The sequence below is a fragment of the Phaethon aethereus genome, assembly GCF_964289735.1.
Source record: "Phaethon aethereus genome assembly, chromosome: 2".
Taxonomy (NCBI): Eukaryota; Metazoa; Chordata; class Aves; order Phaethontiformes; family Phaethontidae; genus Phaethon; species Phaethon aethereus.
The window spans coordinates 20,780,957-21,069,314 of record NC_138582.1 but is presented as its reverse complement, the minus strand read 5'-3'; the positions used below and the strand labels follow the sequence as shown (position 1 = coordinate 21,069,314).

Genomic DNA, 288,358 nt, shown 5'->3' with positions numbered 1-288,358 from the left:
TATGTCAGCAAAAAGAGCAGTGATCAGTTCATCTGAAAAATCAAACCTTTTGGATTTGACATTGAATAACCTGAGTTTTGGGTCACTCTGAGCATAAGCTCAACATTTACAGGTTTTTTCCATATTATTTTTGAGGAGTATAAATGTAGATCTAGCAGTAAGGATCTCCAGATTCTACCACCTGATTTATTGGCAGACTTGAGGAAATCACTTCAGTTCTTTAAACGTCTTTTTTTTTTTCATTGAATGTTTAAAGTGTTTATCTATCATTATCCCTGTTCAGAGGCGAAGGATTTTGGTATTGCAGGAAAGGGTGGCTTGTTATGCTCGCACTTGGCACCTCATTGCTACTGCTCTTCATCTCTCTGCTTACTGCGGAGCGCTCACTAACCCTTCCCTTTCCAGCTTCCTTCAGTCGGCTGACGCAAGCGCTGTACATCTCACGATCAAGGCCAGCACACGAGCATTGCCACAGAATTGTTTCTATCTAACTGTGGTTACATTCATCGTCTCTGGGATGTGTTTATTTTTGGTACGTGTACTTCTTCCCCTTAATATCATCATTTGACAATGAAGATATGCCATGTTTACACGTGCAAAATATTGCCTTGTTACCCGTGAGCAGACCTTTAATTTGTTGCCTTCATCCTAACACATGCAAGTAGACTTATGAAAGCTCTTCTTGTTTGGTCCTCGTGAATTCTGCCCCAGCTGAACATTCTTTTTATGCTTTTTCATGTTTGGCTTAAGTCACATCATATTATGTTAAAAAATTTTTGGCTCCGCTTCATAACATTGAAGCAGAAAGGCTCATAATAAATTGATTTATGATCTGTAAAAAGACCTTACAAAATGTATGAGCCCTGGCCCTCATTTCAGTGTGCATGTATGTGAGAATATATGCATGTATGTGCATGTGTGTGTACATGTATTTTGTATATATGTGTATATAACGTTACTACAATGTGGCAAGTGTCCAGGATCTGAAGGTTTCCATCTCTGGTATGGTTTAGACCATTAGCCAAAATACACTGATAGTATATATATATATCAATAGCACAATCAGTAGAAACATGCTTTACAGTAACTGCCTCTTACCTCTGCTGATATAGAGACATTTCTTAATAAAGCTTATGTGCAGGACTATCTTTCTGAAGGAGAGAGTGAGAAGGAGTGGGGAAGAGAGAAAGACAAGAAAGTAAACGGAAAACTGCACAGTATTTCATCTAAGCAAATTGCTACAGATCTCTCTACTGATTCCGACTTACAGATTTCACTAATCTTTTTAGAGGAGAAAACAGTTGGCACATTTTTGTCAGGGTGGAATAAACAGAGTGTTATTTTAAGCAAAGAGTGTGCACATATTTTTAAAACCTCTTGGCATGATGAAGAGTGGGACATTAGGGAAATAGAAGTGTCTGTTTTTTGTAAAATTCCTCTGGTTTCTACAGAGATCCTCTCTGACCACAAAGGTTTACAAGGGAAAAGAAAGTATAATGAATTCTCTCATAACTGCTTATGCCTCATAGACCTGAATCTTTTGTGAATATGTCCTGATTCTAAGCATAATGTACACTTTAAGAAGAACTTACTTCTTAAAAAGTAAAATGCAAATTTGGCTAAAAATAAGTAGATAAAAATAATAAGTAGATAAAAATAATAAGTAGATAAAAATAATAATTAGGACTCAGATATTCTACTTTTCCCCCAGATGCAGTGTCCAAGTTTATTTGTAGAGTATCTGAATGTTACTATGTTTATCTGAAATTTATGCTGCTCTGTGATTATAAATTTTTTTAAAACTGTATGATGACTTTGGGTTTTATTTATTTTGGGTGGAGATTTTAGAGCAGTGATATTGCTTTTCTAATATAAATTTCTTTGTACTTAGGCAAGTAATCTACTTAAGCACGTTCAGTCTTTATCCTTGCCTTTCTATGCTTTTTCTTCTTCAGTTTTACCACTCTCTGAAAGCTTTTAGCAGGTGGCTGACTCTATGTTTGGTCTTACACATGAGAATGCAAAAAGTTAAAGTTAGTGTTAGAGTAGCCGCTCATTTCTTACAACAAGCAGAGAATGGTCAAATGTCTGTCCCAAATTACATTTTTAACTATTTGAAGGAGACAAATCTGATACACTCTAATTATTACCACAAATATATCTTAGCAATGGCTTTGGTATCCAAATCTAAATATTTTTTATATTGTAATGCTCAGAACAGAATATAGAAAGATAAACCATTCTTGGGACAGTCAAAACACCTTAAGGCTCTAGGAGTTTGAGTCCTAATATCAGAATAAACTGTTCATTTAGAAGTGCCGTTGCGGTTTGGGCTTAATGGTACAACAGTATCTCATTGTTTATCAAAACTTTCCCTTTCTGAATTAGGGCTTTCCATCTTCTTATTTCTTACAGACATGAGTCTACAAACCCTGGAGGTGTGGGTAATCATAGTGCCAGAGCCATTAGCAGATCTTCTGTATTTGATGCTTTTCCAAGGAACTTTTGGCAATCTGAAATGTAGAACCCATCAATGTGGACTAGGCAGAGCTTAATTCCATTACCAAAGCCTGGGCTGAATTTACAAGACTGGCAGTCAGCTAACTAGGAGTTCACTGTACCCCTAAGAAAGTTGTGAGTGGACATTAAAGGGGGAAACAGTAAGTATGAAGGTTTAAAGTACTGTTTTTCATACAGACACACGCACACACAACCTACACGTGTGCCTGTCAGGGTATAACTACCCGTGACTAATGGAAAAGTGTATGTCCACTAGGTAAATTAAAAACATGTAGATCCACAAAAAGGATTTTGAAAGGTTGTTGTATTTAAAATTACATTTGTTCCATTGTTGTGGCTCTTCAAATCCCCTTCATAGATAATGAGCGATTTTTTTCCAAAAAACTTTGTGTACATTTGTCTCAATGAACTATGATGAGGCCTCATGATGAGGACAACTGTTCAAACCAACCTAAAACACCAGTAAAATTGGGTCTGTCAGAAATAGGTCTGCTGGGTATTAAATTCAAATGAGATTATACTCTGGCAACACAGTATTTCAAATGTTCTAATAACAGCCCTGGCACAGCCACACACTCCCATCTTAATTTAACTTGTCAAGCTCATCATGAAGTGAACTGTATACCTTTTACTTTAATTTACTGGATAGCATATAGAAAACAAGACCCGTTCCACGTGAGAAGTTCACAAAAGAATGGGGTAAAGCGACAGCTCAGTCACACCCTCATTTAGATTGAGACTGCAGCCCACACATTTCCCCACCTACTGCTTGCAAGGACAGGCAATAAAAAGGATCCAACTTTTGATCACAGAAAAAGCCAGGTAGGGCTCTGCTTAAACAATTGCATTTTTTCAGAGTTAACACCCAAGCAACAAAAAAGGAGGATGAAATCCTATTAAAATATGGAGTTCCTACAGGCTTCTATGTGACTTCTGTAAGCTATGTCCATGAACTCCATAGAGATCATTTCAGTGGCTACCTACCACTAGGTTTTATTCACTACTCATTTTCTGACAGCAATGTCATGGAGACTTCATACTAACCTCTAGGAGTTATTTAACCACATGAAAGAGGATTTATCTGCCCTAGCTTGGACATGTGTATTAGGCATTGAAGTGTGACATCTACAGTTTCCTATTACAGTCCTTGAAGAAAAATAAGCACTTCTAGCACATCATTCCATCTTTAGATAGGTGTGCTCAAAACATGTTTCCCCATCAGCCTACTATTTAAAGTCTTCATTCCTACAATACCTCTGAGAGGTACGGAAGTGCATTCAGCAGTAGGGCAGAAAGATGCTGGAGGCACTGTTCACAAAGGTATTTAGACAACTGCTCCTAATTAGGTACCTAATTCATTCTGAAGTTATTAGACACGTTGTGTTTGCCTAAGGTTAAGCTGTAAATCATAATCACCTTGAAATACCTGGCTTTGGCAGTTTGCATGTGGTCACACAGGAAATTTTTGGCAGAGCAGGGAAACGACATGACTTTTGCAAGTTTAGACCAGCACTAATGCTACCAGGTTGGTCCAGCTAATGCTGCCTGTCCTCTATATTATCCCTGACCTTTGTCTAGCTGGTGCTCCTTCCTTAATGTTTATTTGGCTGGTTCCTATGTCTCCATGTCTCACTGGACTCACTGCTTTTGAGAAATTGCCTTGTATATTATCCTTAACAAAAATCACTCCTACCACAAACAAGTTATTTGAAAAACAGCATAGATGTCCCCAAAAAGGATTAGGACAGCCTCCTTCCAGTAGGCTGACAGGTTATCCTTTGTTTCCTAGTCTTTTCTTCCCTGGAACCATAATCCTCCTTGCTGAATTCAGATACTCTAGAAGTACCAACACTTACCAGCATGATGGCATGTCAACTCCGCAGCTAAAAATCCTGAGGCAGGAGGCATTCAGGTAAATTTCAAAGCCGGCCAACCTCACAAATTTTAAAAAAAGAAGTAGCTGGTTCAGTTTTAAAAAAGATGCAACTGATAAATGAACTGACGATTCCCAAACCTCACACTCATATGCTGTTACCAGCCTGTTATCTGCTCTGAGGAAAGAGCAGGGAATTGGGGACTGCTTTGTACCATAGCTCTCAACTCCCTCCGTGTTCCAAGATTGATATAAATGGTCTATCAGATGAGACAGCTCTGGTTTAGAAGCTGAAGAGATGTGATAGGGCAACAAACAAATATGCCCATCTTCTGATCGGAGCTTGTTATCTCCAAAATGTGGTGTGATGTTAGCACAGCTACATGCCGCCTGAAACAACTGGCTTGTGTCTGACTTGCATGTGGATAAAATTTTCCTGCATTTACCCGTACCCACCAGGAAACACCTTTCCATGGGCTAGTCACTCCTTTGTGCCCATCCAACTGGCTGGTGCCCTGCAGAACTGCGGGGATGTGAGGGTTCAGGTCTGACAGACCTGTTGCACTTCCCAAAAACTGAGGGTAAGAGGAGGCTCAGACACCCTTCCTGCGGCTCACCCAGGGATTCATGAAGCCAGTAGTAGCCTGTGAGAGAGACAAAGAATCTACCAAACTGTCCCTTACTCCTCCATGTGGCCAAGTGAAGATTTAGCAGTTCAGAAATAAATAAATACCAAGATGCAGGGACTCTGTGTCAACAAAAGTGTGTACAGAGGCTTCAGGCGTGTTGACACAGCAAAGGTGAGAAACATTTGAACTCAAAGCATTTTGACGCTTAAGCAGTTATTTGGAGTCCAAGTGTTTGTTTAGCAACTATTTGTTGATAGATTGCCTGATGCCAGATATCCAGAGAAAGACAATTCCTGTTTTTCTAAAAGGATTATCCGTTCTGTCACAGAATATGCCAAACAGTTGATTACCTTTTAAACCTGGATGGATGCTCTCCCTGCTCGACAAGAATAACTCTTTGAAATTAATTATAATGATGTCATAAGAGCACAGAGTGTTTTATAATTGGCTATTAATAAGTAGCTACATGATTTGAAAAGTTTTAATAGATTTAATTAAACTACTTAAACATTTATATTGCTCTAATCAAGTGTTAGGAAACGAGCATAATACCTGGTTTTATGATTAATTTAAAAAAAAACCTGTTATGAATATACACAACCTCTTGGTTGAAAGTTATGTATTCATTAGTAAGTGTAAAAAGTGAATGTTTGCACATCTTATTCCTTAGGAAATGAGCGTGGTTTCCTTAGCAGATGATTACAATGAATAGAAAAGTTCCTGCCTGACAAGAGTTTTACAAAAATTGTTACTGACAGAGTTAATCCCTCAGATTTCTATCTTTGTTTAACCTGCTGCTTGTGTGTTAAAGATGAAGGGATGAGGCATGGCTGTTTATTTTCCTGCTTTCTGACAGGTCGCTGCTTTAGTATGTGCAAGCAAATAATTTTGTAACCACAACAAGTGGCAAACAGGCTGTTCACAATACTACAGGGTTGCATTAAAATTCATTGAATATCATGAATAAAATCACTGATTTCATTTGCATTTCATCTGTCCATGGGAGAAGCAGCTGTGGTGCCACCTGGAACTAGAGAGCTGAAAAAAATAGGTGACACCTCACCAAAAGAAAAGCTCATGGCCCAAAGCACAAATAACATGAGAGTTGGGTGAGTTTTGAAGTATCGTTGGTTGTTCTTTTCTGAAGATTTATCTGTCTACAAAAGTAAGGCAAGAAGTCCCCACTGAGGGTGGGAGAAAAAGGTATCAGACACCAATGTATTGGTGTCATGGTCCTGAGAAAAGCTAGCTGGGAGCTGCTTCCTGACCTTGTAAGGTTAGCAAAACATCTACTCCCTCTTCTTGGAATCCTGTTGTGTCCATAATGGAAAAAATGTCATCAAAGTTACAAAAAGTACTTTCCTCCAAAGAGGCTCAGTCAACAGCATGATGCTGTGGGTCATGAGTTTTGGCAGAACTCAAGATAGATCTTTAAGTAGCCATTAAGATGATGGTTCCTATGCAACCTCTAGCTCGAAAAGTCTCCAGCTGCTGATTACCTGAACATATTTACCTTATACCTTACCCTCTATTTCTTACCTTGTGTAAGCACCCGCTACCAGGTAACTAATAAAAATAGGAAACTGGGGAAGGTGGACTTCAAATTTATTCTGGAAGTTCCTCAGTTTTATCTACTTACTGAGATTAAAAAAAAAATCAAATGACATCACCAGAATCTCTGTGGTACATTGGAAGATGTGCAATTTGGAGTCGGGGTTAATGCATTAATTACATTTCACTTGATGAAGTATACCACATTTTTTGAACAATGAAAATTATTATAAGAGTAATAGCGACATGCAGACTTTCTTTTATGAGAGGAAAGTCATACAGATTAACCACAGTTTGGAGTCAAAGATCGATTTTGTCCTATTAAAGAATAAATAAGGGGATGTAGGACTTCATTATTGCTTCTTTACTTTCATTTTGTGAAATTCCTTTGAAACAGAGCAAACATCAAAATGAACTGTGCAATATGCACACACAAAACTCTTCCCTGTATTTAAGTCTCTATATTACCAAATAAACTCTACTATGAGAGTTTCTAGGTATCTCTAGTTTTTGACTGTGGTGTATTGCACTTATATATTTCATTTGTCTTTTTTTTTATATATATTATGTACTGCAGTAGCACCTAACAAAAGGGTCAAATTATATTAAGTGCTGTTACACAGGTGTACAATAAAACAAGATTCTCCATTCCTAAACCTGGGGAGTTGATGCTTGGCCAGGTACCATACCTTCAGTGCCCAACTGAAGAATAACTAGTTTCAGAAACTAGGCTATGACAGAGCAGGACTTGTGAAGAATTGATTGGAAAAAATTAGGTAAATGCAAAGCTAAAAATGACTGAACATTCAAAATCAATCGTGATTCACTGCAGTTGTCTTTAGGTAGAACTATGCAGTGTGTGTGGTCTTGGCAAGCTTTGATGGGTTTACCAGAGGGTTACTGTTAGATGGAGCACATGATGGAGAGATTTCAAATGTGGATTTAAAACCCTGTACGTCAAGTGAAGAGAAAGAAGTCTTTAAAATTCAATAATATAATAAAATATTTTATATGGATGAACCAAGATCTGTCAGCTGCTTTGAAACTATATTGTTTTATATTAATAATGTCAGTGTATTTTGTACTGCAGCACTAAGTATAAACCAGGCATCACACAAGCTGTTATGCAAGCATCCCCATTCAGCTTTGCCAGCAAATGTCAGCACTGACCCCACAACACCCCACGCCTAAGGCCTCTCTTACACAGAGAATGCCAATTGTACTGAACTGTGGGAGCACTTATATTGTGGAGAACAGAGGCTAAAACAAGACCCACCAAACTTATTTTCACTTGAGATCAAAGCCATAATGTGAGTTCAACTCTCCAGACATCAAAGACCAGCACAGAAGCCCACTGTGCCACCTCAGCCTGAAATTATGTCCCTATTATGTCCAGTGGGAAGTTTATCACTTTTATCTCAAAAGGCAATGCAAGGAATTCTGTTAGCTAAAAACAGCAAATCAATGTTGTTAATAATGAAGAATGAATTATTATGATGATGATATTATTATTAATAATAATAATAACTATTAATAATAATAATAGCAGTAGTAGTAAGTTGTAGTAGTAGTAGTAATCATCACCACCATCATCTGGACTTGATCAGTAAAAACACTGCTAATTAAAAGTATTGTTTCTATTCTGCCAAGATTTCATGTTAAGTAGACTATGAAAAGTATTGAGCAGAAAAATGTTACCCACAAACAATGAAATCAATATAATTTACTTTCTGATAGAATTTGATGATACTCTGACATAAGCATCTCATGGTTTTACTGTGTTTCTTATACAGAGGCCCTGGAGCTGGCTTCTAGCTAAATCTGTCTTACTAAATTGAAGATTATAAACCACTGCAGTTTCCACACCCTTTGAAATCATCAGAAAGGCCACCCATTGCTGCAGGCAAGTGGGGAAGTGGAAGATGGCTCCATCAACGTGGTTAAGGTTAGCTCTTGTTCAACATTCACATTTTCTTGCAAGTGAAACCAATCAGTGTGAAGACTTCACTAGTGCCACCAAGGCAGGCAAGTGTTAGATCTGCAACGTTTTGTTCTCCAGTAATGAAACAGAGAGACATGATTTAGACAGCTGGTTTCTTAAATTGGAGGAACGGCTATGACATACATGGAAGCAGATGATGCACATGCACAAATCAGGCACTTACCCAACTTTGTGCATGATTTTGACAATAAACAGAAAAATGTTGATGTCACTCCTCTATATGGCAGTAAGACAAAAGAGTGCAGAGCATATACTTTTAGCTAGTTTGATGGCATTTAACCATTTTTTATTTTTCATTTAGGACACCATGTGAAAAATTTTCAATAGAGGTATGTACACTTAAATAGAGAATCATCTTACTGACAATAGCTTAATTATTCCTAGTCGTTTGCAGCAAACCTCTCAGAAGTAATGAAGTTTGTAGAACCCCAAGGACCTGAAAAAAGAAAAGTTAAGCAATGCACTGATGTAATAAATTTTTCAGTTCCAAACACATCCCATGATACAGAATTAAAGATCCCAGGAGTGGATAGTGGATATCATAAATAGTCATTCATGCACACAGAATAGATACGGCCACATTGGACTATTTTCTGTTGGTGTACTCCTATACCATGAATCCAAGTTCTTGGTGAAGGACTAACTGAAATTTTTCATGAATACTGTGGCCCACCTCACCGCTGATCCTCCAGTAGGTAGTAAAGGTAGGCTGTTACCTACATGGGGACTATGACTATTCAAAAGTTATAAAAGGCATGTCTAGATTAGGTAGCAGGCACACAAAGGTTGTGGACCCTTAAACATCTATGCAATGGATATGGTCAGAGCAAATTGCACCTTCTTTCCAATGAGCAACCTGAGCTTCCTACTATGGAAAAAAGTGTGTATGGGCAGACAAGGTGTACAGAACACACCTGGGAACACACCTACAGAACACAAGCTGGAGATGAGCTGGCAATGAGCTTGCAGCCCAGAAGGCCAAACATATCCGTTCTGCAACAAAAGAAGCGTGGCCAGCAGGTCGAAGGAGGTGATTGTGCCACTTTACTCGTCTCTGGTGAGACCCCCACCTGGAGTCCTGGGTCCATCTCTGGAGCCCTCAGCACAGGAAAGACATAGATTTGTTGGAGAGGGTCCAGACGAGGGCTACCAAAATGATCAGAGGGATGGAACACCTCTCCTCTGAGGACAGGCTGAGAGACTTGGGGTTGTTCAGCCTGGAGAAGAGAAGGCTCCAAGGAGACCTTACTGCAGGCTTTTCAGTACTTAAAGGGGGCTTCTAAGAAAGATGGGGACAGACCTTTTAGCAGGGCCTGTTGCAGTAGGACAAGGGGTAAAAGTTTGAAACTACAAGAGGGCAAATTTAGACAAGACATAAGGAAGAAATTTTTTGCAATGAGGGTGGTAAAGTACTGGCACAGGTTGTCCAGAGAGGTGGTAGATGCCTCATCACTGGAACCCTTCAAGGTCAGGTTGGACTGGGCTCTGAGCAGCCTGGTCTAGTTGAAAATGTCCCTGCTTATTGCAGGGGGGTGGACTAGATGACCTTTAAAAGTCCCCTTTCAACCCCAAGATAACTGTATGAGGTTTAATAAGACCAAGTGCAGGGTTCTGCACTTCGGCCACAACAACCCCATGCAACGCTACAAGCTTGGGGAGGAGTGGCTGGAGAGCAGCCCGGCAGAAAGGGACCTGGGGGTGCTGGTTGACAGCCGGCTGAACATGAGCCGGCAGTGTGCCCAGGTGGCCAAGAAGGCCAACAACATCCTGGCCTGTATCAACAATAATGTGGCCAGCAGGAGTAGGGAAGTGATTGTGCCCCTGTACTCGGCACTGGTGAGGCCGCACCTTGAATACTGTGTTCAGTTTTGGGCCCCTCACTACAAGAAGGATGTTGAGGTGCTGGAGCGTGTCCAGAGAAGGGCAACGAAGCTGGTGAGGGGTCTGGAGCACAAGTCTTATGAGGAGTGGCTGAGGGAACTGGGGTTGTTTAGTCTGGAGAAGAGGAGGCTGAGGGGAGACCTTATCGCTCTCTACAACTACCTGAAAGGGGGTTGTGGCGACGAGGGTGTTGGCCTCTTCTCCCAAGTAACTAGCTATAGGACAAGAGGAAATGTCCTCAAGTTGCGCCAGGGGAGGTTTAGATTGGATATTAGGAAAAATTTCTTCACTGAGAGAGTGGTCAGCATTGGAACAGGCTGCCCAGGGAGGTGATGGAGTCGCCATCTCTGGAAGTGTTCAAAAAACATGTGGATGTGGCACTTCAGGACATGATTTAAGGGACACGGTGGCACTGGATTAATGGTTGGACTTGATGATCTTAAAGGTCCTTTCCAACCTTTGTGATTCTGTGATTCTGTGATTCTGTGATCCTGTGATTCTGTGATTCTATGATTCCATGATTCTGTGACTAAATAAGTACAAAAACTGAATTGCTCTTTGAGCCCGTGGGAGTTTAGCCTCCCAAGGTGTGACCGAGGCACATTTGCATGTAACAAACAGTGATCACATTATGCCCACCCACATTGTATCTGGGCCCTGAACATATTTATATGTTAAGAAAAATTATTTGAGCATTTATACAAATGTATAAATATAGAAGGAAACAGTATCTTTAATATATTCTAAACTACTCGAATTTCAGTAAGAAATTATTCAACCACAGTTCTGGCATTAGTCTGTTTCTATTATGGTGTTTTATTAAATTTTTATATTCTAATATTCTTATAAAACTAAATATTTATAAGAAGGTGCCAGTGAATTAAGACTCCACACAGAATTTCATTAAAAGTCTTTGTGTTTTTCCTGTCCTACAAAAATAAATAACCTTTTCTTCAACTGGCCAAAACCTGGTCATTCCGAATAAGAGTATAATTCATCATCCATCCAATTCACTCTTTAACAATACCCTTTGTCTTTCTGGCATAAGGCTACATTCATTGCTTTTTGAAAATTTCCTCTCTTAAATGCCTGTAAAACTGAAAACATGTACTGAAAACACTTTGGCTGTTTCTTCAAAACACGCCTTAAAGAATAATGAGACTTAATTTCAAAATAGCTGTTTAATAACTGCAGGGTTACAAATATTAAGCCTGAAGAAAGGAGTTTTGGAAGGTAAGGGCATAACTTCAGTGCGAGCAGAGCAGTGCAGCTTGAGCAGCCCTAGGCTCCAGGTTGGATCACATTGTAGCTAACCACTGCCACCATCAGCCATGGTTACCAGGACTGCATCTAGTGTAGCCTCGCTGGATATTCATGGCAAGACAGGCAGAGAAACTGTGTTTCCTGGGGAAAGGGGCAGCCTGTCAGATCCCTGTTGACACTGGGTTTTGGGGTAGTGGTAAGGAGCAGAAATTGATCTTGCAAACAGGTATTACATAGTGTGGTGTTTCTTCCCACTGCAGTGGAAGGCAGTTCAAGGCAGTCATCACCAAGACATACGGTTCAGAAATAGAACTCAAAAAGGTTTACGTGTGTAAAACTGAGTCTTGTATCTGCAGCTGACAGCAGGTAAGGCAGACTGAAGTTAGATAAATTGTACCAAAGTCAACTGGATGTACCAGCTAGTAATTTCCCATCAGAAAATTGTTTTGGTGACAGTAATACAGTATAGACAAGAATGCCAGAACCTCAGCTAGAATAAACGCAGTGGCACAACAACAGATTAGTTGTGGTCACACCAGCTTTGCTGGTTTACAACAACTCAAAATCCATGATGTTTTGTAGCTTTATGCCAAAAAGACCTGGAATAGCTCATTTTTAACACAATTTTAAAATGGGTGGAAAAATTCTTGGTGGTCATAATGACTGCACCTTCAACAAATGTAGGCAAAAAGTTATTTTAATCTCTCATGTTAATCCCTCACTCAGTTTTGCTTTCTGTCTAAGTAATATTGTTTTAACACTTGTGCCAATGGAAGCTTTGCCAATATTTTCACAGAATGTTGATAGGTTTTGCCAATATTATATTAAGAAGGACATCTAAGAAATGCAAACATTTAGTAGACTTTTATGAAAAGTGATGTCCGTCCAGTATCTCATACCACTGGATAAAAAAGAAAACAAACTAAGAACTAGACCTCTGGAATACATTCATATTTCATATGACAAAGAGACTCACTCTTTGTCCTGTGAAATAATGAATATATATTGTCATTATTTTTTGCTGTCAGTTACTTGAATATACTCACAGAATCTCACACTGTCCTTATCACAAAGCCCTAACAGTCTACAAGAAAACAATAAAGATACGTGAACATAGAGAAAAGGAGAAATAAAGGAAGAAAAAAAATGGTCATGAGGTCATGACACTAGCCAGGTCACTAAACAAATCTAGTGAGTTCATCGCTTTTTTTCCTTCCATTTATTGTTTTGTAGGCTGCATAACTGTGTACTAATTTAGAACTGGTTGAAAGTTAATATGTTCTTAACTGCTTTTCCAGAGAAACAGAAACAGTTACACATAAACAGTTATAATGTTCTCAGAAATATGCAGGGAGAGGAAATGCAAGTCAGCTAAGAACCAAAATGTGGCATAATTCTGATGCAGAGCAAATCCCAAAATTTCAATTCCTCCATGAAAACAACATGGTGCTTGGGCTGTAAGCTGGGCTGAATGGCAATGCTTGGGAGAGGCAGATCCCTTGAAATCCTAAAGGCTCAGCCTCTGAAGCAAGACAGAGGAATGGAAGGGCTTCATCCAACTCTTGCCCATGTTCTACCAACACCTCACTCAGAAAAGATTACCTGGGAATGCTGCCTTGATTTTTATGAGGAAGCCAATTCTGATCAAAAATTAATTTTGTCATACTGTTCATGCTTTGAAAAAAACTGAGGAAAGGCAGGATTAAAACGTGAAGTTTAAGGCTTAATACTTCCTCCAAAATTTTAATTAACATTAACCACAACAAATTATTCTAAATGGGTAAATTTCTTCTAGTATTTACAGTAAATGGCGTAAAAATACTACTTTGAAAAAATGTAACAACGAGTTGATGAGAGGAGACACTGGCAGAAAAAAACATGACTTTAGAAGCTCAGAATCACAGAAGAGATAGTAAGGGTTGCAAGAAAGGGCCCTGCAATACAGGGCATTTGTGTTTGTTACCGGGAGAAGGGGAAGTTATACAATATGAAGGTGTAAAATGTATTTACGACCAAGTTCTGCGTAACAGCACCATCTTAAATGGATGTAAATTGAATGTTTCAAAGCTGTGATAGTTAAAACTTGACATTTCTTTCCCCATGGATGAAAAGTTTTAAGAGGGTAGATTTAGACTAGATGTAAGGAAGAAATTTTTCACAATGAATGTGGTGAAACACTGGCACAGGTTGCCCAGAGAGGTGGTAGATGCCCCATCACTGGAACCCTTCAAGGTCAGGTTGTACTAGCAACCTGATCTAGTTGCAGATGCCCCTGTTCACTGCAGGGGGGTTGGACTTGATGACCTTTAAAGGTCCCTTTCAACCCAAACTATTCTATGTTGTTGTGATTCTTCCCAGAGATGGGACCTGAAGCTCTGGAAAGAAGGTTGAGGTTAACACAGTCCCCATCTTACAGGCATCAGGCCCAGGAAGGACAGTGGTGATATCATACAAAGATAAGAAAGAAAACCAAAGGGGGATGATTAAGAATTGTGTTTCAAGCATTCTGAGCTTGCCCTGGTATTGAGTAGCACTAAGAAGACTGGAAAAGAATTTGAGTTTAACTTGGAGTGGAGAAGTAACCCTGTGAATCATTGGCATACAGATAATAGCTGGTGTTGTGTTTGTAAAGAAGATCCACAGGACGGGAAAATAGAAGTAGGATTAAGGGATGAGTCTTATGAATGTCGGAGAAACTTGGGAGGAAGGCATGCAGGCTCCCCAGGGAAACAGTAGCAGCAAATGTTCTTTGCACATATTATTGTAACTTGTGTGTGAAAATCCAAACTTTTGTTTAAAGTGTGCTGAAACACAGCTGAATATAAATAATCTCTATTATGTAGTGACACAAAGATGATTTCCAAGATCTAAAGAATGGCTATTAATAAATAAATTTGCTGCAGTATTCGGATCAGGCTATGAGCAATAAGGCAATCACTGCTGCCAAGCACTCATGATATTTAATATTATACAGGTTCTTTTCTCTCAGGCTCTCATTTCATGTCTTCTGGTGTCTCACTGTCTCTTCAGTATATTTTTCCTTCTTCCAATAAATTTAATATAGCATGGTAACACTTTAAGTTAAGTTTAGACAAAGACTATACAACTCCTTTAAATTGAGTATGTAATTTCAAGAACTTAGAAAATAATAGAAAATAGAAAATAATAGAGAATAATAAAGAATAATAATAGAAAATAATACAGAATTTGTGCTCAAGCCTGTAGAGGTAAACAGAGAATTATATGTCATGGTCAAGAAATGTCTATAAAAATCTATAATTGTTCTATAAATCAGACTAGTTTTATCCTTGTTTAGTTCTAAGATATTTCCATAAGACTTTTTTTCTTTCCATGGTGCCATTTCCCCATCTATGTTTACACATTTCTTCCACCTATTTGCAAAATTTATTTTGCAAAATTTATTTTGCAAATGACAGACTACGCTGAGTATGGGAATGCTGAGTATGTTGTGACTCTCATTGAGGTCTCACAGTCAATTGACCTAGAATGAAAAGTTGAGCTTTCACTGAGAAATATAACAATTATAGCGCATCCACAATTAATATTGATTACTGTAATTATTCAATGTGTATTTAACATACCAATAACGGGTAACAACTTTTAAACCACCAGATCTACAGTGTATCAGGCTGTAGGATCAGTTAGGATATTCATTCTCAGGTTGCCCTCTACTGCTCAAGGTTAGAAAGACAAGGCATGTTTTACAGAGCTGTAAAAAGCAGAGTTTGGGGAAGGAAGGTAATTCTGGGACTAGAATAGGAAAACAAAGGCTTGCACAGAGGATTTGTATGTTTATGAAAAATCCATTCATTTTGAAAGGTAATGTCAGAGAAGTAGAAACTCTCTGAAGAGGAGTTCATGATGGAGTAAATGCAGAAAGTTCAAAAATGTAACTTGATTTCTAAGAGATTGCAAAACTCTTACTTTTCCTGGAGAACAACCACATGTAGGAATAAATCTTGCAGTTGCAACATAATTTCCCATTCAAGTCAATGCCACAAAACTAATTCTTAGAAGTTTGAACACTCAGATGAAATTTCTGGCTTGGAGAATTTGACCTGGGAATGTGGGAAGAAATACTGACTTCTCTTCTTTTACATCTACTTTATAGATGTACTATTATTTGGTATCTTATATATCAATTGTGAAAATCCAGGGGCTGTGCTACTCAAGTAATTGAACTAAACTGAATCCAGGTGCTTCTAGATCCTCAGCAAAGTTGAGTACTAAAGCTCTTGAAGGATGGCCCTGGAATGACAAGTATTTCCAGAAATCAAGGGAAAGATTTACTGCACTGAGAAGAAGCCCTCCATCCTAAACATCTAAAACTGCCTCTTTCCTATCAAAATGACCATAATTATCCCTTACATAGGGTTTTCTTCAGTAGCCTGTCTCAAAGCAGTGGGTACAAAAGCCAGCTGTAGCATTACAATAAATACCCAGACTCCAATATGACTTGACAAAGCATGTGGGTAATGGCAGCCCAAGAGCTTCACAGAGATTTTCTGCTTGACCGATCAGCCAACTGATCTTTAGCATTGCAAACAAGGGCAGATTTATTTGGGCCAGAATGAAGGAGAGATGCTGGATGTGATTGATTTAACTGGAGCAGAAGTGTAGGTAGGTTCGTTCCTTGGCAGCAGCTGTCAGGCATGGGGTAGACCCAGTTGTCGGCCCAGCATAGTGACTGTGGACCTTCAGAAAGACCTACAGTGTCTTCCATCTGGGTTGGAAAGAGTATCCCAAATAAAGGCGGTTTCTTGTTCGGTAATGATCATGCAGTGCTGTTTGCTTCGAGTGCTTTATTTTCTGATTATATTCTTTCTTTCTTTCCTTCATGAAAATATAAAACTGTCAAGGTTGGGTTTTTTTAGAGAGAAGGTAACAAGAGAGGGTCAGTGTTCATCGGCAGTTGAGGACTAGTGGGAAAAATCTTTGGGTGATTTTGGGTGATTCAGATCTGCTGGATGGAACCACTAAAGGAAACATGTTTCTTTAAAAGAGTTTAATCATATTTGAGCTGTTATGAAAAAATCAAATTATTGCCACATGGCATCACTATGGAGAATGGCGGGGGGGGAAAGGCCTGAATGTCTCTTGTGCATTTTATTCATCAGACTCATTTAAGTTTCTTACACAGCTTTAGGTTTCTTGTGTTTGTTCTACATGCCCTTTGGATATCTTTATTACTCCAAATTATAGCTACATCTTGTGACCTTAACTTGAGCTTAGCACAGCTTTTGTCTAGGATTGTGTATATTTAGGGTCACTACCAATTAACTTCAATATAAAATAGAATTCACATAATAAATTCAAGGGAATGTAGTGGGTAGAGAGCTCTCACTGCCTTTAGGGAGAAGATTTTCTGCCTCTGAAAAAACACACTGAACTGACCCAGATGTGCAAGAACAATACTCATTGGCTACATGGAACAGGTTCTGGGGTCCTTTGATCTTAGCCTCCCAATTTCTTTTCTAAACATCTTCAAAGGGCTGCCTTTCTGAAAAGAGAAGTTCACCCATCCTTATTTGCTGACAGACTGAACAGGAAGGGCACATGGAAGCTGTTTTTATTTTATTGTTTGATTTATTTAAAAAGCAAATGTAAAAGGTCTGACATATGTGACACTGGGATCCAGGACTCCTCAACACAGAGCTCAGTTCTGCATCCTGGCAAACTCAGAGGGTTAAATAGCTACAGCCATACACAATGATTACTTAAGTGAATCACAGGGAAAAAACTTTCACTTTTGCAATTTACACGCTAGTCTAATACAATAAAATTCCAACATGGTTAAATCTTACAAAAAGATGAAATACAGACAGATTTTGGAATATAGAGAGGTTCTTGTTCATTAGAAGTGGCATTATCCCTGATTTTTACTCAGACTATTGGAAAATCTGAAGGAAAAGGTGTAAATAAGTGGTTTCTTCAGTATTGTTTACAGACTGACTGATTCAGAGGTCTTGAACATCACTGTAAATACTCTTTAAGGCTATCAAGTAGATAAGAAAAAAATTAATTTAGACAGTTTCCCCAAAACTGACAAAGTAGAAAGCAGTAGCAAGGCTAAAGTATGATGCAGAGCCTGACCATTCACAACCACTCTATGTAATTCTTTGTAACAGTTCAAAGTGGATGTGGTGATACTTTTTATGGTGTAAGGCAGTTCAGAGACTATTTCATGAATACTTAAAAGTGCATCTATTTCTGCCACACCAGAATCCTTCAAATACTAGAGTCATTATTCCAACTGATGCTCTGTATTTTTAATCATTTTACAAACAGGAAGACAGGCACTTCTCCATCTTCCAAGATGAGGGGAGAGGAAACCAGCTTCTAAATGTACCTCAGAAATATTAAAAAACAGATTATAGCCATGTAACTATGTTACCCTTCTGATTCTCAGGAAATAAACCAAACATCATGACAATGGCAACTCTGAGGGCTAAGTTTGTGGAAATTCAAGCTTTGTAGGACAGCAAATCACACTGATCTGTGAAGTTGCCAAATATTGGGACTTCTGAAATTGGACTTACATACATAAATATGGACTAAAGTGCATGTCCTTATCATCTGTCCAGCAGTTGTGAGACCACATCTGGAGTACCAGGTACATAGAGGTCAGGAAATGCAACTTCTGCTGGTTTTTGTACAATAAATTAAGCTTTTCTCTGTTCTGTCAAAACTTCACATTCTGGCTCCTAAATGGACAAAAATGCCTGTCCATAGCCCTTATAAAAATCTATCCAAGTTCCACAAACCAATGGTCCTCAAAACTCAAGATTTCTTGACCATCTTTTAGAAGTTCTAAACTCTCCAGTATCTTGCATGAGGAGGCATGTTGGTACTGGGTTTCATGTACCACACTTTGCCTGCTTTGTCTAAGAGGTGGTATTATGGACAGAACATACAACTGTTCATATTGTTTAATTACTAGGAGCCTCCTGGCATGTTTCTTTTTCATGCCAAAGAGCACTCTCTCAGACAACATCTGAGAGCAGTTTGGGGATAGCATAGACTATAGGAGAAAGAACATTTAGCTGTACGGACATGAATTGCGCCATAACACATTCCCTAACGACCCATTTTAATTACATGCACGAATGCAAACAAGGATTCTAACCCTTAGGTTGTTATGTCCTTTCCTGCATCTAGCATGTAGTCACCCATATAAAGAGTAAAATATGACTGAATACCTTTTGAATTCTACCTATGGGAATAACCATCCCTCTCCTTTAATCTGGAAAGCAAGACTTAGAAGAAACTAGTCAAACTCTCTAAGAATACTGTACCAACGCAAAATGCCATGCCAGACTAGTTACCATACAAACATAAGAAAGGTCCCAGTGCAATGTCCACTACAGACAACAGAAAGGTTCCTACTGACATTGCTAGACACTGGATTAAGTTCCAAAAAAGTGAGAGGAGATGCAAACTAACTAAATATATGCATGGAATTCAAGAAATATAATTCATGAATGAAGAAAACAATGATGATACTAGAAGCATGCCGCTAGCTAGGAAGCTTGTCAAAGACACAGGAGTAGAAATTCCTCAACAAAACTTTAGTTGAGAGCCAAAGAATGTGGATTTATTTCACTAATGATGACAAGTTCAAGGCATCTACACAAAAATAAGATGAGTGCTGAAAGATGAACTGACACAGGCTATGCACTTCATCTGAGGAGTGCAGATACTGCTCTTATAGGAGGATAGAATCATTCAGAGCACAACGTTATTACAAACAGAACAATGACTGCTGTAATGAAATGATGTACAACAGGTCAGAGGCATACAAAAGCTGTTTCTTTCAGGGGGATACTTAAAGGTTTTTTCTCTTTCAGAGCTGATAATAAAATTGCCTATATCAAGAAACAGCTGAGAATCCCCAAGCACAATATTGCTATGTATATCGGTTCCTTCACTGTGAAAGGGGGGAAATGCTACAGATAGATGCAAGAAGTTCCCCTTGCACAGGTTTATTTTCAACATGACAACACCCAGCAACATCTCCCTCACTAGATGGTGATCATCTTTTTGTGTTTACAAACCGTATTAGTTAAGTACACTAGGGGACCGAAGTGTTTCCAAATGGAAGCATAGGAAATTCCACAAATTCAAGATAAAAGTAAGCATTATTATGCACTAAATGTCCATTTATAAACTGCTGGATGACCTCAGCATTCCATCTGGCCCTCTAAACCAGGGCCTGCTATGGGACGTTTGGACACAGAGACATGAAAAATTGGGACTAGGAAAGAGTTCTACTTGTCAGCAAGATCTTTGGCTTACATTTTGCAGAAAAAAATATAGCTATATCTGGAAATGTTCTTAAGATTGTTAAAGAACTCTGTAAAACAAAAATACCAGGGAGTAAACTGACTTAATGAAGACCTAGTTCTTATAGGCAAGTTACACCAGTTTAATGAAATAGGATCTTAAAAGGAAACTTTATCACTATCATTCATGTTTTAAGAATGGTTTCTTTTGCTTTAGGTTCAGGTCACTTTTAACCCTAAATTGAAACTGATTTGACATGGAGGCAGGCTTTAGTGCTACAAACTCCTAAGAAATTTCCAAATTTACAAAAAATAATTTAAAAAAATCTTTCAGTTTGCTATAGTTTTGGTTTTATGCAGAACTTCCACAGAGCATGATTTCTTCTACCATTTCCACTCAACTCTGTCTCCCAACAACATCTATTTACAGACATTCATTAAAGATTTTGATATTAAAACTTGCATTATGTATGTTTACATATATCGAGGTTAAAAAGGCAATCTAAACATAAGCAGGGATATTCAACCAGTACCTTTTTTTTAACACATTTGCATACTGGGCTACAAAAAAGAAATAAAAATCTTGTCAGCTTGAAGAATATTCTAGTCCTTCATTAGTTAGACTAGGGATGGATCAAGGATGAAAGACTTAGAATATTGTGCTCACCAAGTCTATGAAATCTTCTATCATGCCAGATCTGTAATACTTTCATTACTTTTCATTTTGTTTTTTTCATCTCATTCACATATTATGGGGTAATATAAGAAAGACTTTCTATATATACACAGAGAAAAGAAAAAAAAAAAAGACAATATTGCACAGCCAGCCATCTCAATGAAGTAGGTCTAAAGTAGGACTACCTACCTTATGGACCATCTGGGAACTTGTCTAGAATACATCTCTAATAGCTAAATTTAACCCCAGAGAGGGAGTGTCACAAACTCAACAGGGCAAAAGAATATTATGCATAGGAGCTTATACATTAAAGGTGCTTTGTAGACAAGAAGTAAATCCAAGCCTAAGTTTAGAATTGTTTGACCAACCTAATCTCCTTCTATGACCAGGTGACCCGCCTAGTGGATGAGGGAAAGGCTGTGGGTGTTGTCTACCTGGACTTTAGTAAAGCCTTTGACAGCGTCTCCCACAGCATTCTCCGGGAGAAACTGGCGGCTCGTGGCTTAGACAGGTTTACTCTTTGCTGGCTAAAGAACTGGCTGAATGGCCGAGCCCAGAGAGTTGTGGTGAACGGCGTTAAATCCGGCTGGCGGCCAGTCACAAACGGTGTTCCCCAGGGCTCGGTTCTGGGGCCGGTCTTGTTTAATATCTTTATTAATGATCTGGATGAGGGGATCGAGTGCTCCCTCAGTAAGTTTGCAGATGACATCCAGTTGGGTGGGAGTGTTGATCTGCTGGAGGGCAGGAGGGCTCTGCAGAGGGATCTGGACAGGCTGGATCAATGGGTTGAGGTCAACTGTATGAGGTTTAACAAGGCCAAGTGCTGGGTCCTGCACTTTGGCCACAACAACCCCATGCAATGCTACAGGCTTGGGGAGGAGTGGCTGGAGAGCTGCCCAGTGGAAAAGGACCTGGGGGTGCTGGCTGACAGCTGAACACATTCACAACATGATCCGCAGATGTTACAGTGATAGTCACTACTGTAATAAAGTATTCTCTCTCAGATTTTTTTATACGTTGTGCTTTTTTAGTTGAATTCTTACCTACATTCCAATTCTGGAGCCATACACACCTCATCCTTAAAAATATTGTGTCTAGATCATAAAATAATATGAATCAATATCTTTGGTGCAGTGATAGAAATATCAGCAATATACACTGATCACTCACTGGATTAACTTCTTAAGCAGTTATTTGCAAAATATGTTTAGATCTTTGGAGGAACTACGGGAGAAATACAAAGCATTGTTATTATTAGATGTTACAACAGATGTCCCCCAACAATTTGCCACAAAAACAAAATCTTAAATTATTTTGTAATAATAACCAAAGTTCCTCTGGTGTTTCAACAGTCTTTGAAGTACAGAATAACATTTTCTAAGAGCTGTGATTTACAGGCTTGCTGTTTTATTTGGACCTTTTGTAAATCATGTGGGGGTTTTCTCTGCTCTTGTAATGTGACAGCTTAACTCCTTTCTTATGTCAGAAAAAACTGAAAAAAATCCATAAACAGAGGAAACTCCCTTAGGACTTGTAATTCACAAAGTATAATTTGGCATGATGCGTATCAGAAAAAAGTTGTAGGCAATTTCACACTTGCTTTCTGTTGCAAAGAATGGTGACTGGAATTTTATGACATCATTGGAAGTAAGAATCTTACACCTAGTTTACACTAACCTTACATTAAATAATGCAATGCAATCACTTTAGATATCTCTAACTTTTCATGATACATCTACATTACACAAAGAATTGTCCTAGAAATCATCAGCTGCTCCTGCATTAGTCAGGGGTATTTCGTGGACAATTAACTTAAATTTTCAGCAGTTTAGTAGGTTTGGGGAACGAGTCCTCCTGACACATCCGACTCCAGAAGCAGTAGATATTTTCTGAAAGGAGCGCAGGTATCTCTGTAACATGCTGCACTCTGGACATGGTCATTGGTCCTGAAACAAATGCATTCTTGATTTCCCCTGTTGGTGAACCTTAATATGCAATAGCAGTTCGACTAGAAGTTGATAAGGTTTTAGCAGCATAGAGTTCCTGATGCCAACAAGAAAAATCATTCATTTCATACAGGAAATAAAGGAAAAGTCCTTCAAAAAGGTCACCTATTCTTAGTTTTTTAAATAAATGTTTTGATTTTTTTTCAATTCAAAGTGGCTTTAACTGTTGAAAATTCCCATGACTTTTTTTCCAAAAGGCTGACCAATTCTTAGAATTAAACTTGTATGTCAACTTAGGGGTTGAGCTTATTGTTTCTCAAAATTGTCATATTTTGTCCCCAAATATGACATGTATTCAAAGCGCTGTAGTTAACAAGGTCTGAGTGGCACAGATGCAATGAATTGTACAATAAATACATCATTTCCCATAATTAGTAAAACCTGTGGCAAATCTAATTATTTTTCCATCCCCAGTTCCCTTAAATTGTAAAAGAGCAAAAATACAGAAATTTGTTTTCATCAGTAACATAAAATAGCTTAGCCATATCTATACAGAATTACTTGAGAGTTTTCTTAACCTTTTTGTGGGCACTTTTTACAGTATTTTTCCTAAAATGTCTGAAGATTGTACTGTTTCTTGCATTGAACAGGTCCCTGTATTGCTCCTGAAGTGTGAAGTGGCAATTTGCACTGCAAAATTACTGTAGTATTTTGCATTTGCATTCTTTTTGTCAAGCAGAAGTCCTGGGTCCTGAAAAGCAATGATAATTAAAAACCTTGGTCTGCTGTTCTTTTAACCCAAGAAAGAGCACAAAGCATTTAATGACTTACTGGTAAGTCAGTTGAGGTCACAGTATTAATACTGGTCAGTATTAATTAAATACAGTATTAAATGAATGGGAATACAGAAAAGCCTGAAAAATCTGTATTTGCAGAAAGGTTCACATACCCGCACAAACCTAATGTTATTTAAGCAGGCATCTATAAAATCAGCTAATTATTCAAAAACTGGGAATTTGTAAAAGGGAAAAAGTCTCTAAGTACATTTAGTGCTCATGCACTGTTCTGAATTCAGGATACACCAGCCTGGAAAAAATGTCTAGAAACCCAAATGACTGGCTACATTCATGTGTGTCTGTCTCTCTGTGAAAGTTCATTGACATTATGGAGTGTCGTGGTTTAGCCCCAGCCAGCAACTACGCACCACGCAGCCGCTCGCTCAATCCCCCACAGTGGCACTGGGGAGAGAATTGGAAGAGTAAAAGTGAGGAAACTCATGGTTTGAGATAAAGACAGTTTAATAAGTAAAGCAAAAGCCGTGCACGCAAGCAAAGCAAAACAAGGAATTTGTTCACCACTCCCCATGGGCAGGCAGGTGTTCAGCCATCTCCAGGGAAGCAGGGCTCCGTCACACGTAATGGTTTCTTGGGAAGACAGACGCCATAACTCCGAACGTCCCTCCACCCCTTCCTTCTTCTTTGTCCCAGCTTTATATACCGAGCATGACGTTATATGGTAGGGAATATCTCTTTGGCCAGCCTGGGTCAGCTGTCCCAGCTGTGTCCCCTCCCAGCTTCCCGTGCACCCCCAGCCTGCTCGCTGCAGGCCAGCATGAGAAGCTGGACTGTCCTTGACTACTTAGCAACAACTTAAAACATCAGCACCTTATCAACATTTTTTCATCCCAGATCCAAAACATAGCCTCACGCTAGCTTCTATGAAGAAAATTAACTCTACTCTGGCTGAAACCAGGACATGGAGGAATAGAGGAAGACCAGAATGTACTTAGATGGCATATTGTTCAGCATCTGGTGTAAGTTTTAAGGGTGCACCAATAAAGGATTAAAAAGGGTTGACTTAACTCTTTCAAGACCTATAAAGTGCCTTGGACAAAACTGTACACTGCGGGATCCAATGCCTACTACTGACAGCCTTAACCCTGGAAAATGAAACGCTGAAATGTTTTTGGTGATTTTATCACAGAATCACAGAATCATTAAGGTTGGAAAGGACCTTCAAGATCATCAAGTCCAACCATTAATCCAACACCACCATGCCCACTAAACCATGTCCTGAAGCGCCACATCCACACGTTTTTTGAACACTTCCAGAGATGGTGACTCCACCACCTCCCTGGGCAGCCTGTTCCAATGCTTGACCATCCTCTCGGTGAAGAAATTTTTCCTAATATCCAATCTAACCCCCCCCCGGCGCAATTTGAGGCCATTTCCTCTCGGCTTATCTCTAGTTAGCTGGGAGAAGAGACCAACACCCACCTCACCACAACCCTCTTTCAGGTAGATGTAGAGACTGATAAGGTCTCCTCTCAGCCTCCTCTTCTCCAGACTGAACAACTCCAGTTCCCTCAGCTGATCCTCATGAGACTTGTGCTCCAGACCCTTCACCAGCTTCGTTGCCCTTCTCTGGACACTCTCCAGCACCTCAGTGTCCTTCTTGTAGTGAGGGGCCCAAAACTGAACACAGGATTTGAGGTGCGGCCTCACCAGTGCCGAGTACAGGGGCACGATCACTTCCCTACTGCTGCTGGCCACACTATTGCTGATACATATTTTGTAAGATAAATATTGCTCAAAGAATTGTGTGAGACATACAGCTGGTAGTCAACAATCTATGATGAAAGCAGTTTTAAAATGTGCTAGATATTCTAATCCCTTTAATTCTACAAATTGCTTTAACAATTTGTCTTCGTATTTTACCTACAGAGTTTAAAACTGTAATCTAAGAAAAGAAGGGAGAGAGTTTAATTTCCTCATTAAAAATTTCCATTCACTTTAATAGTAAATCTGAGCCTGGAGCAATTTGTCCGAGTATTAGCTGGTGCATAGGGAACAAGGGAACTGCCCAAAACAATTCTCAGACAACTGCTGCTTCAAAATGTGGTCTGGACTGCAAGAATTTTTGCTATTTCCTACCCCCGAACATCAGCATCATATGCTACCAGTCTAAATCCAAAGACCCAACAGGGATAAAGAAAGACGGGGGACCCGCACGCAAAGGAGAGACCAGGGTATGACAGAGACTTGAGCAATTTTTCTCACAAAATCAGTTTGAGGACAAAAGGGAAACAACAGAAATTTCATCCAGCTTTCATCAGCAGGCTTCCTCCTCCAGATTGTTAGACTTCATCCTGGGATGGATGGGGGGGATGGAGAGCGGGAGGTATTTTTTAACAGAAATCTATAATAGAAATACCAAAAAGCTAGCTAAGCTCTAACTCTGTGGTAAGCCAAGATGAGAAGTGATAGCAGCTTGATGTAAATTACTCTGTTGTTTGACCTGAAATTCTGACAATGGGTTTGAATTGTAGGATAAAAAGTTTTGGAACAATATACTCTTTTCCAGTGTCTCATATGACACTTCAGAAGAACGATGGTTTTGCTTTAAAAAAACCAGATTTTTACCCATGTAATGCAAAAGATTATTGCATGTTTTACACCAGATTCATGTTTTGAATGTTATATCTGCCAATGTTTACAGAGTCTGAAAAGATAGTTTGAAAAATGTGACTTTTCCCGTTTGGGTATTAAGTCATTCACAGAACTCAGGAAAGAAACCCCTTGTAGGAAAATAATTGCATATTTTTATATTTTCTCCTAAAACTAACAAGAAGAAATAAGGGGAAAAATTGTGTAACTGTTCCTTTAACCACTGTGCAAAAATGTGAAATGCTTTTCATTTAGCATGTGACATTTCCAACTTTTTCCACTGTTAAACAAATTACCTAAGAAAAAAATATTTCCTATGAGTAACATCTCATTAAAGTGAGATGTCCTTGAGAAGTTCTGCTGACTTTTATAAATGAGAAAAAAAAAGAAAGAAAAAAGAATAAGCAAATTACCAGAGCTGAACACAATTCCAAGCAGAAAGAGTCAGACCCCAGCAGACCAGCAAGAGATTTGAGCTCTGAAAGCCAACATGTCAACAAGGACTCACAAAAACGCTCATGCAGAGCAGTCATAGCGCACCGTTGGAAATGGGTCTTACCTCACTTGTGTGAGAGCCATATTAAGTCAACGGTGTTTGCACTGAGGCTGGAACGCTAGAAATGTCACTTTATTCCTTTGTTCACTTGGTCTCCGCTCTAACGTCACTGATCCCCCAACTATGTTATAAGTACAATATTGTTTATGTAAGAATTAGTTTTTCTAAGTGTTCCGATGTAAGTAGAGTAGCACTTTATACCATCAAGGGCTGTTGAAGAGCACGTTTTGTGTTCTTTTCATTCACTCCTATAAACACAGAAATTGGAGTCAGCTGTCAGTTTAGTTAAAATTAAAAGGTTGAATATCACTTTAATATTACAATTGAAACCAGATTACTTTTTAAAGAAAGAAAGAAGCAAGTTATGCCTCGAAGAGTTCGTAGAAGATTTATTGCAAATGCACAAACCATAATTATTTAATGCAACCACAGCTAAGATGCAGTATATATTGTTTTATTTTTCATACAGCTAATTCTGGCAGATACTAATTATCCCACCCCAAGCCAGCACACATATTTAATTATTGGTTTGTCTCTGAAGCTGATATAAATGCCAGCAATATAACACAATATAAAACATTTTAAATATACTTTATTATTATTGGGAATTAGACATTTTTCTTCATCTTGTGTTTAAAATATCATTCTATTATTCTTACCAATTACTCTGAGATTTTTTGCTTGTCTTGATTTTTCTGTCAAGAAAAGCCCAGCTTAGTAATGTTTTCTGACAATAGATGAACTTTTAAAATGAAAACACAGTAGAACGCAAAGCTCATTGAAGTCAATGACAAAAAAATTAGACAAAACAAATGCAGTTTGTTTCAGTTGCCTTTGGTTAGGATGCTGCCTTCTCTGCATGTAGGTACACCATCGAGAAAATATTTGCAAGTAAAATGTGGTAATGGTAGCAGAGTACACACCAATACTAGCCATATACTAGCAATGAGGTAATCTTTTCAAAACACTTATCTTCAAGCTGTCAACGAGGCCATGCCTGCAGCAGTGTCGTCCTTACTTGGCTTTGTAAATGCTCTCTAGCCAGCTAAGCTCAAGAGTTTTCATGCATACCTGCTGCAACACTCCCAAACAATCCTGCTCTCACCATATAAATTCTCTTTCTTCTGGTAACTTCCAGCAGTGGGTATCCAAAGAAGGGCGACAAAGCTGGTGAGGGGTCTGGAGCACAAGTCTCATGAGGAGTGGCTGAGGGAACTGGGGTTGTTCAGTCCGGAGAAGAGGAGGCTGAGGGGAGACCTTATCACTCTCTACAACTACCTGAAAGGGGGTTGTGGCGATGAGGGTGTTGGTCTCTTCTCCCAAGTAACTAGTGATAGGACGAGAGGAAATGGCCTCAAGTTGTGCCAGGGGAGGTTTAGATTGGATACTAGGAAAAGTTTTCTTTATGGAGAGAATGATCAAACATTGGAACAGGCTTCCCAGGGAGGTGGTGGAGTCATCATCACTGGAAGTCTTGGGTTGATGGTTGGACTTGATGATCTTAAAGGTCTTTTCCAACCTTAGTGACTCTGTGATTTTATACTTACAGGTATGGCTGATTCTGGAAGTGTCAGGATGACAGCGTGCAGCTGCTGTAGAAAAGCTCCATTAAGTAAGGCGGCGGGGCTGCTGCCTGCTGCAGGAAAAGAGCTTCCCTTGCCCTGTGGTACCTGACCCCCCACTGCTGACCAGGGGGTATCCAGTGGGGTGTTCCTGAGCCACCAGTCTGCAGTGCTCCCTGGAGATCCTCTCTTCAGGGTTTCTGGGATATTTCAGTGAAGTGCCTGTGCAAGAAAAATTAAACAAGCACAATTCCCCACAACCTACAAACCTTTCAATAATTTTATGGCCAGTTTGCAGGAGAGAGTAAGCTCACTTCCTGAATTGTACGAGCGTGCTACAATTCTGGTGAACACCAGGAGCTGGGAATCTTTGTTTCCTTGCTCTGATGACCTAGGACAAGCTTTTAGCCTTTAGTACAAAGAGTCTGCAGGACACCTGCCTCCTCTCCTACTCCAACTTCACCAGTTACAGAGTGAGGTTGCGTTTCATGTTGTTATCCTATGAAGTTTGTCTCCTGTATTCCCGACAGTATCGCAGGGACAAAGACCGTGTCTGACATGCATGTCTTCCTGCAGGTTCAGTGCTCTGAGACTCTCACCTGTCAGTACCTAATGGAAAACTATTACTTCAGAGTCTGACTTGTCTCTTATTTGTCCCAGCTGCCCTTCCAGCAGAGCTAGGAAGCATTTCCCTTGTCAATCTAATAATAATAATAATAATAAAAAGGAGGAAGGAATGGTCATGGCTGTACTTTCTAAGTGGGAGATGGGCTAAGGGCTCTGCTGTGACTTAGTCCGGTTCCTTGAGATGATGAAGGTAGCCAGTATATCTACTGATGTCTATTCACTTGGGGTGAGACATGGGCAAAGATGTGCAGAAAATACATATCCAGCTTTTGAAATGTTTCCTCCTGTGCTGAAAAGAGAGAATAGCAATGTCCTTTGATTTTACATCTCAGTGCTATTCATCAGCCAGTTGTTTCTCTCCAGAAACATCACACCCCATGAACTGTATGGCTGTAAGGATTTCCGCATTTGACCAGTTATTCTCTCACCCAGCTCATATCTGATCTTGTCTCTGAAATAGACAGTGTATTTGGAACATCTTTTTTATCCTGAACTCTAAGAAATCCTGATTTTGATCCTGAATCTTAACATTTAAGTATTCCCTCCTCCTCTTGGTGGCTGCCAGGGCCTCTTGCTTAGAACCAGGTTGTCTGCCTCTTCTCTCGTAATTACTGGCCTCTTGCTCCCCATCTCTTTGCCTCTTCCTCCCCACTGCAGAAAATTTCCATAGCTCTGGAAAACTTCTTGTTTTTCTGTGACTGTTAACAATCTGCTTGGCCAGCTGCTCTGAGACTCCTTGATCTCCCTGGCTTCTAGCTTTTGATTATTTCTGTCTCTGGCATGGGATGGTAGGAATGACATTCTCTCCTCAGCTTATATAAGATTTTTAAAGGGAAAATATGAAAGAAGCATCCTTAACTAAAGATTTTTTCATTGTCTGAAACCAGAATTTTTTTTTCCCCTGTTGACTTTCTTATGTCCTTGACATTGAAAAAGAGAGAGGAAAGAAAAGGGTTTTTGAACTTTTCTCTTGCTCTTTTCTATTTCCTTAATTACATTTATACCTCTCTTTTCAAGAAAGAAGGAAACAAACTTGATCAGTGTGAAAGAAAACTTCATATTTCCTGTTATCTACTGGTGCATCATTGCATATCATTGTTATTGTCAGCTACTTAGAGCAGCCAAGTCTCCCTGCTCTGGCCCAGATTGAGAAGACAAGTTTATTTAGTATATGTAATATGTGTGCCCCTTGGACTCACCCTCAGTTACTAGTAAGAACAAACTGCAGGTTTTGGCAAAAGTCAAGAGAGAAAAAGTGAGGAAAAAGCATCATCTTCAGCTTTCTGTAGACAACTCTCAGTTTCAGGCTGCCAAGAATAACTCGGCACTTTAAAGAGAAAGGCAATCTTTTTTCTCTTACCTCTCTGTTGGGGTTTTGACTTTTGAAATAGAATTGAGATTTGAGTAAATGAGGATGTAAAGTTATATAAGAAGTGTTTCCTTCATCCATCATTTACCATGGGTGTAATCTTCTTTGTGTCAGCTAGAATTAAGGTAGTTGGATTGTAGATGAATCAAAGATCTTAAGATGGACAGATCTGACCAAAAAAAAGGAAATATTATTAGTTTGGTACCATATACTTATCCAGTAACCAGCATGAGATCCATCTACCCTCTGTTCCAAGTTTGGTTTTTTCCCCAGAGGAGAGATCGTGGAACAAAGCAGGATCACACAATGTAATATAGTAGGATCACAACCTTGGACTTCAGGAGACCAGACTTTAGCTTCTTCAGGGTTCTGCTTGGAGAATCTTATGTGGTACTGTCCAGGAGAGCTGGTTGATTTTCAAGGATTGCCTCTTCCAAGCTCAAGAATGGATCATCTTCATACGCAGGAAATCAAGCAAAGGCAGTCTGGAAGAGTCCTGCATGGTTCAACAAGAAGATCCCGACAAAACTCACAAACATAAAAGGAAATCATACAGGAGGTGGAACCAAGAACAGGTGACCCAGGAAGAATATAAAAACAGTCTGAGCATGCAAGGATGGGAAAGACACGTCCATCTAGAGTTAAATCTGGTGAGGTATGTGAAGAGCAACAACAAAGGCTTCTACAGATCTGTAAGTAGCAAAATGAAGATACGATGAGGAGAAATGTAGGCCCACTTCCAAATGGGATAGGGGTCCTGGTGATAAAGGACATGGGGAAGGCCAAGGTGCTCGATGCCTTCTTTGTCTTGGTCTTCACTGGTAAACCTGGCCTTTAGGTACCCCAGGCCCCTGAAGCCTCTATGGGAAAGTTTGGAACAAGAAAGACTTACCCATGGAGGAGGATTAGGTTAGGAAACATTTAAACAAATGGGGCATATGCAAGTCCAGTCCGTGGGATGTGATGGGATGCACCAATGGATGAAATTCAGAGAGGTTCCTGAGGACCAGAAGAAAGTACATGTCACTCCTGGAAGAAAGTAAATGTCATTCCTACCTTTAAGAACAGCAATAAAGTGTATCTATCTGGGGAATTACAGGCAAGTCAGCCTCACCTCAATTACTGGGAAGGTAATGGAGCAAATAACCCTGAAAACTGTTGCCAAACATACTAAGGACATAAAGATAATGTGGAGACGTCAATATGGATTTACTAAGTGGAAATCATGTTTGACCAACCTGATAGCTGAGTGGTTTTATGAATGAAAGGAGAGCACTGGATGTTGTTTATCTTGTCTTTAATACGGGTTTTGATGCTGTCTCAGTGGCCAACTTGTTGAACATGAGCCAGTAACATGCCTTTGCAGCAGAGAAGGCCGACAGCATCCTGATCTACCTCAGGAAAGGCATCAACAGCAGGTTGAGGGAGGTGATCCTGCCCCTCTACCCAGCACTTGTGAGATGCATCCAGAGCACTGGTCTCCCCAGCAAAAGAACAAACGAACATACTGGTGTTCATCCAGTGAAAGGCCATGAATATGACTAAGGGACTGGATCATCTGTCGTACAAGGAGAGGCTGAGAGAGCTTGGGCTGTTTAGCCTGGAGAAGAGAAGGCTCAGGAGGATCTTACAAATATACACAAATACCTGATGAGAGGGAATAAAGATGATAGAGCCAGACTCTTGGGTGGTGTCCAGCGAAAGGGCACGAGGCAATGGGAACAAACTGAAATAAAGGAAATACCTTCTAAACTTAAGAAAAAGGTTTTTTTACTGTAAAGGTGATTGAATACTTTGAACAACCCATTCCAACAGATAGATCATGGATTCTGGATGCTTGGAGATACTCAAAACCTGGCTGGACACAGCCCTGAGCACTCTGCTCTAGCTGACCCTGCTTTGAGCAGGTGGTTGTACTAGAGGATCTCCAGAGATCCCTTCTAACCTCAACTATGTCATGGTTCTGTGATTCTGTTTCCAAATCTACTTCCTTTGTTTTGCAAATTAAAAGCTTAAACCTTTCAGTCCATTTTCATTTTGGGAATTCACTGGAAACTGAGAAGATTTCTAATACTCACATAATACCAAAAATGCATGGCCAACTAAGAGTAACAAGGGAGAAACAAGGTACTACTATAAAGTAAAAGCTCTTGACAGCACTTCTAACCGGTATACTGTTCTTCTCATTTTTAAATAAAACATATATAACTTGCAAGTCCCAAGTCCTGGATACCCTGGAAGCAGTGTAAGCAATATTTATTCAGGAACACATGATAGTAACTTGTGTTAAAGCCACATAGCTGAACTGAAAGCAGTTAAAGAAAGGAAGATATGGTAGACTTAATTTGTATTTGATTTTTGCAAACATGCTGGTTTTAGCTGTGGGGTTTTTTTTCCCACAGAGTAGAGCAGGCAAAAAAAAAAAAAAAAAAATTAACAGCAGTACTTTGAGGCATTGCAAAAACACTCCCTTTGTCTTTTGATAATGAAATGTCTTGTCATGGGCCTACAAGTAATTAATGGATAAAACAATGGAGAAGATTTGGAGAGAAGGTTTATATTTTTCAATAGACTAATTTGGTCCACAAAAAAACCTGTTTTCCCTTCCACATCTTGATACTCTCATTTCATTTAACAATTGCACCTACAATATCCGTGCATATAAAGACCACAGGCAACATGAGCAGGGCAGAAAAGGATCTCAGTTTTTATTAAGCTTTGAGTGTATAGGACAAAGCCATATCAGTACATCCAAAGATGTGAGCATACTATGTAAGATGAATCTTATCATGCCAACTTGCCAGCTCTCACTTGGCGATAGTATTAAGTAGAAGAAAAGTCAAAGTTAGAACTGAGAATGGATCTTCTCCTTGAATCTGATCTGAACTGAGATTAAAAAATATAATATTAAACATCCAGTTTAGTTCAGCCTTTCAGACGTGTTTTCATTTTTTGAAACATAATCAAATCTATATACTGTTTTGATGATTTTTTCAATTAAAAGACTACACATCAGGGAAAAATTCACGTCATAGTGTCCATGAAATAGGTATTATCAGTGTAGGCTATATAGGAAATAAACAGCTCCCGTCCAGAAGGGGATATATGCCCCCATCCAGAGGCGGACATAAAAAAAAATATTTCAACAGTGCAATAGTGCCCAATGAAAATTTCCTAGTGCTTTCTGCAGGGCTCTAAAAAAAACCCAACAAAACAGAGTGTTGAAAAATATCCTCGTGAAATATTGCCTCCTTTCAGGATTGCATTCTCTGTGTTTTCTTATAGCTGTGTATTTGCCATCACTGTTTTGTAGAAGTATTTGCACACACGTTTTTATATTGTTCAGCTATGAAAGGAAATATCATTGAGAAACAAGGCTCAGCATCTAAGGAGTTAAGTCTTGATTGATTTAGGTGAAGTGCAGAGGTACACTTGTAAATGTGGATTGTGAGGAACCTGCAGTGGATATCTTGTTTGATGTTTCCACTGTGCTGCTAAGCTTGGGAATTGACGGTTGAGAAATCAGGAAGCCACAGTTGATGAAAGATGCTATTTTTTTTCTTCTTCTAATGTGAAGAATTTCACATGTCATAAAGAATGACGTAGCTTCATATGTTGCCTTAAATTGCAGTAGAGGGTCCTTCTCCCCAGCCTGCAGAGAGGCTGCTGGATGAATCGCAGCACTGATTTCTTCCATCGTCTGGTAAGGAATCTTCAGGAGACACCACCTTTTCGCATCACCCATGTAACGCAAACAACGGGACCGTACGGGATGAAAAGGCCTCCACAAATGTGGGATACCCTCAGGAGCCGCGGACAGCGGGGTAGCCCGGCGTACCGGCAAGCAGCGGCGGCGGCGGCGGCAGCGGCCCTCCTCCGCGGCCTCGGGGCGGCACTCGCGCTCCGCCGCCGGGCTCGCCGCGAGGAGGGAGCGCGCTCCGAGATCTGCAGCTCGTTTATTCCTACCCTGCAGGGCCATTTCTCATCAGACACTAACCCTGTTTTCATATCTGCGTGTTTCTCAGAGCTACCCCGCGGAACCTAGCGGAAAACACGAGAGCTGTGCGGTGCCTGTGCAGTAGCTCTTACGCGTGGCTCTGGCGGAGGTGGAAGTGCCAAGAGAACGGCTTCCCCTAGTATTTCTAATTCTGCGTGAGAATATGAAAATAACCATGCACGCACACATATTGCAGTTCTGATTTTGTTCGGAGATAAACCTGAAGGGTCAGGCTCCTTTTTATTAAAAATGCTCTGACTCTAATCCACAGCAAAAAAAAAAAAAAAAAAAGTATAACACATGAATACACATTTTGGTTTCTTGGATATTTTCTTGGATAAAGTTCCTTAGACAAGGTTTTTTGGGGTATTTTTGGACTTTTTTTTAATATATAAAAAAGCAATTCAGGTGATAAACCAAAATCTGTTAAGATTTCTTTGAGAACTTTTCTAGGTTTAGTGGCTCTGCCTTTTCCTTCATATTTCTGCATCAGTGTGGTTTCAGAAATGAGACACTGCTTTGTTACTAAAAGCTATGACAGCGAAATGTCTCATCTCTATTCAAGCTGCACATCATTTTTCTTCAGTCAAATAGCACCTGATTAGTCGGCTAATGTTGAATATGAGGGAAGTAGAAACTGTCCTTTATTTTGTGCATAAACTGCATCTGAATTAGCAAAAAATCTGAAGTCTAAACCACTTTTGGCATATGTAGCTGCTATCTTTACAGTATCTTTTCTAATATGAAGAACAAGGAAAAAAGTGTTAGGTATGCATTTTTACTTGCATATGAAGGGCCTTTTCTGATCTGAATTTAGACAGAATGAAGTACTTTAAATTCTTTATTAATAGATTTTCATAAAAAGTATCAAACAATCTCACTGCCTCCAGAGGATGCTTTTAATCCACAAATCTTCCTTTGACTAGTTTCAAAGGAAGCAGTGGTCAATTTTGATCAACTGCCTTATTTTCAAAAAATGTTTATTTTGGCTTTTGTTCCTTTGAGAAGATCTTTTGAACATTTGTGTGATGTGGGTTCTTTGTGAAATCTAATCTGTTAATCTTCTTCTGATGCAAAACTGTTAAGCTGTTAGCAAGAAGTCATACATGAACAGAATAGTCGTTAGATAATCATGTTCTATTATACCCTGGTAAACAGTGGCAGACTGCTTTGAGATTACAGATGGGATGAAGATGATAAAGTAATCGACTCCTCTTGACTAAGCCTGAAAGACTAGTAGTAGTCTTTACAGTACTGATAGTTCTGATTTATTCTTGTGGAAGATAACAGCAAATCAACGCAGTGGGGCTGGAGGGAAGTTGATCCAGTCCAGGACAGGACTAATAGCTAATAACAGGGTATTTCTAGAGGAGGTCAGAGTTGGTATTAGAGCCCAAACTATACATGGTGTGGACACAAGACACAGACCAGAATCTTTAGGTAACCTTGATGATATTGCAGGAAGAGAAAGGTTGGTAAGCTTTGTCCGTCAGCAAGAACCCATAAGTGCACGAATCACTGTGTGTTGAAGACAGGTTATCACTTGCATCTTCCATCTATGCTGAAATAAAATCATGTGGCAGGTAGATAAGAGGAGGAGCCGTGACGAAAAGGTCCTTCACTAGGATGTAACAGCAACCAAGCTGACTATTCATATAGTAACATATGGAGTATCCTAGATGCTGATGGTGTTCAAAGTTGGATGTGGGCCAGAAAATGTGCCTGGCATTATGTTGCCCCCTTGCCCAATGTATAATATTGGCAAATCTAAGTTTACTGTTATGATGACTATAAATATTAGCACGGTACAGTTCCTGCTCTGGAATACCCAGTTTATGAAGCTTTCCACTGGAAATTTAGACAAAGCAGTGTAACAATATACCCTTTTCTGCAATGGCCAGAAAAACAGTGGAATGATTAATGGGTAGATGATAATACCTTATTAAAAGACAATATGTTTCTAATCATGACCCTTGTATGATAGATGGGTACAGCAGTATTTTCCATAGGGCTTGAGACTAAAGAAGAAGAAATCCCAGGCAACCAAAAACCCTGAGTGTTTTTTATTCCTACCTAAGCAAAGATGGCTATGGGTAAGTAACATACTGTACAGAAATTTGCTTGCTCAAAGTGGAAAATAATAGTATAAAATTAAACTCTTCAAACTCTTTCAGCAATGCAATATGGTTGCATTTGTACAAAACCAAAAGGCAACATATTACTCTCGAAATAAAAGTGTGGCAATTATACAAAATTATGGTAAAAATTAAGAGCAGAGGAACTGAGGCACAGCCAGACGAAGGGGTATGCATAAAGTCCTAGGAGGTGATGTGCTCTAAGCAGTCCCCTTCTCCATCTCTCTGAAAGCAGTAGAGGATAATATTGTGGCAAGGACCGCTATTAAAAAGGGATCTTGCCTCCACATTTCTTGGAGGCAACATTTGACATTTGTAAGAGAAGGGGCCCCAGCACAGCTCTTCGCTGCTGCACCATCTGCATCAAGCCCCTCAGTCACACGCTCCGCTGAAGCCCCTGGACAGTCTGTGGCCTTCTGCAGGGATGGAGCTGAAGCCTCTGTTTGCTTTTCAGTTTTCTTTGAAGGCTTGTCAGACTCTCTCTGGGTTACAGTTGCCATCTTCATATGGGCTGTAGTTCTGCAGTTGCTAAGGGAAATGATAAAAAGCCCAAGAACGTGTTGGGCTGCTCTTCGTTTTCATGCTAACAAGGATGAAAAAGTTTCTGCTCAGAGCTTTGGAATGCTGTTGCCCTCCTCCTCTGGGGTGGCTTTGCTTTCAAGGGTCTTGTCCAGAAAGGCCTGGACAAACTAGAAAGAAATGAAGTGCTGCTATTCACTTGGCAACATTTATTATAGGCATGGAGGGCAAACAACAGTCAGTCAGGCCCTCTGAGTGCTGCTTTGACTTCCAATTTACAAAATAAAGCAAAACATCCCCTTTGGCTTATATTCAGTTTTCTGATACACAGAAATCTGCTTAAAGTTTAACGCAAATTTTAGCACTTGCATTGCAGAACTGTATTCAGTAAAACACTCTCTACTTCCTCAAAGCTTTATACAATTTGAGCCATCTCTGTGTCTTGATTTAAATACTTACCTCTTGAAGGTTCAGCTTTATTTAACATTAAATTTATTAATGCATCTTTAAGCTAATACATCTTTCATATTATTTTAGTTACACTCTTGGTATCTTCCACTATTATAAACATTTTTGTTGTGCAATGCCTGAATATTTCCACTTGTTTTTTGCAGAGTGCTTGAATTAAAAGACAGCATGGGGTGGGAGGATTTTATGAGCAAAAAGCAAGACAGGGAAAATGCATGAAGGCAACAAACATGAGCCGTGATTGAGGATTTCATGCAGAAACCGAAGATTTTGAAAATTTCAAGTTCTTCAGACTTGGCAGCTGCCTGAGTATGTGGCATTAATCCTGAGGAAGGATCCCAGCTTTACTAAATATAGCAGCAGGCACCCGGTATCCAGAAGAGGGTAGTTTTGGTATCTCCTGTGCAGAAGCGAACAGAACAGAGGATTCTCTCTGCAGCATTTCCAGAGCGGCTGAACTCCTCCTTCACAGGCTGCACAGCACTGGTGCCCAAGTGTCACTCTGCTTGAACATACCTGCTCGCTTTGGTAAGTCTTATCCTGTACAGATCTCCAGCGTGGAGGACAGAGGTGGAGATTCAGTTACGAAAAGTACTGTCTGGGACATGTTTATGACCATCCACTTCCTCTTCACAGATATGCAGCGATGCATTCCAGTTTATCGTTGTGTGGGCAGACAGTGGCACAATGATAGGTCTTGCTTTGGCTTTTTCTCCTGAAGGTATTTCTGCCAGTAATCCTTCCATTTGTTTTAGCACTGGGGACAGTTTTGTCTCTGCCCTCTTTGCAACAGCGTGACAAGAAAGCGTCATGTAGATATGGGCATTCTCTGACAGTTCTACAGATGGTGTTGAACATGTGTCTCTCCTTCAAAGGCACTAGGCTCAGGATCTCTGAAGGGCTCCCAACAGAAGTAGCGGAAGAGAATGGTTGCACTACTAGTTGTGTGATGTTACTATTTCTTAACATCAAGAGGAGAAACTCCTGTCTTTTCAGTAGTTTTTAATCAGAATTATGACATGTAGTCAAAGTGATTCATGCACTGAGGTCAAGCGAGCAATTGGAAGAGTGCTAGATAACAATGCTTGGGACACAGCCGCATGAATCTTTAGGTCCCAGTTTTTTGCAAAATCTCACCCACAGAGCTGAGCAAGAAAGCCAATCATTAAAATCTTCTTGATGGGAAAACCACTTTCCCTCATATGTTTCCCTCTAATGACACACCTCTCTCCAACTGCTTTCTAATTCAGGCTGTTAAATAAAATGCCATCTCTGTGCAAATGGGTTTCCTTGCAGAACACTGTGGCCTCAGTGCTCACCTGAATGACTTTCTTGGGAAGAGGATTAACACTGCAATACCCCACAGCTGCAACAAGTTACAGTAATTCCTACTTGTTGAGCCAGCAGAACCTGTGGTATCAGCTCATCCCTTCAACTGACTGGGCAACAGCACTGATTGGGACTGGCTCTGCTGTTGTGTATGCCTCAAGTACAGCATGTTCAGCCAAGGTCCCCTTAAAAACCAAAGCTTATAGGTTAAATGGATTTGAATTGACTCGCACCTAAGAGACAGAAGGGTAACATCAGAGATCCTGTAACACAGGGGCATTTGAGAACACCAATTTCGGTGAAGTGAAGCATCTGTTTCTATTCTAGGTCTCCACTACTGTCTACAAAAAAATATTACTAGCTACCACTTGACACAAAGTATGAGACAATGAAATGGAAGTACTAAATGAATTCCTTGTTGAAAGCCTTTAAGTCTTTTTTTTTTCTTTTTTTTTAAGTACTTGCTGTTACATTTCCAATCAGAGATTGAAACTCATTGGTTTCTGCATCACTCTTGCCAAATGCATCATTTTAGACAGTAAATTACCTGGAAATATTTGCATACAACCTCTGATATGACTTAAAGCAAAGAAAAAAAATAAACTTTAAGCTGCCAATAAACCCAAGATAGTTCATTTCTTTTACTGCCTTCTTATAAAGGTAGCTTTATGGTTTTTTTCAGATCAAAAAAAAATGTTGTCTTGTCAGGACCTTTTTATTAGTTCTCTAACCTGAACGGTTTTAGCAGTTCCTTCAGGTTGGCACTATTTCTCATGCAAAACATCTCAGGGTATCGAGACTTTTTAAATTAAAACTGCAGTTGTGCTCAATTCATTTGAAATATGACTGACTAAAACATTCTGCCATGATTGTCTCTGTAGCGTCACAGTGTTAGCTCAACTTGCCTTTTTTCTTCTGCTACAGCCTTTTTGATACATATTTCTGTTTCTTTGATCCTAAGCAAAAGACTATGCACTGCTGGACCAGTCCTGAAATCGCTCCCAGGCTGGCACAACACCACAAGCCAGAGGTTTAAGAATTGTTTTTCATCTGATGGGCACTATTTTTTCTAAATAGGCTGCTTTCAGCATTTCCCACAAAGACTTAACAAATTTGAAAAACAGTTTTCAGGAATATTGCAAAACAAATACATACGTAAAGAATTCTGCACATGAAATTGGGACCTGAGCACTACCAGCTATACCAGTCTACTTCAGCCTGCACTGTTGTGGGCAAAGCAGTCTAGATTTGTGGAATTTTTCTGGAGTCACAACAAACACAAACTTCTGCTTACCAAGTTTGGTATTGAGAGAAAGAACATGCACTCAAAAAGAACCACTTTACATAAACCCCTATCCTCCTCCATCCTCAGTCTCTATTTTCCTTCTTTCTGCCATGGGTTACACTAAACCAATCAAAACCCATCCACTGAGATGGTCAGTCAAAGTCCTTCAGGGGTGTCCCTGCCCTGGCATCAGTCACCCACAGCTGCAGTCCCTCAGAGGAGTACCAGCACTGGCATGGGTCGCTCACAGGCCCATCAGGGTGTCTATACCTCCTTCAACATGGAAAGCCTCCTGCTGCAAGAATGAATCTCTAGACACCAGCAGTTGCCGTTGTCCTTCTAAAATATTCTTTAATAGCAGCACTGGGGGCTTCTGGGTTTGGCTAAAGTTTTGATCAGGGATCAGTTTTCATGCTGTTGACAACATTTGTTTCAGAGCCAGCTAGAAGCACCTGTGACCACGGTGCTCCTGTGACCTGGCCTCCCCACACTGGTGACCACTGCCTCCCCCTGTGACTTAAAACCTGTAACTTATGCCCACTTATGCCTGTATGTCAAATACAAATTTGGAAAAAAATAAAGTGTGCTGGAAAATAAAATAGTCACATGTGACAACTTATTGTGAAAATAGAACTGAATTCTAATATCTCAGATATTTATATTGTACTCTTATGCTTCACACTACCAAATATTTCTCATCAAAAGAATTCTTTGAACTTGTAATTTTTATATAAGTAGTCATTTAAGTTTGGGTTTTTTATTTAAAAAAAATTGGCAGATACCAATCATACCCAATTCTGGTTAGACGCTTGTAATCACCTCCCTTTGAATCATTTAAATAAATAAAAAACTCATGGAAGAAATAATATTTTCTTCTTTTGTCTCAAACAAAAGAGAAAAAATTAAAGGCCCAGCATTTTCTCTGAAAAGCTAAGTAACAATAATGAAGCCTACACTCTTCTAAATAGCAATTTGCATAACTGGCATTGAACTGGCATCAAATATGCAAGAAATTGTGTCCAAGCCAATGGCTTCCCATGCTGTTGAGAAGTTCATATTTGCACACATGCTTTCTATCTTTCCCAAGATCCAGAGATACCAGGATTGGTTAAAATAATATGCTTGGAAGAAATGAGGGCCTTTTCAGAATTTTGACTGCTTATTAAGCTTATACTATTTTTTCAGTTGTTGCTGTCCCCCACTGATGAAAAACTGCCTTCACAATTATACTTTTTCATGAAGACCAGATAAAAGATTTGTTCCCCCAGAAGGCAATAGGTTTATCTATGCACAGTGAATGGGAAGAGATAAGGAAGATCTCATCTACAAAGCTATCTTTTAAAAATTAAATAGTATTTTTGTGTTCCTATTTGCAAAGAAAATATCTAAATGTGCCATACACTACCTCATATGGCACATAGCGTTGAACAACTCTACAGATACAGCTGGCCATAGCCTATGAGATACTGGATGGCCTCCTTTGCTCTTAAGATCTCAGTGTCCTGTGCAACTGGCAAATCTTAGTTCACACAGCTGTAATAAAGACAAGCATGTCTTTATTATGGCTACTATTAAACAGTTATTAAAGATGTAAGTACAATATACATTTTAGACATATTTTGCTTTGAAGATCTGAAGCTGAATAGTATCTATACATGGAGAGACTTCACTGACAAATAGCATTTGTGAGCCTGTGCTTCTGATTACATCTGATGTTAACTTCCAAAAAGTTTAACGGTAGGATTCGTGCCAGTTTAAGATTACACTGTTCTTCAGCTTGGGCAGAAAATTTTTGGAATGTGTTTGTTTTTGTCTTTATCTGTATCTGACTGAATATCAATATGAATTTCCTCAAAAAAAAAAAAAAAAAAGAATGCCATTTTAGACAACAGCCAACACTGTGTTTTTACAGATTTGTGCCTCCTCAAACTCATGGTGATTCACTGAAGTCACTTTGGGCTTTCTGGGAGCTCACAAACAAGACGAACACAGTGGTATCTGATAGCTTCATCTCAGAAAGATCTAGAGATTCAGCTGCAATATCTAACAAAGCTTCTGCACCTAGATGTCTGCCTCAGGTCCACTCTGAAGATTAATGTGACATAACAGTATGTTACATAGTAGAATGCTTCTTTCTGGGCTGCTGTAATTTATAGCCTCTTAAACACAGACACATTTCCATCTATTTCAATTTAGATCATAGAATCATTTAGGTTGGAAAAGACCCTTAAGATCGAGCCCACTGTTAACCTAATGCTGCCTAACATCACCACTAAACCATGTCTCTAAGCGACACATCTACATGGCTTTTGAATACCTCCAGGGATGGTGACTCCACCGCTTCCCTGAGCAGCCTGTTCCAATGCTTGACAACCCTTTCAGAGAAGAAATTTTTCCTAATATCCAATATAAACCTCCCCTGGCGCAACTTGAGGCCATTTCCTCTTGTCCTATTGCTTGTTACCCACCTCACCACAACCCCCTTTCAGGTAGTTGTAGAGAGTGATCAGGTCTCTCCTCAGCCTCCTCTTCTCCAGACTGAACAACTCCAGTTCCCTCAGACGCTCCTCATGAGACTTGTGCTCCAGACCCCTCACCAGCTTCGTTGCCCTTCTCTGGACACACTCCAGCACCTCAATGTCCTTCTTGTAGTGAGGGGCCCAACACTGAACACAGTATTCAAGGTGTGGCCTCACCAGAGCTAAGTACAGGGTACGATCACTTCCCTAGTCCTACTGGCCACACCATTTCTGATGCAGGCCAGGATGCTGTTGGTCTTCTTGGCCACCTAAGCACACTGATGGCTCATATTTAGCCGGTGAATATGAGAGAATGATGAATATGCATGACTCTCAACAAGCATAGCTGAAGAGAAAGGCTGGTGATGATGACCTCTGACAGTCTGTGGAGGAGACACATAGGGACCCTAAAGTGGCTGGCTGCCACAGTTAAAGAAGGTTTGTGAGTCAGTCCTCAGCAGTACCACATCAACTGTACAGACACATTTATACAAGAAATAAAAATTAGTTACTGGCTGTGCACTGCCCTCCTCTCTGGCCATATGCACACATAGTCCTTCAGAACAATAAATACGTGCAGAACTATTGTGTATTCCTCGCAGGTAACTAACCTCCCTTGCAAATGGCTTAGCTCGCACTTATGAGTGTCTATGTTTGTCTTACGTTTCTATGTCTAACAGATGGCAAAAGTCTTGTTAATAGGCTAGGCCAGGCTAAGCAAAGCTCTGACAAGTCAGGATTTTATATACTGAGGTGGATTTGCTATTAAGTCTCACTTGGACACATACTCTTCATTACAGAGGCAACTGTATAATTTTTAGAGTTTTTAACCTATGATTCACTGATCCAGGTGCACTTTGAATAGCAGACATTATATGGAAAATGTGTGCCTGCCATGTTTAAAATAGTTTGGTCCTGTGTGAGATCTTTCATCAAAACTTTCAGTGCAACTTTTTTCTCCAGGGGATGCTTTGTGAAAGTGTTTTTACAAACAACAGATAGCAAAATTAGCATATAATGACTTTCATATTAGTGTGAGAGAAGAGAAATGGAATAGCACATAACCAAAAGATCAGAGGATACATGTTTTTAGTGTTGAATATAACTTACAAGTGAGAAAGAAATTCATTAAAATTAACATCACCACAGTCAAATTTAGAATCTTACTCACTCCCAATTTCTCCAGACATTTCAATGTGCCTGATCAACCCATCCTTGCCTAGTTCTCAAGAAGGCAGGAAGTACACACAGTACTGTGTACACAAAAGACCTCCTTGCTGTCAGTCAACCACAAGATTGCTGCACTCAGGATCATGATCTACTCTCAAAACCTTTAAATTATTTAAGGAGGGCAGGGGTGGCATAAAATTTTCCACAGGACAGGAAAGTAACTTCTGCTTGGCAAATGTAGCATTGAAAATGGGCTACAGCCAGTGGACAATTTTGCTGCTAGAATAATTAGACAGGTGAAAGCAGGCTGAAGGAAGGTGCTACCACCAGAAGCTTGATATGGAGAGAACCAATGGCTTGCTCTTTTTAAGACTAACTCAGATGGAGGAAAACACACATTGCAGGAATTATGTTCTATAGCCTGCTGTATTCCACAGAAGAAATACTGCTTATGAATCAAAATTGTCCTCTTCTAGGCTTCAAGTCCTACTAAGGATTTTAAGAAATATATTCTGGGTTTTAGGACTGGTCTTGAATATAACCGTGGTGATACAACAGTCCAGGCTGAAATGCACACCACATCTTCTTCGTTAACACAGGGTCCATGAGCCTTAAATGACCTGTATTTGCTCAAGAAGCCTTCATCTTTATTTATATCTGTTAATTAGACATTTTAATAGGAAAAGGTAATTTGGGTTTATGATGAGGTTATTTGTGGCAGGAGGTTCTGTTGTACAGCCGAGTTCTCCACTTCCTCTGTGTTTTCAGCATAGTAATGCTAGCTTTCTGCTTAAAAACACACTAATATTCTTCCGTGCCCATATGGTCAAAGATCTCACTTTTCTAAGAAGCGGATTTGGAGGCTTCCTAGATATCACACCTCAAAAAATGAAGCTGAGCAGAGAAATCATAAGAATTAATATATTTCTCCAGAATGCATGCACTACCTACTTTCTCTGTCTGAATAACATCTGGATTTTCTTCAGAGTGTCTGGCTGTGTAACTCGGAAATACATGCCAAAACAACTGCAAGTCAGCAACATATTGCAAAGCATCTGCAGCTTAGAGCTCATGGGAATTCCTTGAATTATGGTATCGGGAGCACCGGGGAGCAGGATGAAAGGGGAAGAAAGAGTAGGCAAAAACCCCAAATCCATGTATTGCACTGCTTGCATGAAGAAAATATAATAACAAAATGAGAGTAAGAATGAAGAATGATTGCCTCATTCAACTAATCAACATTGCAGAGCTGCAGCTCATTTATAATCAGAAGAAATACAATTTTGGTCATCTCAGTACAGATTTTTAAAATGCTTTCATTCAGCATTCATACATCCTTATTATAACTGCATACAAAATTCAGCCTGAAAATGTTTCATTCTTACTGTTGCAAATCTTCTATGAACTATCACCATGTCATAAACTGGAAAATTCTTCATAGTTTTAGTTCAAAGTCAAATATACCTTTAGGTCATAAGAACCTTGCACCTTCCCTGCCAAAGTCATCGACTGTCTTTATCAACTGTTGCAACAGAACTGATCAAAGACTTTGATGTTGGACAATCGTATTGAACTGGGATCGAACTGATTTGAATTTACAAATTCATGAAGAATGAATGATGAAGAAAAAAAAAATAACCCTAGAAGAACTATTACCTAAACGATCTTTGTAGAGCAACAAACCCTATATGCTTTTATACAAAAACTTAAAAAAATGGCTCTAATGGGCCAAACCAATAGTTCAATATTTTGTCTCCAGTAGTGGCAATGGGCAATACTGTGTAAGGTGAGCACATGAGCCATTATCTGCAGTTCGTCCACCTCGTACTCGCTCAGCATCTGTAATCATTGGATCAGGGATGGTCATTATACTTGCCTATATACTTACCTATTGCTGTTTTGGATTATGGATGTGAGAAGATACATACTTGCCTATTCCTCACACCATCTGTTTATAAATGTTTAGACCATGAATTTCTCTTTAACCCTCTAGCGAGAAAATATCTGATTACAAAATAAATTACTAGGATCATCCTTAGATTTTGAGTCCACATGCCCTAGCAAGGGAATAAGTAGACTAAAGACATTTGAGTTAGAAGGGCTGTTCACTGCTCCTGCCAAAGCCAGGCCACAGAGTTACAAGGAACTTGAGGCCAAAAGGAGAGTACCAAACTGTGACAGAGAAATCCTGTGGCTGCACTCCATGTCCCTGAGATTTATTGTGTACATATCACTCGACAGCAACGAGATAAAATCTGAAACAATTCTCAAGCAAAGATCAGGAGCCGCCCTGCAGCTGAGGGCCTTAACTTCTATACATGGCAACCAATAACTCCAAGCCCACTCAGAATGAGAAATAAAACATAACCTCTTACTGAAGATTGTGGTAAAAAGGGGACTTAGGGGAAAAAAAAAAGCTCTTATCTTTTCCATAAAGCCCCCTTAAATTCTGACAGGGAAGCTAAGACATAGTTGCAAGCCAAGATATGACATAGTCTCTAACTGCCACTGTTTGCTCTCTTGAGCTGAATTCTATTTTGAGAAGTGACTGCGGAAAAACAAATCAGCCTAATTTTTAGTGTTTATTCATTTGTGGTCTGTGAACTATTAGTTAGTTTCATTGGTATTGCCCAATTAAAATCAACAAGATTACATGAGTGTCACTGAAGACACAATTTGCAAACAAGGAGTGCTGGGCAGCTCTTTCACAGCTGGCATGACCACAGAAACACTACCAGACAGTTAAGTAGAAATCCAACTTCAGTGAGGTTGAGGATGTACGTTCATCAGACATAAACAGAGCTAGTTTGCATTAAAAAAAAAATCAGCTGAAGTCTAGAAGCATTATACAATGGGATGAAGCCTGGGCTCACTCAGGATGCTGTTTCTAGCCATACTTCCCTTAGAGCACTTTTCATTCCTGAGAGGAACTGCACTCGGGTGTCCTGTAGGTCGGGCTGCTCCAATATTTCCTGAAGAAAATGTCCATTCCTCACTCCTGGACAGAGTTTTCTCGTGAACGAAATGATGCCAGGTTCAGCGCAGAGCTTCCGGTGAAGAACTAAACAAAAAGCTGACAGTGGTTTCTGGGTTACGCTTTCAGAAGGGTACATTTTGTTCTTATTGGTGTCAGTCCAAAAGAACATCAGTCTGAAGTTTACCGGAATTTAGGCTGGCTTACACCGTCGGAAGTGAAAGTGAACTAGTCTCAAGAGACAAGCACATTTTGTTGGTGACGGGAAAGAGATGTGCAATTTGAACCAAAAAATCTCTCACACCACCTGGTAAGTGGCAGCATCACCCATTAAAAAAAACACAGCACTTGTGCCAGTAGTATCCAGTTAATTTTATTCTATATTCTAGATCGTCAGCATAACAAAGTTGAAGTACAAACTTTGATCTTAATCTGCCTGGAAAAGTCTTCTCAATTTATAAGATTTCATTCAAGATTTTATCAGTATTTTCTTATTTTAATTAAAAAAAGTTGATACTGCATTTAATTGATTTTTGTTTTATATTTAGCTAACTCGAATGAAAATCTGTATGTTTTTCTGCTCTGCAGTTTTTTGTACTTTTATAGTACTGATAAAGGAAGACACATCATATAAACTCTGCAAGCATTGGCTTTTCTTTCATGAACATCTTTATGTTAAGCATATAGGTGTAAAAGGAGAATAATTTCCTAATACTGACATGTAGTACGGAAGGTTTGCATTGCCATAATGTGGAACACAACTTCTTTTTTTTTCCCCAGGAATAAGAAAAGAGACATGTAACAACAATTTCTCACTAGCAGAAACAGCTGAGATGCATTAAAGACCAGTCAGCCACAAAATAATTGCTTTAAACTTCCACCTGCTTTTTTTTTGGGGGGGGGGAGCAGGGGCAAGAGGTTGGATTTTTTCAATTTTGAGAGACAGATGCTAGGAGGTCAGGATAAGGTAAGGCATACTGTGGATAGAGAGATCCTAAATGCAGAGTGGGGCCATGCAGTTGTCTCTTCTGGGACAGGTGAATAAGATATAAAAGAATGTACACTCCTGAAAAATAACTTTTTGCACATCATTGCAATGTAACATTTTTTAAACTGATGCTTACAACATGGAAAGTTCTTTATCCTGCTATCTTGAATCTCTTCTAGTTTTAAACAAATTTCCAATAGCTAATCATCAACCTAGGGGCACAAAAACCTTGTGAACACAGGAGCTCCACCGCTCTGAAGCCTTCCACTATTTGAGAGAAACAGTTAAGATTCAAAAAGTACTGACAGCTCTGAAAGGGGAAAAAGGTGGCATCTGTACCTGGTCATCTGCTTACCAGAAAAGTTAAGACCTTTAAAAGCCTGCTTGTGATTAAATTTAAAGGAAATAAGAAGCAGAATGAGCATAGGCTGTTTTCATGATATTCAGCTTTGAAAACCTGATCTTCACCAAGAAACAGTATCTGTTCAAAGATCCTGACGCAGTAGCATAAACCAGTCCTCTCCCAGAATTGTCCCAGTTCTCCAAGGGTCCCAGCAGAAGTATGAAAGCCACCATTGTGAGGATCTTCTCTGGAATCCTGAAAGGGAGTAGTCCAGGAGAGGCTGGACCTCCTCTGCTCAGCACTCAGGAGGCCACCACTGGTGTACTGTGCCTGGTTTGGGGTACTCAGTTTGAGAGAGGAAGGGAGTAAGTCCACTGGAGGGTCATTATAAGAATTAGGGAGCTGGAGCACAGAACATCTGAAGAGGGGCCAAAGACACTGTGGGTGTTTCACCTGGAGAAGAGGAGGCTAAGGGGAAATCTAGCAGCAGTCTTGACCTGCCTGGTCAGGCCTTACAGAGAAGACTGAGCTCAACTCTTCTCAGAAGTGCACAGCAAAAGGACAAGGGGCAATGTACACAAATCGCAAAACCAAAAAAAAAATCCCTGTGAAGGTGGTCAAACATAGCAACACAGACTAGAGAGGTTGTGACATGCTCCACCTCAGGCATATTTGATAGAACTTCGAGGTAAGCCCTGTTTCAAACAGAGACTGGGACTAGATGATCTCTCAAGGTCATAGAATTAGAGTCATAAAGTATCTCAAATTGGAAAGGACCCATAAGGATCATCAAGTCCAGCTCCCTGTTCCTTGCACGACTACCTAAAACTAAACCATATGACTAAGCGCATCATCCAGATGCTCCTTGAACTCTGACAGGCTTGGTGCCATGACCACTTCCCTGGGGAGCCTCTTCCAGTGACCAATTACCCTCACAGTGAAGAACCTGATGTCCAAGGAATGGTCCTTTCTAACCTCAGGAGAAGTACGATCCTACAAAAACCCCAGTGCTGTGAAAACACTGATAGGAGCCACCATGCAAAGGCAGGATAAAAACAGATGTCTAGGACACAGAAGAAACTACACACAAGGGCACTTGCTACTTAGGGTCGAGTTTCCTGTATCTACACTCTCAAGGAAACCCTGAGTATGAAGGTGACTGGGACAAGAGAAATCAATGTGTATCTAACACACATTACATGTACAGTGCCTTTTCAAACATGTTGTGGCAACAAAATAGCTGTTTGGAAAACCCTCAAAATTTCCACTCCAGTGGGAGAAAATCTGCATCCACAGACCTTCTCAAATTCTTCTATGTGTATGCCATTCCGAAGGAATACACTCTTTGAATTAAAAAGGACCAAGAATATTTTACTCAGAAGCTTGTGACATCATTTTATTGTATTTTGTAGCATTCTTTCCACGACATGCCTAATACAATATTTGTAACCACTACTAAAAGGATTGTATGAGGGCATTCACTGCACTTACAGCCAAATTTGATAACCAGTAAGCAAACAGGCAGCTATAGTACTTATTTGTCCTTTTTTTTTTTTTTGAAGTGAGCATTTAATGTCCAAAATAGCAGCCCAGGATCAGTACAATCTTACTGTCCTTAACATTATTGTGTTCTAGGTAAATAAGAACATATTCTAAACGAAAGATGGTGAAAACCTCATGGTTAAGTGGAAGTCCGCAAGTGGTTTCATGGAATATTCATATGTGTCTAACTACTGCACATTTTTGTAGCAACACCCATCCTAGCTAAATATGGATATATTTGTGCTTATAGATGCTTTATTTCCCTAGTTTATTTGTAAAGCATGTAACTCATAAAACTAAAACTGAGATCTGTGGGATTTTTCTAAAGTATAAGTCAAAAAGAATTTTAGAGGGGCCTGGGGTCCATTTTACCTTTCCCTTAGTTTGTGTAGGTCATATGCAAGTTTTAGTGCTACAACTGGAATAACTCCTCTAAGTGACAGCATAACTGACAGCCATTTTAGTGTGGACTTTTCCCAGCAGATATTAAAAAATCTCCTTGACTGCAAGCCCAATAATACTAGATTAGCAAATTACAGGTCCTGAGCTGTTTTAACTTCCTACACAGAAAATTCTCTCCACCTCTCCCAAAAAAAACCTCAAAACAAACACCAAACACAGATTAAATTTGCTAAACGTCTACAAATAACTGGCAATACTGGGACATTGGCTGGGGTTTGCTATACTTTTGAATGACTGAACTTACACAGTTTTTTCTTTTGTTTCTCCCCTATTCAGGTATTTGTTTGCTGTATCTGACTGGACCAGGATTAACAGAAAAAAACATTATTCATTATATTTGGAAAAAAACACGCATACTTTCTTAGATGCCAAGAACTTTCCATATAATTTCTCTCCTGACACTCAAAACATCTATGATCATCGTGCCTCATCCTAAAAAAAAGTTGCACCTCTTTTTCTGAGCCAAAATACACCGGGCCTGAGATAGGAGTACAGAATAGCAGAAAAGACTCGCGGTTTACTAGTCTGGCAAGTATACTTCAGAGCTGACACTCCGCTGTGAGGGTCAGTGCAAGGTAGTTTAGCCATCTGAATGTGCTTTACAAATGAGGAAAAAAATCCAGTTTGTAACTACTGAGAAATATGAAGAGATAGTTAAAACATAGTAAAAAGTAAACATTTACTGGATTATTTTAAAGTATATTACTAGAACCAACAGGACATAACTTTAAACATGTATAAAGTATCATACATAAAAATGCATAGGTGTACAGTAAATATGTTCATTTATATGTGGAGTTATATGTACACACAGGGTCTGTTGTGCTTCTGGAACTCTAAGCAGTAATTCCTGCAGTATATTGTCTTAAAGCAGTTTTATTATGCAACTGTTTCCATGTAGCAGGTGCTGAGAACAACGTACATTAACGCTAAGCAGGTAAGTCGTATCCATTTACTCTTGAAATGTACAAATATAGGAAACACAAGGTCATAAATGCAACAGTACCTACACCTCCAAGACTTCCTTTTTTTTTTTTTTATTTAAATATGCACAAGTCCGCCTAATGGTGATGGATTGGTTTCTTTCCTGCTTCCCTTCTGTGTCAACATGTTGACCAGGCACTCAGGACAAAATCTTTCATGCACTTCAGCACCACTTCCACTGATTCAACTCAGTGCGCTCCTGACCTCGAAGTCTTCAGGTCAAAAATTAGAGGAAAAAATAAAATAAAAAATATATAAATAAAACAAACAAGCTTGTGGGCTTTTATTTTTTCACAAGTTATTTGCCACCAATACTGTCAAAGCAGCTGAATTGTAGTGCATCCACGGGCAGGAGCATATAGCAGCTTTTGTGCACTTCGCAAAAAAAATATATTAAAGAAAATCAAGTCTTTACTGGCTTGTTTTATCTGTCGCTAGAAAGATGCTGTGCTGCTTCTGAGCCCTTTCCATCAAATTCTTTTTCTTCTTTTTCTTGTCCTTTGTTTTTGTTGGCCTTCTTCCTAAAAAAAGGAAAAACAATATCAATGAGTCAATTAAGTAAAGAATACAGATGTGATATTAGACTGTAGTCAAAAAACTCAGTGGTACCGAAATCATCGATGGGGACTGCAAAGGTAATGCTGGCTAATGAGCTTTGACCACCAGTGAAAATGGAAGTTTTCAATGCGGTACAAGAGGAAGCAGGTTCCTTGACTGTCATCACTTGTCCACGGGCATAATTTTGCTGGTATGAGTAACCATGTTGAGGTAGGTCTCACTTTCGGCAGCATAACTGACACAAGCAACGTTATGCAAGTGCCTGAGGCCCAGAGCCAAACAAGTACATAGTCTCCTAACTTCCTGAAAGCTGGATGCATGTCTTACACCCCTGTGTAAATGTGCTTGAGTGAGTAATCCTGTTTAAGTCAGGTCCAATATATCTGTGATTTCGATGAGAAAGTAGGCATTACAGCGCAAGTATTTGGTTGGATGTCATCCTACGTGCTTTGGCAGAAACAGTGCCGCCTCTGTGAAGAACTGTTGCTGGTTATTAGTACACTGTGCCTAATTATCACAGCATATTACTGTGCAGAAACAAGAATGTCATTACATGTTTCTTGCTATTGGAAGTTCACTGAAAAATAACAAAAATCAGGAAATCAGGATAATACAGGAAAAAAATTTCTCAGACTCCTGGGATGGGAAAGTTTTTTTGTGTTCAGCTCTAATAATAAATCAGTGCCCTTTTGATTATCTCAACAAAGATAACCATGGACTGCAAAAAAAGCTAGCTACAAAGGCCCTCATTCAGCAAGGCATTCCCTTATAAGTTTATGCTTAAATCCTATCAGCTCTGGTAGGATTTAAGGAGACAACTGAATGCTGTCTGGAGTAAGAACAGTCTGGGTTTTCTTGGCAGTATCATATACTGAAATATATGATCAATGGTAAAAAACTAAGGTTATTAATCTCTAGAGGTGTCAACTTTGTAAACTTTTAGGAGAACTAAATTAACATAAGAAAGCAGTAAAAGGAAATTCAAGTAGCAGATGACACAAAAATGTGAAAATGCCACTTTTCAACAACAATGTCAGTATATTACTATTTGGGAGAAGTGTTTGCCAGTCTGCCTTTATCTTACTTCCGTATTGTTTCTCAACTAAAAATGCCCAAGCCTGTAAGAAGCATTTTTCTCTATTTGATAACAACATTGAATAAATTTTATTTTAAAATTATAAAAATTTATGATTCATTAAAAACGTAAGGTTATGTACTTGAGATTACACATTTGTAATGTGCTGTCTAGGCTACTAATCTAGGAATAATTGCAGTACTTGTATATAAAATAGAACAGGACATTAATGTAATAAGCACATGAGTTTAGCCCATATTAAAATCATAAGGGTCCTTGGAGTTTACTTCTGCTTCTCATTAAAGTCTGGCATTAATGCTACTATGGCATTTTGCCATTTTTAAATCTAGTTAGTCCTACACAGTAAAACCTCAGTCAAACCAATCATTAATCAAAGCAGCTTTTAAGTTAAAACTCTTTACTAACACTGTATCTAATGACCAGGCACACCTAATGAGGTCAGAGGGAAGGAATACTTGCCACAAAGTGGCATTACAACAAGATGGTTTGAATTATAGAAATTTTCATATCAAAATTTTGTTATGTGATTCTACTAGTTGGTATACTGGAAGGCATCAAAACCAGGATGAATGTAGTGTCGAACACTGTAGTCTATCTTGCACTTTAAATGCTCTAAATTTTTTAACCCGAAACTGTGAAATACTTATTAAGGAAGGAGTAGATAAGGGCAAACAATTCGAAATGAGTGACAACACTGCTCGCCCAGAAGACCAGTAGAATTAATTACATCTTTACTGGAGTTCTGCTATCCTGTTTGCTCAGTGATCTTACTTTCTGAGGTTTTTCACTGTACAGACCAATTAGTAAAAGATATATAAACCCCAGTCAGCGCCACATCTAGTTTTCTCTACAACCTCCTGCAAAGAACTAGAGTAAATGCTTACTGTAAGTTTAAGGTAGTGAAAAATTCTATTATTTTTCCTCTGAAAACTCTGACATGCACAGATAAAATGACACACAACCCACTTGGTATCTATTTGTCTGAGCCTCAGAAGGTAACTCCTGCAACACAAGCATCAAATTAAATTGCTAGCATGCTCTCCACACAATATCCTTAAAATAGAAATGAACTGAACTAGATTTCAGTGATTTGACATGTCATTGTACAACTAACACATTATGGTGCTTCTGCTGCTCCGCAGCAATTGTCCCCGTATCTGCGTTTGCCCCACAGCACACCGAAGGCAAACTACCTTCTTTTTTACCAACCCGTGCGAGGCAGCACCGCTGAGCTGTGGATACCTGAGAACTTGTTCTCCTGTTAGTGAGCTCTTTGGCTGCTCACTATATTTCCAAGCGTCCTGTTGTACGGAATCAGTTTCATTATTTTCAGGACAATATTAAACCACAAAGAGAAAATCCAGATGGCTGGCGAGGCTGAGAGTCCCAAATTCCAACTGTCATTTTAACCAGGAAACTGAATTTAAAAGGTATTTCTTGGCTAACCATCGGTTCCCATATTGCTACTAGAACGCAACAGAGATTAGAGATTAGCAAGAAAAAAGCGACTATAAAGACTAGTAAATTCAAACAAAGTATGCTGCTGAAGTCCCCATGCATGCGAACTTTTATTAAATTCAGATTTCGGTTGCAGTGCTTATTTTTTCAGCAGAAGCACAGTGAACAGAAGTAAGTTCTGAACATCTCGCTACAGACGTCTTTTGAAGAACATGATGTTTATGATACAGAACGTAGATCCTCAAAGGGGATCCAGGAGGCAAACACTCCCAGTTCCCCAACTGGAGGGCTGTGGGGTGAGGGCAGCCGATGGAGGAGGCACTCTCCTGGGACCAGGACAGCAGCAGCTCCCTCCACTCTGTGCCATGGGTTGGATGTGGAGAACGTTGTCCGCAGGGAGCCTTGGACAGCCTCCCCCATGCCTCGCCATACTCACTGCTCCTGAGAGCAAGAGCCCTGACCCCAAGCTCCTCTCTCCATAGGAAGCAGCAGGGCTCTGCCACACTTGGCTTTGCTGGGGCAGTTGAAAAGGAATGGATTTTGGCAGCGGTGTAGTACAGTCCAGAAGCTGCTGCTGTTACACACAGAAGGCAATTCCTGTCTGAAGCAGACGAGAAGGGAGATAAAAAGGACTCTGTCTCTCTAGAGGGGTTTTACCGCTATCAGCAACAGGTAGTATTACTGTACAGACAGAAAGCGACAATACCCGAGATATTAAATCTGATCCACCCAGCCTGTAAACCCCTCCTGATCAGAAACAGCACCCAAGCAAGCAAATGTCCAGCAGAGCCACGTGTGATCCACAGCCAGCACCACCCTTTAAGCGACATTACGTCCTTCCTAGCGATAACTCGCCTGCCTGTCACCTGGCAGACAGCCAGGCGCCTTGCTTCTCCTTTCCAAGCTACAGACCTCCGCACCAGGTCCCATCTTCAATCTTTATATTATGACTGCAGACAATCTATCTTCGTTGTTAGCGGCAATGGGAGCAAATACAAATAATTCATGCAAAGAGCAAGATATCTGAGCACTGTTCAGGTTACTGTATTCCTGTTTTTATTTTGGTTGCATTTTCCTTGCATACTAACTAGCTAACTAACTTTTCCTTGAAAAGCATTTTTTATCTCTGTCTAAAAAAGGCTCCTCAATTTTTGTTATCAGAGTCAGCTCTGAACATAATTTACAGAAGCTGTTTAATAGTCTGCAAAGTTGTATGTATACACTGAAATGTACAGGGCCTAAGAAAGACCTGAAACTTAGCTGGATCCGGTGTTATCATCTAGCAAATAAAAGCCTTACAAGCTTATCTATCATTCTGTATCTCATACTTCTGCACAGGTTATTTTACAGAAGCAGGATTGGCAAAGCCATTCGTGCTAACCCTTTATTGCAATGTTATAAAATTCAGTTTTGTATTTGCTTTATGAATTACCAATGAGTAAGTCCTCATTTTCTAAGTAACTTACCCCAATGGTTGCTATCTTTACAGTGTTGTGCGTTAAACTTTCGTTTGGACCACGTAGTTCTGGTAGGTAGATGGGCAACTAATACACTGTGCAATGAAATATTATCGTTAGCTAACAATGTACCACAACTTCTAATGGTATGATAACATATAGGTAATGGTACAACAACATCTAGGTAATAATGCAATTCCAACATGAATTCCTGAAAAAACATTATTTATGCTAATACACACAGCAATTGTCCATACACACTTAAATAATTATTTAACTTGACTCTTGCTGGATTATTTTTCTTCCTTTTTTGTTGTTTTTGTACCATTTTATCAGTGTTGCTCCTACAGCTGCTGCATGCTGGTGTATTAGACAGTTGTGCTCAGTTCTTTGGTTTGTCTCCTACACTGAGCTGAAAGGTGTTTGGAAAGATTGCATGTTCCTTCTGGATGGACCCACCTGGTCAATTCAGGATACACATACCTGGTTCAGAAGGAGCCTTCATCCTTCTGTCAGCTGCAAAGGCAGCTTTCTCCAGACAGAGTTTTTGGGCATCGGATTCTTAACACTCAGGGCACTCCCGGTTCTCTAGAACTAAAATGCAGCAAATGCATTCACAGGGGCTCCCAACCACATTGCTCGAGATCCTTGGCTCAGACAGACAGCATCAGTTCAGTATCTGAATTGCCCTTCATCTGCTGGATAAATACTGTTCTACGTACCGCTCTTCTAACAAAATCTGTCCATTGCTAGTTTCAGCAGACGGAGAAAACACAGTACACATCCACATGAGGGCAGCAAGGATTTAAACGTAAAACATTTCATAAAAGAAAAAAAAGCAACAACTATCTGCAGCTTTATTTTGTACTGTAACTCCTTCACAAATTTTCAGCGTTCTCACATATAAATTATTATTTTAAAGATATCAGAATATTTAATACTCCCTTCTTTATTTAAAACATTTTTCTCTCCTATTGATGATTACTGAATAATGGGACTTACAGGTGTTTGCCTGCTTCCCTTCCCTGGATTTTCACATGCAGAATTTTCACTGCTAGCCGCAAAGGCACAATGGTGTCCTGGGATAACAGCAGACCTTGCTAAATACACCTTATAATCTTTAATTCCCTTTCACTCGTCCTTTTAGGAGCTAAATGTTGCACACTGGTACATCATTCTCCTATGGCTGCGGTTCTATCATAGACGCCACGTGTGGCAGCATCTCATCCGTGTGGTAAGCTTGAAAAGTTACTACACCCAAGTCATAGCACTGAAGGATGGCAGACACCAGGGAACTAGTGACAGCAATGGAAAGATGATAGAGATACTCAATGATTAACCAGTCAGATCAACGCACAGAAAGATGGGAGATGTAAGCTTCTGGAGGAGCCCTCTCTGGCAGGACAACTTCTGTCCTGCACAGACCCTTGTGTGCCTCATCATTTACTCCCCATTTGCACCACACACCAAACTACACATAAACAGTGACTGCAAGAATCCAACAACAAGCAAACAAAGGTTTCAGTCCAGAAATTATTCCCCAGAGGTAATTTATCTCCTGGGACTTTCAGTCGGGTTAAAAATTTTGGATACTGAAACTGCCAGAGAAATGCACAAATTGTTAAGAAATCTTATAAACACACACTCAAGGAAAGAAAAAATTTCCCCACTGCTACAAAGTCGATCTCTTCCTAAAGCATGATTTACAAACCAACGCTGACAAGTGGCCCACAGGAAGAGGACACAAAGAGCTTTAATAACTTAGCAAACGGCACGCCGCAGGCATCTCTACCAATGTCACCTGCTGCCGAATTCAAGACAGCTTTCCTAAGCTAGTTTTCAGTTGTTTTTTTCTTAACACAGTCAAATCTAGGCTGAAATTGGCCGTGCTCAGTGTGTGCTACAGGAGCAATATGACTTGGGGGAAATCAGCCAAAGTACAATAGCCTTTTTGGACAGAGAGTGATGACATTGGGACTTGGATGGTGACACTGGAAAAGAAGTAAGAAGGTTGAGGAGATGGGACAGAAAGGGTCAAGTGTCAGAAACCAGCTCCTCATTTTCCTGGGTGAATTTCTGATGTCATTTGAAGAAGTCCTGTGAACACACAGACAACGGAAGGGATGGTATGATCACATAGAGTATGTAAGCTGCCCACAACACCATTTCAAATCTCAAAATACCAGAATTTGTAAAGGCGGGTTAACTAATGTTTTCAAAGCACTGAAACACAGTAACAAGGGACACCATAGAAAAGTCATGAATTACTTTATTGTTCTTTCTTCATTTGCAAGGGCTGAATAACGTTGAGAAAATGAGGTCTTAGAACAATTACTGAATAAAAATAGAAAAAACTATACTGTAATTATAGACTTTATCACAACTGATAGAAAGAAGGAGCAAATGAAGGCACTTCTTCAGCTGTGAAGTGCTTGAGTTTGCAAGCTTACTGGTGTTCTTTTGTACTTTGTGGTGCAATACTAATAGCTAATGGTATAAATTATATGTATTCCTGGCCTACTGAAATTAACAATAGACTAAGAAAATTAGTTCCCTTCTGTAAATGCACAGTTTGATGTTTTTCACACATTTTTGTCTATTTGATGTCAGCTTCCCTGATGAATATCAGGAAAATTTCTGCCTTGAGTAACCTTTGTAATTTCTACACAAATAATTACAAAAGCACTGGTAGTGCAGAACTATCCTAAGTGATATCTCATTCAGTTCCTGACAGCCAGAATCCTGATATTTTATTTTCAACTTAATAATTTCACAACTTTGGGTACATTATGATATCCCAACCAACATTTAACATTGCATATACTTGGTGTTTGCATACACCAGATATCAGCTACTAGCTATCAATGAAAGCTAATTTAAAAGAATCAAAGAATAATTCCTCAACTAAAGAAATATCAAATTATCCCAAGTTTCTGTATCTTTATCCCAGTAGCTTTTTTTTTTGTTTTGACACATCCACTAAGAAATTAAAGGGTTTATTATTTAGGGCAAGAATAAGCAAAGTGAGGTACTCTTTTTCTCCCAAAGTACACATCTACATTTCATCTGCCCTGAATACAAACTAAGCAATACTAAAACCTGATGTTCTTTCCTTCTGGACAATATTGAGTATCATCAGAGATTGTCATCTGTTTAAGAAATACTGATTCCTCCATAAAGAATGGAATTTATATGTCACAGCCTATTGAGAGTTCAGTGGATTTTTTTCCTCAACTTTAAGGCAAATTCACTGGGAAAAGGGTCATCTTTCATTGCTGAAATGCAATGCATTTCCCACACTGCAGCTTTCCAACGTGTACAGTAGATGGCAGTGAGACATTAACTGAAAACAGGCTTCCACTTCCATCATTTCAAAAAACATTAATTTTTCTTTGTAGAAATACCCATTACTCTGCCTAGAACAAAAGCCATTCTATTCAGCAATGAATATAAAGAGTGCAAAAAATAAAAATTCACACATACAGACTCAGAGAAGAAAGCAAAAGACAGCACACTAGGCTAGTGGAAGAGGAAAACTAGCAAACTCAAGGTGATGTGGGAACTCTCAGAAAACCGTGAATAGAAGACGTATGTTTAACTGAGTAGTATAGATGTTTAAATCTTGGGTCCCATTGTCCCTTTAGTCACAGTTGTGTGAAAACAGGTGGGTCTCCATTGCAGCCAAAATCTTTATCTAATGTAGACTTAGCTCAGAATTCAAATGATATGAATATCAGTTGCATGCAGGGTACTCACTAGTCTTACCCTAGTCAACAGCATGTCAGATCAGATGCTTTGCAAGCAGAGTCAGGCAAAATACTTCCAATGAAAGGTTTAGGTTTGTTTATTTGCCATCCTTTCACAGGCAATATGAAGCAAATTTCAAAATAATAAAAAATGTTTATACAGTCAAGAGTACACGTACACCTGTAAATGTTTTTTAACTCTATAGGCAACAATTATAGCTAAGAACTAATTGGCTTTGAACTTCTCTGGGTTTGACAGGGCACTAAGCTCACTTAAAACTCCCTCTGACCAGTATTTCAAAACAGATTCTTAATTTTTCTATTTCTTCCTTTTTCTAGTCAATTTAATTAATTTTATTTTTATCTCATCATATAGGGAATAGAAAATAAATTCGACTGAGACACCATTTATTTGTGGCACCTGCAAGGTTTAATTTCATACTGGAAATTGCATTTTGTTCAATTAAGGGTTTCGTACAGAGAAAGACATTATACTGGGAAGCTGATTTTTTTTAGAGTTTTTTTTTCTTCTGTGAAATACCGTTTAATTGTGAAGAGTTTGTCTTTTTTAACTCCCTTTAGGGATTCTGGTCAAGAACTGTGGAACAATTTTGTTCCAGGACCTTTTTTTTTTTTTTTAACTGAAACAGCTCAAAAAATAGCTTTAATTCACTTCTGCCTCTCTTCAAGTAATGCACAGGTAAACCATTGAAGTTCAGCAAGAAAAGAGGCTAAACTGAACACCTGACAAGGGAATAAAGTACCATCCAGCAGGAAGACTCCTACTGAATACCAACTGAAAGTGAAGATGAATGTATTATTTCTAATAATATGATGTAAAATTATTACCTCAGTCTGCCTATCAGGAATGGTGTACCAGATTAACCGCTGCACCTGCATTGCTTGCCGATATTCTTTTGGTTTATACTTGAGAAGGTGCTGAAACAGAAGATATCCACACTGCCTACCTAAATTTGTTCAGGTTAGTCTCTATTTATCCATAACGACATCGGTGTATTCTGTATACACTTTTCCCTTCTCCTCAGCCATTTTTCCGATGCAGCGAGATGAAGCACACGCACTTGTTTTCTTCGCCTAACCCACAATCAGAACTCCACTCCATCCATTATAGCTTTTAACTTATAACCATAACCTATAGCCATAGCTGTACTATGGTCACTATGGAGTCGCCATCTTGGTCTTCTAGTTAGGATATTATCTCTTCTGATATTTCCCCTCTGTTGACGCAGTGTAACACACTCTTTATACCTAAGGATCTACATTTAGCTTTCACGACTTTCCGTTACCTGTACATCCCGCACACTATGGCCAGGGACTTCTCCATAGTAATGCTACACCTGCATTACTAAATTAAACAGTGTTAGAGAATATCCCCAAATACTGGACCTCAGCTGCCTGTGACGTTTTGACCTGGGGCAGCCCCTGCCCTTCCCAGGGAGACAGCGCAAGCCAGGGCTGCTCCCACGGGCATCTCCCTGGCGTGGGAGCTCTCAGCAGAGCAATAGCGAGGTGGACCCACCTGTGCCACTCGATGCAGTGCCAGGTAACACGTTTGGTTAACTACTCTGGCTACACTTCGGTTAACTACTATAGAGATAGTCTCGATCTTTGAGCTGTGGCCAGTGACGATTTAAAAGATGTCCTGAGTTACGTGGCTTTATCGCTACGTGTATTACAGTAGCTTTCTTGCTGGCTTAAAGACAAGCGCTTTGCCAAGACTGCCTACGAGGACCCAATACTCATATGCATGCCAGGCTGGCGTATGCTGTAACCAGTTAATTCCCCATCATATAGCTACAGGAAGCTTATGCACTATCAGAAGCTGGAGAAAGGGCACTTTTCACCCTAAGTCTAACTTGTTTCCCAACAGTCACACACCAGTTTTGCATGGATCTTAAAATTAATACTGCACAGTCATTTATAAAAAATGGATGCATACAGTATCCAATACGGCACTTTCTCTTGCTAAAGCTTTTGTTTGTGTACTAGTATCATATCAAACCACTGTCACAGCTTTAGAAACAGCTTTATGGCCCATGGAACGTTTTTTTGGAAGTCTGTTGTTTATATGGAGTCTACTTTACAGTGAGGTTAGGAACATAAAATCACCTGACTGGGTTCTGTTAACTATGATCTGGACCAGCTTTCGGAGCTCTGCTATTATCTTTGGAAAAGGAGTGCATGAGGACTTCTGCAAAGAAGCGAAAAGGCATCAGGATGATGGCCCCTCCATAACACGGTCATGCTGCTCTGGGGGAAGCGGCAGCACAGCTCTCCCAGGATGCTGATGCCATTTTTTTCCCACTGCAAACACACCATGGAGAGAGCCGTGGAAAGGAACAGCTGGACTAAAGGGTGACTTTCAGCACCGTTCCCTCCCTACCCCAAAACTGGTACTCAAACAGGTGCACAACTACTGTACGTTCATCAGCGCATACATGGTGTGTAACTTTGGTTTTAAAGGAGACTTACTCAGACTAAAATATCAGACACTGAGAGCTTCATGCTGCCTGACAGACTTGGCCTGGAACGTGAAAGAAAGAGAAGTTGTATGACTATCAGTTATTTGTGTATTGTCTATTTTATTTCATTTCATATTTTCATTTTCACACACCACGCACCTAGAGCTTTGCTGTACCCCTGGCTCCTAGCCTGGCCGTGTTTCTGGCACACAGACAGTGTCTGTGGGGACCATCTCGAACTCTGGACCATGAAACTTGAGAAGCATCCATCATCAATTTAAAACTACTGGACGAATTTTCTTCAAACTTCCTCCTGGACTTTTTTCCGAGTGTTTGAGCCATGTTTGGTTCAACTCCCAGCATAATTCTTGCCACAGGAAAAACTTTGCACCCTCATCCCACAAAAACCCCACACAAGCAGCTCTTTAAATGTCCCCACATTGCTGTGAACTTTTTTGACCAACTGGCACTTGAAGCTTGAACATGAGCTGGCTGAGGACAGGACAAAATATCAGTAAATCAGGATCAAGGACCCAAGATAAACTGAGCTTAAAAGTATTTATTTTTGCCTTTCTCCAAAGTAATGCATAAATAGACCACGGGACCACCTAGTTTTTTTTCCCTGCACGGCACTAAACTCGTGTATGCCACTCATTAATTTCTTGTTCCCTGGAAAAATATCATTTTGCTCAAGATATCATAAGCCTTTAAAAATATGATAGATAATGGGTTTCCATGAATGAGTTGTAAAAGATTTTTTTTTGTATTGCTGATAGTGAGATACTGATAGGCATTTTTTCCCCTATTTTTAAGTATTAATCAGAATGTACTGTAAAACAGCCAAAGGCAAAAAATTCAATTTGATATACTTGGAGATTTTCATAGTGAGAGGGTCACATCTGAAGGAAATAAATGAGGTGATTTCAAAGTTATGGTTATTTAAAAGGGAAATTCTCATAGAAACAAACAATTTATGCTGTCCTTTCTTTACATTATGCTCTACAACTTTTCTAAATAAATTCAAGTCTGCATGTAATAGCAACATTAGATATAATGTGTCCTATATTAAATTTTACTGCAGATGCACATGGGAGCATAGTAAGGGCAAACCACAAGCCAAACAACCTGTGATTTCTCAAAGTTTATTATTAGACTTAATAACTTAAAGTGTCTTGTTTGCCTTGAAGCCAGCTGAACCAGTTCTTATCTGAAGTGCACTGCATCAAGATTGTCTCAAACCTGCATACCTTTTCAAAGCCTGTAGATTAAATAATAAATACCTAGATAGGAAAATTAGATAATGCATGTCTCTCTAAGAATGCTTACACTTTGTATTAATATAATTGAAAACATGTTTTATTCCTTAAAACTTGAGATGATTCAGTGACTGCAAGTGAGAAGTGGGGTCAAGAGAACCTCTAGTGAGATCTCTTACATAAACATGAGAAGTCAAACATTATTCTCATATGCTGTTGAGGCTCATAACTTGTTGGAGAAATGCATCCGGTCTAGATCTGAAGACAAGAGGAGACGGAGGATCCCCCACTTCCTTTGGTAATTGTCCCAGCAGTTAATCATTCCACTGCCAGAAATATCTGCCCAATTCCTAAGTTAAGTTTTAATACCCAGCTATTATTTCTTATTACGCCTTTCTGCCCTTGATCAGACTTTTCTCTTTATGCATTTGTCCTGGTTTCAGCCAGGATAGAGCTGGTTTTCTTCACAGAAGCCAGTGTGAGGATATGTTTTGGATTTGGGATGAGAAACTGTTGATAACGTGCTGATGTTTTGAGCTGTGGCTGAGCAGTCAAGGACAGTCCAGCTTCTCGTGCTGGCCTGCCAGCGAGCAGGCTGGGGGTGCACGGGGAGCTGGGGGGGGACACAGCCAGGACAGCTGACCCAGGCTGGCCAAAGACATTCCCTACCATACGACATCATGCCCAGTACATAAACTGGAGCTGGCCGGGGGGTGGGAATCGCTGCTCGGGGACGGGCTGTCGATCACTGGGTGGTGAGCAATTGCTGTATTGGGCATCACTTGTTCCTGTACACTCCTTTGTCGGTATTATTATTGTTGTTATCATTGTTGTTTCCTTCTCTCTTGCCGTCCTATTAAACTGTTTTTATCTCAACCCTGGAGTTTTTTCCTAATTCTCTCCCCCGTCCCACTGGGGGAGGGGGGAGTGAGCGAGCGGCTGCGTGATGTTGCTGTCTGGGGCTAAACCACGACAGTGTTGTAGATAAATCTCTGCTCATCATCCTTCTGAGAAGTTAAACATATGGTAGGCTTTGCGCACATTTCTTTAAAGCTTATTTTGTAGCCCACAAATAAAGTTTTTGACTCTTATCTGCAGTTTCCAGCTAAACTATCTGTTCAGTCTTCCAAATAATCTCCAAAATGTCAGTTTTGTTCATACATAGGACAAAATTGAGTTATTGTGCTTTTTCCTTATTACCAAAGATATACAGCCAAGAACTAAATTTGAAATTCTTCTCTCTACACTTTAGTGGACTCATGGGATTTCTTCTGAGAAACACTGCTTTTTAGATGCCATTCCTCATCCTGCAGGTACGCATACCTCATTCCGTAACTCTTTGATCCTCCAGGATAACTACTCGTTTAACTAAATTAAAATTAATTGTTTTTGAATGGGACCACTTTACAAAGCAACCTGGATTTTTCTTTAGGTCTACTCCAGAGTATTATTTACCACTACGCTCAGATTTTTTCTTTTTAAAAAAATGTTTATATAATTGACTGAAAGAAATAGCAATGCTTACAGAACCATATTAAGGCCATCATCACTTTTTCCTAAACATCCAGACAGCCCGTACTTTAATTTTATTTTGTGGTAAAGATAAGAAAACTTTATAGACCTATAAAAGTCCCAAGTCTGAACATTTTCGAGTATGGTAGTTAGTCCTGCCCGTGACTTCTGCGACGCTTCTGTTACCTTCATTTCTACAGCTGCAAATATTAATCCAAAAGGAACTGGCTTTGCAGGAGCTTTCCACACAGGCATAGTCCTCACACAAAGAAATTTTACTTTGAAAGGAGTTGTTTAAATAAGCTTTTCTGCTGATAGCATAACAAAAACAAACAAACCAACCAACCCAACAAACCAACATGGGCTGGACTTGACCGTACGCCTCGAATAAATTTTACATCAGAAGCTGCAATAGGCAAATACCAAACTGTGATCTATCAGGCGAGCGCATAGAGCCTAGGCTTGTTATTCATCTCCACCATAAAAACCTATGTCTAAGAAGAGCCATGAGAAGCCTGAACAGAGCGAAATTCCAGAACTAACCCGGTATTACTGCGGTTACGGGGAATGCCCCTTTTCTGGATCCAGCTGGGGCAGCTGAGGAGATTTTTGCCGCGGCTGCTCCTCAGTGCCCACCGCCTGGCAACCACCAGCCCCAGCTCTGCAGGCAGAAGAGGCTGCACGAACAACTGCTAATCGCAGAAGCGCAAAATGGCGCCCGCAGGAAGGTCCAGGCGGCCTCCCTTGGGGCGAAGGCCACCCGCAGACCGCGCCGGGCTGACGGCGAGCGCGTGCCTGTCCCTTCCCGTGGCACAACGGCAGGAACGCCTACCGTGGGGCAGCGCTGGCTTCACGGGCAGCAGCCGCGCAGAACGGAGCAACGGCTTCTTCGAAAGTTATTTTACTAAACTGAAGTAAGTCCTTGACAATAAATCTGTCCACGTGATCTGGTGCACACGCTTCGGCAGACGGAATAATGCGTACGTATTTCAACTCTGAGCACATTGCTGTTTACATGTGCTGTATTTAAAACCACGTATTTTTATATTTTAGCACCAACCTGAAGACCGACGACGACAAAAATACTTTTTTCCCCTCCCGGAGGTAAGAGACATTGATTTGCTAGGGGACTGAATGGTCTGCAGCATCTCTGTTATGCCGGCCTATTACAGAATCACAGAATCACAGAATCACTAGGTTGGAAAGGACCTTCAAGATCATCAAGTCCAACCATTAATCCAGCGCCACCATGTCCCCTAAACCATGTCCTGAAGCGCCACATCCACACGTTTTTTGAACACTTCCAGAGATGGCGACTCCACCACCTCCCTGGGCAGCCTGTTCCAATGTCTGATCACCCTCTCAGTGAAGAAATTTTTCCTAATATCCAATCTAAACCTCCCCTGGCACAATTTGAGGCCATTTCCTCTTGTCCTATCGCTGGTTACTTGGGAGAAGAGACCAACACCCTCGTTGCCACAACCCCCTTTCAGGTAGTTGTAGAGAGCGATAAGGTCTCTCCTCAGCCTCCTCTTCTTCAGACTAAACAACTCCAGTTCCCTCAGCTGCTCCTCATAAGACTTGTGCTCCAGACCCCTCACCAGCTTCATTGCCCTTCTCTGGACACGCTCCAGCACCTCAGCATCCTTCTTGTAGTGAGGGGCCCAAAACTGAACACAGGATTTGAGGTGCAGCCTCACCAGTGCCGAGTACAGGGGCACGATCACTTCCCTGCTCCTGCTGGCCACACTATTGCTGATACAGGCCAGGACGCAGTTGGTCTTCTTGGCCACCTGGGCACACTGCCGGCTCATATTCAGCCGGGTGTCAACCAGCACCCCCAGGTCCCTTTCCGCCGGGCTGCTCTCCAGCCACTCCTCCCCAAGCCTGTAGCGTTGCATGGGGTTGTTGTGGCCAAAGTGCAGGACCCTGCACTTGGCCTTATTAAACCTCATACAGGTGACCTCGGCCCATCGATCCAGCCTGTCCAGATCCCTCTGCAGAGCCCTCCTACCCTCCAGCAGATCAACACTCCCACCCAACTTGGTGTCATCTGCAAACTTACTGAGGGAGCACTCGATTCCCTCATCCAGATCATCAATAAAGATACTGAACAAGACCGGCCCCAGAACCGAGCCCTGGGGAACACCGCTTGTGACCGGCCGCCAGCCGGATTTAACGCCACAGATGCTCTCAGCACCACAGGGGCGTACCTTCTCCGCCACATACGCAGCAGCTGGAGGCAGCCTTGGCACCGCACGATGCAAGGAGGAGTATAACGTGGCGTCTAATAATACATGTGGAGTGGACAAATTAGGTTCTGTTCTTATTCTGATATACATCTGCAAGAAAGACAGCACTATAATCACCACCATCCATTTAAACAATGTCTAAACTAAACTGAAAACTAAAGCTTTTCCCCCGCATAAAACATTTTGAAGTATATATTCACTGATAAAGTTGAAGAAAAATGTGTGGATGCTTTCTTAAGAAGAAAAGGAAAAAAAAATATATGAAATAAACACAGCATGTAGCTTAAAGGCTACTTGCCATAAAAGGCTTTTCCTGACTGGAAGTTACAGATGTACTTAAAAAACAGATGTACATCAAAGACTGTTGATTAGAAGCACAGCGAGAACTAATTATCAGTTATTTTTTTCAAAAAAGAATTTCTTTATTCTAATACCAATAAAACCTTAGTATGTAGAGAATGATTCTATGGGTTTAATTAACCATATGAAAAATATAAATGTATATGCTATTCCTGCTTCACATCATCACATTCTTATGGCTACTTTTGGTGAGTTTCTGATGGATATGAGATCTTGGCTTCATTATTTTGTGACAGTATTAGCTTAAAGACACTGCATAACTGAAATTGTTCAAGATCTATTTATTTTTTGCTTAGAAGTGCTTGATGTTAATAATTCTTTGTCGGCCAGAAGTATTGCCACCAGTAGATATTGAGGCTGGCAGTCATAGAGAGCCCATCCTGCAGTGCGGTACAGTGAGTACAGTAGCACAAAGCACAATCCTTGCTAAACTGGTGGCCAGCTGCAAGGGCCACATCTTGTGAATAAAATAAAAAGAGCCAAAGCACAGGACTGAACGTTGTCTTCAAACACTAGCAGGTCTCCTGGCATGTTTCTGACTTGTGCCAACTAGTACTTCTCCCAAGAATGGTACATTGCTGTCTCTACATTCTTTGCAGAAGATCAAGGGATGATGAAAGAAACATCTAGCCAAACCCTTTAGACTTCACTAATTTCAAATTAGCAGCTGTTTTTCACGCTGAACAATTTTTACAGTTCTGATTTTAGATGCCCCTGGACTGGAATACATGGACCTAAAAATCAGACATGCAAGTGTATACCTCTGGCTACACGCTTGGGCTGGCTGGTAAGGTTTTGAATGCTGGAAGGAAGTATTTATTTGAACCAAGCTCAGCTAAGTGATTATCAGCTTCTCACATTGAAGTATAGTTGATCTCCACTGAATGCTAATTATTTCATCATGTTAGCAAACACTCATTTCTTGGCCAGTGCCTTCATCACAATCTGTTCCATGTGTTGATTTAAGCTGTCCTGTAAGATTAATAGTGGGTGACAACTGGATCATTTAGGGTGTGACATACTTATCAAATCAGTTACAAGTATCCACTCAACTCTTTATTTTCTCTACTGAGACAATTAAGCCACTATTATAGCCACTTTTCTTGTCTCCAACTCAGACTGGAAGATAGCTTTTTCTTCTTGTCATTTGGTGACTTCAGGAGATTCCTTCCAAAACCCTGTTTGAATCTATTCTCCTTCCAGTTATGCTTAACATCTTTCAGTTTCCTTCTGTATAGCCAATTAATTACTTACTCACTAACGCTATCCAGTTATTCTTCTTTAAACTTCTTTCCATACATACAGGCTTCAAACATGTGATTTCTGTTGTTCATTTCTGTGTAAATAAACTTTAGATAATAGCTCTTTCCCCAGACTGGATTTCAACAGGAAACATAAAGTACTAATATGCAGTTGAAAAGAAATCTTTCTAGTATAGAATAAGCATTTCCTCCTGGTTTGCTTGTCTGTGCAGACAATTAAACTCTGCACAATTATATGGATTATTAGTTAGAAATTACCAGTGTTAATAGTTTGTCTCTATCAGAACTATGGAAACACCCTAGCTAAAAGTGGCAAGGCAGATTGATTCGTATCTTCATGATGAACAATCGCAATGTGCATGAATAATTATTTACATGTAATTAACTAAATGGAAAAATCCTGCCACCTATAAAATAAGCATGCCATATAGAAAAAATAAATTTTAAAATGCACATTAGGATGTAATATCAACATGACAACATATGTTAAAGAGTTATTTATACAGTTAAATTTTCACTGATACACGGTTAGCTTTTCAAAGGAAAACACCTTCATCATTTGAGTATTTCTAGAATACTGAAAATAATTTGACCATTTTAAACTACTTATCAGTCTCTGCACGGATCTACCCAACAGCCAGAACACACAGAAACATTTAAGAATGATTTGTGCAGTAAAAGCAAGAAAGCAATTATTCATTGTCAGGAAATGTGTCTATTTAGATTAAGTGATCATAATATTATTTGTTTCCAACAAATACAATACTATGATCTTTAAACAATACATTATTGTGAAATACCTCTGACTTAACAAATTATATGACTGATTTATTTTTTAAAATCTGGATAAATATACAAGTGAAATCCTTGTGAATCAAGACTTTCCATGCCAAGTCTCAACTGCAAGGGATTTTTTATGATTAAGTATGAATTCCTGGAAAACATGGTTTATCATAGAAAAACTGGCAAAACTTTCACAGTATTTGCTTTAACAGGCGCCACTCTAATGGGCTGCAGATCTAAGAATAGGCCAAGAACAGAAGCTAAAACTAACACTGAACAATACAGTATGTTACAAAGTTGGAAGATAGGGGTTTTTTTTTTTTTCTCTTTTCTAAATTATAATAGATGGGATTGATTTCAATCCATAATTTACATAATGAAGAACTTAACTGGCCTGATCTCATCATTTTTCAAAAACATTGTTTTGATAAGTGATTCTGTTCTGAAATTTCATCTGGCAATGAAAGTATGGTCATCTTTGAAGAACTGATTTATTCTCTTCTTACGTGCAAGACTTACCGCTTGGGAACATAATTGAGCTTTCAAACAACAGATCAGATATAAGTTACTATCACTAGGAGAAGTTTGTTCATTCCATGCTGGCCATAAGTCTTGAACAATGCGCTGACCCTCAAATTTCACAAATCCTTTAAAAGCCTACGTGCCTAATGTTACGGGCTGAGATAGTCAGCTGGTAGCGTCAGAATGAAAAAATATGAAAGCGGCTGCTCTGGGTCAACCAAGGATCCACCGAAACCACTATCGTAGCAGTAGCCCAAAACTAACACGTCAATACCAGTATAAGAGTAGGACAAAAATATGTGCTCCCTTTCCCAGGAAACGTCACTACTGTGCCCGAGGCCGGGCATATACACGGCCGTACCGCGGCGCTTACTGTGGAAGGGCTTGCACATAGGTTTTTGCTGGAGAATATGTTTTCTGGGAGAACCCTCAAGTGAAAGTCCCATTGTCTGCCCTTCTGCCACTCAGTAACTTCTTTGCCACTTCATGATCCCAGTCCTGCAAAGCTAGTTAGGATCATACAACTATGACATTTTGGCTCATAATTTTTCAGCTGATAACAGATCAAGGACAAACTTCTTTTGCACAGAAGGGACAACAGAATTTGCATGACACTGAGCATGCATGAAATCTAGGCTTATCAAGGGAAAAAGCATGAGACATGCATTGAACCTGCAGGTCTCACATGTACTGCCTGAGACACAGAAGACCAGAAACGAAAAAGGAAAATCTGAATTACTGTATGAGATGAGACTAACAGAGAGTGGAAGGAAGAGTGGAATTACAGCTGACCATAACAGTGCTTTCATGCTAAAATCAGCCTGCCTGTTACCTTATGGCCCTGCCCATCAGGACCATTCCTGACATGACAGGACATAAATCTACTTATTCTGCAATGCTAACCTACAGCATCATGTAGCCATACAGCAGCTGCCACGGAAAAACTTGTAGCTCCATCCAAAAACCTGTGCATCACTCTACCTCTAATTTAAAAATCAGGCACAGAATGCCTGCATTTCAGTTATCCTAGGTTCACTACTACACAAAGTGAATGCATATTTTTGCATATGGCTTCCAGTTACGCAGAGTTTTGAAAGACTGGCCCACACTGGTAGTTACAACAGATGAAAGCATGTGGAGACACTAATTTCTGACAAAACGACGGGTTAAGATTCCCTATCTTATAAGCTTACTACATCAGACAACACTCTGAAGTAAAAGCCCTGTCATCTTTGGGAAAGGAAACAGAAAATTGTTTTCCCTGTGCTTAAATCAGGTCAGAAAAGGGAAAGGCATCTGTTAATATTCTGCGCTGAGGCAAGCTTATGCAGCCAACTACTGTGCTAATGCAAATGAGAACAGCTTCTTGCAGATGTGCAGCTAAATATAATGCAGCCAAATAATCTGGGTTTTTTTGCAGTAAGAAACTACACACAGAAGATTATGATGGGTTCAAATAAGCATTTTAAAAGAGAATTTTAAAGCACAGTGCCTTCCTGTCAATGCGCTCCACCTCAACCACCAAAACTGCAAACTTGCAGTTGTAAATGTTATTTTGAGAAGATTAAGTTGTAGAGTGACTCAGAAACCAAAGTACAGGTGGCTAATGGATTTCAGGCTTTAATGTTGACATTGCAAGGCAGAAGGAATATCTTTAAGTTCTACAGTAATTTATTAAATTTATATTTATTATTATCATAATCACCATTATTATTATTATTATTATTATTATTATTATAGCAGAGAGACAGAGATTGATAGAATGACTAAAACAGAGGGAGTATTTCAGGATAGTAAAAAAGAGACAAAAATGGTGCTAGTGTCTCCGCTGTAAGGAAAGAGCATCTACAGTGTAACAAAGAATGATATTCTACCTTCAGACACATACAATAAGCTGCAGATATTTTGCTGGCATTACCATTTCTTAGGTAAGTTCTCACTAAAATTTTTTTTCCATAGTGCTCCAGAGGTTTCACGTATTTTCTCCACAGTCACCCTCAACGTTCCAGTGAGGTGCACAGCTTCCCATCACTCATCTAGTCTTGTAATTTGCCCTTCCTCAGTATGGCAATGTCCACTAAAACATCAGGTGCTCTAAACTACATAGCACCAAGGCACATATTGCATCACTTGTTTTTCTCTTATTAATGGAGAACCATATAATTAATAAAAACCCCATGAACTTTCTACCTTTGGCAACATTCTTGCTTTTAAAGATAAATAGTATAACAATTGAGGGTTAGTTTACCATCACTTCAGATTGTATTTTGAAATCAAACTATGGCTTTCAAAGAATCGCTGGAGTTGGAAGGAACCTCTGGAGGTCATCTGGTCTAACCCTCGTGCTCAAGCAGGACCATGCAGAGCTGTCCGACCATGCCCCTATGTCCAGGTGGCTTTTGACTATCTCCAACGCGGGAGACTTCACAATCTCTCTGGGCAACCTGTGCCAGGGGTTGGTCACCCTCAATGTAGAAAGGTTGTTTCCTGACGTTCAGAGGGAACCTCCTGTGTTTCAGTTTGTGCCCATTGCCTCTGGTCCTGTCACCGGACACCACTGAAAAGAGTCTGGCTCTGTCCTCTTTGCACCCTCCCTGCGGGTATTTACACACAATAGTAAGGTCCCCCTGAGCCTTCTCTTCTCCAGGCTGAACCGTCCCAGTTCTCTCAGCTTTTCCTCATAGGAGAGGTGCTCCAGCCCCTTTAATCATCTTTGTGGCTCTGTGTTGAACTCTCTCCAGTATGTCCACATCTCTCTTGTACTGAGGAGCCCAGAGGTGGACACAGTACTCCAGGTGTGGCCTCCCCAGTGCTGACTAGAGGGGAAGGATCTCCCTCAACCTGCTGGCAACACTCCTCCTAATGCAGCCCAGGACCCATTAGCCTTCTTTGCTGTAATGGCACATTGAGATTTCTTATTTAAAGGTTGTACAAATATATCCCATTTACTTAGATTACCTATTAAATTTAAAATGGTATCATCACCAAACATCAAAATTATCTGTTAGACTGATAAAAAGATATTATCAGTCTAGATTAATTACATCAATGAATTTATTTGCACACAGAATGAAAGATAGCTTGCAGAATCGAAAGAGTGAATTATAGCATTAATGAGGCATACAGAGTTGAAAACTCTGATTATTAAAAAAAATAAAATGGAAGTATAGGAAGCAGAAGGAAACCAGGGAAGCAGGGAGGACTGCGTCAAAGACAGAAGGAAGAAAGCACGCAGGGGAACTGGAGATGTCCGGAACTAGTTTTGAAATGTGCCAGGAGCCTGGTAGTCATTAGGCATAACCAGAGGCAGAGGGAATGACAGGTAGACGTTTTGGTGAATTTATGTTAAGTGATGTTTTTGTAATCACCTTCAAAATGAAGTAATTACTTATTTAATATATAAGTTTTAAAATAAAGTATTTTGTAATTATTGTAATTATTTTACGGGAGGGCAGAAAACTGATAGTGTTATGCATGTCTGCTAAGCTCAGCAACTTCAAAAATTCAGTTTGTGGTAAAGCTACTACAGCTTGATGTAAACCTGCAGTTCTGGTTTTCAGTACACACTATGTATGCACCTGTCCAAGAGTGGATCTGTCTTTGTACGAGCATCCTGAGTTCCGAGTTGCTCCATCAAACAAGAATACCAAATCTTGTCTCAACACAGGACGGACAAATTACGCATAAGATTTGAACGGAACATTATGAAATACTATCAGACTTTTTTTTTCCTCAAGTGACTTAAAAAAACATATCAAATTTTTTGCGGCTATGTTAGAGAGCTAAGTAAAAGAAAAAAAGAAACAACCAGAAGTAGAAATGTCCCAAGAAAAATGCACAGTGTGTGCAACAGCTATGTCTCCTCTCCAAACTGCATTATTCCATTGAAACTCATTTATTGTAGTAACCATGAAACTGAGTTTTAATGTTATTTACTAGCCACATCTTGACATTTAGAAAAATAGCTGTATATCAAGTAACACAATTATACACAGTGCAATAACAATATAATCATACAAAACAAAACACAGTCCGTTAACCACCATTTGAAGATTTTCATATGCTGCTGTAATTCTTACTTTTAGCCAGTACTGGAAGCTCAAAAACACTGGAAGAATGTTGTTATGGCATGATTTCAAGGAGAGATTTTACATGTTTCTATTGCCTACTGAAATGTTTATGCCTTCTTTTTAAGCATAAGATAAATTAAATGATGTTCACACATTTTTTCAATAATATAGAAAGTTAAACATTCTTGCGGTCAAGGTTAAGGTTCTAGGGATGTAGGTTAATGTCTGACTGTATTCAAAGACATACTGTGTTATCATTATTTCAAACTAATAAGTGATTCACAGATAGCTAGCTACAATAAAGAAATCTGCCCCCCACCCTTGCTTTCATTATTCCCCTCCTTGATTTAGCTCTTGTAAAAATAAGTTTTCAAATACAATAAATTGAGTAGATTTTCACCGATATTAGGCAATTCCAAGACTAGTGCAAAAAAAAGTTTTATCGCCAAACAATTTCAAACGCCACTTCTAAACCAAAGCCCTGGAGAGCTCCTTGAGGAAAGCTCAGCACATGTGATCATTGGATTATTTTGTCCCATTTGGGCCAATAATTGTCACTGCAATGTAGTCAGAAGTATCTCACTCTTCTGAAAAAAAAAGGAGAACATGATTCTATGGGACTAGCAGTTTGTAATCTTGAATTTTAATATGGAGAAATGTAAGACAGCAAAAATCCTACACCACACTATACAATACCATTACTTGGGACAGAAAAAGACTAACTTTAAGATGGACATTTTCACAAACTCCCGAGGGATTCAGGACAGCAAGTCCAACTAGAAGGCAGCAAGGCATTTTGAAAAAAGGTGAAGAATCTCTTAAAACACACCCATCCTTCTGAAGAGATACTCTTCAGTAGCAAATGTTCAAAAGCTCAGCGCTCAGTAGGACCTGCTAATAACAAAACTGTTATCGAATGGATTTTTGAAAGCCTGAACAACAACAGCTGTATATTAAAAGAAACACCAATAGCTAAAGATTCAAATTATTCTAGCTGCAAGTATCTTCTGGATTTAGGAAATACTAGCAAGCCTGGAAGCATACAAACACTTTTATTTCTATGCATATATGTATACATGTTAATATTTTTATTATATGTAAACTAAAAACTATTGTCCTAGTATCTCTAAAGTGGAGCGTCAGCTTTTGGGGATAACATGGTAAGTAGTATCTTTTAGATATAAATGAAAAACATGAGATATGTCAAATCTAAGCACACACAAAATCCAAGTTTCCATATCTTAGCCAAATGTGTTGAGATTTATAAAAATCAAAGCTGAATAACAAATGTTGGCTCTTGAGCTACAGTAACTCAAACAAAAATGTTTCCAAACATTATATACAGGATTAAATACTCAATTTCCTGTTATTTTTCCTTCAAAATAAAGCTAGACTGTAATAAACACTGTATGAAGCTTTGAGCAAGGAGGATCCAGATCTGATTATTATTATTCTTTTAATTTGGCAGAACAACACTCCAAAACTTCCAAACTACAAAGCACCTCTTGCACTTATCTTCATAGCGTAAGATCACCATAAGTACATTTTAGCTCCTTTTAAACTGAAAATATGTTTGCTAGCAAAAATGAGATTATGAAGCATGTTTAGTATTAACTTCTGCCAAGCATAAACAGTTTTTTCTCCGAGTTACTACTGAGTCATATGGCTAACGGCCGTAACTGTTGTCACTTCATTTTCTGTGAAATGGCTTAGGCTTGAAACCTCCCACATTTTCCCCTTGCAACTGCTCTGGACTATTAAACAATCAGAAAGCACTTGCTTTCAAAATCTAATATGTTTGGTAGCATGGTGGCATCATTACTGTTCTACAGCCTTTTAGAATGCACAGTTTTTATTTTAAATTTGTCTCAGCTCAACAACATATTCATGCGTGCTAAGGTAACAGGGTAACTTCCATCAACTCCACTTTGAAGACTATACGTAACACACTTTTAAAAGAAAGCTACTTTTTACTAGGAGAATGTAAATGCAACTAAAGACTGAAATATTTTTATCTGTAGCAGGAAATTGCTGTGCTTAATAAAGGATTTGGAAAGTCTGACTATATTGTAACTGGTTTTAGTGCAATCTCTCTGAGGACACACAATTATACCTACTCAACACAAATGAAAGTGCTGACAGGAACCAAGGAAGTAAATTACCACCGATTATTTAGCTTAGTCACAATGCATTGTGTTAGCTCATTTTCAGAGCCTAAACTAGAATATGAATTTCTAATCTCCCCAAATTAGCATGCTAGACTATTGCATTGAAGTGTTCCTTCACCAATAGCACTTGATTTTTTGCTGCTGACTTGGTTTTACGTAAATACCACAAAAGCAAGCTCTTTGAAAATATGCCGAACAGTCTTACACAACATTCTCATCTTCACAAATTATATGCCAAGTATTTTCATACAGAAATACATCAAAGTTTTCATATCAATACCTAAATGAGATACAGTGTTCTGTAAAACACTGAAAACTCTAAACTAGTACCTTTAAACGTGTTCCTTTTTGGGTTAGGTGGCAACTACAAGTTTGACAAACCCATTGAGTCAAAAATCATGAGCCAGCCACAAGTAAAATTTAAACCCACTAGATTTTAAAGCAATAATTAATTTCTAGTGCTTTTTATTTAATTTCTGGTGTTGAAACATTCAGGGTGTCCATGTTTTCAGACATTTGCCTGCAGCTACAGAGACTGGAAAAATAGCTAAAACATGAAAACTGTTATTCTGCGGTGGTTCCAGCAGCTGAGCTTTAAAAAATCAGGAAACTGGTGAAAAAATCACACAAGAAAGCAATACAGGGAACTCCCACTAAGGTCCTCATTAATACTTTATTCTGTTCCCTTAATTGTCTTAGGAAGGAATAATGTAAAGGCTTTTTATGAGAATTCCTGCAAGTGATGCATGGTAACTTCCACAGTTCAGGGTTCTGCTGAAGGAAGTACCTGAGCTTTCTCCAAGTGTCCCTAGGGGACGAGCATCCTTACAGATTTCAGGGCATTTGTTCCTTTCCTTTGGCAGCAGAAGCATCGCAATGCTGATGGTATCAGAGTTTAACTTCCTGAAAAAGTGTCCTTCCAAAATCAGTCATTTTTGGTTGAGGGAGAAGCCCAAAGTTTTCACATCGCACTGTTCTCAGTAAAAAGATCTTCCCCTATTCTCTTGTTTATTATTCTCTTAGAACAAAACCATGAGAAAAAATAGTATAAGTGGTGTAAAAGGTAGACAAAACAATTCAATTGTCAGTGAGCCGACATGTCTTTACTACATACTGAACAGTTCTAGAGAGTTTACACAGTTAATTGCATAATTAGATGAAATTTTGGTTCACATAAAAGAATAAAACACACCCCTATCAATAGATCCACACCCTGTTTTAATAGCCCTGAAAGATGATATGGAGATGCTGACTTGGACAACTGCCTAAAAAAAAATAAAACTGTTAAGTGGTTCTTTTGCAACACATTGCTCCCAGCTTTGAAGTGCACACACTGATGCAGTCAGTTTTAACACCAAGTCCAGCAATGCTATTTAAATTCTTATTCTATACTCCACTGGTTGCATAGAAAGAAAATATATTATTTTTTTTAAATAATTTTTTTAACCATTTTTTTCTAGAACAACCTTCCCTGAATTATAGAGAGGTTCCAAAACTGCTCAATGAAGTGAGAAGGACTGTAGTTATATTCTGGCTCCTATTTTAAGTTCACTTTTAAGTTCTGACATCCCGTTACTTTGTGGAACAATTAATGATTACAAAACAGCCAGATTTGCTTCTCATTCTAACCAATCAAGCAATGAATCTTTGCTGGCTGTGATGGAACTTTTGACTTTTGGCAGTAACCATCAAGAAGCTCACGCTCATCAATGCTATGAGAGACCAACAGGAACTCATCTACAGAACAACACTGATCCATTCCAGGTACGTGTCTCACCCAAAGAACTAGGATCTGAACACTTTATAAGCTTGAGTCACAGTTTGAAATACTGTAAACCTTTGACACTGTAATAAAGGGGCGACTCTGTTCCCCTCCAAAGAAATGGAATTCCTTTTATCTCCCTGAAAAAAATAATTCAGATGGTTGGAAGAAAAGTACGAGAAAAGTAATATATTATTCTTTCACAATACACCCCACCCAAAAAACATTATTCTGGAAAAGACATATGAATCAATTTTTTTAGAGCTTGAAATTTTAAGGACAATTACTTATTTAATAAAAAAAACCCCTCCAGTTGAAAGAAATATTCAGCATGTTATAAAACTTCTTACAAAACTCTTTGCTGTTTTTTGGGCCATCTCTATTACTGAGTTCTGCAGAAATGATAAATCCCTCTTTTCCTTTTCCTTGCCACAGCTGCAAGAGAAAATGAACTTTTATCTCCCAGGATTTTTCCATTTATATGTCTGGGACTCATGATCCACTGGCTTCCCCTGCTCCCAAAAGGGGTATTACCGCAGCCTATACTCAAGCTGGCACTGGATTGCAGAGCCGATTAAGAAAGTCTGGTAGCAGAATAATCACATACTGAGTGCTGCAAATTACAGCTGATGGCATCTATTCATATGTCCTGCAGAGAATATATATTTAATCACCTTCAATGATTACGAAAAATTGATTCTGACCATTATATCTGAATGTCAGTATTTTGTATTATAAAACTGACACAGTCTGTAATGGTCTTGAAACCAACTTCCTTGTCCTTCGAGACTTACCTCCCAGTATCCTGCCACAGTACTTCTTTTTAGCTAGAAACCTTCCACCAGCTATTCCAGTTGTCTAACCAGAGCAATGATGTGAAGCCTGACACAGGACTTGCTCAGCTGATAATTTTTGTCTGTGGAGTTTTTATGGCACAGAAATTTCTTCAGCCATCAGTTATCAAATCTTTTCTTCTGTTGTAAATACACTCAAATAGTCCTACTCATATATCACTCCTAGTGCCATATGGCAGAGACGTGAACTGATTTTTAGTGCATCTCTCCTGCACAATCTTTTGCAATGCTTAAAATTTATTCTCTGTATTTGGCCAATTTGTGGGTTTTCTTTGCTAGGCCTCACAAAAATTGTTTCTTCTAGTTTAGATGTTATAAGGAACAGATGGTAAATCAGGAGGTAACAAAATAATCTGGTCCATAAATTCAGAGCAAAAATACAAAGCTGGAATTTAACCATCTTTGTGGTAGTTTTTAACTATCTTTGTTTTAAAAACCCTTTAGGCATTTGCCATTTCAAGTAGCAGACAGATGTAGCACTTTTGTCAGTATTGAAGATACTATAGTATTAAAGCTAAATGTAATCTAGCTTCAAGACAGCTATGCTGGACCTGATCAAAGCTGCCTGGCACTTGCATCTAGTCAACAGCTAAGGTTTCATTGTGCAACTTTAAGTGCAATGAATTAAGCAAAAATGTTTGACATTTTTTACAGTACTCTTCCTACTGTTCTAAACTCTTTGTATAAGTATAGTTGGCAACCCATTCAAGATGTTCACATTTGTATCTGACAGAGAAGCAGAATAATTTAAGAGCTGGCTGTCATTTTCATCAGGAGTTCAGTATAATGCGTGCCACAGTGTTTTCATGGGATATTAATGTGATCTTTATTACCTGTGACCTTTACGCTACGTGATAGTGCAACTCAAACATAGGTGCTTGAAAGTCACGCCCCTTGTTTGAACTTCTTAAACAAAATTCTTAATAAATCTGACATGCTGTAAAGCACCTGCTCTTATTGGTGTCCTATTGCTGCTGCCCTTTGCAACTAGATACCTGCATGCTTCTCTGCTCTCCAGCAGAGTCTGATTTGGTACCATGTTCCCAGAAATTATCAGACTTACGTGTCTGAACAGCTAAAAATGCCAAGGAAAGCCCACAGGAAACCAATATATTATAATTTGAATAAAAAGGCTTAAAATGGAAAAATATATGAACAGCCAAGCTGATCAGGTTCTACAAGAAGAAAGATCTCAAATAAATAGTCTTAAAAGATGAGCTAACAGTTTGCTACTGTGTCTGCAATATTTATGCGCAGTAAATAGACGTGCACGACATGAGATTAAAGTGTCAAACTTGAAGGCGATATGTAAGGCTGTATAAACTCAGTCTTCATTTGCACTCCAACAGCCTTCTTCCTGATTCACACCGCATAAAGAAATATAAACTGATTAACTCTCACATTAAATGGCAAAGATGATGTAAAATTCCAATCCTCAGTGGAGGACACTTTATATTAGACTTCTGGAGCCCCTTCGGAATCTCAGCTGTGCCAGTTTAGACACACAAAATAAATACATTTAAGAGAGAGGACTTACTGCATAAAGGCATAAAGGACCCCCTTTGGGAACCAAGCGTATTGGTGCAGTATTGTGTCCACCATAACTAATACTGCTTCTGTGCTTGATCATCTGGTGCAGAATGTTATACTGACACGGGTACAGTACTGAGTTACCTCTGTGGTACTGCATTGCTATTTTACATGTTACTACTCATTTTAGGCTAATTCATTTTTAAGACTGTGCCCAGAAAATTATTTAAATCTACCCATTTTTAATGTGAGGCCGTAATACCATGTAAAATCAATGCAGAGTAGGGATGCCCAGTTCATCATGAGCAGTTCTTGCTTTCTGTTGCTCTTTTTCTCTGCTCGCCTTCCCTCTCCTTTTCCAAACATTATCTGCAGTCATGGTTGTAGTTCTTTAGAATGAACCTAGAATTCAAACCGTTCAAGAAGAAGATTTTTTTCATTCACCTATGAGGTACAAAGCAAAAAGTACTATGGGAATCAGTGGTGTCCACGCTGTCCAATCTGAGGTAAAATTATCTCAAATTAGGCCAGAAAACACTAAAAAAACCCCAAACAAGCAAAACCAATAAAAATTTTAAAAAGCAGCAGATCTTTTCCTCCATTCCCCTCCTTCTGTGCTGCTCATGAAAGGTAAAGATGCAGACATATCTAGAAGCTCTCTAGGAAGGATTTCCACAGCACATCCTTAAAAATCAGTGCAGTTGACTCCAGCCTAGTTCTAATGCTGTCGGTGACTTGATCGAGTGAGAACAGCTGGGGAGATTGCTCCTCCACCTATTCCCTGTCGGCATTCCCCCTTGACTCCTGTAGCCAGCTGGTGCAAGTAAATTAAATTAAATCTGGCCTACAGCAGAGTACTGGAAGCTGCTGCATTTATGAATTGAGCGGTGTCCCTTTCCAGAATTTTTGTGAGCCCCTCTGTGATACTTATTTGACAGGAATAAATCCCACAAGTGCATGAGTCCCCCAGGTTAGCACTTGTGAGCTATGTGTCCATGCGGCAAATCACAGATCTTTATCACAAACATAGTACCTCACGGTCTGAAAACATCACATATGCACGGCACTGTGCCTGATCTAATAAATCCTGTCTCTCAGCAGGGGTAATTAACTCCTGCACAGCATTCTGCTGGCACTTTTAAACGGTTTCTGTTTCTTGAGCTACCTTATGCAGCACCAGCTTGCGAGCCCCTGAACTACATGTCATTGTAGACGTCCCCATTGTGTGTCAAATTTTAAAAGCCACTGGAAACCAGTCAGTGAAGCAGCATGTGTGGATAGGCTTTGCCTTTTGCACTCAGCTAACAAGGCCATTAATTAGGACTCAGATGTCCCTGCATGATTTTTTCTGTCTAAAGCGCCAAAGAACAGGAAGAAACCGTAACTGTCTATTGCTCAGATTCTTTCCTCTCTCCTCCTCTTTGCTGTTCTTTACTCTCCAGATTTGCCTTGTCTGGTTGTGGGACAGGAGCAAACAATTTCTGCTGAATTCAGCCTGAATCCACGTGGCTCCTGTCTTAGGCTACTTTAGGTTGCCACTAGCTGTCAAGCAGGCAGGCCACATTCCAAAAGATTCTCTAGAAGAAGGTACTATAAAGGGTACAGACAGGCCATCACAATTAATCAAGTTAAAGCAGTGTAACGAGTTTCTAGCTTAACAGCCAAGCAGTTGGCTGCAGGCACACTGCTAGCCTACTGCAAGTCAGAGGGTGATGTTCAACAGTTTGTTTTGCACTGGTACTCTGCAAGGAGCATGCACCAGTTATGTCTCAGCTGAAACGCTTTATCTACTGAAACTGATAATTTAACTGTTGGTAATCACATCTGCATCCAAAGAACCTCATTTCTGTCACAGTTGGTTAGATACCACCAAGCCAGTCCCACAGAGCAAGGTCCAACATTCAGAGGACATGTGTTTTCTTATAGCAACCTTAACGATGAGGCAGATAGAATCTTCTAAATATTGCATACAAATACTGCATATTTTCTAAATATTATAGTATGGTAAAGTCTTTCTACTTCAGTCACAGTTGCCGTTATTTATGGGATAACTTCCAATATCCAAACACTGCCATTACAGTGTTCTGCTGGAAGAGATGAACTGTAGAAAAGATGAGGTGTATCAGAAACACCCAACCAAAAATTCCACCAGGAGTACGCAAGGATGTAGCCCTTGCATCTATGTTGTGAAAACAAATAATATCTGTATAGCCTAATAGGTTTATTACTTAAGAAGAGACTTCTGTGCATGGAAAGCCTTAGGTGGATCCTTAAAAATGAGCGAGGCTGACCGCTCTCCTGACATCCCACACCTGAAGCAGATCGGTCTCCAGACCTGCCGTACCGAGGCCCGTGGTCTGGGAGATGATACGCATACAACTGTGCCTTACTGATTGATCTTCAGGGAGGAAAATACAATCTCAGGCAGGTGAATGTTTGCTGGTTTCTCTGCTGTGACTGAAATGGCTAACACTATAAAGCATAAAAAAAAGCTGTCTGGCTGAGACTCAGAAATGATTAAGTATATGGCCTTTCCTCCTACAGGTGGACTGTAGTTTCAGAATGAGCAAAACACAAAACCAACAGGAGTTACTTCATAAGGGCACGCACAATAAAATTTGTCAGGTACCTTTTATGGACAAATTCAATCTGCGCACTTGGATCAGCTACAGCTCTTTTCAGTATTTCTATTTCCATGTGGATTAGCAGCTGGCTCTCCTTCATCATTTTTAAACAACCCTGAACTGTATAATTGCCATGGGACAGTTCTAACACACTCTGGTCATTTACAAGGATTTGCACTCTGGTACTTACTTGGTTATTCATTAAAAACAGAGAATTCCCATAGGAGCTACTGCATCACATGATGCTCATGCTACATCTGAAATACCATATACTTAAGGAAACACACGTTGAAAGTACTTATCTGGTATAAGATATAATAATGGCAATAAATACATTGTGTGTACAACCTTTTAATGGTTGGAAAAAAGTGAAAATCTTCCCAAGAAAATATTTCCTATTACTTTAACTAAAAAGGAGGATTGAAGGATAATTTATATTCACAAGGAGGGGAAAATTGTGCTTAAGTTGGCCCTTTTGTACTGCCCGTAATTCCCTCATAATCCTTTGAAAGTAAGTTGAAAATGTATCAAGCTGCAATATTATAAAACAATACATAGAATCCCGAAGGCTGAATTGTCCTGATAAGGTACGTAGGGCTAAAACTTTACACTCAGGTATATACAGTCCATTACAAGATATGCTTTGGGCAGTGGTACTAAAGAAGGAAAACCAAAACAGAAATTGGATGACAACAACCCTTTTCCAAAACACTTCCAGAAAGTGTTTTGCTAATATCTTGAAAGGTAGCCTCTAAAGGTCACTTTAGACAGATTTTATTTCTAGTTTTAAAAAGAACCATGAATTTTTAAATTCTGCTTAAGACAAAGAGAATTAAGCCTCTTAAAACCTTTAATAACCTGACCTATCAGTTAAATAAGCAAACAAACCAAAACCACACTTCACTACAACATTACTCAAAGGAAATTCAGGCTACTTATATCCAAGTTAAGTTGCAAGTTTCAATATAAGTAATGTATATGTAAGTTTGCAGAAAACACCAAGCTGAGTGGTGCCGTTGACACACCTGAGGGACAAGACGTCATCCAGAGAGACCTGGACAAGCTCAGGGCATGGGCCCATGTGAACCTCATGAGGTTCAACCAGAACAAGTGCAGGGTCCTGCACCTGGGTCAGGGCAACCCCCAGTATCAGTACAGGCTGGGGGATGAAGGGATTGAGAGCAGCCCTGCCGAGAAGGACTTGGAGGTACTGGTGGATGAAAAGCTGGACATGAGCTGGCAATGTGCGCTCGCAGCCCTGAAGGCCAAGCGTATCCTGGGCTGCATCCAAAGCAGCGTGGCCAGCAGGTCGAGGGAGGGGATTCTGCCCCTCTGCTCCACGCTGGTGAGACCCCACCTGGAGTCCTGCGGCCAGCTCTGGAGCCCTCAGCACAGGAAAGACATGGACCCGTTTGAGCAGGTCCAGAGGAAGGCCACAAAAACCATCAGAGGGATGGAACAGATCTCCTGTGAGGACAGGCTGAGAGAGTTGGGGTTGTTCAGCCTGGAGAAGTTGGGGTTGTTCAGCCTGGCTCTGGGGAAACCTTATTGCAGCCTTCCAGTACTTCAAGGGGTCTTCTAAGAAAGACAGGGACAGACTTTGTAGCAGGGCCTTTCGCAATAGGACAAGGGGAAACAGTTTTAAACTAAAAGAGGGCAGATTTAGACTAGATATAAGGAAGAAATTTTTCCCAGTGAGGGTGATGTACCACTGGCACAGGTTGCCCAGAGAGGTGGTAGATGCTCCACCCCTGGAACCCTTCAAGGTCAGGTTGGACAGGGCTCGGAGCAACCTGGTCTAGCTGCAGATGTCCCTGCTCACTGCAGGGGGCTTGGACTAGATGGCCTTAAAAGGTCTCTTCCAACCCAAAGATTTATGATTCTATGATTTCATCATATTCACACAAACCCACAAACTTTAATAATTGCAATTGTAACCCATTATATATTTATCTGGACTAAAACAGCAAAAAAGGTTTGTAGGAGCACTGTGACTTAATATCAAGTTGCCTCAACTTCCATCCAGATCCACTATACCAGTTTCAAGGCAAATACCAACCCAAAGTTAAAAAAAAACCCTCAAACTTTGAGAAATTATATGAACACTGAATGGGCACAAACAAAGAGAGAACATACTAATTACGTAAATGTTGGAAGGGTTATTTTTAATAACTGTTGATATTTTTCAGGGCACTTAATTGCTTAGCTGCTTAATTTAACTGACCTTAATTCAAACAGATATAAAACGGACGACAATGGGTCCACAGCCATATCTTGTTCACAGAGTTTTGAGAGCCATCTAAGACCATCAAGCAATGTGATGTAATTTAGTAACAGCAAAGAGGAGTCATTCCTCTCAAACCTGCAGAGGAAACCTGAGTGTTAGTCCTTGCCAGATACTAGTTGGTTTTAGAATTAAAAATAACTGCTAATCAAACTGATGTTCAAGTTTATATAGCTTATAAAAACTATTTCTAACAACTTTTCAGATACGAGTCTAATCAGATTGCATTTTCTGTTTAGAAAATAACTAGGGAATAGATTGCTTCCAACAACATAATAGAAAAATAACAGCAATTTTTAAAAAGTCACACTAAGTGTATATTTGAACTCATTTTAATGAATAGGGATCAAATGCATGTGTAATACAGATATTTAATCTCTTAGCTCACACGTGTATGCATTTTCTTTTCTCCGTGTATTCAGCATTTTTGTTGCTCAGGTGGCAGGTTGTTTTTTTAAAACAAGTGCTGTAACAAAAATCCATCTGAAACATTTTGTGTGCAAGGGAGGTTTCAGAACAGGATTGCATAGATTCATTCAGTCATATATTTCCTCATTTATATGACCAAGTAACACACAAATTATACTGTTTGAAAAATAATATTTATATTAACCTTTCCATATATCTGTCCTATAGCTGTGAACATCAACATGTCATACTGGGTTGTCAGGATCTAACAGATTTGTTGTTCACCAGCCTTAAGGAAAGAACATATCTGCTCATGTTTCATCATTAATACACCTTAATTTTCTTTACTGCTGCGATACAGAAGTATGAAGAAGAACACTCCTCTATCATGAAATTCCTAATTTTCCTATCCCTGCTGCAGAAGAGAAAAAGAAGACAAAAATACAAGAAATATCAGTACAGTTTTTTTGTTTCTAAGAAAAAAAATAATATAAAATACTGTATTTTAATGCAGAAAAGAAAAATGAGTTTCTCGTTATATTTCAGTTACTTTATAGTATCCTATCAGCTGAGAGGTACCCTGCCTAACTTTTACTTGCAAATCTAAGAGGCATCAGATATAGAAGTGCTCCAACACAGGCATATACATGCATTACATAAATTTTCACATCTAAGTGTAAATGAATGCAAATATGAAAATACAATTTCAAATTTGCTGTGCATTTTTATATTTTTCACTTAGAAACAAATTAAAACAACACCATTTGTCCAATAATTTATAAATCAGCATCTCAAAAATAAACATATGAAAAGGAACTGAGCTATGACCAAAAAAGGAAAAATATTTAATCTCTGAGGACTGACAGAGTAATAGCTAATCCTCATTTTCTCACAGTTGACCTGATTTAACAGGAGGCTAGCGTAGATGACCTTCCGAGGTCCTTTCCAAACTGAACTACTAATTAGATTTTGGGTTTTTTTATTATTAGCAAATAGAAACGACAACCTTTGTGCTCTTTTTGAAGCTGGCACAAACTTACTGACTATTGATATTATAAATATACCTCTTGCCTATGTGCCTTAATTTAAACTATTTAAAGTCTAGTTACAGGCACCCTCACTGAAATAAGCAGTATTACAGGCTTCATTTTCCTTAGGGTTTGGATTTCCTTTACTATTAGTCTTCACCTGCAGCAGTCCCTTCTGAATGTTATCAGCTAAAGGGTAGCAAAAAAAATGTTTTAATACTCTCAGCACAACATTCTCTGTACGAAGCAGATGTTGACAATCCAGACAAGCAGATTCTGCAGCTGACAAAATCTTGTTTCCTGAACAAACTTACTAGCAAGCATGCCAGGCTCTGAGGGTTAAGCCACGCTATAAAGCAGTTCGTGTTCTCTGGAAAGTCTCCACACTACGTTCATCTTGTCCCCTCTTGCTCCCACTTGCCAGTTCCTTCACAAAATGTGCAGAATGGCCATCAACTAAAACACTCGCAAAAACATTTGCTTATTAATATTGCTTTCCCACCTGCACTGGGCAAATAAGTGCCTTTGGTGGAGTTTACTTCTTGTAAGCTTTCTGCTGATGCTGAAATGTCTTTTTCTTTTTTCCTTCAGAAGCTTTGAGTCATGCTTTGTAACTGAAAATTATGGGTATATTTTCAGACAAGCTAAGGCCAAGCCTTCTTGGTCAGAGTGTAATTGGTGCTCATAAAACATACCAAGGAGGCAAGCTTGCTTGGTGATACCAATATTCTAGCAGAGCCTACACGGGGCAGAACTCCACTTAATGCCATTTCTACCTGTCTGCTGAGGGCAAAAAAGGGCAGATTTTGTGCAGTGTTACAGCAAAATTAAGAGAGCTGCAGTAGGCAACGACAGTACATTGTTGTAAATACTATATACTACAGTCTGATTTGAAATGCTGACAAGACTTCTAAACAGTAATTTTTAGTATTACAGTGACAAATAATATTCTAATGTCTTCAAGATTCATGCAATACTAACCAAAGAAGTAAGACTGTATTGTTTGTAGATCTTGTCATCTTTCCCAGAACCACAGTGCTTTCCGTTTGCTACCATCCCTCTTCAGATCATGCCTCAACTGTTAAGATAAGCTTTTCTAAGTAGGATCTTTTTTTTTATCTATAACTTGACACATACATTTATGTCACGACTTAACTAACAATGGTATGAAATCCTCAACTTACTGAAAATGTCAACAAATTAGACTGGGATTTTCTTTAAGATTTGAAAAGTCAAAGCAAATCTAAAACTAAAATATCGTTCTACATCTGCATCTCTACAGTACCTCTGCCAGTCTTTCAATGTTTTCTTAGACTGCCATAGTGCATCGAGTTAAAATAAAGGTACATTGTGCTATGTATCTTTTAGATCGTATGCAAGATTTTGAAATTAAAAGTGTGCAGCATTCAGCCAAAGACAATTAAGTGAAGAGGTCAAACAATAATAAAGTTAAGAGATCAGCACTTCCAACTAAGCTTCCATATTGATTAAAGCTAAACTCTGAAATGCATAAAACTACAGCTAGTATTATATTCAAAACATTAGACATACTCTCCATGTTATTTCAACATCAATAACTTAGGCCAAAGTAAGAAATCTTGGCGCTGTAACAAACATGGTAAAGACTTGTTTTGTTCCTTTTCCCTATGATCAGTCATTCCAGCTTCTCTCTAATTGGGAATAGAAGATACCAGAAATTTTGCAAAGCCCAAACAGGAAGAGCAGTGTTCTTTCAGCCTAAATCCACAGCACATTCTGCCTTTCACAGCAGCAGAATCATCCAGGTTGGTCCCCAGTCCAACTTTCTGCTCTCAGTGGCATCGAGACCATTTAGACCAGATTGTTCAGGGCTTTGTCCAGTCAGGTCTTGGAAGCTTCCGAGGATGGTGACAGCACAGTCTATGGACAAATCTAGCCCAGTGCCCAACTGTTCTGTGGAGAAGGCAACAGTTCTTGCTGTTCCTGGACCAGTCTTTGCCACTTGGGCTACTTGTTCTTTGGTAACTTAACAAGACCACTAGGATACATAAAATGTGGTGGTTATGTTTACTGAGACCCACCCAGGCAGAGCCCTAGCATTGACACTCAAAAGGCGGATGATGTTTGTAGGTATTGTGCCTACTTCTGACTACAAGTGCAAGGTCTCAAAAGCATCCTGGCTTACAAACTTTTCCACATTGGGCACTTCAGTGTAGATGGAGTCAAAAAGCTCAAAAGAACATAACCATCTGTCTGATCACAAAGATCACTCACTGAGTTCTGATGCTACATTTATTTTGAGCTTTTTTTTTTTTTTTTACTTCTCACTTATGAAGCATAGATTCATTGTAGCTGAAAGGAACCTCACGAAATTCAGCAAAGACAAGTGCAAAGTCATGGCCCTGGACCACCTTGTCTGACCCTACTTTCAGCAGGAGGTTGGATATGTAACCTTCCTAGGTCCCTTCAAACCTGTATTATTCAATGATTCTATGATTGTTGGTTGCGCAACTGAAAAATTCTTCAGTTAGCCTCTTGTAAATAATCTAATAAAAGAGAGAAATCCTGATTTCCTCTCCCAGGTTTCAAAAGAAAACAAATATTAGCACCAAACTTTCAGGGGAGTGGAAGGATGACGCAACAACATTTTTGACCCTTTATACTGTAGCTTGTCAAGTTAAAGCCAGAAATTTTAAAACATTCACTCTCAGAGGAAACATGACAATTTAAAGAAGGAAAAAATACTTACCTACTAGAGATAACTATACCTGCAACATGGCTTCTACTAGCAATTATGAGGGGTTTAGTATATTTTAAGTGTGTAGCTAGTGTCTTCACCAAAGTGTATGTTGTAGAATTTAGAGTAGAATTTACTCTAAATATTGTTTACCCGACCTTAAATGTTTTTGCAAACTGGGATCATTAACTCTGTGTTTGCCATATCACTAGTAGCTTATCAAATTAAAAGAACTCACACTACTTAGTTAATATGCATTTTGCAGCTTTGTATATTTATTAGTTTTCTATATTTATGTATATATTCTTTAATCTTCCAGTCTTTTCAGTCATCATTTCTGAATATTAATAATGAAATGTAACTGCAGTATAAGGAAAGAAAGCCTGATTCGGTCTTTTTACTGTTGCTCTGCCAGAAGTCTTAAATTCTATTGCAGCAATGGAAAGAAGAAAGATTACCGCATAAAAAGCCTCCAAAGACCAATCAAGCAGCATGAAGTCCACGCAGTTACATGTCTGTGTCAAGGAAAGAACCCTTTTCCACAGTAGCCTCATGCCCTGTCCTGCTACCTTCCTTCCTTTGAGCTCAGGAAATTAATGCATACACCTCATCTTCACCTCTCTTTCTTCACAGCATAAGCATTCAGAAATGGCATCATGATTCTTACTAAAAATAATAGAGTAATATTCATGTATCAGGTAACTCGAAGAACTGCAGTCTGATGGAAGACTAAAAGAAGTAGAGAGCTGTTTGGCTTGCCTTTGTAATACTTAATAAGAAACATGAGAGCAATCTGCAAATACCTCCAGGGCACAAACAAAAGAGGAGTAATTTACTGAGGTTAGCATGTGGAACATGTAAAAATAAGAGGTAAAAAGAGAATATTCATTATAAACATATAGGAAAACTTCTAGAACAGCAAGTTGTATCAGCCCATAGAATATTTCTGCCTGCTAATTTCCCCATTGCTTGTAATGCAATCAATCTTTTTTTAAAAGTATTTTTTTCTTTTTTTTTTTGAGATAAAGAGGAGAAAATTGCTTATCAGAAATAGACCAGCATGGGTAGGAGGTGGCCTGAACGATCCAAGTCATCTTCTTCTACGTCTAACCTGTCATAGTATAAGTCATGTTACACCCAAGCCACAGGGTAACATACATAACATGAACAGATACACAAATGTGACATTCCCATCTGGTAATAACAGTTAAAACAATTAGTACTGACAATAAGAAAATACCACTGAGTAACATATTTGAAATCAAGTAGAGTGTCCTCTTACATTGCTGGCTTCAATAGCAAAGAAGTGAAATCATCTTTCACTTGCATTCCAGCTTGTATCTCTACAACTCTGCAAATACTGGGAAAGCGATAATGAAATCTTCTTCATCAGCTAGATTTGTACCACAGCCACATGGCCAGATGGGTAACATCTCAATCCTTGATAAATATGGAAGTGAAGTACTTAGCCGGAAAACTGAATTTAACTCCACTTCTGCAAACGCGTAAAAATCTGTTTCAGAAGTTTTTCTGTAATGTGGACCATAAATAGTAACTGTAAAATGTACAGAAGTAGAAAGCTTGTGTCAAAAGCACTTTATTTGACCCTGTTCTACCAAAAATATCCTTACTTCCTGTGCTCAATTTAATCCAGCACAATCTACAACCATTTTAGCAGTATAATCCAATACTTATCCTACACATTTGTGTGCGTTTATGTACGGAGAACATTAGCAAGAAAGGATTTATTAACAGCCTCTCAACTGACATTTACAGGGATTACGGTTCTTCAGTTCCCCAGTAGTGCTAACCTTACATTTTTCTCTTATTTCCTTGGCTTAAAAGTTCAATTACAAAATTTCTAACATTAGGAAAACACCGTATTTTTAAAAACACAGAATGCCCTCCTTAGCAGCCAGGATCTGCTCGATTTCAGCTTCCCCGTAACCAGCTTCTCTGCCTCCTGCTACTTCACAGTGAGGAAGTAAGCAAAGAAACATTTCAAGTGTTGGTGCAACCTGCTAACTACATTAAATGTGATAAAGGAATGGGATCTTAGACCAGTCATGTATATAATCATAATTAAAACATACTCCGAAGCAGGAGTTTCAAACAGGACAATCTCTGTGGCTTCCTCACCTGCGGAGACAACCAGGCCTGGAGAAGACTTGACCCGGGCACTTAAACCACTAACACACTCTCTCCCAGGAGTTTCTTAGGAGAGAGAAAGGAGTTTATAACCTGGCCAGAGTTTTATATGATTGCACTGAAGCAATATTAAACATCAGCATTCAGTGCAGAGAGTTCAAACATGCAGTTTTCTACATACATATTTTTATCTCTGAAAACACAGGCAGGGAATTCCACACCACGGGAGGTCAGGACAGGACCGTAATCTTTAGGATTTACTGGAGCCCACGGTTATGAAAGAGTACTACAAGCCTTTCACACTGAATTTACATTTGTAGCTGTAACTTCGCTGAAACACAGTGAAAAAAACACAGAGATTTAGTCAATGATCTTTGATATGGACTAGGCAATAAATTTCCTAACTCTTAGGAAAGCCCAACACTGTGCCTTTAAAAAGGTAACATTTCAGAGGTAAATGTTTCATCAGCGACTGAATTGCTGGACGAGAACTTTTGAAATGACCTAAGAGAATCTTGTAGAAAAAGGTATGAATGCTCAATAGCTCCAGATTACCAGAGTTACATGAGCATTCTACAGCATTCATAAATATTGTGGTCCACTTAAGCACATTTCTTGAACTATTTACAACAATTTGAGTAATTTGTATGCTAACTAAATTAACAAGACTAAACCTATACCTGTAAATTTCTACTTGCCAGGAGTTTATATAGAAGCTGGATGTTGCATCCATGGAATACTTGCCACTATAGACACATATCTCTACCACATGGAGCGTAATTGAAAATATTCTGCAATTTTCTTGAATTTTCCACTACAACATAAACTTCATGCATCTGTATGGGAAAAAAAAATATTGATTGGAGATTGGAGTTGGTCAAAGAAAATGTACCCCCCAATAAGCAAGACTGGCAAACGTAAAAATGGATGAGAAGAAAGCTAAGATACTGAACAACTTCTTTGCCTCAGTCTTCACTGGCAGTCTCTCCTCCCACACCTCTCCAGTCCCTGCAAGACTGGAGGAGCCAGGTCCCTCCCACTGTAAGAGAAGATCAGGTTCAAGACCACCTGAGGAAACCAAACATGCACAAGTCTCTGGGACCTGATGAGATGCATCTCAGAGACCTGAGGGAATTGGCTGATGTAGCTGCCAAGCCACTCTCCATGATACTTGAAAAGTCATGGCAGTCAGGTGAAGTCCCTGGAGACTGCAAAAAGGGGAACATTGCACCCATTTTTAAAAAAAGTAGCAAGGATGATCCTGGGAACTACCAACCTGTCAGCCTCACCTCTGTGCCTGGGGAGATCATGGAACAGATCCTCCTAGAAGCTCTGCTAAGGCACGTGGAGGACAGGGAGGTGATTTGAGACAGCCAGCATGCCTCCACCAAGGGCAAGTCCTGCCTGATCAACCTAGTGGCCTTCTATGATGGACTGACCACATCAGTGGACAAGGGAAGACGTTAGCATCCTTTCCCTGTGTGTTAACCTCATCAGTCAGCTTGGTGTCGTCTGCAAACTAGCTGAGGGTGCACTTGATCCTACTGTCTATGTCATTGATGAAGATATTCAACATACAACAAGATGTCGTCTATCTGGACTTCTGTAAGCCCTTTGACATCGTCTCTCACAACATCCTTCTCTCTAAACTGGAGAGATAGGGATTTGATGGGTGGATTGTTGGGTGGATGAGAAATTAGTTGGATGGTCGCATGCAGAGGGTAGTGGTCAATGGCTCAATGTCCAGATGGAGATCAGTGACAAGTGGTATCCCTCAAGGGTCCATAACAGGACCAGTATTGTTGAGTACCTTCATCAATGATGCAGACAGTGGGATTGAGTGCACCCTCAGCAAGTTTGCAGATGACACCAAGCTGATTGGTGAGGTTAACACCTGAGGGACAGGATGCCATCCAGAGGGACCTGCACAAGCTCACGGAAAGGGCCTGTGTGAACCTCATGAGGTTCAACAAGGCCAAGTGCAGGGTCTTGTATTTGGGTTGGGGCAAACCCCAGTACCAGTACAGGCTGGGAGGTGAAGGGATTGAGAGCAGTCCTGCCGGGAAGGACTTGGGGGTGCTGGTGGATGAAAAGTCAGACATGAGCCGGCAATGTGTGCTCGCAGCACAGAAGGCCAACCATATCCTGGGCTGCATCCAAAGCAGCGTGGCCAGCAGGTCGAGGGAGGGGATTCTGCCCCTCTGCTCCACGCTGGTGAGACCCCACCTGGAGTCCTGCGGCCAGCTCTGGAGCCCTCAGCACAGGAAAGACATGGACCTGTTGGAGCAAGTCCAGAGGAGGGCCTTAGAAATGATCAGAGGGATGGAACACCTCTCCTGTGAGGACAGGCTGAGAGAGTTGGGGTTGTTCAGCCTGGAGAAGGGAAGGCTCTGGAGGGACCTTACTGCAGCCTTCCAGTACTTAAAGGGGGCTTCTAAGAAAGATGGGAACAGACTTTTTAGCAGGGCCTTTTGCAATAGGACAAGGGTTAACAGTTTTAAACTAAAAGAGGGAAGATATAACGAAGAAATTTTTCACCATGAGGGTGGTGAACCACTGGCACAGGTTTCCTAGAGAGGTGGTAGATGCCCCATCCCTGGAAACATTCAAGGTCAGGTTGGACAGGGCTCTGAGCAACCTGATCTAGCTGAAGATGTCCCTGCTCATTGCAGGGGGGGTGGACTAGATGACTTTTAAAGGTTCCTTCCAACTGAAAGTATTTTATGATTCTATGTTTCTATAATTTTGTAGAGCTTCACACAGTCTATTTTCTTCCTTTCATTCTAGCAGTAAAACATTTCCCCACTTGATCTGATCACTAATCCCATCTGGGCTTCAGAGTTTGTTAGATGTAATTTGTAGATCTCATCCACCTCAGCAGGCTGCAATATTAGTAATTGTAGCTTCCTTGATGTAGATGCAGCTGACTCTCATTCAAAGATACCATGAGACATACACCGTGGCAGCCCAAATCAGTCTTTTTACCTTTCCTTCTTTCTTCCTTTAGAGATGTTAATTTTGTAGGTTCCACTCTTCAATGTGTTTGAGAAGTTTATTTAAGGTTGCAGATTAACTGTGTTGTACAATGCACTCCAGTACCACTATGACTATGTACTATGTGCATGTACGTGTGTATGGATACAGGGAGTGGGACAGACAGGAAGAGTGCACAACAGACTCAGTTGACGTGGATGACAGAGAATCATCTTTATATTCTCTTCCAGATTGTGTCAGGGTCCTAGAGACAAAAATGAAGCTTGCACAGATTTAATCTGTAAACTAAAACTTTATGTATAATTTTCACACATACTGGCAGGCAGTATGTTCAAGCCAAGAGAGAAATACTCAACAATCCCAGAACTCAAAGCAAACTTATTTATGTTTATCTTATTCTAAGATTATTTCAGTTTTAGCTTATTCATAAGGTTATAGCTTTTCTCAGAACTCTGCAACCCTTTATTCCTTTTTATTTGTGTGATCTCATGGTTGACCCAGCTTGCAGCAGGAGGCTGGACTAGAGATGTCTTGAAGACTGAATCTTTCTTAAATCCTGTAATTCCAAAAGGAACGGCATCTTTATCATGTGTTGATCATCCACCTCTCCTACAAATTCTGAAAATTCTGTAAGTGTTTAGTCAGCACAAGTGAAAGGTTAATCATTTCAATTTAAAAGATAACAAAAACTCCTCTCTACCAGTGATGTGTCTCCTCTATGGTGTCTACAAATGGGACACAAGTTTGCAACTCCACTTCCTTTTTCAAACCAGCACCACTACTTAAGTCTTAGAACACCACAAGAAAGAAATTTGATTATTCCTTTTATCTGCTTGTGGTAATTGCCATAAGCTGGTCTCATGCTGAAAAGCTTGATATTTATCACTATTCTGCTTGTATCACACCTATCACAGTCTGGCCCTGATCTACGATATTCAGAAAAAATAACACATTCTAGCTAACAGTTCCAGCTAACAATGTCATGTGTAACTAACTTCATTTAATTTAAATACCCATCACACCAGCACTGGGTAGTACCACCGCCTTTCAGCCTTGGCTGGCAGAACAGAGACAGGATTTCCCATTCAGCTGGGATGAAATAGAATTTTTCTCAAGTTAGAAATAGGATTTCAGTTAAGGAAAGCTCATAAAGATTTTTGTGGCATGGACTGTGCTTACCTCCTGGACAATGCCTCATGGCCATTTTACACCGTCTGGATTCTGCAATGGTTGGGCATGGTATCGTGTCTTTCGCTGGCTTCTTCACAATTTGCCTTGTTCTCGTTTCCAGGCCCCACTTAAATCCACATGTTTTGTTATTTCTGCTGCAAATTCCCCACTCACTCCACTGACCCACTTCACAGCCTTCTGATAAAGCAAACAAAAAGACGAATGAGCAATTCTTCTGGGTTTTTTTTTTCCTTTAGTTTGTTTTTTTAATTAGAATACACTACTAGAAACCACCACTTGAAAGTTTTACTGTTAACAGGCAAAAACTTAGAAACAAAATTAAAATCTCTTACAGAACGTGAAAGAATCTTTTTGGCTGGCATCAATCTGAGCATAAAAACGTAAGACTATCAATCTGTATGTATAGACATCATGTCAGTCCCAAATATTCAAAAACCCTCCTAAACTCATGAGATTGATTTAGATTTTTTTCTTTTTAATAAATAAATCCTATTTCATTGTCACCTGGATTTGCAAAGCTCAAGAGTCACACTTCCAGGTTCTCACTATCATGAAATGCAAGGAACACTCTTGAAAGAAAAGAGTCTGTTCTGACACAGTTCCCAGGCTTCAAGGTTAAACACCAAATTGTGAGACTCCAGAAACATTGTGAAAACTGCCAATGCTGGCTCAGAGTTATAAAGTAAATTTCTACTAAAAACACTTATTTGGTGGTTTATATTTATTACTTGCTAATAGAAAAGGGGGGAGCTGCAGAGAAACTAAAAGTGAATTTGAAGCCCAGATGCTACAGGAGTTTAATCTCCCCTGCCCTTGGTTTCTGGCATTCATTAAAGGCAATATGAGCAGGTAGTTTTATGAGGACAAGAGTGCAACAAGTACATCATTGACTTAAAGTTCTAATGCAAAAGCTGGCCTTCATGAAATCATACAAATTCTGAGTTATAAATCCCCATACAAGGTGATTTACAGTTAAGAGGACAGAACTTTCTGACGCAGAACAGAATGACATTCCCAATAATGTAATATTTCAAAGTTTGGGAAAAAATGTGGGGTTTTAATTATTATTATTAGGGGTAAAGAGATCCAGACACAATCTATTAGTGAATATTTCTTGATAGAAAATACTAAGCATCAGCTTTAAAATAGTTTCATAGGTATTTGAACCCATCCACCTGGCAAAAGAGCTGCTTCAGCAGCACGGTTGTGCTAGAAGACTCACCCACACATTCCATAAGCTCTTCCAAGGCTGCAAATCCAGGGGGGCATCCTCGGAAGCAGCGGCCTCTGTGTGAGTAGAAGCCAGTTTTGCATTTGGTACAAAAGTCTCTGCTAAAGCAGGAGTCGCAGTTTTCTATTCTGCATCCTGAATCGAAAGGATCATAAGGAACAATGAGACAGCTAAGTTAGGGTAAGACAAAAAATGAAAGGTCTTATAAAGCAATAAAATAGCAAAAACAGAATTGCTATAATGAGGAATACTGTCATCCTGAAATCTATCTGCTGTATAAGAGAAATAATAGGTAACTGTAACTATTTTCCACGTTTTCCCCTACATCCTTTTAATCCTATTTTTTTTTAATAAAAACTGTAGACAAAACCTCTAGTTAAGTGATATTTGAGTTAATTACATCTTTTTGGAGGAAAAACGTTCAATTAAAATTATTTTTGTGTTTAATTAATTTTGAGGAAACTAAGATACAAAAAATTATTTTGGGAAGTATTTATGTATTATACGTACTGTCTTCAGTTTATTATTTGTTATTGCAAGCAGAATACTTCTTTTCCCATGAGCTCACTCCTATAAATAGCTGAATGAATGCTTTCATGAATTATGTCTGATGTCCATATCTACACATACGGATGTGCTACCGTGCAAAAAGACTCAGTTTTTCTGGATATAACTCGTCTCTATTATTAAGGCAGTTAATCCATAAAAAATAGCCATTATTAAATGACTAGAAGGCAAAGCTATAATCAATAGTAAAAACAAAACAAAACAAAAAACCCAAACACAAAACTATTGCCTTTTGAAATGTTGAATTTCTCTGAAAATTTAAGAGAAATATTGTCCATTATAGATTACAGACTCGGAAGCAGACTATTCAGAAACATCCTATGCCATACTAAAACAAGGCAACTTGGAAATGTGCTATATCAACAATCACATGCACACCTGAAAAGCAGAAATACTTACATGGAGGCTTATGAAAGTCAGTCATACATACCTACAAAAAAATGCCAAGGAAAAATGTTCCAAAGGTTAAAAAGTAAAAGACCTTATATTTGGAACAGTAATGAACACTTCAGAATTAACTTTAAAAAACTAATCCTTCAGCTAACACACATGATTTATATAAACTACATTAACTGTATCCTGTCTTCAGCAATCTGGAGTCACAGCAGGAAGCATTTGTTATTCATGTCATAAAACAATATACTAATCTTTTTGGTCACTTACGTCATTCATACCTGATCTAGTTAAAGATGTCCCTGCTCACTGCGGGGGGTTGGACTAGATGACCTCTGAAGGTCCCTTCCAACCCTAACTATTCTATGATTCTATGATTCATTTATTTTTTGTTCTTTTCTAAAGAAAAAAAAAAAAATCACAAACCATAAGGACTTCTGAAATAGCTATTGGTCAGTAACCCTAACAACACTTCAAATACAGCCAATATTTATAAAACAGATTTTAATATCTATTCTTGAACTTCAACAAGCCAAAATAGGGAAAACCGTAACACTTGAACGGGGTGGCAGTGAGAAATAATCCTTTGTTAGCAGTTAGGGAAATTTAGATCAGATTTCCTGTGGCACTGGACGATAAATTAGGCAGACTGCATGAAAAGAAAAAAGAGTATTTCAAATGCTGGTACACCTCTCTTTGGTCACAAGAAAGGCGAACATCAGTTTGAAATCTTCCACTACCAAAGGGAAGCTCTGTTTAGACACAACCACACATTATCTGCCTGCTACCAACTCCAGTGTTCAGCATCTCTCAAAGGAGATTTTAGAACCTGTGTTCATCTAAGCAGCACAAGTTGGGCTTCTTATCCACAGCTGAGTTTATAGGAAACTCCCAAGAATGATAATTTCTTTTTCATGAGGTTTGAATCAATGTCCAAAGAAGAGAAGATCAACACTCTTACAATGACCCTGCAAAATCACTTCCCCAGATTCATGTGTCTGCAAGGCAAAATGATAAGGTGAGCTGCTCTGGAGATGTACTGCAATAGTTAATTGCAAATCTGGTTTGTTACACTCAAGATGTACTGCAAGTATTTTATTCTTTGCAATGCTTGAATCAAACATCCAGTGTGTTTAAGTATTCAGAAAAAACATCTGCCTCTTGCCCACCCACACCAGACAGCTTGAAAAGACATCAAGGTTTTTCCAAATCATTTAGTCCAGTGATGAGGTGCAGAACAGAACATTAAAAGAAAAATTAGCATCGTGCAACCCTCCCTCACATCCAAGTGACACAAGTATATTTTTGAAATAATGTTTTAACTATTGCTTTCAAAACATGTTGGGGAGTAACACGTTTAAGTTTACTCCACTGGAACTTTTTTGGATGGAAGAGGGATTAAATGAAAAACTTTCAGTACAAGTCGCCTTTTCATATCATATAAAAATGTTTAGCAGGTGAAAGCATGCCTCACCTTACGCTGGGAATATCCTCCATAAAACTATTGCTATTTAGCAGTACACATGTGAATACCCCATATTTAAACATTAATTGAATGAATCAATCTTTTTTCTGTCTCCTGATCATACTTCAAAATTCCCATCCTGTTTATATCTTTTGCTTTGCCTTCTATGCCAGTTTTCTTTTGTATCACAGTAGAGTCCTTGCCATGATAATTTCATTTTGGATGCATTAGTAGGGGCTCCTGTGTTAAGGCTGGGTGGAGTTTTCCACCAAGGAATTTTCTTTTCAATTTTTTCCGATGAAGATAAATTAGTCCAAACATGGAATACCTATTATTTAATCTGTATCAGAACATTTTAGGGGAATTTAGGGGAAATTAGGGGAATTTAGGGGAAAATACTGAAAAAGTATTAGGAATACTTTAAGAATTCTGAAATTAAAATATTAGTTTACCAGAGTGGTATCAGTACAATGCTTGGGGTTACTGGGTGCTAACTGTAATGATAATTTAACTCAGTAATAGACCACACTGTAGCTGAAGATCAACTGGGATTGACAACTACTCCTTTTTGACATCCTCCATATATTCCGTTTCAAATCGTAAAGGGTGCTGGTGCATCTCTAAGTCTTGCAGGGATTTTTAAATAAAATTTAAATAAGCTTTAAAGCATTAAAGAAAAGCAGTACTCCAAAAGTTAGAAAAGCTAACTTTCTAGAAGTCTATTTCCAATTACAAACTGTCATAGGAGTAGTTATAAAATAAAGAATTTTTTTAAGAGTTTATTATTTTTGGTGTCTAGCTTCATTTTATTACATCGTTTAAATGCTTTTGAGGTAAATTTTCTTTTTTTTTAAATAAAAGTGCTATCAATAAATTATTTTAACTGTAACTGAGGTTAGTGAATTAGAATAAGTTAATTCTTTAAATTCTTTTGCTTTTACAGCTAATTATACCAACATGGAGAGAAAATGTTTTTAGTTGGACTCATAAAGAATGTTGATACTCCATTATGAATATTAAGTTACATTGGTTTGGAACTAAATATAACTGTGTAAAATTTTGTACTTCTTATGGTTAATCAGCATCATTATCTATGTGTACTTTGCTAAATATAAGTCTTAATGGAAGTATATTGCAGAATTTGAAATTATTTTGCATTCTATTATTTAAGTAATAAATTGGACAATAAATGAATCATCTAGTATGAAACCTACAGAAGAGCTGTTTGACATAATATACAATAATTAAGAAAACCATCATTTTAAAATGGTTTTAGCCTTTACACCAAATAACATAATAAAAAACCAGGAAATATTTTTTAAGTTAATGACTTAAACTGCTTCCTTCTGATTGCCACACTTTTGAACCCTTTGAACTTGCTGATCTAAGCATCTCATGCCTAAATCTGGAGAAGGAAAGCAAAACCTTTCCTACTGTTCAAAATCCCTTTCTAAAACCTTTTAGATTCCCTTTAAATTAACAAGTTAGCTTACTGATATAATTACAATAGACTGGAACATGACAGATTTTTTTTTTAATCTGGAGAAGGTTCTTGTCAAAAGCAGTTTTATTAGTACAGTTTACTAGCTATAGATCCAATTGCTGTTTTTACCAGCTCTGCGGTTTCATTTTCGGTACCATTTCAGCAGCTAAACCATGCTGCTAGTGTATTCTTTTCATGCCGCTTAGAGGATTACCTAGAAGTTTACAACACCAAAAAACCTCAAAGGAAACATAGCTAAGATTTTAGACCCAAGGAGCTCTTTAGAGGAAAGAAATAGATGCTGTATAACCGACAATATTATTCAGAAATGCTTTTATTCTTTTCTCTAAAAATAAACAGAAAATGGTGCCCACTAGACGTTTCCAGATAGACAAGAGTAACTGCCTGGGAGATTTTAGAAGCAGTAAGGAGAGAGAGCCTAGAAGTGGAAGCTCTGGAGGCACGGGGAAAGAGAAGATGGGTGTTGAAGGGAGAAAGAGTTGACAAATTCAGTTGTGCAGAAGAACCCCAAAGAGCAATCACGTACCTTTGGCAGGCCTACCATAATTGCAGGTTGACAAGGTTGAAAACCTAATCTTCAGAACCTGAGAGCGAAGAAGTAAAGGGTGTTTCATTGCTGCTGTTCCCCTTTAGCTAGCAATGAGAGGTCTGTAGGTTAGGGGCACTCACACTTGTGAGTCCATACCACTTCCTTCCCTTGTATTCAGCTTGCAGTGTCTCATCAAGGGTCTGTTTCCTACCAGACCTCAAATGCCTTCTATTCTTGCTCAGCATCATGTCTCCTTATAACCCACTGGCTCTACTACCCTCTACATAGCCAGGACCTCTCAGACTCATCATAACATTCTTGCCGCAGCTCTTCTAGCACAATCTCGTATTTTCTTTCCAGTATTTCCGTCTCGGGAAAGTCAGAAAGTCAAATATTTGCTTCCATCCTTCTGCGTGAAAGGTGAAAAACACACTTGAAAGCCACCCCCATATGAAGACCACACATCTTCGTCTGGTACCATCTTCACATAACTGGACTTCAAAAAGCACTCGGGAAGGCCTACAGAAATCTGATGGCATGTCTGATTGGCACAGCCTATTTCTAAGCAGATGACATTTTTTAAAACGCTACACTATACTTCCCACAACAGTTGTATGTAAATGCTAAAAGAACAGCAACCTGACCTCACTGAAATCCACGGCAAAGGTCCTAATTGCTTCAGCAAGGGCAGTTTTAAACTAATAACTGTCTTATCCCATCAGATAGACCAGAGCCTGCTGCAATGACTTCAATGAGGAAAATTAATATTAAAAACTCTAGAGATAGATAAACTTTCATGATAAATATGCATTTATTATAAAGTGAAAAGTGAGAACTGAAGAAAAGCAGTACTCCAAAAGCTAGAAAAGCTAACTTTCTAGAAGTCTATATTCAGTCACAAGCTGTCACAGGAGTGCTTTTAAATTCACAGCTCCATGACTTCACCTCCCAAGGGAAAGGGTGGAAGAGAAGTCACTACTTTGTCTGGTCAAGCTAAGCCGGGCCAAAAATAGACAGAAGTGCTTTGCTCAAGTATCTTCGGTGTTCAGACAAAACAAAAAAAACCCAAAAACTTATCCCTTTGACAGAGCTCCAAAATGTTGATTTATGGGACCAGATATGTAACTCCTCCAATGGAAGGTCTGTTGATACTGTGCAATCTCTTAACTTAGGCTGACAGGAGAGTAAGAACTTGAATGACTGATGTTTCAGGAGAGCATGAGGGTAGATTATAGCATGTAAAAGTTCCTCCATGCTTGAGAGCAGTTACAGAATATACTCAAGAAAGAAACCTAACTCCATGAGCTAATACTGTGCCACTCCTCAGTCACTGGCCAGGAAACCTACCAAACTGAAGGACCAAATTCTTGGGTTCTACAGAGGAGAAGAAGAAAAAGGATCATGTCTCCTTTAAAAAAGGCCACTGTCAGAAAAGAATCCGAAGACAGAAATTTAAAACATCTTTGACTTTGCTTACTGAAACAGAATGGCAAAGGATAAGTTATGTACAGGACTTAGTAGCCAAAGTCCCCTTTTCCTTAATTTTCAGCGAGCTTTAGCACCCCATAGCACTTCAGAAATAATTTTCTTCTTAAGTTTTTTGCACATACACCAGATTTTTTAAAAAAAGTAATAGCTATGACCCATGTTTCAGCAAGTGTTAGGGAAATCAATCTGATTAGAAGAGGTGCATTTAGCTAGCCAGCAATAAAACATTTGTAGTTAGGCTTTATAATCTTATTTATATTGACCCAAATATTCTTCTGCCATTTACCTGAATATCATAAAAAAACCCAAATCTGATTAACCTGTATGAAACTTGCAATATTTTCAGAAAACTACATAAACGTTGCATTAAAGAACTCTGTAAAGAAAAAGCCCAGATTACAAATCATGCCCAAATTAGAGATACATTTTAAGCAGATGAAGCACAGTGATATTAAAAGGTTTTCATGATCTGCTTTGGCTTCCTGACGGTCACAATAAGCTCACACTCCTACTTATTCTTCTTTTAAAATAAGCATTAAAGAATGGACAGACTTACATTTTAGAGAAGGAATCAAAAGCCCAGGAGTTCAAAATACAAATTCAGATACTGAATTAAATTTAAACTCAGGTGCATATGCCTGTTATTTTAAAAAAAGAGTATGTGCTCCTGTAAACAGCTTCTTTCTGCACTACAATTACAGAGAGCATAACGTTACCAAAACAAATACTATCCTTCCATAGTAAATTTATCACCAGCTTATAAGGTGATGCAGAATAAGCTGAATTGTAGGGAAATATAATGCCTTTGAAGCTCAAAATAAAGCATAAAATGCTCCACACTGAGATGCACATGCTTCATGCAACCTTAAAAAGAAGGTTTACTATATTAGTTTCTCATACTAAGTGCAATATGTCGAATTTTAAGGTCAAAAGATGTCTATCCCAACTGTAAAAGGTAGTAACTAATTTTTAAAGTATTTTACTGATACACATAATCTTCAAAATTTTACACGAGCCTTATTTTGCCTCTGTGAAAGATCCATATTCTGTAGCTTTTCCATTGTTACATTGACCATTTCTAAACATAACGTGATTGACTATAAACCCATAACTCCCTTCATAGCAAAGATATTTTTTGTACACATAGTGGAAAGGACAGCTGCTCAATTCCTAGTAGTGTTAATAAGAACGAGGTTTCACAGCAAGTTCTGCCCCACATGAAATGCAGACACCGGTGAAGAGCAGTTGAGTATGAGAAGGGCAGTGAGAACACGTGAGGGGATCTGCACGAGTGGAAACCAGCAAGCACCAGCGTAAGAAAAGGAACTGTACTGAGCTGTACCGAATACCTTCGAGACAGAGAGATAACGAACACCTTTTGCAAAGGAAAGCTGCAGACTGAAGCTGGGGAAGGAAACGTGCTATTCCTAACTTGAAGGGTTGGTAGTCTCTGCACTGAAACGGGGTCTTTGCTTGAGGCATCCCATTGTGTTTAAGAAGTCAAAGTAATAGATGATGATTCACTGCAGTTAGCATTTTCATTTTGAAGGTCAAACTCAGTTTTTCTATTGAGGCATCATTCCAGATAAGCCTCTGGGCCTGTAACTTGTGAGGCTGGTTATCTTGGGGAGTGACAACTGTTGCTCGATACAAAGCACCTAATACTTCGGTCTTTCGCACTGAGCTCTGACTCACAGTGCCCTCCTCTTCTTGCCTCACGTCTCTCTGTCTCTTCTGTCCCCAGGCCCATCACACTCACGCCTTCCAACTCCTGCTCCCATCCCTCTGATGCTCAGTAAAACAGCATTGGTGCTACAGAATGAACTTCACGCTGCCATCCTGACGTGTCTGTCGGCACTCCACACCAATCTGCCATTGACCGGCACCACCTTCTCTGCTACTCCTCTCCAGAATTTCCTGAGCTGGGACAGACTTCAAAAGCCCAGACAGACTACACACCATAACTCACCTTGAGGACACAAGGGCGCATGAGGGACAAAGACTGTGCTAGCGCTAACAAGAGCAGGAGACAGAGGCAAGATGCTGAAGAAAGCTATGATGTGAGCAGTTCTTATAGTGGATGGAGTATCAGTTGAACAACCAATGGAAAGAGAAGCGAGACCAAACTTTCAGGAAAGTCACTGAGGAGACAGGAGAGGACGAAAATCATAAGCAAAAGAGCTTTAGCCTACAAGGGAATATTTCTAATAGCTACCTATTTAACCACATAAGCAGATGTGGCTTAGGTAGTTGCAGGTTGTAATAACAATAACAATAATATACTGCAAATAAAGATTTTTAAGCTACAACTTTGGCAGGGGCTGAATGAGTGCTACAGAATGATACACACAGTCACTTGACCATAACAGGTCCTGAAGTTTACCACGGGTCTACCATTTCATGGAGAGCAATGCTTGGAATACATCATCCTCATTATAAAATACTATAGTGAAGATATTTTTAAAAATAAATTCACTTAATAAACACTTAGCAATACATTTCCAGTATGTTCTAATCTCGATTCATTATTAGTTGAGCTCTTTTAAATAGATCTTTTAAATGCCAAACCACAGTGTTTTCAATTAGTACTTTACAAATATACAATTGCTCTATTAAATTTAAATTGACTGCAGATTTAATAAATCTTAATTCAAAGCACTATGATGATTTTTGTTGCCAGACAGATGGAACAAAGCTCTTCTGTCAAAATACAAAGTAAGGCAAAAAAATCAAAAAATTCCAAATAAAAAAAAAAGGGGGAGGAAAAGACAGTGGAAGAGATAAGGGGAAAAAAAGCCTATAAAATAATGATAGGTAGACCTCAATTTCTGGCCATCCAACTTCATTTTCAAAATCCCAAATTTTATATTAAGATTGTTTTTAAAAGATAAAGTCATATTTGAAGGAAACAAACACAAAAATAATGAAAACTATTTCCAAGAAGTCAGAAAAATTATTTTATTTAAAGCAAATAGCGCTGCCCCTATGGTAATTGAACCCTCTGACAGACAGTTACAATTGCACTGGCTACAATAGTCTCAGAAGTTCATATGCTCTTCTATACCACTTAAGAAACAGTCAAGCCATGATATAGTAATGATGCCTTGCTATTCTGTAATAAAAAAAAAGTCATTGCCTTTCTTAATATAGTGAATTAACTACACATGTTTAATAAATGCTCAATTTGTTTAAAAGTTTCTCTTTACCTTGTTTTTACTTAAGGCACATGGAAGGGGAAATTACAGTTTTAGCAATGTCAGGCCCTCCTGTGAGAAAGAAGGTGAATCTAATGCAATGGAGTAGCCAACCAAAGCTGAAGGGAGATGAAACTTCTAAACTCTGAGTGCTTCCTCCCTCTAAATTGTAGAGGTTACCATGGATACAGCCTAAGTGGAAAGGTTCAAGATAGGCTTGATCCACTGATCAGACCAATGTTAAATCAACCCCCCAGGTGACAAATTTCATCTTACTCTTTAATTCAGTTTTGTTTTTTCCTCAAGAGATTATTTCTTGTTGGAGCAGTTTAGTTCATAGTCATTAACTATTAAAATTTCTTGGAAAACTAACAAAGTGTAGCTTTTCTCTTGGGCATTCTTCTACAGAAGAGGCTCAACATTTTCCAATTTTGTGTCCAAATGAACTGCATTCTCATACTGCAGTGTTCAGGAGAAGAATCATCTCCAGCAGGAAACTCTACACTGATTCCAAGAGACAAGCAGTCTGAAAAGTACATGATTCACTGTTACTAGAAAAACAGTCTAGAACCACTTAGCAAATTCAAGACACAGACACAGCAGTAGAAAATTCATCTTGAAATTCAAAATTTCCATCATTTTAGAGCTGCTGCACTTGGCTGTGGTAGTTATTGTGTTACATTTGGCACTAACTATGTTTTGCTTTTAAAATCATGTCAATGTTTTCCATAAAAGTATGTTCTATAGCTTCTCTAACAAAATTGGTCAAGTGTTTCAGTAATAAAATGTTAAACTGCTTTTGTGCCTATAAAGACATTAATAGGGCAGAAATCATCTCAACTTATGTGATTCAAGCCCTGTGACTCCCAGAAGGATTTTAACATAGCCAGAATTTTTATTATTTTTAGCTGAGATAATACCATCTGAGCAATGGAGTCTGTAACTAAGCATACCTAAAAGTATCTAACATCAAGTAGGAAGAAACCTACTTTTTAAAAATGTTTATTTTAACTCGGCTTCAATCCACAAAATGTCTGTGTGTGCACAATGCAATGTATGTGCCACGCAAGATCACCAAACCAAGAAAAAAATGAAGATGTGACTTATAAATACACCAGTTGGCAGTTACACTAAAATAAAAAAATACAACACAAAAATAAAAACATACAACACAAAACTCATTGGAGGGGAAGCAGGGCTGGTCAGTAAACGCAACTGCATCATTATTCTCACGGGGGAAACTGTCAAAGGCATGTGGATGAGTTAAATATTCAGGGCTCAACACATGCCAATATGGGTTGGACACAACTTGCGTTTATGCTTTTCAAAACCAATCCTGTAATTCAGGGAAAAAGGCCACTTTAAGTGGTAAAATTTAAAAAAAGTTATATTGAATTCATCATCCACCTTCTGCAAATAACTTTTTTTCTGTTTAGGAACATAAAGAAAGACTGCCAATACAGATTACTTTTCCTATCTCACAAGCACAATACAGGCTAATACAGATAAATTAATCTATTTCCCAAAACTGTAACTTAATTCAAAAACATTTTTACAGCCCAGTTTTGAAAGGCTTAAAGTGAATGAGTTGCTGAATTCACAAACATGTTATGAAAATTAAGGCCAAGAGCCTAAATTTTTTACAGAAGGGATACATAAACCATACACTGCTCTAATTTAATTTTTCATCAAAATCTAGCCACCTGGTACAGATTAGGCAGCACTCAGCCATATCACATAGCAGCTGGGAACACAACGTGAAGAACGGCATATCCACGGAGCTCGCGCAGGGAATGGGGAGAGAGGCAGGACGGCACGGCACGGGCTGGGACGGGTCCGAGCAGGGCAGCCCGACTGCCACAGAGTGACCTCACATGGGACTCAAGATTGTGTGTGACGTGACAGCCAGCACCCACGTTCTCGCAACACAGCGCGTCCCAGTGACACGCCGCAGTACTGAGGGGGAAGAGTGCCATGCGTTTAACAGACACTTGATTATTCCAGGAAGCAAAGAAAAGCTATTTCTCCCTTCAGGTTCTTAGCCTGGTGACCTATTTCTGGTTAGGCTATGACACACAAAGAAAAAAAAACCCATAAGTACAAATCAGGGGTAAAAACAATGATTAATAATCCATATGGGTAATAGTCCACATGGAAAAATTGATTATCAGCACAACTGCCAGACAGTGGTGAAATAATGTGTAGAGATACCAGAGCACTCGTTGGTTTTAACAGTTATGCTTCTAGGCACAAACATGCAAACAGGGAATCTTGTTGCACATTAGCAGGTTGTAAATTTCCAAATAAAATGCAGTACTAAAAGTGAAAGGTTGTTTGTTTGTTTTTAATAGTACATCTGTTTTATTAAAATAGCAACACTTACATATTAGAGCATGTCTGGTGTGAGGTGTCTGGTCACCTGAAATTTGTGTGGGAACAAACAGCATGACAAGAAGCCCACCCATATATCAGTGCATATACTGACTAGTACCTACATGAGGCACTGTTAAATTAATGCTTAATCCTTTTTGTTTTCGTATAATGGGAATTTGTTTGTTAAAACTAGGAATATCTGCTTAAATCACCACTCTCCACTAAATTTTCCTTCTAACTAAAGCAATAATAACAATAAAAATACCAACAACAATGAAAACTAATTTAATGCATCAACTATTTAATCTGCTGGATGTTACATATCTTGGAATGAGCTGGAACGTTCTTTAGCAAAGAAGTTTTATGATGATCTTGAGACATCTGTGAAAATATCATCAAGTTCCACAACATACCATCTTAAACACTGAGCGTGAATCATGGCCTTCCTGTAAAAGGGAATGTAAGCGTTCAAAAAAAAAACTCACTTGAACATCTGTTCATATCTGGCGTTCGGAGTCCGTAGTACCCTGATGGGCAGGAATGCAAGCATTCACCATACTGCCTCATTCCTTCTCTTCGTAGGAAGAAGAATAACTTGTGCTGGCATCTAATGCACCCATTATCCTTTGAACAAGATAAACAGCCTTTGCAAATTGGATTTGGTCCGTAGCTAGCTGCAAAATAAGAAGATAAATTACACTTTAAGATCACGTGGAAATTATTTTGGCTCTTCCTTCTGAAGTGTTACTTATCTACCGCAAGATTACAAGTAGTTTTGAAGGGCAGGTTCTGAAAGTGCACTCATTCTTATACATCTGCACTGGCAAGTGAATAAAAAGAAATGCAATCTCTCTATTTTTAATTTTACATAGGGCTATTTAATGAATTTACACACTTTTTAAATAAAGGTACAGGCAAGCAGAAACCAATCTCTATACCAGTACAACGTAAGTAAAACCTGAATTCTAGTTTGAAGCTGAGCGTGTAAGCACACAACTACAGCAAATGTAAGAACATCAGCACCCTGATATATGCACCTGGAACGATACGTCCATGCTAATCCAGCAACCACACCAATGCAACTTCTGGCTTGTGAAGAGAGAATTATTAAGAGTAATGAACTCCCTACAGTACAGGTACAGCACTAGCAAAGCATGCTGTCCCACAGCTCGTGGGGTACTAGAACAGCTGTCTTGCAGTCTCTCCTTGGTCCTTCTAATGAGAATGTCAAGAAGATTATTTCCAAAAAAGATTAGCAGTTTTAACTTCTAAGAGAGTTTTTCTACAAGTTTCTACACAAGATGGGCTGAAAACCATACGCACAGACATTACTGAAGCAAGGCGTTTAGTGCAGATTGCCATTTTAGGTCACCAGCTCTGTGCCTTCAACTAATTCTATTCTCTCTTTTTTTTTTTTTTTTTAAAATCACTGGACTGATGCTGCAACACAAACCTTAGCTGCGTCACTCTTTGCCTTTATGAGCTTTTACTATCCTGCCTTTCTGCAGAGTCGCAGAACACTCCCCTGTCCCCATGGGCTGCCAACTCCTTCTCAGGTGCTGAGTCGGCACAGCAGGTTAGCAGAGGGAGCAAGACGTTCCTGAAACCAGCGTAACTTAACAGGTCTGCTTTAAATATTAAGTTGGCTACAGGACTTCACAGAAATTTGCCAGTTCAAACCTGGCTTACTGGAAACAAAAGAAAAATATTATGCAACACAAGGAAAGTGTCTTTGGGGTCTCAAGAGCTTGTCAATAGAGAACACTCTGAGGGCAGGTGGCCAAAAGGGCAAGGACTATATTTAATTGTTATATATTTAAATATTTAAAAGTATTCACACCCTAACATGGTACTTTTATCTTGTATGGATAAAGAATTGAGGTTGTTCAATGGATGACTTCACCAGCAGAACTGCAGAAAGAAAAAAGGAAAAGCTCACCACCCTCTGGAACCAGTAGCTGATAAGCTTTAGTCTCACCTTCACACATCTGCACACCATATTCCCACTCCCTCTCTGCTCCCGTCCCCCCCACATGCCTCTCCAAGTTCGGCATGACAGCATTCAACCAGAGATCTTGTACAAAATAATCCTAGTGGGTGGCAGGCAGGATAAGGAGCCAAGCAACTCGGTGTGAAATAGCTCAGCCCAGCCACTTTCTGAGTGTTGGAGTCCTCTGGCACCAGGCTCACCTGGTGAGATCCTCTTGACAGGAAGAGCATCCTTACCCTCTATGGTGTATGTACGATTCTTTGGCTCTCTATTAACCCCTTTGTAATGACACACCCTACCAGACCTTATACTCGTAAATCAGGTCCCATCTCCTGCTGCCCACAAGACCTAAAAAATAACTTTTCCTACAGTTCATCTTGCAACTATTCTCATTCACAATCCACATCTTCAAAGACATAAAAGAAGAGAAATAAACAGATTATGAGCTAGGCCTGGATGCATCCCTCATCTCACTGTCGGCAGGGATTGCCTATCTGCAACCACATCAAATAATATGTGACCATGTACTCCAAAGCAATTGTTGCTTAACGCATGGTGGGCAATCCTGTAGACTTCTGAATCCCCTTTTAGTTTCTTTGCATCTCACTCTCAGTAAATCTGCACCTCCAGCTTGTTCAAGGTTCCTCAGAGAAGCCTGTACTTTAACAAAAGAATTAAAAGGAGCAAAGCAAAAGTAAAGATGAGAGATGCCTGAATTTATTCACCACTCAAAGCGTTTTTTGGAGTTTGAATCAGCTGAAGTCAGGATCTCATATACAGCATGTTGTTTCTTCCCCAAATCAAGGATTTTCTCTATATCCCTCTTGAGCAGCTATGCAATGTTGACACCAAATAGCCCAGCTCCCCAATTCACTCCATGCTTCAGTCCTGACTGTCCACCCTGTGCAGCTGTCACTCCAGCCCTATGCCCTTCTCTGGAGTGAATTAACTGCTTCCAAAACATAACCCATATATGCCCCAGGGCAGAGTCTGCTCCAAGGAATCCTCCAAGCAGGCGACATGAACAAGACTGCACCACTGTGCCACATAGTCCTCGTACACTTTTCTAGCACTCTGGAACAGGACTCGCCCCTTATGGCTGGGTAACCCTTTCATTAGGGGTACCCATTACAACCACACCACCCAGCATGTAACAGTTGTCACTAAAAAGCACGATCCAAGCGTGCTGTACTATCCTTGCATTACTGCAGAAACTTTGAACAGAGAGAAGGATATATATGATTATGGGCCAGGAAAATTGCTGAACAGCATAGGTATAGCTAAAGGCTACTATCCTCAATAGTCTGTTTTGGAGAGCAGGGATTAGGCTCATGAGCAGAAACATTTGTAGTGTCCATGCAGGTCTCATGTCCACCTTCCCTCATTGACCCCTATTAAAATTCAGACTTCTTGGCTACAAAATGTGTCTCAGTTTAACTCTACTGTCTAACTTTCCTTTATCTATGACTATCCACATTATACTCTCTTCAAGCACCTCTTTTTTCTCTTTCTTTTAAGATGTCTTTGTTGATAACCCTTTGTTCTGCACACAAATTTAATTATGCTGATTTCCCTGGGCTTCAGCCATAGCTGTCCTAACATACTCTCATATGGAAAGGAACGAACAGCATAAAAAGATCCTGTGCTACCCTTTGTTTAGGAGATGGATGAGACATCTTTCACAGCTTAAGTCAACACAAAACAAATGAAAGAGTTCAATAATATAGTAATTTTGTAAGTTGTATATGTTTATCCCAATATTTTAACTTGTGTGTAGGTTCCCCAAACCATGACATCTAGACTCGCCTTCTTTATCTCCTTAACAAATGATTTGTCATTTCTATGCCTGTAAATTTTTTCCTTCTCACAGGAACACTGTGAGATTCAGTTCATCAAAACTTGTAAACTGCTCTGAAATCCTCAGATGTGAGGTATTATAGGTGTGACACATGTATTGTTACTTAAATGAATGATTATTAAGCTCACACATTGAGTTTGGATAACCGAGTTCAAGATCACACAGTTATTGTCACACAGTGATGACTTGCCTTGTTGCTCTTCTAGTTATTAAGTTATAATAAAAACCTAAAAATGCATAAGATATTTTTCTTTTCTTTCTTTACCACATTAGAAAAAAAAAAAATCACTGAAGAATTATACAAAGGTAAGGGGAGAGAATATGATTTGTGTGCTGTAATAAAAGAGTCTGAAAACTTCCTGCTGTGTTGCTTAGGCATCAAACTGAGTAATTTCCAGGTATTTTGCATACAGTAAGTTATTGTGAAGTGTATGTCCCAGAATCAGTGTTCTTTCACTTCTCACATTCTTTTCCAAACTTCATGGGAAGCATACTGACTTCTGCGACCTCTCTGTCAGTTCAACTTGTCGCAAAGCAGGGAAAATCATGATATGCTCTGCTAATAAGTTACTTGGACGCTGAACATATACTTTAACAAATCAAATACCGTAGCACTGTTTTTGGTGTCACATAGGCATGCCATCTTGAAGATACCAACTTAGCTTTCTCTCTTTGCCCCTATGTACACAGGCTATAATTCTATCTTACAAAACCCCACCACCACCCCAAAGTCTTCCTTTTCATCTTGGTTTCTTAACGCAGCAAATACAACATATTCCTATCACATACTGCTTTTTCAATTCTCATATAATTGCTCTTAGAAGGAGGAAGTGAACGCCTCTGTGTTCAGCAGAAACATCTATACACTTCCCTTTGAATTTCTTCATAACCTCTTCTTTTTCCTTCTGTATTAGACTGCAAGAAAAAATAACAAGCTTACAAAACATGGTCAGTCACATTCCAAGTTACCAGCTGCGTGATATGCAATGTAAAACATCACGCTACTCTCACTTCTCACGTCTCTATTTCAACCCTGCCTTGGAACACCCTCCTCAACTCTGTGTGCCAGGCAGGCAGGTTTCCTCCAGCCAAATCCCTCATGGAAATTCGTTCCTTCCACAAGGCCCACAAATGTTAACCAGTGTCAGAGCGCTGCTGTCGTCACATCATAAAACCAAAAATGCACACATGCTCCAAGTTAGCACCATCCTCTGGGTCTCAAAGCGCATGACTGCCCCGGCTGGCTGTTCAGCCTGTAAGGCCCTTGCAGCAGAAGCAATGTTTTGTACAGACACGTAAGTAGGTACCTGGGTGTGAACACCGTACATCAACACAAACACACACCTTTACACAGAAAACACGTTTTCTATTCCTTCTGCTTGCTGCTTCTACAGCTATACTCTAGAGCATCTCTAGATTTGAAGGAAAAATACAGACTTGATCCCTGTGTTGCTTTTTTATTTTAAATCGGGGATTAAATTTGCCAAGTTTGAAAAGGTTACTTGAGAACACAGACTAGTACCCAAACACTGAATGAAACACTTCTGAACTCTAAGGGTGTTCAAAGTTTCATGGTTTGGATCCATATCAAGTAAAATCAAATGTCAGCTAATTACTTTAACTCTTGTCTGGATCAAATGTATTTAAGCCATATTGCTGAAGCGGTTTTAAGTGAATTGTTATGACTATTTGAAATCACAAGAGGATCAACAGTACAAACTGAGTCTAGCCTGTTCCCCACAAGAATACAAGTTGTTTTGTAAGCAAGAGAACTAAGAGCACTTGATTTCCCACGATCTTACCGTATTGCAGCCCGTACCACAACAACTGCTACTAATTTGTGTTTGTCTTGTATACCCCCTTGTTAGGTGTCACAAACCTCTTCTGAACCTGGTGCTTCAGCTCACCACAAGAACCTGGTATTTTTACACTCTTGTAAAAACCAGGCTGAAATGGACAAATGAATCCAAAACCAACTGGAGAAAGAGGAAGACTTGGCAGAGAAACAAGCAGGAGAAAAAGTCATTACCTAAAAATCATTTCTTTAGAGGGCCAGGCTAACATGCTCATTATGATCCAGATATCACTCACTGCCTGGTCACTGGGTCACTACCTGGCAGTCTTTAGTCTTTTGCACTTTCTGAAGTCAGAAAAAGGGCTTACTGGTACAATGGCCAGCTTAGTGGCACTCTTGCCCTAAGTGGGATTGCAGCCACATAAATGCTGGTAATTGGATTTTAGTTCAGATCTAGCAGGAATGTTTCCGAGACACTTATCACTGCAAACATGAGGTGTGCAGATGGGACTCAGAGGAGGGAAGCAACTAAAAGACCACTACGAGCTGCATTTATTGCAGAAAGAGTAGATTTCATATTCCTGAATTCAATTAATGCTATAAAGATATTTCATACATATCTCAATAAAACCAACTAAAATACACTCATGCTTGGCATATGTCTTCAGGGTACCAAAGAATGGAACAAAGAATACAGCCTTACAGGTACACCAATATTGCATCGTATACCACCAATGTACTAACACTGTAAGACTGCAAGGTCATCATAGTTAAAAACCATCTGATGGTCTACGAACAGAAGTTGGACAAGAAAAAAACCTATTTTTCATTAGAGCTGTGTAAGTTTTGGACAGAAAACTTTAATAACAAAAAAAAAGGAAAAAAATTTACTATCTTGACTCTAGTTACTGTCTTAAATTAAGAGAATTAAGAGATTCAAGGTCAAAGGGGATCTTTGTGACCAATTAGCCCAATGCCCTGTACAAAGAAGCCACAGAACTTGTGCTTTACTAAAACATATCATTTAAGAAACCATTCAATCTCGATTTTTAAATTGTCAGCGGTAAGGAAACCACCACAATCTTTGTTAAGACATCATAGGGGCTAATCACTCTCACTGTTGAAAATCTGCAGTGGAATTTTGAACTTCAAATAGCAACCACTGAACCTTTTTATATCTTTGCCTGCCAGATTGTTAACAGTTTTTCAATGTTTTTTCCCCAATGCAGACACTCTGATCAGGTCAAGTCTTATGCTTCTCACGGGTAAGATAAACAGAGCAAGATTCCAGAATGTCTCACCGCAAGGCAAAGTATCCAGTCCTTTGATCAAACCCTTACCATTTTATCAACAGGCTTATGGACACCAAAAAAAGAGCTCAGCAATGGAAAAGCAATTGTATCAGTGCCAAATACAGAAGTGATATAACTTCTCTACTATTCCTAGGTATTGCTCTCCCAAAACATTCATGTGTTATGTAAACTATTAGCCACAAAGACACCGCTTCCCAAGTACCATGCTGCTCTGGGTAGGAAGCAGCCATTTTCTGGAGTTACACAGGAGATCACCCTATGCCATCTTCTTCAGGACACTGGTCCTTAGCTACTCAGGATCATTTTCTCTGAAGTTGCCCACAGCTCAGAAAACCCACACGTTCCTCACTCTTCCTCTGAAGACAGACTAACTGTAGGGTGGCATTTCACTTCAATGTGTTTGGTGAAAATCACACCAAATTTATGCTCATAGGTGAAAGATTTTTCCTGCTTATTATGAAACCATTTCTTTAGTTTCTTTGGAGGTCTTAATTATATTTTCAATACCATAGTTTTATGCTTAAACTACTCTCATCTGTCAGCTCACTTCATTCGCTCGTTATTGATATAACGTCCTTCTGATTATTCGAGTCCAGGCCTCGGAAGACTTGTCTTCATTCCAGCTATATGCGAAAGACAGTGGACTTTTTTTCCATTTCCAGATCAAAACATTTTACTTTTGCTACATGGCTATCCAGCTGAATACTTTCAGAATTTCATAGAATCATAGACTGGTTAAGCTCCCTTCCAACCTAAGCCATTCTATGATTCTATGATTCTATCCATAAAGTGGTTGCTTTTGTTATTATCACATTGAGAAGAGTCCCTCCAAGACGACCTCTGTTTCATCTGCTTATGAGTTGCTAGAATGATGCTTTTCTAGGAACCCTGTAGTCCAGTGGTACCAAAACATGGCCAATACATGCCCATTGCTATACTGTTTGCACAGCTGTGGGCAAATCTCAAAATTCTTTATCTTATCTGGAATCTTCAGTCTCTGTAAAAGTATCCATGATATAAGCTTTAAATAAACTTCCATCAGGTAGTTTTATGATTTAGGATACTTTATAAGCCCCAGATAATTTGATTAAATGCTGGTAGCTTCATGCATAGTAACCTCAAAAAATTCCAACCATAAAACCCAAGAGGATTTTTAATATGCAATACTTCTGAAGGATAACTTGTCTTCCCATTTATCTTATTTAGAATTTACGTTAATTACACTTTCAGCTTTCTACAGGTCTATAGAGTAAAATGTAGAAATCCCCCAAAGGCATTACTTAAAAAGAAGAAAATAATCACATCTGAGATTCTGGGTTGTTCCCCAAACCCCAGCAATTCAGACATGTAGGCGAAGCACCACAAGTCATTACCTTTGGCAACAGCACAGATGAATTACATCTGATGAAAACTGCATACATCAGTCGATGGGACAGAGACCAGACCCCCAGCTGCTCTACCCCTAGGATCTAACCCAATGCCTAGCTCTCCCCAGCATGCCCTTTGTGCAGTGGCAGGGCTCTTTTGCCTTAGTGGGCTGGTTTCAATGAAGGGATGCCCACAGCTCACTTCCCTCCCAGCCACCACTCTATCACTCACCACTCCCAGCTCTCCTGCAGACAACGAAGTGCAGAAGAGTGTGAATGCTGAGCAGACCGGCTGCTAGCCACGGGGAGCTCTGCTCCCGCACAGAGCTGACCTTAAACCATCTACAGCAGGAATCAGGAATTTTCAAAGCCAATTGCTATGTCCTCCCAAACAGGCCTTTGAAAATCACGTTCCTCAGCTAAGCCTTTATTGCTTTTTCACTTATATCTCCTATCTCTCACCTACATATGAGGCCCAGGAGCTCCTTCTAGGCCTTGTATGTATGAAGAGGGAGGCAGGGAAGACAGTACCCTAGCTTATTTCAAGTGGGAAGTTTATTTGCCTTCCATTGAAAATAAATCACATTGGGAAGCATGAGTAGGTGCTCAAACAGAGGCCTGCAGTTCCACTTCAAATACAGAAGAAATAGTCATAGTCCTTCCAGAGACTTACTATACCTTGGACCAACCCTCTATACATGGTGTTCATGTGGAAGCTGTGAAGAGAAACAAACTCAAATACAAACACTCCATTACTTTACTCGTAACACCACGCTAGTGGGGAGATCTGGTCATTGGAAGGCTACCAGGCAGTGTATGTCCACCTCTCAGGTGGTTAAAAGTCACTTAGACACCAGTCTCAGACCTTTCCATTCCAGGTTCCCATGCTACAGTCATCCAGAAATGCACAGGCTGTAACAGCCTGTTTCTCAATTACAAAATTGCACAGAAATGCAAAGGAATGCATTTTCCCCATGTATATATTCTGTGTGTGACTATCTGATGGCACATTCAACAGCAAACTTCATCCAGCATATTGCTGCTGCAAATCAACATCTGGGAACAAAGTCCCAGGCATTAAAACAGATTCATTTTTTTCCAAGCCTTTTAATATCTAGAATATTTCAGCTAGCTGCTGTGAATAAGATTCATCTCTAGCATGCAGGTGAATAAACAGAGATTTAATTTTTTCCCCTTTGATGGCATGTTTACTTTGTCTTCTATTGTAATTTATAACTTTTCCAAGCACTGAAAACTGCAGGGATCGAGCGTAGAGGCGTTCCAACAAAAACACAGTTCCAAACCCTGATCCACCCAAACTGCTGAAGACAAAACACTATTGGAAGCACTAAAGCTAAAGAGCTGAAGAACCAGAACACTGCTTAAGACACAAAGTACAATGACATACAAGAAGATTTTATGTATGATGCATGATATTTCACTTTGCCATATCATACTTTTACTGAACAGCTCCTACAAAGGTAGAAAAGATTGAGGAACAGGAAAAAGGTATTTAGAGAAGGAGCTCAAGCCTTTCTCTTCGCTTTCTGGAAGATTAAACTCAATGTATTTTACAAGTGATAGACATAAAATCTGGACTCTGAAGATAGATAATCCATATAGCAATTCCAACAGAAATAAACAAAGGCAAAGATTATACAGTTATTTTCATTGTTATACCAGGCACCACTAAACTAATGACTACATGCTTAACTATTGTTTAGTATGACATTTTTATTGTACAACAGGAACCGGCAAGTAAAGGAAGTGTCAAACAAATAAATATTTGACTGTGATTGTAAATCTGTAACAGTGAAGAACATGCGTTATTTCTCCAGTTTATATAGCAGTGAACACACTGGTTAGTGTTTCATAAATACCAAACTTCTGAAATGTTCAACAGCATGAAAATAGAGCTTTTTGATTTTTTTTTTAAAAGAACATTATTAAAGTGAAAGGTACATAAAGTGGTACCAACTAAGAATAAAGAAATGTTTAGATAGTTGGGAATCGTCTGAAACATAAATGGCCTCAGACATAAAAAGCTGAGTAGGTAACTTTAAAATGCACGCAAGGTTCATAATATCATAAATTTTGCAGAAGAAATGTTGTACAGGTCCTTACATTGAGCAAAAGGCAGTTCCGAGCAAGCTTCATTGGGGGTCTATAGAAGCTGATTTGTCAAATGTCCAAGCCTGATGGCGGCAACCTGGGTTTCAGGTCAGGCACTAGGTTGAGAATGAAGCTTGGACCACACAGAAGTAAAATTGCTCCCCACAGTGTTTCAGAAGAGTAGGCTGGTAATCTCCAGACAGATATGACAAGTCTGTAGAGAAACCCATTTGGGTACTGTGTAGACATAGCACTGCATTTCCTCAGCTACAGCAGCTGACAGAGTAGTCAATGATTATGTTTGTGCTAGAAAACCTATAGCATTTACAAGCTCCCAGGTGGGGTGTTTAGGCTGAACCCATTTCAACTCTGTATTGAAGCACCAGGCAGAGAGCAGATACTGCTCTCCCCTTGCCCATTTTCCACAGGAAGGAAATTCAAAGCTAGATGGATGCTGTGGTTGCTCCAACAGCTACTCAGTTTCAGTAAGTCCAGGACTCCAGGTGGCATCACAACTCCTGAACAGGCAAAGGAAGGCACAGCCATTTCCAGCCCCAACTGGATAACACCCCAACTAACCTGGTCTAGCCTCACACCTGACCCTGCTTTGAGAAGGAGATTGGTAAGGGAGGTCGAATCTCCTGCTTGGGAGGTCTCTTCCAGGCTTACTTACCCTTGTGGTCCTATGACCTGCATCTGAAGTATCAGATTTCACTTCTTGCTTGAAGGACGCAGTTGACCTACATGACCTGGCAGTGCTAGGTTAACAGTTGGACTTGGATGATCTTAAAGGACTTTTCTAACCTAAATGATTCTATGATTCTATGATGTGCAACGCACTTCTGATGGAGGAGGAATGGGTAACAAAGCACACAGGGACATGGAAGGTTTTCTGGATGTCCAGATATATTCCTTTTCACAGGAGATCCCATGGAGGGAGGCCACAAGTATCAATGAATGAAATGGAAACAAAGTATTTTGGAAAAGTGCTGTAATTGCAAACAAGGGAATCTAGAAGGTAACTTCACAGCTGGAAGTATCCTTTCCCACACAAAGTGAGCCATCTTAAGAGAAAAAAAGCTCACCAGAGGAAAAGACCTATAGGTGGCAATGCAGCTCAGCTCAAATGAGATGAAACTCAGCAAAGCACAACACAACATCCACCATTGGCCAAAGGACCCCAGAAGCTCCCCCCAGAGATACCATTCTTTTGAAAAGAGCGGAGATGTTCCAGAAGGACAGGTGGCAACCTTCTGCCTCCTGCGAGCAGAGGACCTGCCCACAAAGACAAGTCACCCTGCTCGACTCTAACACTAGAACAGAGGTTTCATTATCGCACTCCTAAAATGAGAATTTGGATACGGACACCCACTTTGCGTTACTGTCATGGTTTAACCCCAGCCAGCGATTGAGCACCGCACAGCCACTCGCTCACTCCACCCGTGCCCCCTCGTTTAAGAAGGTGAGACTCTGATAAGCTGTGATGAGGACAGTATTCCGCATCACGCAAACACTTACCCTTTAGTGTGACACACACAGAAGTACAGCAGCTCCATGGCCTACAAAGCTCACTCGCAAGACTAAAACGATAGTACTGGTGGACTGCCAGGCCTCCCGAGAAACCAGGATACATTCTTCCTTAGCCGTAAGCTATCAGAAAAGAAAAATGGCATCCCAGGAAACTTTGGCATTAGAGAAATTTGGTATGAGATATGTCTGACGGGCATTTAAAGATCACTATCTGGAGTTTCTTTAAGAAGGTGGGATCTTTTTGTATTTATACAGAGCACTACATTAGTGTGCTTATTATGGGGCAATTTGAATTTAAATTAACTTTTAAGACAAAAAAGACGTAAATGCTGACAAAATATTAGCAGCTGACAATATACCTGTGAGTTTTGGACTGGCTGTATTACAAGCATTACATAGCATAAGCCAGAAATGTGATTATTTGAAACTCTGCAAATGGCCAAATTTGCCAAGTTTAAGTCACTTGTTGGCATAATTGACTGGAAACAAAAATTAGACGTTGGGAAGAGTTAAAATTAGTAATTGTTTAAGGATATTCTACTGGATGAATAACAAGCCGTAGTACCACAAATACCAAAACAAAAAAAAAGGGCAAAAAAGACCATTCTGAATAAAAAAAATAAAAAAGTAGAAAAAATTATGTGGAAGTGGTATCAAAGCACAGCTTCAAAGGATGGAAAAACAAGATGTAAATAGCAAACAATGTAAGTTAAAAAATGAAAATAATTGTCAAATAACCAAAAGGGATCAAAAAGACCCAATCAAAGAAAACCCTCACACCCACCCCTCAAATCCCAAAACTCAACAGTGAATAGAGACCAGAATAACAAACTGTATTTCTAACACTTTAAAATAACAGACAGAGAAAGCAAAAGAGCCTAACAGTTACATCTCATGTTTGGAATAAAGCAGGATGTATCCACCCAATGTGATAACACAGCTATAATCAGAAGTTTGCCATCCATACAAAAGGAAGCCATGAAAGACCATTTGCCAAAGGAAAAAAATAATAATTAAGCAACCAGTCAACTGCTAAATGCATTAACTTAATGCTTCCCTCTAAAATTAACTTTCTGTTTTTTAGTAAGTGCTTGAAGATTGAGGAAAGCCCAACATCTTGGAGGGCAGCCCATGTTACCAAACAGGGAACTACAGACCAATTCACCTGACATCAATTTCAGTCTTTAAGAAAATGTTGCATCATTGAGAAGTAGAGACTAAATATACATACATACATATGTAATAGACAGCTAGAATAAGCCAGGGTTTAGATCAAAACAAACACTAACTCTCTATGAGCACAGAAGAAAAGAAAACTATTGGTGAGCTATACTTTGATTTCTTTAAGTATTCTGACATAGTAAAACATCACATTTTGATTTTAAAATCCAGCTCACCAATTTCTAGCTGTACATTGTATTAAGAAAGAATCAATGCTTACCAAAAAAGCATTTACAAGTATACATACAATTATATATATATATATATAAAATATAATCTATGAAGAATATACAAAATCTTTCCTGGAACAGTCTCCAGATAACAAAAGTTAATGGGGTAACAAGTCATCGAGACCACCTGAGGAAAGTGAACACACACAAGTCTATGGAACCTGATGAGATGCATCCCAGAGTCCTGAGGGAATTGGCTGATGGAGTTGCCACTCTCCATGATGTCTGAAAGTCATGGCAGTCAGGCGAAGTCCCTGGTGACTGCAAAAAGGGAAACATTGCACCCATTTTTAAAAAAGGTAGCAAGGATGATCCTGGGAACTACCAACCTGTCAGCCTCACCTCTCTGCCTGGGGAGATCATGGAACAGGTCCTCCTAGAAGCTCTGCTAAGGCACATGGAGGACAGAGAGGTGTTTTGAGACAGCCAGCATGGCTTCACCAAGGGCAAGTCCTGCCTGACCAACCTCATAGCCTTCTAGGATGGAGTGACCACATCAGTGGACCAGGGAAAAGCTACAGATGTTCTCTATCTAGACTTCTGTAAGGTCTTTGACATTGTTCCCCACAACATCCTTCTCTAAATTGGAGAGATACATATATGATGGGTGGACTATTTGGTGGATGAGGAATTGGTTGGATGGTTGCATCCAGAGGGTAGTGGTCAATGGCTAAACATCCAGACAGAGACTGGTGATGAGTGGTGTCCCTCAGGGGTCCGTATCAGGACCTGTACTGTTGAATATCTTCATCAGTGACATAGGGAGTGGGATTGAGTACACCCTCAGCAAGTCTGCAGATGACACCAAGCTGAGTGGTGTGGTTGACACACCTGAGGGACAGGATACCATCCAGAGGGACCTGCACAAGCTCGAGGAATTGGCCCATGTGAACCTCATGAGGTTCAACAAGGCCAAGTGCAGGGTCCTGCATCTGGGTCAGGGCAACCCCCTGTATCAGCATAGGCTGGGGGATGAAGGGATGGAGAGCAGCCCTGCCAAGAAGAACTTCGGGGCACTGGTGAACGGAAAGCTGGACATGAGCTGGCAATGTGCGCTCACAGCCCAGAAGGCCAAGCATATCCTGGGCTGCATCAAGAGAAGCGTGTCCAGACGGTTGAGGGAGGGGATTCTGCCCCTCTACTCTGCTCTGGTGAGACCTGCATCCAGCTCTGGAGCCCTCAGCACAGGAAAGACATGGACCTGTTGGAGCGGGCCTAAAGGAGGGCCACAAAAATCATCAGAGGGATGGAACAGCTCTCCTATGAGGACAGGCTGAGAGAGTCGGGGTTGTTCAGCCTGGAGAAGGGAAGGCTCCGGGGAGACCTTACTGCAGCCTTCCAGCACTTAGAGGGGCTTCTAAGAAAGATGGGGACAGACTTTTTAGCAGGGCCTGTAGCAACAGGACAAGGGATAATGGTTTTAAACTACAAGAGGGTAGATGCAGACTAGATCTAAGGAAGAAATTTTTCACCATGAGGGTGGTGAACCACTGGCTCAGGTTGCCCAGAGAGGTGGTAGATGCCCCATCCCTGGAAACATTCCAAGTCAGGTTGGATGGGGCTCTGAGCAGCCTGATCTAGTTGAAGATGTCCCTGCTCATTGAAAGGTGGTTGGACTAGATGACCTTTAACAGTCCCTTTCTATCCAAAGATTCTATGGTTCTATGATTACTGGTACAAAGTCACCTCAAGTCTTGATTAATTTTTACAGCCTAGAAAATGCAGTTGGACAAAGGTAAATACCAACTGCTAAGGGGAAGGGAGGGGGTTCATCTTGCTGATGATAACTGAGAGCTAAAGTTAGGCTTATATTACAACAGGAGGTGTCCACCATGTAATTAAACACTGGAACATGCAACCTTTCAGATGGAGGCAGGGGGAGAAGGGAATGGGAAGAGGTTTGAACTGGCTTGAAGCCCTTGTCAGGGAGACTACCTCCCTCTTCAGAAGTTATATGCTTTCATGACACTTCTGGGCTCAAGTATTTGGTTCTTGCCCCTGGAGATGTCATGCAAGCACTTCAGAATACATGATTTGTTAGTGTCTGTCACAGTTTGGGTCATCAATGTGCTTTTATATCAGGAATCCAAACCATACCCTGTAGACTGAATGTTGCTCGGCATGACACAGCAGTCCCGGACCTGCATTTCCTTCAAATTAATGTGAACTGGAAAATACTCTCCAAGTGTACACGTAGCATTCTTCAGCAAGTAGTATGCATCCAGTTCACAGGACCAGATTAGAGCTAGCCCAAAGTAAAACCCTGAAACATGTAAAGCATGAGCACCAGGTCCTCAGAACTAGTTGTTTAGTTCTCCAAATGCACCCCACTGGACCTCATTTCTTGCTATTTTAGACATGGCCAGTGAGTCTTTCCTGATCTCAGGTAGGACACAAATGCCCAGATTGCCCTCAGTAGTCTCATGCACGTTAAGACATTAGTTATAAATGACATATAGTCTCATACGTCGAGGTCCAGCCAGTAACCTGAAAAGGCTACCAAATTTAACATGCAACTAGCAGATGCAGTTTCTGAAGAATGAGGGAAGATTGTTTTTCTTCCTCTGGATGATCAAAGATTGGCCATAAATAGGGCCAAGTAACATGCTAGATCAAAACTCACGTCTAGCTTGCACATGTCCCCCATATACTGAGAGTCAACCTAGTTATCAGATTCCATTCAGAAAGGAATTTTCTTCCATCAAATCAGCATAGATTTGCAGCATGCGGCACAGTTTATCTGCTGGGACTGTCTGGGCAATTTTCAATTAGTTAATGTGTCACCTTTCCAAGAACCCCAGGTGTTTTGTGGCTGCTTGGTCAGTGTGACACATAGATTGGTAACCTGTAATTTAAGTGCTTTGTGCCAGTTTGAGTCTTTTGACTACATATATCTGAGTAAAAGGTAATAATACCAGGCAATATATTATAACAACAGTCCTCCCTGGTCTTAAAAACAAATGAGGATATGCTAAATAAATCAGTTTATTTTTTATTTCCTTTTATTATAAAGGCTGTACCTCTGAGAGGAGGAATGAACTATGCAAGGGAGCCCTCAGCATAGGATAAGACACACCTAGGTTCAAGGAATAATTCAGCCACAGCTGTTTTCATGACTTGGGCAAATAACTTAGGTTTTCTTACACTGAATTCCTCATTCTTAAAATTAAGATAATAGCACTTCACTATCTCAGAAGAAAAGGAGCATCAATGCCTTAAAGAAAGAAGTTACATGGGCTTATATCTCACTTCAAAAAAAGAGAGGAAAAAAATCAATTCCATTTTAAAAAAAGGAAAAACTTCATTTCCGAAGTATTTCATAAAAGAGAAATGATTTCTCCAAAGTTCTCCCCTCAGCTCTCAAAACACTTCATCCTAAAGACCACCAGTTAAAAACTGCATAAGCCACTGAAGAAACTGATACTGAAAAATGCAGACCAGTATTTTCAAATGAGACACTTGAAATCTGGCAGCTAAATCGGTACTTTGATATTCAAAGAGGTTTTTATTTTTGACATTGCTATACATTAATAGACTCCAGTCATTTCAAATAGGTCAGCAGGAGCCAGGACCACTCCAGTTATCAGTCTCCTGATACAGTTTTCTGAACCATAAATAAATTTGTCGATAGTTTTCCACAAAGGAAGCACTGTGTAGTGGAACCCTGGTGCAACTATGGTCTTTAACTCAGCCTGCTCATTCATATCATGATGGCAACCCCTATTACCAGATTTTTGACTCGAAGTTATTAACTGGAAGCAAGAAAATGTATCAACTGCTTCCAGTAGGAAGATGTAAGTTTTCTGTAAAGATAGGCAAAAGCTCTTCAAGAATTGGACTATTAGGAAAGCCCATGGAAAGCCCAAAAAGCTTCATCTGAGTAAAGAAAATGCTAGCCATACTGTCATTTAACAAGAATTGTCTAGAAATTACCAGTACTAAACATGCTTTCATATACATCTGTCCAAAGTCACACACTAGGACCTCAAAAAGAAAAAATAAAATCTTAATTCACATAACTATCTGTAAAAAGAAGCCTTGGTGTATACAGGTCTGGGCTCTAAAATGAGAAGTGAAAATGACCAAGAACAAATTTACTTCATTGCATATACTAAGGCAAGCTCATGCACTGAGAAGGAGAGTGCGCTCAAATGATCCCCTAATACATCCGTTCTCTTCACACAGCAATTTCACAGGAAGAAAGCAAAATATTTAAATGTATCTCTCACTTTGTATTTCAGATTTATTCAGGTTTGTAATTCCTTAAGATTTTTATGAGGTATTTGTGACACATGAAGCTGCGGCTGAGAATCATAAGCACGTTTTCATCTCTACCACTAGAGGCAAATTTTTAAGAAGATATGAGAGTTAATTTTGCCTCTGAAAAAAAATCATTAAACACATTGATATTTAAATTTATATTTAAACACTTAACTACTTAAACTGAAACCTCAAGTTACTCACATAATCTCTACAGTGTTGGTTTTTCATTTGTTTGTTTTTATTCTTTTCTGCCATTGTGAAGCATACAGAAAACAGGTTATCCTCACCTGAACTACACTTTTAAAAAATTGAATAAATTGTACAGTTCCTCTCCAAAACATGATGGCAAAACCAGCATTGTGGTGCTCCACACCTGTGCTTCACGGATTTCCAGAACAAAGTTTGCTCAAGTTATGAGCTGCACACATGTAAACACACATACACATATACACATGCATACATATTCCATGCCAAAACCAGCCCTCGGAAACAACTAATTAATTTCTGTCATGGAAGGTGCTTGTTTCTCCCTCAAAGATTTTGTACTCACTATGCTTTCTATTCAATCACTTAAAAAACACGGTCTTTGTAATTAAAAGAGATATAAATAAAGGCAGAATTTAGGCTGCCAGTGCGATTTTATTCAATTATTCTTTAAATATACAAGCTGGAATCTAAAGCATTTTTTGTCACAATGTTGGCTTTGCAAAGCCAACAGATAAACGAGCACCTTTTAAGTCTCTGAAGCAAGAATGATAGAGAATGCATGCAAGATAGTCCCAGAGAAAAAACTTTATCTTATAAAAGATTTTTTGTATTTTTAAGATTATTTTATCTATTTTTTAAATTCAAAATATAATCTCCATGTCTCAGTGTAGTACTATTAACTGTTGCCTAAACACTTATTTTTAGCAGCTAATATTACAATCATCTAGATATAGCATGATCCTAAACATAAGGCAGCTCCTAATTTTAGTGTCCTCTGATGCCTAGTAAGTAACATCAGGGTCTCCTTACATTTGGGGTCATGGGACAAGACACAATGGTCACACTCACTAAGATTAAGGGCCTGGCATCGCCTCCATGAGGAGAGAAGGATGGGAGCACCAAGCCCTGTATCTACAGCGACTGCCAGTGCCTCCACGCGGAGCTGTAAACTCCCGGCTTACCACGACTGCCTCCACGCTGGTCATCACTGGCAGCCAGCGATGGTGAATTTGTGATTACGGTCAATGCTTTACAGTAGACCTGCCTCCAGCGACTCCTTCTTTCCACCTGAGCAGGAGCATGGCCCATGGGACTCTGACCCTGAACTCCAGGCACACCAAAATACAAGGGGATGTTAACGTTGTGGTTGTTTTCCTTTAAAAAAAACTTGTCTTATATTGGCCTCAACATAAAATGAAACGGATAAGTATCTGATCAAGATAAAAAGATGAAGTAGGTGATTTAGAAACACCATGGAAAACGCAGGAGAGAGAATCACATGTGATTATCAGATTCACGTGTTTTGTTGCAGCCAGAGGAGAAGACTGGAACTTGGAAACAGCTTCCCCGCTGCCAGCTTTCTGTAGAGATTGTTTGATGATGCAGTGCAGTCGGGTCAGAGTAGGATTCTGGCAAAAAGGTATAAAATATCCTGCAAAGAGTGAATTAAAGGGAAGGGGATATATATATAATGGCACCTTCCTATGCCCATTCTCTCCTCCTACACTCCTCACATATCACCATTCCCCGTGGAGCTATTAAACCCAGCATATAGCCCCTTACAATTACTATAACCATCTGATTTTTATAACTTCCCACTCCAGGCTTTCATTAACCCCAGACTCAGTTGATGCCAAGTCTTCCTTCTTGGAGCACCAAGGCTGTGTGTGGAGTCCAGCTGGCGAGTCAGGGAGACGTCGTAAATTGGAAGAGTGCTGGAGCTACTTAAAGTTGTGGTGAACCAGAGGAAAAGGACCAACTGCACAAAAGATTTAGGAAATGGATAGAAGGTGTAAAAATATCCATCGAGAGCCTAATTTGTGAAACGACATCCAGAGCACAACAAAACCTAACACTAAAGACATCTATTCAAACCAAAATCATCCATCCAGACCTGATTCTGCGCAGCAACCCATAAAAGCAGACTCCGAAGAGCCACCATATACCTCTCGCCGTACATTTCCTGACTTCGAGGAGCGCAGATCAGTCAGTAAGCAGCAGACTTCCCAGTCTTGTTGATGTGACTCTAATTTCAAAGCTGCCAGACTTTAATTGCTTTTCAGCAACGACCTCGCATGGCACGCTTTGGCTGGGAACGTATTTTTATAGACAGTTATAGCTCCCTCGCTCCAAATGGAAACACTGACAGGTTTCAAACTCCAGAAATATTAGCAGGAACCATAACAACACGAGTCTGGCTTAAAATGTAACCTGTGACCTGGAAAGTAATTTTTAACACTTTGTGTTTTAACATTCTGTGTATCTTCTTAGGGTGGGTTACACGTAAAAATTAGTAACTGAAAAAGAATTCCAGGTGCCAAAAATGCACAGATTTCCCTCACTCTCCACTGTGGTCTTTGTTGAACAGCTGCCTCCGTCTCCAAAGATGGAGAAAAAAACAAAATTGTGCCACATACCTGCACGAAAACACTGTGCTCTGCTAAGCTCTGCTTTGTTGCAAGCACTGTAAAACACATTCATTTTAATTTAGCTTTTAAAAATTACTTAATTCATATCTGGAGAGACAGAAGGACACTGTACTGGGTTTGTGTGGCGAGGTTTTCGTAGCGGGGGGCTGCAGGGGTGGCTTCTGTGAGAAGCTGTCAGAAGCTTCCCCTGTGTCCGATAGAGCCAGTGCAGCCGGCTACAAGAGGGACCCACCGCTGGCCGAGGCCGAGCCCATCAGGGATGGCGGCAGTGCCTCTGGGATAAGAGATTTAAGAAGGGGGGACGACGACAACCCAAAATAAAAAACTGTGCAACACTAGCAGCAGTCAGAAGAGAGAGAGGAGTGAGAATATGTGAGAGGAACAGCTCTGCAGACACCAAAGTCACTGAAGGAGGGGCAGGAGGGGTTCTGGGCACCAGAGCAGAGAGTCCCCTGCAGCCCGTGGGGAAGATGATGGTGAGGCCGGCTGTGCCCCTGCAGCCATGGAGCTCCACGCTGGAGCAGGGTTGCTGGCAGGACCTGTGACCCCATGGGGGACCCAGGCTGCAGCAGCCTGTTCCTGAAGGACGGCACCCCCGTGGGGGGACCCAGGCTGGAGCAGTTTGTGAAGAACTGCAGCCTGTGGGAAGGACTCACACTGGAGAAGTCCATGGAGGACTGTCTCCCGTGGGAGGGACCCCAGGCTGGAGCAGGGGCAGAGGGTGAGGACTCCTCCCCCTGAGGAGGAAGGAGCGGCAGAGACAGCGTGTGATGAACTGACCACAACCCCCATTCCCCGTCCCCCTGCGCCGCCGGAATGGGAGAAGGGAGAAAATTCAGAAGTAAAGTTGAGCCTAGGAAAAAGGGACGGATGGGGGGAAGGTGTTTTAAGATTTGTTTTTATTTTCTCATTACCCTACTCTGATTCGATTGTCAACAAATTAAATTAAATTTTTGCCAAGTCAAGTCTGTTCTGCCCGTGACAGTAATTGCTGTCCGATCTCTCACTGTCCTTATCGTGACCCATAAGCTTTTCATTATATTTTCTCTCCCCTGTCCAGCTGAGGAGGGGGAGCGATAGAGAGGCTTTGGTGGGCACCTGGCATCCAGCCAGGGACAACCCACCACGAATGCATGAAAACATTCACAGAATCATAGAGTAACTTGGGTTGGAAGGGACCGTTAGAGGTAATCTAGTCCAACCCCCCTGCAAAGAGCAGGGACATCTTCAACTAGATCAGGTTGCCCAGAGCCCCGTCCAACCTGTTTCCAGGGATGGGGCATCTACCACCCCTCTGGGCAACCTGTGCCAGTGGTCCACCACCCTTATTGTGAAAACCTTTTCTTCCTTATATCTAGTCTGCATCTACCCTCTTCTAGTGTAAAACCACTACCCCTTGTCCAATTGCAACAGGCCCTGCTAAAAAGTCTGTCCCCATCTTTCTTATAAGCGAGTGTCTCTTCCCACACCTCTTGAGGGGATAGTCTGCAAGATGGGGACTGGAGGAACAAAGTCCCTCCCATTGTAAAAGAAGATCAGGTGTGAGACCACCTGAGTCTCCAGATAACAAAAGTTAATGGGGTAACAAGTCATCAAGACCACCTGAGGAAAGTGAACATGCACAAGTCTATGGAACCTGATGAGATGCATCCCAGAGTCCTGAGGGAATTGGCTGATGGAGTTGCCACTCTCCATGATGTCTGAAAAGTCATGGCAGTCAGGCGAAGTCCCTGGTGACTGCAAAAAGGGAAACATTGCACCCATTTTTAAAAAAGGTAGCAAAGACGACCCTGGGGACTACCGACCCATCAGCCTCACCTCTGTGCCTGGGGAGATCATGGAACAGATGCTCCTAGAAGCTCTGCTAAGGCACGTGGAGGACAGGGAGGTGATTCGAGACAGCCAGCATGCCTCCACCAAGGGCAAGTCCTGCCTGACCAACCTAGTGGGCTTCCAGGACGGAGTGACCACATCAGTGGACAAGGGAAGAGCTACGGATGTCATCTGTCTGGACTTCTGTAAGGCCTTTGACACAGTCCCCCACAACATCCTCCTCTCTAAACTGGAGAGATATGGATTTGATGGGTGGACAATTCGGTGAATGAGGAATTGGTTGGACGGTCACATCCAGAGGGTATTGATCAAAAATTCAATGACCAGATGGAGATCGGTGGTAAGTGGTGTCCCTCATGGGTCCATATTGGGACCAGTACTCTTTAATATCTTCATCAATGACATAGACAGTGGGATCGAGTGCACCCTCAGCAAGTTTGCAGATGACACCAAGCTGAGTGATGTGGTTGACACACCTGAGGAATAGGATAGCATCCAGAGGGACCTGGACAAGCTTGAGGAATTGGCCCATGTGAACCTCATGACGTTTAACAAGGCCAACTGCAGGGTCCTGCACCTGGGTCAGGGCAACTCCCAGTATCAGTACAGGCTGGGGGAATGAATAGAGCAGCCCTGCCAAGAAGGGCTTGGGGGTACTGGTGGAGAAAAAGCTAGACAAGAGCCGGCAATCACAGAATCACTAGGTTGGAAAGGACCTTCAAGATCATCAAGTCCAACCATTAATCCAGCGCCACCATGTCCCCTAAACCATGTCCTGAAGCGCCACATCCACACATTTTTTGAACACTTCCAGAGATGGCGACTCCACCACCTCCCTGGGCAGCCTGTTCCAATGCCTGACCACTTTCTCAGTGAAGAAATTTTTCCTGATATCCAATCTAAACCTCCCCTGGCGCAACTTGAGGCCATTTCCTCTTATCCTATCGCTAGTTACTTGGGAGAAGAGACCAACACCCTCATCGCCACAACCCCCTTTCAGGTAGTTGTAGAGAGCGATAAGGTCTCCCCTCAGCCTCCTCTTCTTCAGACTAAACAACCCCAGTTCCCTCAACTGCTCCTCGTAAGACATGTGCTCCAGACTCCTCACCATCTTCGTTGCCCTTCTCTGGACACGCTCCAGCACCTCAACATCCTTCTTGTAGTGAGGGGCCCAAAACTGAACACAGGATTCAAGGTGTGGCCTCACCAGTGCCGAGTACAGGGGCACAATCACTTTCCTATTCCTGCTGGCCACACTATTCCTGATACAGGCCAGGACGCTGTTGGCCTTCTTGGCCACCTGGGCACACTGCCGGCTCATGTTCAGCCGGCTGTCAACCAGCACCCCCAGGTCCCTTCCCACCGGGCTGCTCTCCAGCCACTCCTCCCCAAGCCTGTAATGTTGCATGGGGTTGTTGTGGCCAAAGTGCAGGACCCTGCACTTGGCCTTATTAAACCTCATACAGTTGGCCTCTGCCCATCGATCCAGCCTGTCCAGACCCCTCTGCAGAGCCCTCCTACCCTCCAGCAGATCAACATTCCCACCCAACTTGGTGTCATCTGCAAACTTACTGAGGGAGCACTCGATTCCCTCATCCAGATCATCAATAAAAATATTGAACAAGACCGGCCCCAGAACCGAGCCCTGGGGAACACCACTTGTGACCAGTCGCCAGCCGGATTTAACGCCGTTCACCACAACTCTCTGGGCTTGGACATCCAGCCAGTTCCTCACCCAGCGAAGAGTAAACCTGTCTAAGCCACGAGCCGCCAGTTTCTCCAGGAGAATGCTATGGGAGACGCTGTCAAAGGCTTTACTAAAGTCCAGGTAGACAACGTCCACAGTCTTTCCCTCATCCACTAGGCGGGTCACCTGGTCATAGAAGGAGATCAGGTTGGTCAAGCAGGACCTGCCTTTCATGAACCCATGCTGGCTGGGTCTGATCCCTTGGTTGTCCTGCAGGTGCCCTGTGAGCACTCTCAAGACCAACCACTCCATAATCTTCCCTGGAACAGAGGTCAAGCTGACAGGCCTGTAGTTCCCAGGATCCTCCTTCCGGCCTTTCTTGTAGATGGGCATCACATTGGCAAGCCTCCAGTCTTCTGGGACCTCCCCTGTTAACCAGGACTGCTGATAAATGATGGAGAGTGGCTTGGCAAGCTCCTCTGCCAGCTCTCTCAGTACTCTCGGGTGGATCCCATCAGGCCCCATAGACTTGTGGGTGTCCAGGTGGTTTAGCATGTCCTTGGCTGCTTCCTCCTGGATTATGAGGAGTACATTGTGCTCTCCATCCCCGTCTTCCAGCTCAGGGGGCTGAACACCCTGTGGATACCTGGACTGGCTATTAAAGACTGAGGCAAAGAAGGCATTAAGTACCTCAGCCTTGTCCTCGTCCTTGGAGACAATGTTCCCCGCCATATCCAGTAAGGGATGGAGATTCTCCTTGCCTCTCTTTTTGTTGTTAATTTATTTGTAAAAACATTTTTTATTATCCTTTACGACTGTGGCCAGACTGAGCTCTAGCTGGGCTTTTGCCTTTCTAATTTTGTCTCTGCATGACCTAAAGAGATCCTTGTACTCTTCGTGACTTGCCTGCCCCTTCTTCCAGAGGTGATAAACTCTCCTCTTTTCCCTGAGTCCCAGCAAAAACTCCCTGTTCAGCCAGGCCGGTCGCCTTCCCCGCCAGCTCTTCTTACGGCACATGGGGACCATTTGCTCCTGCGCCTTTAAGATTTCCTTCTTGAAGACTCTCCAGCCTTCCTGGACCCCTTTGTCCTTCAGGACTGTCTCCCAAGGGACTCTCTCAACCAGTGACCTGAACAGGCCAAAGTCTGCCCTCCGGAAGTCCATGATAGCAGTTTTGCTGACCCCTCTCCTTACTCTGCTCACAACTGAGAATTCTATCATGTCGTGGTTGCTAAGCCCAAGACGGCCTCCGACCACCACATCTCTCACCAGTCCTTCTCTGTTTGTAAACAGCAGGTCCAGCAAGGCACCTCCCCTGGTGGGCTCACTCACGAGGTGTGTCAAGAAGTTATCCTCCACACACTCCAGGAACCTCCTAGACTGTTTCCTCTCTGCTGTGTTATACTTCCAGCAGATGTCCGGTAGGTTGAAGTCGCCCACAAGAACAAGGGCCAGCGAATGCGAGACTTCCGCCAGTCGCTTATAGAATGTCTCATCTGTCTCTTCATCCTGGTTGGGTGGTCTGTAACAGACTCCCAGCAGGATATCTGCCTCATTGGCCTTCCCCCTCATCCTTACCCACAAGCACTCTACTTGGTCTTCACAATCTTCGATTTCTATGCAATCGAAACACACCCTAACATACAGAGCCACCCCACCACCTCTCCTTCCCTGCCTATCCCTTCGGAAGAGCTTATAGCCATGTGCGCTTACAGTCCCAAAGACCAACCATATCCTGGGCTGCATCCAAGGAAGCATGGCCAGCATGCCCCTCTACTGCGCTCTGGTGAGACCTGTGTCCAGCTCTGGAGCCCTCAGCACAGGAAAGACATGGACCTGTTGGAGCGGGTCCAAAGGAGGGCCACAAAAATGCTCAGAGGGATGGAACACCTCTCCTGTGAGGACAGGCTGAGAGAGTTGTGGTTGTTCAGCCTGGAGAAGACAAGGCTCCAGGGAGATCTTATTGCGGCCTTTCAGTCCTTTAAGTGGGCTTATAGAATCAGAGTAGTTTGGGTTGGAAGGGATCTTTAAAGGTCATCTAGTCCAACCACCCTGCAGTGAGCAGGGACATCTTCAACTAGATCCAGTTGCTCAGAGCCCCATCCAACCTGACCTGGAATGTTTCCAGGGATGGGTCATCTACTACCTCTCTGGGCAACCTGTGCCAGTGGTTTACCACCTTCACTGTGAAAAATTTCTTCCTCAGATCTAGTCGAAATCTACCCTCTTTTAGTTTAAAACCATTACCCCTTGTCCTATCACAACAGGGTCTGCTAAAAAGGTTGTCCCCGTCTTTCTTATAGGTCCCCTATAATACAGTTCTAACAGGGGACAACCAGCTTCTGATGAAGTTGACTCAAAGGCAAACACTTTCACACGCGAAATGTCTGGTTACACAAACTTACACACAAAATGAACGGGTTATGAGAGCCATGAACGTCAAATAAAACCACCAGAAATGCTTGACTCTTCACACGGCTAATCTGCCAATTCATCAACAGTTGTGAAAAAGGAAGTTGATTAGAAAAATTATATAAAGTAGAAGGGAATTTTATATGTCATGCTATGCTTCCACACCATTAGTTGTGTGATGACCTTCTAAATACAGGTTTTTAAAGTATTCTGTTCCATAGCTACATAACTTTTTACCTGAACCTACCTAATAATTCAAAATCCTGTGGTAAAAAAAACATTCCTTCTCATTTGCAGGGATTTACAGAAAATATAATCCCACCCCACAGAAGATATTCCTGTTTTAAATCAATCTTCGTTCCAGTACAAAATGAAGTAGGAATAAATATTTCAACAATAAGCCAAGTTTTGGTGCTGTCCACCTGACAAAAGAGTATCTCTTTGCACCAGGAGCAGGAACACCAGCACTTGGGAACCAGCATCCCCAGGGCTTCCCAGGTACTCACGCCCCTTCGTAGTGTTTAGTGGGCTAAAGCAAAGCTCCCAGTGACTGGCACTGAGACACACCAGTCTACTCTCCCCACAGTGCCTGGGAAGCTACTGGGGCAGCCAAAGTCCTGATAGCACTGGAACATCGCGGTAAAGTGAGAGCCCCAGAGCTCAGGAGCTGCAGCAAACCACTCCCAGCTTCAGCCTCCATGGCATCTTTCCCAGCTACAAAACACTGCCCCAGGGAAGCCCACCAGACTGAAAGAGATTCATAAGCCAGTGGTTTCTGCAGTGATTCCAAGATGGTCCAGACCTGGCTGCATGTAATGACCTGTTGACTGGCAATAAATGTGCACCCACATTTATTTTATGACTATCAATCTTCCTGCTATTGTATTCAGTAGTAACAGGGTCTCCCTGGCTCACTGGAAGCACACAGGCTACAAGAGCACGCATGCAAATACATACACAGTGCAGTATTATAGAACCAGCTTACTTTTTAACCATATCCATTAAATTTTACTTTGTTCTACACCTCTTTTTCTCAGCAGAAGATACATGGAATTGAAGAATCCTGATTTACAATCAGAAGTAACAATAACTATTACTAGATAAATAGTCTTAGAGGTGAAACAGCACACTGGGAAGGACAAATTAAGTTGTTACTTAGGATATACTTTACTGCTTACCTTACGGGTTGAAGACTGGAGAACATGCATTTATCAATACACAGAAGTTCAATGGTAAAAATAATTACCATCTCCTTTTAAAAGCTGTCTGAACTCTCTGTTTCCTTAAGGAAACAGAGTCTTGCCAGACTTAATTATAGTTTCCTCCAACTGTGACATTCATAGCTCTTAAATCCTTAGTTTTATTGCCAGTAATTAGAGAGTGTATGGTTTCTGTCCAAAAGATGGAAATGTTTTAAAATATTAAGAACTTTGTCAAGAAAATTAAGTACTTTGGTATTGCCAAATGACCATTTCACTCTCCCCCTTCTACTTCCCCCCACCCTATTTTGCTGAATTAATTTTGGAACATAACACACAACGTGCTTGGATTTGTCCCAGACAAATGAACTTGAAATCATTATTTATCATTTACGATGCCTTTTCTAAACACATTTGGCAACCGAATTCCAGCCAGATCCCTTTTTACCAAAGAGGTTGTTTGAGCAAGCAGGGCTTTAGACACCAGGAAAACAATTTGTACCAAGAGTCAGAGTACTAAACCCAAACTTTCAGTCTTAAATATATTCTGCAAAAGCAAGTGTACTTTCAGTATATAAGTGATAAAATATATGACTAAAACATGTGGGCAGTATTTTGATCATTGCAGGCTAGAAACAACATATAGGTTAAACAGCCTTGTTAAGCAATGAAGTGGGCACGTATACCACAAAACATATGCCTTAGCGATCTTCTGTTATATTAGCCAACTAATGACACATGCTTTGCATCCAAGTATCATTAAAGGAACACAAACAGCACACAGCAAAGCAATGCTGTAAAACTGGACGTAGACTCTGCAATGTTATATTACTTATAAAACAAAATCTTTGAACTAGAAACTGCACTACAGCCACTGCTACCTCAGGAAGCTGCGGTTTGCTGCTTGGAAGGCTTCATTCATGCACTATTTTTAGGAACGTGGACATCTAAATAAACTTCTGTAGGCACACAAGGTTATCTAAGGGTAAAACTTGGTTTATCATATTCAAAAACACAAGAGAAAAGGAATACAGAACAATACGTGTTTACTGGGGCAGTCTTTTTGGAGAACGACATGATTAGGAGAGAAAGAAAAGCTTGTCATAACTCTTTTAGTCCAAGTTGTGCTCTTAGAAATCTGCACCACCACAATGCTCAGGAGTCTCAGATAAAGAAGTGGTAGTTTTGACTCCACTTCTTTGCAAGAATGGATTTCTTCCCCATAAATAGCTGGCGGAGAAGCAAGAAGTACCTTGGTTGGTTATGAGTAGAATATCCGGACTTTTGTAAGGCCTTTGACATGGTCCCCACAATATCCTTCTCTCTAAATTGGAGAGAGAGGGATTTGATGGGTGGACTGTTGGGTGGATGAGAAATTAGTTGGATGGTCACATCCAAAGGGTAGTGGTCAACGGCTCAACATCCAGACAGAGACTGGTGACAAGTGGTGTCCCTCAGGGGTCCGTTATCAGGACCAGTACTCTTCAATGACACAAACAGTGGGATCAAGTGCACCCTCAGCAAGTTTGCAGATGACACCAAGCTGAGTGGTGTAGTTGACACCCCTGAGGGACAGGAGGCCATCCAGAGGGACATGGACAAGCTCAAGGAATGGGTCCATGTGAACCTCATGAGGTTCAACAAGGCCAAGTGCAGGGTCCTGCACCTCAGTGAGGGCAACTCCCAGTATCATCACAGGCTAGGGGATGAAGGGATTGAGAGCAGCACTGCCAAGAAGGACTGGGGGGTCCTGGTGGAGGAAAAGCTGTACAGGGGCTGGCAATGTGCGCTTGCAGCCCCAAAGGCCAACCATATCCTGGCCTGCATCCAAAGAAGCGCGGCCAGCAGGTCGAGGGAGGTGATTCTGCCACTCTACTCTGCTCTGGTGAGACCCCACCTGGAGTCCTGCATCCAGCTCTGGAGCCCTCAGCACAGGAAAGACATGAACCTGTTAGGGTGGATCGAGAGGAGGCCACAAAAATGATCAGAGGGATGGAATACCTCTTCTGTGAGGACAGGCTGAGAGAGTTGTTGTTGTTCAGCCTGGAGAAGACAAGGCTCCAGGGAGATCTTATTGCAGCGTTCCAGTACTTAAAGGGGGCTTATGAGAAAGATGGGGACTTTTAAGCAAGGCCTGTGGCGATTGGACGAGGGGTAACGGATTTAAACTAAAAGAAGGCAGATTTTGACTAAATCTAAGGAAGAAATTTTTCACAATGAGAGTGGTGAACCACTGGCATAGGTTGCACAGAGAGGTGGTAGATGCCCCATCCCATTCCAGGTCTGGTTGGATGGGGCTCTGAGCAACTGGATCTAGTTGAAGATGTCCGTGCTCATTGCAGGTGGGGTGGACTAGGTGGTCTTTGAAGGTCCCTTCCAACACAAACTATTCATTATTCTATAAAGTGTTTTTCTGGGTTCATGCAGGTGATTGGGATCAAGCTGGTATCTCCCTTTCCTCTTCTATTTAAACATGAATGTGGTCTTTCTCATAGCTTTGTTCCTACTGACGGCACATATACCACTAGAGTTTGCTGCAGGGACAAAGGCCTTCAACCGGTCCATGAGAAAACTCTTTGTCATACCATCAGCTTATCTTTTTCCATTCCTCATTAAGGAAAGTTCCAGCCAAATGCTGTCTTACCAAGTCTTCCTGCAGCCCCTGTACAACCACCTAGTATGGCATGGACCCCTTTTGACAGGCCTACATTTTCTAATTAAGTGAAGAGAGAATTAGGAACACCTCAGTTAGGACGCAAGATGCTCAAGTATTTACATGCCCAAGTATCTAATTAAATGTGTTCTGTAGCAGAGAAGCAGGTTGCATCAACTTAGCCCTAGCAGGCTACAAGCTAGGCTGGTCTGAGGGTACGTAGGGACATTAAGGGCATACAGAAGGAACTTCAACAAGTTTGCAAGGAGGTTTGTGTGCAACACAGTTTTTCAGGGGGAGAACACGTATGGGGGAAGTATAGACAAGAAAAGGTTCAAAAAGGAAACTTAGTCCATCACATTCACACCATTTTCATGCTATTCCACCTCTTTTATCAGAGGAAAAGTACCACAAGCAACCTTACTCCAGGCCAGGATGCATTTGACTTGAGCTCTTCAGTTCTTTACTGTATGAAATGCATATTAACAACAAGAAGCAAAGATACAGTAACAAGGAAGTTTAGGATACATTTCAACAAAGAAATTCTGTATGCTGCAGCTAGGTTCCCCATCTTTATTTCTAGTTGACAGTAAGACAGCAATTAGTTTTTGATGCTTAAAACCATCTTAAAGTCTCTTTCACTAGCCATCCCCCCATCCTTTTTGCTTGCCTCCACAGCCCAAGTTTGGTTGTCAGAAAGGCTGCAGGTTGCGCATTTAGACTCTGTACTGAACCAGTGGAATATTTACTAGCATTCAGCTGATTTAGTCATTTAAATTATAAAAATTGTATATACTTTGGGGACTGCCTTTCTGCTGTTTGCATTTTAGCGGCTGTGCCATTCCCACCACCATCAGCCCCGCTGCGTACAGGAAGCCACGCTCCTGGGACTGAGGGGGTGTCAGGCTCGTGTGCGTCTGTATCCAACATTAAACCACGTCCTCGGGCTTCAAGGAAAGGTTCTTGGAGAAGGTGGTCTGCAGAGAAGCGGATGTAGAACAAAGCTCTCGTGGAAGAGAAAATAAACACCATGGCAAAGCCAGCAGAGGAGGTTGTTAATACTCTGTTTCACAGCGTGGGCCGATTTCCAGTCCCACCTATCCCCGCTGCAGATGCAGAATTGACAACTGATTATTGGATCAACTCTGCATATTATGAAAGTCCAGTCAATACTTTTAAGAGATGCTTCGAATTTCTCCCGTTGTCTAACAGTTCGCAGTCCCGTGCTTACCTCCTAGATGTCAGCTGCCAGTTCCGCATGCTGCTGGGACAGACCAGCCAGCGAGATCCAGCTGGAAGCCAACAAGCTGAATCTGGCCCACTGCCTTTCCCCCGGAGGAGGCAAACCAGCCAGCACAGCCCAGCCAGCTGCCTCTCGCACAGCTGGGCCGGGAGCATCTGCCACCCCACCACGTCACGGCCTTGGAGAAACCCGAGCGCTGCAGTTTTCTTCAAGTGTGGAAGAAAGAAGAGTCAGCAGAACTGCAAGCTGCTGCTTATCAGAGGGGAAAAGGAGACAGGAGAGGAAGAGGTCGGCCTCCACCACAGCTCAAGGCTGCCCTAAGCTTCCGCTGCTGCTGTCTCCCAAGAAGAAACACAAAACTGACATCTAGTTCACATGCCCCACGGTTAAGACCGGACCACCTTAGGCTAAATAAAAACCTAACCATCGCATCTCCTGTGGTATGTTACCTGTAAAGTCCTCAGAATAGAAGACTGAAAAAAAGCTTTTTGGAACTGGACCAGAAAGGCTGAATCTATTAACTGCAAACGTGCTAATCCCAAACCTCTCCTCCTGTTTAGCAGTAGGAATTGTCAGTTTGATGTCCATGAAGGGACACAGCACACTTAGCAGGACCAGAGAAATCTCGGAGGATTTGCTGTGCAGCCAACAGAAATTAACGGGACACGCTGAAGTGGGATTTAGAACAGGAAAAATTAAGTTAGATATTCTGAAAACCTCTGACAAGGTCACCTTTCATAAAGAGGAGTGATCATCCAGTCCATTTGCCTTTTTTAATTGTTCTCCACCGGCTGGCAGGAACGTTTCAACACTGCAATACAAAAGTGAGGAAAAGTACCTGACCTTAGAAACAGGAATTAATATAAATTTCAGAAAACAATGCCCAGAAAGGAAAGCAATACACACACTCAATCTCCATAGCTGAACAGCTCCACCATTTGCTATCAGAGAAGTGCTCTTCTAGTAAATGAAGAGACCATGACTCAATATGACTAAAGACAAAAAAACCCAGGCAGACATCAGCCCAGACTGACATCAACTCCTACTGCAATCCCCCAAGTCACTTCTTTCTCAAATTCCCCCTTTCTCAGATAGAGATGATGATTAAATAAAAATGCATTTATTAAAATAGGGAGAGAGTTAAATATATGATTTTAGTAACAAAGCAGTTTGGAGATTCTAAAAGCAATTTTATCAGTTTAGTCTTTGAACTGTTTAAACTAAGGATTAGTCTCATCTGCTTCTGGCTGCTGCTTTTGCAGACATATGCAATCTCAAAATATCATGTGTCAAAGCAAACAAATAAAAATGCATCCAAAAGTGAAAAAGCTCATCCAAATGTATCTAAGTGTCTTTGGCAACACTAGGCACAAATACATGACAGAACAGACCATTTTTTGCTAAACTGCTACATCAACTTCTGACCGTATCCAGAAAGTGCGCAAATGTAAGATTCTGGCATACAGCTGGAGAAAAAAAATAAGTTAATCTTTATAAACCACAAAATAACATCTGCTTACAAATGTGGTGCAGTTTCAAGTATGTTCTTGTGAGATCTCCCATCTTTACATACTTACTGTGCAGAGCATTTTCACAGGCTAAGAAGGGAACCTTTCCAAAGAAGAAGCCATCATGGAGAGACGAGGCTGAATTCTGCTCAGCTTCACTTGTAGTGATAGGAAGCCATTACCAGCTTAATCCACCTCGTTAAGCAACTGTAGGAAAACAGTTGCACTAGGTCAAAATGGAAAGTATATTGATGCTCCTTACTTTCAACTGTCTTGAAACCAGCCTCGTTCGACTAGATATTTAAGATCAGTCATATCAGTACAAATTTGATTTTGTTTGGAAATGTGAGTATGGGAAGTAACTTTCAAAGTGAAATTATATATATGGTACCAAACAAGCACGCTTCGGAGAACAAATCCATCAATCAAGCCGTGTCCCAGAGACCAAGTACTACTCTCTTCACTTGACATCAAATAGCAAGTACCCCTTCTCTCCTTGCCAGCTGAAGCGGCACAGCAGAATACCACAACCCTTCCCTTCCCTAGCTGCACTGAGCCTGGTCAAACAGTCGTAACAGGTATTTGTGGAACTGGAATAATAAGACTCACAGCAAAAGAAAAAGACAGGCACAAAGGAAATAATGAATCTAATGAGGTGTTAGAAGTTGCAAGGCCATACATACCACTCTAAAAATGCTACCTTAATATACAGGTGCAGAAAAGTCAAGTATTTTCACCTGCATGTGGCCAGTAACTTTACCATGAGAAAAATTACACACTTGGTTATAAGGAATCTGAGCATAAAATGGGAATTCTCTGCTTTCTACTTAAATAAGACATAAATACCATAAATACATAAATACCATAAAACCCTCTTTTTTTTTTTTCAAATCTAACACTCAAGAAACTGAATTCAAATTCCTCATGGAAATAAAAATTAATTTGCTGAACATATTCTCAATAAATTCTTCAAACCCATGAAACATGAGTCAGACCAAGTCTTAAAGCACTTTTAAAAAGCACTTTACAAACTCCCTTTGATCGACACCGGAGACATAAAAACCCACCTACAAGGTCAGCTGTAGAGAATATCAAGAAAAGCAGGGGCCACACAGAAGCTCTTGCCTACACAGACAAAATGAATACAATACATATAAGATTTCAATACATTTTCAAGTCTTTTTAGAGTTGGCAGAAAATGCACGTTCCCTTGAGTTCCATTGAAACTCTAAACTTTACTCAGGTCTCAGCTTTGAGAGTCTGTTGAAACAACTGTGTTTTCCACAGTGTATTTTGTGTTGACTACAATTGTTGGGAAAAAAGATACATATACTTTTTCTTTTTTACTTTTTTTTTTCCTTTTTCCTTTTTTTTTTTTCCTTTTTCCTCTTTGCTCTCCAAGTCAGTAAGTGAACATATGAGACAATACAAAGAACAAATTGTAGCACACCGTGGAAACTAAAACAAACACATCAACACAAATACAAGTATTAGAGATAAAGATCAGTAACTACAATGCAAAGAAAAAATATTTAGGAATTAAACAAAGGCAGAAGCCAGTCAGGCACCAGTGCCAAAAAGCAAAACAATTTAAGAGCCAAACCACCACTCCACGCGCTGCCCCTCCCCAAGCAGCCCAGGATGGTAACTACGCAGAGCCAGACAGGAACCAGAGGAAAATAATAACCTGTTTACACATATAGAACACTATGGAGAGGTTAACATTGCTGTGCAAATGAACATACCAAGATTAGGAGCTTGGCAGAACATCCGAACATGCTTTCTAGGCAATCCTGAAATTCAACGTACCATGGCAAGACTCCACAAACACTACTGCTGAAAAAAGTTTCAACTTTTAAGCTGCTTTAACAGAATTGGAGGCAAGCAGATTTCTTTATTTGGTAAGTATTTCCATCAATTCATTGACAGTTGTGAGAATAGGGACGTCACCCATAGGAACTGTATTAGCTTTGTGCACACGAAGGTTTGCGGGATGTATTGACTCCCATCTCAAGTAGATGTGAGATGTATTGACTCACATCTACTTTTGTGAAGTCAGGGTTTTGAAAGGACAAGAAAGGACCTGTGCAGGCTGTACAACGTGAAATACTTGTCATAGGCTTCTTAAGTTCCATCTTAAAAGTGTTTTTCTACCATAAGCCTTTCTGCTATCATTCCATAATGGAATGATGTTTCAAAAAAGTTCTCTGAAACTTCGGTCTTCAGACTCTACCAGAACTCCCCAGACCGGAGCCCACCTGCAGGGATTGAGTCTTGACAAAGGTATTTCTTTTCACAAAGTTCACAATTCAAAATGTTGCTTTGCTCAACTACATTAAAACAAATACTCTGCTTTACTGAAGTTCATAACAAACATGATTTAATTTCTGCCACAGGCATCCTGGATCATTCTCAAGTCGTAAGAAAGTACATCCTAGTAAGAAGCTACAGTATTTAGCAAGCTAGGGATGGAATTCACCTCACCTAACTTCACCAGCTAAAACCTTAAGGATTCACTCTTAGGTCAGTCCCTTGGGATAAGATAAATTACCTTCTGGAGATGCTAGTCTTCTTCCACTGACTACAGAAGAACTTAAAAGCTAAGTGGGATGAACTTCCCTGCTGAGATGCCCATTTCACTTCACTGACTAATGGCTAGGTCAGACTGAATCTAACCTTCAGATGGCTAAAACTAAGTGAGATGGATCCCTCGCTAAACTTTAATCTGTGACATTCTTGTACTCTGTTTGCTGTAACAACCTGCATGATGCAAGGGTGCTACACTTCTGGGGCAGGCAGACAGATGTTTGCCAGTAGCATCCGTTTACTAGGCAGCAGCTCCAAAAATACATAGCTTACATAATTATCTAACAGAAAGAATTGAGAAGCTGCAGTAAAATGAGGGTTATTTTGCCTGTTATTTCACGAGAGGTTTGAAAATATCTTTTTGCTGTACATTTGGCTGGGAAGTATGACCACGCAATGCACATGAATTCATACCATCCCCTTGAAGTTGCCTCTGAAGACCCCTTTTATCACAGTTTGTCACATTTAAAACTCCTTAACCACGAAAGAAAATTATTTTTGGCTTAAATTTCACTACAGTTATCTTTCAGTGGTTGAATTTCCAGCGTTGAGATTTAAGGGGATTGTCTGGGGTTTAATGCCTTTTTGTACATATGTGCATTTAGCGTTACTGTACTGTTATGCTATAGGAAATGAGGCACTCGTGCTTAGAGAGCACCAGCTTCTTGTTAAATTCAGTCAGCAGACAAACAACTGTGTCTTTGTCACAGAAGCCCACGTTCAAATGCATAAGGATCAGATAATGAAGAAAAAAAAAATCTTGTATGACACAATATGCTTTCACTTTATTTAAGAAGTGAATGCACAAATATCTAAATCAGATGCTCTGGAACCAAAGCAGTTTAAGTGAGTGCATTTTAAAGCCTAAAATATGTTTAAGCAGTTGGATGCTATAGCAGCATATACCACATTAAAATTAAGTTAAAATCAGACTTTTTCTAGTAGTCTTAAATGTAAGAGAGAAAAAAAAAAAAACACAAAGCAAAACACAAATAAATGGCCCTCAGCTCCAGAAATACTTTAAAAATTTGTGGGGAGAGGGATTAAAAGAATCAGAATTCATTTTCAGAAACAAATTACCGTCTCAACATCCTTGCCTTTTATGTTCTGAATATGTAACAGGAAGTGGGAATTGTCAGAGGTATGTATAACTATGCCTAAATTATAGCTATAAAGCCAGCTAGCCTAATTCTTAGAGAACTTCTAGTTAGAACCTACTCAGATTACATGCAGATAATAAAAAGAATTAAGCTAGGAAGCAGAAGGGGGTTTTTTGCCCACACGTTATTTAAACATGAATCCAATTACTGAAGTTTCACAGAGCGGCTGTCTCACTCCATTCGGTTTCCCCTAAAACAAAGATGATATAGCTGTATTGCGGCGTTGAACAATCCCGAATTAATGTGGGTAAATGAAATCCCTTCTACAACATTATTCTGCTGTGGGAGGGGGTGTGGTGGAATCCCTTTTAGCATAATAAAAATGATGGTGATATAATGAATAATTATTATGGGATTTTATGGCTGGAAGGCATGGTAGTTATTTCAAAGCTATTTGTAACCAACAGCCTTATAAAAAGCTAGAATGTATTACATATGTGCAGAAGGTAACTGCGAGCATGTATTAAATCCCAACATGTGAAATAACGAACGGATGTTTGTTTCTACAGTAACTACTCTTTATCAAAAAATGTGGGCTGATGAGCAGCTAAATTAATTATCAGCGTTTTAAGAAAACAGAAATAAGTATTTAAAAATAAACTGCCGTGAGATGAGAGCTCTCCTTTCCTTTTCTGACAGCTATATCATTCCCTTCCTTCCAGCAGCAATCTGGTTTTCTGGTGAAATGCATGGGTGGACGAGCCCTGGAAGATTAATTAGTTCCATTTGCTATTCAAAAAAGGGCTAATGCCAAAGAGCAGAGCCGCCAAAAGGTGGTATTGCCAACACGTAAGACGTGGGAGAATGGGATTCCAAATACCCAGGTCCTGGATTCCTGTGATAAATAGAAGAGCAAACAATGGGATTTCTTTCCTCTCTTCTTAAGGGAAAAAATAACAAAACCTGTACAGCAAAAGTAGAAGAAGCTGTGTCTGTCTAAGTTTGCAGTCGGTTTGTACAACAGCCTTGAAATGCATGAACTACTTTACAGACCACGGAGCACTTTTAATTTTTTGCTTTATCTCCCTGGCTTTATAGAAATATCAGCAATTCCGACAACTTTTGAGGAAACTGTTTTACTTCGTTATCATGAGGTAATGCTGTGATACCACTTAAGAGGAAGGTCCATATGCCTTCTCTGTCTCTCCAGAAGTTAAAAACGGATCCCACTGCTGTTATTCCCACGTAACAAAAGAGCATTTAGTTTGTTAAGTGATCTCCCTGTCTTTACCTTGACCTGTGAGCTTTTTCATCTTATTTTCCCCCCCCTGTCTTGTTGACAAGGGGAAGTGAGCGAGTGGCTGGGTGGGCATCCGGCAGCCAACCAAGGTCAGACCACCACACTTAGACATAGGCAACAATCCTGAGATGAAGTGTGAATAGCCATGTGGACTATGGAAGTGGGAGATGCACCTGAACATGGGTCTCATCCTTTGAACAGAAGAACTAACTGCTCTGAATATGACTTTGAGGGTGTCACCTACAAGTAGAAAAACAGCTCCTTTCAAAGTCAGTCTACTTTTTCAACCAAATCTAAACAGTTCATGGAATTAATAATTCAATATGAAAAACATTTTGAATCAAAGTAATAGAAAGGTTGAAATGTATCAGTTTTTCAAAAGTCTCAAAAAAGAACATTTTTACATGCTTTTTTGTAAAATTGATTTTTGACACCTAGACGGAACATAGTAAGAACTTCAACAGTATGGAGTAATTCCTCTGTAAGTGCTCACACACTGAAAGACACACATTTACACACACTTTTCTGAAAAGTCATTTTAAGACATATAATTAAAAACTAGCAGGTTAGATTTCTGCCAATGCCCTTTTAATAGAGCCACGGCCTTTGTCTTCTACCAGAACAGGCTTGTCTCACTCGGGTACACTTAAGCAAGTGTCCAGAATTCCCATCTCAAGGTCCATCAATAGTTTCTATCCCACCTCTCACAGATGTCTCAGTGCTGCTCTGCGGTTTTGATCCACACAGGGGCAGACCCAGCTAGGTCTGAACGGAAGCAGCGCATCCTCTGACATGATGGAGGTCGGCACATTCCTCATCAGCCTGTGCCTAAGGGGTGGAACCAAAGGAGGGATTGCTCCAGACTTTTTTAACATGCTCCCCACAGGAATGTTGATACAGAATCCAATGATCCAATTTTCACTACGAAAGGAGTGGCTAGGCCAGGCAGCACATATGCAGGGCCAGTGGGCTTGGAAATACTCCCCAGTGTAAGCACTATTTGGGGGCGGGGGGGACTTACCTAATGTGGCCTTAGGCTAGCTACCCATCAGTACCTAAGCCCTAGGTAATGAGAAATGATGAACAGACCTGCTTTATTTAAATGCTTAGCCATGAAACAACTTTTAAGAATTGGTTATTAACACTTCTGTATAAAAAATTATCACTGATGCAGGAAGACTCCATATCCACATTTACCTATACACATCTACTCTTTGTAATCTCTATTCTGAAAGAGGATAAACTAAGATATGTGTTGAAACAATTGTTTTAAAAATTCAGGTGATATACTCGAAAAGCTGCTTGTTGTTCAAAATGAGTTTTTCATCAAGAGCAGGAATATTACATTTCAGTTTTCAGGAATTTAAAGCGACAATGCAACCTACACCGATGCCTGCTTATTGTAACAATATCAACCATAATACTGGTGGCTTGAATCGGTTAATGAATTAATCTCTGTCAGAAGAGTGTCTATAAAGAAGGTTCTTAAAAGACCCCAAAGACATTATAGCACTGATGGTTTACCATTATGTGGTATAGCAAAGTTTTACTCAACCAGTTCTAAAAGCAGACATGTGGAGTCCATTAAACCCCTCTCTTTTTTGTGGTGTAATTCTGAATGGCTGTATTACGCTACTTATTTAAAATATGGATTGTAACTTCCACCACCAATTAATGAGAGTTCTACACATTGCATGCAATTTATAAGATGCACAAACTTTGTCATCAGCACCTAAAACTGAAACAATGTCAAGAACTGTATTTCAGCTAACTGCAACAAATGGAAGGTTAATATGATGAGAGACAAATAACATTGACACTAATTAAGTCAGGGAGATGCAATATAGCTGCTGTTAAAGTCAATGAAGAGGTGCTTCTCCTCTAATTGTCCTGATATTTTGAATGGTATGTCTTTTTTTTTTTTTTAACATATACATTGCTATACTCTGTCACACATGCATAACCATATTCAACCACAATATTCCCAAATAAGGAACTTACATTTAATTTTATAAATAAATGTTTTTAAAAAGAAACCCACACATGAAACTAATCAATTCAGCTGATCTCCCTCCCATAATAAAAACTGCCATCTTCACTGTTCCTTCCTCTTGGTGCCACATTCTGCCCTCTTACACCAGTATCATCTTTTCCCACCTTCCTTTCTTTACTATCCTGTTTTGGACTAATTAAAGCAATTAGGCCTCAGTCTTACACATGGCTCCTGAATTCAATGGAGTTCAGTATGAACCTAGAAAATCCCTTGCATATACCTTACTTCAACATCAGGGCTACGATAAAAGACCCCCAAGAGGCAAGGACCAGGGCGCACACTCAAGGTTCAAGTGACCATCTTCTCACAAAGCATCCTACCAAATAACAAACAGCAAGGAAGTAAAACTTAAGAGATATTTAGAAAAATATAGCTGCATTGCACTTACGCATATATGGATTGTCAGTCAAAAACTTCACAGCAGAGATTAACTAAAAGCAAGCAACACAGGAAAGCTCATTTATCTTTACTCGGCCCTCTATCACTGGAAAATGCAGTTAAAATGCAAAAACCACCAGGTTTAGTAAACCTCTCAAGTGGTTAAGAAGAAAGATTTTCAAAGACCCAAATAAGAGTAAAAGAACTAACTCCCTTGTCTTACTGAAAACTTTAAATTTTCAAATCCATATGACCACCACGTTCAACTTAACAACATCTAGTACGAAAAAGCATGAGCTTTTCCCATGAGTTCTAAGGGAATCCGATAGCCCACAAATATAATATCTCACTCATATGCTGGCCACTAGAAGTAGACACATTGAAGAAAATGGGAGGAAAGAAAGGACAGTCCATTTAAGACTGTTCTCCTCACATGCCAGCCTTCAGCCTGTGAAGTGTCACAAGGCCATGAAGATGAGGATGTGCAAGGTTCTTTGTTGAGCAGACCTGTGTCTCACTGAGTCCATCACTGGCTTGGTTCAGCTCCGGATGAGACCAAGATGAGGTGATCATATGCTGGAAAATGTTGGCAGCTAATACTTATTGGTACCTGTTAAATATTACAAACAAAGTTGAAAGCCAGGCTTAGGTGAATGTAAGGTTCCCAGTTAAATGCTTAATCAAGCAGATACCATCACTTGCAACTTTACAGAGACACTATTGCAGCTTCTTCCTTCCTATTTTGGCCTCGGTGGCTTTATTCTGGAGGGGAAAGAGAAAGACCATCTCCACATGAACCCAAGAAAAGACTCCTTTGAAAACCAGGTCTTACACTTTCTCTCCTTTCTGTAGTTATACAACCTTGAATGCTTCATACAGCAATCATATAACCAAGAATTAACAATCAATAACGCACAGCAAATGTTGTCAGATGAGTCACTGTACTCTTGATTTGTCAGCGTCGTTGCCAAGCAATCATCAGCTAATTACTGGACTAACTATAGAACACCAAAATTGTTACATCTGCTCAGACACAGCCGTCAAGGGGAAAAAAAAAAAGATTTCTTATTTCCTATTTGAGTTAAAATGAAAGTGTACATAATGATAGTTTTCAAGAGATCTCACTACTACTTTGCTTCAACCATTCACAATTTTTCACATAAATACGTCCTTCATGTTTTTAAGAGGACTGCACAGCTATATTATCTACCCACCACAACTCTAACTTCAGGCTGCTCTCCCAGGTCTTGTACATTTGAGCAGATTTGGTTTCCTCAATCCAATATCTGGAAAACTCCAATAGATCAGGTAACATTACAAAAACAGAAACAATCTTTCTACAGAACATAGGGTACAATTTATTTTAATTGCTTTTGCATCCCACGCAAAGTGAGCAAGGATTAATATCAAATCCTACTGCAAAAGTGTTTATGGGTCTTTCAACCAATGTGAAAGCCAACACAGTGGACAAGACAGAGATGCCCACTGTACAATGCCTTGGGATTCACAATGCACGGTTCATAGCAAGGACCTCCGTCTCCAGGATCATTTCTGGAGCGTCCTCCACTGCATTAGCGACCTGTTAAAATCATCATTGTATCAACACAGAAATGCATCTCTCCCTACTGACAGTTCTTCAAATGGCAAAGTACTTGCCAAAAAGGGACTGGCTTTTGTTCAAAGAAAACTGTGCAACATGGACAACAGGCAGCCAAGCTGTAGCAGCAGCTTTTAAAAGTAGCAGTAAAAAAAAAAAATTAAAGAAATCTAAGCAACTTTTTCTGAGGGATTTCATCTTTTTTTAAGGAACTGTAAGAGGAATGTCTACTACTATTACAGATACAGGTACCACTGCTGGTAGATATTAAGTTTCCAATTATTTGTTATAACACAGCTGAGAGTGATTAGACAGTTTACATATGACTGCTAGGAGCCCGGTGCACATTATGTGGGCCATCAGGTCCTGCAGCCTAAACACAATTCTTGATTTAATGGATAAATGAATTTTGCTAAACCACTTCAAATACAGGAATGTTTTCTGAATCTGTGCACAGGCTGTTAGTATGTTTCCATGAAGTCTCATTCCAAAGAGATCACAACACACTCTGTCAGACCCAGTAAAAACTGCACCCCAAAATCCACTACCAATGAATTAGATACTGTTTTCTATGGCTGCTTTTAAGCTGCTACACTGGTGTCTTGTTTGGCAATTATTTTTCTTTTTACTAAATGATACTTCCTATCAAAGTTATTTGCTTTTATTGAAAAAGGTGGTTTGTTTGGGGTTTTTTTTCCCCCCTTATTTCTTTGCCTAACCTCCTCCACCACTGGAAAACACTTTGTTGTTTTTCTCCACCAAATACACTGGTTCCTTTCCTCATTCTTCCAAATTAGCACCTCTGCGCTGTGAAAGCATAGCGATCTCGGTCCTAAAGAAAAGACCTGAGTCTTAAGAAAGGGGCAAAGTAAGTAAATTCTCTTTCACTGAATCTTCTACCGCTCCGTTGCCAGTGTCCTGGAACTTGATCTGTTCTTACAAACGCCGTTATTGAAGATCTGAAATTTCTGCTATGCTGTCTTGTAAGAAGAGGAAGACAGTAATATGGCAGCACACTAATGCAAGACCAGAATTTTGCAGCACTATTATATAAGTAATTCATTAAGCACTAATTAGGTGGTCCCAAAAAGAATGTCTCCTGTTTTCATTTATAAAGGAACTGTCCTTTCACTTACGCAAATGTATTGAAAGTCTGTCTATCCTGGAAGCCAACACACTGAAATATCTTCAGGGTGAACTCGATGGGGAAGAAAAGGAAACGTTATAAAAAACATGATAGCTTTCACTATAAACAATATGAAAATCCACAGTACACAGTAAGTCCATTTCTGGAATTACAGAATTCAAAAACTTTTGAAATATCACATATAACGAAGGCCCTTGATCAATATTCTGACCTTCACAAATTTCAAGCAAAAGTCTGGCACCTTGACAAGTGCTAATGCCAATCCAAGAGGAAAATACTGCATGGGAAAATTAAAACTGTATTCAAAGGCCTTCAAGCTTCCTTTCTACTTTCACGGTCCTAATGGATGCACTACAGATAAGATAAACAAGCTATTCGCTAGAGTATACCTTCCAGTTTGGAGCCCAATGTTTGGAGGACCATTTTCCCCATTTACTGAAGGTATGGCCACTGAGACTATTATGATCACCACTTCTCAGATTCTTGTAGCGCAATGCTGTAGTATCAATAGGAATCTATTCTTTCCTACTTCTTAAGTGATCTGACTAACTCTCGGATGAAACTTTGGAAGGAAAAGGTCACAAATGAAACGATGATGGTAAAATAGAAGAGCTTAGATTTACTGCTTCATTGACTAGATTTTTTTTATTATTACTATTATCCCCAATGTAAAAATGTAACCATTCTCATAATTGAGGAGTCTTTGTTCTGTAAGACTTACCGAAGAACTCTTTGCATATTCTTTAATTTGTCTTGTTTCTGGATCCAATGAAGAATACTCAGCTGAAGGTAATAAAGCCACTGGCCCTATCTGTTTAAGCTGTGTCCAGCAAGATGTGATAGGCATCAACATATAATGTCATACAGTTGAAATTTCTTAAGGCTTTTTGCTCTTAACCCCAAAATAAACCAATAGCAGATGAGCCTTGTCAACAATTTGCTAGTTGCTTGGTACACTCTGACTACCATGCGCTAGAATGCACACTATATATCTGGTTGGTATTAAAGTGGATAATGAAGAACATACTTACATCCTGTATTTTTCCAATCTTATTCACTATATTACAGGATTAATGGGCCTACAGTTCATGTCAGGAGCCAAATTGTTCTAATAAAATATGAAGCATTTATCTACTGAGAGGCTGGAATGGACACAGTTTGTTTATTGTCAAGTCTGAAAAAATGCTAACAAGAGCGTACGTTACTAAATGTCATTCATGTCCATAAGATTTCACATGCTAAGGCTATGCTGAGTAAATAAAATTCAGAAACCTAAAGGAAATCCTATTTCCTTACTTTTATTGAGCATTAGTAACAAGCTTGGCTCTGTACTGGAAACAGCCTGTTTTCCAGCTCACCTCAGCTACTTCTAAGGTACCTAACACCTCATTATAATCTACATAAGACATGGAAAGTACTGGGCAAATAAGCAAAGCCACACAGTCCTACCAGAACCCAGGAAAATCACTGGATAAGCAAAGTTTGTTGACAGCCATATCCAACTGTCACAGCATTTCACCTGGCATTTGAGAACCAATGGTGATACTCTCATTCCACTCAAGACAATGGAAGATGTGCCATTAATTTCATAGGGCCAGAATTCTCCCTATCTCTTTGTCTTAAAGAATCTCTAGAGCAGTTTAAACAAATTATTACATTTGTTTAATTACATTTGTTTAAAAGTGCATTGCTCTAAAGTCCAAGTATGAGGTTTTGACTATCATGTTGTTCATGGAGAAAGCCTGGAAATAACACATTGGATAAAGGCACTAAAAGTGAAAATAATGAATGCTAAGGAACAGGTTTTCCAAGTTATAAATATTAGAACAGAAAAGGTATGTAGCAGAATGTAAGTAGAAACAGAGAACCAAACAGCAGAAATTAATTTATTTCTTCTAAGAAGATGTGCGGAGTCTTCACCATTACAGTGCTGTTACAGGTCTTTACCAGAAGCAAATGTGTAGTCCCATTTTCCAGAAGAAGGAAGATGAGGACAGGAGGTGCACTGAAAAACTCACCAAGGTCACAGAGGCTGAGAGTCAGGAAGTGAAAATAGTTCTTCTGCATCCTGAGACAGCTTCTTATTGCAGTCCTCCTGTTCTAAATCTTTAGTAAAACTGAACATAATCAGTGCAAAACCATAATTCACAGAGCTCTTAAAAAATTCAAATTACTACATTTTAAAAGACTTCAAAGCTTCCCACAAAGTTTTCTTCCAAAACAAGAATGGACCAATAAAATCATTTTCCATAAAGACAGGGGTTTTTGGAGGTTGGGAGACAGGAAAAAGGTGACACTTCCAATAAATATGGAAATTTCAGCAACAAGCTCAGGGAAGATGAAGCATTTGCAGGCAAGACAAAAGAGCTTATATAAACTTGAAAAAAACAATGAGGGAAGAATAAATAGTAAAATTATGCTAAAGCTGCACATGACTGAGAGGAGCAGTAGAAAAGCCATCTAATTAGAAATGGGGAATGTAGAAGAGCAGAACAGGTGTCTTTAAACACAGTGGAGAAACACTAGATTGGAAAATTACAACTCTGGAAAGATGCATATATTACCACATATGAATGTATCTGAGTTACGGAAAGATGTATGGAGAAGACAACTCAAACCCTGTTTCCACACTACTCAAATATACACTTAGCTGCAGGACATCACTTTAATTCAATCCAACAGCACTGTGCTTTACATCCTGCATGTACTTAGCACATTCAAAACATCCACCAAATCTTCTGTCATCCTCCCTGTTGTCAGCCCAAGGCATCAGAGTTTGAGACATCAAACAATGACGATGGACCAGACTTAGAAATCTTGAACTAGAACAGATGGAGCTCATTTGCTCTTCAGCTATGGATGGCTTTATCTCCTCATCTTGCAGCAATACCATTAAAAAATGAAATTAAATGAAGTAGCTTCTGTATTTCAGATCCACTTAAATCACAGCAGGCTGGGTCTCATCCAGAAAGAATTACACTTTCTGGCTATAATGCTTTCTTAAATCCAAATCAGAATTCCCTCATAAAGATAATATGACATAAAAATATATTAAATTTACCTGTGCACTCTGGGTGCTTACCATTCAGCACATTTCAAGCACAAATTAGAATTAGTATTTGGTATGGGGCTACTGAGTTTCTTTGGTTATTCTGTGGGAATGCAAATACAGCCTTAGAAACAGACAAGTCAAGTTTAATGTGTTTAATGTTTAAATCTACGTTTCCATTTTCAGGCAAGTTACAGTAAATGTCAGTAAGGTGTTCAGCTAAGTATCTCTAAATGCAGGCTTCAAACATCTTAATTTCAGAGCCCAAGTCTGAAATGCCTCATGCCTCTTGTCATTTACAAAATATACTCATATAGTCATCTTATTCTAGTATGAAATAAAACATAATTTGTTTTTCATGAATATATAAATTGTTCTTACAGCAATTTAGTCAGCCTACTGCAAATACCTACCTGCATACGGAGTGCTCTATCCCTTGTGTCTGAAAGTTAATAAAATATGTTAGTAAGTTTGCCAACACCACCAAGCTGTGTGACGCGGTCAACAGGCTGGAGCGAAGGGACGCCATCCAGAGAGACCTTGACAGGCTTCAGAGGTGAGCCCATGCAAACATCATGAAGTTCAACAAGGCCAAGTGTAAGGACCTGCACATGGGTTAGGGCAATCCCAAGCACAAATACAGGTTGAGTGGAGAATGGATTGAGAGCAGCTCTGAGGAGAAGGACTTGGGGGTGTTTTTAGATGAGAAGCTCAACACAAGCCGGCCATGTGCGCTCACAGCTCAGAAAGCCAACCATATCCCGGGCTGCATCCAAAGCAGTGTGGCCAGCAGGTCAAGGGAGGTGATTCTGCGCCTCTGCTCCGCTCTGGTGAGACCCTACCTGGAGTCCTGTGTCCAGCTCTAGAGCCCACAACATAAGAAGGACATGGACCTGTTGGAGCGAGTCCAGAGGAGGGCCATGAAGATGACCAGAGGGCTGGAGCACCTCTCATATGGACACAGGCAGGAGAAGAGAAGGCTCCGGGGAGACCTTATTGCAGCCCTCCAGTACCTAAACAGGGCCTACAAGAAAGCTGGAGAGGAACTTTCTACAAGGCCATGTGGTGATAGGACACGGGGTAATGGCTTTACACTGAAAGAGGGTACATTTAGCTTAGATACAAGGAAGAAATTCTTCACTGTGAGGGTGGTGAGGCACTGGAACAGTTTGCCCAGAGAAGCTGTGGATGTCCCGCCCCTGGAAGTGTTCAAGGCCAGGCTGACTGGGGCTTTGAGCAAGCCAGTCTAGTGGAAGGTGTCCTTACCCATGGCAGAGGGGTTGGAACTAGATGGTCTTTAAAGCCCCTTCCAACGCAAACCATTCTATGATTCTAGGATAAAACCCCATTTAAATGTTTTTTTCAGATGCATATCTTGTCATGAAAAAACCAGCAGTAGTTTCTGCACACTGCAGGGCAGAGATGCAGAGTCACACAGGTGTTGCTATCTCATCTCTGGCAGATATGAGAATGCAGACTTCACATCAGATAGAGCCAACATTTTCTAAATCTCTTAGATCATGGCCATGGATGCACTGTTCTCCATGCAGGTGTTCTCAGTCAAACTTGGAGGCAGGAAACTCATTTATGTGATTATTAGCCTTCATAATAACCATATACAAGCCTAGAGATTAACAGTCTAGGACCTCTTAGCCATGCAAATCACTGATATTATTTAAACTGCACTGTGATAAAACACCACCCTCTGCACCAGAGGAACTGAGGCACAGAAATGAAATAAAAATGTGCAGTTCCTGTTTTAGCTGTGAATGCTCAACATTTATTTTAAAAATAAAAAAAAAAAAAGCGGGAGGAGAAAACCTTCTTTGCAGACACACATGCAAAAATCCATTGTGGGGGTGGTGGGGTAGAAGAATCTGGTTTTAAACATACTGACCAGCTCTGTTGGTAAGAGAACCAGGCACCTTGGATTCAAATTTCATGCTCTCACCACTAAACCACAATCCCTGCAGAGCATTTAAGTAAAGCTGTAAAATGGAACATCAAACAGCAAATGCAAAGCTCTAGGATGTACTTGAATACTATCAAGAGCATTCAGCTAATCAGATTTCTCCCTGGCTAAACATACATAAACAAAAGAGAAGTTATTCCATACAGCAGAATATCATGGGGATCTCTACATGGTTACTACAAGGAGAGAGAAGATAGTGTTTCTGTTACAAACTAGGCATGAGTGACAAAACTCAAGAAACAAATTAACGTGGTAAGAAGCAGTGATGAAAAACGAGTCAGCTATGTTTGTGGCTAAACAAAACGGTAATGCTAAGTCACAGTTTCCTAAGTTCGCAGTGTGAGATGTAAATGCAAAAGAAAGATCACACTAAATAGTTCTGACACTAAATCATTTCAATACAAGTCCCTTGAGAGATATGCTATTCCTCCACAGCACTGCGTTTCGTTGTGTGCTTTTTCTCATTACGTATCTGCCAGGCTTAACTGTGACTTTAAATAATTTTTAAGAAGAAAGAACAAGCCCAGAAAGGCACATGCTATGATGAAACTCACAAAAATCTAGAATCAGTTACCATTTTCTGTAGAAACAGAAACTTTGTAATGAAAATTTTACATGGAAATTGATATACTGAGCAAAAGCATTACTCACTCCAGCAGCGGTCAATAATGCTTTAGAGAAAGCTATAAGAAACCTCTTGTTGGTAAAGGCAAGTTCATCTCCACACTAAGAGTATTCCCAGTTGGTGATACCCAAGTCTAAACCTAGAAGCATAAGATGAAGTAGTTCCTCTGAAACATTCTAATCTTAATAAGCTTTTTTTTCTAATTTCCATATAAAAGTATTTCCTGCTTAGCCTGACAATGGTCAAATCTCAGATGTAGCAGGAATGGCTAAAGTGACCTGCTGTGGTAAACATCCACATAGTCGCATGATGTAGGCACAATCAATCATTTCATTTTATTCTACCCCTATACCAATTCATAGCAGGGTTGAGTAAAAGGAAAACAAACAAACAAACAAAAACACTTGTGAGTTGTTTTTTCAGAGGTGCTAAGCATCCCCAGTCCTTATTCTCTTTTACCTTATGGAGGAACACATGTGTTTATAACCCCGGTCTCTATTTCTATATCTGTAAGAGATACCCTCACTTCAGAGAGATGCACAGGAAAGTGTCCTGAGCCCTCCAAAACACAATCACAAAATAGAATAAGTGATTTTCAAAGACACCATCACAGTAGGCATGTTATTAAGAATACGGGGCCACTGGGTTTGCTAATCCCACATAATCGGAAAACAAAGACCATGGTAGATGAAGTACCATCACTAACCACTCCACTGGGTCTTCTCCTAGATTTTGAAGTGTCAATTCATGTATTTTTTTGAAGCTGTCCATATCGGAGGATGTGAACTACACGTGTAGCTGTTTATCAGCTAGAGTGCATACACTGAGCTCCCAGTGAGGATAAAAGCAACCGAATATAGATGAAAAAATGTTAAGACTTTAGTAATTAGAAAAAGCCAGCTGCAGCTAATAAGGAGAAGGAATGTTAAACTGAGATTTTTTTTTTTTTTTTTTTTTTTTTTTTAAACTTTACTGCAGCTGAGACACAGAAGCCAAGTAAATTACTGGACTCTCACTACATGACTGCTGGTAGAAAACCGTGCATGGAAAACTCACCGCAACTGATCTGGTAGGAACACAAGCCCTAAATGGAGGTCTTCATTCAGGTCAAGCTTTGGCAAATTCTAATCCTTCTCAGGTGACATTACTAGTATTCGACCACATCCAGTTGATCTCTTCAAATATTTTCCTTCCTCTCCTCCTTAAGCCTTCCAGAGTGTGTTTAAGTAGCACAGACTAATGTTATCTTACTCAATGAGACTCATATTACACCAGGCTCAATATGCAGCAGTTTCACTTAGCGGCTGCTTGGAATGCTATTAAGAGAAAACAATATGAAACCAAGTCTGTCTTCAGATTCAGGTTTAATAGAGTCACATTTCAATCCTTTTCCAAAAGCTGAAAAAACCTACATATTGATGCCACTGCTAATGTTACAATAAATGAAATAAAAGTTGGAAGCAGCAAGACTTTTTCCAGGAGTCTGATGGAAAGAACTGAAAGTAATGAAAAAGAGTTTGAGTTCTCAAATACGGCATTGGCAAAGTGAACTACAGCTCTTAAAAATAGAGAAGCGCCATATTTTCAGTCTTTCTGTAGGATCTGACAGTAATATTGTATGAGACAACAACACACCTGAGCAAGCACCACTTCAGAAATATACACTATATCTGAGACAGACAAACATTACCCCCAGATTTACAACAAAATGAGTAAGACCAGAGTTAGATCTAGTGTCTTGATCATTACATTCACAATGCACTCTTTGATATTTGTAAATATTTGGAGAGAAGAAAAATGGGGGAGCAAGGAACTCATAGGATGCACAATTAGCATGACGTAGGACCTTATTTTACGATAATTTTGAATGGCTCAGATTACCCAAACAAACTTAATTGTTCATCTTCCCTCTGATTTCACCTCTTACCTTTCATTTCCACTGTGCATCATCAGCTTTTTTTTTTTGGTATGGAAGCATGCACAGGAGGGAGAAGGGATGTAAGAGGTGGAACAGGTGCTATTTCAAGACTTCTGATAGACAGGGAGTCTTGTTGAGGCGAAGTGCCAGAGCTGGGAAGTCCCATGTCTCTGCTAAATACCAGGAAGCTCCTCTGGGTTGATCTCAGGACCCCAAGAAAGTTACGGTGATTGCAACTGCACGCGAGTCACATGTATCCCAGGGATTCCTAAAAGGAATGGACTCTCCATGTTTCCCCTCAACAACTGACTAGTACTAAAATCAAGCAGGCATAAGCTAGGTCCCTGATACATTTCAAAACCACGTTTCACAGAATGGTTGAGGTTGGAAGAGACCTCTGGAGGTCATCTGGTCCTATTACCCTGTTGAAGCAGGGACACCTAGATGCAGTTGCCCAGGACCTTGTCTGGATGGCTTCTGAGAATGTCCAAGGCAGGACAACATCCCAGGGGCGATCCATGCCAGTGCTCACTCACCCTCACTGTAAAAATTGTTTCCCGATGTTGAAAGGGAACTTCCTGTGTTTCAGTTTGTACCCATTGCCTCTGGTCCTGTCACTGGGCACCACTGAAAAGAGCCTGTCTCTATCCTCTTTGCACCCTCCCTTCAGATACATTGATGAGATCCTCCTTGAGCATTCTCCAGGCTGAACAACGCTGGCGCTCTCAGCCTTTCCTCACAGGAGTGATGTTCCAGTCCCTTAATCATCTTTGTGGCCCTTCGTTGAACTCTCTCCAGTATGTCCATGTCTCTTGTACTGAGGAGCCCAGAGATGGACACAGTACTCCAGGTGTGGTCTCCTCAGTGCTGACTAGAGAGGAAGGATCACCTGCTGGTAACACTCCTCCTAATGCAGCCCAGAACACCATTAACCTTCCCTGCAGAGCAAGAGCACATTGTTGGCTTATGTTCAACACAGCATCCACCATGACCCCCAGGGCCTTTTCTGCCAAGCTGCTTTCCAGCTGGGTGGCCCCCAGCATATATTGATGCATGGGGTTATTCTTTCCCAGGTGTAGGACTTCACACTTCTTGTTGAACTTCATGAGGTTCCTGTTGATTTCTCCAGCCTGTTGAGGTCCCCCTGGATGGAGGGTAATTTCCAGAATACTGCTGGCACAGGACGCAACTATCATATCATTTTTAGCAGAAGAACAGACAATATCCTCCTCTTCTGGTACCCAAAGTTGAGAAAAACTAGATTCCCTTTGATACAATACAGAAGTCTCTCTATTGTGTTGCAGAGATTATGCAGAAGAGATGGATAGAGTATATGCAGCACAAATATGGGAAGATAACAGGAAAATTGTTGACTTTCTTGCTGAGATAGATACAGATGAGGCTGAACTCTGCTATCTGAAATGGAGGAAATACTTTTTTGGGGTGCTAGTACATGCCCTCAACACAGAGAAGCAGCATAATCCAGTGAACAAGGACAAATCTGAGAATCAAAACTGGAGGTCAAATACCCAACTTTGTCCCAAACTGTTAATCACAAGGTTATTCTGTGCCTCGTCTTCCTCTCCTGCCCTGAGTCAGTTTTGTTTACTTGAACCCTTCAAGAGGTATTTAGTTTTACCACTACGCATCTGTACAGCAGTAGAGATACACAGTGTAGCACTAGGTGGCCTACAGGTTCTGCTCACTCTTAAATACAAGATTTTGCAGAAGATTTGCTTCTCAATTTCACAGCAGACAAACTGCATTGAAGCAATTCATAGTTTTCTGCTTCTACAACAATCTGTATTAAAAAAACACAAACAAAACATAGTAAACTTGAATCAAAGTAACGTTTATAGAAAAAAAATAGTTACTTTAAACACTACAAAAATGTTGGGGATTTTTCTCATTTTACTTTCCAACTACAGCTACAAATGTTTCCTAAAACTTGATCCCCAAGAAAACTTTTGAAGGCCAAGTGCAACAGGTGAGTTCAGCAAAATCTGAGACTGACTAAAGAGTTATGATAAGCACTTGTAATTCTGCAGTTTTCATTAGCTAAAAAGAGACACCATGACCCACTGTCATCCCAGCATCAGCGAAGCTGCTGCGCTCCAGCATACTGCAGTAGTGCTGTGAGAAATATGGTTGGAAGCCAAAGCATCTGTCAAGAAGCACCATTTCAATTAGACACTTCCATTATTAACTCTCATACTGCCATAATATTAACATTTCACACTGGAATGCGGCTTAGCATTTACATAAAACAGGGATTTATTTTCTATTACCGTTGCCATTGATGCATACATGTATTAACCGAAAGTTTTGCATGTGGAAAGACTAACAACGAAAGCAATTCCTCTGACTTCCTGAACATACCCTCTTAGCAGCAAGGCAGACTTCCCAGCACCAAACCATGTCAGGTAGACAACAGAGACACAAAACAGGCCATCTGCCCATGTGCAATCAATAATCTTCTGAACATCCTAAAAATCACGACGAGACACGCATGCAGGCCAGGTACATTTTTGATGGCCCAGGCAAGGAGCCTAAGTTGAAGAACTGTCCTGTCCTCAGCTGTTGCTACAGAAGCAGATCACAACAGGAAAGGCACACAACTGTCCTATTCCAAAAGGTGCTGTCCCCCAGATACCCCTCAGAAAGTCAACTTTCCTCACAAATGACCATTCAACAAAGTAGGGAGGAGAAGACTGACCATTTTGGAGAGGACAGAAAACCAGATGCAGAGGTAAAACCACCTCCCAAGAATGCTCCTGTTGAAAGTATTAAAACATGTAATTTCATGAGGACAGATAAATAAGCAAACTGTCTATAAAATGTTCTTTGGTTTTAGGTCCCTTGCAAGAGTGAAGCATCTCAGATCAGAGACCATTTATAAGTGTTTTGCAATAATTAGCAATAGCTTTAAACAAACTTAAAACAAGTAGCTGCTGTGTTCTTGTGCTGTGAACACAACCTAACGTACCTTTGGTGCATTGCAGTGATCCTGCTGAGTTAGTTACTCCTTCCGAGTCAAAGCTGAATCCATGCCCATCACGTTATTAGCATGCACTGTGTAAAATGAGACCCAAACCAGGTCTCAACTAGCTGTATGAAATACCAAAGAACATTTCTGCTAGTGGAGGGAAATCAGGAGACCTTAATTCAGAGGTTACTGTCTAAGCAAGGGCCAGCGCTACAGGACCTCACCTCAGTTGGGATTCTTCAGGACTGTCTCAATATAAATAAAGTGAAAGATGATGAAACTTTAATTCCCATTCAAAGGAGTCTCAGCCACATGCTTGTCAGTGGAATCACTAGGTAAGTCAGTAGGTTTATAATGAAAACTTACATCTATCAAAATTTTTTGTAGTAATTTAAGAAGCAAGAGCAATTCAGTAACATCCATCTTTGCTAAGCAGAGTTGCTGTTTCAGTGGTTTCCAAGTTGCCCAACAAATTTTAGTATGGACACGCTGGGTGTTGTCAGCACTGCTATACATGTGCAGATTAATCTGTGCATGCACAACAGCCATTTGTCTGATGTGGCTAGTTTGGGAGGTTTTTTGGTATTTCAAAGGTGGCAACCATACGGCTGAAAAGACCATACATTAGCGCAGAGCGTATATTTGTGTGTAACATGTTTCAGCCAGCATTTCAACTCAAAAAAAGTTTTCCTGGATCAGGAAGTTTATATTTTGTCGCATCACTGCAATTCTCTGACACAAATACTGTTATCCCTTTGCAGTGCAAATCAGTACAAGTTTCTACCAATATATAAAAAGGCACAGACATTGTCTTCATAGCTGCATGTGGTCTACTTGGGAGATCATGCTCATGCAACCGCCCGGTGATTAAAAAAAAGCACCAGTTTAGGCAGTACCTAAAAGCCAACATCACAAACACTAGCTATCTTTTAGGTCCCTTCCTCTGTCTCACTACATCTATGTTTGGGTCTGTTTTTCATCAGATGGAGAAAATCTTGACAATTGTCCAAAAAAATAGACAAAATTTTCTGCAAGGTAAATTTGAGACTCATAATCCCTAAACCATACACCCTGGATTATTTTTAGATTTACCTTTTTTAAATCCTAGAGAGCAAAAATTATTTTTTAAAAACAGAGAATCATACTAGAAGGATTTTCATAGTATTTTGCTTCTGTGTTAACCATACGTGAGATTTGCTCTTACCCTCTTCAAATAACATTCATAATTCAAAGTGTTTATTTTGAAACAGAATTACAGAACTGCATTCCTTTTCTAAATATTATTTGTAATTACTTATACTTTCCTTGTTACAGTCATACAAGCATCCCATAAAAACAACAAAAAAAAAGGGATGAGAACAGATAGCTTAAAGTCCATTCCCTTTTAAAAGGACAAAGTCTTACAGATACATCAAGTACCTGGCACTACTGAAATGGGTATTTCAAAAAGATATACATAACTGATTATTTACTGCATACCAAGATTTGCAAACTGCCTGCTATCAAAAGATGCTTCTCCTGTTACAGTGAAACAGAGAGCACGAACTTTTTTTTTTCACTGCTTACCACATCTTGGCAGGTGAGCCCTTAAAAACCTGCCCTTGCTTTGCTCACATTATGTGCCCTCACATAATCAAGATACCGAGAATACCAGTTGCTTCTCTGCTTTTACTTAAAAAAGAAAAAAATTCATCTCTTTCTGCCCCATACTACAATTTTATTCCTTTACTTACATTCTTTCACTCTTCACGGTTTCTACATAGAATCATTTATGTTGGAAAAGACCCTGAAGATCATCAAGTCCAATTGTTAACCTAGTACTGCCAAGCCCACCACTAAACCATGTCCCTAAGTGCCACATCTACACAGCTTTTAATTACCTCCAGGGATGGTGACTCAACCACTTCCCTGGGCAGCCTGTTCCAGTGCTCGACAACCCTTTCAGGGAAGAGAATTTTCCTAATATTTAATCTAAACCTCCCCTGGCGCAACCTGAGGCCATTTCCTCTCATTGGGAGAAGAGACCAACACTCACTTCACCACAACCCCCTTTCAGGTAGTTGTAGAGAGCAATAAGGTCTCCCCTCAGCCTCCTCTTCTCCAGACTGAACAACCCCAGTTCCCTCAGCCACTCCTCATAAGACTTGTTCTCCAGACCCCTCACCAGCTTCGTTGCCCTTCTCTGGACACGCTCCAGCACCTCAACATCCTTCTTGTAGTGAGGGGCCCAAAACTGAACACAGGATTCAAGGTGCGGCCTCACCAGTGCCGAGTACAGGGGCACGATCACTTCCCTACTCCTGCTGGCCACACTATTCCTGATACAGGCCAGGACGCTCTTGGCCTTCTTGGCCACCTGGGCACACTGCTGGCTCATGTTCAGCCGGCTGTCAACCAGCACCCCCAGGTCCTTTTCCGACGGGCAGCTCTCCAGCCACTCCTCCCCAAGCCTGTAGCGTTGCATGGGGTTGTTGTGGGCACTTGGCCTTATTAAGGGCATTCAAGTCCATAAACAAGAGGAATGGCCAGGAAATTTAATCACCAATCCTTCACATGCTACTACCTAAAAAGAAATTCGAAGTGACAACTTCACACTTAAGCAACAAGTAATTGCATCAAAATAGAGTAAGATTAAAGCACAGAACATATACTCATTGAAGCGTTGCATTCAAGAGTATTAAGTACAAACACAAGGATGAGGCAGTGTGACCTGTGCATCTCCAGAAAATGCTAGCACCTATTCCATGGACAGATAAAGGTCCAAGGACAGATAAAGTTTGACAGATAAAGGTCAGAGATGTGCATAGCTTCGAAATCAAGGTACTAAGATAAAGCAATCCCAAAGTAAGGACACACAATTAACGTCTCAAACTCTCGTAGTCTCAGAGGAAGATCTAGAGGAAAGTATTGTGATATTCCAATGCTTTAAATGAGTTACAGTAGTCATCTCCATTCCATGCTCAGAACATCGACTTTCACGTCCATTAAGTATTTTGAAATAGAATTATGTACAAATACCAATTTCCTGTAAATCGTCCTTCCAACCCCCCAATCTCCACTGCAGAAATGGTATCAGAAACGTGACATTAATTAGAGTGTCAGACTCCATTCTTTCACTTTTGCCTCTCCCACATTCAACACTGTGCTGCACCATCATCTGCCTTTTTGGGGCATACACTGGAGAGACCACCACCCTGACCCCTTTTGACATCATTTCTCCTCAGAGTTTTGTAAAAGTATTAGTGAAAATGGACAGGAGATGGTTCACCTCATGGTAGCCCTCTGAGAGCTGGAATAGCCAGATGTAGAGAGAATAAAGTGATGCAGTTGGGTTTCAAGTCAGGCTCACAAGTTATCTTGCTGCCCACAGGTATATGAAGTTCAACAAGTGTAACAGTAAACCCTGGTCAATAAGTGGCCTTTATGTATGGAGCTGGCTGGACAAAGCCATCGTGTAGGCAGGAGAAATAGCTGTACAGCCCAAACACTGCATCTGCCTGATGGTGCTCAGAAGTGAGATCTACTGGACACTAATACATCCTATGACATATTAGTCAGAATCCAAGTACCAAAAAGTCATACCACAAGCCCGTTCCACACTCTAACAAAAAAAATTACTTGGTAAGAGATTTAACAGGCTTTAAACCCAGCACTACTGCCCCAAAAAGTGATAGATTTACACTGCATGCACAAAGTGGCTTTGCAGCACCCAACTGGTGCTTTCCAAAGCAGTGTATCTGCTAAACAAGTATTACAAAGACAATGAGTATACAAACCATGGCAGCACCTGATTTTGGTGTCTAAAGCAGCCCACGATGAAAGGATAAAGCTGTTACATTTGTGCATTACCAACAGCCAACATGTATGAAGTCATGCTTTTCACTAAGAAAAGGATTAGCAAATACTTGGAGCCTTGACAAATACAAAAGGTTCTCCAACTGTGCCTGAACAAAACTTTGAGGTGAAGAGAGGGCAAGCCTGAGGAATTTAATTTAGTATTAAAAAATACCTGAGGCTAAATAAATCTCTAATACAAGAGATAAATACAATAAATTTCAGGGACTGTATCTGTTAAAGTTAACACAGCTACACCAACACATAGTTTTAATAAAAGGTCAGAAGACCAGATGTGGTGGATTCCTTCTCATTTGGGGTTGATTTCAGCTTACTTCAGGGGCTAACAATGAAGATGTGGACATCTGAACGACAATTATAGATAGAGGCAATCAAGACATCTTATTTAATATTTATTGAGTTTGGGGTATGCTTTATCTGATCAAAGGCAGGCATCTACTGTAGGACAGAGTTAATTGTACCAACAGCTCCATGGACTGTACCAACTAGCACTATATCAATTTAAAAGAAAATTTAGACATTCATGTTGCAGATAATTACATGTAGTCATGTGAATCCCACCCCTGGAGTTTATAGTAGAGGATGCATTTTTAGAAAAGGATGTTATGGTCAGCTATAAGCTTCTGAGTTTGATGTATGGTGCACTGGGAAAAGTTTGCAACCTGTGATGACCTGCAGGTTTCACTAGACAGTCCCCTCTAATCTATGGTTAGCTAATGTTTTTCGGTATTAAAAATACAGCTAGATGATCAGAAATTAAATACAGACCTCCATGGGATAACTCAGACTCTTGGCAGAAGTAGCAAGAGAAAGAAAAAAAAAAAAAGAAAAAAACCAGCTTACAGAAAAGCCATTGTTTATTTCTTTATGCCTTGAATTTTGACAGTGAACAACTCTTCCACTTTCTAGCTTTTAAACAATGTCATATTTTTCATTAAAAGCAGCTTATGTAAACAACACCATGCTAACTTGCTTTATCATAGTAATTATGCTGGCCTGTATACTGTAAATGATATACTGAAGTGAAAAACTGCATTCTTGTTGTTATCATCATAGCTTCCCTATATTAGGATACAACCTCACTTTCAGTATTTTTTATTTGTCATGCATTTTGAACTGCTTTAGTAACAGACTTCAGCCGAGCTCTGGAAAACATACATTCCCTCCCCGCCTCCTCCCTAAAAACCCAGAAAACATAAAATTAAGCTAAGTTTATCAAGCAGACAAATGTAAGTTCTTCATCAAAGTGTAAACCTTCTTGCAGGTTTTAATACAAAAGCATATAAGCATGGACTTCAAGTCTGACCAGACACATCAGTCTAGCCCAGTGACCTGTAATGGAAGGTAAGGGATGGAGACAGGAAAGGAATAGCATACATGGAGCAACGCTGTGCCAGCATGAGCCCCGTTTTCAATTTCCACCATAACAGACCTTGAGACACCCAAGGGTGTCTGACGCATCCGACTTGCTGCAGGGTATCCTGCCTGGCCTCTGGTTCCTCAAGAAGGTCATGTACACAGCAAACCCAAAAGGATATCTTTTAAGTATCAGAAGCAGCACTAGAAACCTACTTCAGGCAACTGAATCAAGCACCTAAACTCAGGTGTCCATTTTTGTGCTGAATCCTGCTCTTGGCATTTTGAGCATCTCTTCTTCTGATCTTCATGCTCAATTTGAGCATCAATTATCCTCTGCATCATTAGCTGGTTTGGTACTCAGTCATTCACTCACACAGAACTTCTGACTTCTGCTGGCATTTTAGTTTAAGAAACTTCCTCAGAGTTACCAGATAACAGAGCATAAGTAGCCAAAGTTCAAAAGTTTTGACTTTTCAACGGTTACAGTGTTAGGATATTCTTACTGCTGTGGTAATGATGTGTCCATAAAGAATATTTAATAACTAACTATCCTAAGCAGTAAGGGGCTGAGGAACAGAAGCTACCCTCCACAGCTTTACCGCTGACCACAAGTACCTGGGAAATTACTCCAGGAAGTGTTAATATGTCTTGGTTCTTTTATAAATTCAGTTACAAGCATTTACTATAATATCTGAAGAAAACAAGTATTTCAAACTACAGCTTCCTCATAAGATTTGAAGCCTTAACCTGCAGACAAAAAGTTAACTGTCCTCCAAACGTAAAACGTGTTTCAAGTTCAGAAAGGAGGATAGAATAGGTAAAATATTTGGATACTGTTAGACAATTAAAAGATATTCTTTGCAGTATGACTTTTCTTTTTTTTTTTTTAGATAGTAAATTACTCTTTTAGAGTTAGTACAATCCTTGTAAAAGCAGATGTGGTATTAACATCAATCGAGTATTTCCAGCACAGGTTCCTTTTCCCTGAAATCATCAACCTTTCCCAAAGCCTGACCACACAATCCAACTGAGAGAGGTTCCAAGCTTATACCCATCTCAGGTAAGTATCTAATTAGGAAAGCCAAATCACAATCCCCAATATCTGGACAGGTTTGTCTTCTAGTTGAAAATCCCTGTAACAGCTTCCTAGATTAGTAACTGGTTTGTGGTCAAGATTCCCGTCTTACATTATGATACAGATTTAATTGAAGTAATTTTTATTCCAGCTACTATGTTCCTCCATATATAGATACACTCCTATAAACACCATACACAGAGCTACAGTGAGCTCTGAGAAACACTTGGGGAAATTTCCTTTCCCAGGCAATCCTATTTCCACTTGTGGATATTCTGCCATCACCACTGTCACTATTCACTCACTGACCGAGATATTCTTTATCTATCTTTACCCTTTCTTTATGTACATTTAACGCAGAGTGCGAGCAGCCAGGAGGCGAGTATGCACCTTAGCCCTTATCTCACTCCTTGAATATGAACTAAATAGAAAGAGAAGTATTCAACACATAATTTTTCTTTGAGTTCTTGGGTATGGGTAACTTCCAATTTCCCAGTGTGAACATGTCCCAGTCACACCTCTCATTATTCCAGCATTGGTCTCCAGAGAGAGCCTCCCTGTACTACAGTTAAGTCCTCCCATCAATGCAGGCCCCGCTGTCACATTGACCTTTTTTCCTCAGGGAATCTTGTTAGCATCTAATTTTTGACGGCCGTTTACAATGAACCCTATATTCTTTTCTATCAATGCTTTTGCAGAATACCATCGCTCCCCCTGGGTAAGCCAGCCTGACAGTGTTCATTTCTATATACTCCCATCTTGATTTGTGGTACTCTCTGGGAAAGTTGTTTTTACCACGTCTCAAAGACAAGGGAAAAAACACTGGTCTTCCACGCACCCTGTGATATTCAGCGAAATGCTAAGACATGAAGCTGCCTCTCTTATACTGATTTCTAGAGAGAAATCTGAAGCAAAGATAAAAATTTTCATTGAAATGAACAAGCGAGTAGGTATCAGAGAGAAATGAAAAATCAAGTTGTACAATTAGACAAGGGAAAGGAGGTGCTTTGATATATTAGGCTAAGCCAGCTGTGAGATTACAACACTGACCTTTAAGCTATGTAACCCTTAAATATGTTTTAGAATAGCTCTTGAAGGAAAGGCAAGTAATCACAACTACCTGCTCAGGACTGAGACTTCCAAAGGGAGAATTGGCTGGGGTGTTTCAAGGGAAGTAAGGTTCTGCTCTGAGCCAACCAGGCAAAGCAATATTCTAATGAGCTACAAAAGTAACTAAGAGCAGCAGTGGAGTTGGCAGAATCTGTTGATTGTAACACATTTTACTGAATAATTTTTAATGAAGTGGCATTGACTAACAAAACACAAATCAATGCCAGGTAGGAAGCACATTCTCAACCTTAATTTTTCATTCCACATCTACTGCGCCTTTGTTTGGGACAGGGTTGAAAGCAGAAGGGGAATGAAGAAATCTGGGAACATCCCCCCAGATTTACTAAAACTGTTTACTATTCTACATCAGCTACAAATCCATGCAAACTCCAATACAGGCATATATACATAAAGTTTACTGCACATCTAGCTGCTTTAAAAACATATTTTTTTTTTAATTATCTACACTTGATATTGCCCATAAATCCAGACTGAATGCAATTGATTTCTACCACACAGGAGACTTAATCGATGCCAAAAATTTTATTTCATTAAGCAAATTATATTATGGAGCATCTGAGATCATGTAACAGACAAAACAGAATGCCAGAGAAATTTTAACTGCCAGTACCCCACAGTGAATGCCTGATTATTTGCAGATGGGATATGGAAAAATTGTGAAATTATTGGAATTTTGGGTCCTGTACGAAAGCATTACTTCAGACTGCATGTGTCATGGCAAATGTCTATTATAATTTGAATACATTCTTAGATTTTGCTTTCAGTGCTTAGAACTGGCTATGCTTACTTCTTTAGACTTATTAACTGAAAAAGACTGCATTCTTCAAGGCGCAAAACAAAACCCTTAGGTGATAGCACAAAACAGTGCCAGTAAGTCAATTGTCAATACTGACGTTATTTATCCAATAACTAAACTAAAAACTAATTTAAGTCAATCTCCTTTGGAAAAGCCAACTGTTCAACAAGCACAACAATTGGTCTAAGATCAATCAGCGAACATGAGATCAATTAAAACCAGCTTAAGTTTTTGTAGGAGGACAATTCACACAACTCGAGTTAGATGTCTATTCATTTCAGTACTCCCACAATGCAATCCTTAAGCTCTGTTGTAAAGCACAAATACCACTATCACCCTCCGCTGTCTAGCCAGCACTCTAAGTAGTTCCACATTTAATTAAAGACACAGTATACCCTTTGTTAGCACAGATAGTCTGGTCACTTTTAAAGGATTGCTATCGTTTTAGCCACACACCAAAAAATTGAATTCTGGAAGCCATCTGTTGAAAAAACATCAAAACTAAACTGCTCTACAATTTTATTTGTACCTACACTGAAGGTGATATATACATGAAAGCGCAAACTACTTTCCTTTCACGGTTTTATTACTGTTTGCACTGGCTTAACACTGGAGATGTTAGCTCCCTCTCCTTCCAAATAATTGCACTAGAAGTGCAATTCTTTCAGAAATACAAATTTCTCAGCAGCTGAGCCACCTGATTTTTGGCTAACTTGAGAAACGGTGAGAGGAGACGAGAAAAGCCGTAGGAAAAGGGGTAGCAAAATAATTCAGAATATGTGGATACTAAAAACATTTTATACTGAAGGTGTACCCACCGCCAAAAAAAAAAAAAAAAGAAAGAAAAGAAAAGAAAAGAAAAAGAATAACGCCACAGACAACCCCGACAGCCGCGGAAGAGCTGCAGTAACCCTTCCGTCCACACGGGTGCTGTACTGGCACATCTCACCGCTCCGCTCCCCAGCTCCGGCCATCCCAACACTCGCATCTTAGGAAAACAGATTAAAACCTAACGCACCGTTTCACTCTCCCTCTCCCCCGCCCCCCCAAAGGATCTGCAAGCTTTGAGCAAAGGTTGGCGGCGCAGAAATCGTCCCGGCGCCGGGAGAGGCGCGGTTCGCTCCGCAGCCGCGGCTCTCCCGCAGGCTGAGCCGCCCGCGGCCGGCGGGGCCGGCGCGGCGGGGCCGGGGGAGCCCGGCGCCCGCGGGGTGCCAGGGGAGAAGCCGCCTTTCTGCCTCGGATACACGGTCATGTTAAGGGTGGTCCACGGAAGGGCAGCCTCAAAGCCCTCCCCACGGACACGCGAGCCTTAGCGGGGCGGGCTAACAGCCAGCCGCTGGCTGCTTGTAAGCTCTTCGACGAGGTACGACGGCGAAAGCAGCGACCTCCGCCGCTGGCTGGGCCCGGCCCGGGCCCCCCGCAACGGCCGAGGGGCCGGCGGCGGCAGCGCCCTCCGCGCGGCGGGCAGCTCCCGGCGAGACCCCGGCCCTGCCAGCCCCGGGGGAGGAGGAGGAGGAGGGCACCGCCGCGGCGGAGGGCTGGGGGCTGCGGCGTGGCTCACACGTACCGCTCGACGTCCCTGTCCGCGGCAGCCCCACGCGGGTCGCAAAGCAGCCGCGCCGCTCCGGCCGGTCCTTTCCCAGCGGAGCTCGCGTCCACGCCGCTCCTCCCGGCCCGGCCTCCCCAGCAGGAGGGCGGCAAGCAGCCCTCGAGGAGGGGTTGCCACGGCCCCGCGGCCCCAGGCTCGCCGCCGCCGCCCCACGTGCCGGCCGGAGCCCGCGGGCGCGCGGCCGGGGCGGCTCACCTGGCGGAGGGCTGCCCTTCCTCGGCGCGGAGGGGACGGGCACGCAGTCCCGCGGCAGTCCCGCGGCAGCCCCGCGGCAGCCCCCTGCCTGCCCCGCAAGCGCTCCCGCTCGCCGCCGCGGGCGGGTGTCGCGGGTGGGCGGGCGGCGCTGCTCACCTCTCTTGCTGCGTCTCCAGCGGCCGGTCTGGCAGTGGCCGTAATCCATACAGTTCAGGACGATCAAGGCGAAGGAGAAGAGGCGAAACTGCATCCTGGGCCGCTGGGCTGGGCTGCCTCCTCCAGCGGCGGCGCGGGGCGGCGGCAGCTGCTGCCTGCGGGGCTGAGAGCGGCCGCGGGCGACGGGGGAGCCGGCGGAACGCGGCGGGGCAGCGGCCGCCGCGGGGACGGGCGGCAGCTCACACACCGCTCGCTCCGCTGTTCGGGCGCTGCGAGCTCGCAGCCGCTGCCAGCATCACCCCTGCGCTGCGGGGGAGAGAAGGGAAAAGCTTGGCGGCCGGCTCCCCTGGTCCTCCCCGCTCCTCCGGCTCTCCCCGCGAAACAAGAAAGCGAACAATCAAACGCCCAGCCCGGGGCAGGAGCGGGGCCCCAGAGCGGAGTCACCGAGCGCCCCAACGCTCTCCCGCGAGCGGCACCGAGCGCTGCCGCTCCGCACCCCCGTGCGCCCCGGGGACGGGCTGTCAGGCGGGGACCGCGCTATTTATCGCGGCGCAGGGGCGCACCCCGCCCACAGGCGCTCAGGTCGCGGGCACGGCTGGGCGAAGCCGCCCCCCCCCCCCGAACCTTCCGCGGCGCGGCCCCGCCGCCATCCCGCCCCGCCGCCGGCTCCGGGGAGCGGCTCCGCGCCGCGGGGCAGCCCCCCGCGGGCAGGCGCCGGCCGGCGGGGCTCGGCCGCGGTGCTCGGCGGGGCGGGCGGCGGGGGCTCCCGGCCACATGCAGGCGGTGTCCGCGCCGCCCCCCCCCCGGCCGCCTCCGCCCGCCTCCGCCCGCTCCTTTCCCGCGGCGGGGCGGGGGCCGCCAGCCGGGGGGCAGCGGCGGGGCGCGCGGGCTGCGCGGGGCTGCGCGGCGCGTAGGTGGTGCCGCGGCCCGAGCCGCCCCGCCGCCCGGCCCTAGCGCCGCCCGGCGCCGCGCCCCCGCCCGCCTCCGCTGGGCCCTAATGCCCGCCCGCCCCGCACCCTCCCCCCCCTCCCCCCCCCCGCCCGGCCGCCGCTGAGGCTTTGCCTGGAGGCTGTTCCTCGGCGGGCTTCTCCCTCGCCCCGCAAAGCGTCCTCGTCGTTCCCCTGCGCTGCTTAGAGCCTTGGGAAACCTCGTCCGCCTCAATCCTCTCCCTCCTTTTTCTTTTTTTCTTTTCCTTCCCACATTGTTTGATAATTAAATCTATTTTTTTCTTTCATCCCTGGTTTTAAAACTTTGATCCACTTATTTTCCTCTCCTTTTTTCCTGGCTTCCTAAAATCTGAACTCACCCATTCCAAAGCCTCTTCTCTGAAGTGACACTTTCATTGTCCTAGGAAGATGGCTCTTGAAGTCCTAAAGTATAACTTTAGGAAGGAGTTTTTAGCTGTTTCTAGCCACATCTCTGCTTGGCAAAGGTAAAGTGGGAACCCCAATAGTACAGGTAAGAGAGGATGAAACATGGGAGCACGTTCAAGGTGAATTTCCCTCTGGTGCAGGAGGGCCTCTTAATACTTTGTAACATCAACTGCACTGACTCCACAGAGCCATTTGATTTCTCTGCTCCTCGCCCACAGCTGGTTCCCCAGTGCTGCAGGTATTGACAGATCGTGGATCCTTGGTTGTGCTGCTGGGCCTGCTGGGCCTGACATCATGAGCCCCATAGGATCTGGGGTGCTACGGAGCAGGTGCAAAAGCTGGGGAGGCAGCATGGGTCTGGCACAGCTGCCACAAAGCCAGGTCTCATAAACCCAGCTGGACCCAGCCTGGCTCTGTGCTGGGTGTTTCTGCTCTTTTCCACCCCCCGACACTTCAGGTTGTGGGAATGTGGTGCTGAAATATCTGAGCTGCCTCGGGATGGAGCCAGCCAGGTTCTCACAAAAGCAGATGTACTCTTCCCAGAGCAGAGCTGGCCCTAGAAAGAGTGGAACTGCACTCACGTGGTACTGTGCCTGAGCTAATAAATCCAGTTAGACCCAAGCTGGCTTTTCATTCATGGCCCAGACAATCTGATCACAGATACATGAATCTGACTGTATGGTGTTTATTGTACCATCCTGAGACCTCAGAACTTTTGACTGTATTTATCAGTATTTCTCTGAAGCAGAGAAGCATCAGTATCCTCGGTTTCTGGACAGAAGTTACAAAGAGGCTAAATGACTTGCCTAAAATCAAAAGGAATGTATGAGACTATCAAAACTTGGTCTTGAGTTTCCCAAGGTCTCAGATCGTGCTGTAACCCCTGAGCTGCCCTTCTTTACACTTATCTACTGTACAGTAGTAGTACTATACTAGTTTAATCACTAAAATGAAATGTAAAGATTGTTTAAAGTCACATTACAGCATATAAGAATATCTTTTGATGTCAAATCTTTATTTATTATAGCTGTCATTATGGAGTTACAGTGAGTGAGATCCCACTGTGCTACACAAAGCACCTCTACCTGTCAGTGTTGTCATAATCTAGGAATTACAGACTCGTGACCTGTCAACTAATTAACACAGACCTAAGAACTAGGTCAGTCAAGGTCAGTCTAGCTCAGTGTCAGTGGTCTCCAAGTGGGTTTGGAGTGGATGCTATGGGAAAGAGTGCAAAAAACAAGGCATGTATCTATGTGGTTTGTGGTCTTTACTTTCCCCAGTCTACTTACACAATGAAACTTTCCAAAGGAGAAGTAGGTAGGTAGGTAGGTAGGTAGGTAGGTAGGTAGGTAGGTAGATATCTTGTTGCAACAGAGGCCATAATTTATTTTAGTGGAGGATGTTTACTGGCAACTGGAGTTCTCCAAGATGTCTAGTCCCCATATGCACCCTAACTCCATGTGACAGGCTGTGTGCCACAGACAGCTGAGTTTGACGCTTTTTGCACTAGCAGTATCTTTAGAGTGTGTGGTTACAATTTTCTGATGCAAAAATAAAAAGTGTACCACCACCCCAGAGATCCTCCCAAGCTGCAGTGCAAGGGAGATAGCGATCACACTGCAAGGGCAAGGGGAAATCAGAGGTGTTAACCACACCTTTGTGAGGACTCCAGGAACTGATTTCCGTTACTGTTTCCAGGTCTACAAACTCATAGTCATGGGGCTTTGAGTCTACAACAGTTACCTGGAGATGAGTCTCAGAGTCCTTTCTGGAAATAGTGATGTCAGGACCTCCCCACTAATACAACTCCATTTCTGGATCTGTCTAAAATATGTAAACGTATAAATGGTCTTTCAGAAAGGTGCCCTGCTGACACTGAAGATGACCGAGGTCTCTCAAAGTGTAGTATTGGGTTTCAGGGGAAATAGGTCTCAGATGTTTCACCATTTCTTAAGGAAGGATAGCCTGTCACCCTTCTCCAGCCTGGGCTCCTTCGAAGGTCTTCCAGACCTAGAAAATAAATATGAGGAAAGTATCTCCAAGTGAAATTCCTAGACTTGAGAGCACAGGTAAGGCTCAGCACTGAGTCTTTCCTGCATGCAATGAGGGAGGCAGTAGCCCAGGTGGGAGCCAGCTCTGCAGAGGAGGCCTGCAGTTGATGGTTCAGGACCTGGCTGGGATTTCAACATCCCGTTTGAGCCCAGGCAGGCTAGACCACCGCCAGGCAGCCCACGTAATACCTGGCAGCACTAGCCATGGGCTAGCATTCTATCATGGCGTGTAAGTACCGGACAGCTACTTCCTCAGGACTGCTTGATGTGATTTACATCAAGAGACACCTGACGGAACATCTGCAGACAGTGAGATGCTACTGGTCTGTAACACACAGGTGGCTGACCTGGAGTGGCATTTTCAAGACTTTAGTAAGAAACACAGCTATGATAACTTTCAAGGGATATAATTATCAATTTTTTAAAGTATTTACCAAGAGCTCTTTCTAAGCATGGCGGGCTGTTAAGGAAACAGTATGAAAGCACTTGAATGAAAGAACCAGAATTTGAGTGATGGAGACCTGCATCCTGGATCAAATGGCAATTGGAGGTAAACCCTCAGTATTGCATGAGATATGATAGGCAAGAAGTGCTTTCAAAGAGAAGAAAAACATCTTGTGCTTCCAATTATGAGAAAGAATTTGTGGAAGTATGCAAGAGAAAGAGCATTACAATCAAAATTAACGGCCAAGAACACAATGCTAGATAGACAGCAGGCTAAATTGGATTTAAATTCACAGAATACAATGTTGCAAAAAGCAAGATATTTGGCAATAAGAATCTGGATGACAGTTTTGACACTACGATGGATGGAAAATTCATGTTTTAAAATAGGCTTCATGGAAATAATCCTCTTTCTAGATATAGACTAGATATAGTTTGATTGTCAAATCTAGAGATAAGTCTCAGATGATAATTAGTCATAATTACAGAAATAATATCTGAATTTTTGGTTTCAGTGAAGACTACCCAGAGATAGAGGATAGAATGAAGAAAGAAGAGATATATTGAAGAGACTAGTCAGCCCCTGGTCAGGCACCTGGAACGTGGATGAGGATGACCTGAGTATCCCCTTTGGGTGAGCTTCTAAAGGAACAATAACAGGAAACAAAGGCTGAGGAGAAAAAGAAGAACCATGGAGCTAACGGAGGACAAGAATTCAAGCACATAGCTAGCTGTTTATGACGGTCAATAAAGCAAGAAGAATGAAGGTAACTTTGAGATATGATTAAGAAAAAGTCATTAAAGATTTTGGGAAGAATGGTGCCAGTGGCTCAGAAGCTGTATCAGAGTCTGCAGAGCCCAGAACATGTTTACAGTCAGATGTAAAAGAGTCAGGGGGCTCGAGACATTACAGAGCAGAGGAAGGAAAAGTACTGGGATGGGTTCTGTAGGGTGTGGTAGACCTTTGTGTCTGTAGTCCCACTGAAATCAACAGAGTGGAATTCACTGTAGGCATGGCACTGTGTGTACCATCGTGCAGCACTGGGGCACTAATGAACACTGCACGCATTCTGGGGAGGACTTTGCCAAAGTGAGGAACTGCAAAAATTATCTGAGCAAGAGTATGTTCAATGAACATGGTCATAGAAAGAATGCATTAGTCAAGGCCCAAAAAGATGATGTGACAATGATTGAAATACCAGATGATGAGAGTCTGGGCAACAGCTTTAGCTGTGGGGATAGCTAGGAAGGGGTGTATTTTAGATAAGTTATTCAAAAGTCTCGCAGCCAAATTAATGCACTTGCACATTGCTGAGATGGTTCATTATACACTGTTCTGAAATCACATTATTTTATAGAACTAGAGTTCTATTCATAGAAAATTCGGTTTTATGTGTTGTACTCCACAGAGGATTCACTGACTGTAAAAGATGTTACCTTCTACACTCTGGCTGTATTAAAGCCAAAGCGCTGCTGCTTTTGCAATGTAAAGTAATTGAGCCTTTCCATTCTTTATTGGGGTCCATAGGATGTCATCTGTAAGTATCCTAATTTAATCACATAGCAGAGAGAGATCTTAAAATGAACAATACCAAAGTTTATTTTAAAAGAAATTTCTCTATATTCCTATAGTTGGATGACTCATGTCCTCTAGACTGAAGTCATGATCTTTCCTAAGACCAGAGTCTCAGCAATATTATGTAAGTCTACACAGCTTTACACTGAAGTAGAGGAGATGTATCTTTATTTTCAGTGAAAAAAATGAGTTGATCCTGATGATCTAAACTTCAAAAAGAAATAAATTTATACACAACCCAGCTTCCAACTCTTTATTTCCAACTCAATCTTTACCTCCTTTAAATTCTTAAAATAAACTTAATTCATTAATTCTTCAAAATGTGATCTAAGGTAATAAATAACACTGGGATATTATGCGCAGTTTTGGGCCTCCCAAAACCAGACCAAGGCCACTGGGGGGCCACCAAGGTGTTTAGGGACTGGAGCGCTAGCCCTGTGAGGAGAGACTGAGGGAGCTCGGTTTGTTTGTCCTGAAGAGGTGGTTTTGGGGAGACCTAACGGCTCCTCCTCATACCTATGAGGAGGTTACTGAGCCAGGATCCTTATAGAGCTCATGTACTGAAACAGGAGAGGTTACACTGGGTATAAAGAAAATAATTTTCTCTGTAAGGATAAATAAGCACTGGAGAAGTTTTGCCCAGAGAAGGTGTGGACTCACCTTCCTTGGACAAGGCCTTGAGGAAACAAGTCTGAACTCTGCTGATCTTGCTTTTAGCAGGAGCTTGCACTAGGAACCTCCCAAGGTCCCTGACAACCTGGATGATTTGGAAACCCTATAAAAAACATGAGACACCAAATTAGCCTGAGAAGACTGTCCCATGCACCTTTTAGACACCCACGTTTCCCTTCAAACCCTACCTAGCCACCTGTTATCTCTGCAACATCCATAGTACACAAAAAAAAACAAACACTCATAAATTGTCTCTGGTTTGAAGCAATAAAATGATTGAAGCAATCATTTTATTTTTCATTTTAAGCTACAATGATCTTTAAAAATTATTTTCTGTGTAAATCCAGTGAAGGAAACCTGTCCTGAATTATTCTGCTGGACTACAGAGATTTCAGTATTCTCTGTGGCAAAACTAGGCTACTATTAAAAAATGTGTTTCAGCAAAAATACCCAATGCCTTATGGAGGAAGACTGTAGATATTAAGAGACTGTGATTAGAAGCAAATCCAGCTGAATGCTCTTACATATTGAGTAGGGGAACAAAGACTGTGTTCCTTCTGACTCCCCTGCCCCTCTGAAACACGATCAAACTCCTCAGTTTTTGACCTGCTTGTGCCGCCTTTGCTCATGCAACACTTCCAGCGGCATCCATGAACATTTTCACACAAACATAGAATCACAGGATCTCTGGGTTAAAAGGGACCTTTTAAGGTCATTTAGTCCAAACCTCCCTGCAATGAGCAGGGACATCTTCAACTACATCAGGTTGCTCAGAGCCCAGTCCAACCTGACCTGGAATGTTTCCAGGGATGGGGCATCTACCACCTCTCTGGGCAACCTGTGCCAGTGTTTCACCACCCTCATTGTGAATAATTTCTTCCTTAGATTTAGTCAAAATCTGCCTTCTTTTAGTTTAAAACCATTACCCCTCGTCCAATCGCCACAGGCCTTGCTCAAAAGTCTGTCCCCATCTTTCTCATAAGCCCCATTTAAGTACTGGAAGGCCGCAATAAGGTCTCCCTGGAGCCTTCTCTTCTCCAGGCTGAACAACAACAACTCTCTCAGCCTGTCCTCATAGAAGAGGTGTTCCATCCCTCTGACCATTTTTGTGGCCTCCTCTGGATCCACCCTAACAGGTCCATGTCCTTCCTTTACTGAGAGCTCCAGAGCTGGACGCAGGACTCCAGGTGGGGTCTCACCAGAGCAGAATAGAGGGCCAGAATCCCCTCCCTCAACCTGCTGGCCACGCTGCTTTGGATGCAGCCCAGGAGATGGTTGGCTTTCTGGGCTGCGAGCGCACATTGCCGGCTCTTGTCCAGCTTTTCATTTGCCAGTACCCCCAAGTCCTCCTCAGCAGGGCTGCTCTCAATCCCTTCATCCCCCAGCCTGTGTTGATACTGGGAGTTGCCCTGACCCAGGTGCAGGACCCTGCACCTGATGTTGTTGAACCTAATGAGGTTCACATGTGCCCATTCCTTGAGCTTGTGCAGGTCCCTCTGGATGATATCCCGTCCCTCGGGTGTGTCAACCGCAACACTCAGCTTGGTGTCATCTGCAAACTTGCTGAGGATGCACTCCATCCCACTGCGTATGCCACTCATGAAGATATTAAAGAGTACTAGTCCTGTTATGGACTCCTGAGGGAGACCACTTGTCACCAGTCTCCATCTGGACATTGAGCCATTGACCACTACCCTCTGGATGTGACCATCCAACCAATTCCTCATTCACCAAATAGTCCACCCATGAAAACCATGTCTCTCCAATTTAGAGAGAAGGATGTTGTGGGGGACCATGTCAAAGGCCTTACAGAAATCCAGATAAGATGACGTCGGTAGCTCTTCCCTTTTCCACTGGTGTGATCACTCCATCATAGAAGGCTACGAGGTTGGTCATGCAGGACTTGCCCTTGGTGAAGTGATGCTGGCTGTCTTAAATCACCCTCCTGTCCTCCATGCGCCTTAGCAGAGCTTCTAGGAGGATCTGTTCCATGATCTTCCCAGGCACAGAGATCGTCTTCGTGTTTGGTATTTCCCAGGGTCCTCCTTGCTAACCTTTTTTAAAAATGGGTGCAGTGTTTCCCTTTTTGCAGTCCTCCAGTCCCTGTCTTGAAGTCCATCCCCTTGAGGGTTGTGAGAAGTGATGACTGTCAGTGAAGACTGAGGCAAACAAGTTGTTGAATATGTCAGACTTCTCATCCGTCATTACCAGTTTGCCAGTCTTGCTCATCAAGAGGTGTTCGCTTTCTTTGACCTTCCTTTTCTGGCTGACATACCTGTAGAAGTCCTTCTTATTCTTTGAATCCCTTGCCAAGTTCATCTCCAGCTGCACCTTGGCCTTCCTGACCTCACCCCTACACAACTGGGCAGCATTCTCGTACTCTTCCCAGGATACTTCTCCCTGCTTCCAATTCCCTGTGCATTTCCTTTTTGCCCTTTAGTTTGCCCAGCAGGACTCAACTCAGACAGGCTGTTCTCTTGCCTTCCTTTCCTGATGTCTTACACCTGGGGATTGAGAGCTCTTCACAGAATTGCAGAATCATTAAGGTTAGAAAAGACCTCCAAAATCATCAAGTCCAACCATCAACCTAAAACCACCATGCCCAACAAGCCATGTCTTCAAGTGCCACATCCACATGTTTTTTGAATACTTCCAGTGACGGTGACTCCACCACCTCCCTGGGCAGCCTGTTCCAATGCTTGACCACTCTTTCAGTGAAGAAATTTTTCGTAATATCTAGTCTAAACCTCTCCTGGTGCAACTTGAGGCCATTTCCTCTCGTTCCGTCACTAGTTACTTGGGAAAAGAGACCAACACCGACCTCGCCACAACCCCCTTTCAGGTAGTTGTAGAGAGTGATAAGGTCTCCCCTCAGCCTCCTCTTCTCCAGACTGAACAACCCCAGTTCCCTCAGCCGCTCCTCATAAGACTTGTGCTCCAGACCCCTCACCAGCTTCCTTGCCCTTCTTTGGACATGCTCCAGCACCTTAACGTCCTTCTTGTAGTGAGGGGCCCAAAACTGAATGCAGTATTCAAGGTGCGGCCTCACCAGTGCTGAGTACAGGGGCATGATCACTTCCCTACTCCTGTTGGCCACACTATTTCTGATACAGAAATACGGCTTTTGTGCTCTATGGAAAGTGTCCTTAAAGATCTACCATTTCAGTTGCTCTCCCTGGTCCCTGAGGGAATTTCCCAGGGGGGACTAACTCCCGAAGAGCTGGAGGTTTGCTTTTCTAAAACTTAGGGTCCTGACTTTACTCTTTGCCTGCCCCATATCCCTCAGGACTGCAAACTCCACCAGTACATGATCAGTGCAGCCCAGGCTGCCTCCAGTTTGACATCACCAATTAGCTCACATGTGTTGGTGACCAACAGGTCCAGTATGGCATCCCCTCTGGTAGCAGTGTCTATTACCTCACATCCTTCCTTGCCTGTCCCTTCTGAACAGCCTGTATCCATCGATAGCCACACTCCAGTCATGGGATTCGTCCCACCAAGTTTCAGTAATGGCAAACAGTTCATAGCTTTCTAGCAGCATGGTGGCTTCCAGCTCCTCCTGTTTGATGCCTGTGCTGTGTGCTGGGGTATAGAGGCACTTCAGCTGGACTGTTGGCCATGTCACCCTCTTAGAGGAACACCCTTTAGTTCCTTTAAAGTCTTTCTCTGGTGCAACAGGCTGAGGGGCCTTGCTAGCACCCTGTCCCTCTAACCGTGGTGTGTCATCCCACAGCTTGTCATGGGTGAGCCTGATGTTATCCCCCTCCCCCTTCGAGTCTCGTTTAAAGCCCTGTCAATAAGCTCCACTAATTTGCAAGCAAAGACCCTCTTCCCCATTTGAGAAAGGTTAATCCCATCTGATGCCAGCAAGCCTGGTGCCGTGTAGGCCATCCCATTATCAAAAAAACCAAAATTGTGAGTGTGGCACCAGTCACGGAGACTTGCATTAATAGACTGGATCCATCTGTTCCTCCCTGTGTTACTGCTCGCAACTGGAAGGAGGGAGGAAAAAATAACCTGTGCTCCAGATTCCCTTACCAACCATCTCAAGGTCCTGAAGCCTCTTTTGATCACCCTTGGACTATGAGTTGCAGCTTCATTTTGCCTGAAGAAGCACAAATCCATTAAAGCTGTATGTTTTCATTAAGGGCTCAAGGAAGAAAATGGAAAGATGGGGTAACGACTCTAAAATAACTTTTGCAGCTCTCTTGAGTTTAATTTCCAGTTCTTTCCGTAAAAAAAAAAAAAAAAAAAAGAGAGAAAAAAGTAATAAGAAAAATATGCTCTAAATGATGTGTGTCCTCCTCTCCCAGTTTGGACTGGCACAAGACAACCAGTTCCTGCCTGCCAGCTGTGGACACCATGTTTCTCTTGGAGTGTGCAAGAGCCAGTGTGCTCGTGTGTGGATATCGCATTCTGAAGGTGAGAGTTCAAATTTCAGCTTGGCAGCTGCAGATAATCCACTTCTTTTGGAGAACGGTGATTTCAGTTTGCCCACATATAGATCAGAAAATTACTAAAAAATTAATGTATACCAAGGCAGTTGAGGCTTTCTGTTTTGCAACACTTTTCACTGCACTCTAACTACGGAGTTGAGGTTTGCAACATGTATATATGAGTTTGGATTTGCTCTAATATGGCCTCAGAAGAATGGCTTCACAAGGACCTGTGAAATGTGAAGGTGAAATGTGATCTGTTTTTTACATAGTTTTTTAAACACTTTTACATAAATTTTACATCTTCTGCCCTAAAGTTTTATGCAATCACTGTTTTATCTCTCATACACATACAAACCCACCCACACAAGATCAGAGAGTAACTGAGTTTGGAAGGGACCTTGAAAGATGGTCTGTCTAACCTCTTGCTGAAAGCAGAGCTAACTTCAGCGTTAGGTCAGGTTGATGAGGACCTTGTCCAGCTGAGTTTTGAAAATGTTCAAGATGGGAGATTCCACAGCCTCTCTGGGTGACCTCTTCTAGTGCTTGTCCACCCTCACAGTGAAAATTTTTTCCATATATCCAGAGAGAGAACTTTCCTCATTGCAAGCTGTGAGCATTGCCCCTTGGCTTTTCTTTGTGCATCTTCTTATAAGCTCCCTTTTATATCTGAATATTTATTTAATTAACATATTTATATGTTTGTTTCGATAATATATATCTACATATTGAATTATAATTTATTTATTGAATTATATTTATATATTGCTGGTATAGTCTGTTTTAAATGTATGTTTACTTTTTATTTCTACTTTGTGTTTCCTCTGTTTCTTTATCACCTGTACATCAGAGAAAGAAAATATTTAAGATATTTTTTAAAAATTACATCCTTGAGATTAGCCCGATCTCTTTGAGACACCTACCTTATTTTCCCACTGTTTCTGTTGATTACAAAAGGAAAGAGGAGCAAAGGTGATTTGATACCTGTAAACACAGATCTGTTACCCCTGATAATCAACAAGTGGCTCTCAGAATGACCACTTAAGAGGAAAGTGATATGATGGAAACTTTTTAATTAAAATGTCAGAATTTGCGGCTTATTTTCTTGTAACAGAAGCAATGTTCAGCATAGATGTATTTTGTATTCAACATGTCTAAATAACCTTCTAACTTAGTAACTGGTTTTGGAGGTATCTTCCAAGTACAATTTAGAGACCTTTACTACTTAATGTCAATAAAGGCTAAGCGTTAAATGTTGTGATGTTAAGCACATGCTTTCTCCCGCATATCTATTTAGCAATAAAGTGATTGCAATATTTGTTGGAATATACAAGAAGCATCTCTGCCAAATGACAAAAAAGAAGGGAGTTTTAAAAGAATTTTGGACAGTTAAGAATCCTTAGATAAAATCCTAACAATTTGTGTAGTTAATCTGCAGTGAGTTTCAGAAGTAAAATTGCCTCCATTAACATAAAAGCGTATGTTCAAGACATTTCTATAATCTGCAGAATATTATACTTCTCCACTGTCACATTGTTGATTACCCCTTGTCTTATATATCTAACAAACAAAGCTCAGGAAAACAAATTAAAGAAAACTCATTGAGCATTCTCTCTGACACACTGTCACCCCTTTAGCCCAGCTCAGAAGAAAGCCTGGATCCGTAGATAATCCTACACCAAAGGAGCAACACTTGGTGACACTAACGAGGGACGGGTATATGATCTCACTGCGCTCAGGACGCCAGCCCTTGACATGTTGTTGTGACAAATATCTAAGCACAGAAATGAAGGTTTTCAGTGAAAGGGCAAGAAAAGAGCTTACATTCAGTCTTGTCAAAGGAATTGCACAGATGTACCCGAGAGCATATTTTCAGAACTTGAGACCCACAAAATACAGCTTTTAATTTTAAAAAGTGCATAAACCACAGTAGAATCCTGTTTTGTTTGGGCTCTATACCCTGCTAATCATGATGGGAACCGAATGCCAGCTTTTTCTTCAGTGCAAGTTTCAGAAAGGTGTATCATACCTTTCTTCTTCAGCAAAAATTTGACTCATTTCTGTCCTTACAGTAAGATAGAGCTAAACCACGAGGGAAAAAAAGCGCAAATTTAAGGTCATCATTCTTCAGTGTAAAATTAAATTAGAAAACAGGGCAGAGAAACTGTGATGTCTGCCATTTCAACAATACCCCAGGGGCTGAGAAGGGGACTGCGGGAGCCAAAAGCATGAACCGCAGTACGTAAGTAGCTGTAGACTTTAACCATGCCTATCTTCTGTTGATCAGCAGAAAGCCCATAAATCATGCTCCTTGGGGACTGAAAGGCTTAAACAGCTATTAAAGGACTCAGTCCTGCACTGGCAGAATAATACATGTGATAATCTAGAAGATGTTGTCTGCCTTTAATTTCTACTTTCTTTTGGACTCTCTTTTTTTAAATTTTTTCTCCACTGAGCCCTTTAAAGCAGGAGAATATTTGAGGCCATGCCAAATGCAGATATTTCACTTTGCTTTCCCTGAACTCAACACTGAAGTTTTTATCATCACTTTAATGGATATTTTCGGATCGGTTGGACCTCAGTGACAATTTTCATTATTTAATGTCAGCTTTTCTCCTTGGGGAAAATACAAAGTTTGGGTTTTTAGCCAGCATGACAATTAACAAAGGGAATATTAAAAATCACATGTCTCAGTCTAAAAACAGCTACGGATCATCTGCAATGCCCTCATGAAACTCCCAAACCTTCCTTCACCCCAGTCCTGGTTTGGCCCACAGCTGGCAGCTGAATATTTTCTGACTGATAGCTGGCTTGGTGAATTCAACTAATAATAACACTGGGCCCAAGTCCACTCCCCACTGTTTAGTACTTCTGGGGAACAGCATCTTGCACAGTAAGCAATTGTTGCAGTATCAAAATCCACATTTTTATCTGCCCAGCATGAGGGATGCAGAGGGATGTGGCTGGACAGTTTCAGACAAGGGATTATTAGAAGTGAATTCGTCTTGTGTTACTGCTGTCCCCTTAGCAAAGGGTCACCCTCAAAACTTAAGAAGTTTTTTTAAATATTAGGAAAAGATAAGATAACATATATCTTATACCATATATATATATATAGGGTAGAAACAAGAGGCTAAACCCCTGAAGAACTTTAAGGAACAATCAAGACGTATTTGAATGTCTGCAACTAAATTTCACCTGAACCAATGCACCTAAATCCAAAACAGAAATAACAATAATAAAAAATCCTCTCTGGGCTTGGTCCTCACTCTGGAGGCTTTGAACTCAGCGGCTCTATTGAGCTTGATTTCAAAATTCCTGGAGAAACAGAACTTTGCTGCTACCCCAAACCGGCAAAGGTAGAAGGTCGAGACCCTCTCTGACAGATGCATTCACAAACCTTGAATGCAAAACAAGCACAAAATGTGCATCAAGGTTTTCAGGCTAAGCCCCCAGCCCTGTCAGCGTGATTCATCAGACATGTTCTGAGAACACCTCTGGGAACGGCCTCCGACCAGAACACACTTGCGGCGACTTTTTTGTTAAAGACACAAGCAGCGCCAGTACCCTCATGCTACACAACAACCGACTGGTTTCCCTCGTTTGCCCGGTGATACCCAAACCTACCTCTCTGAACGCACCCTCAGCCGTCGGAAGGGGAAGGCAGGGCGGGAGGGGGTGATCTATACCACCCCTACGGCAGCTGGGCCCCTGCGCAGGAAGGAAATCAGGATTTGCTGGGCTGCAGAAAAGCGGGAGAAAGGAACCCACAGCCTAGGAAAGAGCCGCGCTTGGGTGTCTGGTTCCCTCCCCGCAACAGACGCACGTATACACTCGCCGGTTACTGCATAAAATGTCACGTGTGTCAGGCTACAAAACCGTCTCGGGACGGGAGGCCAAGAGCCTGCAGCTACACATCCCCCTCGGAGTGCTCAGCCCAGGAACACGCGCTCTGCGGTCAATGGCGACAAGGTCGCTGCGAGCGGAGGAAGCGGTGCTCCTCTTGCTGGTTTCCAGTGAGGAAAACACGCGGCTACCAGCGCCTGGGGCAGGAGGTGTGGGTGTGAGTGAATGCGGAGGGTAAGAGCACCCGGCCCCGATCCCTGGCTGAGTGGCTTAGCCTGTAAATTACTGCAGAGAAGAAACACATGAACTTCCCAGGCTGCTTCTGAAAGAAAATGGTGAACTTCGATCTCTTCTTTGACAGAATGGCTGCAGGTAAGGGCACAGGGTGACTGTATTTTTCAAATCCCTTGGCTGGTGAGGGCAGTGTCTCCCTTACGGTGGCTCTTCAGAGAGCAGTAGGGACACCATGCTGCCTCCTTAGTGCCTTTGATCAGGACACCATTCACAGGCGACTGTGGCCTGCACCAAGACTCCTTCAGCAGTTTCCTGAGCAGCTCCATGGATCAAACCCGGGATGGCTTTTGGGCATTTGTGAGGGAAGCAGAGGTCTCTGGATCACTGTCTTACAGTGACTGTTTCGTGACTTTTAAAAAATGTCCTTCACAAGTCAAGGAAGAGAAAATGATCAAAAGGGAACCAGCACTAACAGCGATTGCTGAGCCTCACTCACCTGCTCCGACGCACCTCAGGCAGCCCTCAGACTGCGGTGCAACACCCTGGGGCATGAAAATCACCTCATCATTCAAGCTAAAGGAAGCCCAGACCAAGACGCTTTGCACTGGTATCTGCTTCTCTAATACCATTTGATACACTGCTACAGCAAAGCGACTGCTTGCTGGGTCAGCCAAGGAGGCTGCGAAAAGTTAGGTGAATATCGCCTTGCGACCTCAGGTTAAAATTCACATTTGTCACTACAGGTATTTTGTCAGATGTTTGATGCTTAAATTATGATCATCTGCAGGGAAGGGGCGGAAAAGAAAGTCAGGAAACAGCCCATAAAACCAGTCTAGCTGGGTAAGTTTTTCCATGCTCTTCTTTTTGTAATAAGAAATGCTTGCCATGCCTTGTGCCTGCTTTTGAGTTCTCAGGATTGCCACCATGTGCCTGGATGTGATCTGCTTGGAGCAAAAAGCAGCAGGCACAGAAGAGGTCTAAGATCAGGCTGATAGGATCACAACATGTAGTTTTGTCAAGAAAGTCTACTTTTTACCCAGACTGCCCACTCCCTGTTTGGAAGAGGCCTGGAGAAAGGCAGAAGGCACTGTCTGCAGAAGGGAGACAGAGCAGGAGCTGTTGCCCAGCCAGCAGCAGTGCACCCAGCAGCTGCCGAGAGAAAGGAAAACCACAACTCACAACAATCAGCCATTATTAAGAGGAATATGGAAAGAAGGTAAAAATTCTGAAGTGCTAATCCTAAAGTTACACGGTGGGAAGGCAGCAAATCATCTTTCTTATCAGTGGTAACAGAAGCAATAGAATTGCAGTATGAAACTCTGCTGACAAGACTTAGAGCAGACTTCTCCATACCGCTGATGGTTTTCTCACTCACTCACTCTAGTCATATTCATTCTTGTATTACACTTCCTTCCTGGGAAATGCAAATCACCTTTGAATGAAGATGATTCCCCCAGAATCCCCACCATTCGTGTTCATGTCCAGGGTATGACTGAGATGTTCAGAACAGGAGCAGGATACTTCTCTGTCTCCAGAGGAGCCATCAGCGTCCATAAACTCTTCCAGACCTTCATCAGAACTCAGCCTTGGCCAGCCCCGTGTCAGATCCTGGCCACATTCATACTGCAGTTGCTGGGCCCAATTTATTTGGACATTCTCTACTGTCCTTGTGTGTATGGTTTGTACTGGTGGAGATACTGGACCTCCATTCAAGGCAAGAAGGAGCATATCTTGCCAACCTTGGAGAACACACTCCTAGCAAGTTCTGGGGACTGACTTTAGCTCTGGCAGAGCTGCATGGCAGTGTCATACTTTTCTATTAAATATGGGCAAGTTGCACTGTTTGGTACAGGCACATTTCCATTCACCTGTCTCATGACAAAATCACAGAATGGCTGAGGCTGGCAAGGAACTCTGGAGGCCATTTGCTCCAACACCCCTTCTCACCAGGGTCACCTAGAGCTAGTTGCCCAGGATTATGCCCAAATGGCTTTTGGATATCTCCAAGGAGGGGGACTCCACAAACTCCCTGGGCAACCTGTGCCAGTGTTTGACCATCCTCACAGTAAAAAAGTGTTTTTTATGTTCATATTGAATTTAATGCTTTTTAACTCGTGCCCATTGCCTCTCTCTCTGTCACTGAGTACCACTGAGAAATCTGGCTTCATCTTAGAATCATAAAATCATTGAGGTTAAAAAAGACCTCTAAGATCATCAAGTCCAACCATCAACCCAAAACCACCATGATCACTAAACCATTTCCTGAAGTGCCATGTCTACATGTTTTTTGAACATCTCCAGTGATGGTGACTCCACCACCTCCCCGGACAGCCTGCTCCAATGCTTGACCACTCTTTCAGTGAAGAAATTTTTCGTAATATCTAATCTAAACTTCCCTTGGCACAACCTGAGGCCATTTCCTCTTGTCCTATTGCTTGTTACTTGGGAGAAGAGACCAACACCCACCTCGCCACAACCCCCTTTCAGGGAGCTGTAGAGAGCGATAAGGTCTCCCCTCAGCCTCCTCTTCTCCAGACTGAACAACCCCAGTTCCCTCAGACGCTCCTCATAAGACTTGTGCTCTAGACCCCTCACCAGCTTCGTTGCCCTTCTCTGGATACGTGGCAGCACCTCAACGTCCTTCTTGTAGTGAGGGGCCCAAAACTGAACACAGGATTCAAGGTGCAGCCTCACCAGTGCCGAGTACAGGGGCACGATCACTTCCCTACTCCTGCTGGCCACACTATTGCTGATACAGGCCAGGACGCTGTTGTCTACCTTGGCCACCTGGGCACACTGCTGGCTCATATTCAGCTGGCTGTCAACCAGCACCCCCAGGTCCCTTTCTGCCGGGCAGCTCTCCAGCCACCCCTCCCCAAGCCTGTAGCGTTGCATGGGGTTGTTGTGACTGAAGTGCAGGACCCGGCACTTGGCCTTGTTAAACCTCATACAGTTGACCTCGGCCCATTGATCCAGCCTGTCCAGATCCCTCTGCAGAGCCCTCCTATCCTCCAGCAGATCAACAGTCCGACCCAACATGGTGTCATCTTCAAACTTACTGAGGGAGCACTCGATCCCCTCATCCAGAACACTGGTAAAGATATTAAGCAAGAGTGGCACCAAAACTGAGCCCTGGAGAACACCACTTGTGACCGGCCGCCAACTGGATTTAACTCCATTCACCATGACTCTCTGAGCTTGGCTGTCCAGCTAGTTCTTTACCCAGCAAAGAGTGCACCTGTCTAAGCCACGAGCCGCCAGTTTCTGCAGGAGAATGCTGTATCAAAGGCTTTTGTAAAGTCCAGGTAGACAACATCCACAGCCTTTCCCTCATCCACTAGGTGAGTCACCTGGTCATAGAAGGAGATCAGGTTGGTCAAGCAAGCCCTGCCTTTCATGAACCCATGCTGGCTGGGCCTGATCCTTGGTGACAATGTTCCCCCTGCATCCAATAAGAGACAGAGATTCACCTTGGCTCTCTTTTTGTTGTTAATATATTTGTAAAAACATTTTTTGCTATCCCTTACAACTGTGGCCAGACTGAGTTCTAGGTGGGTTTTTGCCTTTCTAATTTTGTCTCTGCTTGACCTAACAAGATACTTGTACTCTTCTTGAGTGGCCTTCCCCTTCTTCCAGAGGTGATAAACTCTCTTTTTTCTCCTGAGTCCCAGCAAAAGCTTCCTGTTCAGCCAGGCCGGTCGTCTTCCCTGCCAGCTTGTCTTATGGTACATGGGGACTGCCTGCTCCTGCACCTTTAAGAATTCCTTCTTGAAGAATGTCCAGCCTTCCTGGACAATCTTCTTCATTCCCTCCCATGAGGTATTTATTTTTACACGTGGGTAAAATCCCCCTGAGTCCTATCTTCTTCAGGCTGAGCAGTCCCCGCTCTCTCAGCCTCTCCTCATATGTGAGATGCTCCAGTCCCTGAATCATCTTTGTGGCTCTCTCCTAGACACTCCACTAAGGCCATGCCTCTCTTGAACTGGGGAAATGAGTGGTGGTTCTTCTGAGCTGGCACAGAAAGGACAAGCAAGATGGACACAGGCCTGAGACTGCTTAGGAAGCCCAAGGACAAAAGATCTGGACGTGGTTGTGGACAGCCTAATCAAGCTGATAGTCATGACTATTAGTCATGAACGTGCAATCCCAGATCCAGAAGAACAGAAGGTACATCAAAGTTACATGACAAATACTATTTTAACATCTAACCAGGTAGAGTCTGTTTATACTATGTCAGAAATTTGTCTGAGGTAGCTGTAGCATGTTTAATTAAATCCCAAATTGTCTGCAACAGTTTTTGCATTTGACACTGTAATACATATAGTATTGACTGAGAAGTTTATTCATTTTTATGATTTGCTTTTCCAGTCTTCCAGCAAGATACTCTGGAACTGGAGAGTTTTCATAAAAGCAAGAAGTACCTTAACAGATAAGACATGCCAGATCATCTAACAAAAATAATATAATAATTTTGGTTAAAAAATCCCCTCTCTATATATATTTCAAATGTCCAGATGGAAATTGGTGATGAGTGGTGTCCCTCAGGGGTCTGTATTGGGACCAGTGCTTTTTAATATCTTCATCAGTGACACAGACAGTGGGATGGAGCGCACTCTCAGCAAGTTTGCAGATGACACCAAGCTGAGTGGTGTGGTTGACACATCTGAGGGACAGGATGCCAGTTGACACACCAGAGGGACCTGGACAAGCTCAAGGAATGGGCACATGTGAACCTCATGAGGTACAACAACATCAAGTGCAGGGTCCTGCACCTGGGTCAGGGCAACCTGCGGTATCAGTACAGGCTGGGGGATGAAGCGATGGAGAGCAGCCCTGCCGAGAAGGACTTGGGGGTACTGGCAAATGAAAAGCTGGACATGAGTTGGCAATGTGTGCTCGCAGCCCAGAAAGCCAAGTGTATCCTGGGCTGCATCCAAAGCAGCGTGGCCAGCAGGTCGAGGGAGGGGATTCTGGCCCTCTATTCTGCTCTGATGAGACCCCACCTGGAGTCCTGCGTCCAGCTCTGGAGCCCTCAGCAGAGGAAAGACATGGACCTGTTAGGGTGGATCCAGAGGAGGCCACAAAAATGGTCAGAGGGATGGAACACCTCTGCTGTGAGGACAGGCTGAGAGAGTTGTGGTTGTTCAGCCTGGAGAAGAGAAGGGTCCCCTTATTGCAGCCTTCCAGTACTTAAAGGGAGCTTCTAAGAAAGATGGGGACAGACTTTTTAGCAGGGCCTGTTGCCATAGGACAAAGGGTAATGGTTTTACACTAGAAAAGGGATATTTAGACTAGATCTAAGGAAGATATTTTTCACATGCAGGTGGTGAACCACTGGACCAGGTTGCCCAGAGAGGTGGTAGATGCCCCATCCCATTCCAGGTCAGGTTAGATGGGGCTCAGAGCAACCTCTTCTAGTTGAAGATGTCCCTGCTTATTGCAGGGGGGGTTGGACTAGATGACCTTAAAGGGTCCCTTTCAATCCAAACATACTATGATTCTATGATTCTATGATATATCAAAAAAACCAGACTATGTATGTCATACATGTCCAGCATGAAACTGTGGACATACAAGAAAAATCCTGCAATACTGTATAAATTGTTCAAAGAAGTTTTAGAAGAAAACCATCCTTTGAGCCAATCACGTGAAGTTTGCAATTAGCATAGCTGTGCAGGAATGATTCCTTTTGCAGATAACTCGTATGTCTCAGCACTAGCTGATACTTCAGTCAAAATAAATTCACTTTGTTTCTCTGTTTACACTGCTAGGGAGTTTTGGTTAAACCAAAACCTTTCCATAAACTGCACTGTTTTGTATACAAGGTACAGAAATATTTGTGTTTTGGTTAGTAGCTTCTCCATTAATAGTTTGTTTCCTTTTCTTGGAGATAGCTGGTTTGCTTTGAATAAAACAAACATTGATTATAAGGGAACGACTCTCAAACTTGCTGGGGCAGACTTGCTCCAAAAACCATTTAGGGAGTGCAAAAACAGAAAAAGGAAAAGCCACCCTCGTGCTTTCTTGAGAGGTGAGATATTGAAGTTCAAATCCTTGTTCTAAATCATGAGAAAGAGGGAATTAAGCCTGCTGAGGAGTGTCTCAGGCATGTGCTCACACTATACAGCAGACATATCTCTCTCCATTTTTTTTGTTTGTTTTCCTGCTAGACCAGGTCTCACAGGTATGTTCAGAGAGTGCCCACCACGCAGGACGGGTGCCACGTGCACGCCAGGCAAAGGAACACACCCTCAGCTCTTGCAAAGCTCAGCCCGCATGCACAAAATCGGGATTTAGCCATGTGGGGAATTCTGAAGTCTCAAGGGTTAGATTGCAGCTGTGGAAGGCATGGCAGGTTTAAATTTTGGATGTAGGCACCTGAAAGTGGAAGGAGGATTTTGTGTCGCTAATTCATCCTGTGGGGTCACAGGACAAATGATGTAACAGTTACCAAAGATATTCCCCAAACACTGTGATCCCACTGCCTGGCTGAAGAAAGATGGATGAATACTGGCTGTTCTTACACATTTCTGCCTGTTAAACTAACACAACCTAGTGTGTTAAATAACACAATTCTTCGTTCTGAATTCTTTCTCTATCCATAGTGTTATGGTTGAAAGCAAACATTAAAAATGAAGAAATCATCATAATCTAAGTCTTAGGGGGTCTGAGTAAATGTCGTGGAAAACCTCCCATAGACTTGATGCCAGACATAAAAGTATAGTTAGCTACACTGTTCACTTGAAAGCCAGAGAGGCAATTTTGGGCATGTCCTCCAGGACAATATCGCTGTAGCATCTATGGCAGGTTCATACTTTTTTATATTTACAGTGCAATCCTAACATTGCTATAGGTTGGGGAATTTTAAGACACAGATTAAATCTGCGCGGCAAGTGTAATTGCAAGGGTAAGCCAGCAGACAGGTAGTAGAGAAGAGCCAGCAGTTTGGGCTTCACCGCAGGCTGTGCAACCCTGCTGAGGACACTGAGACCTTTCTGAGATTCTTCATCTGTGCTAAGTCTTACAACGTAGCATCCTCATTGCTACTGGTTTCTAGATCAGGTAAATTCAGGCTGGCATGGATACACTCTCATGCAATGGTCACACCTCTGTTTTGTGGAGGACATTCTTAGCTCTGTGAATGCTTTACGTTGTCCAAGCCCTGTTCACATACAGCTATTTACAAAAATTTTTATGGGAAGATCAGGTGGATCTAAAGAATAGGCTTAAGCACCTAATTCTTCAGTGAACTTTGTACCTTCTCCGTTCGCCATTTTGACAGATGCCTCTGGGAAGGGGCTTGCGGAAAGATCCTGAAAGCAGGTCTGGGGTTGGAAACTGCTAACACAACAGCTACACTTCTCGTTTGATATTCCAGGCCATTTGACAGCATCAAGACACATGAGCCACCTATAGTGCTTGGAACAACTGCGGTCTGCAATTTTTTATCCTCATTTTAGATCAATCTAGCAATAATAAACTGATTCTTATGGTTCCTGGCAGGCTGCCCCAGTATGAGAAATATTCTCTCCCTTGTTTAAACTAAGGATCATTCAGCCAGACCTCTCCTCTAGCTCTGGGAGGTTTGGACTGTGGTGACTTCTTGCTCTTGGCCATCCCTACATCATGTTATTTATTTGTGGCATTTTGTATAAGAGCTCCTATGCAAATCCTAGTCTGGAGCCTTTGTCTGAAGGATATTGAGACCTGCAGTGTGCCGTTCCCCCAGTGTCAAGCCTGCTTTGATGTTACTTAATAAATCACCCTTCCAAACACAAGAGAAAAAATATAAGTATGTTGGAAATTTAAAATTGGATCTTTTCTGTCATTCTTCTCTCATCACAAATAAACCAAAAAGAAAAGAAAGACGTTTGTGGTACTAGAAGCCTTTGGATTGTTATAAGTACTAACCAAAACCTCCAACAATCTGCCAACCAGACTACTTTCTTCAAGCTTATTATTCCATTTCTGTTTCTGCCATTTAACTCCTCAACTGTAATATTTCCATGCAAACAGCATGGTGTGCCCAAAATATCTTATCTTACATTAGAAAGAAAACAAATTTTTTCAGGGAGGACACTGTATCTCTTTTCCCCCATATGGCTGCAACTGTGCAAACCCAAAATGGTTTCTCTCTTGGCAGGCAGGTGGGATTCCTAATGAGCCAACACACAGAAAACAGATAAAATTAAGAGACAAAGACCAGAGCCTATTTTATCCTCTTTCTTTTCCCATCATGCCTTGTCCAGCTCTTACATCCCCATTATTACCACTAACTAAAGCCGACAGTTATTGAGAAATTACGTTTCAAACAATGTCGTTGGCTGATGAGCCCCATACGTTGATGCAAATTTAACATTTCTCCCCCATATTCATGGCTATCAACAATTTTTATTTTGTCCGTATCTCTGCTCTAATTTCCTCCTAACTTTGCCTAGTACTTTCTGTTTCTTCTTATCTGACAGCTTCTTTTCTCCCTCTTTTTCAATAACATGCTTCATGTCCTTTCACACTGTCTTTGTACCTTCCCCAGGCTTCTCCTCCAGTTGCTACATCCTGTTTGTTTGGACATCCCTTTCAAACACCCTTCTGGAGTGGAGGCTTCCCCATGCCTTCCCTTCGCATCCTTTATCTTTGCTCCCTCATACGAGTCCATAACAACTCCTCAGTTCAAGAATGATACAGCTGGAAAAACTCACGGGGGGCAAATACTGCATCTCAGATTCCCCATTGCTCTGGAACCGGCGATTTTGTGTTGATACATCCTGCACAAATTGATGGGTACTGTTAGTTAAATAGAGGGATCCTGACAGCTGATACATACTCTTTTATATCCTATTTACTTTTCTCACAAGTGTAGAGTTAACACATAGAGGGGGTGAAAGAGAGGAGGGTTGTGTTGGCTCTCCTTATGGGATCACCTCAGAACCTGTAGAGCAAATGCAGATAAAGAGAACGTGGTGGGGTATTCGTATATGTGGGCTTAAACTACCACAACGTATACCTCTTTGTGGCTCCGTCTGCCTACATGTTCAGCAGTGCCACTGAGTCTGGCTCTATACATGAGTAAAGCACATATATGATAGCCCATTCATAATGTTTAATATATAATTTTGCTTATTTTTTTCCCCAGGAAAATTTTTTAGTATTTTATCAGCTTTCAGTTCTGCTGACTTCTAACAAGCCTTTTTGGGGAATCTTTTTTTTCTGAGCTGGTTTTGGTGGTGAGTAGGAGTGAAGAAAGAAATTCAATAAGCCTGCAGGCAATTGCTGTACTGGCAGTGTGCATTGCTTTTCATTTTGGAATTGGCATGAAGGCCCTCCAAGTAACACAAGCTCTCCTTTTTGACAGAATTGACAGATAAATTATATAACAAGATGCAGTCGGATAGTTTTTTTGGGGGGATGAGGATTGAGTGAAGTCAAAATGGAAAGCTCATTTCACATCAGGGGTATTCCTTCCATGTACTATTAAAATAAATCACCTTTGATCCAAAAGGCTCCTATGGCACTTCACAAAATGTAGCCAGGATTTGAAATGACGTGGCTGTCTAAATTATGTTCCTCAATCTACAGTGGGACGTACCAGCAAGAACTCAACAATCACAAGTGTTTGTCTCACAAATTCTATTTACTTGGCAGGGCAGGGTGCTGGAAATTATTAGTACCTTTGAGCTGTGCAAGTAATTTTAGCTGAAACTGTATATTCTTTGAAAACACTGATTGACTTTATACAAGAACTTAATAACTAACCATGTTGAAAGCCAAAATAGATGAGTGTCCTTGTTTCTTCTAACTTAATTTGAACCTCCTGGAGTCCCACAGAAATTCCCTGACATTTCCCATTCTTGGTAACACTTGCTTTATATTCAAATCATACAACATATTAGACTATATTTTTCATACTAGTAACTTCCAATTAATGTTTTTAAAGCTTTCAAAGCTGTCTGCCCTGAGTGAGTTTCAGATCTTTCAGGAAGACGTATAAGGCAGTATGAAGTGAGGAATGGAGAGGAAAAGAAGTTGAAATAAGCTTTTTCCTACATACACTGTAAGAAAGAAGAAGTAAGGAAGTAAGAAACTAACACAGTAAGAAAGGCATGGCATTAAACAAATAGTCCCTAGTTAGGTCAAAAACAAAGCTACAAAAAAGAAATAAACAGGTTGCTCATCATTCTATACACTGCTCAAAACTCAAAATTTTCTGTATTACAAACAAAAATTCTTTGTTCTTTTCCAAAAACCATTAGGAAAGTGGTTTATACATAAAGGAAATTATACAACACAAGGTTCATATAAGAGGGAAGGATGAACTACAGTTCCATGTAGTTTAAGATTAACTCTTATTGTCTAAATGTCATCACCTTCTTGCCTCCTCAAAAATACATCAATCTGGCATCATAAATGGGGCTATAAGAAAGACGGGGACAGACTTTTTAGCAGGGCCTGTAGTGATAGGACAAGGGGCAGTGGTTTTAAACTAAAAGAGTGTAGATTTAGACTAGACATAAGGATGACATTTTTCCCAGTAAAGGTGGTGAACCACTGGCACAGGTTGCCCAAAGAGATGGTAGATGCCCCATCCCTTGAAACATTCAAGGTCAGGTTGGACGGGGCTCTGAGCAACCTGGTCTAGTTGGAGATGTCCCTGCTCACTGGTGGGGAGGTTGGACTGGATGACCATTAAAGGTCCCTTCCAACCCAAACTATTCTATGATTCTATGGTCAGGGGAAGAAAAATGTTCCTTAAAGCAGTAGAAATAGGGGGAAAAAACCCCCAAATTAAATATCACCTGAACAATTATTATCAAATAATACATTGCATTTCCGTGGCCTCTACTGTACAAGGATATGAAAACATAATGAAATAATTGAATTAATTAATATCCTAATACTCCAAAAAGGTACTTTAACTTTTAATTCCTAAGTGCAGACACAAAAACAACATGTTTCTTTTCTGTGAGATTAAACAAGAAATATGTGTACAAGCCATGTATAGAATCTTAATTCTTCCACAGCCAGCCTCGTCATTTGAATGACAAGGTTGATACCTCTACACATTCAGTAAATGGCTCTTTGGCACAGCACAATTTTTCCTTAAACACGATAACCTCTGACCACTAAGGGCCAACAATTAAGTGTTCCCAACATAGGTATAAATAGATAGTTGTCATAAACACTCCCACATACCTCACCTAGGGTCATTATTAAAGGAATACAATCTGCACACTCACAGCTTTTAAAAACTCACGTAGTGCAGCTTCCAGCCCATGGCTGTTTCAGCCAAGCCAGCCATAGCTGAGAAGCACAGCCAGCACCTTTCCACACTTCAGTTGCAGTGTGTACAAGCTCTCACAAGCATCCAATTTTTTTTTTTTTTAATGACAAATTCTTCCATGTACATTGGATAATCATTGCAACAGCCTATTGAAACAAGTTTAAACTTTTATGATTTTTGCATTAAAATTTCTCTTCATGGCCAGATTAACGTATGCAGGGTTGGTTAGTTCCAGGAAGACAAGCTCCAACATCACAATCATCTAATTCATACAAGTTTTCAAACTTCTTAAGCTGTGGAATTTGTTATAGTGCATTATGATTTTCACCATAGAATCATAGAATATTTGGGTTGGAAGAGACATTTAAACATCATCTAGTCCAACGCCCCTGCAATGAGCAGGGACATCTTCAACTATATCAGGTTGCTCAGAGCCCCGTCCAACCTGACCTGGAATGTTTCCAGGCATGGGGCATCTACCGCCTCTCTGGGAAACCTGTGCTGGTGGTTCACCACCCTCACTGGGAAATATTTCTTCCTTATATCTAGCCTAAATCTACCCTCTTTTAGCTTAAAACTGTTACCACTTGTGCTGTCGCAACAGGCCTTGCTAAAGAGTCTGTCCCCGTCTTTCTTAGAAGCCCCTCTAAGTGCTGGAAGGCTGCAGTAAGGTCTCCCCGGAGCCTTCCCTTCTCCAGGCTGAACAACCCCAACTCTCTCAGCCTGTCCTCACAGGAGAGGTGTTCCATCCCTCTGATTATTTTGGTGGCCTCCTCTGGACCTGCTCCAACAGGTCCATGTCTTTCCTGTGCTGAGGGGTTTTACCCGGTACCCACAACTACCAGTCACCATAATACACATAAGGCAAACCCTCACATGAAATATATTTTGGGACACAGTGGATGAAGAAGTTTAGTCCATACCATTGGCACAGTGTGGATGAGTGAGGTGTGCTGTGCTTGGCTAGTCTGCTACCACGTAGCCTACTCTTGCACAGGGGGAAATAGGGATTGTATATAGCCTGAATTCAAAACACCCTCCTATCACTGAGGATGCACTGAGCAAAAAAACAAATACAGCACCTACGAAGATGTGTGCGGAGTGCAGTCAAAGAAGATGCCGCGGTGTAGCTTCTCTCCCTTACCCAGGCAGCTAAAAAACCAGGCTATCCTCTGCTTGAACAACTTAATGTGAGTATCTTTGGATAGATATAATTCAAGGATGGTTTTGCTCTTTGTAAAGCATTGTTCATTCTCATACAAAATAGTCATTAAGAGGCTTGTAGCTTTGCATTTTCATATATTTAATTTATAGCTTGTTTAATCAGGACTGCTGATTAAAATCAGTGCTTTTAGCTGGCACAGTCTTAGGCCGTAAAAACTAGTGACGACTTGGAGTAGAGAACAATGTGACTTCCTTTCCAAGCTGCTGCTGAGATTTTGCTTAAACCTTTATTCTAATGTACAGTTCACAGACGTCTGATTTGGCTTTCCTCTCAGATATTAAAAGTTACATAATTATCAGCTAATTGCAGAGAAGATTAGGAGTTCCTCATGCCATTCTTCCACGTGTACATGCTATAAAAGGAGCCCATTACCAGAGGCAGCACTGTTCCCCTTACCACTACCCTCCTCTTTTAAATAAAAGTCCTTGAATGGCTTTTGCAGGCTTAATTCCTGATGGCATTGCTGCAGTAAGAATTGAGAAGATATTTATTGAAACTATTAAACATTTTATTTAAAAAATTACAAAAATGACAACACATCTTCTCTAAATGAGTGTAGAAATGAAACATTTTAACCCCCAGAGAATCATAGCTTTACATGTTACACTTGTTTAAAGAGAACAATACAATATTTATTTTCTACAGAAGAATGAAAACTTGAAAATATAACATTGTAACAGCACAACAAATTTACTGAAAAAATAAACCAACTTTGTTCAAAAAGAGTCCTTGCAGCAAGGGAAGTACAAGACTTCTCCATCTTCCACCTTCCTTCCTCCATTCCAAATCAGAGGAAGGAGAGGGAAGCCTTAAAATGTTCTTCCTCTCTCTCTTTTCCAAGGGCTTTTAGCAGTTACGACAAATGTTTTTGTAAAAGCAAAGCAAAAACAAGAGGCACGAAGTGGATCTTCTCTTCCTGTAATTTAAAGAGAACAACTACTCTTGGATGTTTATAAAATATACTACTAATGAGATTCCTAAAGCTCAGTCGATGGGAAGCTATGATGGAAGCAATTGTCATGCCTGAAGTTAAGTTTCATCTACTGCCAACTCATGCCCTGGCCAGCTTCCTCTGTCAGCCAAGAACATGCTTCCCCCTCCCCATGTAATTCAGTCATAACTCAGTCATTCTGTGAAGACCTCCTAGGTTCACCCTGCGAGGAAGACAGCATGTTACCAGTATCAGTGGTGACAAGCTCTGCTGAGCACACATCCAGACACGCAGAAAAACCATTTGGCGAGCATCGGCAGGGCAGATCGCGGTTACAGCACAGTCACGTGCGTCCCATGAGAGGGCTCATGCTTTGAGATTTAGGATCAACAAGACTTTCCTCTCTGAATAGCAGTGCTGGCACATACAGAAAAAAAATAGCAGACTAAATTCTTACTAGGCCAGTGAAAGATTTACTTCAGAGAGTCACCTGGAAGCCCTTCACAGCTGACAGTATACCAACATTTTGAATGAGTCGTTCTCACTGAATAATTAAGGTTGGAAAGGACCTCTAAGACCATCAAGTCCAACTGTCAACCCAACACCGCCATGCCCACTAAACCATGTCCTGAAGTGCCATGTCTACACATATTTTGAACGCTTCCGGTGATGGTGTCTCCACCACCTCCCTGGGCAGCCTGTTCCAATGTTTGACCACTCTATCAGTAAAGAAATTTTTCCTCATGTCCAATCTAAACCTCCCCTTTCACCCATCAAAGCCAGGTGAGATATATGTAACTTAAGAAAATGATTTTAGCAACATTACTCTAACTGCACAACAACAGATGGGCTTCAGAACACATGCACTCCTCTCCAACCATAAAGCCACCTTTTAAGTTTTTGTTTTTATTTTTATTTTGACACCAACTCTTTCAAAACTTCTAGGCAGAGACAATGCCAGGTAACTGACAAAAGTAAAACAAATGATTTGTTTTAAAAAATCCTTTAATCTGAAATCAGAATTTCAAAAAATTGGAAACATTACTTACAACATACTTGTAGGTACACGAGATAACACCAGTGAACTCTGAATTACTCTGAATTTTATATAATTTTTATGATTTCTATTTTAGTGAACTTACTAGCAAATCTCTCTTCTGGAAAGTGATATGAATCTTCATTTTGAACTCCTTCTGAAACCTACATAGCTGTGTACTTAAGTCAGTGGCTTCAGTGATCACTGCACTAGGATTTATACCCCTCTCCACACCAAAAAAAAAAAAAAAAAAATCAACCCACAAAAGCATTAGTCTGCATTACTGCAAGTTGAATAAACTTCATACTTTGAGCTTCCTAGAAAGGACTGGAAAAGAAATGCCTCATGATCATTTACTGCATGTGAACATAGCAAAAATGGTTTTTTTTGAGCTGGACTGAGCTCTTTAATGAGGGACCCTTTGAGCAATACAGTAGCTTGTTGGTGCAATGTCCTGGTTTCAGCCAGGATAAAGTTAATTTCCTTAACAGAAGCTAGTGTGAGGCTGCGTTTTAGATTTGGGATGAGAAAATGTTGGTAACATGCTGATGTTTTGAGCTGTGGCTAAGCAGTCAAGGACAGTCCAGCTTCTCGTGCTGGCCTGCTAGCAAGAAGGCTGGGGGTACACAGAGAGCTGGGAGGGGACACAGCCAGGACAGCTGACCCAGGCTGGCCAAAGGGGTATTCCCTACCATATGACATCATGCTCAGTATATAAAGCTGGGACAAAGAAGGAAAGGGTGGGGGGACATTCAGAGTAATGGCCTCTGTCCTCCCAAGAATCCATTACGCGTGATGGAGCTGGAGATAGTTGAACAGCTGCCTGCCCAGGGGGAGTAGTTTTGCTTTGCTTGCGTGCGGGGTTCTTGCTTTACCTATTAAACTGTCTTTACCTAAAACCATGAGTTTCCTCACTTTTACTCTTCCACTTCTCTCCTGTGTCCCACCATGGGGGAGTGAGCGAGGGGCTGTGTGGTGCTGAGTTGCCATCTGGGGCTAAACCACAACATGCAGGAATTCAAGTGTAGGAATGACAAAAAATATTTTAATGCACAATACATTTACAGGAGGCACTGTAAGACTTTGAACTGAGGTTTTCCTGTAAGGTTTACACATGGGAAAAAAATCCTCAGGCCTCAACCACTGTTCATGTAACTCACATTTCACTCAGTATCTGAGGGGAAACTACCAAGAATTTAAGCAGTGCTACAATCTTCACATACCTTTTCCATGTATGCACACCTGACAAAGGGAAAAGTCCAAAAAAACCAGAATGGAAAGCCAGGAGCAAAATACCATGTAAGCATCAGATGTTTCTGAACTCTATTTAAGTAAATTGTTCCTGTCAACATTAAAGCTGCATGCATGTGGGCCAGTTCCCTGCTGTTTACAAAAAACATTCCATCTCATTTTAAAATTCTTTAATTATTACACAACAGTGCTTTTGTGATTGTGTTCTCAAACAGGGAACATGGCTATTTATGCAATCTGGATTGTTCTAGAGTGAGCGTTTTGGGGCTATAGTGATATAGAATGGATCTACAGTTTGTGATTTAGTCATTCTCAAGAGAAAACTTGAGGGACAGTAAGAAACTTGGCATAAAGAGCATGCTCAACCTGAGGAAGCTCTGCTCTCCAAAGGCAACTTGCTAACTTGAGCTCCAATTCAGACTCTTCATCCCATCACAGGAACCAATTCTATACATAAATAAGTGAACCCTTGTGCTGTAGGCCAGCTTTTTTGCATTGGTATATGTAGTCCAGCAACACTCTGCCTTTAACTGTGTATTTACATCACCTCTCAAATTCCATCTGCTACACCAGCAGTATTGACAGTCGTAAGAGAAAAAAGACATAGTTAAGCACAATGAACCACATTTATTACAGCTGGATCAGTTCTTCCAAGGCACAGACAGTTGCGCCGCACAAGGGGTTTGGACAAAAGGAGCATTGCGTGACAGCAAGAACAACTGACCAAGGAGCATACACAGGAGAAAGTGTAAAAGAAGCTGCCTGCAGAATCAAGAGTGCCTACTGAATGCGCTAGTAACCAAAAACTAATGCCTTCTAGGAAAAACATTTAAAGAAACAATCATTAATTATATCCCTACCCCACACATATCCCAGTTCTAATTTTATTCTTCCACAGCCTTTTATGTAATGGTAGAACATTTCTCCCTGCAAATGCCCTGTACACCTATTACCTTCTAAATTATGATCTTCACTACGATTTTTGCCCCCTTTTTCCCCACCTTCTCTGTTTTTATAAATGTAAGCACTATAGGATTAGACTGTTAGACTAAAGTTATTATCCAGCAGATGATTTAGTCTAACTTCTCAGAAGAGAAAATTGACAGTTAGACTTCTAAATCATCTGCTGGAAACCACTTCTATTACTGTATTAAAGTATATATAAAAATAAGTTATTAGTAGTATGTCTATTAATAAATACAACAAATTAAGTAATAAAATAATTTAGACTGGAAAGGACCTCTGAAGGTCAGAGTCCAACACGCTGCTGAAAGCGGGTCTAAGTCTATCAAGACGGTCAGATACTTACAAAGTAGAGCATCTCCAGTGATGGAGATTCCACAACCTCTCTGCATGACTGGTTCCACTGCTTGATCATCTTCACAGTAAAAAGAAATTTTAAAAAAATTTTTTACTCCCCCTTAAATCCAACTGGAATTTCCCCGTGTTCCAATTTGTGCCCATTGCCATTCATCCTGTCTCCATGCACTTTCAAGACCAGCCTTGCTGTGAATCCTCCCATTGAAGGGACTGATGACAGCAATAAAATCTGCACTTCACCTTTTCTTAAGGCTGAACATCACTCGTCTCTGTTTCTCCTTTTATGTCACATACTCTTGTCTCCTCACCATTTTGGTATCTCTCCACCGGACTTGCACCAGAGGATCAGTATCCACCTTGCATTAGGAAGACCAAAGTTGGCCACAGTACTCCAGCAGTGTTCTCACAAGGGAAGGAATAATTTCTCTAAACCTGCTGGCTCTCCTCGTTGCTAATAAAGGTGTGGTTCCGCTTTGAGCATGTCTCCTTCCACAAGGGCATCTCCTGACTCGACTTGTGTTCACCTCACTGTCTACCATATCCCCAAGTCCTTTTCTGGAAAGTTGCTTTCTATTTAGTCCATGACCCCTGCCTGCACTGCTGCATGAGGTTATTCCATCCCAGATGGAAGACTTGACACTCAGCTTTGCTGAGCTTCAGGATGCTCCCATCAGCCAATTCCTCCAATCTGCTGCAGTTCCGCGAATTGCGACCCTGCCCTCCAGCATATGGGACTGCTTCCCCCCAGTTTGGTATGGTACATTGCACAGGATTAGACATGGGAGAGTAAAGATAAAAGCCTGCCTTGAAAATGACTGCTAAAGACACCTGCAATCAACCTTCATGGACAAATCAGTTCCCATGACTGCTTCCCAGTCAACATTTAACTGCAGACAGTAAGCAGGAGGGTTGAAGAGCTGGAACAACTTTCCATATGCAGATGAGTTCCAGAACTTTAGGAACAAAGAGGGGGAAAAGGCACACAGCTGGAATAAGGTGAAGGCGAGACACTAATTCACACCAACCTTAAATGCAAAACAGTATGCAAAGATAGTGTCTCTTCCTTTCCATTATTCATATTCACCTTACTAAACAGTCACTATATTTCACAGAACCCTAAAAAGGATCTTAGATTTTCTGGTTTAGAGGTGCTATGATATATTCTGCAGTGCAAAGGTGCTAAGGAAACCCAGGGAATTGTGAAACACTGGCTGGAAAAAAAAAAAAAAAAAGGCAAAAAACCCCAAGACCCAAACCACCAACCAACCTTAAAAAAAACCTTCAAAATACAACAGTTGAACAATACAAGTTTGGTTGCTTCATGTTTGTGTTGTGAATCTTAAGAACTTTAGATTTCAAAATAAAAACTTTGAACCATACTTGTCTCGTTAGCCAGACTTTTTGAAAGACCTTTTCCCCTGAAACAAAAAGCTCTACTCCAGAAAGTTTCCAAGACTGGGCAAGATTAAAAATGAGATTCAGAACAGAAAAAAATTCTTTCTGCATGAGCACACAGGTCTACCCAAATTACTCTGCACATAAGTCATGTTAGGTTTCATAAAAGGTATAGGTTACACATGCCTTTGCTCTGCCAAGTTTTGTGACAATCTACAAAACCACGGAAGTCCAGAAAGAGATCTTGTTTGACCAAATGTTCAGTGGGGATCCATTTGCTCACACCATTGGCTTTTAATTTTTTAGAATGCAACATTTGAAATGGATAACAAATAACTGTAATTCTCTGCTTCCAGACTCAGACAGCTCTAGGAACAATATAGCATCCTTTGGTACGAACACATGTAAAAGAATTGACATGTTAAATTCTACAAACTGTGATCCAAAATGCTTCAGAATGCCATTATGCTAAAAAGCCCCTATACAACAGAAGTAAGTATACCTAACTGATGAAGTTAGAGAAATTCACAGACTGTTAAAGTTAGCCAATTTTATTCAATAGTGTTAGATGGAATACTTCATTACCTTTTCTCAAAAAAGTTACATATTTGTGTGCTTTTTAGTCAAATAAAAACTGATTTCCCCCCCTCCCTTCTTGCAGAAGTATTTCAGTAGAAGCCAGAGTCTTGAGTAGCCCAGTTAGGTGCCTAAAAAAATAAATAAATAAGGATCAGTAGAAAAGAAGTTAATATATTATCTGTTGGTTACTGAAATTTACGGGAAATTATTAAAAAAATACTGATATATGGCTATGAAGTGGAAATATTGTTAATTAGTGAAGGATACTCAGTAAGTTTAAAGCAAGTGTTGATATAGTAGAAATACATGCTGTAATTAAGCTGTACAGCTTGAGTCCCCCAGGCTAGTACTTTCAAAATGGAAAAGTTCTAGAAGACTCCAAAATAAAAATAATTTGGCAGCTGGATTTTTTTAAAGAAAACAACAACACTGAGTTTCACATTATTTCCCTTTAATGGAATAAAGTAATCCACCACTGCTTGTACAACTTTCATCAGTATTTCAGCCAAGCAGTGAGGAAGCCTCATAAAAAACCCACTGAACCACATATTAAAAGAACTTAAATATTAAAATTTTTAAAGTAGGTATGGCTGGGTCCTTAGTGGACCTCAGAGTCATCCACCTTACAGTGTTCTCTTCCCTCACAAAGCTTCCCATATAGCACAGTGGACAGAAGCGAAGCCAGATGATCTTGCCAACTTCCTTATTTTCACTGGTTCTACTTAAACCTCTGGTTGACCTAGTTATATTCTCTAGTACTACACAAAATGGGTTTAACAGTTAGGGTTTTGCACAACTCCTCCTTCATGTTCCAGTCCTAAGCATTATTCAGTCTTCTCTCACTACTATATATATATACACAGATACTTTTCAAAGTACAACCCACTTGGAAAAAGTAATATAACTACTTTCATAAATGTCATCTTTCAAAATTAGCCCTTTGATGAGAAGTGAGAAGAAAACAAGAATTGCTGTGTAACACTCACCATAAGAAAATAAACTTTTTCCAGTTTAATTCCTAGTGTTAGAACTAGAGGTAGGTACCTCTGATGAATTAAGGAACAGGTTATGAATTATACTCAAGTATCTCACAAAAAAGACAGCAGGAATTCAGAAAAATGTAACTTATACCAACCTCAGATCTACCACTCTGATTCAATTTCTTCTCAATGTTCATAGCCAACATCTGACTACGAAAAGACAGGCTTTTGGTCTTTTCAATCACCTGTTGATAAGGTGAGACTGCGTTGTTGCCCATGACTACATGGCCCTAAAACACAGCAAAGGTAAAGCAAATTTAATAATCACTCAGAATGCATAAGCCTTTAATTTAATGCTCTGTTTTCAGAGCTTTCATAAATCATCTTACACACATGATCAAGAGAGAATAAATGAAGTCCACTACACTTTATGGGCAAAGAAAACCAAACAGCAGAAATTAGAACTCACTGCTCCTGAATAAAGTAAGAGAAGTTTAATGAAGAATTCAACAAATTCACTTGTATCTGTCTGTACAGTCTTACCAGCTTTGAATCCAATTTGGCATCTAGTCGTGCATTTCGAATTAGATTGACAATCCATCTTTCTGCTTCTTCAGGAGTCATATTTAGTTTATCTGCCAACATACTTAAAGACAAAAAACTTATCAAAAGGTGAAATAGAATCCCTCTGATGTTGGTAAACATAGGACTAAGGACTATGGAACACAAGTTAAACCAACACAAAATTTGGCACAGCCCAAGACCTGTATTCAAGAAATACTAAATATCTGGGAAAGCATACTTTCATTTGACTGAAGTGACTTTAAAGCTCACATACATGCACTCTTGCGCACCTCCCACCCCCACCGCTTTACAGTGGGACACTGTAAGGAATTCACATCCTGAAATATATGCTTACTCATTCTGAGCTATATCATTTTGCACTCAAATCTTGAACCTGCACGATTTATATATTCCTATTAAACCTTGCCTACATGAACATTCTTTACTTAATTGACAATTTCACAATCTCGCCACAACATAAAATGGAACAATTGAATTGAATTGCTTTTATTCTTATTTAAATCCAGCCAGCAGTCAAGAAAGTTTAGACTAATTAGTCCAGAAAACAGTTTAGCAATAAACTTCACTCTGAATTTTCAGCAAGAGCCATGAGACAAAGTTTGGTATAGAAGATGTGACAGATACACTATTCTCAAACTACTCTGTAATTTCAAGGAGGGATGGGGGGGGGGAGGACAAGGAAAGGAAAAATTTTAATGAAACAAGCACTCTTGTCCAGGAATAATCCCTTCTGATGGTGTTTCCTGTGGCTTTCCAGCCAACTCCTTTAGCTTCCTGCTGGCAGTTGGCTCATACAGGACTTTTGTAACGCTCATTCTTCCATCACATTTCAGACTGAGGTAACAAACATCAGGTAAGGCGTACAGACATGACCAAAAAGCCAGCTGGCTACGTCAAGTTGCAGAAGAGATCAATTTCTCATCTTTGCACAGGAACTTGCTTAAACTTATTTTTCTCTACCTGAAAAAGTGATTTTTGTCTTGACAATTATTAGCGTCAAGTAAATACTTTCTAATCTACCAATTACTAGCCCATCTACCTGTCTAGACTACCTATATACAGTTTTCTCTGCAATATGTTCTTCATCTCTTACCCTTCTCCCAACTATAAAAGTAAATTCCATTTTTTGCCACAGACGAACATGAAGTGAGGTGAATAGAAAAAAAAAGTAACTTAAAATACTGACTTGCACTGAACTCACTTCAATGAAATGACATGACAAATTTGTAGCAAAATATCTGGAGTTTGCCAAAGCAAGGGGAATTAAAATCCAACCGCAGTTGCTACTGTTCCACTAGAATTTTTAATCTGTGGTTGAATTAGAATTGTAGAAAGTTAAAGCAGATAAGTTAAGAGAATAGAAGATATCAGGGATGTAAATTTTTGTGGCATTATCAATCATCGAGGCAGAGCAAGACTGATATTTCAATAGGAAGAAGCCACAAATTGCTCTACTACCTTTGAATCACTGATGTTAAGCACCTGACCTGAAACTACAGAAATTTTGAGCTGAAAGAACATGGGCTGGGATGTGTGTGTGTTAGGGGAATTCTCATATTTCTCTTTTAGAAACATCAATAGGTTTCAGATAAAATATCTCCTCCAGAAGACCACAAGAACGGCTACTGCCACTACACTGGGGATTAAGCAATGTACCTTTGGGATTGAAGTGTGGAACCCCCATCCTTGGAGATAGTCAAGAATCAACTAGGCAAAGCCTTAAGCAGCATAATGGAACACCACAGTGAGTCCTGCTCAGAGTTGTAACTGGGTGCACAAGATTAAACCAGATGACTTTCAGAGTCAACCTGAACGGTTTCCAACCTACAGCACCTAGGTTTTGCTTTTTCCTTAACGTGAAGTCCCTTTGTACTTGGAGGGGGAGAAGGCACTGATTTCTAGACAGTCATTCCAAGCCAGAAACCAGTAAGTGCTTTATATCACCTAACAGATAATTCTACCTTTTCCTATTATGTCTAAATGCTACTAGCTCATCTTCTTCAGAGGTGGGATTTTTTTTTTTTAATTAAAAAAGTTAGATACACAAACATAGAGTATATATGCAGCTACAAAACAGAAATAACACACCTCTGTACAGGTGTTTTTTCCTGCACATGCATTTTTGAAAACTTACAAATCATAGAATGAAAATGATGGGGTAAAAAGGCATATAGAAACCCCCTATTTTATCTCAACTTCTAGCTTTGAGATTTACATGGATTAAAAATTTTAATATAAAATAACCAAAGTTATCAAGTAACAGCTATCTTTTAGTGAAATAAAGCTATCAAAAAAATTAAAACTTTATTACACCTTTGATGCAAAAAATGACCTTATTTCAACACTTGAGGCAACTGGATTCCATTTTAGGGTCTCCTCGCAGGCTACACTGAAGCAGCCAGCACCACCCAAAGTGCCCAGCTGTATAACATGGAGGAGGTACTTGCCTAGTAAAGCAACACATATGACTAAAGAAGCTTTCTCCATCCTTGCAGAGCAAATGCACTGAAGATTTATCCTGATTACAATTATGTACAAACACCACTATTCTCCTATCACACTATTAAAACAGGTATCTAATACTCTCAAGAGATGCAAACTACAGCTTCGTCCCCATAATTGTTTACCAGTTCAAGAGACAGTGACACATTCAGATTCACAAATACGTATTAGCACCATCAACACCAAAGAATTAAAGCAATAAAAGTTGCATTCTAGATTACTGTTGTTTATAAAACTCCCATTATAATCCAATTAAAGAATTATAATGAAATAATTTTATTAATATTTAAAGAATACTGTCTACCATTTAAAGTTACAGATGATTTCAAAGGGTAGATTCCCAACAGTAGTTTCAAAAATAGTTCTTTAGATTACTTCTATCCCTCTGCTTTATAAGGAGATTCACTTATTTGCATCATGCTGGAATAAATATTATTTAAGTTTTCCTTTGCTTAAAAGGCAAGTTTACTGAATTCCACACATCATCATACATAAACAAGCTTATCTTGTACTGTGCACAGAAGAAAAACAGAGGAAAGAAGAATGAAACATAGACACCTCTTCAATTAAATACAGGCATATCAAACTATCCAAAACACATTCTCAATTAATTTCATCTATTACTCTCTATTAAACATGGTATTTCAAAGAATAAACTAATTACAGGATAGTTTGGGATATATAAATTTTAAAATTGATAAAGCAACGACATCATTTGGAAAAATGTCAGATGCCCAACAGATGCAAGTAGTTAAGAAAACATTAAATGAGCCATCTATTTTTCCATTTAACATAAGGAATAGCGGATTTCCCACTAATTGTTTTCAAATTTGTTCTGAATAGCTAAACAGTACTTCTCAAGCACTGCGGTATGACCAACTAGTTTTCAACTCCAGGAATAGCAGTGGAAATCACTTGTGGACAAAGAAATGCAAGAACTATGCCTCAGTTAAATGTTTAATTAAAAGCATGTCGACAGGCTAATTTCTCCAAAAACAAGTCTGAAACACACCAAGAAATACTTATGCACTCCCTCTTAAGTCCAAAACTAATGATGGTTACAGATTGCCTAGAAGTTTAAGGCTTATGTCCATCACTTAAAACACAACTGACTTACTGAAAAGAATCTCATTACTGATGATGGATTCTACATGCAATTACCTGAATTGATCCATGGCAGGAATATCCATATCAATCTGAAGTATATGCCTCAACTCAGAAGTTTATCACTTGCCTCAGAACATAACATAATGTTCATGAAATGACAACACTGCTACCTATATTTATGAATTGCTTACACATACCAAGGAGAGACAACTACAATATTTTCTATCATACTTGGAGTTTAAATACCACATATCTTTTGTGTCATATGAACTGTAAAATAAGTAATGAACGCTAAATAAATTACAACCACCTACCATAGACCTTAATTTGTTAAATACAACTTGCTATTTTTGCTGTAACGGGTCACTGGTATGTTACCCACAGTTTAACAGTATCTTTTGACAGAGAGAATTGAAGCATACTTAAGATATATCCTCTGGACTTTCTGCTCATTGATGGGAGCCAGATCAGACAAAGAGACTTCTTGGAAAGACATCTAGTCGTTAGTTTAAAAAGCTTAAACATCCAGTTTCACTAAGAACTTGTGCTTGACTTGTGCTTCATCTACAGGAAATAGCAAGACGCTATGGGCTTTTATATTCCCCAGAAACTAATCCCTAAGAGAACTTTATTTACATTTTTTCTTCAAACACTTATTCAAAACCCCTTTATCCCTAAATGTGCAGTACTCAAACTGATTTTAGGTAAAGTATTAACCTCCTTATAAAATGAATGTAAGTATGGGAGTTCACAGCATCCAGTTCAGTTTACTATTATGACTATGCTTAAAACAATACACCACAGCTGATTAAAATGCTCAAATTCACTGACTGCCTTTTACATTGAACTCATTGACTACTGTAAGCTGATATAAAGGATAAAAAAATAATTTTCCAAATGCATTGAAGATAAACGTGTCACACAGCAGAGACAGAGATTAAAAGTAATAGGAATCTTTGTCCTTTCTCCAACTACACCTATCTATGAAAAAAAGTAATCCTTTCAATAAGCTTGCAGAACTCCAAGACAACTTTCTCAATTCCTTTTCTTTTGAAATCAAGCAGCATTAAATCACTTCCTCAGAGGACCACATGCACACATTTGCTCTGGATGCAAGCTGGTAAAAAGATTCTATTGAACTTGACCGATTTAATAGCTCTGGCTTCTGCTGTCAAGGATCTCTGCATTGCTCCCTACCATTGAGGTTTTTATAGCATTCAGAGTTGTTCACTTTTTTTCCCCTTTTTAATTTAAGGGATGTGGAAATACAGGGAATGGGGGCAAAGGCCAAGTGGAAAGGGATCTCAAGCATGCATAACATCTTCCTGCTTAGTTTCTACAATAGAGGCATCGAAGCTGATCCATTTGAAAAGTCTGCTTTTACAAAATTAATTTGAGTAAACAACAGACACCCTTGCTAATAAGAACATCATTTTCTTTCAGCCAGATCACTCACTTTGTGCCACAAAGCATAAGATCTATTGTTTTCTTTTGAATTAATGAAAAAAGCAATACAGTTCTAATTATTTTCAAGGAACATACCTGTAAAACAGACATGGGTATCTGTATCTACCAAATATAAATAAGTTTAAGCAACTTCCATTTGCATTTACTTAATATTACCACTCTACATCAATGTGTGTGGAATAGAGCTCCAGATTAAGACACCTGGACTTAGGTGACACTGGGTATCAAAGTTCCCATTAAATCCAGTAGATATCTAACTTGACACAACAAGAAGGTTTGAGCTTGAAAGCACTGTTTGTTTGGAGGGGTGGGGGTGGTAGAGAGGTTCTTTTAAACTTAACCACAAAAATTCATTTCTAAAATATGACTGCTATAATTTAAGTATATCACATTAGAACTATAAAATAGAAAGACAACGATCCTATTAAATTTTAATAATTTTAATTTCATCTAATGACTGAACATTTCTGATTACTAAAGTTAAACTGTCAAAATGTCATCCATGACTGATTTTTCTGAACTGCTCTATTAAGAGGTTATCTTACCCAATGCTGATACATTGATGGATGCGACAAAAAGTCTCAAATATAAAGAGACGGGCATTCTCAATGAAATCCTCAAGGCATGCCACTAAGAAGAAATCATTCACAAGCACCTGCAAGTGTAAGGAGAAAGGTAACACTGAGAACAAATGTGTAAGTAGTAATTTACTGGTAGACACGGTCAATAAGCAAGATCAGTGAACAGGTCATTTAAAGATTTCCCGGTATATTTCAGGATGTGGACAAAAAAACAACAGATTTAGCAGACATTCATTATTTCACAGCTTACCAAATCAAAATCGCATGCCAACATGATCACTGAGATCTGACTAGAGAAGACAATATGGTCTACTGCTGTCATAATTCCACTGAAGATCCCTCCAACACGTAGAATTTAACTCTTTCCTCATACTACAGGATTCTTGTTCACTCTGCAATTTGATCAGCATTCTCCTTGCCATGCAGACCAGCTTACTTAGAGTGCAAGTGTGCCTATAAAGTTCAGATTACAGGACCACCAGTCCTGTGCAGTGAAGATAAGCCTTCCGATTTACCCAATTAGGTGACTAATACTAATGAAAGTAAAGCCAACCAGAGGCTATAAGAATTGGTACTAATGTTCAGCTGTTAGAAATACTAACTTGTACACTATTCAACCCAAGTGTTACATATTTTTAACTGTTCATAGTAGATTAACTAAGAATTTTTGAAGAATATGTATTTAACTCTCCTAATGTTATTTCACATTACTTTTCACCACTACAATTCCAGGATGCAGTATCTTTCAGAACAAAAAGCAAATCCAAGCTTTTCTTCAAGCACTTCTCAAACTCTAATGGAAAAGCTGAAAGTCAACCAAACGCATGACAGCAATTCACTTCTTGTTCTAGAACTGCTTAAATACAGAATCATAGCATAGTTTGGGTCGGAAGGGACCTTTAAAGGTCATCTAGTCCAGCTCCCCTGCAATGAGCAGGGACATCTTCAGCTACATCAGACTGCTCAGAGCCTTGTCCAACCTGACTTTCAATGTTTATGGGGATGGGGCATCTACCACCTCTCTGGGAAACCTGTGCCAGTGGTTCACCATCCTCAGTGTGAAAAGTTCCTTCCCAATATCTAGCCTGAATCTACCCTCTTGTAGTTTAAAACCATTACCCCTTGTGCTATCACTACAGGCCCTGCTCAAAAGTCTGTCCCCATCTTTCTTAGAAGCCCCATTTAAGTACTGGAAGGCTGCAGTAAGGTCTCCCTGGAGCCTTCCCTTCTCCAGGCTGAACAACCCCAATTCTCTCAGCCCATCTTTATAGCAGAGCTGTTCCATCCCTCTGATCGTTTTTGTGGCCTCCTCTGGACGCTCTCCAACAGGTCCATGTTTTTCCTGTGCTGAGGGCTCCAGAGCTGGACACAGTACTCTAGCTGGGTGTCCCACCAGAGTGGAATAGTGGGGCAGAATCACCTCCCTCAACCTGCTGGCCACAGTTTAGATGCATTTCGATTCTTTTTATAATTTGAAAGTTATATTCTTACTGGTAAGTCTCGTTTAAGCATTACAAAATGAATTGTCAACCCCCACCCCCATCCATGAATTACAGCTCATCAGAAAACGTTGTCAATGGAATAAAACACCACTTCAAAACAAATCAGTTGGCCATTGCAACTTGGAGAGATCTTTCCTTAAAGGAAGAAAAGGCTTATAAACATTATAGATCTTACTGTTTCACACTCTCTCAGCTTCTTCTGTGCACCATCGAAATCAAAATTAACGTACAAGCATTCCACAAACTCTGTGATAGGGTCCCTGTATGTGTAGGACTCCTGTAAAGAAATTAGGAATAACATGAGAAATCAAGGCCACAAGGACAATCAAGTATTCCTTGTATTCCTCAAACAAAATTTATACTGGAAATAAGTCCATACATCATCTTAAATAAAATATTAAGTTACACTTCCCAATTCCTCTTATAAAAGCTGCTTAAATGCATGCTCCCCCCACCCCACCATAGTCTGGGTAAGCAACCAGGAGTGTAGTTTCCCCTTCAGCATTTAGTGCTGCAATCCTTGGGTTTAAAAAAGTCAGATACTAGAGCTGGTTCTGTATCAAACCTTCAAATTTCTTAAAATACAGAAGAACAGATATTCTCCCTAAATTCTGATTTCAAAGATGAGCCCAACATCAAATCCTTCATATTTGAAATTGAATGATCATTCAATTTGCACGGACAACATAGCTAACACAAATAACACTACTGTCTACATATAAAAATACTTGAATTCATTTCAGCATTACAGGAATTACTCAACTTTCTCAACTACAAGGCAGGATCTATATACATCTGTGTAAACTAAGACATAATTAAACATCCTCCGATAGTCTCTAATGCACATTAAGACAGCCTAACTCAGTATCTGTCAATAGCTGTTTTAGCATACAATAAGATCAGCAGATTAAAGGAATTACTAAGATTTTTTTTTTTTTCTGGATCAAAGTTATCTTTCCTTCCCAAAAGAACTGTATTTACAGTCTCATTATTTAGGTTTAAAATTCAGTTTTATAGGTAAAGGTTTTCTGCATCAAAACTGTACTTTTTAACCAAATTATTAGCATTCAGTATGTAAAAAGAGTCCTGGATCAATCACTTTTTAAATTTAATAGAGATGAACAAACTGCTTACCTATCAGTTCAACACTTGCAAAAGTATTGCAAGTATTAGCAATCTCTAACTGCTAGTAGAGCAATCAGCCTACCATATGACGTTTGACAACTCACTTCATTCAATGCTTTGTTTTTCCTGTGTAGACAGTCACTAGTTATCCTGTCTGAACTGCTTTCAAATATATAAAATCTCTACCACTTCATCATTTAATATAATGAACCATACAGAGTAGAAGAATACCAAGAAATAAAACTCTTTATCAGATATTTCAAAACCAAAGCCAACAGTCGTTTTCAAAAGGAACACCTTAGTGGTTCTTTTTTATTCCTATCAGTTCTACAAGGTAAAACGAAAGCAAAACAAGTTTAAAATGTTACTTTACTTCAAATATTAGAAGTTCCTATTACAGTAGAAGCTCAATGCTAAAAATCAGGGTTTAGCTTAAGATAAAACATGAGTCTTAACACTTCAACTAGTTTATAGCTTCTTATGCTACTTTTGTGTACAGTAATGCTTAAAAGCAGATTAAGATACAATTAAATTCCATTTTTGCACTGATTGTACTTTGCATAGGTAATTACATGAATGCTTGAAGTGGATATAGTTGATTGCTAGCCTGTAATAACACTATCACATATATATCATAGTTTATTATTCACAATATCTCATTGTTATTAAAAGTGTTTGAAACATGATGGCTCGTATACAAGTTGCATGCTGACTTCACATAGAGATCTTTGCCATAATCCCCTTGGATTGCTATCAAGCACAACTCTCTTGTTGCTCTTGTCCATGTCTACATCCTCATATAACTGTGACAAGAGAAGCATTTTCAATAAAATGCACATAGTTCAGTGGTTTTGAAATGCAAACAAGAACCCTTATTCATATAATAATTCCTTATTATTATTTAATAATAATAATGAAAAAAGAAGGCTGAAAAAGAAGAATCAGATCCAAAGCCATTTCACATACCTCAGTGGATTTCTGCATTTAATCACACCAAAAGAAAGCAAAACTGTGTGCATGTTCCATTTTACTCAATGCTTGTTGACATGAAAGGAGGAAAAAAATTATTCTGTCTTCCCACTGACTGACCTGCATTTTACTTCACAGTGAAAAATGAATTCACCGAGAGTAAATGAGGACCAAAATATTTAAGTAGAAAAGTACTAAACCATGCATATTATTAGAAGGAAGTTATTATGAATTCTCAGTAAAAAGGACAGAAAATATCAGATATTTCAGTCTTTACCTGCTGAATAACCTTTACTAGATCTTTCAGCACTTGCCTACGTTTTCGAACATCCTTATTTGTAATGACCGCAGTGGTCAGATATCTGAGGATATGTGGGCACATTGTCTGAATTGCATTGAGATACCTAAAAAGAAAAATCCAGATAAAGCTCAGATAATGCAATTTTATATCAAAACAGTATTCATGATAGATGGCTTATGCACCCTTCATGCAATAGAATACCAGGGAAAAAAACAGCCAGTTCTTCCTACTTCACCACCCCTTCTCCTTGAAGGGGAAGTATAGCCATGAAGAACAGCAAATTATACACAAAAAACTCAAAAAAGGCTTAGAAAAAATACTCAAAGTGTTAATATAATTTGAATTTCTGAAACAGCTTCAGGCTTTGAGCTGAAAAATGTTCGACATTCTTGCATATTCATCATCCACCTTCATTTCTATTTAAAGACACCAACACAGCACAACACAACTTACTGTGGTTGATAGAGAAAAAGGTCAATGATATTGTCTCTCCCTTTAGGATGATTAAAAAACACGAACAAAGACCAGTGGATGAGCCATGTTCTTTGCTGAAGAGACTGCAGCGGAGAGCTGACAGACTAAAAGAAAACGTAACATTGGTTTAAGTCAAATAAAACACAAAGTCTGCATGAATACTAATGCGTGGAAACCTGTAATTGTTCAAAAATTTTTGATTTTCCACTGGCCCCTTTCAGCTGTTATCACTCTCAGGCTGAGTTTGACCTCCAGCTTTTTAATCTGTCATCTGTTAAAAATAAATCTGCCGAAAACTATAACCAAGATAATTTTTTTCAATATTCCAATTTGTTTGCTAAAATTTGTATTCTGTTATGGCAAAAGCCTAGATTTTAGTTCTCCAAGGACTACCACACTAACACAAGTTGTTACTTCCCTTTTTAACCCCGAATTTAGTTTCTTGTATTCCCTCTTCAGATGTGATCTGAGGAACTACTTGGCTTCTCTAGCTTTTCAGTTTTTCTTCCTCTCTAAAGTCTCCCAAGAGCTTTTTTGACATAAACTCACAGACAATGATGAAACACCACAGTCACTTGCAGCCAAGAAATAAGAATGTAACTATCTTCATTTAAACCAACTGATACTGCACAAATAAGGATTCAGTCCTAAGTATCTGTATTAGCTTCAAATTTCAGCAGCACTTCAAATAGATTGAAAACCAATGTGTTGAGAATGAACTGACATAGCAAATAATAATCACTCCAAAGAGCATGACAACTAAATACTATAATTCTATCCTAAAAAATTTTGGAGTCTAATGAGTAAGTCAAATCTAATAGTTTATTGTAACCATATACGCTCATAAAGCTGAGAAAATTAGAGAAGAAAATCCGTTAACATTAGTTATCTGGCACATAGATAAAGAATGCTTCTAGGGGAAAAACAACTAAACCAAAACACTCAACACCTCATCAAGATTCTGGTTCAGAATTTCACTCTCACATTTCAGATATTGCCATTGAAGACCCATGAGCAGAGAGAAGACAGAGATGTCCTTAATTACTTCAGTTGCTCTGAATTAGTACTGCAGCCCCACTCTTTCCTTCACATTCTTGATACTCATCTGAACTCAGGGGCTGGCAAGGAAGCTGAATTAGCTAAAAACTGTTTCCAGAAACAAACTGTCTTGCATTTTATGTCAAAAGTGTTATTTTCATATGAGAATATAGTTCAGTTACATGCATTTTATTCTTTACAGAAAACGCATAGTACAACTACCTGAAATTTAAGCAGCACTTTCACACTTAGCTCTCAAACTCATCCGTAAAACCAGTTTGTTTTTTTTCTTTATTGGAAGTACTGTAGAAGTTCTCAGATATATTTTCAAATGTGGTAAGAGGGAAGCGAGTAATTTGAAAACAGAAGCTTCATTATTTCTTCACAAGCATGCTTCGGCTCTCCCACTATTATTAAGAAAGAATCTAGTGAGAAGGTGGTAGACTACTCCTAAACAAGACTGCAAGTGATTCATAACGATACTTGAATACCAACACCTCTAACCTCTTAACCTCTCACCTTACTAACACAACCAAGATTTTACTTACATTATTATCTATTGTCTCCTTTAGTCTTGTGAGATCTTCCATGGCAGCATCCCAATTCTGCATCAGAATTTCAGATGCCAGTTTTCCCCACAGAGAACTCAAAGCATTTCTGTCTGTTGCTGGAACCTATTTTCAACAACAGCAAAGTCATACTCCCAGTATTTTTTTTTTTTTAAACAAAAAGTAAATCATAACTAAAAAATACAAAAAATATTTACTGGTATTTTTAATTTACAAGGTAACAAATTTGCATGGTCCTATCTTTCCAAATTCAGTACTTTTTTAAAAAAAGCAATTTAGGTACAGAAGAAGAAACAAACAGCAGTACAGCTTCTAAAGCATAAGCTAGAAAATCCTGTCAGAGACAGGCAAAGCTCGATGCTGCTGCAGTTTAAGTTAAAAAAAAAAAATAAATATCTGAGCACCAGATGACACACAATTTATTTTTTTAAACAGCATATAAAAATGCTTCTAAACTGCTAAAACAAGGTTATTACAAAGCAAGTTCCATAAAGAATTCATGGACAGGAGGTAGCTACCTTAAACCTAGTATTCAAAGTTCTTTCTGCTAAGGCTGTGCCAAAAAGCGTACTTCTTATAGAAATGTCCAGTGAAACAGCAACTTTGTAGTAGTTCTATTTCCTGGAAGGGTACTCCTAAGGTCACGCTGTGTTAGTTTTACACAGGAATGAATTACACTAGGTCATTCACAGTGTCAAATTCTGTTCTCAGATCAGTTACAATAGTTCCTTCGTAGGTTAGGTTTCATCACACAACTTAAAACATATCTTCTCCCATCAGAATTAGTAACAGAAGTCCTACACCAAGCTATTACCAGCAAAAAAACAGTACTTCACTTTTGGAAATTAGTTATTTGACATAAACCAACATAATGCTAAGCCCAGAATTAAAGCACAAAGAATTAGGGACAATTGCATACAAACCTACATTAGTAATTTATTTCCCCTCTCAGCACATGGAACACACCTGACAATAACACTAGAAATAATACAGAAGAACTCAAGTTTTATCACAAACATTTAGACTAAGAATTCAACTCATTCTTACTCTAAACCCTGTTCTGATTAAAGATGTATTTCCCAATTTTTCTTCTTTAATTACAGTAAATTACAGGAATTACTGTTTCTTACTCTAGCAGCATTTCAGAAAGCTTAGGATATTTAGATGAGACTAAAAATTAGACAGTAAGAAACAAACCTCAACACAGGAGCCACTACATATTTTCAGCAATCACTCTTATCCATGAGATACGCACAGTTTAGAGGTCATTATCTTCCAGGCAACCAAGGTGTCAATTTAGCGGATACTTTTAATTGAGGAGCTTCAGATGCACTGTGCTGGTTCCAAATCATGTAATTACAGTTAGCTAGTCACAATAACTGCATTTAGATAGTGCAGTTGTTCTAGCTACAGTATCTGGATTTTCAAGCAGTTACCTTACACTTCCATTTCTTCGTAAAATGACACATTCACTGACCACGAATAATGAATTTATTGTGTTGAGATTCTTACAAGACACTACATCTTCATTCTCAAAATCCACTCCATTAACAAATGATATGAATTACAAGAACATGAAAAGAGTTGCTTCAGAGACGATGGATCTGGTTCTACAATTTTCACCTAACCTGTTTACATTTCCTAGGCAGATGACTTATACTCTTAAATCTGTCCCAAAACTCAGATGTGGGTTCAGATAATAAGCTGGGAGTTTACCACTACCACCAGTTATGTTCAATCCACCTGCATGCTTTTCAATACTGTTGATAACGTCTGTGCACAAAAACAAGTATTTATTTTTGCTCTTTTTTTTTTTTAATATTTTTCCAGGATACATTTATAGGGAGGAAAGAAGAAGTATTCCATAAGTAAATCTTACCACTAGACCTACAAATGTAAAGGACAGTTCTGAATTCAGCATGAAAATAACAGAATTGCTGGACAATAGTAAGTAATGATTATTAACCACTATTTTCAGCTTTTCTTTGGAGCACAGCAATAGGCTCAAAAAAGTTCAAAAGTATTGTATTTTAGGAATTAATACAAACAACTTAGTGGTCTAAGTATTTCATGGAAAAAAACCCAAACCAACCATAAAACAAAACCCAAACACACAACCCAAAACTTACCAGAACCCTAAAGAAGTAGAGATACTCTGCAGCTCCTGAGTAATTACCACATTCATACTGGAATTTTGCATACCTGTAGAGTGTATCTAGGTACTCCTGCCTAAACTGAAAAGGAATACAAAAAAGCTTTTCTTCACTAGGAAAAACAAAACAATACCGTTACAAGCCAAGTTTACTATTAAAGTAACCTTTGCAGTCTTTAGGTTCATTAAAAGACATTGTACGCAGCAAAAAAATAGGAAACTATCACACTCTTAATCCATGCCATCGAATTAAAGCTTACACCAATACTGGAAAATAGGTGAAATTCTGTGTTACAAAGTAAAGCACACCCTAGTTACAAGGATGCAGTTAACATTAGGCTCCAGCTTTATTTTTGTTTATATAAGAAGTTCAAAGGCATTCAAATAAAACATGTTACCATTAGGAATTCTCCCTATTAGTTACATTGACATGAGACAGGCCAAAATGTTAGTCCATAATTACTCAGAGATGTTGGCTGTACAGGAGGTTGGATGGAGATGTTTAGAACTGAATTCTAACAGGTGAAAGAATTAAACCACTTACACCATGCTTCTCAGCTAAATAGTCAAACAGCATCCGACCGTCCCTACAATAAAAACATAAAAACTGCTGTTTTTACAGAACAAACTGATTGTCACCATGCAAAATGCTACACAACACAACGTTTAGCTGTCAAAGTACCCAAATACAGTATAAAGCGTTACTCCTCCACTTGTGCAAAAGCAACTGCAGAAACAGAGCCAACTATTCCTCAAGTATCACGAAGAAATTCGAAAATCTTAAAACTATAATTATTGCAAATAAAGAATGCCACCTGCAACAATAACTAGACTTAAGAAAGGGTGGGAGGTTGTTTTAAATTTGATGGCATCCTTAGCTTTCAGTATGAAAGTTAAATTCTGACTTAGATCTCTTCCCACTCATCTTCTAATTCCACAGCAGTTACCCCAGCCAAGCAGTTTGAATTTAACAGGAGACAGGGGGGAAAAAAAAGTGGCAAAGACTAAAGTAATACAGAATTAGAAAGTAAACTTATCCAACTTAGCACCGGGACACAGTGGTTCACAAGAACACCTCTATCACAGCAAGTGCCTGCAGAATGCACAACTATAAACAATAATCATACTTAATAATTTCTAAACATTGAATTCACACATGATCACATTTCTGAATCTTTTTTATATTCAACATGGATAATAAAAGGACAAGCAATATTATCTAGATCAAAGGAAGGTTCAAGCCTCCAGTAGACAAGCATGAAATTATCTACCACCACTAAGTCTTATATTAATGACCACAGGACTTTGGATATCTGTGGTATTTTTAAACAATAGTTAACTTGGTGAGTAATTTTTTTATCCAGTATCTGCAATGGATCTTGATCAGCTCTCAGAGTGAGATTTTAGCACACCAGCTTCTCAATGCAATAAGAACTCAATTCAAATTCTGCTGCAGCCATCTGGAAACAAGAACCACAGTTGAATTCATATATATAGTTGAATTCACATTCATAAATGGAAAGTATTTTCAATTTGTTACTTGGATTATATGGATTGCCTTTGTACAATACAGAAAGAATTAATGACTTTTTTTTTTTTTAATCTCTAGCCCCCTGCCACCCTTGGCATGCTTCTATACTTGTAGCTACCCTCCACTTCATCTCTTCTGTGCATTCAGTCATGTGGTAAAGACGACTTGGACAATTCAGGGAACTATCATATTTGACAAAACATGTACCCATGATTTAACTGAAGAGTAAAGCACCAAGCTATAAATTCCTCTTGGGACAAAGATACAGTGAAGTGTCTGTAGGGGAAAATTCCCCTGTTTACTTTGAAATTAACTGTGAGCTGTGAGTTAAATTAGAACTTATGGTACAAGATTCTACAGGGAAATGGCACGTTGCCAACGTAGCCAAGAATGACAATCCTCAGTAATACTTGTAGAAGCAATGAAATAATCTCATGTGTTTCTTCCAGTGGAACATACTTCAAGGATGAGGAATACTGACTATTCCTCCATCATTTTAAAGTCAATGTCCTCCCACAGCTGCACAGAAAAAAAGTTAAATGTTCTGGCTTATTCTTGAAAGAACTTCCATTTGCAAAGTCTCCTTCACACACACCATCTTCTATCATTTCCCAGACTTTGATGTTCCAACCAGCACTGTCATGGATAAAAAAAACTGTGATCTAAAGTCCTGATAACTCATAGCTCTAAATTTGATACAGATTCCAAATCGCCAGCAGAAATTCAGAAAAAGTAAAAAAAAAAAAATCAAAAGTTGCTTTCTACTGTCTAAAGCATGCTACTCAGGTCTAGACAGATTGACGCCTCTAAGCCTTATTCTACCCATTACTGTGTAACCCCAACAGCCTAGATTAGAACTTCCAATGAGCCAATAACCAAAACCAGTATTTTTGAGCTACAAAGTTTTCAGACATTTTAAATGCAGAAGTGATGTACCAGATCAAAAATAAAACTTGCTGCATATGAGTAATACGGCTAATATATTTATCCCTAGGCAAGTTAAATTCCACATATTTTTTGATTGTAGCTCTTCCTTCCAAACAGGTTGTTTCTGATTTGGAACACATACTACTGACAAAATTCTGTGCATCAAAGGTCAAGTAACAGAACACATTTCCCAATAAATGCTAGTATTTGAAATTGCAACAAGGTCATTTTTTTTCCTAGGCCAAATACTATAGAAACAGGCTAAAGGCAAAGCAATAATTGAACAAGATCTCCATATATGGATCAGAAGTTCAGTTAGATTTGAATAGAGTTGTGATAGTATCAGGGGGTCTTTTCTTTAAGGTTAACAATAGCCCCAGTTAGTAACTTCAAGGCAATTACGTAACAGCAACTGTTACAGCAACTGGGCCTTTCACTTTCAAAGCTATACTTCCAAAAGCTGCCGAGTGGTTCCTGGCTTTGCATAACCACGTAAGTCATAAGCAAATGTAACTCCTTTTCTTAATATAACTATCTGACATAAATATCCATGCTGAAGTCAGCATAAAGGTGGCTTACTTATCCTAGCAATGCTTTTTACAGCAGAAGTTTAAGTACATTCATTTGATATCAGAACAAAATCAAAGCTCTTTCTGTAGTGCTGGAAAGCTACTAGATTTCATGATTTCTACTGACATTGTTTCATGTGCACATTGAGACCCAATGCATTGCAGCTCATAATTTCTGTACTGACCAAGTTCTAAATTAGACCATAACAAATTCTGAAAACAATGCGCAGAAAACATAGGCCAAAAAGGTTCATTAGTTTTCTCAGCAAGTTGGACTAAGAGGGGAAAGGAAAAAAGGATGATAATCTGCACTTGAAACAAGGAGTAAATTCTAATGAAGTTCCTCCCCCTTCAGCGACCCATTTTATTCAGGGGGATTGCTCCCAAACAAAGGTACACCTCATCAAGAAGATTTCTGCAGACTAGAGGAAAAAAACAAACAACTTTTGTAACATTGCTTCTGGAATTTTCTTAGAAAAACTACTGAATGCAGAGTCTTCCACATCAGTAGATGCATAAAGCTTGCCAACAACAGATCCAAGTACAAGCTTCACCTTCAAATTCAAGCCACACATAGTCTGGCTGATGTAGTATGCTCTACTTGAAGTCTTAGGGAAGGTAAGGCTAAAGAAAAGTTCTAATTAATTTTCCATAGTTGGTTAGACACATTTACAACAGTAATAACAATGCTTCCTATGTAGAGAGAACAAGCAGTAATTTACACTTAACTAATACCTACCCACCCTCTCTGAGGTTGCACAGTTACTTCATCAATGACTACAGCTGAACCCTTTCCTACAGGGCCCAAATTCAGGCTTAACCACAATAAAACTCATAGTCCTTAGATATAATGCACAGACAAACTCATTCTACTTTGCTTACGGCAGCAAATAAAGCGAGAAGAAATTAGATACATCTTAAAAAGATTATTACGAGCACTATCTTATACCAACAAGTTGGCCAATTTGGGTGATAAGGGCGTTAGCACAGCACTCCTGAAAGAAATGTGCTATGAGGCTGAAAGGATGTTATCCACCAGGCCTCCCAGACTAAGACAGACAGCAGTCCATAATCCTCTGTGGAGGGAAAAAAAAAAAGGGGGCAAGGTGACAGATGATCTCCTAGAAAAGAGAAGCTGAATTGTTTCACCCCATATTCAGTCCTCAAAAGTCCCCAAAACATCCCCCGCCCCAAAACAAACAAAAAAAAGCCCCCCCAGCCTCCCCAAAACCAATCTTGGCTGTGATCTGACTGCACTAAGTGATGACTGCCACTTGTTACAAGTTGATTCATGAACATTAAGAGCAACAGAGATGCCTTATGCACAGCAGGTAAAAGCACTGAAAAGAGAAAATTGTGTCCAGCAACTTCAGTTACCTGACCACAAGCACTATTTAAATATTGGCTGGAAATAAAAGTGTCTGTCTTTGTAGTTGTTACACAGAGACCATTCCTATCATCAACACTTAAGAGGTACTAACAAGCCGTCCTGAGAGGTCATGCTAGAAGTTACCTAGTGGACTGCATTTGCCTTGTAGTTTCTGGATCCTCAAACATCTTGACAATAGGTTCAGTTTCAGCTTGAAGCTGCTTCAACTGTGCAACAACAGTTGTTCTCTTCTCACGTAAAGCTAAACAAACAAAAAAGATTTTAGTGTCACACCTTAAGTTTTTACAGAAACCAACCTGTAATTACATGGTGCCAACAGCACATTTGAACATGTCTTCCCATTTCCTATCTCACTTGTCCTCTCAGCCAAGTCACAAAGCCAGAGGTATCTAACAATCCATTAACTTAATAAAAAGCTTCTAACATTTGGTTCATTTCTTCCTGTGTGGAATTCTAATCAAGCCACTACAGAGCAGTTATAGCTGGAGCAGCCTGTATTAGACAAGGTATCTTCAGGCTTTCACTAAGGGAGAACCAACCTCTTAAGTAAGTTCAGTTATTCCAAATAAACTTGGAAAAAAGTATACAGTGCTACAATACCAATAAAGTTATTTTTCCTCTAACTGACCAGGTTTTGAAAACTCAGAATACTTAACTGAAAATTGACAGGAAGAATTTAAAGCAGCTCAATATGCAAAATTACAATTTGAAACACTATGCATGTTTAAACAGAACATTAAACCTTTTATGAAAAAATCGTTAGGAAATAGAACTAACAGCTTTAGGGTGATTATTTTAAACAGACCCAAACTTCCTCACCAAGTGCTACCAGTACAATAAAATGAACACTTAAGTAGAATTCAGAAAAGCCCATATACTTAAAAAAACAACTAAAGAAAACCCAGTAGCATCCTGAGACTGGCTATATGAGCCAGAAGCATATGGGATCAGAGAAATCAAAAGCAAATCCCACAGGAAAACAGTATGCAGGAAGCTGTGAAAGTGAGCCACACACCAGGACACTCAATGCCACAGTGAACCTACTACACATTTCTTTTGTGATTTGACTAGGTATGTATTGGTAAAGGCAATCCAAAGTGGATAACACCATAATGGTGACCCAACCTAAATCTAAGAATGACTTGCCTGACAGGAAGTTTTCCAATAAGGAGAAACTATCTCCAACTTCAGATGAATCTTGACATTACAAGAGAGGAAAGGGAAACACATGAAAAAAAAAACATTCAGTTGACTTACTAAGAGTATGAAAATGTTTTCCTGTGACATCTCCTGGCTGTGTAATTGTAAGTTGATCTCATGGAAGACAAGATAAAAGCAACTATAAATTGTGCAGAGACATTTCTAAGTATAATAGTGTAAGCGAATTTAGCTTTGAGTATTTAAAAGAGTGAAGTCTTAAAAATGCTCAGCATAAAATTCTAGTGAAGCCAGCGATTCCACAAATGAAAAGAACCCGTCTGTATGTACATTCCAATAAGTGTTGATGCGTGAAGATGACACATACCAGAAGGATCTCAGAGTAAGACCTTTCCATTGAAAGCTGTACAAGCAAGCACCCTTAACAACTGACTCCATGTGAAAGCATTACCTCTGCTTAAGTTAATTTTATACTGTTGAATAAAAGCCACAGACCAAACAGGAAGTCATTGTATAAAAAAATCCTGCCAAACTGATGACATAAAATCTTACGAGATACGTTTCCAAAAAGTGTAAAAAAACATTACAAGTGTGGAAATTGTTGGCCTATATGAATACAGAGCTTTCCCAGTGACGAAATTCATTCAACTTACTTGCAGCTGTGACAAAATGATACTTAGCAACCTGCTTAAGTAAGTGGCTGTAGTCAGAATATGAAAGACATTAGAATAGTTACTTTGTGAAAGTGTGCTAGGATTGATATTTCTTGTTCTGTTTACTGCTTCAGCATTTTACTATTAACAGTAATATTCTTCTTCAACAGTTTAGAAAGGCTGGAGCAACAAAAGAAAGAGGACAATCTATTCAGCTTTGAGATTTTTACAGCCTTATAATGATTTTTTTTTTTTTTTTTTAAAAATCACTAGAACTGATAAGTAACCAAAAGGTGAAGCTATCATTACAACTGTTTCTTAGATTACAAAAGTGAAAACCTCTGGTTCTCATTATTTGCTATCAGTCCCACACATCATTACATATATACCCATAAATAACAACCTCTAATGCTAGCATATCAAAGACTTGATTAAAACATTGAATACAACATCCATAAGTTTATCAGTTCTCTTCATGTATTTCCAAAAGAGGCTAACTGCCAACTCTAGAGTTTAAAGAGCCTGGAAAGAGCAAGACCCAGAGGCAGAAGAACAGCTGGATCTTGTACCTGACTATGCAACGGCACCCAAGTCTCTTCCTCCTAAGCTGCAGGCCAGACAGACTGTAGTCCCACTAGTTTAGAGGAATTTCACAAAACGAAAAAAGATAGAGAAGTAGGAAGAAAGTGTATATTTAAAGACTAGGGTCAGGAAGGAAAAAACAAAAAAACCATCCTACAACTCAGAAAAAAGAAATATTAGAACACCCGCCCTGCCCCCCCAAAAACCAAAACATTAAGGACAGAAATTAGAGAAAGAAATATAATCTAACTATCTCCCCATCCCCAAGCACTCCACAGGAACATAGAAATTTAAGAAGTAAACAGGAAAGTTTCGAAAATTATGGAGAAGACAGTAAGAGATTAACTTTCATATCATTACGATAATATTACCATCATTGATTTTCTGGAGAAACAGCAATTTTTGTGTTGAAATCTAGCCTTAATATACTGGATGCTTTAAAGAAAAAAAGTTTAGCAACCCCTAATCATGCAATAGTGTTTAATTTCACAGATGAAAAGTAAGTGAAGTTCTGTTGGGCTATACCTTCAAAGTGCTTGAAATGACCAAATCAGCACTGAATTACTTCAGACATCACTCAAAGACTAAGTTCCTGATAGACCAGCAAACCCAAACTTCCCAGGCTCAGGGGATTCTATTTGTTTCAGTATTGCACATCCTTTTGTTAAGGCCAAAGATGAACAGTATTCTAGTTTTTGAGTGCAACAAGCAAATTACCACTAGCTATTTATTATTCTAGACAGAAAGGTTTTAAAATAAATTTTACTTCTAAATGAGCAGCTTACCATGTGGAATTTCATCAGAATAAAGATTTTTGTACACATCCATAGCAAAATCCACCATGTTGGTATCACTAAGGAGATCCAGTTTCCCTTGGAGTAGCTCTTTTTCATTGTATATCTGAAAAAAGAATTAACAACCGATTTCTTTGAATACTATTAAATAGTTTCCAACACATATTATGTAGTTACCTTCATGGCACAGTTTTTTTTAATGGATTTTTGTCCAATTAAATTGTTTTAAACATCACATCTCAAGAGACTTGCAAGATCTCACAGCTCTGTCATTTAGTATGCTTACTATAGAGCCTCTCTACACTTCCAGTCTTGGCAAGATACCAGCAATTTCCTGCTATTTATGAATGCAGGAATTTCAAAGATTAGTTGGGAGACTAGCAATGTTTTAGATGAGTATTTTTTAACAGGAATAGTAAATCCTATTACAATTCATGGGAGGAAAAAATCCAATATGAAAAATATATATTTATAATTTTCAGATACCTATAAATATATATGTATCTCTCAAAACCATAAAACCTTGGTCAGATTTTTATTTCTAAGTAGTGAATACTCTCCACAAACTAACATATAGTGCAGACTAGTCAAATAATTTAAAGTGGATCTCAGAAGAGATACTCAGGATCAAGCTTATCATTTAATTGTAGCACAGATGAATCTAAACTATGTTGTTCGGTCTATAGCATGAGAGCAAATTTACTTTAGCTTGTGTAATTGGATGGTGTTCTTTTAAACTTGTCAAATTGTTTTGTAAAGTTCTTACCCCATAATTTAGCCATGAGTTATAAAATGTTGTTAGTCTTCAAGATGTAGGTGAAGGCCTAAATGAAAGTATACCTCAAAAAGACACATTTGCATGAAGGCTGTATTACAATTCACCACACCACATTAATGGACTTCTCATATACAGAACCTGCATAAGTTTAATTCAGCTCTGAACATCGTGTTGTTCAACACTACAACAATAACCCTCGTTAATTAACTTCAGCTGATTTACAAATGCCAAAATACTAAAAATGCATTCAAGATGACAGACATCAAGGAAAGTCCATACACTACACATGAAAACTAGTTGGGTCAAGTTGTCTCAATGTATGCATGCTTAATTAAGTCCTTTCTGATTCTTTTAAATTCAAAGCTTATGTAATTTTACATGTTTTGTTTCCATTTTAAAATGGATCTGAATGGTACTTCAGACAGTTCAGACTGATGACAGTTTAGTCTAACCTATCTGCAGCATTACTGAGTTCTTCGCAGCAATATGATTTGCAATATATAAATAGAGACCAACAAGGGACAGCACTAGAAAGGGCTTATACTTGGTTTAAACACAAATTCGTGATGAAAACGATGTAAAGTTAAAGTTGATTAGCAATGCTATCTACACTGATGCGACCCCACACACCATGCTGCAACCCCACGGCTGAGGGGCGCGCCAGTGACCAGGGCCGCAGACGAGGCGCAGGGTAAGGAGGGCTGTCTCACTCTGTCGGAAGCAGGCAGACAACGAACCGCAGGTGGGAGGGAAAGATTTTCTTTTCCCCTCCCTCGAATAAGGGGAAGGGAAAGAAACTACACCACATCCGAGAAAGGGGAAAGAGGAGTTCCCCTCTGCCTGGGAAGCCAGGAGTTGCGTTGCGGGAGAAGCGGCGCCCCCAGGCCTTCTCTCGGCCCAGGGCCCTGCTCTCCCTCCCTCGGAAGGAAAACGCACACGCTTCTTCCTTGCCCTCTCCCATGCGGCGCACAGGCCCCGAGCGCCTCCCTTGGGAAGCGAGCTCCGAGTGGCCTCACGGGCCGGGACCAGGCCGCGCAGCGTCTGAGGAAGAAGACGACCACGGCGCCCGCAGGCCGGCGAGAGGCACCAGCCGCTGGTGGTACCATCCGCCATCTCACCGCTTCCCCAGCTGCAGGGTCGGCTCCCCCACCTCTGGAGCAGCCACGTACCTCCTTGACGGAGAGGAACTCCAGCAGCGGGAAGACCAAGTGCCGGTCCAAGAAGTGCGCGATCTTGGTGGTCAGGTCGTACTCCGCCATCTTGGCGATGGAAAAGAAAAAAGAGAGGCGGGGCCCCACGGCGCGCGAGCAGACGGCGGGCGACCGCGGCTCTTATGGGCTGTGCGCCTGCGCGGCGCCCGCGCATGCGCGACGCCGGCTGAACCGGGCGAGGCGGTGGGCGCCTGCGCAGTCTTTGGGTCGTCGCTGTCTGCAGTTGTGGCAGCGGGTGCTGTAGTTCGGGGCTGCCTGGCAGAGGGTTGCGAACGGGGCTTCGGCAAGGGGCTTAAGGCTGTGCCGGTGTAGAGGCAGTGGCAGGGCTGAATCCTGGACTGGTTTCCGCTTCCTCGCTTGAGGCGGGTGCGTGGGGCCGGGGCCCTGTGGAGGCTGAGGCAGGGCCCCTGCCTGTGCCTCGGGCTGGGTGAATGTGCCAGCATAGCGCGTTAGTAAGTGCTCAGAGACACTTTGTTTCTTGTGATGGGGTCAACTTAATACAGCTTGATCTCTGAAGTGGTGAATTTCTCCTAAAAGCGTTATAGAGTAGCTCTTAGGTATGAGTCCAGCACTACCACCTTGTGCTCGGTGTGGGAGGTTGACTTGAGTTAGTCTGCTAAGGAGGAGCTGGAGGGGGGCCTCAACGGTCTTTGGCACCAAGTGAAATAGTTGTTAAGTGTTGGTCTGTGTTGGCCATCGTTTTGAGCTCTTCGTGGTGAGGGCATGACACATGAGATGCAACAAGGAGGCTGGGGAGCTGGTGGACAATACCTTACACAGTCACAGTGAAAGCCAAGCAAGCGTGCAAATGTGTTGTTGAGTTTAGCAGGAATCACTAATATTGATGATAACTTGGAACATTTCTTGTAGGCAGAGTAAGGAAAATAGCAAGCTCACCATGATGTTAAGTCACTAGAACATTGAAAGATAGAAAAGATACTTTTTGCATTTATAGTTTGTTAGGTTTTGGCTCATTTTTGTCAGGACATACAGTTGTTTCTAGTGAGTCAAGCCTCATCTCTTCACGTAAAACGTGACTCAAGCCTTTGTCACAAAGAAATTTTTCCTTCCGTGAGCAGAGGCATAAGTCATTTACTTAGTGAATCATATAACTACAGACTATGTCTATGGCAGCTACAGTAGCTGTTTATGCTGAATAGTAATATAGTTGTAGTACAGATTAGGTTTAGAGTTGGTTGGTTTGTTTTAAATGTAAATGGGAAACGAGAAGGCAATAGTACATTTACTAAACCATTCTTCAGACTGCTAGTGATGCGCTCCTAAAAAGTGATTACTTTAACAGAAAGATGTAAAAGCTACAGAATTAAGGATGTGACAGGATGATTCTTAGAGGTAAGTCTTCAGATCAGCTCAATGATTACAAAGGTAGAAGGTGTCATGTAAGGAAAAAAAAGTATTTATACAGGGTGAATCAAGTCAGTTCTTCACATCACCCTGAGTTATTAACACTTTTACATAAATCTGTGGTATGTGTAGTTTTGCATATAGTAATGCTCTTCTCAGAAAATCAGCTGTGGAAAAGAATCTCTTTTTATCTGCAAGACAACCTTATATTTTTCATAGTAATTGTAGATATCATTTGCTTTAAGTGGTGCCTATATGATACTTACATATTGCTGACAGCATACATCATCTGTAACGGTGAAAGCTATCCCCCTATAATACTTTTCCCATAGTAACTATATGGGTTTACCAGGGCCTGTTGGCTGTTCCTCCCTCAGGCAGTTAGGTTACAGAGCGGCCAGTGGAAAGCAGGCTGCGGAGTTGCCAACGGAAGGTCCTCAGCAGTACAAAAGGCTAAAGCATCCAAGGCAGTACTCGATTCAACTTGATGAGAGACTATCTGAGAGAAACAAGTACAGTAATGAGTGAAAAAGTAAAGAACTGGCTGGAGAGAGCCTTTTAGCAGAAAGACATTTACAGCAATACTATGCCATGGGAAACTCTCAGGACAACTGCTGGTTGTAAATTCCCAAAGTGGAATATACTCTGCACTGGGGACTGCTGAGAAAAGAAAAGTGTATCTTAATGCTTTAGCCATATCATTTAGTGAAATAGCAATATCCCTCTCGATGAAAATTGTTCTAAAATACATTTAAGCTTTCCTGGCAAAACAGTCTTAGCCAGGCTTAACTGAGTAAGTGGAAATTTGAGTTTATTTTGAACTCCTGCACAAACACCTGACAGAGGGATTACATGAGGCATGGTAACCTTGAGACCAGATTTCATTTTGAGATAGACCAGACTTGAAGCCAAAGTACTTTAACCTAGTGGAGTGCTTCCCTTCTGGAAATCTAGTCCACTGTACTTAAGATTCTTAATGATTGATGTACTCAAGATCGCTAGTTTGGTTCATGAAATAAAAGCCAATTGTCTAGAATTAACTAGAAAAAATTCTTAAGAAAATCAACAGGAATGCATCTTGCTCAGAGGCTAGCTCTTTTGATTTCATAGTTCTTAAATAGTGAGGAACTTTTGTCTAAAGGATTGCATTACATAGCCGGTTGTCATTTATCTTCTTGTTAACACAGCAGTGTTCACACAACATTCTTTGAATTGTTGAGTTAAATAATCACTAGAAAATAATAATAAAATATTTTTGTCTCACATTATCAAAGGGAAATTGAACTTATTGACTTCTTCCACATCCTTTGACACAGAAGATAGACTATATAATTCAAATCTTACTTGTTTATTTTATTTTGGTATTTGTAATTCAGAAATTATATTTCTGGTTTTTTTCTTCTAGCTTTGTTTATATCTGAAAAAAGATTTTAATTCCTGCATTCCATAAATACTTTTACGCGTGTTAAAATAAAAATATTCCTAAAATCATGAATGTCACATCTAGAAGAATTCACTGCTGTCAACTATTTTGGGATAAAAATCAAATTTACACTAAGTGTATATCATAATTCAGCTGTGTCATCACAAAATAGAAGATTACTATCTTGATGTGCTGTTTAAAATATTTGGGAAAAAAAAGAGGAAACACAAGAGTTAAAAGTCGAGGTACCACATTAAAACTTCATAATTATTTGATACACTTTTTCTGGTGCAAGGATATCGGTGAAGAATTTGTCTAATGGCATGATAATTAAATCAGTGGAGTTACTCTGCATTTATACTGGTGGAACTTGTATAAGCAGGTTTTCCTCACTTGAAAGGATGGTGATATTAAAAAGTTGAGGGCAGCAATGGTTACCTGATTGTTCTTTTGCGGTGTGTGGTGTTAGACTCTATCCTCAACTTTCAATGTGACATTTTCTGGTTTTCTTTTGGTGCTGTTTCTCTTACAAAAAACCCAAACAATTTATGGAACTCTGTTGTGTTGCGAGGTTTACCGATAGTTTAAATCAAGTGAACATTTGAATAGAAGGTTTCAACCAAACTTAGGTTTTTGTAAAACAGGTAAATGGAATACTTTTTTCTTCCCTTCCACAAAGGTGATAAAGAACAGAGAAAGCAAGGAAATAATTATTTCATACCAGAAGAGTTTTTATGTGTACATTCCACTTGTGGGGAAAAATACTCCCTCTCTCATAGCTTACAGATATAGGATACCTGTCAGAATAAAGGCTTAAGGCAATCTCTTATACATGTAGATGTCTCTGCTGACTGACATCCTCATAAAGGATACATGCATGTATCATAATATACTAGCACATGATAGGATTAAAATTATAGCTGCAAGAAAACCCATATGACTTGTGGCTTTGAGCCTGTTCTCACTCTATTGCTTTGCTTTATTTAGAGAATGCAGTATATCAAGGGAATGGAGGAGGGGAGCCTTTTTGTTGTGGTTTAACCCCAGCCAGCAACTAAGCACCACACAGCTGCTCACTCACTGTCCCCCCCAGCTGGATGGGGGAAAGAATTGGAAGAGTAAAAGTGAAGAGATCTCATGGGTTGAGGTAAAAATAGTTTGATAGGTAAGGCAAAAGCTGCACACATAAGCAAAGCAAAACCAGGAATTCATTCACCACTTCCCAACAGCAAGCAGGTATTCAGCCATCTCCAGGAAAGCAGGGCTCCATCATGTGTAACGGTTACTTGGGAAGACAAACGCCATAACCCTGAACGTCCCTTCGGCCTTCTTCCCCCCCAGCTTTATATGCTGAGCATGATGTCATGCGGTATGGAATATCCCTTTGGTCAGTTGGGGTCAGCTGTCCCAGCTGTGTCCCCTCCCAGGTTCCTGTGCACCCCCAGCCTCCTTGCTAGTGGGGTGGGGTGAGAAGCAGAAAAGGCCTTGACGCTGTGTAAGCACTGCTCAGCAGTAACGAAAACACTCCTGTATTATCCACACTGTTTTCATCACAAATCCAAAACACAGCCCCATACTGGTTACTGTGAAGAAAATTAACTCTGTCCCAGCCAAAACCAGCACACTTTTACACAGAAATAGTCCCTATCTTTCCACCCCTGTGGTATGATTTTTATTTTGTTCATCAAGGTACCAAGAAAAGGTAGGAGAAAGTATAACTTGATTTGAAAATAACAAATGCATCTTCAGTGTTACCAGCTTGTCCAATTTTATGCTTTCAAGTGAGGTCCGAAAGGCTTGTTAGAAGGCAGAACTAGATCTGGGAATTACAGAAGACTTCAGTGAGCCGAGTTGGATTGCTTAGGAATAAATGAATTTGGCTCTGTAAGTATGACAGGGTGTACTTTAAATATACAAAACAAGGCAAAGGAAATTGTAAGTAAAGCTTTTTATCCCAGACTATTGGAATCGAAGAGAAAGGGCATAATTTAATCTCAAACCTTTGTTATTGCTGATGATGGATGAGCATGAAAGCAGCCAGCTTTGCTTTCCGGTCCCAAGTTGTTTGTAAGAGAGAGATTTGGAGAAAAACCATCGGAGTTCAAGTATACTTAAACTGGAGATCAGAGAAACAAATGAGTTTTTTCAAAATATCTATGTCCTAAAGTTATTTTTCAAAATAGCATTATACATTAAGGACTACAAAAAATCATGTGTTAAGTAACTTGAAATTCATTAGGAAGACTTGCTCCTTTGATTTACTAGGAAAAAGAAGAAAAGGGAAATAAAAGGGAGGTGGTGAAAAAAGGAAATTTCCCCAGTGGGAAATATTTTTAAATGTTATATCCCCAGGAAGTATTTGGGGAAACATAATAGGTTATTATGAAAAAGTTCAAATATAATCAGCGTACAATCAACAACTTGTAGTGAATATTATTTTACAAGTTTACATATGGAAAGCACTCCACATGCTGATGAACAGCAAGCAGCTCTTACTGTATCTTCTTTCACTGTCCTTGACCGTTGGATCTATTTAGGTTCACTTATGAAAAATTAAACATTTGTGGAAGGATGGTACATGAAAACCTGAGCTGATGGTGATACAGATATTTAGATCACCAGGCTTTTTACCATCATTTGAAAAGCATCTGAATTTGATATAAACCTGATTGTAGCCACCGCTGTAATGACCTCTGTTCCTGTTAAATGGTCTTTTTTTTGTCTCAGATATATTTTCTGGCTGTGCCTTTAAAAATTCGTTCCTCTCTTCATTGTTTAGGAAACAGGGCTTGAAACAATTTTAGCTTAAGGTGTTTACTTCCAAGTTCTAGCATCTTAAAATGTTTTTAAAATCTTTTTACTACATAGAAAATGAGAGAGGATGTTTGTTTCACAACGGCTTTAGTGTAAGGGTTGCAAACGGCAAGCATTATATAGCAAGTGGGTGCGTTTCTTGAAACGGAAGATTTTTTTGGGCTTTTTCCAAGTAAGGGAGGGTAAAATAATTTTTTGTCATGTTCATGTATGTTAGGTAGTGCCTGCAGAAGTTTACGAGCTGGTGAATAATTCATTGTTGTTGTGTTTCTTTCTTTCATTATATTGTAAATGTTTTGTTACTGCTTTATTTAGTACTGCATTAGTTTCTTTATTTAGCTACTGCATTATTTAAATCCAACTTTGATGAAATTGGTAATTTTCCGTTCAGTATTTACGGCACATTATGGATACCATATCTCTCTAATAAGGGCTGCAAATGTGTAACATTCACAACCCTAAATTTGACTTCTAAATATAGGATTTTAAAATACCTGAGCAAAAGTAGTGCGCAGATTTAAACACTATGCATGCCCTGCTTGCTCTCTACGTTCTTTAGTAACGAGTCAGCTCTGATCTAGAGTTCGACACCTCTTAATGTAAACACTGCACAACCTTTTAAAAAGCCCTACTAACTGGAGCACAAATAGGCAGATCAATCCCGCAATAAATTACTGCTCAAGTAAGCTGCCCCAAGAGTTTAAGGGGAAGAATGGGGGAAAAGAGATGTATAATGCTTGATACATATTCCATCTTTTTTTAGGTTCAAAATCCATAGCTTTGTAATCAGGTGTTGGACCTGGCCAAAAACTTAAAACGCATCAGAGAACAGTTCAGAATCAGAACCAAGTGGAAGGGAGCTGTATCTCCTCCACTTCTCATTATTTTCCCATCTACAATTTTTTTTTCATAAACCAGCACACCGTGCGCCCTGGCCTGGATTGCCAAACATCTCATTTCACCTCCCATAAGGGTGGGGTATTATTCTCTTGCAGCAAGACAAGATTTAAAGAGAAGAGAGACTTAGGGTTGTTGTCTGGGTGAGTGGACAAGGCAGGTGTGACAAATGAGTTGAGAATGTTCCTCTGTCCAAACCATAAAAGTTGCTGTGAGCAAACGACCTAGACATTGGTTTCAGGTATCTTTGGAAGAACTTAACAATTAAAAACAGGGGCACTTTTTAAATAGATGGTTCCCTGGCAGCTGCATGTTTACCTTCATTTATTGAAGAAATAATTTGCCATTTCTCAGGATCATTCGTTAATCATTCTGCTGTCAGCCTGCCCTGATAATTGGGGTCTAGGCTGACCCCAGTAACATGGAGGATGAAGTGTCAGAGATCCTAACCCTATACCCATTCTCCTGCCCCATTCTGTTGTGGGACAGGACTGGGGCTGGCAAGCCTAGTCCTACCTGCTTGCAGTAGCTTCACAGAAGCGAGTAGCTTGTGAAAGGGTGGTGGTGAATACTTGCAGGTAGTGCAAGATTCCTTTGCTGTGGGAACCTTCTGGAATATATAGCATGGATTTAAGGGCAATCTGGAGACATCATACGAGCATGCTGTATAAATACAGGCAGGATATTTCACCTCTGGATGCCTTTATGATACCCATCTTCTGGAGTAATGTAGATACAGCTGCAGAGTGATAATGATCACAGTCACCATGGCAAATCCTACAGGAAAGTTGTATTCACCTTAGTCTAATACATGCATGGCCTTGTGCATCAGTGTCAAACAGCATTTGTTCAGAAAGGATGGGACTGCTACAGGCTGCAGGATACTAACTTGTAATGTTCATGGGCAAGGCAGAGTACCTGTCGTGGTTTAGCCCCAGCCGGCAGCTAAGCACCACGCAGCCGCTCGCTCACTCCTCCCTCCCCCAGTGGGATGAGGGAGAGAATTGGGGAAAAAACTCGTGGGTTGAGATAAAAACAGTTTAATAGGACAGCAAGAGAGAAGGAAACAATAATGATAACAATAATAATAATACTGACAAAGGTAAATGGTATGGAATAAGGGGTGGATACTGTCCTGGTTTCAGCCAGGATAGAGTCAATTTTCTTCACAGAAGCTAGCGTGAGGCTATGTTTTGGATTTGGGCTGAGAAAATTTTGGTAATGTGCTGAAGTTTTGAGTTGTTACTAAGTAGTCAAGGACAGTCCAGCTTCTTGTGCTGGCCTGCTAGCAAGAAGGCTGGGGGTGCATGGGAAGCTGGGAGGGACACAGCCAGGACAGCTGACCCAGGCTAGCCAAAGAGATACTCCGTATCATACAAGTCATGCCCAGTACATAAACTGGATTTAGCCAGGGAGTGGGAATTGCTGCTTGGGGGATGGGCTGTTAATCACTGGGTGGTGAGCAATTGCTGTATTGGGCATCGCTTGCTCTTGTACATCAACTTTATCCTGGCTGAAACCAGGACAATACTACACTACAGGCCTGTAGTGGATCTGGGTACTTGGATTTATTCAAGAACCCACAAGATTAGAGCTTTTGCCCTACTAGATTATCTCACACGCACTCACTCCCACTTGCCCCCAGCATTTACGTTCAGCAGGTCTTGGTTTCCCTTCCCAGCAGGGAGGTCACTGCTGCGCTGGGAACGCCAGGGACAAAGTTGTCTTGGATTGTGGTGTGCCGCTGCTGGCAGTTACCGGCCTCGGGTGTTACAAACCAAGGTCCCTGAGCACCCCCTGGCAGTGGTTTCCACACATCCCCCTCATCTCCAGGATCCTTCCTCCAGCTGGGATTTTCACCACCTTCTTTCCAGGCCCCTTTCTTCTCTCCAAAGCCATGTCTTCTTTTCAGGGAACCATTCTTTGAGGCCCCTAGCCTCTTGTTTTCTCAAGTAGTCTGTGTGGAGAAACACAATGCATCATCAGCGCCCTAATTGGGGTTCTGTCTCTGTATTAACTGGAGGAGTTGGGATGTGCAACTCTTTAGTCCCAGTTTTATCAAAACTTATAGCTAGACTGTACTGGTTGCTGGTAGGAAGCAGCAGCCTTCGTGTGAGTTCAAAAGTTCAGTTTCGGACATTCACACAGGTATAGACCTAGTTGTCAGCTGCCTGCTAGTGTTTAAACTTTTTTTTTTTTTTTCACTACAACACTAATGCACCAAAGATGCCTGTAAATACAAAAAGAAACCATTGCTGCTCTCAGGCTTTGTCCATGGGCAGTGGACTGAGTCACCATGCTAACTACAAGAAAAACATTCCAGTCTTACAGTGCTCCCTGTACTCATCTCAAATTAACTTCTCCAGGAGGGATAACATTTTAGGCGCATTTGTTGAGGAGGAAAATTGAAGCAGGGAGATGATAAAGACTTACTCAGAGCTAGCACAATAGACTGGTGGCAGGACCAAGGAAAGAGGAAAAGATCTGACCTCAGTCTGGTCTCTTGCAGCACTTAATTGTTGTAGGGGCCTCCAGTCGGTAATGAGTCTAAGACAGTGGAAAGCAGAATTTCTCACGGGGGCGGGGGTTGTGGTGAAGATGTTCATTTCTCTTCTTTTGTTCGAGAGCTGTCTTTGAAGGCATTGTTCTTCCACAGCTGCAGTAGCCTACATTCATTGTGATAATTGTGGGACAATATGTAGAATGGATGATTGATACATGAGATAAAGTTGTGTAAGAATATTACTAGAAGATCATATGGACATAATAAATTACGCAAAGGCAGCTCAAAGAAATAAGCTAAGGACAATTTTTGTGGGGTACGATGTGGGAGATGGTACAGCAGATCCAAATAGGGATAAAAATGAGTAAGAGAAACAGCAACTAGAACATTCGCTGGAACAAATCATGTAACAGGACATGAGTTGAAGTATTACAGATAGGTAAGGCAGAAAAATACAGTAAGTAGCTCATGGATAGAAAAGGAAATAAATTCTGTATGCTCATGAAGAGCTCTGTACTCCCTGCGCACCCTGTCATGCTTTTTTTTTTATATCAGAAGGAGGTCTAAGGTGTAGGTAGGAAATCCAGGCGTACAGGCAGGGTCTGGATGTTCAGGAGGCTGGGAGCAAGAGACACCACAGAGCTTGCAGAGCAGTCTATACACATCCAAAGAGGCAGGAAAATGCAACAGAAGAGAGATTGTTGCTTTATAAAATGTGAGAGGACTCGGTGCATTCGAACCACAGTGCATGTGTGTAGGAAGTGCTCTGCTACACTCCTGAATTGTATTCTCACTTCTGTTCTCACCATTAATCAATTGTACTGCATGGTCTGGACAGTTTGAGCTCTCAGCAAATTTAGTTTTAAGAATGTCTTGAAAGATTTTATAACGAGAAGGTTAAAGAAGTGGATAAAAGAAGGGAAGATGCAGCCTGCAGGGAGGAGAAATTGTTATTACTAAAGGAGTATCTGAAGTGAAGATATTAACCTGTTATTAACATCCATTTGCTGAGTCCACCACTTAACTCAGGCTTTTTAGCAGATACTGTAATAAAGGAAGACCCAGCTGCTTTAGGAACAAGCAGTGGAAGGAGGAATGTTATAGGCACTTCTGTCAAATTACCAAATTCATCCTGTGGTCATGGGCTTCTCTATCCTTTGACAGTAACAGGAGATTAGCTACTAAGATGCTGTGATTGCCTCTCCTGGTACGAACTGGCACAGAATCCCCATTCTAAATGCAGCCTCGGCAGGGAAGGTGAAGGGCAAGCTGACTTTCCTTTCTCACTGTTGTACGCATAATACAATATTGATCTGCACAGTTTGTATTAATGTTTTCAGTCAACAGAATGTGATTTCTTAGATCTCAATAATTATTCCCTCCTTGCCTAACAAGACTGGTATTTCTAACTGTCTGGCATCATATCCTTGTAGACTAGTCTCCTGTGCCACGATACAATCTTAGGGCGTTTGATCCAGTCCTGTTAAAGGCAGTGGGAAGGATCAATTGATTTCAGTGGATTTTGGAGGATCAGAAACAGATGCAGTATTTGGACCAGAGCATTAGCATAACAGGTAATATTATTGCCTGCAGCAGCACAGCATTTTCCCCACTATGCTAAATCACCTTAAGAAATTTAAAGATATACAAGAGGTCAAATTTTCCTTTCCCCTTCCAAAATACTGAAAACATTTCAGTTGCCTGTGCTAATCTTTCACATTATTCAGAAATACAAGTATCACAAGCTACATACAAGCACAGAATATTATGAAACTGTGATATGTTTTAAGCCGTTGAAGTAACGCTCATTAGTGATGTTATGTGTTAAGTTTCATTCCACAGGGAAGGTGTGTGTGGGTTTTTTGTTTTGTTTTTTTTGTTTGGTTATTTTTCTCAAGCTGAGTTATTAGGCCTTGAAAAATGGACATGCTGATAGAATCTGAAGTAGTATTTCCTGAAGGGCCATGTTAGAGCAATGTTCTAGGAGTCTAATAAGCCCCATTGTGAGAGTCATTTGTCATTTTATCCCTACAGGCAAATTTGTAAAGGCTAGTGAAGGCTGTTTGTCAAAGTTAAATGCTGCTTAAAATTTTGTTTCCAAAATACAAGTAGTTTGTAAATGTTACTAGTTGTCCTTTTCAGATTATTTTGGTAAAACCAGTTTTGAATAGGACAGATGGGGGGAAAAGTGTCTAAAGTGAAATTGTTTATATACTTTCTTAATTATGAAGAACTAATTTTCTATATAAATAGTTTCAAGCTGAGCCTGCACAGTTTTAGTCAGAAAATTAGGATGGTCTGTGTGTAAAAACTCCCTGTGCCAATAGCCAATACTCAGAAAAATGCAAATATTTCAAATAGGATTCGTTTAAGAGGGGAAACTAGTGTATTGGTGCCTAAAGGTGTATGAATTGTGTATCCTGCTATTTTTTTTTCCTCTAAATGCAAATGATGTCTTGCAATTCCAGAATGTCCTGTCAGTATATATTTCAAATGGTTATACTTCTAGATGGAAATTAAACTTCCAGTCTAGTGAATTCCCCCTACTTAACTCTGATATGGTTTAATAAAGTATTTGCAATACTAGGAAAAAGGCTGATACATACAGTAGCAAAATGATTTATGGTTATTGCTTTTTAACATGTTCTTTAAAGCACAATTTTATGAAAATGCTTGTAATTGAAATTCACATTCCACTTAACTACGGCATTACATTTTACGGGGAGCTGGGTAGGAACCTTTCTTCTTTTAAATTAGGGGAAATTAGGGTTTTCTTTATCTTTTTCATCAAGTTACTAGTTATTTTCTGACAATGAAGAAAAAGGGTTTAGCTGAATTAACAGTAAACATCTTGTAGGCTTATAGGGTCTGATTTAAAGTAGCCCTTAGGTAAGTGATAGTCCTTCCATGTAGCTTGATAGCCAGTCACCCCAATTCATAAAACAAATACTGAAACAAAAAAGGGAGTGCTTGTTTTCCTGAACTTTTTAATCAGCAAACTCTTCCCTAAAGATGGATCAAATCCTCTTTTTTAATTTGTTCAGGCTAAATGAATTAAATTGAAACCTGATTAGCTCACAGTCGGGAGAATCTCTCTGCAATGACTTGGAACACTTGCTAGGGATTAACCCCAAATCCCAGACCCTGTATTCTGCTGCACTGCCTTTTCTAGTGGTATCATTTGTTCACGGTAAGAGACTCTAGAGCCCTTCTTTTGGAGGCTGCTGAAAGATTTATGTGCCTTTCACCTGTGTTTTAAAATGCTTATATGCTTAATATTAGACTCAACAATTCTCCACTAAAAATTTTCTGAGAATCAGTTAGTGAATCAATATTTATGAAGTTGAGTGTATGAGTTACACAAAAGTATTATTATATTACTCTCACAAAAGTATTATTATATTACTCTAAGCAGTAGAGGAATTGCCATGATTGTAAAGAAGTAATTCCATTAGCTTGATGTCAGAGCTATGCCTGCTTCTTTTCTGCTAAGACAAAAGCCCTTGTGAAAGTGCTTGCTCATTATCGAGAAATAATAGGATAATACTATGCAGTTAAGTATGAGAAGTTTTATTCTTACATCAACAGTATGTTAATGATAAGCATAACTTTAGCCTGTTGAAATACTGAATTCTTTAGAATAATCATTGTATGTCAAATGTTTTTAGAAGTTTTACAAAGAAGTCTCATTTTTAAGTCCAGATCATAGCCAAAAGGTGGCAGTATTCTATTCAATATTCATTTGCAAAACAGTATAAAAATGCATGTATTTACTGAGACTTTACTTCTAATGTCAGATCAAACTGGATGATTTTATCCAGAAAATAATGTCAGTTTATGAAAAGGACTTATTTAGAATGAAATTAGAAATTAAATTTTTTGCTTGTACCTGAAAGCTTACAAAACATAATATGTTACATAAATTTTAAATATTAGGTGTGTAGTGTTTCACATGGTCTCTACATTGTCACAAAAATGTGACTTTGGGGTCTGGGTGTTTTTATGGAATACTTATGAGCATCAGAATTTTTCCTCTTAAGGGTTGGAAGAGTTAACTCATTTTACCTTCAAAAAGAGAGAAATTAATCTCCACATGCTTTTAATGTGAGCCAAAACTGCTGCATTAAAAGCAATTTGTTTTATACACCCTAGAGATGTTGTAATATTTTTCATAAAGTGAGTATGGGGTTTTTTTTGTGCTGAGACAACAATAAGTTGAAGAATTGTTGAAATATTGCTTTTCCTGCCTGCCAAGTTGTTTAACTATACATCAATGGTTTGTCTCGGAATACTTTTGAGATAAAAGTTTAAATGTTAATGCAAGAGAATGCTTGCAAGTGCAATTATATTCAAGCAAATGTTTCCCAGTAAATGTGGATACATAGTTATGACAGATGTAAATCTGAAATTACTGTAGTTGCAATAAATAAGTACTTTATGTTAATATGAAATACTTCTGAAAATTACTCCTTGTTAACAGCATTTTAGAACTATTTAAGAATCAAAGACCTATTCCTCAACTATTAGCCAGTCTGTTTTCCTGTAAATATATTTAATCTTTTCACTGTTGAAAAGTTGAGATAAACATTATATGTAGGATAGAAGAAAACTTGATCAAAGGGGAGGACCTAGAAAATCCAATTGAAATGGTACTGCTTTTTAATATGCTTCCATATTCACATCCAGTAGAGTATAATTCACACCTATATCTCTCTTGTAAAGTCAGGCAAAACACAGTTGGTACAGTTCCGAAGGGAACTGGAATGAATAGGCCTTGAGATTCATCACTGACTCCTCTCTCTTTTGCCACTTTCAGTAATGACCTGCTCACTACACCTCTAAGGGCTGTTCCTTCAAAAAAGGACAAGAGGCACATTTTTGTTCAAGAATCACTTTGGTGTTTCACATTGACAAGAAAGTGATGTGAAATTTAATTATTTATTTAATCAAATGAGACAGAGCATTGTGTCACTAGCACAAATTCAGGAAACATCATGAAGTTATACAGGATGAAAATATCAGACAAATATAGTTGGATGCCACAGATATAACTAAGAGACTGTTCAGAAGACCAAAATGGATGATGATGATAGTTTTTCACCAATAACTCATCACTTTTTAACAAAAAGAGAAGTCCTAAGGAAGTACAAGTGTGTAAACATTGACTTTGCTAATAATCTGTTTCCTGCTGGACTCAGATTCATCTGCTTCTAGAGTCTATTTTCAAAGAGTATTTTAGAAAAGTTTACTTATACAGAAAGGCCTAGAAATTTCCTGAAATTATTCTGGGAACAAATCCAGAGGATAGTGAAAACTCTGGGGCATATTCTTTTATATGGATATCGAAAGAACCATTGCTTGGAGCAGTGTGTTCCCAAGATATTTAATATATCCCTGGAGGAGGGGAGGAAGTCTTCTCAGTGTATGCATCAAATTTTAAGGCAGTTTGGTTAAGCAGCACAGTACGACTACAGCAATAATATATTTACATTACATTTCAAATACTGTGAGCACATCTAAATTTAAAAGCAATGGTATACACTTTAAATAAAATGTAATTGCCATATCTGTCATTGTGTAGGTTAAAGATACTTTATGCATGTGCAATTACATAAGAGAGAGCAAATGATGCTCACAGTTTTCTTCCTGTAATTAAACTAGGAGTTTTTTATGCATTCAGGTATTACTCTTAACAGTAAACTTCTTTGTGATTGTATATAAGGATAGCTTTAGGTTGAAGTTTTGTCTGCTAAGAGAAAGACGAGCTCCCTGAACAAAACAGAGCAAGTTGGGGGAAGGACTTGGAAGGCTTTAGCATTCACGTGTGGGAGGAGGTTTGCATCTGCTGGAGGCACATGTGCTCTATACCGTATATTCACTGCTGTGGATTGCCTGTGCCTATGCACTTGTTTCTAGGGGCTACTATCTCTGCGCTTTAGAGAGGCTGTGGTTTCCTCTTGAACTTCTGCCTCTGCCAACACCCTCTGTTTTGTCTTGATGCCAAATGCAGCAGCAGGCGGAATGGGGGAGGCTGTGCACATGTGTGGCCATTGCTGGTGCGTGTGCTGCATCGTGTAGTGCTCATCGGGTGAGACCGCTCCTGCGGCCCTAGTGACTTATCCCTATGTCTTGCTGATACTTAAATATTTGCTTGCAGATTTTGTCCTCTGTGTTCCTCCAAGAAAACCTTGCGATGTGCAATAAAGCAGCAGTTATTACTTACATGCTACAGTGTTGGTTTTGACCTGTCTGTATTAATTGTGGAAATTAATGGGACATTTTCTCTCTCCCACTTGATATAAATTCCTTTTTTTTGGTGGTGTTTCTGTAGTAGACCTTTTTGTAGCTAGCTTCCCAGCAATGTTTCCAAGCTCAGTTTTGATTGAGCATATTTGTTTTACTTTAAAAAAAGATAATAAACATTTAACTGATGGGCAAAACTTGCGAAAAACTAGCTCATTACGTTTGTATGCCTCTACTCAGGATTGCTTTTAGGGAATAAAGGCAGGGCAGAAGGTAGGTTCTAAGAAATTTTGTGTCTCTTAGGGGTTTTGGTATTATTTGGTATTACTAGGACATGGTTTAGTGGGCATGGTGGTTGGGTTGATGGTTGGACTTGAAGATCTTAAAGGTCTTTTCCAACCTTAATGATTCTGTGATTCTGTGATATTACTTGGGCATAAAATGCAAATCAGTCTACACAGGAAATGTAATTCATATAAAACTGTGCTCAGCTCTCTTGGAAGTCATAGGGAGACTTTTCAGGGACTGAAATTAACTTGGGTAGGCCAGCATCTCCTTTGAAGATCCTGTTAATGATAACAAGATTGTCAAAGAACATGAAGACCGTGGGACTGGTCCTGTGCTGTTTGTGTCCTCTGAGGTTGTTGTGAAATAATAGAAACAGCAAGTTTTTCTTAACATTTATTTGTGGCACTTGTGGTTACCGTCTTATCTTACATGGCACACAAACAAGAACACAGCATTGCTTTTACAAGAAACTGCTGTTTCTATTGCAGAGATTATTGGGAGATAATATTCTAGATTCTGTAGCACTGGTATCTTCTGCTCATGCTTTTTGATATTTCTAAGCTCACACATTTTTTAGAATTGGATTTTTGGAATGGCATCATGCACTTAATGTATATTTTTCTCTAGAGCTTTGTTTTACGGGCTGCTTATCATTATGTGATATGCATTATTATAGTTTTTTAACTATCCATTTTTCTACCTAAAATTTAGAACATGTTCAGGACAATTTTCTATTTTAGGAGAAATTCCTAATTTACAAATTTCAGTAACATTGTACAAGGGGTAAACAACTTGTTCTGTTCATCCCATTCTTCCTTCAGGTATGGTTAGGGAGGACTTGAAGGAGGGATTTCAAACATATAATGTTATTCCTTCCCAGAGCTTTGACCTGACATCCTGTTGTGGAGCCCTTTGTAGTGGGCTTCACTGGCTTTAAAGGATTTGAAATAGTGGAAACTCTGAGCTAGTGAGATAGGTGGATTGTTAAAACTTAGAGCCACCTTCTTTTGTCTCCTGTGAGCGTGATCTGGTAAAACCTTAGTGTGACTTCTCAGATGAATAGTTATTCTTGCATTCAACAGCCATTACTTCACGTGTAGTAATTTCTGAGATCAGGTGCGAGTCAGTTTTTAACCCAGTTCCCTCAGGAAGTAAGGCTTCTGCAATCAGGCCATGGATACCTCTGTTAGTCCCTTTGTAACAGTTACTTAACCTGCAGACCAATTCAGTCAGTTTAAAAGTAGGGTAGAGATCCCAGAAGGGAAAATCTTCTGCAGTAGTTCCAGGGACTGAAGACAGCCCCTGAACCTATTTGTTTATCTGCCAGAGAGATGAGAGACTTGATTTTCAGCTGGATTTCCTGGCAGCCAAGTAGATGAACATTTACATGTTAGTCAGCCCATGAGGTATGTATCTAGCTGCAAGATGTAGGGCGTTATGTCCCTCGTCCAACAGAAAGGAGATACAAGTAGATAAGGAGAACTTGAAGATATGGTTGCCCAACATGAGTGTGCATGTTGAGAGGTCGGAGGGGGCTGTTGGTGTTACAGTTCAGCCACAAGACACAAGGACAAAACCAGCTTTTTCAAGAAGTATTTGACTGCAGGTAATCAAGTGTGCAAGAAACCTTAAATTCCATTTTATTAATAATTGCTATCTAATGTATCTACAGTTGAAAATATAATCACGTAAGTTAAAGAAATTTAACATAAAAGAACTTAGCACTTTTGGACAGTTACTGTCAGTTTTGTGGACTTCTGTGCCGAGTCTCACAGTCATCCTAAATTTATCTGAAATTATTATAAATTCTACTTAATATAATAGAACCTTAAAATGCTGGAAATCCTCAGGGAAAAATACATCCTCTAAAAAGACAAGGCACATCCATGTGGTTGACGGTGCTTAAAATACCTTATTTGATCTTTCTGGCAACCAGCCTATAATCAGTCTGTAACAAGACCTTTCTGTGTATCAGACTTTAGGAACTGCTGAAATCATGAGAAATACGAAAGCAGAAATAAACTTGTTCATACTTCTTTTCCCATAGTGGTGAAGTAAAGATCTAAGACATGACAGAGGAGAAAGGTGTGGGTAGTGCTGGTTGAAATCATGACCTGAAGGGCCTTGCTCTTTTGGGTTTAGACTGTAGCAAAGCTGGTGTTCTCTACTCCCTTAAAAGGATGTGTTTGTTGCTAATCAGGCATCATTAGTTACTCAGAGGAAAATGCTTGTCCTCCCATTGGCAAAATGTGTGTAGGAGTCACAGCTGTTACTACAAATACTGAAAATGTCTTCAATAGCCGTATACTCTAAGCTCAAATAAAAACTAACTGGCTTTAGCTGTTGCTGTTGCAGAAGTTAAAATTTCTCTTCATCTACGTGTTGCTCTGCCCTGCCTGAGGATAACAGGATGTAGATTTTGAAACATTCAACTGCATATGTAGGTAAAATATTTAATGATATCCCTTCCACCGGATTTACACAATGTTGATATAAATAGAAGGAATATCTGTTTTTCATAGAAAAAACAGTAAGGTGACTGGCTGCTTGTCTCGATACCAGAAGCTCTTATGAAACACCCCAAAGCAGAACATTTTGCAGATTGTGGGGTTCCAGAGTTTACATACACCTGAGTCTTCAAACCACAAAACATCAATAGGCTGCCTCACACGGTGTCTTCATATTTGCATGCATATCACTAGCTATTCCTTCCCTTCATAATTCAGTATACTTTTAAGGTTTGCTAACAGAACTGTAATTAAATACTGCTTGGGCAACTCCTAAAACTGAAGGCTTGGAAGTAAGGGATGATTCAACATGCTGCCTTATAAACAACAACATGCCACCTCAGTTCACTAAAATAAAATTCACTTTTCCAGATTTTAGTCATACAGAGCTCAGATTAGCTTGGAATACAATTCAGTGTATTTGTATTTAGGATTTCACTGCTCATACACAGTATATTTTCCTATTTACATTAGTTACAGTGAGATTAAAAGAGAGGCAGTTGTAGGCTCTGGATCATGATGTAGCTGAAACATTAGCTGGTTCAGTAATTTTAATGGAACTACTCACTGAACAAGTGTGGACAAGACTGATTAATGCACACTTACGTGCAATGTTTTCATTGACAAAGAATATTATATCAAGGAGAGTACTTCTGTTTCTGCAGATGTCTGTAACAGTGTTACAAATGAGGAATAACTAACTTCAGGGTATGTTAATTAAGGATTAAAATGTTCCTGATGTATTTCAAGTCATGTAAAAGAATTAATTGTCTCATAGGTTAAGAGAAGAGCGCGCAAAAAAAAACCTTCATACAAGAAATTCTTTTTTACTTTTTTACTTTTTTACTGTAAGCAACTCTGATCATGCCAGAAGTATAATTCTGTGATCACACTTTTGCAAGAATTTTTCATGTTATATTTGATAGATTGAACATTTTGCTTTAATGTTCCTTATATAGGGCTTTTCCACTGAAAGAAAACATACTAAATAGAAATGCAGTATGACAAATACAGATTTATTTTAACAATCCAAACTGTTGATTTAGAAATCCACAGTTCTCCTTGCAGAAAAGCAGAAATGTGTGCAATAGGAAGCACTTGCCAGTATCTCAGAAAGCGTTTCAGAGCTCAGAGAGAATGCATTACACTAGATGGAACACTGTAAAACATTGCATTGTGTGAACATCACGGAGTTGAGCATCTCGTCTCCTAGCGAATACCAACTTTCTAGCACAGGGCTTAGAGCAGGCATCACACAGACAACCCAAAGCAGAATAGTAGAAAGCAGCATCTTGCAGATTCATTTTCTCTCTAATTTGGGAAGCTCTTGATCTTTGCGTGTCACATATGTTTAGAGGTGACACATTCCATATATTCAGGCCAGTGTATATCCTGGCATTGGTTAACCTTTTCCAAAGCAGCATTAATATCTGTCTTCTCCTCAGTGATTGTGGGAACGTGATTTTGAACTTGGGCAAATTGCAAAATAGCTCTTATGTGCTTCAAGTACAACTGAGATGCAGCTTACCCACGGAAATACGGGAGAGCAGTTCTGGATCAGGTTTCATCTTGCCTATCACTTCTGAGTTTTAAGTGCTCTAATCACCTTGGCCATTATCAAGGCTGTGGGCACTATCACCATGGTGGTTTTTAGCAGTGAAAGAACACCAAATGACTGAATTCCAACAAGGCCTTGGAACCTGAACTTGAGAAGTAGTGGCCAGCTCTGAAACCCAGTTTAATGTGTCACAGCATCCTGAGTTTGACAACTTAAGTCTAACTTCTCTCAAAAGAGAGAGATTTTTAGACATGCTTTTTCTGATGTTACCACTGAGCCAGGAGGAGTAAAATTTTGCTCCAGGCACATTTGTGTTAAAGCAACTTTCACTGTAGCTTTGGTAATTGTTTCAGTAGGACAAAAAGTCCATTCACTACTCCTTCCGATCTTTCTGGACATCAGTAAGAATTTTTTCCTTAAACTGAAGGAACTAGTTCTTAGCAGCTTACGTTTAGAATTATTTATGACACAGAATGGTAAAACTTCTGTAAATAAATAGTAGGTTGAGTAATTTAATTGACTGAAGTGCAGAGAACACAGGTAAAACTGTTTTAACTGTTACTTGGAAACTAAAGACAAAGGCAACATGCAGGATAGCTGGCTAAAATGGCAGCTTTCAGTTCACTTTGCAAGCAAAATTACCTCATTTTCCCCTTTGTTTTACTCTACATTTCATTTTACATTGTGGTGTTCCAAGGAGGCATCATTAATCTTTCCAGTTATTCTGCTATCATTCTTGTATCCTCTGTGGCTTGGGGCTGCAGATCTTAATTATTTTGAAAGTTCCTGGTGTCAGTACATCAGTGCAGGACTGTGATCGTAAAGAGAAAAATCTCTGATGATCCAATGAGTTGTTCCTAAGAGACAAGCTGGCAAAACCAAGCAGTTCTCTGGGGTCTTAGGCTGTAAGTCCCATAAAACAGTTTGCCAAACATACATAGCAAAACTGGAAACTTTGGTGAATTTTCATCAGCTGCACTGAAAAAAAAATCCTTTTTAATGGTCCTGTAGGCAACATGGATGGGAAGATTAATTACAACATACTGTAACTAAGTCTCCATATCCCCTAAACTTTTCTTTACATGGGTAGTTAAACATTGTTGTCAGAAGTCTGGCATGGTTCATGAGCAGGATTCCTTCTGTCATCCGCTCATCAGTTGCTAGCTCTTACGAGGTGCTGCCAGGAGAGAAGGAAATTACTTGTAGTCTGTACAAAAGCACGTTGGCCCTGGCCCATGCAGGCAGCCGTGGGAGAAGTACGCCGGTACGGGGGGGATGGAGTTGCTCAGGTAGAGCTCCTCCATCCTCTTCTCAATGACAGTTCTGTGGTTTCACAGAGCCTTCTGTAAAGCTCTGAAATCAAACTGACTTTTAGAGTTGAGAGCTCGCTCAACCCAGAAGGATATGGCACCAGTAACTTCTGAAGCCTCTTTTAAAATCTGCTGGTGAAATCTTGACTAGGTTGCAATCAGTGGGAAGGTTTGAAGGCAGGAGGTTGCCACTGACTTGAGCAGGATTAGACTTTCGTCTTGTGGGCCTATACTTGGCTTATAATTAAAAGTTTCCAGTTCTTTTTAAGGATGCTGAAAATGTGCAGTGCCCATTGACTTCTGTAGGACCTCAACTGGATGTTCAGATTTCAAAAGATAAACTTTTTTTATCTGCTAACTTAGATAAGAATTTAAGAGCAGTTTTAGACTTTTAAACTTGATCTTTAGCTACTTCATTAATTTAAGGAAAGCAGTAATACCTGTCCTCCCTGTAGCTACTACTGAGGTGAGCACATAGAAACCCCACAGCATTGTACAGCCATCTAACAATTTCTTAAAAATGCAAAAGCTCTCTCTTGCTTACCAGTGAGCCGTCAGCTAGGATTTCCTTTTGTGTGTGCTGTATTATTCCCTGCTTGCTTTCTTTACCCTTGCTGTTAATAAAAATCTGAATATAAAAATAAATCAGTGAAAATCAGAACTGATGTATGAATATGGCATTCAAGAGTTTTTGCCTTTTTTTTTTTGAGAAAGAGGTAATATTTGTTTAATATAACCCGTATGTATTATGGCTCCGTGGGTGTACATACCAGTGAATGTTTCTGAGTCTTTTTGCAATAAACTACATGATCATACTTTTAGCTTTTGTGATCCCAGAATCTTAACACCACCTCCCAGCCAGTGACCCTGTAATGAGTGTTGCATTTACATTACCAAATCTCATCACCATATGGCCGTGCATGCTGTGGGGCTCAGAGCAGTTGAGATTGCTGTAGTTAGGTCTGTGAACTAAAATGAAACACAACTCCAAATGTTAAATGAGGAATTTCTGCAAAGATGATGCTTAACAATAAAGATGCTGAGGAGAAACTAATTTGAACTGGATTCTTCATAAGGAAATTAGTTTGCACAATACTGACAGGGAGACTAAGTAAAGGGTGTCCACAGTGAACACTGGCAGATAGCTGTATAAGTAAAGAGATTTTTATTAACTGCCAGGGTGCATTCTTTTCAATAAAGCTATCCATATGTGCTTTGAGGAGATAGTTAAGATTGTTTTTCCTCAGAATGATTAATGACAAAGGACATACAACCAGACACTCAGGTTGACTTTGAGGATGAGTCATTCGGATACAAATGCTAAGTAAAACCAATTATTTTCATTGTACTTCTCTGAAATGATGGTTTAATATACAGCCCAACAGCAACAAATTTTTGGTCTAACACCTATATTATCCTACCAATTCTACTGAAAATGCTTAATTATTCACTATAAAAATGCTTTGACTACAGAGTAATTTATTATCATATATTCACAGATGCTTTGCCAAGTGAAATTTGAAAGGTTTCAAGGGATTTTCCACCACCTTCTTTGGAGGACTCTTGCTAATCAAACAGGAACATCAGTAGGAACTTTCTCCTTGATTCACAGCCTACTTTCAATGTGCCCCTTTTCTTTTAAACTATTTGTATAAGGAAAGACAAATTACTTGATTATACTGCTCTTCTGTTCCTCCATCCATCCATCTGCTTGTCTAACAATCCTCTGGTAATTTCTGAACCTGGTAGCCAATTTCAGCCTGAGGATTAGAGGTCTCAGAACTATTAAGGTCTTAAACATTTCATGAAAATTGATACTAAAGGAGAGAGATGCAAGTCAGCGCCCCGCTGAGCAAGGCTCAGTCACAGCTTGCCAGAGGGAATTGGCTTAACTGATTGCAAGTTCACACTAGTGAAGTTAAACAAATACAAGTACTGGCTAGCTCAAGCCTTAATTTTGTAGTGAGTAACAATGTTGGTTTTTGAAGTTTGCAAAAAAGTTTTTCTTGTCCTCTTTGCATTTGGCCCTCCCTTGACTTTTCTTCTTGGCAACTGAATTTTGCTTCTTCAGCAAGAAGCTGCAAAGGAGTTTCTAAAACTGCATTGGAATAGATGTCTGCTAGTGCTGGTTTTGGCTGGGACAGAGTTAATTTTCTTCACAGTAGCCAATACGGGGCTGTGTTTTGTATTTGTGATGAAAACAGTGTGGATAATACAGGGGTGTTTTCGTTACTGCTGAGCAGTGCTTACACAGCATCAAGGCCTTTTCTGCTTCTCACCCCACCCCACTAGCAAGGAGGCTGGGGGTGCACAGGAACCTGGGAGGGGACACAGCTGGGACAGCTGACCCCAACTGACCAAAGGGACATCCCATACCGTATGACATCATGCTCAGCATATAAAGCTGGGGGAAGAAGAAGGAAGGGGGCAACATTGGGAGTTACAGCGTTTTGTCTTCCCAAGTAACTGTTACATGTGATGGAGCCCTGCTTTCCTGGAGATGGCTGAACACCTGCCTGCCCATGGGAAGTGGCGAATGAATTCCTTGTTTTGCTTTGCTTGCATGAGCGGCTTTTGCTTTACCTATTAAACTGTCTTTATCTCAAACCATGAGTTTTCTCACCTTTACTCTTCCAATTCTTTCCCCTATCCTACCGCGGGGGTGAGGTGAGCGAGCGGCTGCCTTGTGCTTGGTTGCCAGCTGGGGTTAAACCACGACACTACTGAATTTCAGACACTTTCAAAGTAGCAAACTATATATTAAACTTACAGTTTAGGGATAACTAGCAGATCATATTCTCTGAGTAGTTATGAGGAATCTGGAGAAGTTATGGCTTGGTTCACTTTCATTTTAGATTGATCATTAAAACCTTTATTGGATGACTGATATGATTTGTTTCAGCGGGAGTTAATGAAATCCCTCCTGGTGATGTGATAGAGTAATTAAGGTTTGTTATTATGGTAATATGTATTGCTTTAAATATTTTCAATGTGGTTTAATTTCATTTCTCGCCAAAAAATGCTCTTATTTTCACATTAGCTGCATTTTTTATCTGTAAAAGTGCATGGTAGTGTAGGCCGGAGTCCATCCTTCCTCAGGCAAAAGTCCCACTCATTTCAGGATTAAACTTTTCTGGTTAATTATAATGGTTTTGATCTCAGTTAGTCCTCAGTGGGAATACAGACATAAGTATTTGAATAAATCACTTTATTAAACCATTTATTCTGTCAGAGTTGAAACATCTAATACGTTGTCACCCAAAAGGTGCCAGTGAACCTGATGGATGCATGCTTCCTGCCTGCCGTGGGAAAGCACTATTCCTTACCCTGTATTCACAGCCTTCCAGGCTGGTACCCTGGTGCCAGAGATGACAATTTATGGCTACCGGGCACCAGAATCACTGCCCTGCCTTGTAGCTTCGCTTGCTAGATCTTGGCACATCAATACATGACTGATGTTCCTCTCTATAGGAGACCTCTATAGGAGTTCCTCTCTAGAGTAGCTCAGGTTCAAGAGGCTACATAAGTGGCCCATTGACAGTCATCTATTGCTTCTCCAGGAAGCTGTGCTAACTTTTCTGGAAGTGGATCAGCTGTCTCTCCTTCGCACTGCTGTGCCTCGTGACACAACCATCAAATACCTTTGACTTTCCTCCACTGACATTACAGGTACAAGAAGGGGCTTAATCCATCTAGCTCTCCTCAGATAACATCTCAGGTATCCAGGAGTTTCCTGTAAAGAAACAAATATGCTTTTAGTACATTTACACTGTTAAATACATCTGCTGTAGACCGCAATGCCTGGCCCATAGACTGTCTGGTGCAGGATGGTCACATCCATGTTTTTCAGGGCTACTGCACTCTGAAACAGACTGGTCACGTCCATAGTGTTTGACTTTTCTGAGCCTCACATGGTGGCCTTACAAGTTGCTATTTTTGATGTGTTTTTCCAATCAAAGTGTAATGTGTGGGTTGAACTTCAGTCTGCTAGAGTGGTGATTCCATTGTACTAATCTTAATGTATGTGTTGCAGGCTCTGGGGTCTGACAGAGAGGAATGTGTGGTTATTTGCAATAGTGTTGGAGGACTACATTAAGCAGGACCCATGCATGATGCAGGCTAGCCCGTGCTGTCATTTGTGAACAGTTGCTAGTGAACTATCCACAGAGCTGCCTTTGTGCTTTGATTTGAAGAGAGCTAGCTGATTTTCTCCAAAGGAGAAAAGTAAAGTAGCCAGGTGACCACTCCCTGGGAGTTTGTCAAGGAGCTAAGCACAGTGTAGACATGTCCACTGAGGTCCCCATGTGATGTAGTTCATTTGCTGGAAGATATGATGTCATACTGGGGTACTGCATGATAAGAAGCAGAATATCCAGCTCCTGGGGCCGTTTTCTGGAGTGGTTGATGCTTCCACTATACATCACCAGATTTCACCAGGTCTGGAGGTTATGACCTTTGCTGTTTTCATAGCCTTGATCATGAGCCTACCCATAAGGAAAATACTGCATGGCTTAAGGCAGCACAAGAAAGTTAAGGAGGATTTTCCTTAGCTTGATAGAACTTTTTTTTTATAACATCTCTTTGCTAGAATCATCACTTTGCATATTTTTCATACTTTTTCCACTTTTGTGATTTGTAATATTGTACTGAATTGCCTTCACTATTGATTTAAAACAAAACTCAGTTCGTTTTTCTCACTATTGTTGAATGAAACTATTGTTTCAGATGATAAGAATAAGATCCATTTGGTATTTGGATGCTTCTGGATACTAAAACGTTTTCTGTCATCACTCCCTAAGCACAGGACTCATGACTAAGCATCATACCAAGGCCTGAGTCATAAAGGACTATAAGTAATGGCTGAATTCATATGCACTTCCTTGGAAGCATTTCCACAATTATGTCTTGAGCTTTCCCAGCTGTAGGTGCATTAATCTGTCCGCACCATGGGAGAAGTGAGAACTGGGTGCTTTTTCTAAGGTTTATTCTTTTACTTTGAAAAAAAAAAATGTAGAAGGCATAGTTCATCAGCTTAAGTCATCTTTCTTCCCCTTCACAGTACGTGCCTATGTTAACATTTTATTGCAAATTAGGAGTGCACGTTTGAAACAAAATTCCCAATTGTCCTGACTGACTGTGCTTTGCTTCTCATTGCAGGGTAGTTTTGGAGCTCATGGACTAGATTCCTTCGGATAAAACTAAATTGGAATATGGACTCCCAGAGCACATCTAACGCACTCCAGCCACAACAGAGCATTTAGCCTATGGCACCAGTCTAGAGTTAGTCCAGAATTCTCTAAAAAAAACCCGAAGATAAAAGCAAAAAACCAAAGCTTAAAATGTGTGTACTGCGGATGTAAGGTCATCCACACTGAGACTTCTGAACTACCAATTTTGTCCTCTTGGTCTTCTGTTGATGTAGAAACCACAGCACACAATGCAGATGTTGCATGCTTTTGAAGAAGATAATCTTGGAGTTGCGAGAACAGTAGAACCACCTGTCCACGTTTCTTCTTTATCTCTGTGGAAGTTGTTTTAGCTTCCTGTCCTCCTTACAGAGCAAGAGCGTATGGGCACTACACCATCTTGTGTTAGATACCTGGTTAACCACTGAGGCATGGAACTTTGTCTGGACACATACTTCTAATGTATCTTGTACTTCACAAAGAATTAAAATGAGCAGTGTTTCTGTGTAAGGTGAGGATCGGGAAAGTGGAGAGGTTTTCAGATGTGCATCAATTTGTTCTTACATTGGTTTTACATTTGTTTCAGAGGTGTTACTCAAGAGTTGTGCGATTTTAAACAATGAGAAAATGAAGGGCTGTGGCTTGCTGTCCCCATTTTATTTATGTGCCCCGAAATACCTTGAAGGTTATTCAAATAAATGCACTCCATTCCAATTACTTGACTGTCTGATGGCTTAATCATGCAAATAAATGTGTGGATGATATTTATTTGACTCTCCATCATGTGGTCTCTTTGACTGTATGGTAAAGCATACTTTCTTTTTCCCCAAAGAAAAAAATTAAATTAAATGCAAAAAAAATTCCCATGTTGTAATGCTACAGTTGAGATTTTAAACACACAAAAGTCAGGACATTCAGAGTTACGACTCCCTAGAGCTTGTAGCTCAGCTGTGTTGTACATGTGGTGTAGATTAAAGCAGTGATTTCCTCTCCTTTCTGTACTCCTCTCTCTTCTGGGTCTTTTCTTTCAGCTCTTTTATACTGTCTGTGCTGGAGCTCCTCTGTGGGATGGGTGATCCTGTAGAGGCCCTGACTGACAGGTACGGGAGCAGATCCCATGCACATGAGACTCTGGTACTGCTCGTGGCGGCAGAGGAGTGTAGCACGGAAAAGAGGGAGCCCAGGGATGGCTTCTGGGGAGCCCAGCAGCTCCGTGCATGGCATGTGTGGGGCCAGTCCTGTCTCCGCTTCATACTCGTCTCACACTAGCCATTCTGTGCTCTCCATATTCCATTTTCCAAATAGGACTTCTGTTTTTTTTTCCCTCACATATGTGCACTTGCCGTTACCCCCTTCCTTGCTGCGCTCTCTTCATGTTGGTCTGTGTTGTAGAGGCGGTAGCTAGTAACCTAACAACGAACCTGTCAGTCCTCATTCACAGATACTCTGTGAGTATCACATACTCTACGGATGAGATAAGCAGGCAATGCAATAACCTTTCTCAAGAGCCTGATATAGCCTGAGTTGACTGACAACGAAGGCTGGATGCTTCTCAGCATTCATGTTGATAAGAATTACCTGAAAAGAGTGTGTGAGTTCCTGCAACACTTTTATTTCCTGGTCCAGATACTGATCTTTTTTTCCTTGTTACTTTTTATATTCTGTATTCCTACGTAACCGGAATAAAGTGTTATTTACTCTTTCAGGTGGTTACTGTTTCTTTGCTGCTCCGGTAAATAACTTGCAGTGTTTTCTGACTTGGCACAGTAAAACTCCCAAAGTTCCTCAACAATATAAATTTCTGGAGGCTGATAGGTGTAAATTGCCCTGAAGAGAATGCTAGTTTGTTTACACACCTTTCAGCCAAATCTTGTAATGGAAGAGCTCATCTGTCCAACTGCTTTCTTTTTTATAAGTGCATATCATTATACCAGTCTCTGCCTTTTCCAAAGAAAAAATAAAAGTATTTGAGACTGTCATTATTAGTAGCCAAAAGTTCCTGCTTTTTCAATTGTGTAAACATTGGGATAATTAAAATATTATTCTAAATCCTTTTGAAATAATAGTTTTGGTTTTGTTATTGCTTGTTAAGCACTTATTGTAGTAAAAATAAACACCTTTCTATTTCAACTTACACAAGCAGGATATTATTTCCAAGCTCCTCAGGGCAGGGATTGTACTTGTCCTTGTATCTGCAAATTATTTATTGGAAGAGGGGCCCTATCCTCCATACAGCTTCAGCATTAATATTAAGTGATGATCCTCATATGGAAAATATTGAATCTGAATACGTGGAATTTTGTAAATGCCAACAGCCTATTGTACAGTCATGACAGCACTTTTCTTTTTCAGCTGCTCGTATTTCTCTCCTTGGTTCTTCTACATCTCTTTGTTTAATTGAATAGAGGACAACAAAGCAGAAAAATGGGACTCTAAAGTTAGTATCTGAAATGCAGTTGCTTTGAAAAATAATTTTCTGGTTTTGTATGAGATGGATGAAGGATTTATGTCCAGGCATGTCAAGCATGATGAGTACATGCATTACTGGTTTAAGGAGGAATTCTGTCTCAGGTCTGAGTCTTCCCACTGCTTCATGGACTAATCTGCTCTGTGTGCCAGGCACGGTCACCCCTCTTCTCTTGTCCGGTGTCATGGGACTGCTGTGCTTGTGACAAACTCGGACTCGCCATTCAGCCGCCTTTCTCCAAGCAGCCATGTGTACGAAGGCCAGTCATGATCGGGTCTAAAATTGGTACACCTCTTTCTGATGGGTTCCGGTTATTGGGTCATATTTACCTCCTTTCTAAAGCTACCTCTTTCCTCAGACACATAAGAAAAGTTCATCCAGACATTAAGTCCATAACATGCTTCACCTCACTGTGATACTGTGACACTATTAGTAATTGACTGGCTACTAGTTAGCAATACTAGTCAAATAATAACTGTGAAAGCAAATTATCTGTAACTAGTGTAATGAACCTGTCTTTACACAGTGGCTTCATGTATGCATTGTGCTAGGATGCCTTGCATGACAGCATGCTTGGGGAGAACCTCATCGTGTCCATGTTGACCTCTTGGGCAGTAGGTTCAGAGTCTTCCCGATGAACTCTGCCTACTCCTGCAGGTTGATGGCTTTATCCCTTGCAAAACTCTTGCTTACTTGGTACGTAGAGCTGAAATCTGAGCAAGGTTGAAGAAGTCCAAGAAATGAAAGCAGATGTAGAGGAACTGGTTTGGATATGCGGTTTTACTCAGTGTTGCCAGTTCAGTTTCTATTTTACAACAAGCTTTAACGATGGATAAATGTTGTATTTTTAGAAAAAGAAAATACTTGCTAGTACAAAAGAAGGTGTATTCCAAGATTTAGTGGAAATTATACTACCTTTTCTTCCTTGGTCTGAAGAAAGAAATAAACCAAACTGATTCAGGCCTGGTTTTGATAAAATAAGAGGAGAAATTCAGGGCAATCAGAAAATGGGAGAAAGTAACAGACATTATAAAAAAATATTGGGTGGAACAGCAGTCATTGCCAGCATTATATTATAATTGAATGTACTAGGTTATTGGTTTTGTTTTTAATGAAATGCTATATATATATCTGTAAAAGTACCTTTTGTCCCCACTTAAATATTTACAGATGATATTTGGAAGCTGTTATCAGAGTTAAATTAAAAGATCCTACTATTTTGCATCATATCCTATGTTTGCATAAACGCTATCAGTTCACATTTAATAAGATTTACTATCAAGAAAATCACAAATTATTTGACTTTAAAACATCTGCAGCTTTTTCAGGTTTTTAGGGACTATGTGTCTGAGTAGATTTATTTAACGCAAATACGGAATTATGGAAACAATTAAATTTCTTGCATATTTTCCTGTTACTGACAGGCTTCCAGTTCAGCTTTACAATATGGTGTTCCTTTGCAAACAGCTAAAATGAGACATTCCGCAAGAACAGAAAATTTGCCGTTTTTGTCATCACAAGCATATGATATCTGCCATCAACAATGGAATGTTTCCATTTAAATAAATATTAAAGAAGGAAATATTTCACAACACTTTTAAACTAAGTCTCAGTAGGTGTATATTGCAAGAGCACACCCCAGTTTAACTCAGGATTGTATCGATTTTCATTTTGTCATTCACTGTGGTAAGTCTGCCTTAGATTGTTTGTTTAAATACATTCACATATTTACAAGAAACTGCTTCAGTTTTGCACAACGTGCCTGCCATTAGAAGTTACAGTTTGGATTTGTACTTGCCTATGAAAGACAAAATAAAAAGCAACAGGTTTCCACCTGCAAGGTGTTGTCAAAGATGCATTTTTACAAAGGGTTCCCCATTGACTCATTCTTTGTGGACTGTTATTATAAATGTGAGGCTCGTCTGTCCCACAGCAAGGATCTGTCTGGCAAGCCAGCTTATTTTCAAAGGCAATAAAAGACAGGTGTAATAAGAAAAATTACTTGATAGTTCACTGTGTCCTTCCTGCTCCTAATGAAAGATTGTTCAGTACAGGGTATTTTGCATTACTGCGCCCAGTCCACTTTTTAATGACTCACGGGATATGATTCTCTATACTTTCCCGGTGAAGTCCACTCTTGTGTACCTCTAGTTATTACAACCTCTTGTGTGGATTATTTTTTCCCCCCGAAGGGAATTCCTCTATTCTCTGTTACATGCTCTTGCATTGCCCTCCACAACTGTTCCCAATGGTAGGGACTTTGATGATTGTCACTGTCATGGCATAAGAATTTCCATTCCTCTAACCTGCCTAAGAGTCCTTCGCAGGCTCTGCAGGATTCAGCTGGAACTAGTTAGACTTTTAAAAGCCTCATTTCTTCACCCAGCTCAGATCAACTGGGGAAAGGAGAAAGCGTATCCCCTTTTCCCCTCTCATTAGCACAGGACAGCATATTTTAAATGTAACAGACAAAGCAAGAAAATTTGAAATTTATGCACGAATCTTTTGATATACGGCAGTAAGTGCTCAATTTCTTCCTAGCAGTTATAAAATGCGTGCTCTCCTTTCTTTTATGCCTCGTGGTTTGCTACTAACCTGAGGATTCTGGAGGTGACCGAAAGCTGAAACTGTGAGTGGGATTTGTACCTAAATGTGATACTACTTCAGATCCTCCTGTACATCTCAGTGCAGGATTTAGGCTATAAAGACACCAGTTATTTTGCATCAGTGTGAGCAGCCCAGCTAGACAGGTCTTCTCTCTGCAGTGGTGCTGCATGCCAGACTCCAAAAGGAAGACTAACAACCACAATATTGGTAACTTCTCTTTCCTTACATCTGTTCTTCTTATGGTTTCTTCTGCCTTATTGGTGGGATCTATGACATGATCAAAAATACCAGGACAAATTCATTGCTCTCTTTATGTCTTACTGTTCATTAACCAGCATTTATTATGAAGGTACTTACTGAGAAAAAAAGAACTCTGTAAAACTACTCAATCAGTCAAAAAATGGGTGAAACATAGGAACTTGTATCTATTATAGCTTTATGCTATAATATATGCATCATTGTCCCTCTATCTGTCAGCCTCTATGGAAAAACATGCGCTATCATCTGTTGTCTTGGTCCCCCCTGGGAGAGCTACACTGTCTCAGCTACAGCTAAAAGAGAGAACCAGAAAAGAAATCTAGATTTGGGCTCGGACAAGTTGTCAGTACTCGTAATACTGACGTGTCATTACTTTGTGTTGTCAGTGTGCACGTTTACAGAGTGGGTCAGCTCTCGGAGATGGGTTTTGCAGCAATAAGGTGTGGAACAGCAGAACTATGCTCCTGTGCATATCTATATCCTACATCGCACGGCTGACCTGGACATCCATGGTGGCATGAATTCCTTCCAGTACACTTCTCCAGCTATCCTTGTCCTTTAGAGCTAGACTATAAGGCTATAGACTATAAGATGATGCCTGTGACTAGACTATAAGGTAATGCAGTTCAGAGGTGGTAAGCGATTTCAAGACCATCACAGAAGCCACCACAGGTGCAAGTCTCCAAACCCATCCCATCTACTTATTCATTGTCTTCAACCTGCTGACCTAGAATTAATGTGAGCATCCATCTCAGCCTTGTGGGCAGCATGAAAATCTAGGAACAACCAAAATACAGGGGCAACTGTCTCTCTTGTTTTTCACTGGCTTGAAAACTACAGACAATCCTAAAATGAGTTAACCAAAGGTCCACTTGGTGCTCTGGGACCATAGGAGGTTACTATCCTGTACGTCTGAGAATGTGCCAGTGTGAGCATTTTTGGAAGCTGGAGAAACTCAAAAGCTTTGCTCCCTCCGCCCCTGCTGTTGAACCCGAAAGACATGTTCCAGCATCGGGAAAATGCTGGAGGACTGTCAGGTCGGGTCAGGTCGGGTCACTCTCCTCCTTCAGCGTGGAAATGCACAGGGGCACATTCTGCATCAAACTGTTAAGTGAGAGCTTTGCTTCAGTGGGAAACATCTCTGAATTAAAACATGCTTGTTCCCACCTGTAAGAAATTAGCTTTTTTTCCTACTGGAGGTTGTTCTAACCCCCGGTGTAGTCCTCTGCCAGTCCCTCTTTGTGCCGAAGGGAGGGCGGAGATGAAAGACGGTCTGCTGTAGGCAGAGCTGAAGGAAATCGCCTGCGTAGCTGAAAGTAACAGTGGCGTCAGCTCTGGAGCCCCTGGTTCAAAACTGAGATCACGGTGGTGACTGTCACACATCCTCACGTGAGGAGTGGACCGTGACCAAGCGAGGCGGTGGAGGAGCTGCCGCAGCCGGTGGGATGGGCCAGGACCATCCAGCAGCCTGGGCAGCATGAGGGCCACACGCTGTCAGGGCATCAGGGCTTCTCCGAGCCCACAGAAACAGGGGAGATCAGGTTAAAAGACCTTTATAACCCTTGTTTTAGCCTAGAAGATTTTCCTACTATTTTTTCTCAGAGTTTCTACCGAGAACCAGCAGTTTTGGGTGTCCCTGAAATGCCTCCTGCCAGCCACGGAGCCGCCGTGGGAGCGCAGCTGTACTTCAGGCTCGTCTGTCTGCTGAAGCAATTAAGAGCTGTCGTTTCGCTTCGGCATGATGGAGTGGGGTTTCGTAATGAAACCAGTTCTGACGGTTCATAGGAACATTTGGCACAGGTTGCCCGTTTCTAACTTTTCCATCTCTTCTGTCCACAGTTAATTTGCGATCCGAATCAAAGCTAATTTAGTAATGTTTCAAACAAGTTGTCCCAAACCCCATTAAAATTAAGGGGAGTTTTCTATTGATTTTGGTAATTCATATTGTTGGAGGAACGCCTTGCCAGCAGCTCAGATCAAAGCAGCAGATAGGAGAAAATAAATTTGCTATTTTTTCTGAAGTCTTGGAGGAGGAGGCCGGTATGTCGGTGCAGAGTATTTGAACCTCTCACAGCATGCAGTCCCTTCCTGTCTCTTCAAATCAACCGTGCCTTCAGTCAGTCTTGCTTTGGGTTTTTAGGTGTACATGGGCTTGTTTATCCAGCAAATATGACCTGAAGAAACAGAAGTGATGTATTTCTGCAAATGAGGATTTTGTCGACTTCAAAATGAGGGAAAGCTTTCAGCTTGCCAACTGCTTTGTGTTATTCCTGTCAATTGACCTACCTAATCCATTAAAACCTCTTCCTTGAATTTAAAGGACTGGAAATTGGATTTAACTTGCTGCGGCCAGCCACTTCTCATTAGAAAAGAAATGTTCTTGAGGCAAAACCTTACCTTGGTACATAGCTCTCCAGGATCCAGATCAGGACAGCATGGTTTATCTCTGCTTGGGAGGGATTCAGAGCTATCGGATTTTCCTCACAATACAGCAGTGGAGCGGGGACCAGAGGCTGCAGCGAATGGGTAGTTCGGCCCTGGATCGTAGCGCACGCAAACCACGGTCTTGGGTGGTGTGTTCTCCAGGGTTTATTGAGAGATGGCAGCACATGGTGTGTATTGCTCTGAAAAAAGCTCTAATGGTCCCGGTATCAGGACTTGGGGGTTTTAATGGAATACTTCCTGACCCTGAAAAAGTTAACTTTTTTCTTTCTTTCCTTCTTTGCCTTTTCTTTTTTGGGGGGGGGAATTCCTTCCCCCGCCCCCCACCCCTGTATCTGAAGAAAAGGTGATGGTTGCAATAAGAGAAATTGCCAGAGGTTTTCCATATCTGGGGACAGTGGTGACATCCCCATAAATCATGGGTAACCCTAACACACACAGTCTTAAAGAGGCTTGGTTGCCATAAGCATACATACATAGGTAGGACAGTTCCCATTGTATTTCTCTTTCACACCACAGCATATAGAAACCAAATTTCTGTCATCGACAATTATTAATCATCCATTTACCCTGCTGAGACTTCTAATAAAACATCAACAGAGTCTGAACACGAGAGAGAACGAGAGAAAATGTAATCCAAATTTTCAAAAGTAAAGGGAAGAATAATTGCATCTAACATCTGTGCACCACATGTTCATAAATTACAGTGGGCCTGCGAACATTTCTTCTCTCATCTATATGTCACGCAGATTTAATAGTTCATAATTTTACGAAAAACAACATTATTATGCACCATGCTTAAAAAGGGAGGTGTGATCGGCTCTCCAGCAGCACTGCCGCGAGCTGCTCTCCACCGAGGGCAAGCTGGTGGCGGTTTAGCATCTTCTGGTGTCTTGGTCTTTGCATGCAAAGCTCTTCACGGCAAGACTGAGGGAAGCACCGCTGAACTGCACCTCGGGAGCCTGGGCCCGAATGTGATAACCTTTGAATCTTCAAGGGAAATGAACATTTTGTGTTTAGACCACCAAAAAGTGTTGTTAGAATGGAAGGGCTCGCTGAGAAATACAACGGCTCACTGGGAATGCAGCCTTTCCATCAGCAGCGTGTTATAGAACAGGGATTTTTTAGCTTGAATGAAAAAATGAACAAATGAAGTGTTACGCAGTTGGCACATTTTACAGTATTTTTACCCGCCACTGAATTGCAGGGGTTAACCTAAATATACGTGCTTCCATCTACCGAACTGAGACAAGCCAATGGCGCGCACAGGAATGCGCAAGTAACCGGGTTTGCTCTCGCCTTTTATTTCTTGTGCAATTTATCCATCTGTGCATAAAACCTACGCACAGCATTGAATCCCAGGTCTTGGGCTGACTCTGCATGCCCATAAGGAAAATCCACGTTGTGTCTTGTAAACATTTATTCCAAGATGTGGAGGAAAGTGGTGATTTAGGTGCAGAGCTTGGAGCGGAAGAGGGGTAGAGAAACAAGTCTGATGAAAGCAAATTGTGCTTTTGTATTATCTCCCATTCTTAAAATAACCCTCTTCCCCAAAAAAACGATGACAACTTAAAGAAGAGATAGAGCTTATAAATGTAAAAGGATTTTTCCTGCATACAGATGGTTAATAATAAAATTTCTAAAAAGAAAAATAGATTCCAATATGTAAGAAGCAAAAGCAAAATCTTCAAGGAAAAACACTTGCAATAAAAAAACTGGAGATTGCAAGCATTCCAGAATTAGTTTGCTAAGCGCACTGGCAACGTTTAGACTTCTTAAGACGGAAAACATTTAAACTTAACTTTAGTTGTAATATACAACTTTAAAGTATTATTCAAGAAAAATATAGCTTGGAAACAGTTTCCAGCCTGAGAAATTTCCATCGTTTCTCTTTTCTCAGTATGAAAGAGGTAAGGGGCTGCAAACCCCATCCAAAGCATTCCCAAAGAAGAGCCCACAGACACTGTCTTCCTCTGCTTAAGTTTTCATTTAACAAAGTGCTAAAGCACAAGCTTATAGATTGATTTAACTAGAGGTTCTATAAAATTCGGTAGGAAATTTTGTTGCTGTTATCAAATCCCAGCAAGGGATTGATTTCTAAGTAATCAAATTACTTTGTTAAATTAAATCCTCATATTTCTCTTCTGAGCTCTGAGGACAGCTACGGAATTTTCTAAAAGGCAATTAAATGCAGTACAGCGCGGGCGGTGGCCCGCTGGTGGGAACGATGACTTGCCCTGGCTGACTTCTCCAAAGGAGGCCTGAACCTGCCCCGTTAACCGGGTTCTGCGTGCGACAAACTCCCAAAGCGAGCAAACCCATGGATCTGCACGGGGGTCACCAGCCGACAGGCTAACTCCCCCAAGCCAGGTAAAAATAAGAGTCAGACGTTGGAACCGACTTGTCAGAAATTGCCTTTGCCTGCAGCCACACAGTGGAATAATTCCAGTTGCTCCAGGCGCAGCTGCGTAATTCACTTCTGCAAAGAAATTAAGAAAAACTGTGAAGCCGGAACGCCTTAGCGGTCCAAATTTCAGGTTAAAAGACCATTGTAACTACCAGAAAAAATAATAACGTTTTTGAGTCATCTTTTTATTTTCCAAAATAGACAAGAGGGTGGCTGTGTTTCCGTAACGAGCAAAGTGAGAATGGAGCGTTTCTGTTTTCGTAGCAGACGGCGTTTCGCCGGCTCTCCCTTTCCCCAGAACTGTTGAGGCGGGCGCTGGGACGCTGTTGTCTTGCAGACCTGCTGTCTCCTCATCCTCCGAAGGCTCAATTCCAGTAGATGTCCTGTGAGTCTGCGAAGATAAACCCATTTTTTTATCCTGGGGAAATGGAGAGTAGAAATCGGCTCTGCAGGGAGCATGAAGAACTTCTGACTCATACCTAATTTGGTCTATTCTAAAGCTTATTGAGCTTAGGAGAATCCTACTGGGTTCCGTTTGGCTTTACTTCAGGATGATGGCTTGGGAAGCGAAGTCATGTTGCATCCATGAGCACTTTGTATCTTTTCAGTTTTCATTCATTTTCAACCGAATCCTTTGTTTTTCAACACGGGGTGATATGTTCCTAAAACAGTAAACCACTCATCTTCATTGAAATTATTCTTTTGGATTGGAAACATTAAGATATTTCAGGAAATTTGTTTTAAATTAGCATTATTGCCAAGTAAAAAACATTTCCCAAGGAAAGAAAATAGTCTGGAAACTTTGCAAGATTTTAATTAAAATCGCATCCCGGTATCAACAGACAACTAGAAGACACAATCTGCAAACTTCAGTGCAAAATTCAGTTTAATTCTTTTTGTTATTTAATTCCAGAGGATGCTTCGGGTTGCCAAACAGGAGATGAACATACTTTTCCTCATGAGGAGACAGCTTGCTAGGCAACGTCGGCGATTTGCCACCGACGGCAGTTGCAAAGTCGGCTCGGAGAGCGTGGAAGGTCCTGGTGGAGACGCATTTTTTTCTCGGGGGGGAAAGCAGAGCCTGCGGGCGCAGAGCTACAGGACGGGAGCTGTGCGCTTGGGGAACTGGTTGCAAATAGGACCCAGGAGCTGGCTGGTACCACGCACTGGGGATAAAACAGGGTGGGAAAATAGATGCGTTCCTGGCCGTGTCTTTGTTCCTGCTTTAGCGCCGGCTGCAAGAAGGAGCTTGGTACCCGCTTGAGTTCTGCATTGGTGACCAGCCGTGGCCCGGGCCCGGGCCTCTTGTCGGCGTCGCGAGAAGGACGCGGCCGGCGCGGATTTGCCACAGAGGAGGCGACAACGCGTGGGTACAACCGGCGGCAGCTCAGCTGCGGTCCCCGTTTTGATGGTGGGGAACCGCAACGATGCGTCTTGCCTGGAGAACACGGCGGAAGGTACTTGCCGTGGGAAACCCCGCGCGGCACCTGCGTGAGCCGCCTGGAAGACGGAGCTCGGAACGTGACGTCGAGCGCGGCCCGCGTCGCGAACCCAGAGGGACCCTCGCCCGTTGCTGCTCGTGTCTCGCGCGGTGGCTCTTGCTCAAAAGCGCTTCGAAGGGCTTTGCGGGCTGCAGCCGCGTGGTCCAGCCAGGAGAAGACACCGTCTCCCGCGTCGTGCTGTGCTGGGAAGACTGTGCGGGCGTTCAGAAGATTACAGACGTAATCACGAGTGGCCAGACCAAAAAACAGGGTGAGAGGAGCGTTTAGCCCGCTCCTTTGAAAGGATAAAATGTTTCTCTGCAACCGTGGAAAGGAAAACAAGGATCAGATTAATACTCGAACGCTGGCATCCTAAGCGAACACGCGCGGAGGAATCGACGTTTCATCGTACCTCTGTAAAACCAGACAGGGAGACGAGCGATCAGCGCCGAGGTCTCGGTTCCTCTGTGGGGCGGAAACTGAAGATCCGTCGAATGGAAGTCAGAGCTTTAATTTCCCAGCGGTGGAAACCAGCGTTGTGGCATCTCAGCGGAATTCTGAGTTTGTCGGTTTACCCCAAACAGATAAAAGGAGTTTCCCAGAAGAAATATAAGAAAAATGAGCTATGTTTCTGGCTCTCTCACAAACCCCAGAAATTCCAGATTGTAAGGTTTAGGAAAAAGAGTTGTATTAAGTTGAGATACTTCGCTCAGTTTCATCTTACAATATTTTTAATTTTGACATATTTTATCATTTTATAATATTTTAGGGGAAGTAAAAGTGAATAACATCAATTTACAGGAATTCGTATTTCCAGATAAATAATAAAAGAAGAGTAGATCTTTGTGTCTCCCAGTTCTGGGATTAATAGTTAAGCTTATTTCCTGATTACTCCCTGTAGAAGTGAGTAGAAATTTTTCACAAAATAATTTTGATGAAAGTGTTGCTTTGGTTTATATTGACATACTTCCTTTAAATTTTATTTTGATGAAAAGTATATCGAAGGTATTGTAAAATTTAATGTAAATTTTAAAAATAATTTTTGCATTGTATTACATTAATTTTCATTTTGGTAGTTCTTACTTTTGCTTTATTCAGGTATATTAATGGTAACGAATATTATGCACATGCCGTATCCACGTGTCCAGATGTTTCATTATCAAGCAAAGTCTTTTGGCTTAGGAAGGAAATAAAAGACGTTTCAGTGAAAATTAGGTGTGAACTTAATGAGAATATCTTTAAGAACTCTGAAAATGTAAAGTAACTCTTCTGCTTTTAACAAGACATAATAAAATAATGTAAAATAAAATATAACATAACAAATATAACCTCACAAAACGCTGTCTTGAAATGCTCTAAATGACAGATTTCTAGCATGAAAGCAATTCATTTTGAAATACTGATTTTGTGGATTTTTTGTCCAATTGAGTTTTTCCCAGATATGCCAGTTTCAACAAAACAGCATTTAGCTCCACGTGGGTTTTTATAGACACTTATTTCTGAAATTCTAAATATAAATTGAAAAAAAATCCCTTTTTCCTCAGTCTTTTTAGATAGTTTAGGGAACGTTAGTAACTTTTAGGTGGATTGCTTCGGGGTGCTCGGCCTGGGAGGACTCAGCACGCAGCACTGGGACAAACGCGTTTTCCCAGAACATAAAACTTTTACCTGGGAAAGGTAAAACACCTAAAGAAAACAAAACTCCGATTTTGAAGACGTTTCATCCAGGACTTCACCTGACTTTCCTGTTTGTCCTCTATTTTTGGTTTCCTTTTTTTTAGATCTTCCCTTGATGTAAAAAAAATGAAGTTTACAGCATATAAACATACCTACCTATGGGTTGCTGCAGTGCCCCAATTAACGTAATTATACGTTTTTGAGAGCAATATGTGATTGTGGCGTGTGAAGAGGGCTCAAGGGGGGTGACGGAGGTGCCTGGAGCCTTGAATCTTGCAATGTAGCGCGCACACGTTAAATACGCCGAGGCAGGCGAGCCTCCGCGCCCGCGTCTTGTGCGCAGCCACGTGCTGGGAGCGGGAGGAGGGCTTCGCCGAGAGGACAGATGCGCGTGTACAGACAATTTCTGCTCTTGTGTCCAACCCCTTCCTAGAAAATAACAGTGGTGGTAACTGAAGAAGGCAAAAGATAGAAACCAACCTAACGGGAACAGCAAGAGTGAGAGATAATGTTCTACGAGAACGGTTACTATCAAGTGACTGTCCCAGGATAGTTCTGCCGTGTGAAAATGCTTTTCACATCAGCTCTCTTTTTGCTCGGCTGTCTTTCGGATCGAGAAGATACTGGAGCTTGCAATGCATGGGTTGTTACAGTTATGGAATTGAGAACAAGGATATAAATGTAGGTAAAATGATAAAAAAGTTGAGAAGGGGAGCGAGCAAAGACCTGCTTGCGAGCCTTCGCCTCAAAGGCACGGGTATGCACACCAGAGGAGCAAAAGGAATCCCATGGAGCAGGCAAGGCATGCAAGAGGCTCCCTTGAACCCCTGGATATTCAGGACAGGATTTCTGCAGGAGAATACTTTCTTCCATTACTTTTTGCTGCAAATAAGGGAACTGAAGAACATGGAAATGCTTGATAGAAGACACATGGCTATGGTGAGAGGTACAGAAAGCAAGCTGTAAGTTTGTTAGGATTTTTTCCTTACTTTCTAGGTTTGTCCTGAGGATCAGTTAGCCAGTGAACAGAAGATAGGTGTAACAGAAAGAAAAGCTGGAAGAGGCCACGCGTAACGTCGCAGAGCAAGACTTCTTTCGCGTTGGTATTTAAAGCCGATTCCTCAACTCTTTGTTCCAGACTTTGACTCTATGGCAAAAAACGGTATCAAAGGAAGGAAGATATATGTGACTATAATGCGCAAGCAAAACAGTGCATATCTGATGCATAAAAAGGATTCCGGATTTTGAAGTCTACTAAATCAGTTGGGGTTTATTGTAATATGGCTTTTTGGTTCATTTCTTCAGGAAGAGAGGATATATTAAATATGAAGACCATATATATATATAGGAAAATAAAGATTTTCTTAGTTAAGAAAGCAAGAAAAATATGTAATGCCCTAGTATTCCTTTAACCTGCTTATTCAGCACTAGTGTAATACATCTTCCTTCTTTAACCAGACTTCTAAATGAATGAAAGTCCCAGTAAATCAATGAGGCCCTTGTGCCTGTTTCATAAAGGTTAATTTATCTAACAAAGACTAAAAATAATGACAGGTGACTCAGGTGGACAATGAAATTCTAAATTTCAACTATTAAATGACTACCGTCATTCATTAAATTGTACCATAAATTGACTTTTTAATCTTAAGACATAAATGAATTCAAAACAAATTTATAGCACTTGCTCTGTAGAAAACTTGCAGTCAGGGAAAGGACTGAGTTAATTGAATAAATAATATACCCATTCTCCTTAATACATAATACATTAATGCAAGGTATCTTCGTATTGATCTGCTGCCAAAAAAATCATGACGACTTACTTATTTTTATGTGAAGAGTAGGATTTTAAAACATCAGCTGACATTATTTTTCTTTATTGCAGGGTTGGACAGGCTGGACTGTGCTCACTTACTATATGTGGACATTAAATATACAGTTTAAATACACCGAAAAGAGCTGTAAGAGCTTTCCAGATTACCCAACTTTCCAAAATTCTCTTCTCTCATTAAGGATGTGCTAGAGCACACCTTTAATGAACAGCTCTGAGTGATTTTTTTCTCACGTCAAGATTTTCATAGAAAAATGAATTAGTAGAAACTTTGGACAAACTTTTCAGGGATTTATATTTTTTACATTTAATGTTTAATGTAAATTTGATGTTGAACAGCAGTCCTATCCCGTATTGCCTGTTTGCTTTCCAGTTGCATCTTGCTTCCTATTGCAGTATAGCTACCGGACACCAAACGGCGGAGCTACCAGGTGCTGGGCGACCAGCCTAGGAGAGGAGCGCTCGTTCTGGTGGTTTCGCAAGTTCTTCAGAAAGACGCCTGAAGAGGCTTTCAGGCACGGACATGAACGGAGGCAGGCTTACCTAGGTCCTTCTCATGGCTAGAGGAATGATCTGGAGATGTTCCCACGCAGGAATTCATGGGCGGGGGCAGAGATTTGAGCATTTCATGGAAAGATGCTGCCAGCCTGGCTCCTGAGCTTGGGTCCACTGCAAGCGACGGGTGAGACGCCAAGGCTTGTTCCCAGCGGTGCCGCGCCGTGGCACGCGCGTGTCCCTCCCCTTCCCAGGCACGGAAGAGGACCGTGGGAGGAAACACCCGCTCATCCCTTCGAGCTGTTTCGTGCCAAGCCATGTGGAGCTGCCAGTGGCTTTGCGATGCGTTCGGTCGACGCTGTGTATTCACAAGTATTGCTGCTATCTGTGCTGGGTTTAATTTTTGGGGGATTGAAAGAAAGTACCTTGGGAAGGATTGTACGAGGAGAAGACACATAAACCTTTCTTCCTGACTCAACTTTGTTATTTTCGCAAATGTGGAACACATTTGGTCTGGCATCCCATTTGATTTGTTTACTGCTTTTGTGTCCCACATTTGCAGAGACTTTCCAAACAGAGATATTTCTCTCATCCGGCCTGGCTCTGCCTTCTGCACAGAAACCTCAGGATAGGTGGGTGGAGTACGTGTCCAGGGCGTTTGGGTGGGCCGTGAAGGGGAACATGTTGAACTTTTGGAATAACCTGGGCTGTACTTTCAGCCTTGCCCACAATTCAAGTGTGGAAATTACAGGATTTGTTCGGGAAATTATGTTAGGCAACATCAGCTATCAGCCCTTACCTTGGTTGCATGCAGCTCGCTCTTTACGTGATCCGCCCATGGATGTGGAGTATTACAGCCCTGTTACGAATTATTCTGTCTGTGTGCTTTGGAAAGTATTTTGGCTCGTTTTCAAACATCACTTTTGTTATAAAAATCGGCGGCTCCTAGAGCGACCTGAAACTAGTCAGGTACGATTTAAATGAGCGAAGAATTTCACAGATGGCTGATTTGTTACTTCATTGTGGTATGTGTAAATAGTTCTGTGTCTCAAAAGAATATTTCCCTCTTGCATTCTAGGTAAGACTATTACTAGTTTTTCATACAACCATAATTCCCAGTTTAGGTGGGATGTATTTCAATCAAATCAAACTGAAAGAAGGAACAAACCCGTCCTCTCAGCCCAGCCTTTCTCCAGCCAGAGCCCCCTCCCTGGAGTCTTCCTTCCAACCACCATCTCAGCTGGCTTTGCCCTTTTCAAATATGCTGAGGAATTAGGTACTAGCTCCATCGCCCTTGCCACCTGGCGTATCTGCCAGAAGGGTTGTGAGATCTAAAGCGGGTAATTTTTTTCTGCATATACTCTGAGGCTCAGTGTATAGACCCTGTCATACTGTAGTCTTTCAGAAATGCATTGACTTCACTTAAATGCCTCTGTAATGGCCCAGAAGACGACACTTTTCCCCAGAAGCAGTTGCCTAGCATGCATCATTCTTGGCAGTATCTGCAAATAAACTTCTTGTAATTGATTTAATAATTTTCAAATAAAAAAATTATGATAGCTGCGGACAGCTATAAATAACAGAAATGAAACACATTATTTGCGCTGTGCCTTCACATGCACTTGTTTAGCTCTTTTTGCTGTTAAGCTAAAACATCTGTTTCTATGGAAGTGGAGCATTCCATGCAACAAACACAGCACTGGAAGTGACCCACATATTAAATGACAACATTTGACAAATTCTAGCAGTTGATTACTGGGGAGGAGTAGACTGTGGTTATAATCAGAGTAAACCAAAAAAATGTGTACCTTTATAAACCTAGAGTTTAAATGAAACATCTGTACTAAATCATGCTTGTAGAGCAGTGCTGTAGCCAACTACCAGACCATATGATAATGGGGTGTTTTTAACAATTCCTATTTCCATTGCCATCCTCCAAATCAGATCCAGACTGTGCCCACTGGCACCAATTCTGCTGGAAATCAATTGGGATAGTGTCAGGCTACAGTGGATGCTATCAGTTTAGATACAGATACCCGTGAAAAGTTAGTGATTCCAATATCTCATGGAGATTATAAGCACAGGTAGAAACTCAGGTGAATATTAGGGTGCTTTGTAGGCTGCAGTCTTTTCCAGGCATATTTTAACCAGGGCTTATACACTGGACAAGGTGGATATGCTGCAGTGACTGGGCATTCTTACGCTTAAGGAGGTGCGATTGTAGAGCAAGAAAGTGGCGTTAGAACGGCGGCGGCAGCAGGTCAACTGGTGATAAACTGGGAGTGCTCAGGCTGGCTGGGCAACCCAGGGTTGGCAGCTCACTTAAAGATATGATGTTGCTATACAAAAGCCAAGTGAGTACACTTTTCTTCGAGTGCTTCCTGTTAAGCGGATGCAAAGCAAATGAGAACTAGTTTAGACCATCTCTTTATGTAGATTCTTAAAATTATATTCATTGGCAGCATCTGAACATACGCATATTCTTATTACTGCGGAATATTTCCTGAATTCATTTTAAAAGCCAAACAAATGCCCAAAATTTGTATTCGCTTCACATAGTCACTACAACCTCAAAAACAGAAAAAAAGGCAGATCCATCCTGCAACTAAAATGTTAGGTTTAGATGGCACATAATAAAAAAGTTGCCATTGTATTGGGAAAACCTGTTCAGAGTGATAGTAAATGAAAATGAAAATATTGAACAGTGAAATATTTCTTGAGTGACACTCAAGAAATAGCAGTCAATTGGCACATGGAAAGTTCTCACTCTGAACAATTAGATGAGTGCCGTTTTGCAGGAATAAAAGGACAGGCTACATTAACAGGTAACAAAGAATACAATGAGTGGTGGTGTCTATATTTACATTTATTGGTTAGCAGGACTTACTTACGTAAAACACTATAATAATAATCAAATTACTTTATTACTTAGAGCTAACCTGGCAGAGCATTATGTCCATGAGGAGTTAATGGGGTTCATGTTTAAGAAGAAGGGGCAAGTTTCTAAGGTAACATGCAAATTGTACAATGAGGAGGTAGGGACAAATCTATATAGTATTCATTTAAAATATAATTTTGATGGATTTTGGCAATCCAATACTTTGTTTTAAACATTCTATTTAAGTTTGCAAATACTTTATAAGAGGCTTAAATACTTAGAGCCATAGTAGAAATTGTGACTGGTAGGTTACTGAATTCAAGAATAACAACAGGAAAGTGGAAAACCAGTGCAATCAGCGTGCTTAAATATACAAGAAAATCTGAAATAAAAAGCTGAATTACTTTGAGATAAACACAAAATGGGGTGGGGGGAGGTTAAAGCTCAAAAGACTTAGAAATACAAGCTCATCTTCGGTCTTGTATTTTATTAAACTTTTTCATAGATTTATAAATGTTATAGTCACGAAGGACTATTAGATCATCTGGCCTGACTTGATCTTGTATAAAAGCAATGTCTAGCGGGTCCTCTGAGAGGGCTCTTCCTGAATTTATTTGATACTGTATAACTAATAACATACAGTGCTATTACACAAAATGAAACGCTTTGCCATATAGATCTTTAATGAAATAATTCTCACAATATATTTCTTGAATAGCCACTTTTATGATGGTGTTTATTTCAAAATCCAATTAAAAACTTAATTCCTGGTATTTACCTGAGTTTCAGTTCAAGTTGCTTGCTTTTGGTGTCATAGCATCTGACAAATAAAACCACTTGATCAGGACCATGTAAATTTTCCTTAGTCTTTGGCCTCTTTCAGTGTCAGGCCATCAGTATATATTTCAGTATATTACTTTCTGAGTCATTTATAATGGCACAGATGAACTGCTGTATAAAGTTGAAAAAATATCCCTGAACCTGCCAACATCAGTGTCTAGTTTCTTAAGACTAACCTTTTCGTTTGGAAGATTTTTACAATGGTTGTATGTCCGACTAATGAAATTTGTCATCTTAGTCTGCCTCATCAAATGCACTACTAACTAAAATTCTACTTACATTTAGGAAGGGTGTTTGTAATTGATGAAATAATTTCAAATTCTATATAGAGGGATTTTCAGAGGGGTTTTTTACACCACAGTGTGAAGGCCACTAGTTATATGCTATGCCTCATCACTCATGAAGAGAAGAGCTTTATATACACAGTAAATAATAGCTACAGGTATTTTAGACAAGTTATCAGTCCAGATCAATTTTGGGACACCTTTCTTAAACTACCTTAGGCAAGCGGAGTTATTCTTCTCTCCAACAATGCAGCTACAATTTAACATCATGATTTATAGAACTGTCTCGTATTAAACTCAGTCCAGCAGAGAAATGTTGGATTTTGTAAAGTCACTGAGCATAACCGCTACCATTTTGTAACTCTATTGCATTTTTCTTCTTGTATCATGTACCATTATTCAATTCTATTTTGCCATTTGTATGTCATGTGGGATCCTGCCTGTATGGCATGACAGTTGAAAGTCTGGCACTCATTCCTGACAGCTGTTTTGAAGTGAAGGCTGCGATGCGTGATACATCTGGAGGTGCTGAGGTTTGAGTGCAGACAGTGGAAAAGTCCAATTTCTCTTTAGGGATGACTGGGATAGATTTACAATATCTAAGCTCTCATTCAGGAAGGGGACTCCATAAGGATCTACTCAGGCAGATGCCGTTGCAAAATCAAAGCCAAAGACTCTATGGCACATTTTGTGATACTACAAAATAAGTTAAATAAAAACAAGTTAAACATTCAGTTAGGGGACTCATGGACATTGCCTGTACTACCCTGAAATGGCAGGGAAAAGGTGTATGTTTTCTGTCCGATTTTCTTCTAATTTTTAAGTTATGTTTTTGTTTACTTGCTGTATATCATTGTGAGGTTGGATATGGATTTCATAGCAGACTTTATGGATGATGGGAGAATCGCTAAGATCTGAAGAAATTCAAACCCAATTAATTAAGATGCAACATGTCTTAAAAAAAGGGAGTGGAAGAGAAGGGGCTTGGGTAGTTATTTTTTTAAACTTGATCTGTTGACATTTTTGTTCTGTGAAAAGGATGATCATTTACTAATGATTTCGTGTCCCGTCCAGTCAAAAACTCTTAATTCATACATTTGTGTTACATAAAAACAGTACATCCTTACACTTATTAGAAATCTTCAATTTTTAGGGGCATAGTAATTCTTTATAAAGAAGCGCCATATAAAAATGTAGTGGATTTTGCTTAGTTTCAGAGCAAAATAGAAATTCACTTTACACACCTGCATGTTTAAAAAAAAAAGCTGGCCAAGTTGTATTACACACTGTAGCATTTTTAGAACTAGGCCTTCCTCCTGCAACACCTATTCCTCAGAGTAGTACTTTCCAAATATTTCAGGTTTCTGTTTATCAATTCAGAATGTTCCTCCTAAAATAAAAATATCCTGGATATTTTATAATGCACAAGGAGGTGACAGGATTGGCTGGGAAGGTGACTGGTTTGATTATTAGCATTTTCTTGATTTTTCTCCTAAGGCTCCACAAGTATTTTCATCCTTCTGGCTTTTGGAGACAGGGTGCTTCCAATGAACTGAGCACCAGACTTGAATACTGGCTACGTCTCTGAAGCAAAGGTGGGGTCAGTGAGGGGCTGAAGTCCTCTCATGTCCACATTATATCCCTCTCCAAGGATGTGTTGTGACACATAACAACAGTTTGACCTCACTGTACCACATTGTTCGAGGCCTGGATGGAGCGTTCCCCACCTCTGTCCAGTTCCACAAATCCTCTGCAGTGGAGGAGCTGGCAAGGTGTCCAGATGCCCCTTTTCTTCTCCAGCATTGGTATGTCAGCGCCCAGAATAATGAAGCTTCACGGGATCTGGAAGGAAGAACAGAATATTTGATAAAGCCAACTGGGGATGCATTTGGGACGCACTTAGATGCTTTGGTGATGGTTATTATAGAAAATACAGGCTTATCTTCACCCTTGTGTTTAAAACGGTGATTCCTACCGAGTACTTCATACTGTGGCTGCACCGGAGCATATTCTTGTTCAAGCATCGCATCGTACTCGTTGTTCACTTCCAATTGCAAGGCTATATTTTCATTTGAAGCCAGTGGTGTTGTTTCATGGAAATGCAGGAATCCTTGCCAAAATCAGCCAACTAAGAATAAGGCGGTCATCAAAATAAACTTCCACTCTGGTCATATATCAAAAAATTCAGTAGAGCCTAGGACAGCCTGACAGCACTACAACTCCTTGTTGAAGGCTTGTAGCACATAGAAGTACAAAATGTGAGTGTTCATATTTTTGGGGTGAAATTCTATCCAAATCATTCCAGTACACAGAAATGTGCAACCTCAGCAGAAAGACTTTCTTCATCTGAAATAAAATATTAGTGTTGCTGTTGATGTACTCACTTTCCCCAGGCAAGCTCCATCATCAGATGGTCTTAATTGAGTTCTGACACTCAGTCTAATCAATCTATATTCAAGAAATAGCAAAAGAACTTGACTTTACTTTTGGGAAAAGTACATATTTAAAGGATTTGAGTATCAGCCACAGAGTGATTTTACATTAAGTGAAAGCTGCTGGTCGGAAAAGAAAATTGAGAAAATCTCAAAGCTACTCACTCAGCTCCACTCACTGCACATTTTAAGAAAAGAAACCTCGTTTTTCATAAATAAGCTATTGTTTGTTAAGTGAGAGCTCCATGTATTCCTGATACGTTACTTTTAAGAAACTTTGTTTCTTGTGTACATAAATATCAGAGAAAGTTCAAAATTACTATTTTACCTCTATGAAGTGTTCATTTTCTGTTTCCCCCCATCCACAAGAGCTTTGAAAGACTAAGTACTACTTCAGACTTCTAGAAGCTAGTGAGGTTTTACTTGCAGAACCAATGGCCAAATAATGGTTGGGTGGTCTAAAGTTTACTCAGCACCCAGATGTTATACGGTTTCCAGAACTTCTGTGGTTGAATTTGGATATTTCAATTTTTATTCTGAACACTAAATCATTATTACATGTTATTCAGGGAGTAATGGAAAACCGTTAGCTTCAGCATGGTCTAACAGTATAATGAAAGCCTGAATTATAATTTCTTTGACATTTAAAATGTCATTGTGTACATTTTTAATTATTTATATGTTATGCACTCATAAATATATACACTCGTTTGTGGCAACCAGGCAGTTTCAAAACCATTGGTTATTTATCATGGATGTACTTATGAACCTCCTACATCCCCACAGGAAAGTAAGTAAATCTTTTGTCCTTTACTCTTTACCATCAATGGACTCTTGTAGTTGTTGGTTGGTTGTTTTTAAGCATTTCATTACAGCTATAATTTTCATCCATCTTAGCTTTGTGTTGCCCAAATTTACCTAAATTTTATGAAAATTAAAATGATGAAAGGCAGGTTGCAAAAAAAAAAAAAAATTCTTATGTTTATATTAGTTTTGAACTAAACTGCCAGTTACGTTTGCTTGCAAATATGCAGTTCCAGGGGGGCCCCAATGGTGGAAGCCATTTGCAGCAGAGGCTTTAGTGTCTTAGGGACTCAAAGTTTCAAAAAAGTCCAAGAATTTCTTTCTGTGTGATACTGTTCATTTTTAACTTGCTGTTACTTCTCTTCCTAAACAGAAACAGCAACGACAGAGGAATAGTATTCTAGTCCTGTTTAGTTTTATGTATTTGGTAGCAAAAATTAGCGAATTGCAATGAAATCTTCCATAGTGAGTGAGTCTGGCCAAGATGTTTCGCTCACTATCTAATCTAGCCATTTGTCTAAGGTTAGACATCTGTGTTGGCCAAACTTCTAAAAAATCACATTGACTGCAATGTTATCAGTCCTAACCATGCCATCTATCTTACATCAGTACAATACATGAAAGCATTAGGAGGCTATGAAAGAATTCATAGCAATCTCAAAACTGAACAGAAAAGCCAATGAGAAACTCCAGAGCCAAGACGAAGCTGAAGTTTTTCCTGTCGCCCAGACTTACTTGTCTTACTCACTACTCTAAGGAGAGTCACAATCCAAGCACACCTCACTTAGGTGTTGACAAACAACTCACTCTGTCACAGCGCAGCAAAAAAAGGCCATTTTTACATATAATAGGTGGAAGGTTGGGAGTCTTATCATGGAAATGCAGGTCCCGCCCTGTATATTGATATCAAATCTACATCACACGTCTCACATGTCAAGGTTTCCCTGGCTTAGGTTGGAAAGGGCTAAGCATTTCTCCTCTTCTCTTGGTAAAGTTGGACTGTTGTGCAGCAAATTGCAAAATAAAGGCTCTGAGATAAACAAAGGCAAATAGTAAACTGAAGCAAAAAGAGGCAGCAGTTTTCTAAATTTTCTAAAGATTACACATTTCTGGGTCAGGGATGGCTTTGAAACATAATTGCTCTCACTAGTTTTTTTTACTATCTTCTATAGGAATTTCTTGGTTTTGCCTTGTGCCTTCTTTTCTAGAGGGGGAAAACCAAATCAGTATCATCTGGACTTTTTTTTTCAATGTGGATGTGCTCATTTGCTTACTCATGAAACCAAATGACTGGAGCACAATTGGAAAAAAACCCAAATTTCTGTCTGAATTAACAGATGACCTTATGATTTCTCAAGGTCCTCATTAGATTCCCATAAGTACTGAAGGTACTATCTTCTAAGTGCTGGGCACCCACCTATTATAGTTCTCAGATTTGAATGATCATTCTGAATCAGTTCTGGAACTCACAGTACCTTCACCATGTCTGACACTCCTATTCCAGTCTGACACCTCTGTCTCTGTTTAAAAAAAGGAAGAAGTCTATCCTTTCATAGAGTCCACGTCAGTCTCTTCTGTTCCTAGTTTAGTCTTTCTGTCTAGGGATGACATTTCTCTTGGATTTCTCCACAGGCCTAGGAGGACAGCAGGTCAGTGGAGGCACCCAGATCACCCCTATTCACACACATACACACACCAAAATCAACTGTTAAGAGTAGTCAGCTCTGGGGCTAGCAGAGCTAACACTGCTTACCTGATTGCCATGCTCCAAACTTTCTAAAGCACATTATTTGTGATTTCACTCTCTTTTACTTGGTACTGTCTACAAAGTTAGCCCAAAACCAACAATTGCTTGATTATTCATTGCAGCTTCCAGGAGGCCAGCTGCCACTTCTGCCACTGAATCATGGGTATTAGATTTTATTAGACTTGAGTACACATGATGCCTTGCTTGGCATAGTCATATCTGTGTCATGAAAATTAATGAAAAAATATTTCTAGATAATTTATTGATTCACTGATTTAACTCATTCACTCATTTAAACATCTCTCTTCTTTCATGTTCTATGCCATTTTTCCTCGTTAGAAAGAACAAACCAGCTTTCCAGAAATACTCAATCTTTTGTCTGTGATTTTACAAGGGTATCTGTATGGGTAGGTCATTATAGAGACCCTTTGCTGAATAAGGGACTTGGATACTGTAAACCCTTCCCAGCAGTTCCAAAAGAGAAATTGTACTTTTCCACTATACTTTTCCACTCCAACCTCACCAGATGTAACACACATCATATTCGTAGTTTCAAAACAGCTGTCAACAGTGTGTGCCAGAATCTCAGTTGCCTTGGCATTCAAATGGTATTTCACATGACATACAAGTCGCAACATCAAATTAAAGGAATAATGGCACACAGAATGGTACTACAGAATGGTACTACAGAAATAACTAATAGATTGATGGAACAGTAAATCAGATTGCAAGCATCTTCAGTGGCACTCTTCCATTTACCAACTCAGCTGAAGTATTTATACCTAGGACTACCTTTCCCACAAATGTCTTTCTCTTCTCTTTTTATAACTTTGTCAACCTTTTCTCTTGGTTCTGGTATCAGATTATGTTTATTCCTTCAATTCCTGTTGCAGAAATTGTACCCAAGGTAGGATTATTTCTTCAATCATCTACTAAAATCAGCTTTTTCCTGCTTTCCCAGAAACTTATCACATTGGTCAAAACAGTAACATTGAGATAACCTAGCTCATCTGTTATGCGTCTGGAGGAAGACATTTACTGTCAACCACATGAACTTCCAGAACAGCCTCCCAGCAGAAGAGGAAGCAAACAACCGAATCGGGTCCAACATAGGTTTTGCTACTGAACAGGAGTTACTTCCAATACAGCGAATCAGGAGGCTTCTTTGAACTGTGTTGCTATGTTTCTGTGTTACTCCTACATGCATGGGGCAGAATCTATTTTCATGGAAGAGTTTATTTCTGTTAAGCATCTGGGTATGGACTAGCTCATCCAATGCAGAGCTGATTAGCCAAACTTCCTAGGAAGGGTCTATATTGAAGAGCTGCACTTACGTCATATCTACACAGATACTATCGAATGGGCCTTGGGATGTCTTGCCAAATATCCTGCAAATCCTGCATTACGTAAATTGAAAATTGTTTGGTAGCCTCAGATCATGGAAGCATGAACCAAAAGTCTGGTGGTGATCATGCTGGTGTTTAAAGTCCTCCAGAGAACAGCCACTCATACAACTCTCTTTGGTCCTCCTGCTTCATGTTTCTTATGTGTTGTGGGTAGTCTGCTTTCAGTCTGTTGTCCCTCTGCCCCTCATCGCTCTTTTGGTGTCAACTGGAAGCCAGCTGGCCGGTCCATCCTCCTTTACTTCAAAGTTACTTTGGCGAGTACCAGAATAACATGGTACTCCATCCAAGAGGCCCGGTGGCTGCCTTTCTCCAGTCAGGCTTAAAGGCCCTGCCAAAGAATTCAGAGAACATCTTGTTTTACAACCACAGACAGAAATACAAAAAATCCTTCCCCTTCACGTGCCAGAGTTGATACTTTTTATCTACAACGCCTGTAAGACACAGCAGAGCCTATCCCACATGTCCCCTTTGCCTTCCCCTGCTGGCTCTTCGCCACGTGCACACCACGCGGGGTGAAGTTTGTACAGATCTGTGCAATACCATTTTAAGGTACTTTAGGTCGCCTGAATGCTTGGTGAGGCAGAGACTGAGATTTGGCAAAGCTGCCCGTGCGAGCCCCGGGTGGGAGCCAGGCCCTAAACCAGAGGGGCAGGAGATGCTCATGGTTCTGAGCAGTTCATCGTGGCTCTAGTGGGCAGAGGTGGGTCAAGTGATGGTTTCTCAGTGAAACTCTTAGGAACAAGGAAAATGCTGTTCTCAACAGAAGGACCAAGCATCTCCTTATCAGGGAATTCAAGACAAGTCTAAGAGCAGCTGAAAAAGCATATTCATAAAGAAGGAACAAAGATGTCTTGTATGAAGGGTTCCAGCCTTTCTGCTAGACGTTCTTTTCTCCAGCAACAAATACTCTCGTGATTGAAGCAGCAGCAGGTTCAGAATAACCCACTGACCAGTTTCCAGTATTGCTATATATTATCTTTGGACTGGACAAGCTAATTTATGGCCCAGTACAGCCTAATGCGGTTGCAGTGCCCAGGAAGGTCTGGTCCTTTCTCACCTAATATTTGGTTCCAGGAACCAATATATAATATAACACCGTTGTGTTACAGCTGCAATTGGGGGTTGTTATTTTATGATTGCTGGTTGCATTTACTTTGAGAAAAGTATTTTATGAAGACAAATGTCTAAGATAGTTGTGCTGCAGCTGATGCACTTTTCATGTGGTTTGTGAGAAGAGACAGAGGGTCACTCTCAGCCAAGAGCCGTGGGCCAGAAAACTCCTCATCCCAAAAATTCAGGACAAGGATGAACAGCAGCAGCAGATGAAATGAGCACACACTCAGAAAAGTGCTTTAAAACACCTTCTGCAATGAATTGTTTTCTCTGGCCTACTGCAAAAAAATTAGACTTCTTTCTCCCTTTCCCCCCCTGAGAAAAGCTTTACATAGGTTTTAAGCAGTGATAAATAGTATGGTTGCCATAATGCCTTAGTCTTGATTGATTGTGTATAGTATGTGGTACGTTATATGCTGGTTTTCTGACACTGGTTTCCTGTCATTAGTCAAATGTCGTTTCATCTGGAGCAATGGCTGTATTTCCAGTTGAAAGGTAAGGGCTCTGATAAAAAGGACAGGCCAATCATGTTTTCACATTGGTGAAAATCAGGAGGAAATTAATTTCAGTATAGTTGCTCTGTTTCTACATCAGTGTCACTTGAAGTAGAATGTAATGTTGTACACTTTTCTAGTTATAGTTGTTTAAATACAGATATAGTGACTGTCATACACACGGAAATGTGAGTGCTTGCTTGGAGGACACTAGGTTGATGGCACTGACTCATTTTACCTTCCCATCTGGCACAGGGCTCAAAAGGGTTAAATGCATATCTCTGCTAAGCCCAGCTCTACCCTGTCTGTGACAGTGACAGCTTTGATCTGATCAGACTGTCAGCAGTTGTGGTGTCACGGTCACATTCCAGTGTTGTGATCCTGCGCTCAAGAGCAAACTATTCACAGAAGTCATCAGAGAAAAGGTTGATTTTTATCCCAGAGAAGATTTTATCCCTGTTGCAGAGAAGATGCTGGAAAGCAAAACAACAAATCAGATTCTGTACATGAAGTATTTACTGGAGAGACTGAAATCACTCATGCTGGGATTACCTGTTAGAACAGATACAGACGCTGCAGTAAGCCTTTTCAAAGATTACCCAAGTGTAGGCATCTCAGGGAGCATGGCAGCATATGCGCTTAGTGAGGGTTAATATAGCTTGGCACAGCTAGAACAGTAATTAAGGAAGAAGACATTACAGGCTATGGCTCCTGATGAGATACTCCTTTCCTGGGGTGTGCTGGAAGTCACAAGGCCAAAGGCCAAGTGACTTCATGTTTCTCAGAAGAGGCCATGACACACATCCTGGAATGGCGCGTGGAAATTTCAAAAACATCTTACATAGGCAGAGGCCTCCTACAAACACCAGTATGAGCCCCAGGACATTTTTCACTTATGATTGTTAATTTAATAACCTGGCACATCTCTCTGTACAATTAGGGACAGATATTCAGCTATTACTTATAGATTACCCCAATACAATCACATAGTTTCATGCCTGACTTTCTACAAAAACAGGCTTTTTTACCCATTTAGAGAAGTCTAAGTCTGAAGAAGCTCCAGTCTGATTCTTGATAACCTTGATAAACATGCACATCTCTCTTACATGAAGGAGGATCCTTCCTTAGAACTGATGTTTTAAGGATTAAGTTACAGAAAAACTGCACTCCATATGGGCAGCACGAAGTAAGTAAAACCAAACATGGCCCAAAGTGTAATAACATCAGAAAAGCAATAATTTGAAATGAGGTGGCTTGTTACAAACTGCAGCCTATGTGGAACAGAAGTTCAATTCAACTTCTTTCTCCCCAGCCCTGGAAGGTTTGAGGCTTGATTAGTTACACTCTGTACAATGCTGTGAGATCCTCATGTAGTGCTCTGTAAAACAGCAACTGTATTTCATTTTCTATCACAAAATGATGTATTAATGTTTGTCTGAAGCATAGAAATTAGGAGCCAACAGCAAAGGTGAGATGGACATTTAGGAGACTGGGTATTAATTAAGGTCAACAAGCAATGTGTATATAGTTATGTCTTTCATAACATACTTCCACTTTCGATGAGAACAAGGTATTTTATAATTAACATCTGTGGAGTTATGCCAGTTTGTACCCATAGAGGATGACAACCATTCTACTTCCTTAATAAAAAAACACAATTCCTTGTAAATTCAAAATCTGATGACTGCTAGGAAAACTAAATGCATTTGCTTTTTCAAAGCCTTTCTGTCAGTAGTATGACAATCACAGTACACACAAAAAAATTACCTAAACAGTATGTTGTTAGAATGTCATTCATATACATCTACATGAGCATTAAAAAATAAAGAAAAAAAGAAAGTGGTACAGTACAAGGCTTCATCAAGTCCATGAAGAGCTTCATTATAATAACTAATTTGCAGAATGCACTGCAGTCCATGCAAATGGAAAGGTGTCTGTTGGCTACAAAACTGTATGAAAAAGATATGGCCTAAATTTTCTTCTGATTAGTCAGACTAATTAGTTCATATAAATCCATTTTCTATTCTGCCAGGGCCAAGTGTACTCATTTGCTGGTGAGTGCCCTGAAGCTATAGTCCACGTTGTTCAAGGAGGCTCACTTTTGGGAGGACGGAGAGCTTCAAAGTGGGAGATGTCTCTGTGAAGGTTCACTGCAAATCTCAGAGCCCCTCTGGGTCTCTGAGGGATGGAGAACCCTCTTGGATCAGGGGGATGGAACACCTCTGCTATGAGGACAGGCTGAGAGCGCTGGGGTTGTTCAGCCTGGAGAAGGCTTCAGGAGACCTTATTGCAGCCTTCTAGTACTTAAAGGGGACTTCTAAGAAAGATGAGGACAGACTCTTTAGCAGGGACTGTAGCGACAGGACAAGGGGTAATGTTTTTAAACTACAAGAGGGCAGATTTAGCCTAGATATAAGGAAGAAAGTTTTCCCAATGAGGGTGGTGAATCACTGGCACAGATTGCCCAGAGAGGTGGTAGATGCCCCAGCCCTGGAAACATTCAAGGTCAGGTTGGACGGGGCTCTGAGCAACCAGGTCTAGTTGAAGATGTCCCTGCTCACTGCAGGGGGGTTGGACTAGTTGACCTCTAAAGGTCCCTTCCACCCCAAACTATTCTATTATTCTATGATTCTTTGTCTTTGGTCTGGAAAGTTTCATGCACATGGGGTCTCAGCATTGGGGTGCACCACAGCGGGGAGCCAGGGACCAGCTGTGTGGGACTGGGGACTCATTTTCCGGTCTGAACGGTACAAGGAAATCAGACTCTCACTGGGAAAGTACTTCTTCACTCCGGAGAGCCCATCCTCTGTTTATTTAGCTGCATTTTGCATTATGTTCTTCAGAAATGCAATCACACCTAAGCAGAACGAGCATGGTGTCTTCTTGTGTTATACAGATCTTGATGCTGTGTGAGACTTGCAATAAGATGGGAAAAGGGTGTGAGAAAATTACCTCCAAGTATTTGCTCACCTCGAAGAAAAGTATTGGCAAGTCTGTCATAAAGCAATGTTTCCAGATATACAAAAAGCATTTATTTTGCCTTGCTACTAGAAGAGGAGCCCAGGAGTGAATTGTTAAGGAGAACTCTCCACCACTGTCAGCTGTTACGCTCCAGTGACTTCAGTAACAATACAAGGCAGCTGAGGGTTTCCTTTCCCAGATGGGTCCTTGCTCCCTGCTCTGCTACCGACTTACTGCATTGGCAGTCTCAATTTACTCATTTGCAAAGAAATGGCTGCAGCAGTGTTGACCAACCTGCAGTGCTTTTTTCATGATTAATAAGCAGTTTACAAAATATTCTAACATCGTAGTGGAATAAAGCACTAATATTTTAGGGCAGTTTTTATGTGGTACGAAAATCAGGATGTTAATGCTTCTGTTTCAGATCAGTCTTACACTTAAAATAAAAAGAATGTGCACTACCATCCTTCCTCTTAGGACGGTCAAATGTATTCACCTCTACTTAGAGAAAAAAGCCATGAAATAACCATAAATTGCTTCAGCAAATTACAGTCTAGACTTGCTGATTTGTTTTAACAACATGAGATATCAAACCCATATGCAAGCATTATTGTAAACTGCTGTTCCTAAATGCCTGTAAATGCATTGTCCTGTAGACTAAGTAACACTGCAGCCAAGTAATTACTTAGATTTTATGTGGAATTTGTAACAGGAAAGGAGTACTCGCTGTGTCACTTGCAGTAGCCTGGTTTTTCTCTTCCCCTGACATCTTTAGGCAGAGCGGCTGGGTCATCACCATCATTTGACAGCAACGCAGCTTGCAGAAGATGAGAAGGCTATTTGTGGTTAGGTAACACCGACTCAGACAGTGAGCTGTGTACCTCCAAAAGGAAAATGAAACAGGAGTCAGGCTGCATTTAATTTTTAATACTTTTTTGTGGTTGTCCAAGTTTATCTTTATAATTCGTAGTACCCACAAGATGTACTCATTTCCTTCAGCACAACAGCTGTGGAACGCATGGAGGATTACCTTTGTGGTTTCCCCACAACTGAGTTTTGCCTCCTCCTAGAAGGTCGTGAAAGCTGCCATTGACCACAGTGGTCTCTTTTCCTTTGATAGGCTGCA

The 288,358-nt window shown here is 40.4% G+C and overlaps 2 protein-coding genes across 3 annotated transcripts; both read right to left on the bottom strand.

The window, feature by feature from the left end:
* Positions 1 to 50,705: 50,705 nt before the first annotated feature.
* RSPO2 (R-spondin 2) lies at positions 50,706 to 172,016 on the bottom strand (the record flags this gene model as incomplete). 2 transcript variants are annotated; one of them, XM_082015417.1, is made up of 5 exons in its annotated part: positions 50,706 to 51,440; positions 95,430 to 95,618; positions 96,664 to 96,807; positions 108,671 to 108,859; positions 171,923 to 172,016. In XM_082015417.1, the coding sequence occupies 5 exons, from the start codon at positions 172,014 to 172,016 to the stop codon at positions 51,331 to 51,333; spliced, it is 726 nt and encodes a 241-aa protein (XP_081871543.1). In that variant the 3' UTR covers positions 50,706 to 51,330. The 2 variants fall into 2 exon arrangements, with proteins under 2 accessions (XP_081871543.1, XP_081871544.1); XM_082015418.1 differs by lacking the exon at positions 108,671 to 108,859 and having other exon boundaries at positions 95,430 to 95,615.
* A 33,445-nt stretch (positions 172,017 to 205,461) lies between these two features.
* EIF3E (eukaryotic translation initiation factor 3 subunit E) lies at positions 205,462 to 230,769 on the bottom strand. Its single transcript, XM_082014878.1, has 13 exons — positions 230,476 to 230,769; positions 228,520 to 228,634; positions 225,465 to 225,582; positions 221,469 to 221,511; positions 220,902 to 221,006; positions 218,752 to 218,877; positions 217,145 to 217,269; positions 216,668 to 216,794; positions 214,472 to 214,573; positions 212,759 to 212,868; positions 207,096 to 207,198; positions 206,708 to 206,842; positions 205,462 to 205,700 (listed from the first exon to the last, which is right to left on the bottom strand). The coding sequence occupies exons 1-13, from the start codon at positions 230,563 to 230,565 to the stop codon at positions 205,662 to 205,664; spliced, it is 1,338 nt and encodes a 445-aa protein (XP_081871004.1). The 5' UTR covers positions 230,566 to 230,769; the 3' UTR covers positions 205,462 to 205,661.
* Positions 230,770 to 288,358: the final 57,589 nt, after the last annotated feature.

What these genes read in the sequence shown, in the direction of transcription:
- EIF3E (XM_082014878.1), bottom strand. Translation starts at nt 230,565, where the DNA reads ATGGCGGAGTACGACCTGACCACCAAGATCGCGCACTTCTTGGACCGG. An exon ending in AGTTCCTCTCCGTCAAGGAG is followed by an intron (nt 228,635 to 230,475) that starts GTACGTGGCTGC and finishes TTCTTTTTTCAG; the next exon opens with ATATACAATGAAAAAGAGCT. An exon ending in TAGTAAAGGTTATTCAGCAG is followed by an intron (nt 214,574 to 216,667) that starts GTAAAGACTGAA and finishes ATTTCTTTACAG; the next exon opens with GAGTCCTACACATACAGGGA.